Genomic DNA, 288,358 nt, shown 5'->3' on the forward strand with positions numbered 1-288,358 from the left:
TGTTTCTGTCTCTGTCTCTCTTCCCTCCCCCACCCCCCGCCTCTCTCTCTGTCTCACCTCCATGCCAAAGATGTTTGGGGAGAATAGAAGTAATCGTGGAATATACCTCACCCGAACCATCACCCAGAAAGCAGCCCAAGAATTAACATTCCATAAAACTATGAAGATAGAATTCCCCTTTAAACTGAATTCACTTAATACAGCCTCTAAAATAGTAGAGGAGTCAGAAGGTGTTGGACCAAATGTATCACAAGTCTTACCAACACCAATGGAAAGACTTTAATTTTTCTGTCATGGATTTTCTGAAAATCCTTCAGCAACACCCTACTAGAACCAATGTGGGGAGGGTGTCCTCTGTCTGCACTGCCTTCATCCCTGTTGTCTGTGGGTCTCTGCTAGCTGCCAGGCATTTGAAGATGGAGAATGGAAGCCAATCTCTAACCTTATGGGTTTGTAAATTAGTTGGATTGATTCCTAGAGTTCAGTTACAGTGTCGGGGGGTGGGGTGGGGGGGAAGCTGTTTTTATGATCAATAGCAGCAATAAAATGATTATTTTACTATGTACTTTTGCCCCCTCCCCGCTGTGTTTCCAAATAAAGTATTACTTAGAACTTCACTAAATAAAATAAGATCTGTATCAGAGGAGGAAGTGAGTGAGGAGCATTTGTCCACCCGTGATCCATGGTGCTTCCTCTACCCCCTCTCCCCAGACTTCCGGTGGTTTCTTCTGGGGAATTTTACATCTCCTAGAATAGTTTGAAGAACACTGTTTTAATGTGTGTTGCTTGATCAGTGTTTCCCCAACCTCAGACAAGGTTTTTCTCTGTAGCCCTTGGCTGTCCTGTAACTGGCTATATAGACCAGGCTGGCCTTGAACTGAGAGACCTGCCTTGGCCTCCTGAGTGCTGGGATTAAAGGTGTGTGCCACCACTGCCCATTTTTGCTTGATCAGTCTTAGTGAGGTGTTTTCACTAGTTGTTTAGTGTAAAAGCTGATGGGCTTTGGAGTGACTAACTCCACTCTTTCTGGTTGCAAAGAACCTTCTAGAACCCCTCATTTTGCTGACTTAGTAATGAACTATTTGGTTGAAAACCCTAAACAATGCTTGTTTCAATAAAACACAATGTACATACACAGGAAAAAAGATATTCTTCTTTTTAAAAATTTTGGGTTTTTTTTTTTTTTTTTTGGAGACAGAATCTCATGTAGCCCAGGCTAACCTGGAATTTACCATCTTCTTGCTTCAAGCTCCCCAGTACTGAAAAGACAGGTACCACCACCACCACACTGGCAAGCAAAATAGACTTTTCAATAAGGACAAGCTATCTTGGGACTGGCAAGATGGTTCAATAGATAACAGTACTTGCTATCCAAGCACAAGGACTTTCCTTTGCATCCCCAACACATGTCAAAAGTTGAATGTGGCCAAACACATAGGTAACTTTAGCACTGGTTGGCAGTTGGGGCAGGATTGCTGCAGCTTTCTAGCCACCAGCCTAGCCATTATGCCCTGTCTTTCACATGTGTGCTCCCACACCTGTACTGACATACATATACTATACACACATACACACAAAGAATAATTTAAAACAAAATCTTAAAGCCATCGCATTTCAGCACACAGATAGGATTTATATTGTTTTTAGTTATTAAGGGATTGCAGAGGAGGGCACCAGAATCTAAAGTGTTAAGAGCATCCTAACAGTCTGCCCCAGTGATACCTGGGACTATGACTACAGTTGGAGTATGTACCCTCAGCTCCATTTCTCCTGCTTCTCTGTGGAAGGCAGTTTCTCTGTGTTGTCCTCCACATTCACTCCTTCTCAAATCAGGAGTTCCCTTTGTCAATCTCACTTCAAGCCGACTCTCCACTTACCCACCCATAATAAGAGAGAACAAGGTGAACTGCAGATGTGCAGTTACTATAACAACCCTTAACTGGGTTATGGGGAAAGGAGCCTTTTATTTTCCAACCGGCCACATTCAGTGAGAGCTTGAACTGAATTGTAGAAAATCCCTAAATGCTAAACAATATGAGAAGAGAGTATATGTGTTAATAACAGAAGAGAGAAAGAGAGTGAGACAGAGAGATGACTGACAGCCATGTTGTCAGAAATGACTGGCCTTTCTCATGTTCAGCACATCTTACAATCTAATAGTAAAAGTCTAGCAGCCTTCATAAGTTGGCCTTCAGCTGGCCAACTTAAGCCTGTTAAGGCCTAGACCTTATAATGTGGTACCCAAAATGCCTTACCCAGCATGTTATCAACTATATGTAAAGTCCCCAAAATACAGGAAGCACTCAATTCCTCAATAAATAATTGTTACTTTGCCTATGGTTATTGCCCCAACTCTGGTCATTCTTACTTGCACAAAACAGTGGTAGGAAACTTTTAATTTTAAGGTAGGTGGGGAATTAGGGGTCATATGTAACAATACCATCAATTCAGATGTTGGCTTATCCAGGACTTTCCCTAACCAAACCAAACCAAAATCTTCCTTGTATGTCATCACCCTTTAACTTGGAAGTGAGTCTCAATGTCTTTGTTAATGTCTTTGAAACATTTGGAAAAACAGATGCATTAACTATCAAAAGACAGATAAAAGTTGTTGGTACTCAGAACTGACATGAGGAACACTAGAGTCAGATTGGGGAATCATAGTCAGTGAGGAAGAATTTTAGCAAGATTTCATGTGAGTGGTGAAACTGTGACTACCTAGCAGCTAATGGTTGGTTTCCTGTGAAGTCAGACACATGGTTTGCCAGCAAGTGCTGAGGGTTACTTTTTCTTGATTTTTATTTGTGTGTTTGTATGCATGTGTGGTGGTGGTGGTGGTGGTGGTGGTGGTGGTGTGTGTGTGTGTGGTGCTCACAGGTGCTCACAGGGGCCAGAAGAGGTCTCCCTATAACTGTAGCCATGCCATGTGGATGCTGGGAACAGAATTTGGGTCCTCTTTGAGAGCAGCAAATGCTTTTAATTGTTGAGCAAGCCGTCTTCCCAGCCCCGGAGTGGTAAGCTTCCTAAAGAGCATTAAGCAAAAGAAATCTCCAAAAAGCAAGATTTCCATTTTCTGTTCAGTCACCCAAATGCCTGTTTGCTCTTCTAACTCATCTCTTGTTTGAGATCATTGCAAACTAATTATAAAATGTATTAGCATTCTGGTACACTTGCTTATTGAGGCGTCTTTCTCTGAAGAAATTGTAATTCCTTAATAATAGTACTTAGGAGCTCCTTGAGCAAAGAATGTACCTCAAAGACAAACTAATTTCTCTCACAGACAGAAGCCATGTCCCACCTTGGGACTAGCTAGCCTCTAACAGACATGTTCTTTATTCTGGTTTTATGTGTGTTGTGTATGTGTACATGTTCATGTGTGTGTACATAAATATGGCAGGAGGTTTACTTTAGGTGTCATCCTCAGTTGCTCTCCAGCTTAGTTTTTGAGGTAAGGTCTCTCACTGAACCTGGAGCTAACCAATTTAGGTAGATTGGCTAGCCAGTGGGCTCTGGGACCCACCTGTTTCTACTTATATGCTCTGGGCTAGGATTATAGGTGCCGACAGTCATGTGCCGTTTTTATACGAGTCCTGGGCATTCAGACTCTGAACTTATGCTTCAGTGACAGTTTACAAGCCAAGTCATCTTTGTTTTATTTGAAGATTGTTTTTAGAAAATTCAGCCTTAATTCCAGTAAATTTCGATTCTAAGAGGTTTTCTTGCCTATCCAGAATCCATTTTCTTGAAACCAGCAACACTTTCTGCAGACAGCCTTTATGCCTCCTGACTGACTGAATCTCAGGTTTCTCCCCATCTTTGTGGGTTTACAGGTGACTTTCTCAAAAGAGTGGTTATCTTAGGGTTGCTATTGCTCTGATGAAACATCATGACTAAAAGCAAATTGGGGAGGGAAGAGTTTATATATATATATATATATATCACTCACAGTTCCATGTAACAGTTCATCATCAAAAGCTGCTAGGGCAGGAACTCAAGTAGGGCAGGAACCTGGAGGCAGTAGCTGATGCAGAGGCCACAGAGGAGCACAGCTTACTGACTTGCTCTTCATGGCTTGCTCAACCTGCTTTCTTATGGAACCCATAATCACCAACCCAAGAATGACCCCACCCACCCTGGGCTGGGCCCTCCCCCATGAATCACTAATTAAGAAAATGCACTGCAGGCTTGTCTGTGGTTCCATCTTATGGAGGCATTTTCTCAATTGAGGGACTCTAGCTTGTGTCAAGCTGACATGAAACTAACCAGTGTAGTAGTAAACTATATAATTTCCAGAAACTGCTCTTTCCAGCTACTTCCTAAGTCCTTCTTAAGTAGCACTTCAGATGCCCTGGGAGGCTTTCCACACTGATGTTCATGAAACAACATCTGATGAATGTGTGGTAGAACCTCCATCATTTATTATCCATTCAGTGTTTGCCAGAGACTCTCTTTTGAAGCTACGTGTTATTTGGACAATCCCTTCATTGCTCATTAGCCAATGGCCCTGGTAAGTATCTTGACCATGGAGAGAGAGAGATTATAAGGAACCATTATGTCATTCAACACTGATATTTCAGTTACTCAACTAATCCACCCACTGATAGAGTGGACTTTGAATTGAATGCTTTGAAGACTAAAGTCAAATAAATCTTGATACAAATCAAAGGCTGTAGCAATCTTATTTGACAAGCGGCATGGGCAGGAATGCTAAAATTAAGGCTGTTTGGGGAGACATTCTCATTCCACTGCATACTTAACTAAGAGTGACATCAAACTACCTCCCGGTGAGAAGGCAGAAACAGATCTTTGTTACTGCACCTTTTTCTAATTCAGCACTCTCCTAGTATTCACTCTCAGGAACGCACGTCTTTGTGGGAACATAGGTTATTTGATCAATTTATCTCAAGCCCCACCCCAAACTTCCTGTGTGTCAGGTAGGCACTGAGAACTCTTGGTATTGTTTTCAACATGAGTCAAATGACTGAGAGGCTGTTCACACACTCCACATTTCACTGGGGCCTCCAAAGGAAGTAGAGGTAAGAATAGCAGTGAACACCTACTTTAATAAAAGTAAAACTGATGTTGTATGCCTTTAATGTCGGCACTGGGAAGCAGAGGCAGGTGGATCTCAGTGAGTTCAAGGCCAGCCTGGTCTACAAAGCAAGTTCCAGGACAGCCAGGCCTGTTACACAGAGAAACCCTGTCTCAAAGAACAAAACAATAAAGTATGTGCCAATTAAACATGAAGTTACATGTTTGGGCACCTACTTAGTCACTACCCTTGGAAGTCGGAAGGTCATGTTCAATTCTATGTGATTTTTTTTTCTCATGTTCTTTCTTCCAAGCCTAGCCTCACAGTTTTCTTGACCTAATAAATACCAACCCCATACTTCCAGTTGCTCATATCAAAAGAATGTGTCTTTGGCTCTTCCTCTCCTGAATTTCTATGCACAGCTTATCAGCAAACCTTGATGGGCATATCTATGCAGAGCCCAGTCATGTGTTACATCTCCATTGCTTTTACCTTCATTCAAGCCATGGATACCTCTTGCTTGAGTTATTCTTGTAGAGCCACTGGGTCTCCTTGCTTCTCCCTTGCTTGCTCTCCTATGCCCAGGGAAGTACCCAGAGGGTTCCTGTGAACACACTCCAAACTGGATACTGTCTTAGTTCATTTTACAGCATGCTGAACTCAGTTCAAAATGAAAGCTGAGGTCATCATGATGACCTTATCTTATGATCTGCTGAGCTCCTCACTATGCCTGTGTATCACACGTGGTGTTTGTTGGTACATTTTCAGCCTTTTCATTCTCTGGATTCAAGTCTTCTGTCAGATTTGTCGTTTACAATGACTTTTCTCCCAAATGGCAACTGTCTTTTCTCTAAATGTTATTCTCAGTTTTGGTGAAATTAAGATCCTCTTTTTTTCAAAATTCAAATTTTGTATAATATGGATTTGGGTGTCATATTAAAGAAAATTGTGTCTAACCCAAAATTTAGATATTTTTCTTCTAAAGATTTTATAGTCTTGGATTTTATACTTATCTTGTGATAAATCAAATACAGTAATTATCATGGATTTGTTTGTTTTTATTAAGTTTTTGTCAATTAGTTCTTTGACACATTCATACGTGTTACTCTTCTCTCAACTCTCTTCCCCTTTCCCCATTCCTGTTGACTCCCACCTCCCTACAAATCCCTTTGCCACATTTATGACTTTTTCATTTATTTATGATCCAGTAAATTAATCCAGTCATCTGTGTGACCATGGCTTTGAGAGTGTCCTTTGAGCCTGGTGGGCTCAACAGTAGACCCCTAACCAAAGACATCGACTCTCCTCTCAAAATCTGTCAGTAGCCAATAGTTCATCAGAGAAGAATGGGTCCAAAATACCCTTTCCCAATGACTGACTGTCTTGCAGACTCATCGCAGATACCCATGGCTGTTTGAGTTCCTGATTACAATGTGTCCCATTCAGAAGATGGCCTTTCACAGTCCTTCTCCCTAGCTCCCATCTCTTCCATTCTTTTTGCCCCCTTGTAATGGACCTGATGGGTAAATGGTTATGTGCTATTTAAGCTTGTTGAAAGTAGACTCTGGGAGTGAGGACAACTCTTCCTGTTTGACCCTAGAAAATTTATTTCATGTGTCCTTCAAGACCCCCTGTCCCAGGGCAGGCTGCCCAATTAACTCTACAAGGAAGAGAAAAGCCAGCAAGCAGCTAAGGGTATTGGGCACACTGCACCCCTGAGAAGAGCTAGAACCATTTACAACCAGTTATTGTTTCTCCCATAGTATTTTTAAAAAATGCCTTCAGGGAGATCTGACTAGCTGGCCCAGGATCTTGTGGGGATTCGTCAGTGCCCACCTCCCATCCCACCTTGGGAGCTCTGGAATTACAGACACTTGCACCACATGTCTAGCTTTGACATTTGGGTTCTGAAATTTAGCTTCAGGCCATCCCACTTGCTGCAGTGAAGGCTTTTATGCTCTGAGCCATCTCCTCCATCATGACTTAGGACTATTCTCACCTACCACAAGAGTCAAGAGCACAGGGTCCTAACATAGTGCTGGAGCATCCCATCAAATTATAAATACCTACCCCATTTTCCTTCGGTTTGAGGTGTTTACCAATCTCCTTTTTTGCCATCTCTGGCTGTGGCTCCTTTGAGAATGGGATTAATTTTTAAATGTTTGGAGATGTTTCCCTTACTGGCTTTTATTTAATATTATAGCAGAGAACGTGCTTTATCTGACCCGAATCCTTCACACGTACTGACATTTGGTTTGTAGGTTGGAGTGTAATCTTTCTTGCTACACACATCCCAAGTTCACTTGAAAAAGGAGTCTATTCTGCTGTCCTCGGGGAGAAAAAACAATGTACTCTAATTATCAATAGGATCCAGTTAGTAATCTCCTATAAACCTGAGTTTTATCCAGATGTTCAGTCAGTTCCTGGGGGGGGGGGAGGTGTTAAAATCCTGGACTTGCCCTGGGAATTTATCTTTTCCTTACAGTTCTATCAGTTTTCATGTCCTATATTTTGAAAGTCATAGCTATTTAGGGATTTCTGGAGTCTGGATAAATTGATCTTTTTCTTGTTCTGGAATTGTCTTCCTCTTCCCCAGCCCTATTCTTTGCCTTGAGTTTCATTTTATCTGCTGCCCTTCAGTCCTGCCCACTGTCTTTTGATTATCAATAGTACAATGTATCTTGCTTTTTTCTTTTTCTTTTTCTTAACTCCATTTATTCTTTACATTTAAAGCAAGTTCCTTTGGCACTCCACAGCCAGCTCATGCTTTTTCGTATAGTCTGAAGTCTGCTTTTCACAGATTTATTTTACTTTTATTAACCTGTAGGTGTGCATATCCATGTGAATATGTGCACATATGTGGGTGCCTGGCTGTAACGTGTACTGTTTTTCCGCCTGCCGCCGCTGGTCTTGTCCCGCCGCCATGCCGCCAGCCCCAAATAATACACAGAGACTCTGTATTTGATACAATACTGTTGGCCCGGTTACTTGTTTCTTATCGGCTAGCTCTGCCTTTAATTATTAACCCATTTCTGCTGATCTATGTATTTCTCTTACCAGGGAGCCGGCAGCATACTGCTTTCTTCAGACTCTCCATCTTGACTCCTCCTTACTACTTCCTATTTCCTCCTTGTCTCCTAGTCCCTCCTATCTTCCTTTCCTATTGGCCAACAGTTCTTTATTATTAACCAGTATGAGAAACATATATACATAATGGCATCTCCCATCACCTGGCCACAGAGGCCAAGAGAGGCTGCCAGTTCCCCTGGATCAGAAGCAACAGACAGTTGTGAGCCATCCTACAGAATACTGGGAAGCAAATAGCAAATAGCTCCCCTTCAAGAGCAGCAAAGATTCTTAACCTCCAAGCCCTCTCTTCAGCCTGTCTTTTTTTTTTTTTTTTTTTTTTTTTTTTTTTAATTAGGTTGTTTCAGTCTTTGGGAATCTTCTTTGCTATGGAGCTCTGGCTAGACTGTAAGTTGCTATTATAGACCAGGCTAATCTCAAATTTGTGACAGTCCTCTCTCCCAAGTATTACGATTGCAGGTATGAGCTGCCAGACATGGTTATTCAGATCCCTTATGTTCGTGAGATGGTGTGACTAGGGCTCAATTCCTCGCTTCACTTTCAGTTTCCTTTTGGCCCCCGACTTCCCTCTACCCTGCATTCTTTCTAATTAGCCAAGGTTTTAAAATTATTCAATTAAACACCCTTATCATTTTTTAAGCTGTAAGTTTGTGTTTTAATAGTCCATCTACATATATAACAAAAGTCATTTTAGTAGATAAACAGTGACATTTGTATTACAGCCTCCTAAACTGGCTAGAGGAAGGACACTCTTTGAGCGTGTCCACTGTGCCGGGTTTCCTCTAGACACTTTTACTACATTAGCTCATGTGATACAGTTGGGTTGCATGTGCTACAATGTCGTGTGAAGTTTGGAATGCCAGTCCTGCTGCACACCTGTGAAAACTGAGTTTAAAGAAATGTAGTAACAGCTGAGGTTCACACTGGTGATCGGAAGTCGATTGTGCATGTTGTAACTACCTTGTTTGAGAATTTAAGTTCTTGTTACTGCTTTTATTGTTTCTGTTTTCACTTGAAAACTTGTTTGCAATAGCATCAGCATTGAGGATTTCTTTGCATTTTTAATCCGCTGTGACTTGGAGAGTTGCCATACCTCATAGGCTCATAGAGTGGCTCTCGGTTCCTGCAAATTCATTGGTCAACAAGGAAGCACAGAATTTATTGTCCTAAATATTATCCCCTATATGTTATATTTAACTCTACCATCTTTCAGCTTCTCTGAGTTTTAAATTCCTCCCCAAACTATTATTAGCAAAATGTAATGTATTCATAATTTTAAACATCTGCTACTTTTATTTAATATAATGTTTTGTTTTCTTTTTTGTCAAGAAGCTATCAGGCTAAACAATCAGATTAGTTTTGGTGTGATTTCAATTTGTGTGAATGTGTTTACCAGGCTGGCATACAAATGGCTATCAAGATGCCCCCTCAGCTTTTGGTGATGGCCATAGTGGGTGTGACCCTTTGACAATATAGGTAGGCAAAATGATTATAACGGCAACACTGAAGAGGTACCTTGCTCCGTCACTGAGTTGGCATATGTCCATGTGGAGAAAGGTGTGTAACCACAACTATTGATTTAGTGGGTGCCAGGCTACCGTACTGTCACTATATTCCTTAATATATAGTGTCTAAAGAAAAGAGAAGGCATTAGAGGAGGGAAAAGAGGAAATGGAGAGAGGAGAAGAGAGGGAAAGGAGGAAGAGAAGGAGAGGAAGAGAGGGAAAAGAAAGAGGAGGAGGGAGAGGGGAGAGATTTTAATTCATTTAATGTTCTGAGGGAGCAGGTAGCAATTACCAATTTTATTAAGCACTGGCCCTCGATTACTATAATGTTCTATAATTTTATGTGTGGTAAAAGAGGGGGCGTACAGAGCCCTGTGGAAAGCAAAGCATGATGGCTGTGCTACAGAGACGTGGCTATGTGGTTGTTTGAGCTGTGAGTTCAACCAGCCTCTTGCTTTTGTTTTTACTTGAATAAACAACCCATATGTTTAGTGTGTATTTCTCAAAAAATGAACTGGGTCAACCCATCACTGCAAGACATAGAGCTGCTGGTATTTGTTGCTAGTGTGAGAACATGCACCTTCCAGGGAAAATGAGAACCTTAGAAAAGCCCCTCTCTCACCTTCCATGAGGGACTTCCTGGTGTCTGAAACTCTTCCAATGAGTGGCAATGGTATTGCAAAACGTGATTCTTTCTATTGTATGATGAAATGTACCAATATTTGCAAAACTCATGTCAGCCAATCATATATTCCAGATTTTCAGTGCAAGAAGTTACAAAAATCCACATGCTGTGAAAGTTCAAGAGAGTCTTGGACACTATCGTGACAATACAAACGGTTCATGGACATGACTGCGCTGTAACAACTATCCCTTGTCAGCTTTTGGAATATGACCAAAAGCAATAGCCATGTCATAGTCAAGACTGCTAAAGAACTCTTTCCTTTCCTAAACACAGAGCTGGGTAAGGCCTCTGTGCTACAGGTGCTTGAGCCAAGCCAGTTTACCACGACGGAGAATCCAGCAGTTGCTTATTTCTAATTAAGCCAGACATTAAAGAGAGTTGTAAAAGGCAGACATAAAATGATGTTACTCTTCTCTCATATTTCTAATTTAGCATTTGGAATTTCAGTTTAATTTTTAAAATATTATGAGCATTGACATAGCATAGTTTGTTTTGTTTTGTTTTTAGGTTTAAGTATGTTCATGTATGGGTTATGTGCACATGGGTGCTGTACCCATGGAGGCCAGATGAAGGCATCAGATTCCTTCTGGAGTTATAGGAGGTTGTGAGCTGCCTGGTGTGGGTGCTAGGAACTAAATTCTGACCCTTTGCAAGAACAGTTTGAGCTTCTAACTGTGAGCCCGTCTCTCCAGCCCCAAAGGGAATTGCTATTATTTAAGTAAAAAATAATAATAATAATAATAATTTTAGATCTCTTTGTATTTAAGTTTATAATTTAATAAATGTTGACAGATGCACACCAAATAAACAAATGCTACTTAAGGTCCTCAAAGGGATCCTGAGAACAATGTATTAGAAAGCTGTTGTCCCCATCTCCCAGATACACCGAATCTGCCTCCCTGTTTACAGTCAGCCTTTCTGTTAATGGTGGCTGTTATTTTCCTAAGCTGTGGTCCTTTATCTCTTCTTAGATGGGTGTGTTGAGGGGCAGAAGGGTTGATGGAGTTTGGGAAGTGGATTTTGACTTCCTTGAGGCTTCTCTATTTTCCTCTTTCAGTTCAAGTAGGACCCAAAAAAGATTGTTGTCCCTCTATGTGTGTTATGAGGATGGTCCCATCACTGCACCTATAAGAAAGAGCAAGGAGTAAAGGTTGGTTTGTAGACGAGAAAAGAAGAAAGCAGGGATGCAAGGGAGCCCTGAAAGGCAGAGAGAAAGCATACATCCCCAGGATTCCCAGAGAGCTCACCTCCTTGACTCCATTATGTGTCCAGCACAGATGTGAGTACTAAGAGAGGGCCTAGTGCTATCAGCATTGCTGGTCCTTTCACCTGCTTGAGTGGGTTTCCATCACTTGCAACAACATAGAGTCATCTATAGCTAATAAAGTGGGACCCATGTGACCCACTGTCAAACTTTATACAGTTTATGCTATGCCATACCCTTTAGGGTCGGATTAAATTAAAAATACAAAACCTGTGTTTCCCAGAAATGCAGGATGCTATATCTATATTGAAGCTGAAAAAGAATTACCACAGGCTACCCACAGATTAATTACTATCTTCTAAGAATTACAATGCTATCAAACATTCCTACCACAAAATTATGCTGAACATAATTTAATCTTTCTGTTACCATTCAAAAGAATTTAGAATCTTGTAATGCTCTAGAGACATTACCATTTTATAAATTGCACCAAAAAAAATTTCATTATTTCTGCTCTTGGTAGTTTGGATTCAGAAGAAATGGGAATTTACTGTAATACTTTGAATTATTGGGTTCTGGGAGCTCAAAGTACTTCAAATATACATGCATTATATCACTTATTTTGCTCATGAAATTTACAAGTGGAAACAGTTAGTAATGGGTGGATTTTTGGATACAGGGTCTGTTTCTTGAAGGTCTAATGAATAATTCTTCCATTTGGCATTTCCAAACTGATACTGGCTTACTTTTCTATTTCAGTGTATAATATAATATACACATCAGCTGAGGATCAAATAGGGCTAAATCTTGCTGCAAGGAAATTTGAACTATAATTTTATTGTATTTTAAAGTATATAGTAATCTGATTCCAGATTTCAGCTCATAAATGTTCTGATGAACGGGGATGGTGCAATTTCTTTTCATATAAACGAAAGCTTCTTGTGATGCCATAAAAGCCAATACATTTGCATGTCTGCCTGGTTTTCATCAAACTAAAAATATTGTTCAAACTGTACTTGAAAAAAAAAATGTTTTCATTTACAAGATGTTTTGTTCTAGTCTTCATTCTCAGACTCAGTGTAATTGTGCTTTCTATTTATGGATTAACTATGGCCAAATATAATATATTTAATATATAAATGACTCTCTTGCCACACTTGCAAATATCTCTCTCGCTTAAAATGTAATTGGTTTCTTTCTGCTGCTAAAAAAAAAATGTAATGCACTCAGAAGCCAGGGTTTATTTCTACATCTCCTGCTGTTTGGGAAGCATCTGTCTTCCCAACACTGAGCACGGATAATCAACAGTAAACTGAGAGAAGAAATCCTCTGGTTAGGAAACACAAATTCACAAATTTGAACTAAGTCTGATCTAACAGATTAATACAGAGCATGTGGTACATTCAATAGGAAAATGGCATTTAAATATTAATACTAGATAAATACACTCTTGCTGCTATCCCTGATAATTCATAAGTCCTATGCTTCTAGAAGGAAGTAAATCACTCTTCGTTTATACTGTTGCTGGGAAACAAGCAGAAACATGTAAAACAAGGCACCGCTTCCCTGGTTAGTTCTAACAGGGTCCAGTTTCAACCTCATTCCCTTGCTGCCTTGATTTGTGTTCTGATTGATGCTTGATCCTAATATGGTTTCCCGTATTAAATGTATATTTCTCCAACCAATATCTGGAGTGGTAATGTTCCAACAGTCCAAATGTCGATTATGAAAACAAACATTTGTTTCTCGAGCAAGTGTTTTCACACAAAAGGATTTGATTCTGCGTACTGAAGCAAACAAACATTTGCTCTAGGCGTGTAAGGCAGCCAAAAGTTCCTGCAGAAACATTTTGCAGGCTGGCTGGCTTTCCTCCCTGGAACAGGGCTTGCTGATGTCCAAGGATGCCTTCGAAGCCAGTTTCTGGCCTTCAGGACCCACCCCAGCACACAGAGCCCACAAAGAAGTTTAATGCATTTTTAAAAACACATCTTGGAAAACAATGTGTGTTAGTTGTGATGTCTCCATTAGACAATGTCTTCATGTCTTAAGAATAATTCATTTGCTAGAACGAATTCAGCTTTGGATGTAATTCCAGTACCGGATTCTTTGGAAAATTCACAAAGCTGGTTCTCACATAAAACACTCACACAATTTGGCAATCATTATTTATGCAGCAGCCCGTGAGAGCTCACTACATGAACAGTCCTGTCGCTACATTAAAGTTTATTTTCTCTCTTGAACAAGGTCGGGATTATCCTTGTAAATATATTTTATTTAAGTGCATCCACGCCTCTCTGTGGCAATGCAGCTTTCGCAGAAAAGTCCTCTTGTTTCTGTATTATTTAATGCTCTTTGAAATGAATCAATATTTCTAGGGAAGTAATTTACTTAAATACATGTTCTTTAAAGCGCAGGGAAATTGATTCTTTACTTCTGCTCCAAAGACATAGTATCCTAGCAACTGAATCAAGATTGATTCTCCAGCTAGCTCTAAACTGAAAATAGTTCCTAGCTCATTTCAAAGCAAACCACAAAAAAAAAAAATAATAATAACAATCTCAAGAGGAACAAATGAATGAATAAGTGAACAAATGAACCTGCCAACAACAACAAAAAATCATTTTGTGAGTATTTAGTAGAGCACATGGCCATTTTGGATCTCTACCTTGTCAACTTTGAGGCAGCTGCTGGATTTGAGGCCAGCTTGGGCTACACATTGAGTTCTTAGGTCAGTCCGGATGGAAGGCGAAGATGCTGCCTCAAGAAACAAACAGATAAAACCCAAGAAAGCAGTCCTTTGCTGAACTGTGCTAGGAAGGATGTTTTGTCAGCTTGACACAAGCTAGAGTCATCTAAGAGGGAACCTCAACTCAGAAAATGTCCCTGTCAGATTGCCTATAGGTAAGCCTATGGGGGAGCTTCTTGATTAATGATTGATGGTAGGCAGTGCCATTCCTGGATAGCTGGCCGTGGATGTAGAAGAAAGCAAGGTGAAGAGGCCATGAGTGTTATTTACCGTACGTGAGAACAGACCACAAGATATATAACAAAACCCACTTAAGAGTTTTATTAGTAAAGAGTAGGGACAGGGGCTGTGTGCTTGGCCTGTCTAGAAGAAACATGGAGAGAAAGAGCAGGAGAGGGGAAGAAGGGAGGGAGTGAGAGAGGAAGAGAGGGAAGGAGGAAGAAGAGTGATGGGTATATTTGTTTTTGAAGGTCACATAGTGCATGCGCTTGGGGGCATACATAGCCATGCCACACATACACATGGATTACGTGTCCATGCTGCACATATGCATAAGGCCATGGGATGACTGGGCATTTTGCCTGAATGCTGGTGATGGGGTGAGTGGCTGTGGTACCCAGGAAATGACAACAATGAGGAACGAACCAGTAAGGAGTACTCTTCCATAGCCTCTGCTTGAGGTCCTGCCTCTAGGTTCCTGCTTGAATTCCTGTCTGATTGTTTTCATAATAAAAGGGCAACCTGTGAAGTGAAATAAACCCTTTACTCACCAAATTGTTTTGGTCATGGTGTTTATGGCAGCAGTAGAAACCCTGAAAAGGACAAACACCTTATATTGGTTGCCTCGTGTCTGGACACTAATGACTTGGGTCCAGCCCATTAAATGAGCAACCAGAGGGTGGTGACCATTCTAGTGACAATGAACTTGACCTGGACTTAGGGCCAATTCCTTCCAGCATATTAACTTGAAACAGAAATGGGACACTGAGGATTGGCCAAGGACTCTGTGATGTTGATCCTCCAGCTTACCTTCACACTGGAGTGCAAAGCATACTTTGTTTTAATGAAGCTTGCAACTAAAAGCAGAGAAAATGCCAGTGATGGAAGCAGGGAAACACTGAGGAGAGTGGATTGAGTGTTAAAGAGGGCTAGTGATGAGGAACGCTTGTGCTGTTTATGGAGTAAGTGGGGAAGGAGCTTAGTCTGGGCTATGAGCAGATGGGGAAGGGTGGAGCAAGGCCTTTGGGGGCACTTGGGTTAGTCTCACCCCATTATTCATCCGTGGTCCTTATCTTGAGGGCTATGGGTGGAATTGGAAGTAAACTCCTCATTTCTCTATTTCAGTCTGTGCTTAGAGATCTGGGGAAGTCAACACTTCTGAACTCACTTTAGAGTATGGCACTGTCCACAGTGGCCACTATGCAGCACACACTTCCCAGGAAACACTGACCTTTAAAAATAGAGACAACTGAGCCATTAGGAGTACTGACTGTTCTTCCAGAGGACCCAGGTTCCATTCCTAGGAGGTCTGAGTCTCCTCCTGGCCTATGATGAGCCAACGTATACATTCAGGCAAACACCCATACACATAAGATAAAAATAAAATTAAATCTCCCCAAATCCTAAAACTTTTCATGGCACTAACAAAATTTAAACAGAGCAACTTTGTGATACCATCAGTCATTTAAATATAGATACATAGAAACAAATTTGTATTTGACACTCCACAATTTTACTTCTTTTTCTTCATGCTCTCATAGCTTTCTCTTCTCCCATAACATTTTAATCCTGATATAAAGCACTTGATTTTAAGTCTTTTGAGAATTGCTCTAGCAGAACTTCCTGTTTAGATAAATAAAAACAGAAACTGGAATTTCATTTCCTGTGTCCGATAAAGCTATAGGTACTTAGAAAACTTTCCTGCTGGGAAAAAAAAATTGATCAAGACATCTCAAATATATTTTCAGGCTTTTTATGAATACCAATTAAACTTGGAATTTCATTAAAAGTGCATGCATGTGTAAGATGGAGGGGTCTCTCTTCATTTCATAGTCAAGTCCAGAATCAGGGTGCAGAATCAGTCCCAAGCTTAGCTGGTCCCAACCATTCAAAGTGGCTCCCATAATTATATTTTCCCATTTTTCAGGTGTGGCTGTGATTTAGCCACCCTTACTCATTTATGTTTCCAATATAATCACAGACCATTCTAGATGATAAAGGGAGGTTAGACCATGATGCTGGCCAGACCCTAGACAACAGTGACCTCCATGTGTGTGTCTCTGGGAGTTTTATGTCCTAAAAGTCTTCTGTGACAAAGTGTCAACTTCCATTTCCATCGGGGTCTTGGAGTTTGACTGTTTCTTTAAGAATGGTTTAACAGCAAAGTGCTGTGTTTGCTGGGGAGAACAAGGAAAGACACATGATCTGTTGACAGGGTTTCCCTGATGGAAGTTTTAAAGCCTAATAATCTCTCTGTCCATCTCTCTCTCCTAATTAAAATTAACCCAAATGACTAACTAACTAAATAAATATTTTTTTTAAGTGAAGAACAGGGAGATGAACTCAATTTGGCGGTAGCAGGGAGCACACTGTTTCTTTAGGCAGTGAGGTAGAAAATCAAGTCTCCGAGTACCACACGTCCTCTGAATAACAGCAAAGGAAAAACAATTTAGCAAATTCTATTTATTTTTCACAGCCGAAGTCACGATTCTCTTCCCACAGAATCGAGGCCTAGAATCCTGATATCAAATTTAATAATACCAAATTCTTTATTTTCCAGAATAAATAGATTTGAGGACTCGGCCAGTGGAATTTTCCACTTCAGTTAGCCACAGTGGGGAGTTTGCATTGTTACACAATTGTAATGAAGTTTAGTAATGAGCATCACAATGGAAAATTAATAAAAGCTCAGTGTAGCCCAGCCCATTGAAGTAATTGTCAATTAAGGCTACAATCAATATGGAGGTAATAGCTCATGAACACGGATTTTTGCATATTTACTTCATTAGCGTCACAAATCGATGTGACTGTTCAGTGTAAGTGTGGAGGAACGATCTCATAGATTGGAGGTAGTCATAGTTGGAAAACCTATGGTCTGAAACAACCTGGGGATCTGAGTTTGCATGCATGCACATGTTGGGGAACACCCCCTTCCATTCTGAGAAAACTGGTTATTAGAAGGCAAACTTCTGTTCTAACTTGTAAGCTGGAATCCTCAGAGAGGCCTTGGTTTCCTTTTCTACATTTGGGACACAGATCAATTTACATTTATTTCTATTGTCCCATTTGCTTCGAGTCCCCCATAGATATTTGTACTCCCCCCCCCACTCTCCCCTGTTGTTAAGAACATGGCCATAGGATCAGGAAGTTGGATCACTGTATAATAACACTTGCAGAGGAAGTCTGACCCCTTGAGTTCAATCACCGGAACTCACTTAAAGGTGAAGAGAACTGACTCCGTAAAGTTGTCCTTTGATCTACACACACACACACACACACACACACACACACACACACACACACACACACACAGGAAGAGATAGAGAGTCAAAGACAGAAGCAGAGATAGGACTTAAAGATCATATAGATGGATGGATGGATAGATAGATAGATAGATAGATAGATAGATAGATAGATAGATAGATAGATAGATAGATAGATAGTGGATGGATAGACAGAGCAGAGAGAGAGAGAGCACTACTATAAATATTTCTTCTAGACTCCTTTATAGCACTAGGCATCATACCTACTGCTGTCTGCTCAGGAGGCAGGCCTTCACCATGGCATTTGTCTGAAGAACAATCTTTGGAATGGGCACCACTGGCTCTGGGTCTTACTGCCTCTACCCTCATGCACCTTCTTCCCCTCCTCCTAAAATAAATACAGGCATAGTGGCAGATCAAAGTATATTCTGAAACCTGGAAATTGCATAAAACTATACCTATCAGGAGGAAAGGTCATCTGAAATGGGCCGAGCAGGCCATGTTGCTGGTTTTCCTGTCAGTTTAGATCTGACCCTGCCACCCAACAACTCAATCCCACCACATTCCTTTGTCACACAAATAATTTCTTTACTTGGCCTGATTTTCTAAAACTTTATAGAGTTCTCTTTTGCTGCACATCCTCCATCAGAATTTGCAGCCCATGGCTTGCACAATTCTTACTTGCTCTGGATCTGTTCCTCCCCTAGAAATCCCTGGCTCCACCCTGCTCAACATTCTCTTCTGCTTTCTGTTCCCTGTGAGCATTCTTAGGACAAATATGTTGATGCTGCTGAGTAGAAATTAAGCAACTAGGCTTCAGAAGCAACGTCCTGTGGCTTTCAACGAAAGTCAGCTTTTCAGTGAGGCTCCATTTTCCTATCTTCAAGCCAGAGCAGCACCTATGAGGGGACAGATCTTTCATCTAACAAACTGGACATCATTAGAGTGTAGGACAGGCAATGACCGCACACACAGATCTAGGTAGGAAATCTGGGGCATTGAAGTAACACTAAAAACTGTTCAATAAAATAATGATGATGAAAAAAAGATGTTAGTATTGTGTGTGTGTGTGTGTGTGTGTGTGTGTGTGTTGAATTCACTATGGTTTCCCTTTCCAAGCCTTGTTCTTCATGAGGGAGCCATTTGGAGTCTGTACAATGATTCGGCAGCAATATCATCATTCTTCCACGCTAGCTCAGGAGGGGCTGTAAACTGGGACACACACAGGCAGCCAAAGAAAATGATTGCCTTGCTTGTCACCTTGTATGTGAACCAACCATCCGGGGTAGGATTTTAACAGGGCCATCATAGAGCCAGGAAATGGGGCACATGGAGCTGCAAACAGGCCTTGGAAGATTCCACCACAGCCTTCACACACTTGGCAAGACTGCCTGCCAGGAGATGCTTTCCTTCCCAGGCTTAAAATACGAAGTGTTTACTCTAGCACATCGTAAAGACTCCCCCTCCACATGCCCTCTTCGACAAGTCCCTCTCATCCAGCCCCAGGAGGACCTGAAGTTGCTTTAAGCAAGGTGTCATATTGGGAGAAGTCCACACCTGCATTCCAAATTGCTTCTTTCCTAAGGTGAAGCAGATGCAGTCACAGGACACTCCCATGATGCTCAAACACCACTGGACACCTGTCAACTCCATCTTGCCCAGGATCCACCTTGGTCCCTCTGTAGTTGAGAACCACCATTGTCAGTAAATTTCTGACTATGCACGCTCAACCTCCTGCTTATTATCCCAATCACATTGAAGGAACTACGATCAGACAGGCCTAGATGAAATGTTCCCGTAAGGGGTGTTTCAAGAAACAGCCACTTGCAAGCCAGGACTGTATTTTTTTTTAGGGATGTTGTTATTTACTATCTCACAGAAAATCTCTTTATGGGGACTAATTATGACAAAGTCTTTGATACAGTATTAGAAAGTGCTAGGCTTTCCCTGAGCCACTGGCTTCTTATTATTTGGAGTTTTGTTCTGGGAATCTAGAAAGTAGCTTCATTCTCTTCTCACTGTGTGTTAGGAGACTTTTGTGTTTCACCTTAACTGAAGACTATTCATTAAGGGTCTTGTTTTAGATTTGTTTTGATTTCATGTCAATGAGTACTTTGCCTGTATGGTTGTATGTACACCAGCGTGGTTGCATGGGTATCACAGAGGTTAGAAGAAGGTCTCTAATCCCCTTGAACTAGAGTTATAAATGGTCATAACCCACCATGTGGGTTCTGGGAGCCAAACCCGAGTCCTCTGGGAGAGAAGTAAGTGCTCTTAACCACTGAACCATCAGTTCAGCCCCTCACTGAGTATTTTTAACCACCAACTTGAACACTGGGTTTATTGTATTTTTCCATTGTCTTAATTGAACTTCATTTATTTTATTTATTAAAATAAGGTGTGTAGTTATGCACACACAGTGTCACGTCATTTTGAAGCCAGTTGGAGCATAAATCACTAAAGAGCTGACCATCTATTCCAACAGTGCCCAGGTGCTGGCTCTGATTCTCTGCCAGGGAATGGATTGGTGCTGAGTCTTTTAGAAACCCAACACAGGTGTCCCTGGGCAGTCAACAGTCCTGGGGTGGCTGTGGCAACCTGTGGCCTCCAAGATGCAAACACTGTCAGGAACATATACATCTGGAAATGCAGAAGCCAGAACCACAACAAGAAGGGCCAGTGGCTGTGTAGCATAGGGGCATCCATGCTTTTCTCTCCACACTTTTGGTAATGGGTGGAGCTTCCTTTTTTCCATGTTGAATCTCCAGCTGCAGTGGCTTCCTACAAATGCCAGGCAAGACAAAGGCATAGTGGACAGACAGGCAGGGGGCACAGTGACCCTCTGCTGATCCTCTAGTTGTTAGATTACACTAAGCATAAATTTTAAATCCCTTGTGTGGGTCTACAGTGAACTGAACCTTCTGGTAACCTTACCCCTGGCTCTCTTGACCTTACTTTCTATCTTCTTTCTCTTGTCCCGGGTCTGGAAATGTTGTTTAAAGTTTTTTTTTTAATTACACTTATTTATTTGTTTGTGTTGAGGAATCACAAGACAAGTTGCAGGAATTGATTCTCTCCTGCTACCTACCATGTGGGTCCTAGTTCAGCAGGCCTGAAGCCAAGCATATTTACCCAGTGGGACATTTCACTAGCCCCTACCTGGACATTTTTGTCCCCATAATACAGAATAAAATTCAATTTTAGGTCTTTATTCAGCTCTCAGCTCAAAATTTAACCACTTTTTGCCAACCTATTGGATGTGTGCCATCCAGCTTAAAACACTATCACTCCTGGCCCTGGCTTCGCACAGTGGATCCAATGGCCCCAATTCCCTTGCTTCACACCTGTCCTGTGGACTGCTGGTACAAATATGTTTGCACAGAGCCAAGGTTATTGCCAAGTATAGTAAAGTGGAGCCCTACAAGCCTCATAGAGGTGAAGGGGTATCAAGGGCCAGAGAGTGATACAATATTGAGGGTCCAGTCTAAGGCCTTTTTCTATTTCTGTGCTATGGAGATTAATTGGAATTTGGAGTTTGTTGTTGTGACCAAACAAGTTTCAAGAGGCAATGTGAGGGGATCTTTACAATCCCAGAAATTCAGTCCATTGTGATAGGGAAGGAACGGAAGCAGGAGGGCAGGAGCAGAGACCTAGCTAGTCATGTTGTATCTGCAGTCAGGAAGCAGAGACCAAATGGGAAGTGGGGCTAGTTTTTCCGTCTGTCAAGGATTGTTCTCAGTTACTCATGTCCTCCAGCAAGGCCTCATGTCTTAACGGCAGTAATGATTCTCAACCTGTGGGTCACAATGCCATTGGGTCAAATGACCCTTTCATAGAGGCTGCCTAAGACCATCAGAAAACACATATATTTACATTATGATTCATAACAGTAGCAAAATGACAGTTATGGTAACAATGAGATAATTTTGTGATGGGAGGTCTCTCCACAACATGAGGGATTACATTAAAGAGTTGCAGCATCTGGGAGGTTAAGACTGTAAAGGTGTCGTAGTCTTCCCAAACAGAGCCCAGCTTGGGATCAAACACATGAATTGATTTTTTTATGTTTTTATTTATTTTATAACCAAGTCCATTTAAATGAAAACAAACATTTATAGACAATATTTGGGAATTTGGGTGTTGTTCTTTCCAAACTACTTCCTGCTGGTAAGGGGCGCTATCATGGGGGATTCTAAGAAGATGCAGAAATCCTGGCTGTAGTCTGCAAGGCTGCTTTGTCCATCTGCTTTGAATGTAGGATCACCTGGTACTCTGTTTCAGGCGGTCTGGCTTGATCAAACCACATTAGTCTGGAAGGAATTCACAGCTTTTCATTTCCTGAGGTAACCAACATAGAAATCCTTTTCCCCAGTAACTTGTCCTTGAACTTAAATTTTGGAGTCAAAGCATTTTTTTAATTTAATTTATTATTTTACATGTCGATCCCAGTTCCCTCTCCCTCTCTCCTTCCCTCCCTCCCTTTTACCCACTCTGCCCTCTCACATGCACCCTAACCACCCTTCCCTTCCATCCCCCCACCCCAATTCCATATGTAGGGGAATGCCATCCAGTTGGGGTCAGGTAGATCTGACAGGTCCTGTGAAGTAGGGACTAGGGCTTCTCTCCTGTCTCTAGGTTAAGGCAGTTATCCAGTTATCCCTCCATGGGGGATGCAAACACATGAATTGAAATAGCTGTTTTAGAACTGAATCAGCATGGACCGGTAAGGACTTCTTGGGGTGGGGGTGCCTTGAAAAGAATGTGAAGACCAGCTGGTTACTTTTATTAGGGCATGGGATATCTGGTTCAGGTTAGGTAAAGAATCTGTCATTCAGAAACAAAAGTGGTCCAAAAGTCCAGTGACCACAGCACTACTATTTGAAACCTCATGTTCTTGAGGCTAGAATTTCACTGTACAGTATGATGGTGATACTGTTGACGTGGTTTCAGGTCTCCTTTGTGAAACTGTCATGCTTCTCATTTACATCTCTATTTACCTACTGTTTATCTATTGCTACCTCCACTGCATCAAAATCTAGTTTAATCTGTCTATGACTTCTCTGTGTTGTTCATCTCTGTGTCCAGATGATCCAAACCCCCCACCCCTGCCAACTGGGGCTTGGATCCAAATGTGCTGAATGTTCATGAAATTGATAGGGAAGGACTTCCATCAGCTCCCTGTTGCAAGTCCAGGCAGTTGTGTTTCCTACCGCTGGATCCTGTGATGGAGAAGTAGGCATTATGTTTGAGCTCAGGGGCTCCCAGGCCTGAAAAAGATCAATGTTTGCCTCACTTGCTTCAGCCTTTTGTGAACCTCTGGATGGGTGAGAAGTGGTGCTGGGTATCTGTCACATCAAATATCCAATAGCTAAGTGGCAGGGCAGAGTAGGTCCTGTCACTCATGCCTCTGTATGCATGTCCTCTCATGACTCTGTATGCATGTCCTCTCAAAACCCTGTATGCATGCACAGAAGATGAGTGAGTGTTGGTATCCATGAACAGTATATTGAGAAAGGCTTTAAGGCTACTTTAAGGCTTGGCATAGTGGCAACACATCTTTAATCCCAGCGCTTGGGAGGCAGAGGCTGATGGACCTATGTGAGTTTGAAGCTAGCCTGGTCTACATTATGAGCTCAGGAATGAGTCCCCCAGAGGTTATATAGAGAGACCCTATCTCAGAAACATAGGAAGACCTTAAGAGCAAAACAACATATAAGACATTAAGAATTACATGTAAAATATAAGATAGCATTATAGACATTTGATAGCATGCATTTTTCTTTATACAGAAAATATTTTTAAATGTATGTGTACAAGTGTTGTGCCTGCACATATCTAAATGTACCACATGAGTGCTTACTATCCATGGAAGTCAGAAGAGGGTGATAGACACTGTGGGCCTGGAGTTAATGTAGGTACTGGGAACTGAACCCCAACCCTCCACAAGAGCAGTGAGTTCTCTTTAACTGCTGAATCATCAATTCAGCCCTAGAGCATATCTTCTTAAAAATACAATGTTACAGATGAAAATATAACATGAAGCCCATATGTGTGCTACAGTATAAGTTTTATGAGCTTATGATACTCATTAAAACACACACAGAGAGAGAGACAGAGAGAGACAGAGAGAGAATGAACACACTGACTAGCAAGGATCAGAATAGGTTAACACTTGTTAATTCTGGTGGGTGGCAAAATTATCACTGGGTTTTATTTTTTATTTTGCATACTTCCCATTTTTTACACTAAATGTATGGGTTTTGTTTTGTTTTGTTTTTTTGGAATGATATTTTAAAAATGTCACTTTCCTGTTTGAGGATAGGGAGGGTGAAAGAGTGCCAGATAAGTAAGTACACAATGCTCAGTTAAATTTGAATTTCAGATAAATAACATTTTTTTAAATATAGGTACATCCATAGTATCATATAACAACAAACACTAAAAAGTATACAGTGTTATCTGAAATTTGGATTTTTGCCTGGTGTTTTGAGTTTGGTTTTACCTTTGATAAATCTAGCTACCCTAAGGGCTTGGACAACTCCTCCTGTCATTGGAGAATTTTCCCATACGTATGCTCTGTCTCTGCCTCCAATGACATTGGGATGTGTTGTCTCCCACCTCCCTGCTAACGTCCAGGTTCTCATATATATATCCTCCCAAAGTTACCCCAGATTCTGGGGACCAGGAGTGTCATTGCAGAGAGGTACTAGGGGATGGCCAGGTCCCTAGCATGCTTGCCATGACTCTCTTGGTCTCCTTGGTGAAACCAACTCCTTTTGGCACCGAGGGCAGCTCTCCTGGGAGCTGTCAGACTTACCTTATCATTGACTAGCCTCATTGCATGAGCTCTGTTTCTTAGGTACAGCAATGGATTGTTTCCCACTCAGTGATGCTATAGAACAGAAACAGGCACATTAGCAAGATGGAGGCTTTCTAGGATGCCTGAGTCCTCAGGGTCAGGACATCTCATTCTGGATCTCTGGATTTGAGGTAGAGATCTTGGATGCAGACAGAAAGGTCTCTGTCTGTACAGAACCCTGGGGCTGAGAAAGCTACCTATTAACAACCAGGAAGCTGACAGAATTGTCCTTGTTTCTGAAAGTCTCTCTAATGGCCTCAGGTTTCTTCAAGAACACATATACATCCAGAGCAGCCTTCTTTGTGGAACTAGGTGTCTAGAACCCATGGCCACTGGCCAAGCACCAGCATGACCCTATAGGGATCTTGACTGACTTCACTGCCCTGCCCTCTGAAGTAGCCCCGAGATGACTCGACATGGAGACACCAGGAAGAAACACTGGAGGGTAGGTGCTGAAACATTAGCCAGGACATGTAAACATAGACTCCAAAAGAGTGGTAGTCAGTAGTGTGCCAACCATTGGGCTTTGAATATGCCCCTCAACTCTCTAGGCCTCTGTTCATCTCGGCAAGATGGGCAGCTTCAACCAGTGCCACGAGAAGTGTCTTTTAATGTGAAAAAAAAAAACATTTCATGATGTGAAGTATAGGGGTTTGTTGGTTGGGGGCTCTATTTCCCAAGCCAGAGAAGCATGGCAGTGATTCAAGCAAGTCAGCATCATCGACTGACTCTTGCAGGCTACTGGGAGTAGATTGGATCCACCCTTCTCAAACACCTGGCACAGCTGTTCTACACACTACTGTTCTTATGAAAATGGAGTCACAAAGAGGTTAAGCAATTTTTTAAGGTCATTTACGTAGCAATCGTAGAGCCAGAATTTGAACAGGGGTTGTAATCTAGTGAACTTGGCTACAAATATGATGTTCTCTGTGGTAAGCCTTTAGTTTAAGAAGGCAAGAACAAGAATGTGAGAGGAGGTGGGCAGAGGGGTCCCCCTCTTTCTGCTGGGACTGCTCTACAGGCTGTGAAAGTAAAGAAAAAGCCTTCGCCCAACTTGCACTTACCAGAGACCGATGTCAAAACATCTATAGGATCATGGTGCTGCAACAGATTCCTCACCCCTATGTTCTTGTTCCTGAAATACCTTCCAGGGCACTCCCTCTGTTGCCAAGGGAGGAAAATTAAAAGTTGAACATTTCAGCTACTCACCAATTTAATCATTTCCCAAGAACAGGATTTGATAGGACAGTGGGGAGGGCCAGGCACGGGTACCATGTTTGCCTCAATAAAGCCATTAAGAAGCAAAGAGACATTGTGAAAGGAAGAGGCAGAAAGTATGACTCAAGTCTGGAATGGAGTGAGCAATCAAATAAATTAATTCCCTGGCAACAGTGGGCTCTTGCCATGTTCGGGCCTCTAAAGAATAATCACAAGAAAAATATTAAGTAAATATATTGGAAACAACCAACAGCATTTAGTTTTGCTGGGTTGTGTGTGTGTGTGTGTGTGTGTGTGTGTGTGTGTGTGTGTGTGTGTGTAAATATGCTCACACATACAGAAATATATATGTGTATGAGTACCTGCCATTTAAATAGTATTAGCTGTTCTGTTTGAAGAAACGAAATCACTTTGAAGTCCAGACTTGTCCATAAAGTGTAAACACAGAAGGCAATTCACCACCTTGACTTGTTTAGATGACATCTGAGTTGAGTCCCCAGGAGTCCAATGAGATAAGGGTCATGAGAAAGTGCTTGGTTAAGAAGTGCCCCTGAAGAAGATGGGTAAGGGTATAGGGAAAGTAGAACAAGGTCACCATGGGTCCAAACAAAGAGACGAAGATATTCTAGTTCCACAGAAGAAATGTGGAACATCCAGCCTGAGGCAGGGGGCCTTGGTGATGATCTTTATTGATATAAATTCAAAGTGACTTCCAGCTTTGTCTAAATCCAAACAAAGTGGCTGTATCCTCAGGTTAGTCCCCTAAAGTCCCACCAGTACCTCTACAATGTTGCCTCTCTCTTCATCACTTGAAACAGAAGCAGACTCCCTGGCCCAGAGGGTCTAATCACGTCCTCATCCACTCTTAAGACGTGATGGGCAAAGGAAGCGAAGCCCAAGGCCCATTTGAAAGAGAATTCTCCCTGAAGATGGAATGTGAGTTTACAGATGTTCCATGCACTTATATACCTTATGTGGTGGGTCTGTCTTGGTCTAAGGGGCAATCACTCCCAGGAACCTGAGGGTGGAGCTCACACCAAGTATCTGGATTCTGTGACAATAGCACCTCTCTCCACACTTGGGGATGACTCCAGGCAGTCATGGGCAGAGATACCTGGAGCTTTTGGGGTATAGCTTTGCTGCCGCAGCAGCAGCAGCAAAGTATAAAGTAGTCATTGCAGTAGAGAAAACACTGGACAGCAAAGGCTGAATGGAGTTCAGTAGAAGAGTACTTGCTTAGCATACCTGAGGCCCAGAATTCTATCTCACTACACACACACCACCATCACCACCAGCAACAACAGCAACAACAACAATAACAACAACAGAAACTGAGAAATAGCAGGAGATGAAAAGGGAAATCTGTTAGTGGAGAACACTGGGGCATTCGGTTCACAGACTGATTAACTAAAAACTTTCCTATAGTGTAGCCAGAGGTTCTAAGACACAGCCATACTACTTCCTGACAGAGAGAGAGAGAGAGAGAGAGAATGTTTTCTGGACATGACGTCTCCCCATGTTGCCCAAGCATTCCTCCTGCTTCAGCCTTCCGAGTAACTGGGATGACAGATGTGTACCTAGTTATTAAACATATCTTAAGTATAATTAATATCCAAGACGGGAGAAAAATGGAATAATATGCCATGCTCAATTAAAACCAGAGATGGTAGAAAAAGAGAATGGAAAACAAAACAAATAAATCAGTAGAATAAGGGTAGTAAGAGAAAACAGTTAGAAATATGGTAATTATTAATCCAACTATGTCAATAGCCACTTTAAATATTATTAGTCTAAATGAAAAATAAAAGGCTAGAGATGCACAGAGTGAATAAAAAAGCGAGACCCAAATAGCTATATGCTGTCAGCAAGAATCTCACTTTCAAATTAAAAAACACAGAGGTATTCATTAAAATACCAAAAGAGGGGCTGGAGGGGTGGAGAGTGCTTGATGATCTTGCAGATGACCTGGGTTCAGTCCCAGCACCCACATGGCAGCTTGCCACCCTCCATCACCCCAGTTTTAGAGGAGTCAACACCCTCTTCCAGTTTCTCAGGGCACCAGGCACATAGGTGATGCTTGTACATATGTGCAGGCAAACACTCATACACATATCTTTTTTTATAGAAAGAGCAAACAAATGAAAGGAGAAAGGTAAGATTATTAGAATAATCCCCCAAAATCTGTAGTAGCCACAGTCACTTCAGAAAAACTGAGATTTGAAACAAGGAAATTTATCACAGCTGAAGAGGACAGGCACTGCATAACAAGGGGGCAAATTCTCCAGGAAGACCATTTGGGCTTTCACGCGAATGTACTTGCTATGTATTTCTGAAATTGATTACCCAGAGCTGGCACAGACCCCAGGTTAGAAAACATGATTCACAGGACTCCTCCTCTCAGACCCCACACCAGGGTTCTAAGATGAAGGGGTCAATTCCAGGGCTTCCGGCTGTCTCTTCCAGGTGAACAGTTTCCTAGAATGACTTGTGAACATTTACGCTATCCCTCCTCCACTTTGTATTTAAAGAAATCAACCTTCTAGAGGACTACCTTGCCCCTAAATGATGACTTTGAAACTCATAGCCCTCTCTTCATATTTTAGAATCCTTGACCTCTAGCCACCTGCAAAGTTTCCTATGAGCTAACACTGGTTATCAGGGGTTTCCTCTTTGGGGCTTTCCAACCCAGTGGGACTCAGCCCCCACCCCTACTCCCACTCCACACCACCACCCTGACACACACACACACACACACACACACACACACACACACACACACACACACCCTGCTTCCAGGGACTAGCATTGGCTTTTGGGTGGTGGCTTACTCCTCTGTGTAAAGGAGCTAATCCTGAATAAATAACAAATAGGGCAAGGAACTGTGGGAGGGGGCAAGGGATACTCTGAGAAGTCTTTCCCCTGGGTCCAGATGGCTCAGGCTCCAGTACCCCCAATGAAGCTTGCTTGGTGATGAGCATTGTGTAGGATGCTGATCCTCTGACTCTCACTTGCTTCCCTGTTCCCTGGGTGGTATTTCCTTATCTCCCAAAGAACTCATTAGCACTTTGGTGCTTATCCTAGGGTCTATATTTGGGGGCATGCTAAAACAATTGGGTTCCCTGGAAAAAGTCTTTCCTTGAATTTCCTAATACTCAATACTCATGGGGTGTTTATTTCTGGTCCTCTAAGACAGACTTTAAACAGAGAAACAAAAAACACAACTCATATTTCTTTTTATTTTTAAAATGGTTTTTATTTCTTTTAAAAAAAAATGATGGGCGTGTGTGTGTGTGTGTGTGTGTGTGTGTGTGTGTGTGTGTGTGTGTGTATGCTGAGTGTGTACACTGAGTACAGTGCCCAAAAAAGCCAGAAGAGCTGTTAGGTTTTTCTGGAACTGTAGTTACAAGTTGTGAGCTGCCCAATGTGTGAACAGGGTACCCAGGTCTTCTGAAAGATCAGTGTTTGTAAGCTCTGAGCCATCTTTCAGCACCCTTTGCTTTCTTTCTTTCTTTCTTTTTTTCTAACTTTTTATTTAGATCCAATTCATATGCCAAGAAACTCACCTTTTTAAGATGCCTTATTCATGGGGTTGTGAAACCATCACAAACACATAATTCCAGAATACTTTTATCACACTGCAAGAATATTGAATATATCATCACAGAATCTCCACACCTTCCACTGTCCCTGCCTGTTGCAACTCTTAGCCTAGTTTTTGTCTATTCTGTATATTTTCTATATACTAAAATTTCCAGTTATGTGTTCTCTTATGCCAGGCTTATTGCACTGAGCCTGATAAATGCTTGCAAGGTTTCTAGATGTTATATTACATATCAGTACTTTATTCTGCTTTCTGGCTGAATGATATTCCAGGGCATACACAAATCTTGCCTTATTTATCCACTCATCATATGATATTCACTGGATTGTATGTACCCTTTGGCTATTATGAACAATGAATGCCATAAATATCCGCAAATACGTTTTTATCTAAACACTCCCATTTCTGTAGTAGATCAATTTAGCAATGGGTTTGTTGAATTGCATATTTAATGTATTGGTAACCTTTTTTAAAGAATGGATGAACTGGTTTCCAAAGTGACCATACCACTAGACATTCCTGGAGCCAGCAGTGCACCTGACTCCCTATTTCACCAAATCCTTTCCAACACATTTGCCATTTTACAAAACTATAGCCATATTTATGGGTATGAAGTAGTCTGTGGCTGTGGCATTGATTTATATTTACCTAATGACCAGAGATGCATTTTCACATGTATGTCTCCTATGAGTAAATATCTACTCATTGTTAGTTTTAGGATTTCTTTGTGTATAATACATAGTGCATACTAATACAATATTTTGATTTGTCATTATTTTCTCTAATTCTTTGAACTGGCTTTTAAATTTCTTGATAGTTCTTTCTATTATTTTATGAGAGTTTTTAAAAAAGATTTAATTGTGTATTTATATCACTGATAATCATAGGTTAATGTTTACTTATGAGGTGAGAAGGGAGTCCAAATTCATTCTTTTGCCCTGGCAACCATTATGACACTTGTTTTTGTTACTTGTCTCATTGCTATGACAATACCTGACAAAAAGCAGCTCAAAGATAGAAGGGTTTATGTTGGCTCACAGTTTGAGGGTACACAGTCCATCATGGCAGGAAAGCTTGCTGGCAGGATCTGGTCACATTGGACCTTTAGTCCAGGGGCAAAGAAGAGATAAATGTTGGTGCTAAATTACCTTTCTTCTTTCTCTCTCTCTCTCCTTTTTTAATTGAAGATCCCAGTTCTCAGGAAAGTGCCACCTACATTTGAAGTGGGGCTTCCTTTCTCTGTGGAAGTACCCTCATAGATTAAACCCAGAGCTGTGTTTCCTAGTGATTCCAAATCCGGTGAAGTTGGAAGCAAGGGTTAGACATCATGCTCACATTGAACCGTGCTGATGTCCTTGTGAAAGAGCAGCTGACCACAGGAGCATTTCTGAACTCTTATCTTCTATGCCATATATTCTGGAGATCAGCTTTGTGCCAGTGCTATGTCCTCCTGATGCTAGAACTTACAGTGAGTTTTGAAACTGAGCAGAGGAGTGAGTCCTCCATCTCTGTAGCTGCTGTTGTTCTCCTCCTCCTCCTCCCCACCCTCTTCTCCCACTTCTTGTTTTAGCTGTTCTGACTGCCATGCTTTTCCCTTCTCAGCTTTGGAATCCCTTCACTCCTAAACAGGGCTCCTAAGCATTTAATGTACTATCTTAGAAAGTAAGTCTGGATCCAAGCATATGTAAGGAGTTGTTTCCTGATTAGATGTATGGTCTTCTGCCAGAAATGCCAATATTAAACTCTTATGCCTTGAAGTCAGAAACTTTTGAAGGACTACAGAGGTCAAGCAAGCAGAGGTCCAGGCAGGGTTCTGCTGAAAGATTGAAGGAGGTCAACTTGGTAATGAGACAGGTTTCAGAGATTTGCAGAGCTGCTCTGCACACATGGGCATCCTTTACTCACTGAACAGAGTGAGCTGTGAGCCCTTGCCTCTCATTTAGCATGCCACAGATCTTGACACCAAAGCTACTTAGGGTTTCAGTGAAGCACTGGCTTCTTGCCAACTCCAAGAAACCTCCATCTCTGGTGATGGCCAAGTACATGGTGGTGACTCATGAAGTACTTACTTGTATCTCAATTGCATGAATGTGTCAAAAATTATTCCGAATCTGTGATTTGAAAGTTTTGGTAATGATTGTAAGGAAAAGGATATAGAGGTCATCCTTGGGCCATTTCTGAACTACAGTAGAAAAATGTTCAGCAAATTGTTAAACTAGCACACTTTTGGTCTTTTGAATAGAAGATCCACAAAGTGAAAGGATAGTTTAATCTCCAGGAGTTGTGCCCAAAGTGACCCATCCAGGAACCAAGAGAAAGGAGAGTTCACAACAAGAGGGAGAAATTCTTTGGTCCCTGATCTCTACACTCTGAGAAAATCCTTCTCATGTTCTACTTAATTTCTTAAAATGTTCAGTTAGGCAGGTGTAGCAGTATGCTCATTGTGGTGGTTTTAATGGAAAATTACCTCCATAGGCTCATAGGGAGTGGCATTATTGAAGGTATGGCCTTGTTGAAGGAAGTGTGTCACTGGGTGAGTGGGGTGGTATTGAGGATTCAGATGCTCAATCCAGGTCCAGTGTTTCACTCTCTTCCTGCTACCTGCAGATCCTAATATAGAACTCTTTCAGCTACTTCTCCAGCGCTAGGTCTGCCTGCACTACGCCATGTCTCATGATGATGATGATGGACTAAGCCTCTGAAATTGCAAGTGAGCCTCAACTAAATGTTTTCCTTTATAAGAGTTGCTGGCAACATAGCAAGACCCCTATCTCAAGCAACAACAACAATAATTATAAAAAATAGATTTTTAGTGATAAAATTGCTTTTCTGCAATTTTTTAAAATTTTTACATCTTTTACCTCTTTATTCTGTCACTTGTGTGTATTACAATATATGCAACATAAAATTGAACACTTTAATAATTTTTAAGTCTTCAGTTTGATAACATTATCTGAGCCACTCTCACCATCCACCTCCAGAACTTTTGTTACTTTTTATCATCACTGTCCCTCTATAAAACATTGAACTTGAACTTCCTGGGAACCACAATTAAACTTAAGAACAAACAAATGATGGGTATGCACAGCACAGTGGTTAAAAGAAGTAACCATGCTTTCTGATGGCCTGTCTCCATCTCTGCCACTCTCTGAATTGTGTCTGTGCTCTTCCAACTGGAAAAAGGGATGATGTCAAATGTGTGCTAAGGAGTCATCATGGAAGTTAAATGAGTTCATATATGGTACACTTTGAACCATGTCCAAGGTCTGAGCATAAATTGTTGTTTACTGCTATTGTTATTCCAGCAATAGGTCCTTTTTGTTCTGAGGAGCACTCTCCTCCACAACACCACACAGAGAAAGAGAGAAGGAGGGAAGGAGGGAGGGAGGGAGGGAGGGAGGGAGGGAGAGATCAGAAGTAGATTAAAATCAAGCACAGAATATCCTGCTTGTCATTCTGGGTTGGCTTGTTCAGATGCCTCTCCATACTCTTCTCTGATAGACTTGACTGCATCTGCCACCCTGATGGTTTCTATGGGCCATGAAGACCCTGAGTGTGGGTCCATCATGGTGGCATTGTGTGTCTGGGGGGTTGGTTGGGAGCCAAGCAATTTTAGGAACTTTGTTGAGACTGATATCCCAGCCAAGAGCTTAGTCAGACTCCTTTCTTCCGCTGAGAACGAAGCACCCCCGGTGTAGGACATCTCATACCTCTCTTTTAGGTAAGCTTTCTCACTGTGGACTACCGTCTTTGACCTACTGGTGGCTTCTTACCCAAGACCCTTCTCATTTCCTAAAATTATCTACTTCCTTTCTCACCTGCTGTCTAACTCTCTCTTCAGGAAGTCAGATGTCCTCTGTTTCTGTTATGATGATATTGCAATGATTAAGCCCAGGTCTAGGGCAGGGAGGGTCTCCACAGACCCTTTGGTGCCTTGTAGACATGTCTGTCTTTCCCTTCCTAGGACCTGCTCCTCCCAAACAGTCATATTCTAAAAAAAAAAAAAAGTGAGTAAACGGAAATGTGGAGAAGTTTTTGTAATAGTTAATATTGTCAGCTGGACACCTAGAAAGTGGCCTCAGGGCACAGCTGTAAGGGATTGTCTACATTAAAGCTAGCCTCTGCAAATGCCTATGAAGAATTATCTTGATTACATTGACTGATGTGGGAAGACCCATCTTCATTGTGGGTGGACCATTCCTAGGGTATGCAGTCCTGTGCTGTATTAAATGGAGAGTGCAAGCAGAGCTGTAGCAGATGTCTATTCATTGCTCTGTTTCTGATTATAGATGTGTTATGACCAGCTCCTTCAAATCCCCATAGCTGTGACTTCCCCCAGTGATGGAAACGAGCTTTCTCTATTAAGTAGCTTTGGTCAGGGTGTTTTATCATAGCATCAGGAAAAAAAACTAAGACAACAGAAAACCATCCCTCAGTCAGCCTTGGATACAGCCAAGGGCTCCTGAATTCTATCCAACATCCAGTGCCTACACTTGGATGCCTTAACCCTTCTGTTGGGGAGAGGGCATGAAGGCATTTTCTTCTCAGGACACTTGAGAAACAAGGCCCTAGTACCGGCATGCTCCAAGTCAGGAAACATCACATCTGTTCTCTACAGCACAGTTTTGGAAGCCTGTCTCTGTAGAAGGAAGGTGGGGAGGAAGGAAAGCATCAGTTCTTTCCTTTCTGTTGTTGGGAATCCTCTGGATTCTATTGTCTCTGGCTAGGAGATTTTTCCTTGACTCACCTAGGCCACCATTCCATTTGGCCCAAGTTTTCTATGGAAGGCTGGTTTTGTACCTGTATCAAGAGGCAAGAGGGTTTGCCTGTGACCCTCTACTGTTGGCATTTAGCTGGCGTGCTCCCACATCTATTTCTAAATTGGACTGTGCCTCATCTTGTTATATTCCAATTAAGTCCCACATCTCCCATGTCTTCTGCATTCTCAATGAAAGATTTATCAGAGAGTTATGGAGTTGGGGATTACTATTTACAGTCACTTATGGTCCCCGAGATGGACACATGCAGGGTGTGCCTTGCTATATGATAAAGTCCAGATAAGTTCATTAGCATTTGTCCCCTCTCAAATTCTTGGTTGATTTTTTTTTCTTCACTTTCCCCTTTTCATACAGCTGCTTAATTACTGTCTGAGGCTCCTGGAAGCACCTGGCAGCTCTTCCAAGTATAGGGACCATGTTGTACCCCACATGGTGCACTGAAGTGGTACAGGAGTATGGCCCAGTGTGGATCGATCGGACAGAATCACCTTTGCAGGAAGCCCCAAGGAGAAGAGGCTAAGATGTAGGCAATGGAGGGAAGAGGATCCAGGTAGGACCACAAGACACATACCAGGTAATCTGGCATCCAGCCCAAAGCCTAAGATGTTAGGGCACTGGAGCCTGCACGGGTGGGAGAAGGATGGGATAATATGTGCCTCTCAGTCTGCCCAGGCCAGCAGGTGGGGAAGAAGACAGGAGGTGAGCCTGCATCTGGTTTTGTCATCTCGCTCAGCTTTATCTGCAGAGAGGAAATGCATGTACAAACTGTAACGATGTTCTTTTTAAAGTTTGATTTCCTTTTGTTTGTTTTAACCCTCCTGGTACTGAAGCCATGTGCTCTGATGGTTATTTATGGGGTAGGGTGGGGTGTGGGAGTAGGGAGCATCCTTATAGGAGGCAAGTGGGGAAATCTCTGAGACCCAGGGAAGGCTCCTGCTCTAGAAATATCTGCTCCAGGGACCCTGGAAATGTCCTCAAAGCTATTTCAGTTTCATTTCTCTTAGTCAGTGCATTTCTGGCATCTCTGTTAAAATAATTTTTGTATATGTGCATGCACATATGTGAGCCTCTCTCTCTCTCTCTCTCTCTCTCTCTCTCTCTCTCTGTGTGTGTGTGTGTGTGTGTGTGTGTGTGTGTGTATGAAGGTGCCTACAGAGGTCAGAAGAAGCTGGAGTTACATATATGTGCTGGGAACAAAACTTGGGTTCTCTTCAAAAGCTGTATACTGTTGTGGGATATTTGTACACTATGTGAAGATGCACTGTTATGATTGGTGTAATTAAAAATCTGTGCTGCTGGTTGTTAGGCAGGAGAGATAGGCAGGACTCCCTGGAAGAGAGAGGAAGAGTGGATAATCGAGGAGTACATGAGATGCCATCCAGGCACAGAATGAAGCAGCCACACAAAATGGGAGAGACAGAGAAGCCACATAATAAAACACAGATTAATAAAAAAACAAATGGGTTAGTTTAAGTTATAAGGGCTAGTAGAATAAGCCTAAGCTAAGGCCAAGCTTTCATAATTAATAATAAATCTTCAAGTCGTTATTTGTGATCTGGCAGCCAAAAGGAAAGTCTGATTACAAGTACACACTCTGTCAAGCCATCTCCCCAGCTTCCCACCCCAACTCTTTCAAAGCTACAGGCATTTATCTAAAGAAAAAAAGCCCACCATTCCACTATCTAGGCAATTTATTTTCATATGTTTTTTTTTTTTTTTTGCATTGGTATGTGTTTATAGTGTGTGTGTGTGTGTGTGTGTGTGTGTGAATCTGTGGAGGCCAGAGTTCACACTGAGTCTTCTTGGACTGTTTCCACCTTACACGTTGAGTCGGGGTCTTCCAGTCGAGCCCAGAGCTTGCCAATTTGTCAATCTTGCTACCCAGATTCTCAGGACCTCCTTCCTGTCTCTACTTCTCAAGGGCAGAGATGACAGGCTGATGGCCACGCCCACCCAGCATTTACACAGGTGTTGAGGCTCTGAACTCCAGTTCTCATGCTTTCCTCACTCAGCCATCCCTACAGCACCCCTCATTCCATCTTCATGTTTTAACAAATGGTTAATTCATATACTTAAAAATGTCTAATAGTGGGTATGGAGAGAGAGAGAGAGAGCAGTTGAGAATACTCACTGATCTTGTACAAGACCTGGGTTTGGTTCCCAGCACCCACACGGAAACTCACAACCATATGTAGCTTCTGTTCTGCACAATCTAACTTCTTCTTCTGGTCTACAAGGGCAACACACACACACACACACACACACACACACACACACACACACACACACGGTGTCCTTTTGTACATGCAGGCAAAACACTCATATACATAAAATAAGAATAATCAAAATATCCAATAGTACAACAAAGAATAAAATCAAATATAAAAGTGACATCCTACCTATGCCGGCATGAACATCAGTCTACTGTTTCCTCTAAAACTGACCAGTAAAAGAGGCTCTTATGCACAGTTATCCATTTCTTTTCCCCCTCAATCCACACAAAGACATTTCATTCTTCTCCCCAGATGAATAGTAACACTTTGCCTGAATGTATGTCTGCACATCATGAGTGTGCCTGGTGCATGGGGAGGTCAGAGGAGAATGTCAGATCCCTCGGAACTGAAGTCACAGATGGTTGTGAGCCTTACCATGTGGATGTTGGGAACCAGACATCAGTCAGCTGCAATAGCAACCAGTGCTCTCAACCACTGAGCCATCTCCAGCTTTCAATACTAACTCTGCATAATGGAGCATCCTACCCTGTACAGCTAGTGTCTTTTTGGATGTCACTTTCCCTCCATGCATACAGGTGTGCACATCTCTTGATCAATATTGGTAGTATTTATGTAGGAAAATTCCCAGCAGAGTAACTGTTATGTTCAAATGGTACCCTTAAAATTAGATGAGCTTTCTCTGATTTCCTTCCAGCAATGACCCAGTCTGCCATCTCAGGCTCAGTCAGGTCTAATTGTTCTTCATAATTGATTGAGCAAAGGGCCTCATCACTTAGAGTGTGGAAGTCTGAGATTTTAAAAAAGAAAAGGTCTCTGCTTGCAGTTAGCTGGCTTCTTCCATGTGGACTTTTGATCAATCCTCTATTTTATTTGCATTCACTTTTGGAAAAGAAAGGCAATCTGCCCCTTTCCTGTCACATGAATTGTGAAGATTCCCCAGCCTGTAACTGTCAGTTCTTTTTTTCTCTTGGTTTCGGGCATCCTCCTCACAACCCAATTGCAGTTTTTATGTAATAGAATATTGATTTTTGTTGCTGGGGCTTCTATGTGTCCAGCCCTTCCTAAAAACCCTTCCTTATTCCAGGAGCATATACAATATATACAATTTTCAAATTTTTCTAATTTTAAAACCTGTGTGTGTGTGTGTGTGAGTATGTGTGTGTGTGCGTGTGTATGTGTGTGTGCCCGCGCGCACGTGTATATGCACTAAAGACTGAATTCCCAGCACTTTATTTTTTCCTTCACTGCTTTTTGTATTTAAATGTTTGATCCACTTGGAATCAATATTAGGGTATTGGGTGAAGCAGATAACCAACTTAATTTTTCCTTTCCTAATGAGCTATTGATCCAGCATCATTAATTGGGGGAATCTCCTTTTCCTACTGCTTTAACATGTCTCGTTTTCACATGTTAATTCTCAGGTGAACCTGGTTTCATTTAATGGAGTCTTCATTCTTATTTCTCGGTCTAATATTTTCTGGCCCAAGCTATTTTAGTGATTGGAGCTTTAAATTGGCCTTAGCTGTCAAGCTGAGATAATTCCTTATATTACATTTCATTTTCAAGGACGTTTTGGATGAATCTTCATAATTGGTTTTATAAATGGACTTTAATATTATTTTAACTTATACCAAAATGTTAAAAATGAGAATTTCTATTGGAATTTCAACTTAAATATTAATTTGTGGGGAAATGGTGTTTTCCCATCAGGCTGCAGTTCATCTTTTAACTTAAGTCATTTGGGGGTTTGTTCGTACTTATTAAAGTGTTTATGATGAGCACTCTGCAAGTTACATTTGCCTCCTGGATTGTTTTGGTTGGTATTTTGAGGGAGATCTTTTATACAGTTGTTGTTGTGTGTGTGTGTGTGTGTGTGTGTGTGTGTGTGTGTTTCCAATTTGTCTCCTCTCTGGGTTCCCTGATTGTTCCTTACTGTTTGTCACATGGATTTCTTACTGTTTGTCACATGGAATTCTTATGTTTCCTGGGCCTAGTGCACTCCACTGAATGTAAATCATTCCATAAGGCTGGTATTTGTCAAGTAATTAAGTGTGCCCTTGTACATCCTGCTTTCTCCTCCTCACCGTGCTCTGAGAGATGCAGAAGAGCACTGCCTCAGTCCTGCAGTCCGGGTTCTTGTCTTCCTGACCATAGTAGCCCCCTGTGTTCTCACTTCCTAGAGCATCAGGTGCTATCTGGCATGTGGGGTTTTGTGCATCTTCTCTGACTATCCATCTTTCCCCTGGTCTCTGCTGGGCAGCCACGTCTTTCAAAGAGTCTTCCCTGAGCCCCATTCATTCTACACTGGTCCCTTGTTTTGTGCAGCTGCAGCTCATTGGCTATTCTCTTCGGTCATTTTCATGCCCTTGAACTTATGAATCCAGAGTATATAGACCCTGTGCTCTGGGAGATGCAGAGGGGTGCTGCCTCAGTCCTGCAGCCAGGATCCTTGTCTGTCTGTCACTCTGAGTTGGATTGCCTGTCTTTAGCTAAAGTCCATGACTTCAACTATTAAAAAAAATAAGTTGGATTACAGTCTGAAGCGGCCTGCTCCAAATATAACATTGTTTGCTGCCTTCGATATTGTCTTAAACTTTAGAAGAAAGTACTTTTCTATTACAGAATATACCTGTTATTTTTATTATAAAAATCATGTCATTTTTAAGGTCTGAGCAAATGATTGTAACAGGAGGTCACCATGGCTTTCTCCTTGGAGGCCTCAGTGAACCAGCAGTGTAAACTCTTTGTCTTGGGTTGAAAGGTTTAATGTTCACTTACCTTCTCAATGAAAGTATATTATTGCTATTGCAACCCCCCACCCACTGAAATTTATGTTGAAATTTGACTTCTAACTGAATGATGCTTGGAGGTGTAGTCTTTGTGAAGAAGTTAGATGGTAGGAATAGAAACCCGTTGGTCCAATAACGCTGTGGAGTGGCCACCTGGTGATGATAAACAGAACTTCCAGAATGATGCTCCTGGGTCCAACTTGCCTCTGCTACTTACTTTGCAGGGATCTTGGGTCATGGTACATACAGTAATTTCATATTTGCTTCTCCTAAGGTTTTGAATTGGTGGCAGTGTCAGCCCAGGTCTTCTTCCTTCAAGCTGCTGTGAGTATTACATGCTGATACAAATGAAGTCAGTCTTAGCAAGGGGATCACCAATGAAGGCAACTTGGTGTGTGTCATATACATACAGCCTCCTGAAGTTTCATGGTGGTCCCAGCGGTCCTTTCCCCAGTGTCTGTTCTGTCTTACAACGTTACTGAAGGAAGCCAGGGGGAGTTATTCATGTCCAGCATTCAGAACTGCTCTCTGAGGATTGGAGCAGGTAAACCAGCTTGCCTTGTGCAGCAGTGCACATCAGTTGCTTTGTTTTATAAAGTGAGAGCCATTTCAAATATATGAAAATATGCCCTAATATAATAATATATCAGCAAACTTTGTTCACCCAAATCCAGTAAGTATGATGCTTCTCTACTTTGCTTCAGATCTGAAAATGTAATTAAAGGGGTTGGAGAGATGGCTCAGTAGTTAAGAGTGCTTGTGGCTCCTCTAGAAGACCCAGATTTAATCCTAAGCATTCACATGATGGCTCAGAACCATCAGTAATTCCAGATCTAGGTGGTTCGATGCCCTCCTCTAACCTCTGCAGGCACCAGGCAAAACACCAATAACACCCATACACATAAAAATTTTAAAATATTATATATAATTATGTTACACACACACACATACATTCATCCATACATGCATATGCAGAGGCCAGATGGAGATTCGGGGAGTCTCCTTCTATTACCCTCCACATCATTCTTTGAGAAAATCTCTCACTGAACCTGAAGCTCACCGTTTGGGGTGGGTTGGCCAGCCAGCAAGCTGTAGCCATCTGCCTGCCTACTCCCACAGTACTCAGATGACAGGCACTTGTGTATTTTTATGGTGGTGCTGGGGACTTGAACTCAGGTCCCTTTGCTTTCACAGCAAGCACACTTACCCCTATGTTATTAATTAGTACCAATACCTGTGAATGTTCTAGTAGTCCACTTATTTCCACTATGCATTGTTTTTGGTAGTTTCTTACAGTGATACACAGACACTTTAATCAGCTAGCTATTACCTACTATTTGCTAACTTTTCCACTGCACCTTGAGAGACTCATGTGTGGAGAACCACATGGCAACTGACACCCATATACACTCCTCAGGAGTGTAAAGCCTCAGTGGGACCTAAACGTGTTCTGTCTTGGGTTCCAGCCACATGAAGCACATCTGGACTTCGTTTTGCCAAGTTACTTTCAAAAACATTTTTAGATTTAATTCACAGATACATTTAAGTCTTATTGCTGTTTTTAATGGGAAAAGAATTAAAATACCACTTTAGCTGTGGTTGGCAGCTAAAAGTATTACAGACATCAGAGTTTTAATCTTAAATTTAGCAAGTGTGCTGAGATCTCCTGTTCCTTATAGTAATTTGAATTCTGTTTTGCATTTTTTCAGATGAGTAATCATGCCATTTTAGAAAATTCCAATTTTGTTTCTTCATTTCTAAACATTCTAAGACTTGTTTTATATGTGTCGGTGTTCATGTGTGTCTGTCACACATGTGCAGGCACCCAGGGAGGCCAGCAGAGGGTGCCTAATCCCCTAGAGCTGGAGTTACTGGCAGCTACCTGTGACCTCTGGAAGACCAATAAGTGCTGAGCCCCTTTTTGTGTTCCATGGTATAGACAAGTGATGATCCTGCAGGACTCACAGTTGTCTATTACATAAAAGCAACACGGAGGTGGTAAAAATGCTTGGTGATCCTAGTTGTTTAAAGAGCACTGAAAAATCACCAAAGCAAATCTCTGATGATTGGTAGCAATCTGATGATTGACAGTCACTTCTGGGTCAGACTGGCTGGCTGGCTACAGTCCTGAGAGCCACTGGGCAGAACAGAGAGCACCATGTTCTGTGTTCAGCTATGATGAAGTGTTGAGCTTTGCATTTGTGAGTTTAACAAATAGGGGGGTAAAATATTTGCCAAGAGAATCAATGAGCCTCAACCAGACATGAAAAGATTATTGTTTACATTTTTGATCTTTCCCCCTAAGTAACACAATATAATGGTTATTCATATAGCATTTTATAATTTTCAATATTACAAGTGATCTAGATGGGCCAGTAAGATGGCTCAGTGATTAAGAGCACTCGTGTTTGCATAGGATCTGAGGTTGCTTCTTGACACCCAGGACAGATAGCACACCTGTGACCCAAGTTCCAGGGGACTTGGATGCCCTCTTTTTGTCTTTGTGCACACTGGCACACATACATATACATACCCCACACAGACACAGAGGCACACACATACACATAATTAAAAATGAATATATTTTAAAGGTTACTTAGTGATGATTTCAAGTATGCAGGAGGGTGTGTACGGATGGTTTACAAATTCTGAGCATTTCTATTAGATTCTTCATTATCTGTTCATTTCAGCACCCTGGTGGGGGAGGGACTCCTAAAAGCAATCCCCTGGGATTACTGAGGGGCAAGTGTATGTAGTTAGACAGATCTGTCAAAACTGAACGCTGCACCTTTTTTGTACGTCATCACCTTTGCCTGTTCCCCCTTTTGATTTCTAGAAGACCTTTGTGAAAGAAGTGAAGTCTGTGTGAAGATACAAATCCTTATCTTCCAAATACAATTAGCACTTGGGATTTGTCTCTCCATATTGAAAGTTTGTATAGAGGATGGATCAAGCTGGCACAGTGTCTAAATTGTGAATCCTGGTTAGGATGACTTTTCCCCTGTGAGGGTTAGGAATTGATTCTGTTGTTTTCTTCAAGATCCTTTTAGCTAGCCTATTTTTATAGTGAAATTTAATCCACTTGGAGGAGTGGGTTCAACTTAATTTTATTCCAGATGGTAAAACATATTATTTCATTAGTAAAATTTCTAACTTTTCACATCCTTACGTTTCTAAAATAAATTCTTCTTGGGCATGGTTTAATATTACTCCAATACACTTAGAATATGTAATTTTTGAGTGTGTATTTTCATATATTTATGTGCACATGCAAACATCTGTCTGAATGTATATACATATGAAAACATACTTTTATAGTTTGCTAGCATCTTACTTAAGGTTTCTGCTTGTGGTTTACGAGTGAGACCAGTCTGTACTTTTTTGTCTTTCACTACCCATTTTGAGTTTTTGGCAATGAGAACACAGAGAACTCATAAAAACGTTGTATATCCATTTCTATTCATCAGTTCTCTGAAATGGTTCTAAAACTATATGAACTTGGTGCTTTTGGGTTAGGAAACACTAGCATGCCAACCAATTTTTAATTAAATGAACTTCACAATTCTTGAGAAAATTTTGTTTGTTTTTTTCCCTAGAAAACAGAATTTTTTTCATTGAAGTGTTTTTTCTCTCCTTAAGCTTAAGATTCTAAGAAATTAAACAGTCTGTTGACTCCGTTTTCTTTGCTAACACTGTTTATTGAGAGTGTTTCCTTTTATTGTTTTTCTTCTTTTTGTCTCATTAATTTTCAGATCGCCTGAGGATTTTTGGATTCAGCATTTTAGTGGACTCAGTTTGGGGAATTTTAGGTCAAAGAGGAGGATGGAGGAGAAGAGGTACACACGGATAAAGGGATGGAGGAGAAGACGTACACACATGGATGAAGGGATGGAGGCAAACAGATGTGCTTCTGCCACCACCACAGGGTGGCATGATTCATCTTGACAGGTCAGCAAATTCTCAATAATGCCTCTGTTTTTCTCAGCTGTAAAGTACAAACAAATGTCATAGTTTCTGTTTTGTTTATTTCCATTTTTTTTTTTTTTGTAGAAATAAACATCACGTTCGTGTCATGGATCATTATGGCAATTAGATGAATGAAGACCACCCCTATCTACCTCTACCCCAATTAAAAACATTTCAAGCAGCATGGGTGGTGTGTGCAGTCAGTATAATTAATTACTTTGGTCATCTCTTCATCAGTGAAGTAACAGACCCAGGCTTGAAGGAAACACCAAAACACTAGAACATGGCTGTCATAGACTTAACCATACATGATACCCACCCCGCCCCGCCCCACCCCACCTGACCCTATCCTACCCCACCCCACCAACCTTACCACCTGGCAATCTGTCTCATGTTGCCTGCTTTCCCAGCTCCACAAGTAAATGGTAAATTGCCATGGCATGAAGTTGGATGACTTGAATATGGCTGCATATAGCATGTCACAGACTTTCTGAAAAGTGAGTTCATTCTTCTCATAGATTTAACCAAAAAGGTCGGGCTGGATTTCAGGATGATGTAATTGTAGGCATCCCTTAGTGTTTGCTCAATAATTGATTTACTCATTCAGTGAGAATTTCATTCCTGTGGTGTGTAAATCCAGAATGAAATAGAGCATCACCATTTATTATTATTATTGCCAAGAAGAGGCACAATGTTACTTGCTTCACAGTATTAGTAATGTGAAGATATGGAATATCTGAAGTTGAATCTAGCCAAACACACAAATTGGTCAGCTGGATCTTCTAGATTTGTATTATCCTATTTTCTGTCTAGCTACATGTGACTACTCAAACTTAATGTCTAAAACTAGATAAGATTCAGGAATCAGTTACTTTGTCAAACAGGGCACATTTTAGGAGCTCCGTGGTCATGAGATATGATACTGGAAAATCTTCCAGAACATTTCTACCACCACAGGAAGTTGTACTGGACAGTTGCATCCTACAGCAAGCCAGCAACAATGAATGTGGTAGAGATTCTGAGAACCAGCCTGATTGACCTATACATGAGGTGGCTGGCTGAATGCCTGTGGTTTTGACCTATACACAAGGCAGCTGGCTGAATGCCTATGGTTCTGGAAAACATGATTAAAAATAGTCCACTATTTCAACAAATGCTTCACAATGTTACTTCTGGTAACTTGCCCAGAGGTCCTCAAATTCAGGAATTCTGAATCCATGAACCACAAATTAATGCAATTTACTTTTATTTTGTAGATCACTCTCCTTTCTTTAACCCTACTCCTGACCACTGGTCATTTCCCACTCTTTCTCTCTCTGCCATTTATACTTACTGTAAATAATCACTTAGTTCCTGGTCGCTATCAGCTGTAAAACATTTGTTCTCTTTGGCCACTTTCCTGGAATGCATCATTAGGCATTTTCATTGCTTTTGTGGCCTGAGTGAATCTTTACCAAAAGTATTGTCCCATTCTGACAATATTTGCCAACCAAGCCTGGTTAAAAATAGATAACTTATCATGAAGTTTCCTGTTGTGTATGAATCAGGGACTCTGATCTACAAAGGTCGAGTGTGTCACTGAGAGAAAGATGTTCTTTTGATGTAGCCAACCAAGTCACATTGCATGATGAAATAAATGCAAATGTCTCAGAACGAGGGTCAGAAAACCATGGGGCTGGGGGTTATTTCCATTAGAAAAAGGCTAGCACCCAGCAAGGACAGGATGAGGTCACAGCCATGTTGCCACAACTCTCGCTGGCCCCATAGTCCATTGGAGATTTTATTCTAATGAGAAACAGGATCCTAAGTTTTGTTTTGCTTTTTTTTTGGTTATTTTTATTTGCTTGCTTTTACCTAAAGATCTGTTTTCCCCATCCTTCCAGAGCTATGATAGTGTGCTTGTTTGTTCTCTCCTGTCTACTCAAAGCCCATCCTGATGACATGAGGTGGTCTTAAGCCTAACATGTCACCAAAGTCCTCCCTAACCCCATCCCTGTCCCCCTGCCTCATCTCTGAGACTCCTTATGAAAGGAATCCATAATGGTGCTTCGTAAATGCCTCATTTCAACTGACTTAAACTGGAGCAGGGCCGGGGGGCAAGCCCACAGGCTTCACAGGAGAGATATGGCATCGTTATCTATCATCTCCACCCAATGAATACAAAAGATACAGCCCTCAGAATCTGTTCTCCTACCTTTTCAACCCTTGTGCTCTTTCTCCCAAGGCCCTCTGAGATGTCACCGTCCAGTCTACCACCCCAGGCAAAACGGTCACCGCCTCTGTGTTAGGCTGTGCTCAACTGCCTTCACACTGCAATTCTTTGGAGAATGACTTCAGTGGGGACAAATGCAAACCTGTGACCTCCCTGCTTAAAACCTCTCTTTTTGGTCAGGATAGGCTTGGCCTGTCCTACTTAGATGATTCTTGCCATACTTAAACCTCACCTAACCGCATTCCCTCCATGTTGTTATCATGCCTTGTAAGTTATTATCCCCAGACCCCCTTCAATTCCTATAAGCTCATTTCTGCCTTGGGGCTTTCGCACATGTGGTCCCTGGTGCTTGAATTACTCCTTCCCAGTTCCCTCTCACTCAGTTAACTCATGCTTATCCTGTGTGAAGTTTCAGTGAGGACTTCCTTTTCACAATAGTCATTTTAAATTCTTCTCCACCAGATTGAAGCCACCTTGGGCTTTTGCTGTTATAAGGGTGACTGACTGACTCTTTCCAGTGAGACTTGCAGGCTCCATAGACAGTATTTCTCTTTTACTTTCCATTGTATACCCGGTTCTGACCAACAAGAAGCCTGGATATAGAGGTTATCAAGACACATTTGTTGAGTAAATCAACAAACAGTAGCCTGCCAACATAGGTATGAACAGATTTTTAGGGTCCCCCAACTTCAAATCTCAACTCTGCCATTTGTAAATCAGGTCGTCTCGGACAAGTGAAGAAGACCTCTATAAATTATAGTTTTCTCATTAGTAAATCAGCCATAACCATATGTACATGAAGCTTCCAGAAGGTTCCTAATGAGACACACTCATTATTATTACCATATCTGATTTAGAGACTAGAGACAGGGAATCTGCTGAGGCCACAAAGCTCCACAGAAACAAGCGACAGACACCCCAAAGGAAACAGATAGTAACATTTTTTATTAAATATTACAGTGGATCAAAAAGTACAAAATATCTCTTGCCTGCTATGTGATTGGGAAACTATTGGCACAGAATACAGTATCAAAAGCAGTAATAAGTACAATTTGGAAAACATACAAAATTGAGTGTTTATAGTTGGCTCAGCATTCTTCTGGTAGTGTTTAAACTAACGCAAAGGTTACTCAATAACCTCTCCATTGGGAAATTATATAACATCACTGGGCCAGGTTGTTATATACAAATGATCACCTTACAGAGCATAGAGGTTACATAAGCTGGAGTCACCAAGTGTACAATATTTACAACACAGGGAAGTTTAAAAAAGTATAAACAGCCAAGAGATTATGCTGCTATTTTTTTTTTTCAGAGATCTTTCTGCCATGGGGAGACAAGCAGAATATCAAATATGTCAACAGCCAACACTGGAGCTGAGGTGCTCAAAGTCACTTCTCCAGGGGTGTGGGTCTCACCAGGGCAAAATCATTCCCGTTACTCTCTCATCTGGGAAAATGAGTCAAACTAGACCACATGGGACTTGGCTGACCACCACCAAATGTGACTTAGTGGGACAAGAAGTGAAGAGAAATAATGGTTCTCTTTGAAGGCACACTACATAAAATATATTTGTGGGACCACCTTGACATTTGCATCAGACACACCAACACAGGGAAATACAGTACTTGAGGATTCATGCACCAGGCTGCAAAGCTGTGACGTCAACACAGAGTCTTGACAAACCCTTCAACATATGCCCTGATGAACAAGTGAAATCCAGAGCTTCTAGCTAGGAAATAAATCAGTCCTGTGGCAAATACTACACATTTGAATCACTTACTAGGAAAAATACTTTAAACTTAAGCTTAGTTGGGCCATCTTGGTAGTTTATTTTTACTTTACATTTTATTTTTAAGTTAAATTTGCCAAGAGTAAGGCCAGAACTTGCATGGAGAGGATATATTTTTAAGTATCATTTAGAATCTACGAACCTCCAATAATTCAAGGGCTTAGTGCATTTTGAATTTCAACATTTCTCGGAAGCCACACTTGGTAAATGGATTTATGACTCTGGTGCCAATTGGATTCCACAGTTTCCTTTACAGAACTACCAATAACAATGGTTTGACTGCACAAAGAAAGGCTTGTGCGATGCCATTCAATAATAAGGCCCCTTGAACTCAAACAATGCAAACAAAGCCTGACTTAAGACTTTTTAAAACATCCTTCTCAGCCAATGAAAAATTCAACGGTCTTTTTGAAAGATTCCCAAGTTCTCCGTTTGGAGTTTTAAAATAAATAACATGCCGCTTCTGTTCTTTGCATTTGCCTGATGTTGTGCTGAGGGTCTGAGCTTCCTTCAACAGAAACAGTGAGTCTCCTCTCCGAAGAAATGAGAAAAACAATAGCTGGACTATGTTGACATTGTTTGAAAATGGTGTGATCGAATTCCTACATGATGAACACATCTCAACTCACCACACTGAGGAAAACAATCGCCCCATTTGCAAATGGTTAAGCTCTTAGGGTGTGTGTGTGTGTGTGTGTGTGTGAGACACAGACATCCCCATTTTCTTCACAAAACAAGTTCACAGGAACCACATATGGATCCAGCCCATGTCTGCTGCAGAATCCCTTTTCTCCTCTTCTGATTCTGTGACCATTCAATCTAGTGCAACTTTCTCGTACTGTGTCCTGGCCAGCATCATGCTGGCTGAAATTGAGACCCACCCCTGCCACACACACACACACCCTTTCTTGTGCAACAGCAGAATAATCTGCATGTACACATTTATGATCTAAGTTATACTAGTCTATCTATGGTCCTATTAAATATATAATATATATATATTATTCCACAGGAAGGTAAATAATTAATTGAAGCGAATGGAACTCTTAACACTGGGTCGCTACATTCTTTTGTTTCCACCTTTGGATAGCATGTTACTACATGGACTATTTGGCTTCATATCATGAGGACATTTCAATACAAATGAGTGGCATGCATGGCTTTGCATAAGGACCGGCATTTCACGGTCACTGGTTTTGATTATTTTTGTAGTTGAGTTACCTATTCAGAGATGTTGAAAACTGTCATCAAGTTTCATAGACTTAAATATGTCAGAGGTAAAAATCAAAGGACTTGGTTAACTGTGGTAATAGAGTCTACTGGTAGTGTTGGGGGAGAGGAGGGCAGTGGGCTGGGGAACTTCTCAAAGCAGCGTATGACAGGGTTGGGTGGAGTCAGGAAAGAGAATCCACTCTACAGATCCACTTGCTGCACTTAGAAAATGTGGTGCCTTGGGAGCAAATGGAATATGGAATCAAGTGTCAAGAGTGACAGTCAAAAAAAAAAAAAAAAAAAAAAAAAAAACCAAACAAACAAAAAAACCACCCAAAGTGGATAGTATGGCCACATGATGAAAAACTTGATATAAACCACCTTACACGTACACATCCTCATCAAACCCACCCTTAGGGAACCCAAGGAGGATGGCTTTCTCTTGAAACAGAGCATCCCATTACTCCTTAAAGGTACTACCACCTTGGGGAGAATCTTGCTAGGAAACTCAAGAAGCCAGCTGATGGTGACAATAACTCTGTCACTCAATGGGCCAAGGCCTGGCTGGGACGTTCAGCGGTCAGACCTTGAGTAGCTTTCCCTCTGCTGGACAGTCACACACCATCCTTTCCCCTTTTCCAGACCACTGAAAAGGTGCAGTTCCAACACCAGCATGAGTCACCCTGGCTCTTGTCTTAAGTTCTAAGAGTCCTAAAACATCTGCACAGCCCACAGATGTGTCCTCTGGACTGTCATCCAGTGGCTTTTTGCCAACAAGGTTTTTGTTTTATGATTTCTCTGGTATGTAGGACAGGTTCACAGCCTAGATAAGGTGAGTACAATGCCTAATATTTTCACATAATCCAATACTTCAAAGCAAAGCAATTGGCTGGAGAGGCAGTGTCTAAGGTCTCTCAACTATGCCACTTAAGAGGAACGGAACCCTCCAGGTGCAGACCCGCAAAGGCACAGGCTTTCTGTTAGCTCATGTTCTCCACGGGTTTTTTTTTTTTTTTTTTCAGTCTGTTCCACTAAAATCAGTTGCTTCAATTTGTAAACAATAACTTGACCACCCAAAGCTGCTCAAAAGAAGATGGGGCTGGGGATTGATAAAATACACATCAACAACTAGGAGAGTCAGTCAGCCTTGCAAACAGAACAAAACAAAACAAAAAAAATCAAAACAAAAACAGAAGACCTGCAAATAGAAGGGATACTGTTTAATTAAAAAAACAAACAAACAAACAAACAGATAAACAACCCCCCCCAAAAAAAAATACCGCAGGGCAGGAACAAGAAAGAACCAGGAGAAAACAACTATCTGTATATAAATTAGGTGAGTGAACAGTGATACGGGTAGCTTTAAGAAGCGAATATATACAGTTTAACAGTGTTTTCTTCTCTGGATTGTTTAATAGTGTCAAGAATGAAAGGTCTCTTTAAGTTTTACTATACATTGCATTGATTGAACTTGGTGAGTTTTATGAAAAAGAGGGGCATCCCCTGGCTATCACTTCGCCAGTCTTTCTCACCCTATCCTTTGAAAATCCTGCCCCCCACTGTTTTGTCCAGATAGCTTTCCTACCATCCAACCTCAGAGGGTTTCTCTGAGTTCTTCTGGGATAGACACAGATACCCTTCACAAAAACCAATATGAAAAGGAAATGACCTGGAGGCCCTAGGCCATCTGTGTTGGAAGGGAGGTCGCAACTGGTCAGCCAGGTTAAGGGTTGTCCCCGAAAAGGTAGTCATGTTCACCTGGCCTTTAGGCCTCTATGGCTGGGACGAACTGTACCACCAGATTAGAAGGAATACTGACTTCAACTCTGCAAGCCAGCCTTCCAGAGTTGGTGCTTTGACCCCCACCATTTGGGGATTCTGGGCACTGCGAGGCTTACAGTTTTGTGCTGGGGTGTACAGATGACAGCTGAGACGGTGGGAAGGCAGCCTGAGGGTTGATAGCAGCTAAAGGATAGATGCTATTGTGCAACAGGTCCCCGTAGGAACTTCCTACTGGGGTCGCTGCGGCCAAGTGTCTGTAGAGCTGCTGAGAATTCGTCGGCGATGTAAAAATACCTCGTTGCATCACAAGCGAGTGGAAAGCCAAGGGCTGCATGAGAGGAGAAAGCACCGTCTGGTTCTTCAAGTACTGCAGAGAGTGGGAGTACCCGGCCGGGAGCCTGGAGTTGAGGCCTGAGTTACACAGGCTACCAGAATACAAACCGGGGAAGATAGGAGAGGAGACAGGAAGCTTGTGGCCTTCCGATGCAGCCCCAGAATGCCCTCCGTAGGCTCCTTTGCTTCCCTCGCTCTCCTGTTCAGAGGCCTTTTCTTTCCCAGAAGCCTCCTTGGCTGGGTCCAAGGGAGACACAGCCCTGGCTTTTTTCCCAGCGATCACAAGATCTAAGTCCTCCAGGCTGCGCTTTATGGGGCGAGCAGCTCCAATGTTCTGAGGGCTCATCTTCCTGTGTAGGATGGGATGGACCATGCCTTCCATTTTTCTGAAATTCTCCAGTCTCACATGGTGAGGTTTTCCCGACTTTGCAAGCGGCTCGGGGTATTTTTTAGGAGCCGACATGGTCATGGGCGATACCCGGCAGGCTTTGGGGTGACAGTCTCGACTCTGGCTGCTAATGACCTGGAACTGGGAGGCGGCGCCTTTGATCTCCTGGGACCCTGAGGCTGAGTGGGCCAGGCCCAGGACTTTGCTGGTTAGTTTCTGTGGGTTCTTGGGAAGGCTCAGGTCTGTTGGTTGATCATCTCTAGAGGCTTCCGCTGCAGCCAATTTCTTATCTTGCAGATGAAGAGAGGTGAGATAATTGACATGGACTTTCTCTGGGTGTTTGTGAGAAAGAAAAGCGCTGTTTTCAGATTCCTGGTACATGTCCCTAGAGGCATACTTGGACGACTGTTCATTATGAAGGTGGTGTTCTGTGTGGCGGTAGAGGCTGTGGAGATGCGGGGATGAGTAAAAGTCGGCCAGGAAACTGGGCACATGAGCATGGGAGACTGCTCTTTTCTCTAATAGTTTGTCCTTGCCCTCCTGTACCTCTTGTTTTAGGATATACGAGTCGGTCAGGGTGCTGAGCTGGTGTTTGGAGAAACCGCAGCGGTGAGCATCAGATCGACTCAGTTTGTCGTGCTTGAAGATGTCATTGATGCTCTTTCTCTCCTCGGAGGCCTTGCTTTTGAAACTCTGGACATGTTGGATTACCGATGGCCGGCTGACGGCCATGTGATCAGAGCTTTGGCTGTGATGGGCCTGGGACAAACCAGAGCACAGTTCGTCCCTGGCGATCAGTTTCTTTTTGCTGATCAAAGGCGGTGGGGAGCCATATGGGTAGCTGCTGGAGAGGCTTGCCCCACTCACCTGAGACAAAAGCTTTTTCTTGGCCAACGGGGACATGATACCAGGGTTGCCCCTCGAGTAAAGCAGGGGTGTGTAATTAAGTCCGTGGTTCTCGTTCATGGGCCCAGTCAAGTCTTTGTCTTTGAACATGTCAAATGATTGGACCACAAGGACCTTCGGGGTCTGTTTGAGGGCAGTATGGATGTCGTCACTGCCTAGCTGGTCCACCTTCACAGTGCAGTTGGCAATGTAATTAGCCATGGCAGGAAGCTTGTCTTCCTCTGCCTCGTTCTGGCTTGCCAGTGGTGTCTGGGTGGCGGGGATGCTGGAGAAGGGTGCTTCTTGGAGGTCACTTTCAGGGCTCTCTGTAAAGCAGCAGGGTTTGGCTTCTTGCTTTGAGTCCATCTGGGCACTGGGAGAGGCAAGGGGCTGTTTGCCAGCCCCAGGGGTAGGAGCTGAATCTCTTTCAGGAGGCAGGGGAGGGCTTGGGAGCATAGGGGCAGGGCCCTTGTCTCCCATTTCCTCAGCCTCCTTCTCACAGCTGGAACCTTGATCAGTTTCACTGCCCTTTTCTGGGTCTGCTCTGGACACTGGGGTCCTCACCGGAAGGTCTTTGAACCCTTCCAGTTTCTTCTTTACTTCTGGAGCAGGGAGAGGCTCTGTGATGCTTTTCTGGCTTAATGTCTCTTCTTCCTTCCCTTGCTCGGACGAGACCTGCACAAACATTGCAGGAGATACTTAGAGGAGAATCAGGTACATTGACACACTTGGTTAGTAAACAAAGCATCACACAGAGCAAGCTTGTCAATCAGCTCACCCAGTTTTCACAAGGCTTTATTACCCCCCTCCCCCATCACAGCTCTAAACAAAGAAATCCAAACTACAGAAACATTCGGGGAAATAAGCATACTAGCTCCAGCCCCTCATGAGACACCTATCAAAACAGAGCAATGTAGCAGTGATCGGCACACTCACGTCATTCCTTCATTCTGATTTCTGATATATAGCTTAATTCTAAGGTTGTCTTCTTATCAAACCAGTCAATTATCAAAATAGGCTTTAAATTACACGTTGCATCTTATGACACTTCTCTGAATTTTTTTTTAAAGCATCTCTCGCTCAAACAATTGAACCAACCCCATGTCAGTAACAAACAATAAACTTAACTCATGGCCTTTCCTTGAGAACTGTCCCTTCCTAAGGAATTCAGTGGGAACCACTGGAAACCAGCTATGCTTACATGTAAATCATGCCTTGGACCTACACAATGTGTAGGTCTTGTTAAACTAGCAAAAACATATGCAGATGGAGTGTGTGCACCCAGGGATAGGGAATATCCTAAATCCTCCTAGGCACACAGAACTCACTGCTTGAATGTGGTTCAGATGGGCAGTGTCATCCCCAGTACAGCTTTTCTATTTATTGAAAGAAATTGTTCTTAAGAGGATGGATGCTTCCTGTTTGTTGTAGCTATAGGCACAATTCAACCCATTTACTACAGAGTCATATAAGCTTTAACTTTAATGGTGAATTTAACATTTCATCTGTGATAGAGCCGATGGACAAGCCTTTCCATATTCCTTGGTGGGACAGTCAAAAAACATTTGAATTGAGATGGTCCTCGATCCCTTGACCCAATCACATCACCAGAACATTTTTCTACAGTGAAGAAACTACCAATTGCATCATATCTTTAAGGATGACTAAAGATGTTGGAGGATATTTAGGAAAAATACTTTCAAGGACTCATACCCCAAAAGTGAATATTTTCCCTTAAATCTACATGAAGGTATCCTTGCTTACCAGGCATGTGTGATACCCAAGAGACTACCCCTCTTTGTGCACTAATAACTGTATTTTAAGTGAAAATATCCTTGTCAATTCTACACTACTAATCGTCACTTGTCTCTAGAGCTGATACATTACATTAAAAGACATAAAATTGAATGACTGCAAGAGGCAAGTTGAGCTCAAAATTCTTCAAAGTTTCTGTGACCTTGGCCTTCAGCAACATTGAAGTCTGTCCACAAACCCGGGTTAGGGATGTTTCAAAGTTAGGCCAATGAAAGTAAAAGCTTTTGTTTCTTAACTTCCTGAATCTGTTCAAGGATAATGTCTCACTCTGTACTTTAAAATCCCTGAGGATAGTGAATTTGACTAGACCCCTCCTCCCTCTACTCAGTTTAGTGCTTCAGATTGAAAGCATCAAAAACTACGATATGGCATTAAATGCAAACCCAGAATGTGGCTCACAGACATGCTGAATTCAGAACCTTGGTAGCCGATGGGGATGGGCCTGGCTCTTACTGAACAGATCATTTCAAAGGGGTTGAGATATCAGGACTTCATCAGACAGGTTAAAAGCTCCAGATGCCCAGAGCCCACTTCCGGTAAGTGAATTGTTGGCAATAATAGAATGATTTCCTTTGGAGAACAGGGAGAACCCTCAGCTGTCAGAGGGTTGCTGGATTCCTTGTAGCAAGGCTGCACTTTTGAGGATGGTCACCTCCCAAGCTAATGTGCTCCATGGATAGACTAAGGAGCCTTCTCACAGTCCACAAAGTCACTGTTTCAAATGTTCCCCGCTCTGATGGAGCCATTCAAAGGTCAGTTGGCCCCATGATCCTCTAAGCATCTGCTGGTCCTTTGGCTGTGTTGTGCATCTGGTGTCTAACAGAACTGACCAATCCAAAGCCCTGTGATAAATCACCAAGCCAGAAGGATCAAGAAGGAATGGAATGTAACCCTTAACTTGGAATTTCCTTGCTTTGGGCCATTTATGTTGCAAACTTGCAAATGTTTAGAAGTCTTCAGCATCTTGTATTTTCTTCCTTTTGAAGTTACTAGAGCTTAAAGTAATTATAAAACTTGATAAATCCAGGCCTGGCTCAGACTGGGACAGTAGGATTGTGAGTTCAAGCCCTGCCTGGGCTATAGTATGAGTTCAAGGCCAGCTTCAGCAACTTATAAAGACCCTGTCTCTAAACAAAAATCTAACAAATATGACAAGACAATTCACTAGTGTGTGTAAAACCTGAGGTTTTAGGTTCTGTCTCCAGTGACACCAAGTATTAAAATTTTATTTTTAAGGAAGGTACAGCTGGGAGTTGGTGTGTGTGTGTGTGTGTGTGTGTGTGTGTGTGTGTGTGTGTGTGTAAGAGAAGAGAGAGGGGGGAGAGAGAGAGAGAGAGAGAGAGAGAGAGAGAGAGAGAGAGAGAGAGAGAGAGAGGAGTCTGTGTTTTAAACTGGTAGTTAATGAAGCTGTGTTTTATGTGTTCATTATAAGCCTGATTTTTAGAGAGTGTTTAATATCAGTAACCAATTCCCTTAGGGGTTGAATCCTAGAACATGCTGTCTCTGAATGTAACTGCATTTTTTTTTTCTTCTAATGGGCAGCAGGATTTTTTATTATTCATGTTGAAACAGAGCCCGGTTCAGCCTCCTTGGTTGGCTGAATGCTACCAGTCACGCTTCTTGCTGAGGAGCTTCTAACACCTTTAAGGCTTTTGGTTTGAAAGGTTCAAAAGCCACCTCTTACATGAGAGGAAGTAATGGTTTCTGTGGAATCACTTCAACATTTCTCCATGAACAACACAGACTAAAGATCTTGCTAAATTGGATTCAACTCAAGGGTAGAATAGAGGTAAAAAAATGAGAAGCAAATATCCCTAAAATTTGGGAGAGGGACCTGAGGAGACACTCAGGGATTTCACTGGTCCTCCTTCCCTGATATCTGCTCCCCATCCCTCCCCCATGTCACACTGAGTCCTTAAATAATATGATTGTGGAACCCCGCCCCCCAGAAGTTAGTTTATTCAGGGGAACTGTGAGTTTCAGGAGGTTTTAGTTTGGTTTCCAATTGTGAGCCTTTGCTCTCAATTTCCTTCAGGGTATTCTCATCTTACTAGCTTCTTCTAGATTCTAGTCATAGCCTATGTCACTATTTATCACACATTGCATCATTATATCTAAGCTCCCAAGGGAAAGAAAGCTTTAGGGCTCTAAAAAGATTTATTTTAATTAATTAATTAATTAATTAATTAATGCTATTAATTGTGTGTGTGTGTGTGTGTGTGTGTGAGAGAGAGAGAGAGAGAGAGAGAGAGAGAGAGAGAGAGAGAGAGAGAGAGGGAGGGAGTGTCATGTGTGTGCAAATGCTTTCAGAAGCCAGAAGAGGGCATTGGATTTCATGGAACTGTCTTCCAAGATGGGTGCTGAGAACCAAACTTAAAATCCTCTGGAAGAGCAACCAATGTTCCTAAGCACTGAGCTATCTCTCCATAAGTGAGGGGTTTTGAAAGCTACTGTTTGAGAATTTGTTTGTTTTATGTACATATGTGCAGGCCACTGGACAACTTTGCTTTCCTATCACCTCAAGCTCAAACTCATGTCACCAAGCTTGGCTGCAAGTACCTTTACTCATTGAGCCCTCTTACCAGCCCAGAGGCTTAGAGTTTGTGACTTCTCAGACTAGCCATGAGGTATTCAGAGACCCAGCTGGAGATTCTGGGGTCAGGAAGCCCTGAAGGCAGAGTGTGTTTCCCAGAGCTGGTATCTGTTGCAGACACACTCACCTCGGATGTATCCTGGGGCTTTGGTGTATTCTCTTTTTCTTTCTTATTTTTGGACAGTTCATGTTTGATGCGTTTGGTTCCTGATACTTTTGTTTTATTCTCATTTTCCTGTGAATTGTTTTCCTGTTTCCGAGGTTTGATTGGCGGCAAAGGCTTATCTTCTTCTCCCTTGATAAACCTTTCATACGGTAGGATTAACCTAAAAGGAAAGCAGAAGGGATAGCACATCAGTTGACCAATCCTAATGACATCATCAGTCTGGCTCTTGTTTCCTCTTCCTATAGTAGCCCTGCCCTCCATCTATAGGGTTGTATTCTAAGACTCTTCATGGATGTTGAAACTCATGAGTACCTAGGGCTCTCTGTATTCTATACTTTTCTTATGCTTAATACTTAATAAAGTTTAACTTACAAATTAGGCAGAGTAAGAGATTAGTAGCTGTAACTAATAAAATAGAACAATTATAACAACATACTGCAACAAAAGTTACATAAATGTAACTCTTTCCAGCAAGTCAAGACTAATACTGTTTTCCAACTATGGCTGGCCATAGGTAGCTGAAAGCAAGCAAAGCAAAACTGTGCATAAGCATTTTGTTGAGTGGCTTCATTACCGTGACACATACTCTTCCTAGAGACTCACTCTACATAATCTACTTTATTAGTAAAACTTGGTTATCTGGTCACCTATATGTTCTCTGAAAGACTTCTCTCCTTTTGACTTTGTGATCTGAAATACCAAGGACACCAAAGGAAGTAGCCAAGGTTGACACTGTCACAATGACCCATAGCTCTTAGCTGACTGACAATGATATAAGAACAATAATAACAGCTGCTGCCCGTTTACTATTCTGTCAAATGTACATTGAGTAACCCACCCTATGCCAGGCACTGCTCCAGATTCAAAATAGAGCCATGAACGAAACATTCATAGCCTCTGACCTCATCCAGCTTCTATTCTAAGACGGGCTAGGTGCAAGAAGTAAATCATTCCATTTAATCCCCACCACATCTCTTCATATCATCATCATCATCCCAAGATCAAGCAAAGAGCCCAAGGATCACAGAATCTATTGGACCTGGATCTTGACTATCCTTGCCATTTGTGTTCACCTTAAAAATGTAGATCTGACATGAAAATTTGAAAAGAATTGCTATCATGAAACCCAACCCTAGGTACAATGAACATACACTACCGAAAAAGGATGTATTTATGTATATAATACAAGTATAACACTGATTTGACACTCCCCTCCCCCACACATTGAAGACCAGAACTTGAGATAAAAGGACAAGAGGATACATGCCCAGTTTTGCCAAGACAGATGTTGTATCCTCTTGTCCTGAAGATCATCAGAAGGTCTGTTTTGTTGTTATTGTTTTTTGTTTGTTTTGTTTTGGTGGGGGTTAGGGGGTGGGTACCAAGTTAGAAAGGGCCCCAGCAAGGAGGAAGTCAACTAACCACAAAAGCAACAAAAATCAGAAGAAAAATCCAAGCGTTTTAATTACATAACTTTTCCCAACAAAGTGTATAAAATTGCTCTAAAAAGAGAAACATCAAACAGCTCTGGTTTTAATCTGCTCCCTTTGGGACACAGCTCTCCATCTGAACAGGGAAAGAGCTGATGTAATTAAAAGGCACGGATTGCATTACAATCTGAGTTTCGACTTCAGTGATTAAAGTTTTTCTAATGCATTTGGTATGATTAATGACTCACTGCGGGATTAATATAAGACTCAGCCTTAAAAATATGAACCTTAATACAGCAAACATCATTTGTTTTAAATACAGCAAGTTGACTCAATGAAGAAAATGTACTTGGCTGACAAAAAACAATCTGTTCAAATATTGGGAATCCTTTATTTTTAAACTAAGACACCTAGGCCAAAAAAAAAAAAAAAAAAAAAAAAAAAAAAAGGAAAAGAAAGAAAAAATTCTGGTTTGGAATATGTGTTGAGTATCTTAAAATTGGTTTGTGGTTGTATAATTTGTCTACTAGCTACTTAAATATACATATACCATTGTTCCAGGTTTCATAGTAAAGACATGGGAATATTTGAGACATTGTTAGTCCATTCTTTAACAACAAAGCAAACTGTGGAAAAGTCAAATGCCAATTTATGGTATTTTAGGATCCAAATCCATTCATTGAGCATGCTCAGACAAGGTATGTGCAAGGAGGCATGGATAATACTTTCGAGGCCTCTGTCTGGCAGTGGGCCAGACACGAAGATCAACACAGCCCATGGGGGATAGTTATCTTCAGATCCCATTACAGCCCGAGTTTAAACATGTTACAGCTGCTAAAACTGGAAACTGCTCTCTTCATGTAGACTTTACTAAAATAATGTATGGTTGCCAAATACCTGCTTCCCACCATAATATTACAGTGCATGTTTATATAAGGAAAAGCATAACTATGCAGAAGAGAGAAAAAGGTAGTCTTGTTCATACTTGAATTTATTCTGTCTCATCTTTAAAATCCCCATCTTATTCCCTCCAGTTCCTCTGTCCTCTGCATTCTTCTGCCAGGGACTTATTTCCTTTTCCACTATCAGAAAGTAAGAGGGTTTTTTTTTTTTTTTTTTTTCCAACCAGGAGCAAAATGCATTGAATATTTTAAACTGGAAAAAAATACTTTAAATTGATTTTAATGAAAACACATTTTATTGTCGGGACAGATAGGTTTGTTGTGCTTTTGTTTTGTTGCCATGGAAACCAAAGGAGCTCAGAAGCCCTGGTATTCCAACGGTTGCCATTTGTGATACCTCCCTTCCCCCAGTTCCCTGGTCTAATGAAGATAGTGACATCATAAGGGGCCCTCTTTCTGGAGAATGACATGACTGAGTGTGAGGAGAAGAAAGGAAAGCAGAGAACAAGGTGGGGGACATACCGAGGTACCCTAAGAAGACCCTCACTGTGGGTACTGACAGTCTTAAGCTAACCCAGATCTTTAGCACACACCCAGGAGGAATATGATTTTGTCTTATAGTTTTTCAAGTTCATGAGGCTGAGCAATATTTTCATATTCTCTGTCTCTCCTCTCTCTCATCTTTTCTCATTTTGACTCAACAGCTGGCAAGCCTTCAACAGCACAAAATATATTTTCACTTTGCTGGTCAAAGGCCTGAAGCCAGAAGGCAGGAAATCTGGAATTAAATATTTCTTGTATCTGGAAAGAGGCATGACTAAGGGTAAAACTGAATCCAAACACAAGCTCTGCTTGTTCAAAGCTTCCAGAGGATGTGTGTGTGTGTGAGAGAGAGGGGGGGGGAGAGAGAGACAGAGAGAGAGAGAGAGAGAGAGGGAGGGAGAGAGAGAGAGGAGAGGTCAACCAAATGTGTGTTCTTTTTTCCATGTCTAAATCATTGAAAGATAATTATAGCTGCTCAAAGGGAGAAAAAAGCTCCTAGAATAAAACAACAGAGGCATCAGCAGTAGGAATATGAGCTCTGAAGAATAGGACACATTCCCACAGAATACATAAACAAGCCCTGTTTCATACAGTGACTTCCGCTCGTGCTGATTTCCTTGAGTGTTTTTGTTAAGTTCTTCTGTCATGGTGCAGCACAATTACCCCACAGGATGTGATCTTATCAACCAATTATTAGAAGTTCTTCTTTTACAACACAAGAAGCCAAAAGCTATGACAGGTTTCTGAACATTTCAATGTTCAACACACACATGTTATCATTAAAAACAGGTTAGCCACTACGAGATTAACATTGCCCAATACAGGAAGCTGTGCAGGTTTGTATCAGGCAAAAGAATGCAGTGTAATGTGGTGTACCAATGACTCTTGGAGGATGGGTTCTCAAATATTTGTAGGGCCGCAAAGATTTAATTTATTTCAAAACTGTACAGATAAAAAGCAAACATATATCCCCCCCAGCACATGCAAAAAAAAAAATGTATCCATTACACAGAAGAAATATTTCCATTGTATTATAACTCAAAGAATGTAGGCTGAGTCTTGGGTGGATGAAGGAAGACATACACTGATTAGTAAATCCATACAGACCTCCCCCCACCCCCCCGCCTCATCTCCATCTAGGTTAGAGATTGAAAGCTTGGGAGATAAATGGGCCTTTCTTCTTGTCCAGATTTCCTATTTCTGATTAGCAAAATGCTTATTTATGATGCCTTTAATGGATGTGAACTAGGTAAGCCATCACAAATTATATATATATATATATATATATATATATATATATCAGCTTTTCCTAGGCATAAGATTTGAAGCAGCATGAGATTTTATTTTTCCCCAGGAATAATACAAGAATAACATTTTTCCACCTCAGAGCAGAAACAGTAGGGGAGCCTTTTGCTATCACAGAGCTCCTTATTAAATTCAGTCACTGTGAAAAGACAGATTGTAACCCCCTCCTTATTCTTGTTCCTTAAAAAAAAAATAAGGAAGACTTAAAAACCAACCCAAGTTAAAATTAACAAATCAATGACATTATAGCCTTATATTTATTAATGGTTGAGCCAATAAATTATCACCAGACAAGAAATTGTCAGCTGGAAAATAGCGTGGCTTTGCTAAATCTCAAGCTGAATAATGGCGCTCGGTACACTAGGTTTTTAGATGTGCCTCATCTGATATTATAAAATATTCAATATATTTCTCTACAACGGAAGTCAGGGGTCAGCAAATCTATTACTGTAATGTAAGAAATTTGGCAACTTGCCAATTCTCCCTTTTATTATTTTTTTTTTAAACACCGAGGCAGATAATTTTATATTGACAAAGTCTGCAATCCTCTGAGGCCTTGCCTCTCTTTCTCAACAAAAAAGCAGCAGTCTGATATTAGAGAAATACGTATTACACGTGTCTCATCATTTACACTTCATACAAAAGAAAATGCCTTCGTATTTATTAATACCCCCCCTTCCCTGTCAGAAGAGGGAAAATGATATGGTGTCTCATCCTAATGAGTGGCCACTAATGTCTCCTGAATCAATGTGTATTTGTATGGAAGGAGTGAACTTTTGGGCCAAAACATTTAACAAACGGCACTTAAGAGGAGAAACAAGAATCCATCTATTTATAGAGAACTCCAAAAAGGATATTATAATACTGTCCGGAACTGATTCAATTCAGAGAACCAGGGAAGCGAGTCTGGAGTCTTTAAAGTTGAGTTTGAATCTCAAGCCTACCTCAACTAGTTCACAGGCATACTCACAACATTTAACCAGGATTTTAAAAATTCAAGTTTGAATATTTGCTATAAAATTCAGAGCAGAACAGGTTAGGGGCAGAGATAATGAAACTGGTATATATGCTAGGTTTGTGGTAGTAGAAAAGAAACATGTTGGTTCCACTGGGACTTCAGACCTGTCATGACCCCAAATGGACTCATTACATCTCAGAGTTGATTCCAGGCTTGATAAAATTCTAAGCCTTGGACAGACATTTCCCTCCTGAGCCAGAAATTGAAAATATAACTTCACTGTGAAGTGTCAGAAGCAATCTTTCATCAAATATGGACCAGCAGAATTGCCTTTCCCCTTTGTGAAGATGGAATGCGCATGCTCACTAAGGTACGACTGAGGACTGAAACAGTGACAATACATGCTGCCCACCAATCCAAGTGTGAGCCTTCACCTGTGAAAATGGCAGAACAGTATTTAGGCATCAGAGAAGACGACCTGACACCAGATACACACAGGTACCCTGTGACTCTGTGGAGCAAGAAGATTGTCTCTTCAACAGAGGCAACATGCTTGAAGACATTTGCCTTAAGGTCTCACCACTCTTGTTATTTGCTATGTGAAGATCTGTTTGAGAACAATCAAGTCTTGGCCAGTGTTTTCATATTACGGCATTAAGTTTGGAAAGAAAGAAAAGTTAATGTGTAGGGGTAGTGAGGACTGAAACAACAGAAGTCGTTGACCTGGGAGAGACATGTCAGTAGGAGAAGAGGCAAATGGCAAGCACTGAGCATCAGGAGTGAGGTACCATGTTGGTGTGGAGGATGTGGAATTCGAGTTCCTGGTAGAACTCAGCTGAGTGGAGAACTGGCAGGAGAGTACAACATGGAGTCCGGGAGGGAGCTTGCCTAAGAGCTACTAAAAGCAGGTAGTACTACACTGCCCAAAGAGGAAGTACATACAAATGACAACACATGGGGTCCACTTTGAGACATCAGAGAAGACCCATAGTCCATTATTTTAATGAACAGAACATTGGCATCTGTTACAAAGGGTCTTTTCCTGGGAAAGACCAGAATGAGTCTGGGACCCTTCAGGCTTCTCCAGTCTCTCCTAGGAACAATGAGAACTCTTTGTTCTTAGACCTCCTGTTATTCCCGACACTGTCACCGTAGTCCCAGGGTGGCTCTGAACCTCAGTGAGCAGGGGGTAAAAAGTTATGTCCTTCTGAAACCCAACAAGATGAGATCTTGGCTCCCATCAAAGTGAGCCACTGTGGAAGAAGTAGCTAAAGATGATGATGGGTGTTCTGAAGTGGGGTCACAATGACTTGGGGCAGGTAGAGGAAAGGTGGGGAGGCAGGAAGAGGAAGATCAATTATGCTATGTATGTGTGGTGCTACATATAGAACCATGGCCTAGTCCACACTAGTCATACCCAGCACAAGTTACTCTGATATGTTGGTTAGGTATAATAATAGCAAATGGGCAGCAAAACCTAAGAGCAGAACTGAATCAGAGTATCTGAGCTGTGGTTCATGGGCAATATGCATCTCAGGAGAACTAGGAATGTGGCCTAATCCATTTGTAGATGACAAGGTCATGTTGTACTGTCTTTGGGTTGGACAACACTCAACAAGACAGTAGCACACAGATTTTGAGTCCTGGAGTTTGAGCTCAACACAGATCTGCTAGGTAGAGCTTCCTGTGTCAACATCTAGGTGGCCATCTGCATTGACGGAGAAATATTTCCTTAGGAGACAGCCTGACTGATTGCACCTGCCCAAGTTAAGGGAGTTCTAGGCTCCTACAAAGTTGCTTGAGAAATCAAGATGAGCTTCCTCTTCTCAGAGGTGACAGGCCTATGAAATCCACATGGCCATTGAACCAAGGAGCAACCTGTCACATCAGAAGGAGACCCACAGCTTGAGAGAAGGGCACACTCCTGTCACATCTGCCACAATAGGCATGCCAGGATGCTTCAGGAGGGGTCGATCTTGTTAATAAGGCCCAGTTTGTTATAAATGGTAAGGGAGACTCAAGAATGGTTTCTCTGTGAAATCTCACCTCCAAGACTTAGAGGTGTGTGAGGCCATAGTTTCTCATGGTCTCTCTAATGGGGCTCTTCTGAGCTCAGCTTCAGGATTCTTGCTCTCTACTTCTGGGGATTTCTGTGTCTAGCTAATGTTATTTCCATGCCTGTCCAATGAAGACCAAACTGAAGAAAACTAGAATGGGCTTCAGGAGGCTGCCTCCATGCCCCTGGTCTCACAATACATGCTCATGACAGAAATTGGACCTTAAAGAGCACCCTGCCCTCCATAGCACCAAGCAGCCCTATCAAAAGATGGTGGTAGTTGGTCTTCTCAACAGAGAAACAATGACTAACTCTGACTGGAGCAGCATGGATTCATTTCACGGTAGACGAACATCATTTCAAGAATAATCAATAAGTGTCACTGGTTTTCTCAATGTCATGTGCATCCTACAAATAAGGTAGGCACATTCCATATGGAAAAGTTCACCGAGGACTATTGTATGAAGTTCTGGCATTCTAGAAGCCACCATTGGTGCCAGGGCTTCCAAAACATTCACCAGTTTCTCATGGCACTATGGCACTCCTAACTTTGACCAAACTTTGTAACAGCTTGTACAAAAACACAATGTTCCAAGAGATTTTCATTGGCCAAGCTGAAGATGTAACAATTACTTTTTTTTTTTTTTTTTTTTTTTTTTTTTTGGTCATCTGAGTCTTGTCTTTCTCTCCTGCTTTCCATTTTGGAAACATGTTATCTGACTTTTCAATAATTTCTTTGTTAAGGCATGGGGCATGGGCCTGTTACTCTCATAATTGAAAAGATGTTTGTGCAATGGCATGCTTGAGAATTGGGCTCCTTAATCTTAATGATAAAGCCCGGAGAAGAGAAAAATCATAAGTAGAGAAAATCATAAGTAGAAACCTCACGCTATTTATCAAAAAGAAAAGGGGCTAAGGCACAGTCTATTCTCAAATTTAAATTCATGCGCAGGGAAAATGATCAATACAGTAAAGTTGCTTAAGCACTACTATTACGTGCAAAAGTCTGGGAGGTAGATAAAGGAGACAATGAAAGGACAGAAAGGAGACAGTAAAAGACTTGGACAAGGAAAAAGTGCTGTTCTGCATGCTTTTGGGGAAGAGGGTGGAAAAAGAACTAGCCATGGCTTTCAGCACAGCAGACAGATGAGCTTGAAGAGTGTGTGCCTGAGGCTGTTTCTACCCTCACAGTGTAAACTCCAACTTCTATTAATTACAGTGAGAACCTAAAGGCAAATTTAAGAATTTTTAAATAGGATTTTTTTTTTTCAGATGATGTTGCTTATGCTGAAGGAGAGGAGGAGGGGGAATGAGGCAGGGGAGGAGGGGAAGAAGGGGGAGGAGAAAAAGGGGTTTTATTATTTTATTTATTTATTTATTTATTTATTTATTTATTTATTTAAACTCTGGGATCTGGCTAGTGCCTTGTTTTCTTTTCCCCCACCCCACCCCCAAGTTTCTGGAAATATCCAGGCATTGGGAAATTACCAGAACATTTTAGGAGTGCTGAGCAATCTGAAGTGAGGCTGCTGGGGATGAAATTACCTGACTGGCCTGTGGGAAGAAATTCTTTCCAGATGATAAGAGGTCACTCAAGCAAGGGAGGTAGATGCTGAGCTCCCTGATCCTGGTCTGTCCAGGGTGGGGGTGGGGAGGCAGATACAAGGCAGACCAAGAACAGCTGTGCAGACACAGCAGCAAGTTGTGTTTGGCTCTTTGGGGCTACTGGGTGTCAATAGGGGCCAGCTGGACCTCTGGTATGAGGGGACAAGGGGAGCTTGCTTAGTGGCCATGTAACAGAGAGAGGAAGACAAAAGAGTCCACACACTTGGACTCCCATGAACAAAATGGTGGCCCAAGACAAAATGACTCCACTCCTAACTGCACTCTGGGTGAGGAACAGAGTAATCTACCTGTTGGATTGGATCTCTGGATGATAGGAGGACAAATGATTATTACATGCCTCTGAGTCACACAACTGGGAAAGCAGGCCTTGGAGATCATAATCTCATTCTCTACTCTGTTACAGGCATTTTCTAAACATCGACTGCCCCTTTGTAAATTTTAAATTTGTTTTATAGAGTTCATGATGCAGAATTGGGTGTTCTGGGAAGGTTCGGGAGAGGTCATGTCCCTGGGTCCTTGCCCTACTAGCAACAGTTTACTTCTACATTTGATGGTGGACTCAGGTTCTAACCCTACCTCTTTAAGATCCAGTTCGGATTTTCTATCCCACAGGATCTTCTTGCTGTGGGCAGAAAATTCTCTTCCTTCTTTGCTGCCTCTTTGTCCTTCTATCTATCACATACCTGATTTCTAAACTTTTAACTGTGTAAGTCTCTTCGCTGGCCCATGGGTCAGACCTTTTGATAAGTTAGATGAAACCAGGAATCACTGCAGCTTTAGTCAGCCAGCAATGACTACTGGAGGTGGCTACCCAGGGAAGGATCAGGGCCCCTTCTTCCTTAGCAATCCCTGCCACCAATGCACAAGTGTCCCAAAGTCACCTGAATCTGGGACCATGGTTGGAAACAACACTTATCCAATGACCTGAGGAAAGAGCTACTGTTCTCATTTTCCAACCTGTTCTCTTCTGCTACTTTGGTAAAATCTACTAAAAATGAGTTGTTTGGAAAATAGAAGTTCAAAAGACGAACACAATACTAATTTTGACTCTCTCTCCTTTCTTACTCACTTCCTTTCTTTTTCTTTCTTTCTTACTCCCTCCCTTTTCCTTCCTCTTCCTTCCTTTCTTCCTTCCTTCCTAAAATAACATCCAGTGGTCATAAACTTACTCATAAACTGATCCAAAGCGAGTTCCCAAAGCTTATGTGCAGTTATGTGCAGCTTCCCCACTACACTAAGCATTTTTATAGGCTGGTAACAAATAGTTCGCAGATGGGTCCCACTACAGCAGCAGTGTGGGGCAGAGAAGGGGCTTAGGGCCCTCATATCTATAAAATTCTGGGGTCCTGTCTGTGACTTTCTCAGCTGTGTATTTATTAGCTTGAAAGGGTGTCAAGGATACATGGACTCCTATACAAGACATTAACAGGGCTACAACTTACCCTTGCTTTCTTTCCCTTGGCTTTATGCTCAGTTATAATTAGATGGGTTTTGTTATTTGTTTGTTTTAGAATCTGAAAGATTTGGGGTCTGATTTTAAGCACAGTGTTTATCTTAGTCAAAGCGCACACACACACACACACCCATCTTTCCCATCACCCTCCAACAAGCCAGGCAGACCCTCTGGGCTATCTGTCACTTCTGCCCCCTGCATCTGGATTGGGTATGGCTCACCCTTAGCCACTCTTCAAAGTAATCAGTTTGAGCCACGTGGAGTGACAGTCTTGACCGACCGGGAAAGCAGAAGGTTAGAATTTGAAATTGTGCATTATGCATGCAAGAAGATGAAGTATAATGGCACAAACAAATACATTTGCTTATGATTTTGATTTTCTAAATACTCGGAAAAGCACATCACAAAGTACTTTAGCCTTGATGCTCCTTTTTTAAATCCCTAATAACAACTTCATGTGTTCCACACAAACAGACCACATAATTTATTCAAGAAAATTAAAACCAGTAATCTAGTATTTTGTGTAAAGATTTTCCCTTCTTGTGCTTCAAAAACATTTTTTAAAAAATGAAGAAAATTTGCATATGAAAACAAAACCTTTAAAATGAATGACTGGTCCAGAAAAACCGAGCTGTGAAAAGCCCACAGAAGTGGACATTTTTTGTTTTTGTCCCTTAACTGATAAAAATAAAACAATTCAGGGCATCTTCAGGGTTGTACAAGAAAGAAAACATGGTACTCAGAAGAGGCCTTTGCCCAAGAGAACACAGACATTTCCTTAGCGTAATCATCTACAGTAACTTAATCTATAAATCTCAGCAAGAAATGTTGAAAGCAGTCACATTTCATAAGCTGTGCTGAGTTTGAGACATCTACATAGCAACAGCCTCGCGATGGGAAAACACGAAGGCTTTTTATATTGGTAATCATCTGTAACATGAGCAATTAAGTACAGTACTAATGGACTATGGCCAGGAGCCTGGTACTAATATTAAAAACTGACAGAGATGAATAGGTTTAGAAGCAAAACCAGGCTGACAAAGACATTTTTATGAAGTGCTTGGACCTATTTGATTTAAACCAATCAGAGACAAGTTTGGACGAGTAGGGCCCTCAGCGACATGGAGGCATTCACAGCCATTGTACAGTCTCTGCCTATGCCTTAAATAAAAACATCCATTGATTCATTTCCACAGCCAGCACTTTTATTATTTATTATTGTGCTCATTAATAAACCCAAAGTGCCCAACTAATAATATACAAGTAACATTTAATGAAGAACTGGTGAGTTTTTTTTTCCTTGTAGTAAAACAAAAACACTTACTGGAATCATGAACCACACTGCATTAAAAAATACATCAGTAGATAATGTGATGTACATCACTTGTTCCTCTATCATTTTCTAGAAAAGCAAAATGGGTGGAGGGAAATGGGGAAGCCACAGCTCTATGTTAGAAGGGAAAGAGTAGGAAACCATAGGAAAGCAACTGCAGAGATGGCTCAGCAAGCATGGGGACCTGAGTTTGAAATCCAGCACTCACATAAAAGCTAGGAGCAGCAGAGCACTAATGACTTCAACACTATGGATGAGCGACAGTCAGATCCTTGGAACTGGCTGGCTAGCCAGCTGAGCCAGATGGGTGAAGAGACCCTGTCTCTTAGAATGAGGTAGGGGAAAGTGAGATGACTCAGCAGGTAAAGGTACAACTTGCCATCAACCCCGATGACCTGAGTTCAAATCCCAAAAGTTTTTCTCTGACCCCCGCCCCCAACACACACACACACACACACACACACACTGTCTCTCTCACACACACAGAGTCTCACTGTCACATGCACGCACATGCACAATGTCACACCCACACCCTGCCTCACACACACAGACACTGTCTCACACACACACACACACACACACACACACACACACACACACACACACACACAAATAAGAGGAAGTGGCAGCAGCCGAGGAGGAAGAGTCCCAGTGGCTCTGACTCAGTTCTGGAAGGCTTTAGAAATTCACCACAAACTTCTAACATCTCTCAACTTGCCAAGCTCTCTTGAAGATGGTGGCTCTTCACCAAAGCAGCCAGCCATTGTCACTGTGGCCATGCATGTCGGACAAGAGTGAATGGACATGATCGGATGGCTTTAGCAAGAGGTCAGCTTCCTCTTTAGTCCAAGCCCCTGAACTGACTTGAGTGTCCCCGTCCTTCTCTCAGGAACCAGTTAAAGAGCAGACATTCAGGGCAGTATGTCCCAGCCTCTTGCCCATAGTATGGCCCTTGGGATTATTGATGATTCCTTAAAGGACACTGCCCTGGTTTCCGTTCCATTGCTGTGATAAAACCATGACCAAAACCAAATTGGGGAGGAAAGGATTTATTTGCCTTGCACATTCAGATCACAGTTCATCACTGAGGGAAGCTGAGGCAGGAACTCAAGGAAGTCAGAAACAGGAACTGCACAGATAGTGGAGGAGTACTGATTACTGGCTTGCTCTGTGTAGCTTACTCATTTACCTTTCTTATACAGGAACTCCCACCCAGGGGTGGGTACCCCTGTGGCCTCAGCCTCCACATCAGTCAATCATTTATAAGGAAAATGCTCCACAGACCTGCCCACAGACAATCTAATGAAGGCAGTTCCTCAAAAGAGACCCCTTCCTCCCAAAAAACTGGCTGTGTCAGGTTACCCAAAAAACAACCAGCGTAATCATGATTGGCTTAAAAGAGAGTGGTATTGATGTAGACATAATCTGCATTAAAAGCAAGATCTTCAAGTATTATTAATTACCAATTGTCCATGACATTTTTATGACTATTTTTTTAAAGTGATCACAAGTCCACACAGTCTAGATAGCAAAAACCTACTACTGAAGAAAGGCCTAGGGCTTGCAATCAGTGCAGACCAGAAGCAGGAGCTACCCTGGGCTGCAGCTCTGAGCATTCCTGCTGGTGTGGCCAGGCACAGGTCAGAACTTCCTGTGTCATTGGACTATTGACTTTCAACTCCAATTCTCCCCTTCGGTGCTATGCTGGCTGGTGCTTTAACATGGGAGGGAGCTCAAATGTTATGTCCCTTTTGTTAGCTGTCTTCCATATGGGGTCCTGGAAGGGAAGCTAGGGTAAGGCAGAAAGGACCTCTTTTTGTTTTTCTAGGCATTGTTGTCACCGAGACAACAACACCATAATCATTCATTCCGGACTCTTCTTTCTTTTAACAGTCCCAGAAGCCCTTCAACAAGGGCAGTCTTGAGGGCCCCAGAGCTCCTCCCTGAGGTCAAAGAGTAACAGTGCTGTTGGGTGGTCCCTTTAATCCCAACTCTTAAAGGCACACTCCTGAAACCTCTCTTTAGTCCCATCCCAGGAACCTGTAGAGCTTCCTCAATGATCCATACCAGCACTTGATGCCACCCCCTACTGATGAAGCCATCCCCTACAATGAGTTAATTCTTTGTGCTTAATGTGGCTTTCAGTCTACTCACAGTCCCCTAACTCAAACACTGACCAAGGATGGTCTAGAATTGGATGGATATGTTATGCCTCTTGAAAAAGGCAATCCAATGGGAGATCAAATCTTTACAGAATGTCTAGGCTGATCCTTAGAATTCAGAATGAAAAGAAATTGAAAACACCTTTCATAATGGGTTGTAGTTGCTGAGGCTTTCCAAATTGACAGTTTACATCATTTGGGAATCTTCTACTCTTAGAAATGGTGAATTAAAAGCAGTATATTGCCTTCAGAATTACATTCACCTCTGTGGCTACTCTTACTGACAAAACCTCTTCACACACACACACACACACACACACACACACATACACACACTTCAACCATTCTCTCCCAATTCTTTATCTTATCTGCTTTTGACCATGTGATGCCTTGTAAAATTCACTTAATTATGACATTCATTTTTTCAAGAAGGCAAGCTAGCTACAGCTATGTGACTCCTTTTAAGATGAATGGTTCAGGCCCTGGGAACTTTTGAAGCAGAGAAAAGTGTATTTTTATGTTTTTAATGCCATGATTTGATTAGAGGCTCCTAAACCAAAGATAAGTGGGTTATGGTAGCCTGTGGCACTGTGGGCAAAGCCCTTGCCTGGGGAGGCTTTGTGCTGGGGATCAGCTGCCCAGTACAGTGGGTAACAAGAATGTGTGGGCTTTGGTGTTAAATACTGAGTGAAATCATAGTCACATTTATATAAAAAACAGTACTACCAAGAGCAGTAATTTGAACATCTATTACTGATATTTAAGAATCCTTCTGGATTACAACAGGGCCAAGGCAATCTCTTGGGAATACTCTGGGGGAAATTTTCATGAGGTACTAAACCCAACTCAATTTACTCCTATTATTCTAAAACAAGCATTCTAACTTTTGTTAACTGGCCACTTGGTACATTGAGATACAGATAAACATAGCCTTGAACTTCAAGGAAACATGATGAACACCTACTGTGTGAGGGGAGTTTATGAAGGATGCTGTTTATGACCCAAAAGTGTGTATCATGGATGTACAGTCAAGATGGCTTGGTAATGGACTATGAGAAAAATAATCAGCAAATTAAATATTAGCACTTAACTTTTTACCAGCATATTAACTGCCTTGTTCAGCTAACTTAGTGTATCTTGACTTCAGTATATGCAATAGACATGATTAAAACACATGCAAAATCTCCATCTGGCCTCTACATATTCATGTGTGGATGTATACACAAACATAAATACACACAACAACACACCCACACACCACACCATATACACACATACAGCACACATACACAACACACACACACCACAGACCACACAAGCACCACACCATACCCACACCCCAGCTACACACCACACCATACACACACACCACATCCACACACCACACCATATACACACATACCACACCCACACCACTCTACACCACACCACACCCATATCCACACACACATCCCCCTACACACACACACACCACACACACACACCACACACAAACACCACACACACACACACACACACACACACACACACACATACACACAACCTCTAGTTGAACTCTCCAGCTCTGGATTTGAAGCCAGGGTGCTTCATTAGGCAGAAACGTTTCTTCTCACTTATGTCCTCACATCAGGGCATTTTTGTCACAATCCTAGGAAAGGAAACTAAGACGGTGCAATAGAGGAAGAAGTCTGAGTTGACCTCTGGCTTTCACACCAACTATATACATGTGTGTACATTTCTTCACACACACAGGGAAGTATACACACATTGGCTACCTGCTTCCCACTTCTATGGGCAGGACCTCAGGAAGCTGGTACAACCTAAACATTAAGTGTGGGCTTGAAGGATGAAGTAAACATCATTCATAAATTTTGCTGCCATTTCTCAGCAGTGTAGGCACACTGTCCTTATTGCAAAGTATGTGCAAGGGGACGGGGATGGACAAGACAAGATGGGACAGATGGGACCTGACCCCACAGAGCCTTCCCCGCAGGCTCTGCTGTCTTCCTTCTTGGTTATATCATCAGTACTTTTCTGAAATAGCGATTATTAGAAAACCAAGCCATGCAGAATTCAGCTCAAAATTTCCTTGATTGAAAGAAAGCACATCTATAAGTAAGAGAAAATTATAAGATAATGGAGAAGAAAGGCACACAGACGTCTGAGACAGTGCCAGGAGTGCCTACTTCCCAGACAGAGCTCGCTCGCTCTCACATTAATCTCGTGATAACATTTCCCATCTTTGTTTTTCAGAAGCCCAAAGATCTCATGGTAAGTGAGATTCCTGAGAACATCCCTAGCAATCCACACTTGCTGGGGGAAGGGCATCGCCAGACAGGTGGCCGCAAGACAAAACCTAAGTAAAGGCACAGCTAATTTTAGTCTGGGTAACCAGAGAACAAGCTATGTAAAGGAGAATGCCAGGGTGGAGGTAGGGGGAGGTATTCTCTGTCTCCCCAAGGGTTCTTTAGATTTCCTCTATCTTGTCTTTGTCCAGAGTCGTCTTCTAATTAATGCAGTTTTAATTACGCGAGGGTTTTTGTAGGAGATGGCCTCTTACCTTTCGTAGTGTCTGCGAGTACAGGTGGCCGCACTGGTACTCCCCGGGTTACCACCTAACTCGTCATAAATATGTTTCCATTGACGGCGGGCTGTTATCTGAAAAGATGGCAATGAGAGATTCAATCTAGCATCGTGGGAGCTGCAGGCAGCACCAGCCTCATATATATGCAACATTCAGGAGAGAACAGACTGCTCCAGACAACCAGAAACAGGGGCCCCAGTGAGACAGTTGCTTTCAAACAAGAGCTCTCACATAACAAAAAAAAAAAATGGCATCCAACTTTTGGTGCTGTTTGCTTTGCTAACTTCATCTAAGACAACCCCTGCCCCCTGCAGCTACTCATATAGCTGTTTGCCCCCAAGATCCCAAACACGCCCTGTTCCTTTATGCTATGTGATACAATATAAAATAAAGTTACAGTTCGGTATGCTCATTCACCAGCTTAACCAAATCAGGGATGACTGCCTGAAGCTGATGGAGGAGGGTGGCCAGCCACACTACTTAAAGATAATATTTTTTTCACCAAACATGTTTATGCGCATATCCTCTGATTCTTTGAACCATACAATGTGCTTCCTGCTATTAAAAGCACACACACACCAATAAAATGATTCTATAGATTAATGAAAATGATCAAATTGGTAGAAGGATTTACAGTCATCTCTGCTTCCTCCCATTAGTAAAACAAAGCCTGAATCTGGAGATGCATCTATCAAGTCTGTTTTTATTTAGATAGAGCAGGAAAAAGACATATTAACGGAATCCCATGAAAATGAACATATTCCAAAGTTGGGTGAATAAAAACAACATGGCAAGCCATATCCTGCCCTATACAGCATGGTCTTTTATTTTTATTAAGGACATGCTTAGGTATGGTAGATAAGCTGTGACCTGCCTCCGCCCCCATAACCAATGCCCAGATCTTGCATCTGTTATTTTGCAATACCTTAATCTATGTACAAAAGTAAAACAGCATTTAGGAAAGACGCTGATACTGGATATGTGGAAGACAGGGTATTGGGAAGGTGCCAGTGGTGTTTAATACAAACAGGATAGGAGGGTTCCTTTTAAAAACACCACTGTTGGTGGAGTTCACAGGGGAAACAGGAACCAGGGAAAGAAATCTTCAGTCTACAGTGTATGCTGTGCTATCAGTTTGAATCTAAGGAAGAGAGGACGATAGCAAAATGGCACCTTAGTCATTTTTAATAGAGGAAGTCCTCTTTTTCCTTATACCACACTATAGGCCCAAGTAAGGCCTCCAGACACTGTTCAGTTTCTCATGAAGTCAACTTAGTCACTTGATTTCAATATACAAGGCTACCTATCACACACATACCAGCAGGGACAATGATGGAAAATCCTTATGTGTGTAGCTTGGTTTAGAGTCAAACTACTCCCACGATACTCCCAACACAGTAATTGTTTATTAATAACTGCAATCTCCATCAAGTTTGTAAATGATACAATCTTTGGCTGATCTAGCCTTAGGCTGCCAATCCCCCTCCCCTAAAAGGCATAATACCTTTCCTCAAAAGTGCTTAGTACCAAGGCCCTCATTTAGATGAGGGGAGCGCACAGGGTGCACATGGGACCAGAGTAACAGCCTATGTGTGTCCCTGTCATCCCATCAGCAGCAGTTCCCATTCTGGTCATCTGTACAAACTGCATTCCATATTTTATAAGAAACAGTTTGTGTTTCTATTGAACTTTCCCCTGATCTTAGGAGACAGGTGTTGGGATCTCAATCACAGGTAAAGGCACCGAGATTTAGGAAGGGTGCACCACCTGTCTAACAACACACAGCACAGTAGTAGTAAATCCAGACCCACACAGTCATCTTCTTGTACCAAGAGCCAATGTCTTTGTACCATTATCAAAGCGGCCTCACATCAGAATAATCTGAGTAATGTCCATGCTGAGGATGAAGGGGAATTGGGCCAGCAAGAATCTAAGGGTAAAGTGCCTTCTGATTTTTTTACTCTCTCACATTCTGAAGTTAAATGCCCTATCTGTGTTGACCCTTTGTCTCCCTAGGTAGAATAGAGGGACTAGCCTCTTCTCACTACTGAGTCATTTCTCTTGGGCTATATTTCCCTGTCACTCCAAGGAACTCATTTAAGACACTGGGAATTCGGGACATGGCCATCTACCTACACTGTATCCCATTTTAGGACAGCACTGGGTATAGAGAGTGATGGAGGTGGAAAGGGGGAGGAAGGCAGAGGGTAGAGGGCAGATGAGATCATGGTCAGATAAGACTTTCAAGTTTCCTAACTGAATGGGCAGCATGAGTCCAGACAAGCACAAAGGTTAGTCAACTGAGCCTCAGTGCAGTAAGCAATCTGGATACGTGTACAATCTCACTCTGAAAACAGCTGAGAATCACTTCTTTCTTAGTGTAGGTACAACTGAAGGGTCACTGAAAAGGACACTACCACACCCATTCCATTCAACAGATGTTCATGGCTTTAAGTGTGGGTTTCCAAAATAACCTTTAGAACTCAGGTACCATTTTAGAAGTGTACCAAAATGAGTTCTCTGTGTGGCCATTCATCTAAGAAAACTTGGCTAATGAGCGGAAAAGAACCTATCCCTTACTCAGTTGTATTGATGAAACCATCCTGCTGTTTCAACAATATTTGGGAAGGGAGTACAGAGACAGCTCAGACAGTCCAATACTTGCTCATAACAATGAGGACCCAGGTTCCTTCTCTAGAACTTCCATGGACAAAACCACGCTTGTGATTCCAGCACTGGGGAGGTAGAGATGGGTGGATCTGGCTCACTGGCCAGCCAGTTTTTACCTACTTGGTAATACCAAGGCCACCAAGAGACAATGTCTCAAAAACAAAACAATAACAAGACTCCACCCCCACACACACACACAAAATTAATTAATTAATTAAAAAAAAAAAAAAGACAGTGACAAATAGCCTGCCATCTGGACATGATATGGCCATTGCATTCACTCAGGAGCTCACAGCATTTCTGATTCCTGAACAAGACCTACATAGGATGAAGCCAACAAAGGCTCTTCTGGGACTCACCAAGTTACAAAACAAAATCCACCACCAACACAAACAGAAAACAAAACAAAAAGAAACAAAATAAAACACACAAGAGGTAAAATGGGGAGACATGATCCCATGATCCAGGGTGCCTGCAGGAAGAGGAAGTGAGGAGCTGGGGTGGGTACATCAGGTATATTGTTTACATGCTTTAGACTGTGAAAGAGTAAATCTAAGATATTCTCACTGAAAAAAAAAGTGGGAGGGCACCTGAAGAGTGACCCTTAAAAGTGTTTTACACACACATACACACACACACATGGGGAGTGGGTATTCACACAATTACACACACAACCATGCACACACACTTTTAGGGTAGCCATTTTTTAAAGCACAAATCCTTGGATCCTTCCACCCTTTCATTTCTCTGCCTTTGAAGTCACAAGGATGAAAGGCTGCTGGCACCTGGGGCTCTAGTAAAGAAGACAGAATCAGAAGCTATTTTAGACTTGAGTGGCTTAAGCATGGGAAGGCAATACAAAGTCAAGGGATGCTTGTGCTAGCACCTAGCCTTGCTCAGGCTTCCCCAGAAGCAGAGATTTGTCTGGACACCTTTAGGGCGGGCTGAACTCAAGGAGGATGACTTTTTTATTCCTGGTAGTACTCCAGGAACTGAAGCCATTCAAAACGACATGACATCATCGTTGGCCTGGACAACTCTGAAATAAAGCCGAAGGCTTTGTATGTCCAGAATACTGGGCTTCGAGTCAGGGGATGGCTTCAAATTGATGTCAGAGCCAGAATCTGATGTCAAAGCATAATCCGGCAGGAAGACAAGTGACTTCTCCTGGATGAAAAAGTCACCATGTTGCCTTATTGGTAGGAAGAGATGGGGCTAGGGAGCACTACTCTGCTGGTACCACCTTCTCTTCGGGGATAACATTCCCTCAACACGCATTGTGTTAATACTACTGTCTCTGCAAATACTGCTCTGGGCTTTCTGTCAGGTAAAATCATCTTAACAAACTATAGTTGATATGCTGCTTTACATTTCAAATATTTATCTGTTTCCCCAGACACACAGAAAGGATCCTAACTCAGGCACAAAGCTATATCCTTTTCTGCCTCTTATGGGGAGATCTATGGTCTAATATATCTGGAAGAGAACGGTGTGTAGAAGTCTGTGAAGAGCGAGCAATTGCTAGCAACCAATCAAAGCACTCTGGATGCAGTGTTTTAGAGAATCAGATCTGATAGATACATTTATGATCTCTGAACCTAAACATAGAAAGACACGATATATCTCCAGGAAAGGCAGAAGAGGCAGATATAAAATGAAACTCCTGCTATACTGTAAAAGAAAATTCAATTGGAGGATTGTGAAGAACCAAAATGAAATAATCCATAATCCAAAATTCAAACCAGAAGCTTTGGAATAGTTTGTAGCCACAAACGAAAACAAGCCAATTAAGATGGTCTTGTTCACAACCAGTGAGATCCAGAGAGCTGGCTGTAGTCAGGCACACAGTAACACATCTACAGACTTCACACTTGAGGCGTCCTGGTCCTGAGCATTTACATTATCTAGACTTTTTGTAACCTTTTTCCTGAATTCTTACATTTTTCTCCCTCAAGAACCAGACATAACCTCAGGTTGTGACTGGTTTGTTACTAGGAAACATTAGTATTTGGATATGTATAGTAGTAACTTGACAGGGCTAGGGATGTAGCTTAGTGATACAATAATTGCCTATAACCATGAGCCATGACTTTACACAGACAAACAAACAAAAAACAAACAAACAAACAAACAAACAAAAAACTAGCCTGAAGACCAATTTCTAAACTTTGATATTTGAGTTTGATAAAGGACAGAGTTGAAGCAAAATGCCATTGGGCATGGTGCTATACCTGTCATGGGCTAAAAGATGATTTCAACAAAAGCAAGATCATGAGATGGATTCTTTTCACCGCAAATAACTCACAATGTGAAGAAAATATTCTAGATATCTGAGAAACTGCCAGGATTGGAAGGCACAAAAGACAGAAATTTATAAATCTCTTTACTCCAACCTCTACTACTAGAGAAGAAGAGCTATCTGACCTGGGGGGTTGCCAGCCAGCCAGAATCTGAAGAATACAATGATGGGGATTACCAGCCAGGTAGACTCAAGACCACCATGATTGCCTTACAGGACTCCTTTTACCTCCCTGTGCCTTAGTTACCTTGTTTGTGTAACAGAGGACATAAATGGGAACAGAGCAAGGAAGGATCCTTTTTTATGCAAAGGTCAAGTCAGGAAAAAAAATTAATCTGTCAAGGTGCTACGATTTCCTTCACTCAAATGGAAACGGTCCTAAGCTGCATTCAGACTTACAGAAACTTCCTCAGAATGAAGGTAACATATTTATCAGAAAGGCTGTGCTGTTCTTGAGTAGAGGGGAGGCTAACATTCTAGAATGTTCTAGACTGCAAAACTAAATCCTCCCTGAACATCTAAGTTTCATCAGTCAAAATACTCCAAGGGTGGGGGCGGGGATGGGGTGGGATATATCATGTATCTAGGAATGGCAAAAAGCTTAGATGTAGGATGGTAGAAACAAAGTTTGGTGCCAACAGGGCCATAGGAAACTGGAAGCAGGGAGCTAAGAAGAGAGAGGGGGAAGAAGGAGGGAGGGAGGTTTAAAAAAAAAAATCTGTTCATAAGTAGCTGGAGGGAAGATACCAATTAAGTCCTCCATATTTCCTCCAGAATATGCACCTCCCGAACATGCTACTTGGACTTAAGGATTTGAGCTGAAGGCAACTGAGAACAAATGGAAGAAAGAGTCCACACTCCTTATCCACTTGTCACTGGTACAGATTTCCCATGGAGAAGGTACTCTTTCTTCACAGTACCAGAGAGAAAAGAGTAACTCATCCCCACTAAACAATCCCAGACTCAGATCCAAGATCCTTTCTCTCTTGGCCTCCTTTTCTTTTCTCTACCTATCAAGAATCCTCTTCACAGCCTGGTAGTGGTGGCAAAGGCCTTTAATCCCAGCACTTGGGGGACAAAGGCAGGCAGATTTCCAATGGTTCAAGGCCAGCCTGGTCTACAGAGTGAGTGTCAGGAGAGGCTCCAAACCATACAGAGAAATCCTGTCTCAACAAACAAACAACAACAAAAAGAATGCTCTTCATAGACCCTTGTCCCCAGTCACTAGTCACTCTGTTTCCTGACCTCTCCACACAGATTTGCTTTACCTCCATATTGAAATGTTCTCCCTAAAGAAAGACATAATTTGTAGCTGCATCTCCAGATCATCTCAGAACATCCCAAATCCAGCACACCTATCTACAGATCATCTGAGCACATCTGAGCCATGAAGGCTCCTTCTCTTGTTTCTTCAGGGGAGAGCTCCTTGTTTCTACAGGGCAATGTTTTAATATTTTGTTTTGTTTTTTAATTTTCCCTTGCAATTTAATTACTGAAACTCTTGAAAGTAAGCACTTTAAGGACCTGGATGGCAAGCTTAGAACTTTCCTTCCTTCCATGTTGTTTTATGTCTCATATGCATATGGTGGCCAGTAAATCAGTACTCAGGTGATTTTCTGATTATAGACATTCATTCATTCATTCATTCATTCATTCATTCATTCATTCATTCAATAAAAGAACAAGTTCTATTCATCCAGGGGTACTGCAAAATCCCCCAAAGTTATCATTAGTTTCTTCTGTATGTTCCATACTGACGTGCTGTTTTGTAAAGATATAAGAGATACGAAAGCCAGAAACACTAATTCTGTAAAATCTGCTCATGGCATAAGGCTCCAAAGTTTGAAAACGACATTTCATAACATAGAGCAAATATCATGTAACCAACCGTGGTCACAGTTCATAAAAGTGCAGCCTTATATTCTTCATGTTGAAAGATCAGCTTACAAGACTAGCTTGAGAAGGTGACTCCTGAGCTTACAGCACTAAGTTTTCATCTTTTCACACAGAGGAGAGCTATAATTAGCTCAAGATTTTGCTGTAACTGTGGCAGGGAGTCCATCTCCTAATCCATCAGCAGATTTAGCCAAGAATATCTAGTTTTGCAAGGCTACTTTTATAAAACCAACCTTTCAAGTAAACTTGCATCTATGAAACAGATATTTCTTTTCTTTATAAACTAGGTTTCTTTATAAACATATGTGCTCCCATACATGAAGCAGTTCACAAGTCCTCATACGCACATCAAACACTTTTTAGTCAGAATCTCTAGCACATATCCCTATGGTAAGTACCAGATTATCTGTCCCAAATAACACTTCCTGTGTTTCCCTAAACCCAGACTCTGACATCAAATCATTCTATTAGTTTGAGAAACAATATTCATTAAATGGCAAGAACCACTGGTTTTGGAGTTTGGGATAGAATAAATATCATTTTCTTGTCTTTGTGTCTGTTGCTGTTATTTCACTGCAGTACAGAAATCTCTCAGACTACTTTGTAAGGGAAGAAAAGAAATAATTTCCCACTCAATTGCCAAAGGAACTATACAACTTAATCTGATTGTTGTGTGGGAGAGAAAACATTCCCAGTGACGCCATCTTCCTATGTCAATTAATTTTATTACAGATGTCGTCTCTCTGTGCTATGTTAACGCAGATCCTTTTTTTTTTTCTTTTGTATTTCAAGATCTTAATCTCAGTTTGTCTCTCTAACATTTTATTGGCTCAGAAATACACGCTGTAAAAATCCATGGCCATCAAATTTTCCCGTGGGCTAAAAATAACCCACTCCTGTCAGTTAGAATTAGCTGATAAAGAATGTCAGAGCCTGTTCTGAATAAATTTGATAACTTCCTGTTTATGTAGCAGTGACCCTTGTCTAATAAAGCTTCTTTGCCCTAGAATGAGAGGAGCCTCTGCTGTATTCTATTCCTTAATGGCCAATCCTGATTACTTCTGAAAGCCTTTAATACATTTCCCATATTAGACATGAACAGATGTCAGGTAGGTTGCCAAGGGAGATTTCTTTTATGCAATCTTGGCTTGTTGTACAATAATAGCCCTTTCTCAACATGGGAAAAAATTACAGACCCAACTAATTTCCCTGACAGGGGAGAGTTACATATGTTTTCCACTTGTAGTTTTTACGACAAGTTTACAGTTTTGCCAAACCTGGAACTAATTGGGATCATTTCCAAAACTGGCCCAATAAACCCCCCAAAGTGTAAGAGCCATTGGGAAAGGCAGCCAATGAGGGCTTGCTTTTGAGTTTCCTCCATTTTGGCCACAGATGGGTCAGGGGTGGGGTGGGTAGAGGGGAGTCAGATTGTGAAATTATTTCAGTTAAGTCGCTTGAACACTTACTGTTTCATATCCTCCCAGTTTTTGAGCAGCTTGAAACATAGTCCAAAGGTTAACTGTTAGAGGGACAATAAGTATTTAGATAAGCATTGCATTAACACATTTCCAAGAAATGTCAATTCAAACATTTTTTTTTTTTTTTTATTGAGAAAGAGAAAGAAAAAACAAATTAGCTATACCCCGGAGACCTAAACTTCTGGAAACAATTCACCCTTCACCCAAGGGGCATTCAACCTTACAGGATCTACTATGCTTGATGCTTCAAAATATTTCTTGAGAGATGGTTACAGGGCTACAGAGACAGTTGAACTTTAAGGACAAACAGCATAATTTAGTTTATACTATCATCCGTAAAGGAAGAGAACACATTGGAAGGGCCTTGGGGAATGTGTGGGAATTCAGAATGGAGTGAATCTCACTCAGTTCTCAAAGAGAAACCCTTGATGGGATGGTAAGGCCTCCTTCAGATAAGATTTCTCTGTGATCAACAAACAGTTTTATACATGATTACTTTCTTAGACTGTTTGATAGTGAGGCTATATTAAAGGATTGTGCTGTAATTTTGCCAACACGTGGCTGGCACATGAGTAAAGAACACTCAGGTCACATGCCAAGGCATGAGTAATACAGTAAGGAAAGCTAGTCATTCACAGAGACAAGGAGTCATAAGCCCACCGAACTCCCTAAACCGTGCCTATGTGATGCTAAGAAAACAAAATGTATCATTTTTCTTAACAAATACTGTGTATAGAGTTCAATTGTTTATGCAGCCAGGCAGTTGTGCTCAATCAATAGTACGATGATTTTGTTGTTCATTTTGTTACTTTGGAATGTGAAAATTACTGGACTTCAGGTAACCCTTTGGTAAAGGAAATGAGCAGAATGGAAACTAAACAATGAAAAGGCTTTCTGACACAACATGTTTGCAAAGCCATGCTGAACCTTGCTCTGTTTCAAGGCTATCAAGAGCCCTGCCTCAGCCTTGGGCTCATCTGAATTGTTGATAATGGGACAGATCTCTGCACAGAACATTGATTTTACTTCTATTTCGAGCAGCCAGTTTTCAGGCAAACATTGTAATCATCTGTGGTTATATAAGTTTATAATGGCTGCCAGTGTTCTCGTGCAATCAGTGCCAATTGCTATTAGCTATGTAAATTGTTATGTAAAACATACAGGTTTGACGCTCTTCATCAAAATGACACATGGTTTTAATCTAGGAAGATGCACTTGGAGAAAATTCTGTTTCAAGCCAGAGGGGCTCATGGCTTTGTGCACCAGACAGAGCAAAATATATATTTGGCTGTGAACTCTGGGACAGGATCTGGATTTTCTTCTCTTTTTCAGTGGAACTCTGCTGAAGCTATGGGTTTCCTTGCTTAGGCACACACAAAACACCTAAATGTACAGCTAACTCAAAGTTGCTCCAAACTGGGACTTCCCTTCAAGTGGATTGATTTTATGTTTGCTGTGACTTCAGATTTTAAAAAAAAGAAGAAGGAAAAAAGAAACAAGTTTAAGACTAAGGGAGTGTTTTTTGTTTGCTTGTTTTTGTTGTTTTGTTTTTCGTTTGCAGCTGTTTTGTCCACTTTTAACGCCTTCCTTTTAGAAGCTGTCTCCAAACAGGCAACATCTGGGCCTGATAAGGCTACAACATCATCATCATTATCTCACAAGAAAGGAGTTACAGACACTCCAGATTGACAAACCAGAAAGCTAGAAGCTTTCAACACGTTTATTTCTAGTCATCATCCTCGGACTCAAGCCTATAAATATCCCTGCAATTGTCCCACAAGGCAACAATGCAGCGGAAAGAGGCAGGGAGAAAATTCTTGGCTTGGACAATTTGTGGATCTACTATAAACAGAAAACACCCTGCCTAGATTAGGGTTTCAACATAATCACTAGTCCAAAAGAAAAAAATTTTACTCACCCCGCCCCCCCCCCCCCCGCCACCCCTTGCAAATCAAAGAATCTGAGCAATTTTGATATTTCAGACACAAAAACAAGTATACTTACTCTGCTTGAAACCCAAGTAGGGAATTCGCTCTATGGGTGTTTTTCTTTCTTTCATGTATTTATAAAGTGCCACTAAGAAGGCCTGTTCGTCTGCCCTACATTCTTCGCCAATGGACAGCTTTGGCTTTTCTTCATTGGAGGCTTTTTTACAGTTGCTATGGTTATTCTTCGGCTTGGTCAAGGCTGACCTGGCCTCACCTTTCACCTGGAAAAAGAATAGTAACAGTTTATAAAATCAAGCCTAGCCTTTGAAGGCTTGCAAAGACATTCCTAAGTGACACTTTCCCCTGAGGGGGAAACAGCAAGGTAGGGGCACCAAAAGACACCCTTGAGTAAGAACAGTCCTAGACAATGGGCATGAAATTCTGTAAAAAGCCACCTGATAATCATGGTGGGCTTTTTGTGCCCTATGGCTTGGGTGACAAGAAAGTACTCAAGTCAAATAAATGGTGGAGCTGAATGTCAACAAAACTTTATTGAGAAACAGGTCTCCAGAGAGCCACAGTTGATCTGCTTGAGCCAGTGCCCTTTGTATACTTCGTAGTAATTCATGTCAAACCAAAAACAGTGTTGATGTCCCATAGAATGATTGGTTTGCCTCTTGATACATTTTATCTTCCCAAGGGGTGCCACTTAATGTCATTAATGATGCCTTGCTTTTATAATAGTAGCCTGATGCTGTATACAATATATATATATATGTATATATATATATATATATATATGAGAGAGAGAAAGAGAGAGAGAGAGAGAGAGAGAGACATTTATTTCTTATCCTGTTTCTCTTTCTAGACACCGGAACTCTCCATGCTGGGATATACCAGGAGGTCATTGTCATGTGTCACGTGAAGGTGGTGTCTGCACATAACCCTTAGCAGTATACCTAAAAGCAAACTTTTTAATGAGGATTTGGTGGGTTTTCCTTCAGCTGAGAATATGATAGGAAATGTTCTCTTGCCAGAAACTAAAGAGTAGAGGGCAGCTAAAACCACAAGTAGAACAAATGGAAAGTACCCACACACACACTAAGACATAAATGGAGACTGATGCTCCATGGTTCTTTCCACACTATGTGCAGGCTTTGGAGCTTGGCTAACCTAGTGTTCCCTCCTTGCGGCCATGTTGTACAGCGGCCTTTGATGGTTGTTAAATATAATGCTAAGTTGCTGAGTTATTTTAATTGTAAAAGGGGAAGTACAAAGGGTCAGACATAGAGTTCAAATGCACCCATGGGGAATGTGTACATTCCAATATTCTTTGCATCTCCTGGCTGGCATTGGGCAGGAAGAGGGCAAGTGCCGGGAACACTGGGAATAAAAATGTCTCACAGATTCTACACTGTTCTGTTTCCGATTTCTCAGCCTCCCTTCCGAGGACTAAGCACATGAAAAGACATCTGCTTATAAGTATTAAAGGGGAACACATCCTCTCTGAGAGGGAACCATTACTGTTCCTGCACTCAAGTGAGTATACTGCTTTAGTTTCTTCAGACTGATCTCGCAAACATAAAACTTCCTGGGCAACTCACTGGGCCCACTAGAAATTTTTATTTTTAAGAGGCTGTGAAATAGGAGGAAAACATGTTTTATTTTCTTCTGTGTAGAATTTTATTGATAGTCTCAAACTTTTGCACTTTGTGACATGATAGGGAAGACTGACATCTTGTGACTCTGTGCTGTCCTCAACTTTCATTGCCAAGTTTTGGGGTTGGTGGGTCTAAATTTATGCAATTCCCTCTGAAATCATAAAACCATCCTAGTTTTTGTCTGTATCGCCTTATTTGTCTACATTGGTGCCCAGGTGTCCAAGTGCTGTTGGGAGAGCTGACTGACATATTATCTCATTCTTTCATTGGGGATCTGACATTGTTGACTAGCTTAGGTTAAGGTTAGTAGGAGTGCCAGAGCCTGCTTGCTTCTCTCTGCCTCACCAGCACTGGGGTTATAAGCACATGCAACCACACCCAGCTTTGCTTTTTTTTTTAATTTGTGTTCTCTGGATTGACCTGAGATCTTCATGTTTGCAAGTCAAGCAATTTAAGCAACTCAGCTATGTATCTTCCTAACCTTTATGTTCACAATTCAAGTGAAGTGAGTTATTATCGTCATTAAAAAATGTAGACACTGAGGCACAGGCAGAATGAGTAACATGTTTAAGTACATATGATAAACTTAATAAAGCTGGTAGTCCAAACAAACTTTCAATTAAAAATCACATATTTTCAGTCATTACAGCATCCACTGCCGAGAACTCTGGTTTATCAAGTCACATAGGAAACAAAACCAGGTGGTTTTCAAGTCACAGGAGCTTCTTTTCTTCCATTGTGCACCCAGCCAATCAAGAGAAAGAACTCTATACCTATCAGATGCCCACAGTGAGCTACACAACCTTGCTGTGTTCACATATTCTATGTCAGTGTCCACAGGAATTGCAAAAGGCGCCTGTTTATACCCATTTTATAGGAGAGAAAACAAGCTCACTGAGGCTGGAGATCTTGGTGCATGGCTACTGAGGTGTAAATGCCGAAATTTGAAACTCAGTTCTTCCTGCCTCCATCTCACATATGGGGGGAGTAGAGCTAAGAGCTGTGTGTAAAGCTTAAACTTGCAGTGATAACAGATCAATTAACTCTGTTACAAAGACAGGAGCACCCTGGGTAGGGCACTCTGAGGTTTGCATATAAATAGACGCTTAACCCCCTGCTTGTATGTGTAGAGTAGAAATACCAGAAATGGAAAGAAAGCACTAAGAGTAGAAAGTCAGGGCTGAAGTGGCTCACACTCTCTGCTCATGACAAAAGCTCCAAGTGAGGTGACGCTACCACCTGCTGAACTCCATCCTGCTTTCCAGGGTTCTGCTAAGGGGGATGGAAGATGCTCACCAAGAAGGAAGCAAGTGAATGGGGGTGGTCTGCATCTCATACTAGCTCTGTGCATCGTTTCTCAGTGTGACTTTTTAGTTCCCTAGTAAGACTCAGTCAAGTTGTTGTCTACATATTTTCCCCACATTTACTCAACACACTCCCAGCAGTTTAATCTACTGAATGACTGTAATTCAGTTGCTAAAATGGAAACAGCAGGCAGTCTTGGTGTTGACCTTGAGAGAATATGACCTTTAAGGTTTTGTAGGTTATTGTCCTGATCTGAGTACTACACACCTGTTGAGCTCAGTAAGAGCTCTGGGCTTTTCAGAGTGATTGGCAGCATGCTAATTATAGGAGCACCGTTTAATGTTCTCAATGAACCTGTATGCTTATTTGATACTAATCACATTCTTCTACACAATTGGGTTACCACTGCTCTGTCCATCAGCAGGAGTAGCAGGCTGTGGTGAACCAGCAAGGAAGGTTACCACTGCTCTGTCCATCAGCAGGAGTAGCAGGCTGTGGTGAACCAGCAAGGAACAGGCTACTCTCCACTTCTAGGCAAAGCGAGAGTTGTAATCCCTGAGGATAGTTCTTAGGACCAACTGAGACGAACAGCTCTGAAACTAATGCAAGCATCACACTTTTGTAGCATACTTTGTCCTTTCATGATTTTTCCAACATGGAAACCATCTTTTACATGTCTAGGCTTTAGAAAATGCTTAACACACACACACATACACACACGTGCATGCATACATTTACTTTCCATCACTTGAGGTTTTACCACTAGACATCTAAGCTAAGAAAACTCCTCTAGTACAGTTGATAAAATCTTGGTCATAGATCTTATGTTGTAAATGGCTCTAGCAAGTGACAGGATCAGAGCTGATCGTTTGTTACAATGCCCTCCCAGGGCTGGGTGTGTTTCCTCTTCATGAGACATATGTCTTCAGATAGCCACATAATTCTTTCTCCCAGGGGAACCAGTGTGTGACAAAGATGCTGTTCTCTTCACAGCCAAGAGTGGAACCTTTTGAAGGTGACATCATGACCACAGGAAAACCAGAACACCCATGCTGGAAGTTCTGCTGTGGGGAAGTGCAGGAGGCTGGCACTCAGCCACAGTTAGAAATGGTCTTTCTGAGGCACTTTCAAAATACAGACAGGTCTGAGAGCCAAGCAGCTCGCCATCATGTAAAATATTGGTTCAGGTTCCGGAAATAAGCAGATGGTCATAGACTAAGCATCTTTACTGCAACATTCCATGGCAAAAGACCACTTTAAGACCCAAATGCCTTTCTCAAAGGCTCTCATAGTCTCAAGGATGGTTGAGGATCTTGCAGGATTTTCCAGACAGTTGCCAATAGATACACTCACCACACTTTAATATTAATCTTTCCCAGTTAGTGGGTTTCTCCAAATGCATTGGAAGTACACAAGGCAAGACTGTAATCCAAGGCTCCAAGAGAAGCTAAGATACTCCGCCAGTTCTCAGAAGCTGGCCACCATTAACTTTGGAAGGATGGTCTGTCCCAAGCTGACCATTTTCAGTGGCAGGATTAGTGGGAGGAGGGATGAAGGAAAGCCCAGGCTTGGCTGCCACCCCTCACAAAGAGGGTAAACTGGCAAACTAGCATAGTCCACGTGTTCAGTCGCCATCTATTCCTTCTGTTTTGTAAGTCTTCATGTGAATTTTGTAATTCCCACACATCAGTAGTCCCTCCAGATAACATGGCTGGCTCATCACCATCTTCCTGGTGGGGTCAGACTTAGAATATCCTGGAGAAAACACAGCATGCACACTGCGTTCTCTGTTGAATGCAATCAATACAAAACCTTGCTCCATCTGCGTTACCTTGCAGGCCTCTCAGGCTGCATTTCAGGGATAGAACTGATTATGCTGTCATCATTCAAGGCCATAGACACCAAGGCTCTAGGCAGGCAGTTCTAGGGGTGAGCTACTCCAATCACAAGAAAATGTTCTTCATGGTATCCACGTGTTCACTTGCAGAGGTTAAAGGGGTAAGGGGCAGACAACATCAGGATACTAGGCTTGTATTTAGCCAGAAAATTGAAAAAAAAATGTATTTCTGTAGATGGGCTTCAAAATATATATATATATATATACATATATATGTATATGTATATGTATACACACACACACACACACACACACACACACACACACACACACACACACCTTTTGAAGTCTTGGGAGCATGACAAAATCCTAACCAAAGAGCTCTCAGAACTTTGTGGTAAGAGTCATACTTGAAGATAAGACTTATGGAATGTAAAAGTCCACAGTTCACCTTGACACACGGGAAAGCGGGTAGAGGATATAGCCAACCCACAGCAGGCAGGCAATATGAAAGTCAACCCATTCTTTTCTGTGTGAGAATCTTCACCAGTACTCCACATGTCCCCACACTCAACACCTCAGCATAAGGTTCTGGAAATGCTTTGTCAGTTCCCACCTGATTTTTCATTCTCAACTAGATGGATTCGAACTGTTTGGGGCCTAGAAACAACACAGAACACAGACACCCAAGAGCCAGCATGTGGAAATGTGACCTAAGCTCAAAAAAAGTCAAAAAGATAAGTCTAAAAATATGAAGTGACACTTCACTGAATACTTCAGACACTTCAAAGAGTTCAAAGAATGCTCATTCAAAATGGGCCAACAGGCCTCTAAGGCAGAGGCTTGCCTTCTGCATTCAGAGAGACTTTTAAAATGTATTCACCTCTATGAGAGTGCACATACATAGAGATAGTGTTTTGGGTATCTCTAATTCACTCTATCAATTGGAGGTGACTTTGGGGAATTAAAAATATGACCAAAAAGATTAATTCTAGCCACTTCTAATTTCATCTCCAGTTAATCTCTGAAGCATATTTAGATGTGTACACTCAGAGACAGGATGGTTCAGCTGGTCTATTTTTAAGACGAGCAGAGTAAACTATGTCATTGTGTCATCTAGTATGAAATCTCAGCCTCAGTGACGCGGGCGCTTAATCATGTCCTTTACCCAACAAGCCAAACCGGGAGGTGGGAAGTCATTCTGTTGACTAATCAAAGTCCTGCCTCCTACCAGATCCTCCCCACCCCCAGCCACTAGGGAAGTGTCCAGTCCAGACATGGCCTAAAACTCCAGAAGCTTCAGATTGTGAATGGAACACTGCTACAGAGACCAGTTATCGGGGAGGTCAAAGGGGAAAAACAGAAGGAACATCGATCAGGACTTCCACCTGATGACAGACTGTACCTTGTTGATCGCTTTACCATCACAGTTATTGTTGGAGTCCTTCGAGCCGCTGAAGGAATCTCTTCTCTGGGGACATGTTTTCTTTTTGCGTGGTCTGCCTTTAAGATTTGGCGCTGAAAACAAATGGAGAATAATTGTCATACACTCAGTAAAAGATACAGAAGGGTTACTATAGTGCTCTGCTCTGATAGCCCAGACTCATACATGTCAGCCACCAACTCTCATTGGATGCTGCTATCTTTGAAGGGTGGGACATTGGTAGATGCTAAGCTACCAACATTCCCAGGTCTAATTCATATAAATAAAATGAGGACAAGGAAAGATGACACACACACACACCCTTCTACCACCCCCCTCACTCCACACCCCCCATCCAACCCCCACTGCACACTGTCAGAATAGAAGTACCCCTGGATAGACTTGGAGAGCCTTCCTTCTATTTGTTTGCTATTTTGCATTTTGAAACCAAAATGATACACCAGCCTGTGATGTCACCATAGTAAAGTAACATCTGAAAGCATTGCTCTTTGGGAAGAGTTTAGAGACAGCATCATTTTCTCAAATTACCATACCAATGAGAGAGACAGCTCTAGGGAGAGGTGCTCATGGTAACAAGCTACTATTACACAAATTTTCTAATAAGATTGTGGCCAGTGTGTCTCAAATCTCAGTAAATCTGGCAAAGACATTGAAACCGGCATGTCCTCTTTTCCTCCTCAATATATTTTTATGAAGATCTGGAGGGTCATTTAAAATAAATTCCAAAGCTTACACTGGGGTTAGCCTGACTCCTGTGGGGGTTGGAGTGTATGTGTGTGTGTGTGTGTGTGTGTGTGTGTTATTAAAGCCATAGTTACAGACGATAATGGACTTAGGCTGTTTATGGGGTGCCCTGACTGCCCCTACCAGCTCTCACATTCAACTTCATTAGTTACTCAAGTCCGTAAAATCTAAAACCAACCAGCTCACTGAGCTGCCCATTAACCAACTCCGGACAAGTGCCTTTCCCCCCAAATAATCTATCTGGAATTTTCAAGGCACCCATATTTTTATTATTTTGAAGTGCAGTTATGAAGAAAATCATATCCGAACAGCAGGGAGACTCTTAATTGTTATTCATCTCACATATACACATGAACACACACAGGAGTGCACACACGAACACGTTTAGCTAGTGGCTTTAGGCCGTTTCACGGTGGACTCGATTTACATACATGCTACTTCCTACTAATTTGTTTTCCTGCCGCAGATAGGAGTTTTACTGTCAGGGAAACTCGCTTAAGGCAACTCTCTCTTTACAATCAAAGTAGGGAGTGTGGGTTAAGAAGCAGTTTCTGAAGGTTCCGGACCCCTTCCCAAACTACCATTCTCATCGCATTCTCCTTCTTCCAATCGCTGTCCTCAAAGTCCGCCCCAGAAAACCTGCCTGGAATTATCAAATAGAAAGTCACACGCAAAGGCAGGCAAAGAAAAAAATAGACATTACCCATTCCAGTCGCCACACATCTGCCTGATCGATGCCTGTGCTTAGGAAAGCTCCGGCAGGGGACCACCGTTCCCCAGCCTCATCCCTGGAAGTCTGGACTTGATGTGGATATCGGCTTCCTAGCTGCGCAGAGGCTCACTCAGCGCTGCTCACAGCTCCCCTCCCCCGGCAGCTCCATTACTCATGTAAACACACAGCAGTGACTAGCACGGGTGTGTGGGATGGGCTCTGAGCTCTGAGCACTTAGGGGGAGCTGCCAGACTGGCAGGCAAGGCTCTGCTCTCTCCTCCTCCCTGGCTGGGCTTGCTGATTGCACCCAGCTTGTTTGGTGGCTCCTGACCTCTGGCTCCTTGGTGGGAGCTCAGAGCCGAGTTCCGAGAACTTGCCACGGTCCACAGCCTGGAGCCAGGGTGTGGACTGTTTTGTTTAGAGGACTTTGTGTAGCTCGGAAGCTTTTCCACAATGACCCAAGCGCTGAGGCTTTAATGACTGTTAGGGTAGGATGTCCTCTCGAGTCCTCTTATCAAAATAACAGCCCAGCAGTGAGCAGACACAAGCAAACAGGACTTGAGAGAGGAGTCCTGCGCGATCCCAGCAGCAGTCAGCAGAAACAGAACAATATGGCCTCTGTTCCCAGACTTGTCACTGTCATCTTTTCCCCATTTTTGAAAAGCACTTAAAACCTAAAAGGCGTTTATTTCCAGAAAAGCTCTCAAAGCCCGAAGGCCGTGTCTAAAGACAGAGCTTGCACCAAACACAGTGTTTTAAATAGCAAAGCAAAGGTTCCAAGAACCTGTAAGAACCATCCCTAAACTGGGTCGTTGTCCTTCATCTTTTAGGCTGTTTTTAGAACCCAGAGATCGGAAAGATTCTGAGAACTACAAACATAGAGCAGAGGGGCACCTAGCATTCTGATCACACAGCTCTAAATAAGGTTTTATGAAGAGGACACACATGCTTCTTCCTACTAATTTATTTTTCTGCTGCGGATAGGAATTTTACTGTCAGTGAAATGCAGTTAAGGACCTCTTTACCATCAAAATGGGGAGTGTGGGTTAAGGCGAAGTTTCTGGAGCCTCTTGGTTCTTAATTGGTCAAGTGCTGGACTGTTTTAAGAATGAGCCAGCCAAGGTAGCATCTCGGAACCTGCAAATGCAAATCCTTTTTCTTTGTACAGAAAGAAGTACGTACAGAAGTACTTGAGCTATATGTTTCCTTTTCTTTTGGATGGGGGGAGGGTATTATTATACCTGACTGAGCCATCTTTAAGGGTAGGACCATTTGATTCACCTCTCATTTGCATAACATTAGGGAGGTGGCATTGTGTAACCTGAATTTGTTGAATGAACAAATGACTAATGGAAACACAAATGCCCACACACTCCTCTCATCCTTAGGAGGGGAACCTGCCATTCAGGTCATGTGATACACGTGTCACCCTGGGAAACTTTACCCTTTACATCTGCCGGCACTGTAAGCTAGTGGTTTGAGGTGACACTGAAACAGTGAATGACAAGCCCAAGGTTTTGGGTTCATGACTACTGCCAAACCATTGCTTTAACCATAGCCTTGCCCCACATGTCAGTCACAAACCATCAATGATCCAGGTGTGGCCGAGCATGGAGGATGGCATCCAGTCCCCCATAATGCAACAGAAGACCATTTGGACTCTTAAGCCCCCCCCAACCCCCCAGGACAGCCTTGTAATTGAGGAACTTGGGAAATTGTAAATCTTCTGGCTCCCAGGCTATTTTTCCTCTATGGCAGAGAAATCATTCTCTAGTCTGACGATGGAAAGTGAGTATTGCATGCATAGTGGTCAGTGTGAGGTGGAACTCTGCATTTCATTCATTCCCAGGAGAAACATCCCCATACCTTCTCACTGTGCTAGATGCTATGCTTACCCCCTTCTGGAAGGCTAGTGTCAAAACAAAGATCCTGAGTCTCTACCTGGAGTGAGCCTCTGCTTTAGGAAGAGAAGCCCTCAGGTTGGAGCTTCTGCTCTCACCGGTCCCACATAAGGCATGCGACACTGTAAATCTGCCCATGTTACAACTGCTTTCACTTGTGAATATAACTGCTGACCCAGCATAATCCTGGGCCTTCAGAGTTCAGTAAGTGGCTTTGTTGTTTGTGTGTTTGTTTTTTAAAGTTCTAGTTTGTTGCTGGATGTCTCAACAGTTACAAGAATGCAAACTCCTTTTGTGGAGGACCTAAATTCAATTCTCCGCACCCACACCCAGTGGCCTACACCCTCCTGTAACTCCAGCTCCAGGGGATCTGATGCCCTCTCCTGACCTCTGAAGGACTTACACTCCCTCACACACCCCTACACAGGAGATCCTCTGGTAGACTAGCAAGACCTCTTAACTATTGCACTATCTCTCCAGCCCCTCAGCAATTGTCCTTTGCATGAATGCTCTCAGTGTTGCTCTGGGAAGACAATAGTGCCTCATCCTTTCTTGGTACTTGCTGAGCACTGGCCATTGTTCTACCCTCCAATAGTAACTCCTCTAAAACTCACAGCAAACCAAGGAGGTTATCAGGGTTATTATCCTCTCCATCCTACAGATCAGGAAACTGAGGTCGAGATGAAGTCAGCAGTCTCAGACCATACAACTGATTATCAGCAACGGGATGGCTTCTGGGAGCAATTGCCTTTTACCTAGGGTCCTCATTTCTTTCCCAATGAGCACACACATTAAATGGTAGTCCATAACAATCTTTCAACAACCCTAAACACTCTCACACACTGCCTGCTTTTGTGAGCCTCTCTTTGACCCACTGAGAGCAGGGACCTCTTCAGTTTTGACTAAGCAGTGGGTGATAAGACTCTTGTTCAACCCATTAAAACCAGTAAAACTTTGTCAAAGCACCATGCCTATGACCCCTTTACAGTAGTAGGGGCTTATGGCTCATGAGTGAGAGATTTCTGTGGTTGAAACAAGCAAAATCCTTTACTTTCTAATTGTCCACCTTCCTCAGGGCCACTGAGCAGCCACAGCTACTTCTACAGAAGTTAACCCCCTAAAAAGCAAGCTACCTCCATGTTCAGGACACCCTGACATGTAATCACTGCTTATGCCATTGTTTTCTTTTGTTAACAATAGAGTACAATTGTTTGTTGTTAGTCTTTTTGTTTCTTAAAGGGTCTGTTTACTCAATAAATAAATAAATAAATAAATAAATAAATAAATAAATAAATAATGTGTGCTTGTATGTATCTCCGATATGGAGTCTGACAAATGTTCAGGCAGCTCAGGTGTGGGAGACTCTTCTCAGCCCCGATTCTTAATAGTAAAACAAAGGATATGTAACCAGTTACTAGCAAGGTCAGTAGCTTTTTGCTTTTTTCCAGCCTCTGCTGTGTTCTTCCTGTCATGACAATCATTTTTTTTCTTTTAATACCATTTATGCTCTTGGAGTCCTACAAAGACAAACAGCTCTAAAAACTGGATTGATTCATCAGTGAGCCAACAACCCTTTTTGCCCATTTTGCAGAGGGGATTTTTCCTCCTTGCAAAGCTACATATCCATTATATGTTCTTTGTGAGGTCTACTGACACATAGTGTCTAAGTCGCTGGGAGGACCTGAAAATAAGGGAATGGAAAGACAAAACATCATTTTTCTAAGAGTGGCCCCCAAGGGGTCAGTGTCTACAGGAGGTAAGCATTAACTCATAACTCCTGAACTTTTCAAGTTGAATGTATTTTAAATATGAGCCAGAAAGCATAACCCACTGGTGGAAGTTTTAAGTTCTGGCTGATATTGTTCTATGCTTACTCCCTGAACCTGATGATATGCTGCATTTCTGTAATGCCTTTCCTCTGAGGGCAGTGAAGTGCTGGGACTTTTTCTTTACAGACACTAATCTTAAAATACCCTGGCAAGTTTCAGCATGGAGTATTGCTCTTTCTGGAAAAAGAAAAAAAAAAAAAAAAAAAAAAAAAAGGAAAGAAAAGAAAAAAGAAAAGAAACCTATCCTAATTTAGTTATCATTTACTGTGTTCTGTTTTGTTCTATTTTCAATGTTTCCCTTCTGACTATTTAGAAACTTCCTCTTTCAGTCTAGCAAAAATAGGATGGATGTTTTTAGTTATTAATGTATGAGTCAAAGATGTAGAAACCAAGACTGGCAGAACACTTGATCAAAGCCACTCCTAAAATTTATGGGTGTAATAAAAGAAAGGCATTTCGCAGATAATCTCTTACAGAATTTCAGTTCTTAAATACTTGGGGGAAAACAAAAACAGCCTAAAAGCTCTCAGCCCTCCTTGTGGCTTTACCACTGAGCCAACATTTTAACATAAGAATTCATAAATGATTCCCTGAGATTTTTTTTTTTTTTAACTTCAAAACTCAGTGTCATTCCGTGGAGGACATGTTTGTACTCCATGCCTATTTACATAGCTGAAGCTTTCTGTGAATTGACAAAACATGATTGCCACATAAAGTCAAGGTTTTTCAAGTTTATTTTTATTCTGCTTTTCTATAAACAGCCCTCCACACCCAGCAGAAAACACTTGAGAAACAAACCTGGTGTGTGACCTATGCAGGACCAGAGCCATTCACAGGTACAACTTGGTCTTACAGGAACTCTTTAACCTTAATTGATGAATGGTGAGCAGTTGATATAGCCGTACAATGTTACAAGGGCTCTAGTACTTTGTAATTTCACCAGCAGTTCCTTTTAAAATTGTTTCCCTCAATAAAGCCATTAGAAAGGAAAAACCCAGAGATAAGGACCCAGATTCTAGGGCTGGATTTAAAAGCTACCACTTTTAAATACCACCAAGATCCTATGGCTGCAAACAACCGCAGGTCACATGCAATGGATTAATTGTCTTGAGGTCACACTGGGTGTTACTGGTCTCATGGAGAACTGGGCTCTGAGTTCCTAGGTGTTGCAGTCCAAGCTATATCCCGCTGTGGCTGGCATTCACTAGCATTTAACATTTCCACATATCCCCAAAGGATAAGCAGTTGTTTTGTTAGAAAGAGGATGAGAAAATAAACAGACAAAAATAAAGCTGGGCTTATGAGGCTCAGACCACTTTGGCTCTTTGTCAAAATCGCCCAGAGCACTACAGGTCACTAAGGAGAGTGGAATGTCTGACAGGGTTCCCTCTACCTGGACTGATTGGGCAGTTGAAGTCCCAAACAGCTGTGGACTTCACTGACTGCTCAACAAACCATGTAAGTAAACACTCGTGCAGTCTCATCCAAAACATGCCCCGCTCTTACTCACTCTTGGTTCATACTCCTGAATGCCAGGGCATTGTTAATGCCTCCGATCAACGTATTAGTAATTTCACAGGCATGCGATTTGCATAGCTATTTCCTGATACACCCTCTCTCTCTGCCCTGGAGGTCTTCATTTCTCAGAAACACTTAAAAACACAGATTATTTCACTTTGGCCCTTCCCCCACCCCATAAATGGAACAGGGCTTGCTAGCTCATCTGTATTGCTAATTGGTTTGAGAGCATGTGACTCCATGTATTCCTGCATTAAAAACAAGCCAGCCTTTTCTGTAGTCAGGGATTATCATTAGAAATAAGCTGATTTCTATCTAGCCTTGTTTCCCTGGGAGACAGGTACAAATGATCATATATGATTTAGATATGACTTAAAATCATTATGTGGATTCTCCAACGGCCAAGGATACCTCTGGAGAAAGATGGTCACAGAACTCCGAGGAAGAAAAAAAGGAGTTGAGTGAGCCTCTTACCGCATTTGGAGGAAATCAGAGACGAGCTCTGAGGTCTGTCTGGCTGTGGAGCTGGTAGAGATTCTGGGCTGTTAGAGGATAGACCCTTTAGAGAGAAAGTTCTGGAAGTAGAAAAGGAGTTTGAAATCTATGCCAGACCTTGCATAGTCTCACATCATCCCTCTGGTCTATGTGGCCTGTCACAGTTCCTTGAGAGGAATCTATTCCTGGTGGAGGACTCTACCTCAGGGGTGGTAGGAGTGTCTCAAGAGTTGTTTGGGGAAAATGAATTTAACTCTCAGATAACAAGGTAGTGAGCTTACTATGACCTGGATGTAATCCAGGCCTTTGGTTTTCCTCATAGTTTTCCCACGGTTCAGGAACCCATGGAAAGACTCTTCTGCCTCAGAATGTCCCAGACTCTTTAGAGAAATACAGTGGCAGAGAGGACACGCATGTAACTGGGCCCAGGGTTGTGACAGTGTGCTTTAGGCCTTCATGTTAAAAACAATCTCTGGCTCCTTGTCCTTCACATATCACCCTCTTCTTTGCAATCTTGTAACAAACTCACAGACCCAGCAATGTCAAGAGTTTTCTCTGAAGGCGGTGGCTCCAGCCTTGGTGTTCACAAATACTCAGGCTGTCCCTCCCTCCAGATGCCAAGTATCCAATGAACCACTTCTTGACAGTCTGGGCTCCCAGTGGAGGAAAATGTCACACACACACACACACACACACACACACACACACACACACACACACACCACTTCACAGTTAGAAAAATGTGCTATTTCAACCCTATGTTGTACTTTTCCTAGGAAATCAGTTCTTCTTTCCCATCTTTTGAAAAACAGTAACTGAACACAGATGTTGCCTATCTTAGCATGTTACCATTAACAAGAATGAATTGCAATTTAATATTATTGTCTGTTTATTGTTTAAGGCTGTTTAAGCATCCACTGTGGACATGCTTTTGAAGGACATTTTAATTTCCACAATTTCTGGAGGTTATAAAGACAGGACTTCATAAAAAGAGAAAGATTTTTTTTTTTTGTCTAGTTTTTTTTTTTTTTTTTTTGTCTCTCCATTTCTTTCTTTCTTTTTGTTTTGTTTTTGTGACAACCAATAAACTCCCTCATTCCTGCCTATGAGGTGCTCCTATTAAATACAACTGCATCAGACTGAAAGCTACAGTTTTGCATCAAATGGCTTCACCAGGAATAGTAAATAGGAGAGCACATTTAGACTCACATGAAAACACAGAATTCTTGTTCAGCTCTCTCCAGGTTTGAAAATGAGATTGTCTATTTTCAACACCAAAGGTAATTGATTTGCCAATTTGATAAAGAAAATGTGTTCCCACTGGATGTAAGTAAATGGTTTTTTATGATGTTTTGTTTGTTTGTTTTCTTTGTGTTTACATGGCTTAGCATGAGTATATTTGAATCATTACAGACAGGGATGAATGCCCTAGGAGAGACAATTTAATTCTTAAATCCATTCAACAAAAACAAAAGGATACAGTCCCAATTTATTTTAAAAGGTATCCAAAAGGGGTTTGTATAGAAGGTACAGTTTCCAGTTTCTTTATGCCATCAGAAAGAGTAATCTAACACAGTGTTGTTCCCTTTTAAAAAAAACCAAAAACAAAAACAAGAAACAAAAAGCAAAAAGCAAAAAAACAAAAACAAACTAACAAAAATACAAAACAAAAACAAACAAAATACAAGGGCCTGGGGATCTTGCTGGGTTAAAGTGCTAGCTACCAAAACTGATGATCTGAGTTCAATCCCTGGGAACCATGTGGTGGAAAGAGAGAACTGACCCCTGCAAGTTAGCCTCTGATTTCCACAAGTGTTTGGTGGCACATGACCCCACAAATAAAAATTTAATAAACTTTTTAAAAAGTAGGGCAGGGGCAATGACTCAGTTGATAAAGTGCTTGCCACACAAGTATGGGAGCTTGTATCCCCCCATTCAAGTATCCCCAGATTCATGTGCAAAAGCCTTCACAGTGGCATGCACATTTAGTTTACTACTGGGGAGACAGAGACAGGCAGGTCCCTGGACCAACAGAGACAAATCTAACTGGTGATTCCAAGCCTCAAAAGACAAACAAATAAAAACTAACACCCCAAGGTGAACAGTGCTCAAAGAGGACATGTGAAGTTGTTGTCTATCCTCAGCATGTATACATAGACACCTGCTTCTACACACAGAACAAGTACACACACCTGTACATAATACCTCTGACCCACAATGACTACTACTACTCTTTGTTTATTGCTATCCTCAGGTAAGTCTCTGTTTGAGGTAGCAGGATGCTTTGAAAAACACCTTCATGTTCCCTGAGCTTCCTCTAAGGAGTTGAAGGTACCATCATCCTGCAAAGCTACTTAAAATCCCTTCTGTGGTACCAAAGCTCTCACTGACTGTGTAAAAGAGAGTGAAAATTGCAAGATGGAGGGTCCAGAAGGAGAAGAGAAGAGGAGAGGAGAGAAGAGAAAGGAGCCTGGGATGCAGTGCAAGAGGCATCAACAGGGCATCCCCCAGGGATACATTAACTAGGGACAGGTGATTGTAACTGGGCTGAGCAAGCTTGAGTGCTTGATCATTTGTGACACACAGCAGGGCAGATATTAGTGGAAACCATACCATGGATCTCATCATCATCATCATCGAGGTTGAAGCTTCTCCTTATCAGTAGAAGAGACAAGATTCCTCTCACTGTTTAAAGTTGCCGCTACCAATATAGTCAACCAGAGCCACAGGAGTCTACGGAACCCTTGAAATGCCAAGCCTAAGTGAAGGTGTACTTTTTGTATGAAACACACATTGGCTTTTAACATGTAGGTCAGAAAGCAAATGATCTCACTGCCAGCATTTTAACTCAAGTACATACTGAGATGATAACAATATTTTGGCTATAATGGATTGAATAAGATAAATCATTGAAATTAATTCCACGTTTTTCTTTTTAAATGGCAGGTGGCTTGTGTTATCTTCTGCATGGGTGATGCTGGTTTGGACAACAATAAATGTTAGGGTCATAGACATGTTCTTGGATATGACTCAAAAGGCAAGCAAACCAGATCAACATCTGAAGCTAGAACAATTGGCAAACTCATATTGCAAAATGCTGGTAAAATGTAGAGTCATATTCTCTGTAATAGGACAGTTATGGGCAGAAATTAGTAACCCAAAATTTGCTGATGCTGAACTCTCTGCAAAGTTCAATACTGGTAATTATTGTCTCAAGGCGATTAAATGCCCTAATGGGAATGTTAGGACATTAACTTTCTTAACTAAGGTATCAAGTGAAAACAGGTTGAGGAGGGATGGAGGGAGAGAGAAGAGAGAGAGAGAGAGGCTCTAACTCCTCATGAACCATTTTTATGTGTTGACAACATAAGTTGGGTATAATGTAAGCCTTTTTAATCATTCAGTGCAGACGCGATATGAGAAAATGGAACTTGAGTGATTTTGGCTAATCCCAAGTAGAAGTTTCCTGACCACAAATTGCTGAATAAGTTTGCAGTCCAACTGTGTTTGCCTTTTAGAGATTTTGTTTGAAAGTAAGTAGAGGGGTCAGATATAGTCAGCCCTCAAGGCAAGAACATGACCTTCTTGGCATGGTTCAGCTGCCCTAGGTCCCACAGTTTCATATCATGCATTGCCAATAAGCCCAGGGAAGTTGGACGAAACAAAGAGGTTTCAATTCTGGGAACATAGAGGAGATGAGAGCTTCCACCAGTCATCCTTAGCATCAAAAGGACCCCAGAGAGGCCAAAAAGGAGACTGGGTGGCTAAAGACAAGGTCCTTGCTATGCAAGCCCAGTGACACAAGTTTGAGTCCCAGAACCCACAGGAGGCTCTGTGGATAGAACCAATTCTACAAAGTTGTTCTCTGACCTCTGCCTTTGTGTCCACAACACACATAGTGAACATGTGTGTACACACATACTTAACAAAAAATAAAAATAGGAAACATCATCAGACACTGCTCTATAGTAGTTTTCCAACACCAGGCTAGCCTAGTACCCCAGCCTTCCACATAACCAGTCACCAGGTCTGAAGTTTAAAAGTCCAGTTCCTCTGGCCCTCAGTTCCTGTGAGGGGCTACAAAGCAACCTCTAAATAGGAGGAGCCAATGAAAAGCTACATGCTCTCTTAGACTGAACCTCTTCCTTTTATTTTAAAAATGGCCCTGATTATAACACACAGTAACAATAATGGTGGCAATGGAAATAAATACAGGAATTTTTTTTCTTTTTTCAGACAGGGAGAGCTTCTGTAACAGTATCTAAGGCAGTTAATATGCAGAGGGCTAAAGACCAAGACCAGTACAGCATCAACAAAACACAATGGGTATTGTATATTTTACTGTAGGATACTTATAAGGTAATAATTTTTAATGACATTTTTTGGTGGGTTCAATCTTCCTCCTGTGAGGGTCCCCGTCAGTACGCTTCTGGTATGCTTGTGATATCTAACTGTAAAAGTATTTGTCTTTGTCCCGAAAACTCTTTTACAGCACATGGTATGCATATTTCAGCATCCAGCCTTATAAACTCAGGACCAACTGTCAGTAGATGGTTATCTAACACATGGGGGTCGCCATTAAAAAAATAAAAAATAAAAAGGCCTCCTTATTTGGGCAAAAGTCCTTGTCTGCATCAGTCTGTCTGTATTTCCTCTCAGAAGGATTTATTTGGATTATTGGCTGTTTGGGAAACCCAGAGGCTGCAAGTGTGGCAATCGAAAGGCAGAGAAATCAATCCTCAGCAAGTTAAAACACTTAGCTTGTTAGTAGAACCATTTCTGGCTTTGTTAGCCTTAAGCAAACTCTCCATCGCCCTCTCGTGGTAAATCAGTATGATGCAGAAGAATGACCACAAAAAACCAAGGACAACAAAGTTTAATCAAATGCAGGTAGAGCATTGATCTTGGAGGGAGGCAGGTGTGAAGCACAACTTTAGGCTGTTTTATATGCATTATCATTTACTTTTACTAGGCCACCTTCCTGGTGTCAGGTGTTCTAGGGTGAGTGTAGTGGGGCTTGTTAGAACAATGTATTCCCAGAGCATAATGAAGTCACTGTATCTATGGCCATAGCTGTTATATTTTGTAGCCAATTGATTTTAATGAGTTTTATAGCCTTAAAAAAATCACGCCCATATTTTAAAGGTTCCTTCGTGGCCAAAAATAGGCTGATACTCCAACTGGCTTGGAATTGCAGGGACCAATGAAAGATGTCTGAATAACTCCCTAATATGGAAGAAAAAAAAAAAAAAAAAAAAAAAAAAAAAAAAAAGAAAGAAAAAAAAAGGCCAGTTCATTTGTTTCTAACAATAGGCAGTATAGAGAAACTTGTAGTTTATAAGACAAAGGGATAGACTGTATCATTCTGTGCCATCTAAAACAATAACAACAACATAATTTCTAAAATCCGAATTCCAAATTCAATAATCAGTTATGCAAGGTGGTGTTTTGACTTTTAAATTTCACTTCAAATTTCTGCTGTATGATTTTGGACAGTTTCTTGCCGAATAGGCCTGAGAACCCCCTACCCCCAATCCCAAGCAAATAAACTTGGTATTCAAACAAACTGAGCAGCTAAAAGAGAAGCTGGGGGAGCTGAGTACAGAGTCCAGACATATAAACCAAGTCCTCTCTCCTCCTATTACCAGCAAATGTACCAATGCTCTAGTCTTTTCAAATAAAGCTACTTCTCTGCCCAGCATGAACCCAAATGCTCTGTAATTCCAAGATGATTTTAGGAACAGATTTATCTTGACTTGGCCTGGAGTCCAGTCCTGCAGCAACAGTTTTTTTGTTTTGTTTTGTTTTGTTTTTGTTTTGTTTTGGGTCTTTAAATTAATAAAGTCCTTAAAGTAATTTTACTGTAAAATTAAACAGCTGTACCTTCTTCAACAAAACATGATGGCTCTTATTTTTGTGTGTGCTGTTGTGCAAGCTGAAAATGCCCTTTCTTTCATGTCTCTCTTTTTTAAATTCCAAAATGAAATTCTCTAGCATGCCTTGTTTAGCTTTAAAAAATGATAATAGAGGAGGGGTGGTATTTGCTGGCCTCTGAGGCACATCTACTTTTAAACACAGGCGTTTACACACAGGACTTCGCTCAAAGGGCTTTTGTTTAATTCCTATTATGGTAGGAAATACGATATTCTGCCCCCAGTAGAATAACAACCCTGTGTGGCAGAAAGATGGACGCATCTGTGGAGGGAGGTGTCCTCTGCCGATTTTGCAGATGGGAAAGCTGAACTGCTTGACACACAGGGAAGTAGAGTTCACAGAGGCTGTGAGCACATTTAGAAGTTGACTCCTGGCCCAGGTCTCGAACCAGAATTATGCAGGGCTCTTATTCTTTGGACTCAACAGGAGAACAATTTGAAAACATTCTTTTGGCATTATGAAGCATTGCTCCAGGCTCCAGGAAGTGGGAGTGGGGGTGGAGCCTGGACACAATACAGAGTTTCTAGGTGTCACCCGTTGCGACACAGCTGCAGGTTTGGATGACTTGGTCAAGGCCTCCTGTATTCTAGGATTATTCCCAGGCTCCAAGGGTTCTAGGTTTGAGGGTTCTTGTGGACAGTGCTCTAAAGTGCAGAGCCAGAGAGACCTGAGAAAATATGGAATGTGGGGAGCCGTGCTTGGCAGATCAGCTGGATTGAAACCAAAGAGCACAGGGAGGAGTTGGTAGATCCCAGGCTCTGCAGAGTTCTTCTGGGCCATTTACAGAGGGATGGACTTTACCAGCTTGAAGAGCTGGGGAGATGGTTGAGTTTGGAAAGCTTTTGCTGAACAAGTGTAAGTATCTGAGCTTAGATCTCTAGGGACTAGTTTAAAAACAGGGCATAGTAATGACCATGCCTACCCTACAATTCTGCTCTTCTCCAGCAAGGTGGGGGTGACTTTGTCCACCTCTCTCAGGTTTTTTCTTCCCATCACTATCCTGTGTCTCTGCAGACCCTTAATGAGACAATGTCTGCTCTGATCAGCAAGGCACCTTCACAGTAGGTACTTAATAAATGATTATGGTACAAATAATTTGGTGTCGTGTTTTGAAAACAATGCCTGGCACCTAATATGAGCTTCAGCAAATCTTTTACTAAAAGATTTAAAATTTGTATTTGTGTGTGTGTGTGTGTGTGTGTGTGTGTGTGCGCCCTCATAGACCCGAAGAAGGCATCAGATACTCTGGAGCTGGAGTTATAGGTGATTGTTAGCCAGTCATGGGTGCTGGGATCTGAACACAGGTTCTCTGCAAATCACCCAATCCTCTTTCTAGCCCCTTGTTAAATTGCCCAGATTGCTTACTGCACTGGGGAACACAGACACCTCTAAAGAGGGGATAGTGGCATGGCTACATACAATTGACAGCTACAACACCTTCCTTCAGCCATGACCACCAGAACTTAGGGGGAAAGTGTACACAGCACCCAGAGAGATGCCTGCTAGTCTAGGGAGCCTCTAGCCCAGGAAAACTCAAGACACTTAAGAGAAAAGAACATGTTTTTATGGAAGAGATGTCATACTGTGAGGGCTTTTAAAGACCTCATTCTCTACAAAGCTGCATTAAAAAAATGTTCTTGCCAATGTCAATCTGGGCACATTGATAACGTGAGATGAAATTGAAATTCCAATAAAGATTTTTAAAACAACGATCAATAAAACAGGAGACTAATCTGCAGTCAAAAGGTCCCAGTAATGGGATAGTCTAGAAATTTCCCAAATAATGCTTTTATCTTGATTGCAAAATAATTCCCTGTCACAAAAAAAAAAAAAAAAAAAAAACAAGGCGAATCAAGGTAGAGAACTGTTCAGCAGGAATTAAAATGTCACGCTTTACACGTAATAGAGTGTTGCAATCACCACAGAAACACACATTGCAAATGTGTTAACACAAAATTACATACATCACTTAATTATATAAAAGCATAGCTCCCAAGTAACCTATTAGCTAAACATGCCGGGCTGTGGTTGGATATATACACACAGTATTTTTAGCATACAAGGGACTGGACTAAGTTGGGTCTGTCTCTCTAAAGCCTGGGATGGCAAGCACTATTAAATTGAGAGGCAATCACATTGAAAAGGAAACATTGGCACACAGCAGACAATTGAGGAGAAAATACAGTGAGCCTGTGTTCTGTCACACGCTATTCCCAAACCTTATATAACCATTCATTGTCTGCTTCAGCTGGCACCCATCCCAGGTGTGTTTCACACTATCTTAATTTTATAATAAGAAACTGCCACACCCATTCTATGAAAACACACACACACACACATACACTAGATTACAGTACATCTGATTATGTTCACAAGCAAGGGACACTCCTGAAATTAAATATAGCTCACTCAATACTATCTACCTTATTTAAAATCCCCTTTGGAGTCAGCTTCTGAAAAATAAAAAGTGTGTGTGACCTTTTCGTTTACGTGTCTCCCACTGGTGAAATTTGTAAGATTTACTATTGGTTACCAAGTCTCATAAAAAAGCAGGGAAGGGAAAGCTTTGAATGCAGGTGGTTCTTCATTCACTGTATAGATATATAGATCAGGCAATTCATCAACTCTCTCTGGGATAAGTTTGCCTGTTTACTAAAAGATAGGACTTGTTGCACTATCCTCACTCACAGATTGTGATGTAGAAAGAATAGGAATAAAGCAAAACTGGACAGTGTGTCATGCACTGAAGGCTGCAGTGAATGGCAGAGGTCATTACTATCACAGTGGAACACAGAGACAAGCTGGAAGCAACACATCACGTTGAGCAGTTCAGAAGCCAGGAGTGGGCTAAAGAGAGAGTTGTGGATGACCTGGAGACCCCTGACCCCTCAGTGGAGTTTAGCTCCTTGCAGAGTTCAGGAAGAAAAAGACACAGTATCATTTGATGTAAAAATCATCATGCCTTTCTGGAGACTGTGACGTCAGGTTGTCTACAAAACAAGATTTATAGTGCCTGGGCTAATGAAAGGTGAGGCTGTGTGTCCAGTAAGAGAAGAGAATGACCATATAGGTAAGCATTGCCTAAATAAGACTGCATAGGGGAGGGATCTTCTACAGCTAGAATCACCATGCAGAAGGCTCTATGCATGGCAGGAGCCCAGTAAACAGACAACAAATCTAACAGGCTTGAATAGAGTGATGGAGAAGAGAGACAACCTGCTGGCTGCAGCAGTCTTAGTAGAGGCAGATCATTCAGCAAGGTTGAGCTTTGGTTACGGGTCAAAGTTCTCTGGCATCTTTTTCTCCAACATTTCCATAAGTCAGATAATTAGCTTGTACATAGCAAATGAGAACAAAATCAAGTTCTTTATAAGTTAGGGCAAGTCGAATGGCAGGAAGGAAGAAAAGGCTTCTATTTCTGCTCACCAACCCAAGGCTCAACTCTGTTTCTAAGTCCTCGCTTTTAGTGAATTACTGTCTACTGGATTGTTGGCCTACATCTGACTGTGCTATTACAGCTGGTGATATTGTCTACTGGATTGTTGGCCTACATCTGACTGTGCTATTACAGCTGGTGATAAAAGAACACAGTTAATGTAGTTCTTGACTTTAAGGCCTTGGTATTTTCACTGATTTTGATTAAGTATTCCCTACTCTCCAGGCCTCAGATCTGATACCTGGGAAGCAGCAACCTCATTAGACAAGAAGGAGATTCATTGACCAAGTATGTCTAGTGGGATTATTCATTTTGCACAGTTAAACACAGAATGTCAGTTGAGGGATTGGGGGAATGATTCAGTTGGTAAAGTGCTTGCCATGCAAACAAGAAAACTTGAATAGTTCCCCAGAATCCATGTGAGAGCTGGTATTGAAGTTCACATCTGTAACCATGGTGCTGGGTGGTGAAGTGAGGTGGGTAGAAACAGGTAGATCTCCAGGGCTAAGGCAGTCAGTCTAATTAAAACCAAGGTTGAGAGGAAAGAACTTTTGTCCACTCACTTTCTGGCCTACACACACACACACACCACACACACACTCACAGGTAATCAAAAACTATGAGATTCATCTGGTTTTTCTTAAAGACTCACAAATATGTTAATTCTGGGCTCACAGTCTTTTTAGGAGTTAAAAAAGATCACACTTATCTTTTATTGGGGATGGGCTCACATGACATGGTATATATGGGGATGAGATGATAACCTGTAGGAATCAATTCTCTCCTTCTTCTATATGGGTTCTCAAACTCAGGTCTTCAGGTTTGGTGACAGGCACCTTTCCCTTCCTCCTTCTCCTCTTTCTTCTTCCCTCTTCTTCCTTCTCACTCTTCCTCCTCATACTCCTCTTCTGTCCAGTATCTTTGCTCACCTGAGTTGATGGCTGCTGATCAAGATGTGGCTATGAGAGCCCCCAGATGAGTGGACACTTCCTATAGGGATGATGACTCCTTGATTAACTTATGTTCTTTTCCAAGTGAGCTCAAGGTGGCAAGACCCTAAACCTAGCTCCCAAAGAAGCTACCTAATCAATCTTAGGACTTTCTAGAACACTACTAGCTGCTTTGTTAGTAACTTTCCCCCTTTCCGTGACAAAAAACCTGATGAAAGTATATTAAGGAAGCAAGGAAGGGTTTACATCTGGCCATAGTAGAAGGGTACGGTGTAGAAGGGTACAGTCTGTCAAGGTGGCAAGAGAGTTAGGCAGCTGGTTGCATTGCCCCCTCAGTCAGGGAGCAGAAGAGAGACGAATTCTCCCTTTTGTACAGTCTAGGACCCCAGCCCATGGAATATGCACTGAATTTAGGGTGGGTCATTTCACCTCAACTAACATAACACCCCCACAGGCATATCATCACTTTTGTCTCCTAGGTGTTTCTAGATCCCATCAAGGTGCCAGCATGAACAATACAGACACATAGCCGTCAGGGATTGCATAGGCAGATTGCTTGAAAGAAGAAATATCGGTCAAATGACATACAGAGATCCTTCTGGTAGTGTGTATTTTCCTCTTTTCAAGTGTCCAAGATATACAGGACATTTGTGTGTCTCTACGGGTGCCAGACCAGATGGCCCCTTGCTTGGCTGCTGGGGCCGGGCGGGGGTGGGGTGGGGGTATGGTTTGAATGTGGTATCAGAAACCCGCTCATCTTTGCTACAGCTTGAGTCATATTCGCTCTTCATTCAATTTTAGACCCTTTGCCTTCTAAATAGACTGCTTGATGGTTGCTAGGCAACTATTGTTGAATCCATGTGAGAGGCATTAATTGTGTGAACATTAAAACAAAACAGGGAGAAATTGTTTAAAACCGAGGACCCTACCACACTCAAGATAGGATATTTACTTCTCCCCCTGTCTAGAATAGGGTGGCTACAGACTGATGGCTTCATATGTCACAAGATGAGAGACATGACCAAAAAAAAAAAGAAAAGGATTCTTCTCCTCTGCTGTTTTTTTTTTTGTTTTCTTTTGTTTTTTTTTTTTCAGTTGTCCCTCTTTGGCACTCACATTCATATATGTAAGTAGCCTTGTTACATAACAAAGCCTCACACATAAAGCCAGGGGAACTCCTCTTATTTAATATGTTCTGCTTTTTCTGCAGCGTGGCGCCTCTCTTCCCACACTTGCCCACACATGTGTGTTTCATACTCGCATATCCTCCGGGCAGGACAACTCGTGGCTCATCAATTATTACATTGAGCTTCAGGACCCACTGAACTTATCACAGACCGATCATCTCTTTCTCTAACCCAAATGGAAACAAAAAGAACTTTTCTGTTTTCCACATCAAAGACTCAGCCTTTCCGCTGATGCCAAATGTTCTTCGTTTCTTACCAGTAAACGTACATTTCATTTTATAGCATGTCCCCATCCCCCACTCCTACCCTCACCCACTTTCTTTTTGACATTCCAACATCGTGACTGGCCACAAAGACTCCTATAAATCAAAGCCAAACATTTGAAACTAAACAAAGCTAGAGTCTGTGGCAAGGAGATCTTGGTCGACTGTTAAATATTAAGTGGAGAGCCAATGGTCGAAGGCATGGATGAAGGGTCAGTGAGAATAATCTCATACCCTTTCCTCTATCTGGCTAATATGAACAATGCATTTTCTTACAAATAAGTGATTCAGGACTCTGATTAGTGCCAAGCATGTTGTCACTAGCCATTATTATTGTTTTTGGACTTCCAGGCCTCAGGCCTTACACACACATTCACACTATTTCTTGACTACTTTTGTCTTGGTTGTGGCTTCCCTCAGAAATCAATTTGGAAAACTACTGAGGATAATTAAGCCTAACACACCAAAAGAGGCTGTAAGTTATCAGGGTAGAAAATGCATAAACAAATTAAAAAAACAACTGAATTCCTCAGTTTTCACCATTTCTTGGGATAGCCACAGAGACAAGTAGGAGAGGCCATTGGTTCCCTGGAATGGAGGGCAGCCTAAGGGTTAGGGAGGTGGGAGGGAAGAAGAGAATGAAAATGATGGTGAGAGCATCATAGCTCTGGAATGTTCTGGAAAGACAGACCCTAGCCCTCTCTGCCATGCCAGCCAGTCCTATGAGTAGGCTTGCAGATCAGTCTGGGGAGACACGGTAATCCTCTGTGGGAGTCTGACACCCAGGCACCTTGCCACCATTAAGTCCTCAGGTAGTATCTTCAGCTGGGCAGTGCCATTCTCAGTGTTCAAAAGGGGGTTTCTGAGACGCAGACACATTAGGAGCACAGAGGCAACAGTCAGTGAACAAGGCATCCCAGCCCCACACATGGACATGGCTCCTAGCCTCAGCTCTGTGATGTTCTTCATTCTTTGCTGTTTTTGAGACAGGGTTTCCTTATTGAGCCCTAACTAGCCTGGAACTTGCCTCAAACTTAAAGAGATCCTCCCGCCTCTGCCTCAAAAGTGCTTGCATTAAAAGTGTGCACCCTCCCCCAGACCCCCAGCCCTGGTTCTGTGCTTCTTGAGTCTACACAGCAGCCTGCCTTGGTACACAAGCAAGCTAGGGCTTTTCTAGAGCAGAATGCACTGGCAACTGGCATGCACCCCACATAAGCTTGCTCAATGAAAACTATCAACTAGTATTCCAAACTATGACAGGCTAATCCCAGCTTACTCTTGGGTAAGTGAGCCACACACAGGGGACACAGTGTTTCCCAATATATCCTGGGAAAGATGTGAATGGTATAAAGGAAAAAGAAAGGGTTCTGGAAGTGTTGCCGGGGCACTGACCTCACGGAGACATAGGCAAAGATATCTACGAAAGTGATGCTTCAACTAAGGCCTGTGTGAGGAAAGAAGTCGCCAGCCCGAGGGCTCAAATGGTGTTTCTTTTTCAGGAAGCTTGCATGCAGAGGCTTTGCCTCAGCAGAAGGCACAGCACACTCCAGAACTTCTGGGAAGCCCTGAATTTCCAGGCTGTACAGAACCTGAAGGAGGGCCTCTGTCTTCTTACTGTGAGACAAACGCACCTACCCAGAGAGGAGCCTCAAGTCAAAAACCTACAGAAAGAGATTTCAAGATGGCGGTGCCGGGCTTAGGCCAAGATGTCGCATGGTGACCAGTGAGTATCTCAGTAGAGACAGAGAGGGGAAGCAACTCAGTGCATTAGCTGCTTTGGGAGGAAGTGATTATTCTGGTTCTTTCTCAGTTTCAGAAGGACTCAGTCCATCGTCACCATGGAGCAGGTTAGTTCATGGTGGCACGACTGTATGACAGGACACCTTACGAAGGAAGCAGAGAGCAAAACCAGAGTGAGGGGTAACCTTCAAAGACCCACCCCCAATGACCTACTTCTACCAGCTAGGCCCCACCTCCTAGGGGCATCACAGCTCTCCCAGAATAGCGCCACCAGATGGAAGGAATCAGTCCCAGCATGAACCTCCAGGGGCATTTCAGATTTAAAACATAACACATGTAATACCCATAACTCTGGTCCTTTCCATTTCTGTATTATGGACACTAAACCTGCTGTCCACCCTGCCCAGGGTCTCCTTCCTCCTGTGCCTTGTCAGGGTGACACAGGCCTTCATTAGATTGCATCATCCTGAATGACAAAAAGCTCAGTTATCCCTTTTGTTATCCCTAGCCCACATTTGGCTCCTCCTGCCAAAGGAAGTTGCTGAGTTTAATACATGATTCTTCATGTATTCATTTTCAGGCAGCAAACAATTTTTAATTAGCCTGTTCTGTATTAAGGACACAGAACAGGTTATTGGCTAGGTGCATCTTTGGGTCTTTAAGAAGAGTGAAAAAGACATCTTCAATTTGTGTGTGATGTTCTGAGGCTTAATTGATATTAGTCAACAGATCTAGAGCAAATCTCCCCGAGTCCCATTTTTAAACCCTGACTCAACTGACAATCCCACACAGCTGAAGGGGAGAATGGGATTAATATATTAGTCACTGGCAACATGTGCCAGGCCCTGTTACATGGGTTCCAGTAAAATATTCAAGGGGATAATAAAAAACATTAAAACTATATTCTCTGTCTACCAGATCTGACAGGAAGGATTCACTTTGCTCCATGATAGTATTTATTCATCATTATCATTGTAATTTAAAAGTTCCACCCTGGAATTCGAGTGCCTGGAGGTAACACTATGTTGTTCTTTATTGCACTATCCCTATTTCCTTATGTGGGTTTCCACACAATGGCATCGTTGTTAAGCAACAAATGTCAATTGGACATGTATAAATGGGTAGACAAAGTGTCCTGTTCACCTATATTTGCTCGCAGGTAACACAGAAAACCCAAGAACTAAATGAGCCACAGTTCTCAGTCTGTGTCGGGGAGAAGGCCTTGGGGCCACTCTCTTTGGAGTTCTGCCTGGCTAGGTGGTCCATAGGCTTGGTGGGGAAATGGGCAAGAAGCGCTCAGCATGGGGTAATCCAGCCAGTTGGTGTCTGAAACTCTCTGAAGTAGTGAGAAGAGGTTACTGAGGGGCTTTATTAGGTAGCCAGCTTGTTGTTACTCAGCTATTTCCTTATTACCTATTCCAAGGAACACAGAAGAATTTACAAGGCCTTCACCATATGCAAATATCCATCTTGGGCTTCCACTTAATGAAAGCCATTTTGGAATATATTTGTCAAATATGTTAGAATATTTTTCCAATTTGCCATTTAAATGCAAATAAGCTTCCCATGTGCTCTGGCTCCACTGGCCTGGGGTTAGCCTGCATGAGATGGCTTGTTTCGTTAGACACAGGCAACTTCAAGGCTTTGTGTAAATACAGGAGCTGTGGTGTGGCTCCTCAGCTTTGCAACGTGCAGTGGCATGCTCCAAAGACATCTGTCTTTGGTATGTTCTTTTAATTACTCCTCTTTTGTAATATCCGGCTGCTCTTGCGGGAGACACAGCAATGCAGGTCACCTAGCTCATTTTAGGCAACAGATCCAAATGGGGCTGAACAGCAGGACCGTAATTTGAGTACTAATGGCCAAGCTTGTAGAGAAACTGATAATGAATAAAGGTATTTGGACATATCTGAACCTCCCCCTTTAAAAAATTTCATTACAAAAATGACCCCAAACCTCCCCATTTCAAACTCCTTTTAAAGATAGCCATGTGAATTGGCCCAGAATGATGTCACTGAATTCAACCAAGATGATAAAGGTCCCTTTACCATACGATTGGCTGAAGTAAAAAAACACAGGGCAATGAATCATAAGATGTAAAGTTGAGAGAAATGTGCGTAATTCTCTCTGTTAGATGACACATTTTATTAAATAGAATTTTGTGTGACCGGCCACTGTATTGCCTGTTTAATCGATTTGCATACACTTCCGGAAGGTGTTTACTCTTCAGAATGAAAGGATACACTTTCTAATTGTGTACATACTTGATTCATCACAGTGCTCATGGTCATTTCAATGGAGAGCTGTTATCTTAGGTGCCCAAACCTGTCTTCCCTCCCTTTAAAACAATGTTCCAATGGCAGTTTCCAGCAGGACCTTTGTATACCAAGTGCTTGCCCATTCTGTAGGCACTGTATATTCCTAAGTGTCATGGTACAGGGCCATGCTTACTATTTTAAAAGTTCTGTCCAAACAATTTTGAACAAGGAATGAAATGCACTGTGGGTGTTCATTTGCATGCAGTGGGGATAGAGGCAATATCTACCATGGAAATTCTTCTAGATTTTCTTCAGTTCAGTGGTTTGGTAGCTTTTGTACTCTTTAATAAGAACAATGGGAAGTTAATCTCTTTCTCAAAAGGGGGAAAAATCAGAAAACATAATTTTGTCAAATCTCCTTCAAAGGAATTTCTGCTCTAGGCTCTTATCTGTTCAGAGCTGCTTAAGATATGGGAGTCAATATCAATCAGGAAACATTTGACCCAAAGAGATAAAAGTCCGGAGGTATGGGAGCTTGATGAATGGTCTGCCCTTATCAGCCTGTAATTGCTATTATAAACCCAACAGAAAGGTTCCTTCTACCCTGCTTTCTGAAATAAGTCTCAGAAAAAAAGGAGCGGGGGTGTCACAATTAAATGGCAGGCACAGAGCATGCTCGACTCTTGCCACAAAGACAACAGGTGGAGCTTTAGTCAGATTGAGAGTCAGTTGTGATCTACATTTCAACCTTTTGCCTCCTAAGCGCAGCACACATACTCTCTCACTTACGCAACCCACACCACAAACTCATGTGCGTATGTGCGTGCACGCATGCACACACAGACACAGTCACAGGCACAGGCACGCATACACACACACACACACACACACACACACACACACACACACACACACGTATAACTTGCTTACTCTGCACATCCTCATTGTCTAGAATTCACAAAGCTGGAGTTCTATGTCTACAGGTGTAATTAAGGGCTACTGAGGTACTCGGTATACACTAAGTTCTCCTTAGACATTGGTTGAATGGATGAGTGGTAACTTGGACAGAAGAAGCATACAGACTTGGATGAATGAATGGGAGAATATGCTGAGAGCATTATTATTTTAACTTTAATGCTAAGGAAAACAAGATTAAAAAGTAGAGCATTCAGGTAGGCACTTAAAGTGGTATCTTCCCTATCTTTTTAAGATGCTAAAAACCCTCTTGTGTTTATCTAGGATTCTAAACTTTAAAGTATAAAGGGTGGAAATCAGAGAGGGTAAAACTCTCTGATTTTGAGCATAAATGTGACTAGGTCATTTCAAAGACCATAGGACAAGAGGGAGGCTCAGTGCAATGTTTTCCACACATGATAAAATCCTGGCCATCCCTGCAGCAGCCATGGGAAGCAGGTGTTGCTACTCTTTTGTGAGAGATAAGAAAACTCAAAAAAGTTAGGCAACTTAAAAACAGCAGCACAAACAAGGAAGGGAGCAAATGCTAGCATAGCCTGAGGTGAGTTACAGAAACAGGTGGCCTCTATTTCTAGGGTGAGTCCACAACAGTAGTGCTGATAAGAAGATCTGACTTCTAAAGGTCCTTGAAGGCAGGAGCTCAGCATCCTATTACAATGCTTGAAGGGCGCCAGTGACTCAACTAATCATTGGTGTGTTCTAGAATCTTCCATCAGATTTCATTCCACGAGTTCCAGCAACAGTTTGTATGTCCACCATTACGGGTTCTCGGTTTTCCCTTCTAGCATTCAGAGGCTTTTGGAGGAACAAGGACGATCATGTGTACCAGTTACATGTTGCTGTGGTAATGTGAATGGAAAGGAGGGCACGGGTGTGAAAGCACTTAATAATCCCTTACCGAAGTGCTGATCTCAGTGTCCGGACGAACATTTTACCCAGAGCTCTGTTATCCCATAGCCCATGAAGATGAAGGGCCCTTTCCTGAGGATGTTTTGTCATGAGTGCACCTTACTTAGTCTTTACTGTCATCCTTGAAGCCAAAGACCCCTGGGAAGCTGCCCTAATGACTGCAGATACCAGCATTATCTTTGGCTTGTTGCATAGTGTCATCGTCACACAAAATTTATTTCACGAACTGGATCAGAGATTGACCCTAGCCTCCCCAGTTGGCTACATCCTCTAAGGCATCTCAGGCTTCATGCAGGGAACAGCCTGTGTTTGTTAAGTATCTGTGACTATGGTGGAAAAACAGAAATAAACTTAATTTTGTCCAGAAGAATTACCCTTACTTAATTGTACAGATAAGGCCTCCAGAAATTGATTGATGTCTGTGTCTCCACTTGTCCTCTTCAGGGTGGCAGATAGCTAGCTTTTTATTTCCTCTTACTTTTTTTTTTTATTCTGGAGGTCACCAAGAGTCTTTTGTTTCTGACTGGACCACCTGCTTTAAGTCCCTGGCCTGTGTACCCTTTCATATTCACTTTTTAAATTTGGCAGTATATTATTCTTCTGGTCTAAGAATATGACTCAAGATATGGCAGTAGCTTGTCCATGTGTGACTAAACACATCATCTGTTTTTTTTTTTTTTTTTTTTTTTTTGGTATGAGGGGAGTGAAGAGGGCTTTATGTTACATGTGCACACATGTGGCTCTGAAGACAGTGGATCCCTTTTCAGGGCATATAAATTACATGTTATGGACAGTGGCTGCTGGAAGCAACAGAGGGAAGGGCTCACCATTTAAAGTTAAGAAGCAAAGCCATGGCAGTCTAAAGGCTTGACATTCTAGTAAGTAAGGTCTTGTTACTTTCAAATGTCTGATTCTTGGCTACTAATCGTATCCCAGTGGTTCTCAACCTGTATCTTGGGACCCCTTTGACAAGCCCCTGTCTGTAATATGAACAATAAAAACCCAGAGATAGATACTGGGGTTCAAGCTTCAAGTTAAAGATCAGGAAGCAAAGAAGCTGGCCATTATACAATATATCACCACATCTATCTCCAAAAATACTTACACAATGATTCAAAACAATACCAAGATTACAGTTATGAAGTAGTTACCAAACTGGGATGTGTGAGATTATAGGTAGCCCTGGGTCTGAGTGCTGCCAACATGGACATACAATGTAAAATTTAGAACTGAAGAGTGTTGTGCCAACCCAGTCCTCCTCATTTCTCCTTTCCCAGTGGAGGATATTTGTGTCATATTCATGACTTTACCCTTCTGATTCCTACATTCCACCATCTCCAATACGAAGATTATGTTGATGTTAAAGGTTGCGCTACAAAATATACAGGCTAGGGGACAGAGTGGTGGCTGAACAGTTAAGAGCACAATGCAGAGGACCCTTGTTCAATTCCTAGCATCCATACCAGGAAGCTCATAGCTGATTCTAGCTCCAGGAGATCTGATGCCCTCTTCCGGCTTTTACAGACATCCATATATCCACATGGCAAATACACAGACATGCACACATATATAAATAATAATAATAAATCTTTAAAATATATGGATTAATTGTTGGCTAGAACCGGAGGCAATAGCACTGTAGAGTGTAGACTGGGCTATACTCTATTTTATCTATGTACTTAGCATGTGCAATCCAACTGCTGAAATGAATCAATTCTTTCTTTATTTTTAAAAACATAAACATCCCATTTCATACCCAGAAGGGGCCAGAATGGAGCTTTTCTGGGTCATATATTTGGTGCGAGGCATGGCAGGGGGTGGGGGTAGGGGGTGGGAGTAGGGGGTGTGCTACTTCTCAGTTAACAGCCCTAATCATAACCTGAATTTCTCCAACTCCAGGGGCCATTCCTTCTGACAGAGTAATATTTATAGAAAATGAAATTTGATTTTTTAGTTCTGCCCAACTTTCTCTTTCATATTCAAATATTACATACATTCTCCAACATGTTTACAGAGTTCTCCAAGATTTCTAAATACACACACTAAAGAAGTTCTGAAATATACACATTTTAAAGATGAATCTGTGTGCACCATGCTATCCCCAGATGTTTAACATTCCAAATTTCTCAATAAATGAGGAACACACTAGGAAAGCAAACATGAGCTGACAGTATTTAGTCTAAGTTTCTTTAAATGGTTTAACATGTTCAATGACAGTATTTCATGATCAGCAGCTATTAGGGCATCCTGAAAAGAGGTTTGTGGGATATGATGTGGAGCCGTGCATAAATGTGGTTATTTCAATGATTGTTTGGGGTTTTCTCATAATGTTCTGTGGTAATGAGTCGTCTTCTATCTTCTGAATCCCACATATATATATATATATATATATATATATATATATGTATATACATGAATTTATATACATATACAAATATATGCATGTGAATATATATGTATATATGACAAACTCATGATCCCAGCTTACTGCCATGAGTGCTCATTAGCGAGCATCACAACCCTACATTCAGTTTTGCAAGCTTTGAATCAGTTCCAGAATGCGGGCTACAGCAAATGGCAGCTTGGCCTTTTTGAATTTTCTGATTTTTTTTTTACACTTAAAAAAATGCAGAAAATTCCCCATAACTGCTCCTTTCACACCTTTTATCTCCTTCATAAATCCATAATATTCACTCATTAAATCTCCCAACTTTGCTGTGTTCTTATGTAATGCTTAATTCGCTTCTTCTCTGGTGTTGGCTTGTGAAAATGTCTTTAATTAAAAAAAACCTAAAAGCTCTCTAAATCTGGATGGCAGACTCATTTCCAGGGCATTCAGGCATGTTGTCTAATTTTAAAACCCTGACAGGATACATGTAAATTTATGCAAGTTTCACAAAAGTCACTATTTCCTCCTTGAATTCAAGCTAAAGAAAATGCCCCAAGCCCTTTCCAGAACTGTTTGTTTTACTGGAGAGCTAGATTTTTCTGCCCATTGTGTCGGAGGTGATTATTGTGAAGAATATCCAGTCAGCATCCTGTTGTTCCATTCAGAAGGAAAGAGTTAAGTTCCCCTGATTATTGATCAAACTGACTCAAAGCTAAGGCTTTGGAACACAGGGGGGATGGGCTTGAGGATATTATCATGCAAATTATTTTGGTTGATGGTAATTAAGAAATTATACGTTAAGAAAATGGGTAATTGTTCACATGAGTCATTAACGTGCTTTCATTCTTTGTGAAATGCTTGGACACGCCCTTCCTTTCCAGCTTTAATAAGCAAGGTGGGGGAAATAACACAGTATTTGGAGCCTGGTAGAGCAACATATTAATTGAAAGTTTGCTTAGAAGGGCAGCTCTGTGGAAACTCATGGTTCTCAGTCCTTCTCTACGGACTGGACCATTCTTCACCCAAAGATTGTTTTCAGAAAGCAGGGGTAGCCTTTTTGAGCAGGTGAGGCAGGGTCATTCATAAGTTGGGACTGTCCCCCCACTGAGGGGGTCATTACTGTTGGTCTAATGCTTAGGAATTCTGCATGGCAAAACCACACATTAGGGGACTCAGAACCAGCCCAGCCATGGGCCATTAACCAGTGCCAGCTAATTCTGAGGCTCCCTAGAAACAAATTCAACCTTTGCCAACATTTGCTTTGGAGAGGTCTTAAATCCACAGGAAAGAGTCTAAAAGTGGATGACGGGAGGCTTGAGACAGGCTCCTAGATGATAGGTACACCTTAGAACAAACTCCAGTTAGCTTATAAACTGTCAATCCCTAAAAGAGCACAAATGAAAATTACACTTTTTGTTTTTGAAAGGCAGCCTCAAGTACTGACATGTGATACATAATAATAGTCTTAAACTAGTTCTGACATAATATCTCCGGCAGCCTGATAGCCACAAATGATTGCTTTAGTTAAGAACTAGCCAGAAGCAAAACAGAGCTATGTAAAAGTAGTTTGGGCCATAAATACCTCAACAATATTTTATGTCACTTTGTAAAAAGTTAAAGTTTTATAATAATTAACAATAACAACAACAACCAAGAGAAACCATGCCATATTCTTTACTGTTGTATGGAGATTATGGAGATTGTCCCCAGGCTACCAGTGTGGTAAATTATGCAGGCACCAGAGAAACATTAAGGAGAAATAATAGCAACTTAAACGAAGGCTGATGTAATTCATGATAAACAGTCATTGGAAAATATTACAGTGTTGTCTTTCTTTTTTTTTTGAGTGGGTTTAATCAGAAGAGTGTGACCATAATCTAACATAAACCACTTCCCCTTTCCATTGTGTTAGTAGTTGGAATTCTGGCATTCACCCTAGCTAGCTGCAAGGTTTTTTTATTCACAATAATTACTTGAATCCAGAGTCTCAACACCTCCGGGGACCTTAACAATGTCAATTTGGAATTCTGATTGATGGAGGAGCTTCCAAGACAAAGTCCCAAATCTCTGAGCTGCATGGTTGGTCCAAAAGTGGAGCTGAAACTAGAGGGTGGTATAGCCAGGGTGTTTAAAGAATACATATCTGCAAGCGTAGCGGAAGGCTGCCAATGCTGAAGAATGACTGTATTATCCCTTCTAATAGAACCCAACATGTGGTATCAGCCCAGCACCTGTCCTGATAAGAGAACACCTTGGTCCCAGATTGTTCCGGGTGAACTGTAGGTACAGTAGCTCATGAAGACACCCACACAATAACAACCCAATCTGCCAATTTCATTAATGCTGAGTATCACCAGGTTCAAGGCATGGATCATACTGTGCCATTGTCACAGAGGTGGTTAGGTTTGAAGGTGGATGCAAAGAGGTCACCTGCTGTGTGGAACTCCTGGTTAGGGGCAGGTCTAGGGGAGAAAATAGACAGGAGGCTGTCTCAGATAGGGAGACAGAGCGCTATGGAACTCTCTGGCACTCACCCTGTCTCTGGGAGTGTCTAGGGAAGATGTGATACACAATTATGTCAACAAGGCTTTCAGGCGTCAGGTACATGGGAATGTCTTTAAGTCGAATATTGATTACCTGTGATGAGGAAGGAAGGGGAGGCTAAACGAGAAAGCAGAAAATCTTCCGACTTCTTCCCTCCACTGGCTTCTGTCTCATTCATAAGCTGGCCTTTCCAAGGGCTATTTAGGAGCAACAGAAGCGATTTCATTTTCTTTTTTCTTCCTCTACTTGTCTCTGCCAGCCTTAGGGTGGAGGTGTTAATGAGCTGGAATGAACTCAAAGGCAGGAGGAGAGGCCTTCAAGAAGTTGGGGGCTTCTGTGATCCATAAAGAGGGGCCTCTGTCCCTGATAACCAGACACTAACTCCATCTTCCAAAGACCACTTACAATATCTAATATGTAGCAGAACACACTATTTTGGACACAGAATCTTTTCCTCCCAGTTAAATCTATTTAAATTGTTCCAGAGGTCAAACTATCTGGCCACTCCTTTAAAACTATTTCAAAATAAGATGAATGGCTTTCTCTGACATTTATACTAAGAATATAAAATACTCCTCTTACCACACAAACCTTACTTTCTTTAAATAGCTCATCTTGAACATTATCAGCGCATTTTGCTCCATGTACAAATATTTTGTGTATTACAATGATCAGCAGAATGCAATGCTTGCAAATACTTATTTTTAGATATATGGGAAAAGCAGTTAGCGCTAAAAATAAAGAATGAAGCAAGCACTTATTGGCAATGCCATCGGACAGGCTAATGCCTCTGCCATTGGACTTTTTATTCAGATGCTGTAGAGCTCGGCAAGAAACATTACTTTGAACACACACACACACACACACACACACCAAAATGTTATTTCACAACTGAAAACATCCAATCACTAAAAACAACATCTGGGCGTCATTAATAACTTATTCTTCAGCTGAACTAGGCAATCTGTAGCCTGACTCAGAACTCCGTAGTTTCTATTTTTGAAAGGAGCGTGGCAGGGAGGGGGACAAAGAACTTAACAGCATGCCTTACTTTTGCAAATGTACATGTCCTGGGCAGATTCTTAATTTCTAGAAATGTGTGTGCACATACTAAACAGTGTGTGTACACACAAAAGGCACGGGCTGTTTATGTTTTAATCTCCACTACCTTTGACATGGAGTCCTGTTTTAGTTTTAAGGAACTTTCTACTGTAATATTGAGTTCAGTCTTTCCCCCTCAGAGCCCTGTGTATAATTAGCATACTTTGTAGACTGGTGAGAATCTGACCATGAGCAACATCTGAGAAGCAGTTTCCATCTCAAACTCCCACAAAGCCTTTTGTATGTAGCCTCTTACAAGAACAGGAGTACTGTTCAAATAGTCCAGCTCTGAGATAAAAGAACTAACAATATTACTGCATACAATCCACTGCACTAAAACACCCTAAATATTTATACTAACAGGAGTTGAAAATAGTATCAAGGAAAATGCCAAAATATTTCTTCTGCATGTTATTAGTAACAGTCTCTGGGAAGACAGATGCCAAAATCCAGTGTGGTTCTAATTCACTAAGTCCTGTCACATGGCCTGTCCTAGGCTTGGTGAAATGTCAATAGACTTACTGACTAGGGAAAATTGACTCTGAGATAATCTATACTTACAGTGTTTTTCTTTAAATGCCTCTAACACATCACTTTGCAGATACTGAATTTCAATGACAAGATGCACATTTTTTTTTCATTGCCTTTAGAGTCAGTGATGCAGCAACCCATAGATTTTATCCTCCTATTTGGTAGTGCTTTGCATTGTATCAGCCAGATGGTGCATGTAACAATGATGCCTCTACAAGAAGAGGTGTTAGGATTGATGAACTATAGTACGTCATTGGCATTTATTTATTTTTTCCCATTGTGGAACAGGGAGTAAATACTTTCAGTGGCATGGGCCATGCTAAGTCTGCCATCATTTCACAAAAGACACAAGTGCTCAAGTGTGGTCATGTCCCAACATGAAATTGCAGCAGACTGGACCAGACTATCAGTGAGAGTTTATCTTCCCTATACTGACCCACAGCACACAGGGTGGGGATCTCAGTGAAAAGAAGACGTCCTGTCATCCCACCAGCTTCCCAATCTAACATCTCACCTCCGGTGGGTGCTCAACTGATGTTGGACCAGGAGAGGTGAAAGATCATGTTTGAAGTCACAAGCAAAGGGACACAGGTGTATTTGAAGAACACCTCTGGCTTCCCTATAAGAGAACACTTCTTTCTACTATTGCACAAAACTCCCAGATAAAATGGGTGTAAGTCAGATTCTTGAACTATTTAATTAATTAGAATGGTTAGCGAATACTAAAAAGAATAGCATAGCATGAATTCCAGCATCCAGTTAATCATCATGTTGGATGATGATTTCCTTCAACAGCACTGTCTCTTTGGTTCTCTCTAAGGCTGCTGGGAGAATCAATGGAGGTAATGACCACAGTAGGTGCTCAATAAAAGTTAGATAAGATTGGCTTCACTAAGCTTTGAATTAATTTAACATACACCATTCCATAGGCAGACAACACACAAACTATATTAAGCATATAACTCAGTTCCTGACACGTGTTACACTCTCAAGAAAAGGTATGAGCTTATATCATTTCATATGAACCACCCTACCTAATAACATTGAAATTTTATGGGGAATTATTAGAAGTGTCTGTGTTTAACCAATATCATGTACGTGTGTGAAGACAGAGAATTACCTGGAAGGCCTACTCATCCAGGAATTATCAACTTAGGTTTCACACTCTCCTTCAGTTCTTAAAAGTACATCCAGAATGGTCTACATTTGCTCACTGTACTAATTTTTGCTAATAATATTGTTCAAAGCCATTATTGTAATAATTACATTTGCATGCACATTTTTTATGAGATGACTCCAAGCTTCTATCAGACTCTCAAAGTGAGGTTCCTCAAAACCACTAAAAAATAACATCCAGTATTTTCATTCTCAACATGGAGACCCAGAACAGTGAGTGGATTTTATTAGGCTCCTTGCTGGGTATGTTCACATTAAGAACCTAGAGAAGTGCGATGTCTGGTTTATTGTGATTTTTTCCATAGTTTTTCCATAATTACAAACAGTTTATAGCTCTCCGTGCTCATGGGTCTGCTTGTGTACTCAGGTGAAACCATTGACTGGAACTTTGTGCTGAACTTGTAGCTGTAGAAGCTCTTACAGCTCCTTCTACCACATTCTACCCAATGTTTGCTTTCACCAAAACTGCACCTCCATATGCTGCCCCACCCCCTTGCTGGACTACAGGCCAATTAGAAAGAAGGTAATGACTCTGTCACCTCCCTTCTCTGTTTCCTTTATGAAGGACTTCAGCTCTAGACATTTCTACAACACTGTCTGAATGTTAAGTGGGCAGAGAATGTGATTAAAATATTGGTCACAGAGGGGATGTAGACTTGTACAGTTGTTATGGGAAACACGTGGGAGGTTCCTCAAAAAGTTAAAAATAGAAATGTCATGTGGTTCATCAATCCCATTACAATCCAAGGAAAATAAAATCATTATATTGAAGACAAACCTACACTCCTAGCTCCACTGTTACATTACATACAATACAAAAGCAATACCTGTCAATGCCAATCAACTGGTGAATGATAATAAGAATGTGGTATGTGTACACAGACACATGGGAATACTACTGGGTTTAAAAAAAACTGAGAAAATCTTCTCATTTGCAACAATATGGATGAGCTTGGAAGATATTATGCTAAGTGAAATATAAGCCTGGTGCAGAAACATAGATATAGAGTGTTATCACTTGTTGGTGGACTCTACCAAAATTATATGAAGAAATACAGGATAGAGTGATGGTTACCAAGGAAAGTGTAGGGAGGCTGGGCACTATGGGTCAACACATACAGAAATACAATCAGATAGGAAGAAGAAGTTCAAAAGATCTACTATAGACACACTGACTACAAAGACTATATTATATTTTTAAAACTTGATGAAAGTAAATATTATGCCTTCATCATGAAAAATTAAGTGTGCAAGGAAATGCATATGTTAATTTGCCTTAGCCCTTTCATAATGCATAGTTTTAAAACAGTTCATTGCTCACAACAAATACATTGTAAATGTATTACATTTGACAGATAAAATATTTTTGTACCAAGCTATTACCCATTCAAACTTGAGAGATCAGAGGCAGTCTCTCAGGGATCACAGCACTAATGGGTTCTCTAGCACAACAGTTTTCAACCTGTGGGTTGTGAGTCTTTTGGGGGTCAAATGACACTTGTGGAGGGGTCACCTAAGTAAGACCTTTGAAAAACACAGATATTTACATTGTGGTTCATAACCATAGCAAAATTATAGTTATTAAACAGCAATGGAAATAATTTTGTGATGGGGGTGTCATCATAACCCGAGGAGCTGTATTAAAGGGTTGCAGCATTAGGAAGGTTGAGAGCCACTGCCATAGGAGGTATGTCCCTTTGCCTGCAATCACTTTCTTGTTCCAGGCTACAGCCATACAAATCCATAGCTGAGTAGCTGGTATCTATGCCTTTGCTTACAGGGAAAATAATCCTGGCAATAGAGATCCTTATGATTTCTCCCAAGAAAACCATCTCAATGTTGATATTTTTTATGCTTAAAGATGTTCACGACAGTATTAAATGCACATAACACATCATAATACTACCAAACCCACAGAGGAAGAGATCTAAACTTCAAGTAGAAAGATCACGTAAACTTTGATAAACTTACTTTATGCAATATTGAACGCTCATTAAAAACGATGTTCACAAAATGTTTAACATGGGGACTGTTTATTTTCTACTAAGGAAAATTTAAAGACAGCAAAATTGCATACAGGATGTCAGGATGTTCTCAAGTTATTGCAAATGCTTCAAAAAAAATGACTAGATAGAAATGGTAGCATCTGTAAGGCCATTGATGATGTTTTAGAAGTGGAATTGAGACATCCATGAGATTGTTGATGACATAAAGGCAAGAGAACAGAAACTTTGAGGCCTCCCGGATGACCCAGAATCCAGCCTGACCACCACCTACCTTTTATTAGCTGGTTTTTTCCCACTTCAAAGTGCTTAATGGGAGTTTCCTTGGAGTGAAGATGCATGAAAGGACTTAGTGTAGGGCCCAGCATATAGTGCATGCTCACTGAAGACTGGCAATTATTATTGTTATCATGCTAGTATTTTTCATAATAGAAACAATTTTCCATAATGAGAAAAATATTTTGAAAAGTATATAAGCCGTTTCCTTCTGTTTTCCTCATTAAATTATTATGCAATGGAGATGAGAGAAGAAGTGGAGAATTCTGGTTAGCTCTATATGATATCGTCACTGTATTGACCAGGCATTTCCTCATGTGGGCTAAAGTCTGATATGGTGGCTCATATTTATAATCCCAGCACTGAAGCTAGTCTTGGTGCTATAGGAACACCCTGTCAAAACAGATAAGAGCACACTCTGGGGGTAGGCAAATTACAGGGTTTCTAAACATCCTTGCAAATGAACTATCCTCAGTGAAAGACATTGATCAACTTCTGAAGAACACTTCTGGATTTGGAAAAGGTGAATAAATATTGAGGAAAAAACAAAAAACAAAAACAAAAAAACCCTGTTCTCTTTGAGCTAACACTTTCCCTTGAGAATTCAGTGTACCATAAGCAAAAGTTGAAAGGGGGGAGCAATAAACACTTGACTTATCTAAGAAAGAAAGTAAGCACGATGGCAGGCTGAAACCTTCTGGACTCCAATAGTGGTTCTCCATCATTTCAACTAACACATCATTACAAACACAAAATGGCTTGATTCTTACCCCAAGAAGGACCTTAGAGTCCAATGAAAAGCACATGTAAGGCTAATAATTTTAGTAATAGGCCAAATGTTTAGAGGGGGTTCCAAGGAGATGGTTCTGGGAGCGGGTAAAGATGCTTACTACCAACCTCAGTTTGATTCCAGAACCTACATGGTACAAGGAGAGGAAAGATTCTTTAAGTTGTCCTCGAACCTTGGCACTTTGGGTGGGGACATGTGTATGCCTTCCCATGAGTAAGTACTTAGTGTCTTTTTTTTTAAATGATAAGGAGAGGGGGCTGGAAAACACTGTGTTTGATCCTCAGCTCTTAAGTATGAATCCAGGAATAATGGCATGCATTAATAATCCTAGAGCCAGGGAGTTAGAGACAGGTGGAGTCATGGGGTTCGCTAGTCAATCCAGCCTAATCTGAGATGCCTATGGCCCAGGAAGAGGTCCTGTCTCTATAAGTAAGCTTGGTAGCTCCCGAGGACCTCTGGCCTCTACATGGGTGTGCACACATGTGTGTGGGTGTGTATCCATAGTCACACTTGCTCACACTCTCATAGGCACAGACACAGAGGTGCATCTGCACACATGTACACACAGGTACACATTAAAATTAAAAAAAAAAAAGAAAAGAAAAGGAAAGAAAATACTGGGTGAGTGCTGAGTAACAAGGCAGGGACATAGAGTACAATGTTAAAAATGATTACTCTGAAGTCATTTTTCCAGCCTGGAATTGGCCCTTTTGAAGAGCCAGTACACCAAGAGAGCCTTCAATTAACCCGGCATCCTCCCTCCTTCCCTTTCTTAGAGATCTGAGGAAGGAGCCAATTTAATAAGAAGCAAATCACATTTTATTGTGAAAGGCCTCTGTGAGGCCTTAACCACAGTGAAGTTTCTGAGAGGACAGAGGAGCACATGCTTTTTTTCGGGGGAAGATGGCATCTAGGAGAATAAGTTTGCTTGTGGGAGATGCTCTTAGTTGCAACTGAAAGCTAAAAGCAGTAGAGGAAGCAAACTCTTTGCATTATAAGTCTAGGGCCTTTTCCAGTTCTTTCTCCTCAATGGCTTTCTACATGAGTCCTTCAAGATCCTGCTAGAGCTCTTCTTCCCTGGGTGGCTTCACCAGTACCAGGACCCCCTTTCAGGCATCTGCTAACCCTAACATAATCACTTGCATTTTCTCAGTAGAATGTCCTGCAGGGGTTGCTACCTGGTCCAGAGTTACCACTTACCACACCTTGCTCATGTCATCTCCTTTGGCACTCAAAGTAAGAGACTCTCAGCTAATGGGAGATGTCATTCTGTAAATATGTTTCTCTTATTGGTTAATGAATAAAGTACTGTTGGAAAATAGGAAGGCAAGATAGGCAGGACTAGGAGACAAGGAGGATTCTGGGAGATGTAGTAAGGAAAGTCAAGATGTAGGGACTTGAGAGAAGTCCGGACCCTCTCTCCGGTAAGATAAGACCATGAGGAAACACTTAGATAGATAGACATGGATTAATATTTAAGACAGAGCTAGCCAATAAGAAATGCTAGTAACTGGCCAACAGCTTTATATTAAATACAGCATCTCTTTTAGTTTTTTGGGGTTGGCACGGCTGTGGGACCAGGCAGGCAGGAAAACTGCTTGTAATACTCAGCTCCTCTTGTTCTATAACCAAAGTGTGTCAGCATGTATTTGTGTGTACAATTGCTTGTGTTTGCGTGTTGAGAGTTGGAGGCCTGTGCAGGAACTTGTGCTTTAAGGGTGCAAAGGCAAGTCTATGTGCTGGATGAGAATGGTCAACAAAGCTTCTTCGGTATATCTATGGCCCTGTGAGAATGGTTCAGCCCCTCTGAGGCCACTCAGAGGCAGCTAAGAGACTCAATAAGTGATATTTTCAGTGGGCCATTGCTGTATATCTTAACTGATATCCCAACAATGCCCAGAGTTCTGCCTTGAACACAGTTGGTGCTCAGAGAGAGAATGGATGAGTACCCAGGACCATGAAAATGCCGTGGTCTGTTCCTGCCCATCTCACAGGTTCTTTAGTCCTCCAAGTTGACCACTGGACAGCAGCAAAGGTCATCAGAGAGGAAGCAGTTAGGGAGGGTGTTTCCATGCACCTTCTAAAAGGGGTACAAACCTAGATGAGGGAGTTGAGGCTCAATGTAGCCACCGACAAGAAGATTCCCCAAATAGGCAAGCCCAAGTGGTCTCTGTGCCAAGAGCTCGGCGACTCTGCCTCCTTCAAAAAACACATTGCCAAATCATGGCAAGCTAAATTTAATTTTAAAAAGGGGGGAATAATTTATGTGCTACAGGAATAAAGAAATAATAGAAGGAGAAAGCTTGCACACATTTCACTTTGTGAAATTATGCCTATAATTTTTTCATTAAAGGAGGGTGCCAAGTTGGAAAAGTCAAGGCACTCTAAGCAGAAAATGACAGAGAGGTGTATGGGGCAAACCCTGTTAGCCTGGCTGCCTGGATCTCCAGCCCAGGGAATATGGGCTCTTTCTTACTCTCTGCCTCCTTCAGTCTCCAAACTGCAAACAGCTCAAGCTCTTAAAAGGCCCTCATACAGCTGCTTCTCAGCAGGGAGTTGTGAGGGCCTCAAGCAGGGGAAGGAAAAGACTGGGTGATGTGTTGCCAAGACCAGAGAACAGCATGGGCTGAGCAGGGACAGAGGGGTCCCAGAGAGGAGAGGATGGCAGCTCACATCAGGGCTTCTTGATTCCAAACCAGTGCTTTTCAGATATTGAATCTTCTAGATTTCTTTTCTAACGATTCCCACATATATCAATCTCTTCACTCAAAGCCCTTGGACACTACTGGAAATCCTTTGTCTAGGAAGATGACGGTCAGCTATCTGTTTCCAGTTGACATACTCTTTCTAAGCAGAGTGAAGGGGAAAGATCACACCACAGGCTTGGAGTCAAGCAATCTAGGTTCGAATCCTGGTTTACGCACATGCTGGGTGTTTAACATTGCTTGCTCTACTCTGATATCTTTAGTCACAGCGTGGGGAAGAGTGGTGGCCAAAGTGCATGTGTATCCATTCCCTCATTTCACCAGGGTTTATTACGTGCCTATGGTATGCAACTACTCTCTCAGTCCCTGAACACACAGCTGTGAACAAGACAGAAAATGTGTTGTTTACATGACCAAGGGCTTATAGTAGCATGTGTGGGGAGTGGGAAGACAGACGGTAAACCCGTAAATAAACAATTACAGGAGTTAATTTCAGATAATGATGAGTTGTGGGACGATAATAACATGTTGGATGATGGGACTTAGCTGGACTTGTGGAAGGGGGATGGCCAGATACTGTCTCTCAGGGGAGGAGACAGTAGGGCAGAGGTCTGAATGATCAGGGAAGAGATCCACAATGCCTGGGGGAACACATTCCAAAGGGACAGCCAAGCAAGTATTTCTGGCTACAACAGATGCTGAATGACTTTTAGTACCAACTCATACCTCATCTTCCCAAGTAGTTGCCACAGCTGTAAAGCAATTTTGTGGGTGTTTTCATTGTGACTCTAGTGTGTAGCTGTGGTTGTATTGGGTGATGTAAGAGGTAAAAGCTTCTAATAACAATGGGGAGTTTGGTAATACTTGTCCATCTTCACAGCAATCTAGGGAGGTCTGCTCCTGCGAGGTGTGGTCCATAACTATCTTATGTCTTGTCATTCTCCTGTGCATGCGCTACAAGGTGAGCAATTTGAGATCCAGGGAAATTCTGTCTTGATTGTTTGCCAGAACCAGAACCGTGTTTGGCAAAATAATAATGATGACAACAAGAAGTGAGGAGTAGACACTGATTGGGTGGATGCTATCCTGCTGTATGTCACTTACTGAATCTACGAGCTGAGTGTCTCTAAATGGTCTCAGCTACAAGAGAAGGGCTTAAAACCAATTTCCCCTGGCAGGATACAAGGAAGTGCATCAGGGAGCATCTCCACGTATCAGAAAGGTTTTTGTTGTTGCCCTTTGCTTGTTTCAAGATTTATTTATTAGGGGTGGAGTGGGGAAGTGATTTTGAGCATGTTTCAGAGGACCTGAATTTGATTCCCATGTCAGGGAGACCTGAGAACACTTGTACACATATGCACACACCCCACACAGACACAAACTATACACATGATTAAAATAAAATAAAAATTTAAAAAGTAAAGATTTAACTTTTTAATTTTATGTGTATGTATGTTTTGTTCAAATGTGTGCAGGTACACCACATGAATGTCATGGAGGTCAGAAAAAGGGCATTGGGTCCCCTGGAACGAATAAGCTGCCATGTGGGTGCTGGGAACTGAACCTCGATCTTCTGCAAACGCAGCCAGTGCTCTTAACCACTGAGCTATCTCACCAGCCCCCTCAAGAAGAATTTTAAATAGAGCAAAGATACTGAATCTCATTCTAACATCTTTATTTTTCACTAAGATACTGTCTATTACTATTTTTTCAGTGGCTGGTTCTCGTGTGTGTGTGTGTGTGTGTGTGTGTGTGTGTGTGTGTGTGTGTGAGAGAGAGAGAGAGAGAGAGAGAGAGAGAGAGAGAGAGAGAGAGAGAGAGAGAGAGTATAATTAACAAGGTATCCTGTATCCCAAGCTGGCTTCAAAATGCTACATAGCCAAAGATGATCTTGAACTCCTAATCCTCAGGTCTCTACCATCCAAGTGCTAGAATTAGAGACATGCATCACCACTCCCAGACTAGGTGGCACCGGAAACTGAACTCAGAGTTTCATAAATGCTAGTCAAGTATTCTACCAACCAAACTGCATACTAAACAGTTATTATTTTTTTTCATTAAAAAGATCTGGTTACAGTGGGGAATATATGGATCTTGATTTTGTAATGGAGATGCAGTTATTTTCTGGATAAAATGCTAGGTCAAGGGTTAGTCAACTCTTTTTTCTGGGGTAAAGGTGAAGGTATCACACCTAAGAGTTCAACAGAGGTTAGTTACTCAGTGAATCCCCTCAGCTACAAAAGGCATCCAAGTTATTTTAAAATAGCCTTTCAAGTTCTCCCAAAAGCAAAAAACAAACAAACAAAAAACAAAAACAAAAAAACCAAAAGAAAAACAAAACAAACAAACAAACACCCCAAAACAAAACAAACAAACAAACAAACAAACAAACCCCCCCCAAAAACACTAAACCTCAACATTCCTTAGACCATGTCTCTAAATTAATTCCTAGTAGCAACATGCAATTTCTTTCCCTAAAGCTCTAAGCAAGCTGAGATCCAGGCTCCCAGCGCCTCTGAACAAGATGGCCTCCCTTGAAGCCCCTCTTCTACTCGAAGCACATGAGGCAGAAGCCATATGTTAACTGTATGTGGAACACATCAGATGTACCTCTACCTACAGACTACATGGGTTTGAATCACTTTGGTACATCAGAACCCAAATATTCTTTTGTTTCTAGCTTGACAGCATAGGGCACTGAAGTGACTTGCTTAGACTCTACTCTACAGAGAAGCAGACTCTAGGAAGCTTCCAGGGGACACAGGGAGATTTCTGCAGGCCAAGGTCTTCTGCACAAACAGTGACATGCATGAAGCCTAGCTCTTTTCATACTCACTTTCAAAAAAAGACCAATAACTTCTTCATTTTCCTTTGGGAGATCGGTGACCACCACAGACAGTGAAATCTCAAATGCGGACAGGCACCAGGGGCAAAGACATTTGATCATCAGAAGCCACTGTGACCATGAATGCCACTTTGGTAAGGAAAAAAAAAATAAACAGAATCTACTCACAGATTTCTATGATCCTTGACCAACTGCCTTCCCTTCATTTCCAGCAAGACACGTGATGTTTCAAGGGGAAGAGGCAGCAAACATCTGTCTGTTATGCTTTATTAATGATCTCGTATGTTTTGAATTTCCTTTCATTAAAAACTCAAGGTTTTGTCCCCTCTCCTGTTGAGGCTTTCCCTTTGCTTTTACTTCTTTTGTCTATAATGTCATCATTTCAACTAACAGGAAATGGGAAAGGGCAAAGTTCAATGCAAACTCAGAAGAGTTTAAAATGCACTATGATGTGTGGACAGGGATTCCCTTAGGATTCACAAACACCATAATTTCCTACGAATACACACTGAGACCTAAGACTTCAATAGAAGCATGTTGGTTTCACATGTGTGAAGTGTTGACAAACCAAATCCAACAGAGGCACACACAGTGGAACAGAATACAGCCTTATACTGATCCTCATTCCAACACTCTTGTCTCATACCAAGGTATTTATCTACTGTTTCTCAATGACCCGTTCTTTCCTGGTGTGTGTGTGTGTGTGTGTGTGTGTGTGTGTGTGTGTGTGTGTGTGTAAGTGACAGGACTGACTTACTCTGAACCTGACAAGATGGCTGTGATTGCCTGATTTTACAGATGGGACAAAAAAGGGGCTGTACGGTATTTGCCTGAGAGAATCAGATGGTTGAGCCTGGATTTGCACTTGATCTCTTTGCACGTGAGGTTAGCACTCTTTTTGACTACATTTTGCACACCCCCAGTGGAATGTATAAAAACAGCCAAGTTCTTCTCCCTGTAGACCAGAGTGCATGGTGTCTATGCAAGGACCAAATACCTAATGACAACCCATCTCATCTCTTTGCTTTGTATGTGGCTGACCAAAGTCATACATCACTCTGCCCTGTTCTCTTGTCAACAAACACACAAACACCCCGAGTGCCAAAAAAAAAAGTGTGACTTCTGCTTCCTATGTCTCTGCAATGCAAACACACAGACACACACACACACACACACACACACACACACACACACAGAGAACCACATCTAAAGACATCCAATTCTACTCTATTTCAAAAGACTTGGTGTTTACAGAAATGGCGATACCTTTACACCTCTCTGATGGGAGCTGCTGGTGTCTTAAAGTTCTCCGTTCCTCTGCTGCACTCTGTGTGTCTCTGTTTGAATTTAGTTTGTCAACACTTCACACATATGAAATCAATTGGCATGATATTACTGTAAACACTGTGCCTTACAAAGTGGTGGACCTTTTACGGTTCTAACTGCAAAGAACAGACAAAATGTTTGTGGGTGTGGTTTTCCTTTCTAGCACACATCATATAAATGCTAGAGAGCATTTTACAAAACAGAAATCATTACATAACCAGGTAAGAGAAGGAAGTGGAGCTGTTGAGAAAATGTCCAGGTTGGGAGATTGCTACAGGACAGTGGGAACAAGAAATATGCTTGTGGCCAAGATTTTTACGAAGAAAACAAAATGCCATTCATGTCACGCTCCCATCGTTGTTATTAAAATCTCATTTCCTAATTGCATGTGCCATACAATGAATTTTCATAATGCTTCAATGGGGGAGTCCAATGTGTTAGTTCTTTTTTTAAATAGTCAATTATCTTGTGCTAAGAAAGCACACTGCCAGCAGAGTAGTGTGACTGACAAGATAGAGAATATGGGCAGGATGGGGGGGGGGGGAAGGCTGAAGCTCTTCAATGGCTCACCATTAATATAATTCAATTTATGCTCAAGTCATAGGTTTAGACATTACACAGCACTGTAAGCAAGGAAGGGACTTGCATAATACAGTGAAGAAAGCAGATGGCATGTTATCAAAACCCTTCAAGCCTAAAATAACCTTCCCAAGTAAGGAGGATAGTTAATTAAAACCAGGATATATTTACTCGATTCTGAATATCTCAATGTAAATAAAAATCAAAAGACACTACGGTAATGTTGGATTAAATGATGAAATTTCATCTATTTTATTTTTCTTTAATAGTTTCTAATCAAACTTTTCATTACGCAGCTTCATAAAATTCCACAGAGAATTTATTTATAGGGACTGGTTGTAGATTTAAAAGGCTTAGTTTTATTGTTCAATTAAAGCTGTTATTCAGTGGACAGCATTCAAATAGCAGTGAGGGGGCAACGCTGCTTGGCGGTGGGGAAGGCTGTGCCACAAAGAGAAGATTCATTTTAGAGATGTATTTTGGTTGTGCAGGTAGCCATGTTGGTGGGTCCCAGAGAAAATGTGGGCTCATCTCTGTCCAAAAGAGCTCATTCCTGTTTCAAAGCCTCTGGCTGGCTTCTTCCCAGTTTGGCTACCCTAGGGTTGACTAGGAGCAGCACGACTTAAGAGAGAGCAATGGTAGACCCTAGCCAATAGAGACTTGGGGACTGAATTGTCAACAATATACATTTTTTTTTCTAACAGGTTTCTAAAACACAGAACTCCATCTTTTAAAACCAGAAAAGGAAGGGCTAGGAAGGTGGCTCAGTTGGTAGATGTGCAGCAAACTGAGATGCACCTAGCGTAGTGGACTGTGCTTGTAAGCCCAGTCCTGGGGAAGCAGAGATAGGACAGTCTCTGGAGATTACCTCCCAAATCACCTAACTTACTGGGGTATATTCCACACCAGTGAGAGCCTCTGTCTCAAACAAAAAGGTGGCAGGTGTTTCAGAAATGACACCCAACGTTGTCTGCTGGCTTCTGTATGTGTCCACATGCATGTACCCACACACATAGAAAAAAAAAGCAGACTGAGGCCTAATGCTATTGCAAGGCTTTTCTTGACATCTCATTCTGACTACTGTCTCGGGCATCCACTCCTACCCACCCCAACCACTGCTGAATCTCTACTCCCATTGCTTTAGGTGTCAGCCATCATCAATTTTCTTGTAACACAATTAGGCTTCCAGGTGTGTTAATCCTGTCTTCCCTGTTTAGATTCTTAATCCTCAAAACAAAGAAGGACCAGATTTTATTTCTTTTTTGTGTATCCGTTCTGTCTGTTGCTCGTGTCATAGGAGAAAGCAATGTATCAATATAGCAAATATCAGTCAGAGAAAATCAGTTACTCTCCTTTGGAGAAGAAACAAGAAGGGATTTAATGGCTATTTGGAATTCCTTGTGTCAATGGTGTAGTTGTTCAATGCTATAAATTCTTTGCCATCAGCTCCACAATTCATCCACCTGGTGATATGGCTAATAAAATCTGATTTTTATAGCTTAGGCATACTGTTACCTAAATTATATTTGACCAATTACTGAAGTCATTGAATGTGTGACAGAGTATATGTTGCATAGAAGACTCATCTGTGGGCCCCATCACTCTGGGTTATGTGACAGAAGTTCTTCAATCATCAGGCAGTTCTCAGTATTAGGAACATTTGCTTAAAGCTAGTCACTAATTAAATTTATGTTCTACCAATTGTTGGTTAGATAAACCCGACACCATGTCTTTAACAAATGTTTTAACTCATGCCAGTTTATCATATTACCAGTTTAGGGGGGATGTTAAAAAGTAGTTGTCTGGAAGTTTAGATGTGTACCTGAGGAGGTGGGGGACACATATGGGTGAAGGTGCTCAAATGGAATCAAGATAAGCCTCATGGCTTATGTGATAGCATGAGCTGCTGTCAAAAGAGTAAACCTTCTGAGGCTCAAACTAACAATCTGGCCATGTGCTCATCATTTGAACTTGACTTCTAGAAGCTCTTCAAGAACCTTTCTTCCAAAAGTAGTTTTCTACTTTCAGAGGCTGGAGAAGAAAGACGGAATTAATAAGAGGTATGCCAAAAGAAAGTTCAGGGGCATATTCACATGGAGATGCTCATGTTTGTAAGAACATTTAAAATTCTTTTAGGAATGCTCCAGCAACCACACTGATCATTATTGGTTAGGAATGTCTATTTTTCCAACTCTAGACAGAACAACTTTGAAACTCAATGACTAATAATTCCTAAATTAGCCAAAAAGGTTAAGACATTTCTTTCATTATATTACATTAATAAAGACTAACTCTGAATACTTTTAAGTAGGGGAAAACATTCTCTCAGCTTTATTCAGTGTTAGGAATTTAGAGACTCTTTGGTCAGCTAGTAGGACACAGGACTTGGGAGCAAGGAATGTGAGTGAATTTTTTTCTCAAGTAATGAAGAAGGTAGATCTGTAAATGCTCATCTGAAAGGAAAAGGGCATTTAATAATTGTATTGGATACATTGATCTGCTCTAATGAAAAGGCTATTTGACTATTAAAAATATGACAATATTTACTTCTGTGTAGAAGGAAAATCTAACCAGCATGTACACACCTACATACGCACACACCCACTCTTATATAGATGCTGCTGCCTTTGGACTCCAGTGAGCTTAGATCTTGTTGTCCCCCTTCCCCTGTCTCCTTTTTGGTCTCCTTGGACCATCAGATTCCATTCTTTTACCATAGATTCTCTTCGGTTCACACATCTACTTACAAAGTCCTTTATAGTGGCCTAAGAGCTCCCAAAGGCACACAGTGTCAAATTAGAGAGGCCACTGTAGACTTGCAAAACCATGTAGAGCTATCTTAGAGCTAATTGGGACAATCTGGATTTGAATATTCTGCAAATGAGGTATCCCTGGGGACAATGTAAGCCAACAGGATCAGGGAAGGCGTCAGCTTGAAGAAAGTCTATGTATATATTTTCAAGGCCAAGTCTCAACCTCTTTTCTTCCTTGGTCCTCCTGATGAATTGAACAGGGTACCATCATACTATCTATGAAGGTGATTCCAAGACAAGTTAGGGTATTTATACCCCAGTCTGTATAGCAACACCCAGTCAATGGTGAACCAAGGATATGATGCAATTTCTCCACCAAATGGATATAGAAGGCAAAATATAAGATGGCAGAGTCTTAGCTTGCTTTCACTGACAGTGCACATTGCAAGGATTCCAAAGGTGAGATATGGTGTCTGACAGCCCTCTGTTCAGAAGACATGTGACTAGTCAGCTAGGCCAGGGTTAGGCATATGTATGAAAATTTAAAGCACAAAGTGCATCTACAATTTGTGTGTGTGTGTGTGAGAGAGAGAGAGAGAGAGCGAGAGCGAGAGAGACTATCATCTAACATTCCATCTATTAATCTTTCATCTCTGTCTATCTTCCAATATTGAATAGTTATAATTGTGTATTCTTATGGTACCTTATAAAACTAGAAAATTTAAAAACTGGTAATTAAATAACCAAAGTCCTCTAATGGAGAATATAAAAGTGTTCAATCTCAAAGTCCACCTTCAAGGTCCACCAAGTACCTTCCAAATATATCAAGGAACACAAGATAATCATCTTTCACCTGTAGTAAACAGTGGCTACCAGGAACATAAGAACTCCTTGTGTTGCAGTTATAAGGGGACTGGATGGAGCCCTGCTTCCCAGCACCCCTCACGTCACGAACTGAAAATGGCTACTCACATGAACAAGTCTCAAGTAGAGGAAAAGACACTCACCAAACTCGTCGCATATACTCTCGTTTTCTATGAGAGTTGGGTGATCAAAGGTGTCCCGACAGTACAGGATCTGGGGGTTCCTGCTGACCATTGCGATGCCCCCCAGGGCTAATGCAAACTGGTCTGTGAGGATGGAAGATGGCTTATCTTGGATCCGTTTAAGCATGGACCGGTATCGACAGTACTGAGGGTAGCTGAGAACAATCACATTGGTTTCTTCCTCATCTTCCCCTAGACAGAAAAGAAAACATGTCCATTACCCTCATCCCACCAACAAAGAGAACATTCACAGCCGTGACAACTTCCACAGTCATTTTTGTCTTCCTCAGCAAAGCCTTCCTCTTTACCATGGTCTGGCAATGCCAGAATCTTCCACATTCCCCCTTCACAACTGAGCTACCAACCCTCAAAGCCTGAGGCCACCTCTGAGTATAACCACATTGTAGCCCCATGGTCATACATATTAACTAAGTAATGCTTGAGTTATTTGAGGGCAATCAAACAAACAAACAAAACTCCTTCCAGAGATTTCAATATTTTTTTAGCCATTGGTGTCACCATGATAGGGAAACTTTGATGAGTTTCTTTACAATTATTGCTTGGTTTAGATTGATTACACATTGTGTGTGTATCTGTGTGTGTGTGTGTGTGTGTGTGTGTTCACACCCATGCACACATGGTTGGACACTAGAAAATCTTCCATAGATCTAAGGAGTAATGCCACCTGTTCTGGGGCTCAACAAATATCTTGTGTTCTCCTTATGGGCCTGGAAAAATGCTGTACTTCCCACCTTTGGGAGTCCAGGAGGCCCTGGATCTGTTTTTGGCCAATGAAAGGTGATATAAGCAGTGGCTGCTTTAGAGCCAGTATGTCTCGGACCACAGTGTTTTAAATGATCATGCTGCCTGGTGCTAAACCATTATGTTTTGTGAATAGTTGCAAAATCCAGAATCAACATGGACAAATCCTCCCTTTATCTTATGCTTAAGAAGTGTCAAATATCCCTTTTGGTAATCTGTTACCTGCAACCACACCAAACAGAATTTGGGTTTCTTGACCCACACCCACAGCATACTGGTCAGCAGATTCCAGATTTGTCACTTGTATGTCCAATGGGAAAACACTATTTGGAGCTCTTACTGTACTTCAGAGAACTGCATGAAGCAGTTGTTAAGGATACTGACTTTATTGTGGCCATCTGGTAACCAGTGGGAGATGAATTGGAATAGAGTGTAATGATGGAACACAACCAGGACTAATGCAAGGTGTACACGTGACCTTTGCAGAGAGGAGGCTCACTCACAGATGTAGCTCTAATTACAATCACTTAGCTCTTCAGGCTGGAGACTTCTCCATGAATGGAGATGCTCAGCTGCTTTTAGCATGTTGTGTTCAAATGGTTTACACTTCTTAGACTCCTGCCTGCTTTGTGGGCAGACACTTCAGCAGCTGGCACACTTAGAAGGCAGTGTGTTTATATTGAGAGGAGTATACCAATGGAAACTAGTCCTGAGACACAGATAGGTGGGCCATGACAACAAGGTGAGATTCTTACAGTAGACCAATATACTAAGTTCAAACTCTTCATTTATAGATGTATTTGTTACAGATAAGTTAAAGCCTGAGAAATTATAAGTCACCAGACACTACCAGAAGCCCCCAGGGTCTGTGTGCTATTCCAAGGAGTGACCTCCATTTGCCATTGGTACCAAATCCTATTTTCATCTCTACACCTTATTTGTTAAAGACATGAATTCGAGAGGGTTGGTGACTTGGGAGATGCCTCTTGCGTCTAGGGTCAATCAATGCCACAATTCCCCTACCCCTCATTCACACGATTTCTTTGAGTACTTTTGTTGTTGTTGTTTGGTTTTTGAGACAGCATTTCTTTTTCATATAGTTCCAGCTGTCCTGGAACACGTGTTGTAGACCAGTCTGGCCTCGAACTCACAGAGATCCACCTATCTCTGCCTCCCCTGCCTGAGATTAAAGGCTTTTTCATGATTCTTCCCTCTTTCTGATTCTCTGTTTGGGATAGAGTCATCTCTCTGAAAGCTCCTATGCTGAAACACAGTCTCCTTTTGCTCTCTGTACCTCATCCTAGCTTCCAATACCTACTCTGCCCTCCTCACAGTTTCCGACTCCTTGTAGTTATTGGAAGAGCACAAGCATTCAGTTTATTCCTACTTCACAAATGATGTACTAAGGATGCCCACCATGTCTGGGAACAGGGTTGCTCAGAGTTGTCTTGGGAATGCTGTCCAAAATCTCACGGGGTGCCTGAAAAAGGTTGGATTCAGGGTACCACCCAAAATGACTGACTCAGATTTTCTAAGATGGGAATACAGCAATTTATATTTTTAACAAGCGCTCGGCCTCTTTCTTGAGCTCTACACTTCCAAGCAAGCAATTCCAAGTCTGAATATTTTTTCTTTTTACACATAAACTTACAGTGAGTTACTTAGTTTGGGTTTTAAAATACATGTATTTAAAGCACAGTTGTATTATAGGTAATAACTAAAAGATTTATATTTACATGCTACATATGTATTTATGACTTATACATAATATATGCTATGTATTTAAAATGTATATTATACATGTTACCATACTTTATTATAATGTAGTACATTGTGTATGACATATGTTGTTATAGTCACATTATATGGTACCAACATAGAACATACATAACACACATGCATATATATTAATATGTATAGTACCACACACACACACACACACACACACACACACACACACACACACACACACTCTTCTCCAATCTACAGTGCTTGGAAAAATATCTGGGATTAAGTTCTTCTGCCTCTGTTTCTTTTTTGTAATTGTTGGTAGATATCACAGAAGACACCAAATTAAAACAAGGTAACACACAAGACTGTGACCAAAACCACAAAGAACCAGGCACAGCGAGAGCTCTAACACTGTTTCCAGTACTGAAAGAAAAATATTACCATTTAGAAAATTCTTGAAATAATGAAACTTTTATTCCTCATGAAGACCCTATAAATGTTACAATTTGTGAATATTTCCCAAGATAGGGGTGAAAAAACTGGAGTTGCCACCCAAGTGACTAGGCAGGGGTATCCATGACATTGGAGGTGATGGGAAGAGGCTATCACCTAACCTTTTAATCTTTAAACTCTTGTTTGAATAACTTTGCATTATGACAAAATGCATCAAGTTATTAGCAGTAACTGATTTATAGTACTAGGGTGAATAGTAAGCTTTGGTCGGGTAAAACCCAGGACTTCTTTTTCCCAGGGAAGTGATAACTTCATCTTCCTATGTGCCAGAATTACTTCACTCTGGTTAATAATTCCATTTGGTTAATTATTCCAAGTATATGACTTGAGGGCCTGTAAACATTTAAACTCTCATTGTGATTTTCATGTAGCAACTTTCTACTCATGAGATGGAAGCCAGTATCTTATATTTGCCAGCCTAATACTCTTGTCCCCCATTCTCTCTCTCATTAAAATCTTTCTACACCAAGAGGTCAAAGGCACAACTGGGGGTCTGGTCTAATGTGGCAACCCTTGGTAAAGCCAAAACAAAAATTCTGCTAACTCTGTTGCTTATGGACAGAACCACCCATTTGGACCAGAATTTTGTCATTGTTTGGATGTAGGCAAATTTCCAGCCTTGTAATTAGACATTCCCAGGGGGATTGCGTTTCATATTTATAAAACCAGAGAAAGCCCAAGAGAATATCCTACCCTTGTAGAAGTTAATAGAGACTGCTAGGTAGGAGAGAGGAGGCAGAGTGAAAAGGAGAGACACGAAGAGCATATAAAATATTAAGGAAGGGAGACTTCACAAGAGCTTGCAGATCTTAAATTCTATGATCCCCTAACTGCTTCTTAAGCCTACACATTAAATCAGCTTCCTTCTGACACAGCCATAAGAATGTTAAACTGCTCAGTAGCTGGCATGTTTTATTTTGCAACAGTACAATAAGAAACAAATAAAGGCAAATAGTCCCTTCAAAAACTCTTACTGAAATCCCAAAGCTAACCCATTCCTCCTTTTTCCTTTCATATACCCATAAATACTCTGATACATGAAGCAAGGCCACCAATAAATGGTATGCCGTCTTCTCCTTTCTGTTTCACAAGAGCTCTAGTAGATAAATCTAAGAATGAACAAAGAATGGATAAATTGCACATTTGTTTAGCAAAAGACAAACAAAGTGTTCCCGGAACAATGATTTTCTTTCAACCACACCCACATCAGAAAAGAAACTAAGTAACTAACCCTACAGAGAATTTTTCTAGAACATTCTAGTTCCTTGGGTTATATGTTCTTTTTATTTGACTTCAGTCAGTAGAAAATGATCAGTAAAAGAAATGCTGGTACTAAAGACTGATATTGTAAACAACAGTTATGATATTCTATTAAAATGTCACCTCACTTCTCAAGTCCTCCCTCCCCACTGAAAATGTGAGCATGCTTATTTTTAAGTGAAATATTCAAAGAGAATAAGAGACCCAAATGACTAAACCTCATTTCAACTTCAATAAAGAGAACCTTGCCTATTAAAAGTTAATACCTAAAGTACACGGCTTGTAATGCTCTACCGAAATGGCTCTAATCCCGTGCTTATATCATAATTACACGTTTTGTTAACCTCTCTCAGTGTCAATTTTTTCACTTATTTATATAGTTTTCAAAGTCCTAAACAGAATTCCACAGAGAAACTGTAATTATAATCCGAGAGTCCACCCTGACTTGTCAAACAGTAACTGTACACCATGGTTCTCATCAAGTGGGGTTGGTGGGGTGGGGGAGGGGAAAGGGGTGGGGGTGGGGTAAGCATTCATTCTGCCAGTTGCTCAAATTGTCTTTGTATAAAGAGATGCGTGAAATGGCAAGCACAATAAATTACTGGGAGTGTTGACTTTCAAATATCCATAATGCTCTCTCTCTCTCTCTCTTTCTCTCTCTTTTTTCTTTTTAAATGGTTAATGGTGGCCAAATGTGCAAGAGGTTGAAAACATTCAGGAGGAGAAATTTGCTTTCATGTCTTACGCAACATTGCAGGAACATAATTTTATCCTTCTGGCAGGGTTTCGGGGGGCTGTTTAGGAAACATCACACTATATGTTTACTGAAAATTGTCATCATCTACTTCTAACATCAGTAAACCTGAAAAAAGAAAGAAAGAAAAGAAACCTTCATAAAACCCTTCACACCAGGACTTTATAGAGCTTGGTGGAAAAAATATGCATGTTCTTTCCTGTCCCTAATTACCTCAGCTGAAAATTCTGCCAAGTATTTCGCCCTTTCGTTCTCTTAATCGTATTAGGGCAAATGCGTCTGGATGCCAACAGAAACAAACATTTAAAGATTTTTCACTTAAAAGACTCCAAATCTGCATGGAGGCTGCATTTGAAACACAACGTCCCTCGTGCTAACAGACAACCCACAGTTTCCTTTCTTCTTCCCCTCCCCAAGCAACTGATGAATTTGAGAGAGTTATAAAACGGACTGTCTACTTTTTGAAACAATGTAAGTAAAATCATGTCAATAGGAAGGGCTCGCCCAGGGATCCGTGCCGCCTTCTGTCACTTCCTTACATCAGCCATTCCTTTCTCAAACCTTTATACTTTTTGCCTGCTCCTAGCAACCAACTGAAAGCCAAGCCTCAACTTTATGTACCTGGCAGACTTCCAGCTCTTAATGCTATTGACAATTACACCGTTTCCATTTAATTGCTGTTCTGTTGTGACACAGAATATTTGTCATAATTAGGCATTTCCTATCTTCTGTCCATTCATCTTTGATTATTACTGAAAATGATTTTTTAAAAAAAAATTCAGAAAACACCAGCACAAAAAAAAAATCTACAGATAAGAGTAGCTACAGCTGTTACTATCATTACCAACATTGTAACATGCAGGGGGGAAAAAAAGAATATAATTTCTCGGAAGGTAATTTTCCTTTCAGTGTTAAGTGCTCTTATTCATCTTACAGTTACTCAATGACTTCCTGTTCTAATTACAAGACATTATACAGAAAAGACATTTGTAAAAGGAAAAATGCAGGCAGGGTATGTGACTAAATAGCCCAAATTGGTTGAACTGTTTAAAATTCCGAAGTCGTTCATCAACTTTATCAATTCCTCGTTGTGGCTGTTCGTCGACGAGCGGTGCCCCCACTGTATTTCCAAACCCCTCTCAAGGTTTCAGAGTTAGTTCTGGTAGTTCAGACACATCAAAGGAGAAAACACATTTGCAGTGAAACCAAGGCGGAGAGAGGAAGAGGAAGATCTTTGGATTTTTTTTTAATCCCCCCATCAAAGCTGTTTTACTGGAGGCAGGCCAAGACATGTAGTGGAAAATATTAATAACAAAAACAAATTAAATGCCCGATTAAAAGGAGTGAGAGCAAGATTCTATCAGGAATAGAAATGAAAAGGCCACAAACTATTTCATGAAAACAGAGTGTGACGTAAACGGCACATTAGGATTGCACTGTTGTGGTTATTTTGAGAGTGGCTGGTACTGTAAGTCAGCTGCCCTGCCCGTAGCCATTTTGTAATTGTCTACACAGCCAGTGAGTGAGTGGGGGCAGCCTGAGATTGCTAAGACAGAAAACAGACCTGCCCCCACAGAAATGGCAATAAAAAGATAATGTACTTTTAACATAACAGAACAAGGAGATTGGCTTTATTAACTAAGAAAAGGACTTTAAATGGTCCCTAGCTTGCCATTTGTTTTGATAAATGGAAAAACAGATCTTCCTAGAGTAGGCAACAAAAACATGACTGGAAAACTTAAAAAGAAAGCAAGGAGAGAGAGAGAGAGACAAAAAAGCAAAAGAACACGTGGGGAAATACATCAGTATATGGTTGCAAATGGAACAAAGAACATTTTAACTTCATAACCAAGGGTTTTAGCCAGCATTATCGAAAGACATAGCTTAAACAGACACACAAACATAAAATTATGTATTGCTCTGTGAATATCAGCTTTTGCCCTTGACATTGCTTCATCTCTCAAGAAAGAAAAACACAAACTAAATTCAAACCAAATGCAGACATCACTTAAAGTAGCAAATGAACCCACTGGGGAGCCAGCCAGCTCCACCTCCTTGGTCCTCCCAAAAGGCCACTGAACAACAAGCCACATTCAGGAGCCTCTTTGAATTTCATCTGGAGAATTTTGCATCTCATTTACATATGTCTCATCTCAGCCAAATCTAAATGTCATACAAGACAGGGATTATACATTAAGTACATGTACTGGGAGATCACATGGTTGGACTATACTGGAAGATCCTGTAAAGTACGACCTACCTCCAGGTTGCTTCCCCTTCAAACAGGGTAAGCTTTTAATAAAAAGATTTTCATCCGTTTATGTACCTGTATGTATGTCCATTTGCACCTGTGTCTAGGTACTCGCAGAGGCCAGAATAGGATCTTGAATGAGGAAGGTAGCCTCTCCAAGAACAACAGCAAGGGAACTACCTCCACTCTGGCCAAAGAAAGCCATGATACCCCTACTTCACTCTACAGCCACATGATAGCTTAAACTGGACCGACCACTGAAATTTAAGAGCTGGCACTCTGAAGTTATTATAGCAATGCAGATGGAAACATTTGGATGATGCTGAGTTTCTCAGATTTGTCAGAACAGCAACTGAAATAGATGAGAGGTTAGGAGAAATCTGAACTTTTTGTTCACTGCACACACTACAATTACAGGGTAGAAAGAGAGATATGGAATGGGAGAAAACATTTACAAATTTTATCCCTACAAACATATACATACATACATACATGCCTAAATGTGTGAGAGATTCATAGCCAGGATATATGAAAGAGTCCTGAAAATTAATATAAAAACCTCCACTTATTTTGAAATGCAGAAGCAAATTAGTTGATGTCTTATCATAGAATATATACAAATGGGACAAAGGAAAATAAATGGTCAGTATCATTATCAGTCTCCAGGGAACAAGATAAAAGCCACAGGGAGTAATTCTTTCACAGTCATTAGGATGGCTACTGTATGTAAGCAACAACAAAAATACCAAGTGTTAGTGGGCTTGTGAAAAACTGAGACTCTCCTGCATTAGTGCTAGGAATGTCAAACAGTGTAGGCATGGTAGAAAAGAATCTGAAAATGTCTTTAAAAGGTAGACAGAGGATTATTACACAGGCAGTAATTCCATGCCTACATACACACCCATATTCACCGAAAGCAAAGCAAGGTATTTGTAAGTCAGTGTTGATAACGATACTTCCCAGTAGCCACAAAGTGGGAACAGTCCATGTGTCCATCAACAGGAGAACAGACAAGCAGCATGTGATGCAACTGGAGAATAGAATATTGTCAAGCCATAAAAAGAAGAACGTGATGAATATTCAACACAGGCGAACCTTGATTATTTTATGCTATGTGAAATAAACCCAAAGGGCAGATATCACACATTAATTCACAGGACAGAAAGTAGAACAGAAGTTGCCAGGCCTTGGGCAGAGCTGGAATTGGGACTGGACCAACAAGGGGCCGTTGCTTAATAGGAATGAACAGGTTCTGTTGATAGAGAGTAGGAACCATTATATAATATCACTGATGATTTTAACATCTTTAGCTAAGACGGCTAGAATGGCCAATTTTGTATTATGCTTATTTTACACGATGAAGAAAGGGCACTGCTAGGGAGTGATATATTTTCCATGTGGACATACTCTCAGTTGTTTTTGTGTGAGGAAAAGAATGTGTCTCTCCAATTAGGAACTAGAATATAACCCCCCTTGGGGGGGTGCTCAGAATCAGTGTCCTGATTCTTCACTACAGACCTTTGGGAGCCTTAACAAATTCAATTAGCCGACAGACAATTTGAAATAAACATATGACATATGAACCTCCCATCAGAGTATAAACAGTCACATGGTAGCTCACCCTAGGCTCAACAACAGCTCTTCCTAAAGAGCTAAAGGGTTGAGAAGAAAGCTGTCTGTGGCTGGCAGACCTGTTCAGAGAAAGGCTCGTGAACTTAGGCAGTTACTCCTTCTCTCTCTCTCTTTCTCTCCCTCCCTCCTGTGAGGGGATCCTTATGTGAGAGTTTTGAATCTCCCCCTCAAACTTCTAAGCCATGTCCAAATTCCTGCACTGAATTCTGGGAGCTTGTACCCTAAAGAAATGAGAACTGTTTGGTTCTTTCGTCTTATCACAGGCTCCTGTGATAGAACAAGGAAGGGAGGGTAAAGGTCTCTTTCTTGCCCTAGTGACTCATCTGAAACCAGTGTTGGAGCTAGTGAACTCCTACACTACACAGAGGATACCAAGGTTTCTGAGAGGAACCCACAAAGGACTAGAGCAGATCCTGGGCTTCATTTCACTCCTTACTTCATCTCCCTAATGATCTAGCATCCTTCTAGGATGAGGATACAGTCAAACCACAGCGCTGCTTCTGAGAATTGTCTTCCTGTCTACATTATGGTTAGGCCCCTCAAGCCACAGACTTCTGATTTTTTGATTCTTGTATTTGTTTCTCTTGAGCAGAAGGTGTGGCAGTGCTCAAAGCACCATGGGCTGGTGTTAGGATGTTGTAAATCAGAAGAGGCAGAACGATAAAGGTTAATGGCGCTGATCACTTTCAAACGTAGCTTGAACACTCTGCAAACCTAGCAGTGTTTTTTTACACGAATTGGATAAATGGAGGAATACAAATGGTACAGGATTTATTTGAGAGCTGTTATGCTTTATTAAATGTACATTTTTACAACTTAAAATCTTATCACATCACAGATAATGCTTATTCTAATTTTAGTTAACTACCTGTCTTACTTCATCCTTTATCATGTTTAGTGTTCTCAACATGTACAGCAATGATTTTATGACCACTTGAAATTCAGCAAAGTAATATACAGCATTTAAAAAAAATGTCCCTTAGCACAGCACTATTCATCCTGTAAGTCAAATAAGGACCAGACAAATGAAATTAATTTATGTTTATTTTATTTAGTTAAAAATACCTAAAATATTACTTCAATGGGAGATTAAAACAGAAGGATTCATGCTTGCCATACCAAGTTTCTAAAAATAAAAAATGTATTTTATACTTACAGCATCTTATGACTTAGAGAAGTCAAGGTTCAAGGGATTAATAATAATGCAACCTGGCTAGTGGTTAACATATTGGACAGAAAAACTTAACAGTCTCCCAGAGAACAAATTTGAGGAGATAATCTGGCCCTGGAGGGGAACCCAGGGAAAACAGGGCTGTCTTGGGAACAAGACACAGTCCCAAATATGCCTTTGGGTTTTAGAATTGAAGAACACAAGATTCAGAAACACAGCTGGGAGAAGAGACTAGGATGAGGAGGCAAAGTGCCCAGAGTGGAATCTGATACTCAAGGTTCTCCAAAAACCAAGAGATAGCAATACTGTTGATATCTTAATAGACCCTTCCTGCTAACTTTGGTCTCCTATAAACGAGTAGTTCTCATCCTGTGGGTCATGACCCCATATGAGTCACATACCAGTACAGTAGCAAAACTACAGTTATGAAGTAACAATGAAAAACATTTTTTAATTGGGGGGGGGGTCACCACAACATGAGGGACTGTAATAAAGACTTGCAGCATTAAGAAGGTTGAGAGCCACTGCAATAAATGTTGTGACAATATTATTTATTTGTTTATTGTTATTTTTATTGAATTATTATAATGCTTCCACCATCAAATCTGCCAGAGCCCTCTACTCTATGCTATTCCCTCCCTCTTATGTGACCAGTTGCAAGTGTACCTGTTATCATGTCCACAAACCAGCTGGGTTTCCTGTCATGATTTGGGAAGAACACCAGCTAGGCAGACTGGGTATCTTTCTATCTTTTCTTCCTAGTATTCAGTACTAAAATTAGTTCATCATCCAAAGAAGATACTTGTAAAATCTACTGGAAAATGGACCCTGTGACTCAATCTCACGGCAAGATATTACACCTGTAATGAGTCCTCTCAGGACTCAGAGGAAGAAAGTCACTGACAGTTGGTAACACATATAAGGCTCTACTTGCTTCTCTGAACAGTTAGTCCCAAACAAGTTGAAGTCAGACAGGGAGATTTCTCTGATTCACTTACATTACCTATGACATCTCTCATCCTCAGACACTAATTTCCAATGCCTTCTTGGCTCCCAATACCCAATATCCAAACCTATCCACCTTTCCTCATAAAGAGGCAGTAAACCAATAGTTGGTGACTGCAGGTTAATATCAACAGCTCCCATAAATGACTGTTGTGGGCATATCTCAGTTATTTCAGTGAGGTGACTTACATCTGCAAGGCTGGCAAACTGTGAGCCAAATCCAGCCCCAGGCTTGTTTTTATGGATAAAGTTTTATTGCAACACAGCCACACACATTTGCTTAGCATGTCTATGTTCATTTTGCATTCCATCAACACAGTTGTGTAGTTACAAAATTGAAGAGTTGTGACAGACATCTTACGACCCATAAATCTAAAATATTCACCAGCTGGCTGTGCGTATGCTCACTCTAGATTCTATTATTACTTCCAAAAATGTGTTATTGGGACCACTGGTGCCAGCCTTATTCCAAAGATAAGTGACTGCACTTATTTGTTCATGGTGGGCTCTCCTTTCTAGATTATAGATTGTTTAAAGGGTGGAAACTAGGGTTTAGGCATGTCTGAATCTATAGCATCATGGAAACAAGAGCCATCCAAGGGCTAGGAAGATAGCTCAGTTGATTAAAAAAAAAAAAAAGTCACAGGATTAAGGCCCAGAAGTCATGTGAAAAACAAAAACAAAAACAGGTATGGTGGTTTGTAGTACCATGGTACACATGTGGAGGACGGGGGACAGCTTGTGGGAATCCCCTTTTCTCTTCTGCCATGTGGGATTGAACTCGGGTCAGGCTTAGCAGCAATGATCTTCACTTGTTGAGCCCATCATGCTGGCTGGCCCCCGTGTGTGTGTGTGTGTGTGTGTGTGTGTGTGTGTTTTCTTTGCTTTTTCTTTTAACATCATCTTCAAGTTTGCAAGTTGAGAAGCTGTGGTCAGTGCAATAGTTATAAGGTAAAACACACCACGGGGCAACAGTAGCTCATTCACTGAAGTCACTTGCTTTACTAGCAGGATGACCCCAGTTTAATCCCTTGGACTCTTATAAAAATGGAGTGCATGCTGGCACAGGCTTGTAATCCCAGCTCTGGGGAGGCAAGCAGAAGGATACCTGGCAGCTCACTGGCTAGCCAGCCTGTCTAACTGATGATCTCCAGGCCAACAAGAAACTATGCCTCAAAGGTAAAGATATTACTGAGAATGTCACCTGATGTTGTCCTCTGGCCTCCATGTACAACATGCATGTATACACACATACACTAATGCACATGCAAACACATGTATAAAAGCATGAGCAGGTTCACACAGGATTATACTAGGACATATCAACATATCAATTGCATTGCCAGCAGTCTGAATCCTCCTTTCTCATTTTTACTTCTGGCCTCTGGCTTGCCACATCCTCAGCAAGGCAAGATTTCACACTTGGTGCCTCTTTTAACGATGAAGAATATTACTAATATATTTTGCCTCAACTGAAATTCAAACCCAGTCTAATATACCCCCTTAGGTGGGACATGGATACAGAGTATCTAGATGTTATCCTTTATGATACCAGGCCTCACGGATACTTCAAGGCTAAATGCTATCCATAAAGCACAATTTATCAGTTCCATTTAGCAACTCCTCACAATCAAGATGATTTTAACAGTCTCTGAAACCAGCCTGAATACACCAAAGTATCAGCAAATATTACACCATATTTGCTGGTTGAGCCTCCCTTCTCCTATAGAAAAAAATCAGCTCCTTCCCCTCAACCCCCAGCTCCACAATGAAGTTCCTTAGTCTACCTGGGAAAAGAATGGAAGGGATGGAGTAAGAGTACTGAGCTCCCAGCTTTCCTAAAATTAACAATCTTCTTTTCATATCTTTTTTATTAACTGTTACTCTTTCAGGTCTTTCCCTATTCTAAGCCCAGTGGGACACTTCACACACCCTTCTCTTGCTCCAATCACAAACTTTGAAACTTCAAGGACTTTCAGGAACATGGGTGAGGTACCCATGCGAGCAGGGTTGGGAGAAGCCTGGGCAAATGGTCTTAGGTATCCAGGAAGGAAGCATCTTCCACCATTCAAGACAGCCGATTATTCATGTCGTCTTTTCTCTTTCCACTAAATGGGAGGGTCTCCAAATGAGTGAGCAACACATCACCTCAGCTGGTTCTTCCTTAATGCAAGCATGCTTTAAAATCTTAGCCCTTTGTCTTAGTTAGGGTTTCTATTTTCTGTGAAGAGACACCATGACTGCAGTAACTCATAAAGGAAAATATTCCATTTGGGGTGGCTCGCTTATAGTTCAGAAGTTCCGTCTATTGTCATCATGGTGGGGAGCCTGGCTGCATGCAGGCAGATGTGGTGCAGGCTACATCTTGATCAGAAGGCAACAGACAATGGTCTGTGACACTGAAAACACTTAAGCAAAAGATACTTCAAAACCCACACCCACAGTGATACAGTTCCTTCAACAAGGCCACATCTACTTCAACAAGGCCACATCTCCCAGTAGTACCACTCCCTATGAGCTTATGGGGGCCAATTACATTCAAATTATCATACCTTCCAGGGAGTTAAGGAAAACAAAGGCTACTCCTTCAAGTAGTTCCCCCGGGACCCTCAAACCTTTCTGTAACAAAGTACTTGGGATAGCCCTCTCAGTCACAAGAGACCCTTCCTTAACCTGTTCCCCACATGATATCTTGGGTTAGAATATTCTTTTGTGGGTACTCTGGAGTTACAGTGTCATGGGCAACTATGATTGTATCATAGTCTTCCCCTACAAGAAACAAGCTGATCCTCATTAATTCTTTAAAACCATTGTTTCAAATTCAGAACTAACATGCAAATATAACTTTGTTGTAAATAATAAAATGATAGCACCCTTTATCTCAGACCCTGGGTGTTCTTTTCAGAATTGAGGCTAGAATCGGTTGGTAGGTTTGGTCTGAGGATTCTGTCCCTCTCAGAAATCCTTTCAAATGATGGTCCTATTATTTCTTCAGTGGACACAAAACCAGTCCAGCTATACAGAACACTGGGACATGTCAGAGTACACAGCAAGGAGGAGAGTTTGTGTGAAAAACAGTTGAATGTAACCCCAACACTCCATCTGAGACAGTACATCCTCCAACACTCGAGGAAGTGAGAATGATTACGTTTTGTCGAAAGTGTCTCATTACATTGATTTAAATGAGATTTCTAAACCCGCAAAAAGAAAAAACAGTGTAAAATACCATTTGTTCTAAACAAGACGATAAAAAGGCAGGTAGTGAAAGCCTTCAGAAATTCCAGTTAGTGAACGGCAAAGCCTCTACTGCTGTGGACATCTGACAGAAGGGAAATGGAGTTCAGATATACTCCAGTCAGGTGTCTCACTTTTGCTTAACGCATCTTCATACATCAAACATCTGATAAAGGACAGGTGTTAAGAGACCTGGATGGCAGGATATTCTTTGCAGGCATTGAGACCTTCAACTTGACAAACCTGTTTCATCTCTGACAGCATCCAAGTGCAACGGGCTCAGAAACATTTCCTAAGATCTCCCATACCTTCTCAGGTAAGATATGGTTCTGTTTGCAAGATGCCAACCATGCTTCTTGGTGTTTATTCCCAATAGCAGTCATTACAATGCTTGATACCAAACCTACACACACAATGACAATCAAATCCCAGGAGCCTGGCCAGAATGTTCAGTTATGGAGCACAGTCCTTCCAGAAAACAGTGCCTCTTGTGGAACAAGCGCTGTAGACAGTCAAGTGCTAAACCCTCAGTTGTGTATTTAACCACACTGGCAACTGGGATGGGATATGTTTGCTTCTCTCAACTCAGGCATGAGAAGCCTGAGGATGAGAAAGGTTGTGCCACTTGTTCAAGCTCTGGACCTTGGGCCTGTCTGATCCCACAGGCCACACTCCACACACTTTTAACCAGAAAAACCTGTGATACAAGGAGAAAAGACACAAGCCGGCTCAGAATGGAGCTGCTTGCTGGGATGGGAGATACCTACAGAAAGGAACTTCTCAGCAGAGTGACAGCATTTGGGATCCAAAGATCTTAGAAAATAGAGGTCAGGAGTCATCAGCATGGTTTCCCTTCTGGTTCTGGGTCAGAACCTTGGAGGGTGCAGGAGGCTGGCCATTCTGGTTTTTGCCATTAATTCCTTAGGTGCCAGCTAAGTGAAAGCAGGTACTTACTGAGAATACCAAAATACCTCTGACTTTAAGAGAAGCCATTGGAAGCAGGACGTCCCATCAATTTATGAGATCAGCAGCTATTTCTCCAAGGCTGTTACAGTACAACTCATCTGCAGCTGGTTTAATGTGAACATTGTTTCGGAGAGATAAGTAAACATAGATTCACATCTGCACGCTTCTCTCCTCCTGTTGTTCCACAGGCTTTTTTTTTTTTAAATTGATTAAAGCACAATTACATTATGGTTGGGGAAAAAAATCTGCTCTAGAATAAAACATCTTAAGAAGAAATGGAGGGCTCTCAGTGGCCTTGTAAAGCTCTTCTGTCCATCATGGCCAGAGAAGCTTCCTTTTGCAGCAGAGCAATAATTAATACAGTGACTCATAGCTGGTAAAATGTTGAGAATGGATGACTGTTAAGTGCCCAGCCCTAAATAGCACATGTGCATCACCCCTTCCACGACTCAGGAGCATCATAACAAAAGGGGTTGGAAAGCTCCTAAGAGCTAGAGGATGGAGAGAGGTCCTATGAAATGCTGCCTTCTTGGTATGACACAGCCGATACAATCATGAACACACAGCACACAAAACGCACAAAAGGCATGAAGTAGGAAGGGGCCTTGTTGGGAACAAGATGGGAATCTCTAAGAGTAGGAGGGCAAGAAGGAAGAGTCCTGGGGAAGACAAACGCATCCATTGTACAAGCAACACTTGAGAGAAATTTTAATAAGCTAAATTCAATAATCAAAAAAAAAAAAAAAAAAAAGAGGGGGGAAATAGAGAGGGTATCCTGGGAAGAAGCAATATGGAAGGAGCCATGAGGCAGGATTTGTGGAGATGTGCTAGTTCCCACCATGTCTTCTCTTAGGCTTACTTCTCTGGGAGCCAGGAAGGGCTGCCTGCGTTGTGACTTCTGGTATCCCAGAGAGACCTGTACATTTTTTTGCTTGTTTATTTTCCATAGAAGAGAACCTTAAAACTTAGATGTTAGAACTGCCTTGGCAGAAAAGCAAATAGGTAGTCAAATGCCTAAGAAGTGTGGCCTTTGGTGGCGCCACGGGAACAGTCATGGCCGTCTGAGTGAAGTCCTTCTTTTGGTTACATCTAAAATACTTCTGAGATGCAGGCTCTTCCATGCACACATGTGAAAATTAAGCACACCACTCTAGAGGTTAAACCTTGGATATAGTAGAAAATGTCAAGGTCAAGATCCAGGTTATAGAAGGAATTCTTCACATCAGGTCACGAAGGTAGGGGTGGGAAGATGATGACGGATGTCTACTGCCTCCTGGTTTTGAGACCCCACAATGGTATGAAGGACAGGAGGAAGACATTAAGTTGGCTTCTAGAAGTCTCAGAAGGACAAATGCCTCTCTGAGGGGAGTTCCCTTAAGATGAATGTGGGGCTGGAGTTCTTGGGGCCATCAACTCCAAATGGACAGCAATGTAGCTAATATTATCTAACTTTCTGCCTTAACAAACCAGAAGACAATTGAATTGTAGGAGTTGATTTTTAAAAATTGACTAAAATTAACAAATATAAAAACAGTACATTCAGAATTTTTTTCCCCACTGTCTTAAAGGTCATGGTATTTTCTCCTCATTTGAAAAGATGTGGAAGCATTTTTGTGGGGCCTTAAAGTTACTGTGGGCTTTAGTCACCATGCCTGCCAGGGCTCCCAGATGAAAGGATGGTAACTCTTGTTTGCAATGGGCTTGGAGCTGGAAAGTCACATTTGGAAGGCCTGGGCCCAAGTAGAAGAGGGGCTCTGTGCAAGGACAAATGTCAGGAGGAAACCTCCAGCCAAAAAGACAGAGAGAAAGGAGGGAAGGGAGACGGGGTGTGCAGGAGTGGGGATATGGCTTGAGCATGTATATAAGTGAAGGATGAAACCATTCATTCGTTTTGTTTCCATCCACGCTTCCAAAATCCCCTGTGCTTCACATTGCCTACCAAGAATGTAGGGTTACAACAAACAAACAAATAATGAGTTTGGAACTCCATGATGTCTAATATTCCTCTTTCCCTCTCAAATGTTAAACTTTTTTTACTGCAAGGGTGGGGGGCACAGTCTATTTCCTCTCCCAGAGGGGAGCTCTTGAATATAGTGAGCTCAGTGGCTGGAATCCCAGCCTAGCTGCAGATATTCAAGGAAACTCTCCTTCCCAGGGCCAGGCCGCACCCCTGCTGGCCCCAGGAGGACTCATAGGCTCAAGTCTTGGTTAGCCACATTCTAGCCACACTTTCACACATAACACTTTTAGACGTTTCTATGCCATAAACCTGAAGGGGTTCGAATAACTCAAAATGAAACTGTTTGGTGCTGCATAATTTAAGATCCTTTCAAACTGTGTGGGTTCACCAAGCACACAGGCCCTCAAATCTCCTGTTATTCACCAAAGAAACACACTAAAGCTGGTTTGGTGAGGACTTCCTTCCAGCCAGATGGAGAGGGTTGTCATCAAAGAACCGCCATCTTTGCCAGCCTACCAGGCTGAAATAAACACTGTTTCAATATGCTATTCATTTATCACTATTGCGTCTGTCTCTACCAATCCCTGTCTAGACAACACATCTACTATAAGGCAATCCCTCTGTTTCTCTCCCACTGTAATTCTTCAAACACTAACTTTTGGTACTTTGACATAGCACTTCCTTGAGGAGAATAGAGACCCTCACCAGTTTGTTCCCACCTACTTACGGGATATTCTACTCTAACCTTCCAGGCTGTAATTAAGGCCCAGTGTTTCCCTGGCTGCCACAGTCCCATATCTGCTAGCTGTGTGTGACTAGTTAGATTAAATTAGTTCAAACCAAGGGGATGTAAACTTTAAAATTTTAGCTTCTGAGCTATAGTAGCCACCACACCTCTGGAGATTGAGAGTCACATGTCTGTATATCAAACTGGAAAGCCCAGACACATGACAACTATAAATCAGGAAGGTTCTATGGGAAAATGTCACCCGAACAGCCATAAAGCAATGACTTTGTTCCATTTGCAACTATATCCCTGGTACCTCCACTTGAGATGTAGTGAATGCTCCAATAAATGCCTAAGAACTGCAAATTTTCCTCTCTAAATATGGGAACAAAATGCGATTTTCCAAAAATGGTGAGTTAAACAAGGAAGAAATAACAAATACAAAAAATGGGGGTGGGGCTATATGGGGCAAATTATTTCCATTTAGCAAAAATACTACTGCTAGTATAAAAATTACTTCTAGAACCTCTGGCTATGAAAGTAAGTGAGTGACTCTTTCTCAGAGTACACACCCATGAGCCATTCATAGTATCAGATCGGCAGTGACCAAAGCCCATGTTTTGAGCACAGAGTAGCCTTGGGATGTGCAGGAGGACACTCACTCAACACAAAACACTTTTTACTCCCAAAATCCTCCCACACTTTGTTGAATCTCAAAGCAATGTTTTGATCTTATAATTCTTATACCCATTGTATTGATGGGGGAAAGAGGACCAAAGGCACAAAGACCTGTCCAGGATGACTCAACAGGTGAATCAGTGGAACTCATAACTGGCCTTTAGGCTTTGTGGGTGGGTGTGTAAGTAGAGGCCAGAGGTGGATGTCTGCTGTCTTCTACCTTATATCAGAGTCTCTTCCTGGACCTTGAGTTCACAGATTCACTTAGCACCTCCTCTATCTGCTTTCTCAGTACTGGCAATACAGACTCGAATCACTGCATCTGTCAGGGATGCTGATGATTGGACTCAGTCCTCATACTTACTTAGTAAACACTTTACCTATCATAACTACTATATCTATTCTCTCTCTCTCTCTCTCTCTCTCTCTCTCTGTGTGTGTCTATCATCTGTTTACCTATCATCTATCTACAATCTATTTTCTAGTTGCCTATTTATCCTTAATCATATGTCTTTTTTTGTCATCTTTTTATCATATATTTACCTATTTATTTATCTATCCATCCATCTATCTGTCATCTATATAACTATTATCTATCCCTCCTTCCATGCCATTCAGAGCACTAGTTACTTCACAAAGGCAGATCTACCCTTTTGGTAGTAGGGAAACCACTAATCAGCTGTCCTCCTTGATAATAACTCTTGGCTCTGCCGCATCGAGAGGCTAATCTTTGGTAACCATGGGCTCCGGAAACATTACTAATTTATCACCCACGGAACCATTTGTTCATGGGTCCTCCATCTAAAACAGTGGTTGTGAAGCTCAAGTGTGACACACTGTGCTCTGGGTTGCACAGCTGCTTTGCATTTTGAATTCTTTATTTATAGAACAAGTCAAATTAATAACTCAAAAATGTTGTTTCAGGCAAAGTAATGGACATACAATAAAACTATTCATTTCCTAAAAGGTCACGCCAGGAGATGCATACATTGTTTAAAAGTCGACCAACAATGCTATTATTGCCTCGAAAACTGAGAATGTATAATAAGCAGTTACAACACATATCTGCCCTGGAGACCCCAGGCTCATTGAAAGTACAATCGGAAGGCAATCAATCATACTCTGAAATTACTTCATTTTCCAAACTGTTTACAGTTTTTAAGTTACAAATCTACTTTCTGCTATTTCAACTCACGATTTACAGCGGCAGATTTCGACCTCTTGGCAAACAGCCAAGCCCTAGTCGTAATGATACGAACAGATCAGTGCTCTATACAGGAGGGACGCGCATGTAAATTTCCAGTATGTCTGCAAGTAATCAACCGTGCTGACTACAAATGAGACTGTCTCGGATTTATTTTAGGAGAAATATCTTAAAGCTGCACTTTTTTATCCAGGCCAAAAAAAGCCTTTAAGAGGAACTCTGAGATTACTCAAATTATTGTAAATAAACGGTTATGTGAACAATATGGAAAGAACAGAGAAATGCAAACCTTATTCCAAAGCAAGTATTTCAGCATCCCTGTCCCACATGCCCTTGTGGGGGATGGAGGAGTGGAGGAAGGGAGTTACCACAGCCCCCCCTCCCCCTTCTTCCATCCTTTATGATGCTGTTGTTAACAGTAACAGCGAACCAACTTTGGCTCAGTAACCAAAAATATCCAGAACATAACAGAAGACCCCAGGGGATGGTGTTTAAAATTAAATATGATCTTTATTGTTCCATAACAGTGGCATGGCCAAATAACCACTTTATGTTATTTGTACCAATAACATTGTACATTCATTTTCTTGGGGGACATAATTAGTCTATCATATCCTGCTTGCTCGCCATCAAATCCTCCCTCCCTCCGTTGTCAGCAAGCATGTGCATTCGAATCAGGAGGCTAAATTTAGCCAAAGTTTCTTGTGTTCTTATTACATGTTAAAGAAGAAAGCTGAGTAACCATATTCACATGTGTGGTTGCCTGAAAGGGAGATGCTCCAAACAGCCTCCTGGTATAAATATTGAGAAAATCAACTCTCAATGATTGATATTTTAGTTAGGGCATCCTTACATTGACTAAACTCAATTTTATAATCGGATAAGGCCAGATACAATAAACTGGCCTTGTGCTACAAAAGCATTCTACATCTCCCAGCTATCTGTTATCATAAATCAACCTAATTATTTGAAATACTGTCATGAATTGAAAAAGAAAAGAAATTAAAATAAACTAGCTGCCTGCATTTCTCCTTTTATTTTCAAAAGACCAACCCAAGCTTTTTTTATGGACCCAAAAGTCCAGCTCCATAGTGACTACTAACTCATACTTTCTCTCTTCTTCCTCTTCCTCTTCCTGTTTTTGCTTTGTTTTGTTTTTGAGACAGGGTCTTCTTGTGTAGTTCAGGCTGCACTGGACCTCACTCTGTTGCCATGGTTAACACTGAGTTTGTGATCCTCCTGCCTCAGCCTCATAAGCATTGGAATGACAAGGGTGTGCTTATAAATTATACTTTTTGCACAAAACTGTACATGCCGAAAGTGAAGAGTAAAGATTAAAAAGTCTGCTGTGTCCAGTGTTTCCTGCTAGAAGATGGTGTGTGTGTGTGTGTGTGTGTGTGTGTGTGTGTGTGTGTGTATGCTTGCGCGTGTGTAAGTGCATTAATTTAACTCGTAGCTGAAAATGATGATTTCTAGGACCCTGGAGCAGTGCAAGTGGCCGGCCTCATTTTATTGAAACCCCACTTTATCCTCACATGGAGTGCTATGCCAAAAGTAGAGTGAATGTTTTCAGTTCTGGGCCTCTGATGTCTTTGTGGCAACATCACCAGGATAAATGCTCATTGGCTGAAACATCGGTTAACCCTTCCACAAAAGTCCCAACCTTTCACTGGTCAGCCCTGTTCCATGCATATCCCTGTGAGTGCGCAGACACAGTGCAGGAGTCTCACCTCTGACCACCCTCAGTATGAAGCTAGAATGTTCTGAAGGGCAGGATATCATCTTGACTGAAGCTGTCTAAGGAATGGGGGTAGGGGGAGCTCTGGCAGGCAGAGAGGGGACTGGTTGGGAACTGTGTGGAGGAGCAGGGCTGTCTTTGCCCAGAATCAGACTTCTGGAGACAATTCCAGTGTCTAGCTACCCTCAGGCTCACCCAGCACCCATCAGCCCAAGATGGCAGACTTTTGAAACTTGAAGATAAATTCAAATGCTTTGCAATGGCTTTAGCAATGCTAGTCATGGAGGGATGATTTCGATGTACACAGTATCTACCGAAAACATTCTGTATATTTAACTGCCACTTAGCAGATGCCCCAGAATTCTACTATGACCTTTTACCTTAAGAGTCCCAAGTTCTTTAGGCACTTTCCCTGGGGACTCAAATAATAAGTTTGTGAAATTTCTGTAACAAAAGCTGGGGGGGGAGAGGAGGAAACAAAATAGAGGGAAGAGTTAACTAAATTATGTCTCAGTGAAGGCAGTTGAGTCAGAAACCCGAAGTTGCTGCACATGGATGTGTGCTGAAGATTGTGGAATGGTGACGTAAGAGTAGGTGAGATACAAGCACAACGAAACTCACAGATAGTGTCAGGGTTAGATTTTTCAGTATGAAGGTAATTGGAAATCCAACCTGCTTTCTTTCTCTGTCACAGTATTTCTCTTAACATGGTAAATGACCATTAGTGGTATTATAATGGAAAGAGAAAAATTAAAACATATGAAGAAAAACACCTGGACAAAGAGATGGGAAATAGCCCTCTTGCAAATTCTCCAGTATCTCACTGTTCAAACATTTGCTCCCATGGTTTTCAGTAATATGCCCAACTTTTATGGATTGTAGCTGATTACATCCTACTCAAAACACCATGTCAGAGAGTTACAATCCAATGAGTTTATTCAATACTATTCAGCTTGTAACAATAATGACAACGCTGTCCCAAGTTAAAGGGAAAAATAATGAGCTGGCTTTCTGGGCTTCTGAGGTACCCTCTCCTCACCTCCCATAGTACAAAGCCTTTTAAGCTTGTTGTATTATCACTGGTAAAAGAACATCAGCCCATCCCTACTAACACCAAGCAGTACAGATACAGTACAGGAGTTTTGTTTTCCATGTTATATAGTTGCATGTGTGTTACCACAAGAAAAATTATGTGTCTTCATTGCGACAATATCATATAGAATACTTTCATTGCCTACAGTATTCTTTTAAACTGAGATTGACATTTTTCTTCAAATAACCCATATTGATCTGATGTTTAGAATAGGCACAAACACAGCGACAACCTCAGCACAGTCCAAGGTACAAGGGCAGGTACAGAGTTTCAGCAAACTCAAACATTCATCACTTTTTGATGCCAGTTCAAAGTGGGGAAGTAGTTGTAAAAATGAGATAAAACCTGGGGATGGGCTCCTTTCTCTGCATTATGAGTTGTGGGGGTGTGGAGTGGGGAGAGAGGAAGGGGGAGGGAAGGGAAAGGGTGGAGGGAAAGGAGGAAGAGGAGGAGGAGCGACTTCAGTTTTCTTCCTTTCCATGCCAGGTCCAGAATTGCTATTCAATTACAAACCAGAATGTCAAGATGCAATAAAGTTGAACTGAAAAAGGGAAAAGAAAACATGCTCTTTTTTTCCCCTTACAAATGAAGTTCAGAGCTTTTGCCCATTAAAGTAAGCCAAATATGTTTCTCTCTAAAATTCCAGCCAATAGGCAGGGCGCCAAACACACTTAACAGATAAATCACTGTCCGGGTCTCTGCTCCAGCCTTTCCCCCCTCTTTTTACTTCTTTCTTTACTTCTTTGTTTTGCACACACACACACACACACACACACACACACACACACACACACACACACACACACTTTAAAAGCAGTCCTATATGCCCTCCCCTGCTCCCACCAACCCATAAAACAATGGAAACAATTAGTTTTGCTGAAAAAAGTGATCCTTCCCCCATTGTTTAGGGGAAAATCATGTCAACATCAGTCCACCCAGTCTCACTGAGATTAGCATTCCCTATCTTGGGGTCATACCATTGTCCCACACACGACGTATAAATTATTACAGCCAGCTTATCACTAAGCTCCTTGTAAAGTGGGAGGAAATTTGTAAACAAAAGTGAATCACAGGTTTCATTTTGTATCCTTTTCAAACTGGAAGATCTCACAGTGTCCTGTTCCAACATACAAAATCGAACTGCTTCTATGAACCTCCATGGCTCTTGCCAGCAGTTTCCATTTAATTAAACTGACAGCAAAACAGGGCCTTTGCTAATGGGGTCCAGACCATTTTTCTCTTCAGTGTAAATTTTCAGGCATGAAATTACATCTGAAGCAGACACAATGATTCTTCTATAGACATGCATTTAATCTGTAAGAACAGTTCCTTTGTCCATATTATAGTGTGTTTTACATTACATGTAGCTTCCTCCTAAGTGGAATTCTTACAGATTATCGCCTTTGAATTCACCTTAGCACTCCTCCACAACCCTGACTGCATCTCATGTAGATTATGCTTAAAAACCTGATGCCAATGTCCAAAGTCTACAGCAGGGAGGCACAGTCACAGATGAAACCAGTCCTGCTTCCTTTTGCATCCTTGTTCTCATAGATAATTTCAGTAAGAGCTTTTTCATCAGTGGTCGACTCTAGATAAAAGCTATTGGCGTGTAAAAGGGGGTCTGAGCTTCACATAATAAGTCAGGATCTCAAGTATTTCAATATGGAATCAAGGAAGAATATGTTGATTAAATATATCTTATAAACTTGATCACATGAACATACATAAGGGGCTGACTAACTATTTTGGTCTGTTTGGATATTAGTCACTTTTCTGGTGGGGACAAGCCACCATATGTTTCTTTCTCATGATTTAAAAATAATTTTAAAAAATATCTTTTCTGGGCTTATCAGTTGTAAAGATGGAGTCTGAGGTGGTCTAGCATGGAAATCACAGTTTTTGGGGAGAAAATAAATTTCATTGAACCATAAAGTGATTTATACACAAACTTAAGGTATGTGGTAAATAGAATGGAGAAAAAAAATTCAGATTGTGAAAAAATAGGAAATAGTGATACTTAACTGAAAACTGGTTGGGTTAATTAAGTGTTGTTTAAAAAGTATGTTTGGATCTGGAAAGACGGCTCAGCAGGTAAAAACGTTAGCCCTGCAACCTTGATAACTCCAGAAGCTTTGTAAATAGTCAGATGCAATGACACATGCCATGTCTGTGATTCCAGCTCTCCTACTTGGAGATGAGAGGCGAAGAGGGAAGAATTGCTGTTGTCCACCTAGTCTGGAGTACACAGTGGGCAACAAAACAAGAGAGACATTTATAACAAGGTAAAGGGTATGAACCAACTCCAGAAAATTATCCTCCTACCTCTAATGAGTGCTCACAGTAAAAACATACACACACACACACCATAATACACATACCTTCACACAAAACACATACATACACACATATACACACATGCATACTCACACACATACATACACATATACATACACACAATACACATACATACTCCCCTCTCACACACACACACACACACACACACATACATACTCACACACATATACACAATACACATTCACCCCTAAGTTCACAGATTGGTTTAATGGTGGAGCATTGGGTCCAACCTCCATCACCACAAAATAACGTCAACAAAACCTTGTCAGATCTAGAGATCATCAATGCTGGTGTTCAAGATCCTAAAGAATTTGAAAATGTCCAATCCACAGGAAAAGAAAGGCTGTGGGGTAACCTCAGCTTGGCCTTCCTCATCATTACCTCCCCTATATTGCAAAGCCCTTGGTACAGTTGGCCCAACTGTCAATAACAAACCTGTTTATTTCAACAAAAGAAAAAAGTGTTGTGGTAATTTCTTATCCCAAGCCCCTCCCCCACATACATTTTACATATTTTAGGTTCAATTCTTTCTCCATATGCAGAAGGCTACTGTTCCATTTGACTGTTCCACAAAAATGGCAGCCCTTAGGAGTTTGGGAATCAAAGATAATTCTTACAAACAATTTCACGAAACAAAGAGACTGCTAAGATGTAAGCATTTTAGGAGTTGCTGAAAATTCTGTCTTCTAATATGAGTAACAATGCCATTGTTTCTCTTGGAAAACACAAAGCAAAGCACTTTGTTTTTAAAAGGGCTGTGGGTGTTGCAGGGCAGTAAAGGCACCCTCTTCAGAAAATCCTCACGGTCTCTTTGAAAAACGAAACATTTCATTTAGACAGCACAAGACAGCAGTGGCGAGATTAGAAATCATTTCGAATCTCCCAGGCAATCAACAAGCAGTCTTTCTCTCTCATGCAGGCGGAAGATCTCCTGTTTTACAGAAAATGCTAAATAAACAATTCTATGGGCAGAAACTCAAAGGCATTTTATTATTGTTCTTTTTACTTTGGTTAAAACAAAAGGAACCACAAAAAGCCTATAAATAGAAGCTCTCTTCTATCTTTGGGATGTTGAGAGTAGTTTCTATTAGTTCCAGGGCAAAGAGGTAGGAAATGATTGCTCCTTAACTTCTAAGGGGCAATACCTACATTCAGACAATGCCTACAAAATGGATCTCTCCAAAACACAGAGCAGTCCATGAATTTTGAAAATCAAGGGCATTATATTATAGATGAACTGCCTTTCTGCTTTAGACATGGGCAGTTTAATAACACTTAATGTTATTTTCAATTAAATTGCCAAAAGAGCATGGGCAACCTTGCTACAGCACTTTGGAAGCAGAGCATCTAAAAGGGTTTTAGGGCTTTAGAAAACACAAGTCAGTTCTGCCTGGATTGCTACAGGGTTGGGGGAACAAGAGTGACACTTAGTTAAAATCAGACCCTTAAACATTTAGTTAAGTATAGAAGTGTGCAATTGCCTGGATACAGAACACAAGTACAAATGATCCCTTCTAGGTCAATGTTTTCAAACTGAAGTTTGAAGCCCATTGGTAGGACTACAAACCCAGTGAGGGGAGCTGCAACTGGGACTTTAGTTTTTTTAAGAAATGAGATAGAATGGAAAAGAAAGTGTTAGGATTCCCCACTCATAGAAGGTAAGTATCCTTTAGTGAAACTATTTGCTGTTTGTATGTTTGTATGCATACAGACAAATGCCCACACATATGTGTTGGTATACCACCTTGCCATGGTAAATTTATTATTGTTCTGCAACATTAGGTACATTTACACATATACCTAAATCTTTTTTATTTTTTAAAAGAATATTTTATTTCAAAAGTGTGTGTGTGTGTGTGTGTGTGTGTGTGTGTGTGTGTGTGTGTGTATCTGTGGCTGGAATGCATGTGTTCAGAGGCTAGAAGGTGTTTTATTTCTGGAGCCCTAGTTACAGGAAATTATGAGCTGTCCAACATGGATGCTGGGAACTGAACCCAGTTCTTCTGCCAGAGCTGCTCATGCTCTGAGCCACTCGCCATCTCCAGCGCTATGAACCAAAGGTAGCTGGGTTCATGCTGTTGTCTCACATGGCTCATTTCTCTTTGTTCTAATAGGGATTACTGTGGTGTCAAGGTGATAGGAGGGACTAAGGGTAGAGGCGTGATTCACTAATGCCAACAGATTTGATAAAATTTTCTCTGAGCTATGAGTGCTGCATAATGCAAATATTTATTTACCAGTAGGGAAGGCTTCCTATAAAATGTTTGGAACTGAGCTAAGAAGATATACCTTAGGAAGAAATTCAAATAGAAATGGATGGAAATGACATGAGGGGACTGTGTTTGGTAGTTGCTATGTTAATCAACTTGATTGAGTAAAGACATAGAATTGTTTTCAAACTTGCAAATGACACAGTTGGTAGATACAATCTAAATGTATGCAGTTAAAGGCAAAAAGCTCTTAAAAGGCTGAAGAATGGCCCAAAGCTAATAATACCAAATCTAATAAAGGAAAATGCAGCTTTACACTTCATCTTTGAAAAAGTTGATGTCTTTCGTTCACTGTAATTCTTCTACGAGCCAACAAAGAGTACTGTTACTGTGGAAGTATGAGACATGGTAGGAAAATACACATAGGAGTACAGGACACAAGACAAAATAGCTTTTAACATGCTACATGGGTCAGATAACACACAGAGTCTGCAGGTAGTGATGTCTTTCGTTCACTGTAATTCTTCTACGAGCCAACAAAGAGTACTGTTACTGTGGAAGTATGAGACATGGTAGGAAAATACACATAGGAGTACAGGACACAAGACAAAATAGCTTTTAACATGCTACATGGGTCAGATAACACACAGAGTCTGCAGGTAGTGTTTTGACAGTAAGCATTTAAAGTTGAAGCGTCTGGGTAGAAGGGGAGGGTACAGAATATTCTTAGTTGAGAGTGGCAGAGGTGTTTAACCTAGACATTAGAGGATTCTAGGAAGATCTCAAGAACTCCTGAGAGCAACAAATGTGGGAAGTAGTTACATCACTGTATTTGATCTAATACAGGGCTGGTGATGCAGCTCTGTTGGGAGAGTCTAGCATGCTCATGTCTAACATTAAATCCCTGGGTTCAATCCTTATCAAAGCATAAACCAGGCCTGGATACATAAGCCTATACATTCTAGCACTCAGGAGACAGAGGCACAAAGATAAAAGTCATCCTTCACTACATAGTGAGGTTGAAGCCACCTGAATGAATATTGTCTCAAAAGTCAATAAACAAATAAAATCAATAAAATAATAAATTTCAGAGTATGTGGAAAAACAAAACCAAAAAAAAAAAAATAGTTGTGTAAGATAGGGAAGGCTCCGTAGGAGAGCAATGAAGGTTGTGCTGGGTATAAAATGGAACCAGATAGAATTTTGCAGTTCTTTGTAGTTCTAAGCATAGGGGAATGCAAGACTGGGAGCTAGAATTCCAGGGAGAATTATGGCTCTGAGAAAGAAAAGCTTGGCCTGGCTTTTTTAAAATAGATTTTCCAGGGCTGAAAATACAGCTCAGCACTTAGACAGCTTGCTGTCCAAGTATGAGGACTGAAGTTCATATCACCAGAACCCAAGTAAATGCCTGCTGGGTATGGCAGTCTATTTGTAATTTGAGCCCCAGTAGGTAGAGTTATGGGATTCTGAGAGCAAGCTGACTCATGACAGTAGGTGTAGAGGCCAGCTCTGGGCTTCATTGAGAGACTCTGCTTCAAGGAATAAGATGGAGGAGGATGACTCTGAATATCATCCTTGGGCCTCAACATGCATGAGCACTCACACCCTCTACTTATGTGTTCATTTACAGGAAACATATGCACATACTACCACCACAACACAAATATGAAGAAGGGAAAAAACATTTTTATAACATGTCCATTGCCCTTCTTTGCTGTGACCTGAAATCACAGTGCCATAAATGACCTGTTTTCCTGATCCCCTCAAACAGTTGGGAAGACAATGGCACATTAATTCATCTTTACAGCCAGGAACAGCTCTGTAGCAAGAAAAATAATAAGCTGGAACTGAACTGCTAACAGTACCTAGTGTCTGGGTTGGGGGACCAGGACTGGTTTTTATTCCTCTTTCTCCTCATGTCTCCACTTCCTGCAATGCAAACTGATCATATTCATGATGGGGAAAACAGTTTGTAAAGATGATTTAAAATGAGATTAGATTTTTATCTAAAAATGTTCCACTGGTGAAAATGAAAATGATCTCTAAATAAAGATATTTCAACATTTAGCAGAGAACAGACATAGCTTCAGTTCAGTGGAATCATTTATTTTGGTGGACCGTGAAAAACAACCCCTGGCCTACCTCTTCGAGAGCTATGGCCTCAGATCTAATTTTAACATCGATGACTAAAACACAGCCTTAATGATTCTACTTTTCAAATACAGCCATATGTTGACATTTTAGTGACCTGTGAGCTGCATACACTCTTTTCTTTACAGAAGAGTTAATCTACAAGGACTGGCTTCTCACCATTCTGTTCCCCCTTTTCATATGTTTCTAAAAGATTAAAATGCTGCTTTTGTTTGTTTTTTAAATTAATGTAAAATATAAAGCTAGGGTCCTTGGGCCCTTCGTTTGTTATATATTCAGAAACAAGTCTTTTTTCTTCTTCTCCTTTTTCCCTTCCTCTTCCTCTGCCCCCACCCCAACCCCCAGTTGACTTGCATGTATAAGAGCCATTTACCTCACAGAGAGACACACCTTATCTGCCCTGTAACAGTGAAGTACTGAATAAACCAGAGAGTAATTGGATCATCTCTAATATGTGTTAGTTCTCAGGATGGGTGAAGTGGGGAGCTTGGGGTTCCTGGTGTATCAATCATTACTCTACCCCATGATGTGAGTTCATGAATTAGATTTTAAAGTCTCTTATGATTTCTAGGTATAACATTAAAACCCATATACATTGAAGAATCAATTCCTCTTTTTCCCTCTTCTTTTTCCTCTCCTCTCCCTCTACTTCTTCTTTTCTTCCCCTCTCCCTCTGTGATGTGGAGACAATTTCCTATTGTCTTTGAAGAAGGATGTTCAAAGGCAGGATAGAGTTGAAATATGTGACTGAATACACAGTCTTTCAGTAAATGCTGGGCAAGGGTCATAAAACTATTCAAAAAAAAAAAAAAAACTAAAAACACCTGCCCCTTTGGACTATAACAGCTAACCATTAGCCATCCATTTGTAATGTTTACCTTTCATTGTGTTATTTTCACATTTTTCTTCATGAAGACTAACCATTAGTAGCCCCCGAAGACTAACAAAAGTACATTCATTGCCTGCTGCCAAATGATTTCCGGCCCCCAAACGTCTCTGGTGGAGAAGGTGAAGTGGACATAGGATTATGTTTCTATTATTCTTGGGAATTAGTAGTGGCATGAATTTTTCATCTCCCAAAACTTTCATTTTAACTGTGTTCACATATGACAGTCTAGAAGAGACTCCAAACTCACATCTCACCTACATGTGTAGGAATCAGATTTAGGAAAATACTAAATTTTCAATACTGTGGATAATTCAGAAATACCTTACTAAATGTATGTGTTTTAAATCTTCTTAGCCACCCACATCCTCCCTCAACACATACCTACAAGATAACCCTAAAACACGATCAATTCCAAAATTAATATTCTTCTGCATTTTAAAAGGGGAATTTGCTTGTATTTCAACACGGTTGTATAAACAAGGTATTTGGCTGGGAGAGCTTTGTTGGGCTGAGTATTACAGAGCTGGGGGGAAGCTATTTAAAGAATGGAGTACTGGATTCCGTAGGCCAGATGCTCGTATAAATGTGAAACTATGTTCCCACTGCAGATGAAACTATTTTTAGTCCATGCACATGAAGAACGCCATTCACTTAAGCATTATGGAATGGGATTTCAGTCAACTACACACAGAATCTAGATGGACATGTCCTCCTGCGTTCAGCCAGAAACACCAGGTCTGCAACAAGGACTGCCCTTCCTCTGGTCTACACTAGTAGAATCTCAGAAAGTGAATAGAGCAACGACTTCCATGCAGGTCAGGACATAGCCTCTGTTCCAGCTCCTCTGGGCAGGGCTCACTCTTTCCTCTGGAGAGATGGGTCTAGGCACTGGAGGGTTAGTTCCTGGCACACACCCTTGCTCCCTAGGTGTGTTTCTGGCCATGCTGACAAGTGCCCACCTGTGACTTCCATTTATTTTTATGTTGATTCTACAGTTTTCCTGACTCCCTACCCTATCTCCTTCATGTTGACAGTTCTGCACATTAGAGTCTACTTTTTACCCCAGATTTGAAGGATGCATATCTGAAAAGATGTGAGGGGCACAGAAATATGTAAAAGTAAAACAATCCTGGGGTAGACCCTAGTATTGTTTTTTACACTAGTCACAGGAGTCTTGGTGAGTATGCTCCTTTAACTGACCACTATGAATGCTACCAAAGCTGTGGATGACTGCACAGGTCGTGGGTCATTCCTCTTCCAGTACTGTACACATACCACATATTTACCATATTGTAAGCATGTGCAGGCATCTCCTGAGGTCTACAGTGAATGAAGCCAAAGGGCCAGAAGCAGTTGTGAAACCCAGCCTGCCTTTACCATGTATTATTTTCTGTGGAACATTCTGGAGAGCTCACAGGTTTTATAAGGAATGACCTTGCTCCTTATTCGAATAAGAAATGTTCTACCAAGCTGACCTATAGGCAGTGACACTAGTCTAGAGGGTGCCTGTCTGTCCAGATCTTCACCAGAGGCAGGTCTATAACATTCTGAGTTCTGGCCACAGTCTTGAGCTTGCCACCTCAGTGACAAGCTAGTGGCTCATGTCAAGGTTAGTAGTCCAGTGTGGGCTGTTGCTTCTTTCATCGTCTTCTTCAAAACAGGCCAGGATACCACAAGTGGAGACAGTAATGATTTCACTAGAATATTTAATGTTTCAGTTTTTAGATGTGGCTATAGGAGTTGAACCAGCTAATCTGAGGGCAAGGAGAAGACAGACCCAAGGCTCTGCCATGCTGTCTACTTTCACTGACAGAGAACTCTTTGAGAACTCCAATAATGAAGAGGGAGACAGGAAGGGATGCTTTTCATTATGTTTACTCTCTATTTCATGAGGTGATTGCACGTTACACAAACAGGGGAACCTTGTCCAAACCCTCTCCTTGGCTCTAATGCGAAAAGGGTGCACAGTTTCTATTTTTAGCAAAATGCTAGTCATCTGCTGCCCTCCCCGCATGAAAACAACAAAACAAGGCTAGTGTTACAAATGTGTGTTGTCTCTCATGGTTCTGCTAACATTAGAAACCATTCTAGCTTCTCTTGTGGTTTTTTTGTAGTGTCACCAGATCCCCCCAATCCAACCCATGCATTTACGTACAACCTTGTAAGTTATAATTACCTATTGTTCACTCTAAGATTGTAAGTGCTTTTTGTCAACTTACACGGATTCAATGGATTTACCATCCTGATGATGGGCTGGAAAAAATGTATTCAAGTGCATTCTTCTAATGACTCCTTTAACATCAGAATGTGTGCATTTGTTTTAGTCCATAGTGGCATGCTTGTCTGAATATATTTTTCTTTTACTGGGTAACAGAGTGGTGTACAGTCAGTGAAGATGGCATTCAGAACACTGTTGGAGTCCACATGTCTGGAAAATGCATCTAGACCTATTTCTTAAGACACATGTCAAGTTCAGCCTACCAATGGTCAAGTCCTCCACAAGCCTCCCAAAGTATGCTGTTTGTACTTGAATAATTAGTGGGAGTAGCAGGGGCCTTAAGACTGCTTCTAGTGGGCCTTGTTCTTTTACCAATTATGCAACAGGATCCAATGTGAGCCTTACTTATATTTTTCATGAGCTGCTAAAGCACCCTTGTGTCTAAATCTGTGTTTATTTCCTTTTGCTCAGTTTAAGCCCCACACTTAGGTGAGTTGTTATAATCCAGCCATTGAAGGTCAACAAGTGACTCTTGGCTAGTATCGTGTAGAAGCAAGTTATACCCAGGACCAGGGTTTGCAAGGGCAGGCAACAGCTGTAATTACTCTTGCATAAGCTGAAACCAAAACACCTGAGATAATCTTAAAGGAAGGCTCACGGTTTCAGAGGCTTCGGTCCATGGTGCCCTGACTGCATGTTCATGGGCATAGAACAAGGAAGATTAGAAGCCTGGCATAAGCTTCAAAGATCTGTCCTAGTAACATTAGATTTCTTCCCACTAGACTCTACCTACTAAAGTTTACAGAACATTACAAAATAATTCATTAGCTGGCAACCAAGTATTCTACATATGAGTCTGGGTGGGAACAGTTACCATTAAAACGGAAAAACGGAGCAGGGAATCACAGTGATTAGTTTTTTTGTTTTTGCTTTTTTTTTTTTTTTTTTTTTTTGTTTGTTTTTCTCACTCCAAGATGTAAATGGTCTAGAGTTGTTTTAGGTTTCCTAGTCCCAGTCAGGAGCTGAGTATGGACTGAGAGATAAAAGTACAGGTATTGTGACGGTAAGATTCCTATTCCACCATTTCTACAACATCTAGCCATCTTAAAGTATACCACAACTAACACACAAAATGTCAAATGCCTGGTTGGCTGTTTTCATGCTACACACCTGGGGGGGGCAGTTTTGCTTTTGAAGTTATAGATTCATTCTGTATAGGAGAGATTTACCTTTCCAAGTTTGATGGTGATTGACAGGCTTGCATGTGACCTTGCATGTCACTACTATCCAGAACATAGGTTGGGCTTTTCTGCATGAGGAAAGCCTCAAAAAAAAAAAAAAAAAAAAGATTGAACTATACACTAGTGGTACCCAAGGGTTATGACTTGCATATGAAATGATGTCCCACAGGCTCCTGTGTCTAAACACAATAGGTGGTACTGTTTCAAAAGGCCATAACCTTTAAGGGGTAGAGTCTTGCTAGAAGAAGTACATCACTGGGGGGGGGGCTTTGGAAATGTATAGCCTTATCTCACTACCTGTTCTGGCTCTCTGCTTCCTGTGTGGGAATGAAATACAATCTCTCTGCTTCCTGGCTTCCATATTGGCCATATGCTCTTGCGGCCACAACTTCCCCCACCTTGATGGACTCTATTGGAACTAATCCCAAATAAACTCATTCCTCCTCTAAGTTTCCTTCATTTTGATAAAATATTCTGTCATACCAACAGAAATGTAACTGATACATGCTGGTCATATGTGGTGCAAGGATACACATATTTACTCATTTTTACCATCATTTACAGAATATCATCTGTATTTTTTGTTTACAGTACTAATATGGAATTTCCCATTTAAAGTAGTCATTTAAGTCAAAAAGAGCAGTTTACATAAAGGGAATTAATAATAAAATTACCAGTCACTAATATCACAGAAAATTGTGAGGCTGGTTTATAAATGATGGGACTCCAGGATTTCCTAATATAAGATCTCAGCTTTTGATAGTGCTTGTTATTCTTTACCAAGCTCTTTGCTATACCTGACATCATTCTAATCACATGGAGCTCAGTATGTTATTAAATGCTAATACCGCATGAAGGCAGACTTGTTTTATAGGTGACAAAATCCAAACTGCAACTTACAGAAGATCATGAAGACAGGAAATGAGGACTATGGGTTCAAGTCTGAGTACACCAGGTTTCTGAGCTGTTACCATCACATTATGTAGTGTCTAAATGCAAAGTTTAAATACAGCCATCCATTCGTTCCTATAACTCACAATGGTAGCACCTACTTCATAGCAGACAATGTGCTCACTTAAAAGGTGCCAGAGGTGGAATGTATGTGGGTGATGTTCAAAAAAGTTGAACAAGTAATGACACTTGTCACAAGACCTGGTCACCTGAGTTCAATTCCTGGAACCTATGCAAAGATGGGAAGAGAAAGTTGATTCCATAGAGTTGTCCTCTAACCTTCATACATGTACAGTAGCACACAGATACAACTCTCTCTCACACACATACTCACTCATGCATCTACACACACACTCACACTCACTAATACACACACTCATTCATATACATACTCACTCATACACACACTCACACATTCACACATATTCAAACAGACACTAACATACTCATGCATCCATACACACACACACACTCACACTCACACATACATATCCACCCCCTCACTCATAATACACTTATTCACACATTCCTCACACATATTCACACACACTCTCACTCACCCACACACAGTTTTTGGAATTCATTTTAAAGAGAAGAGAGAGTTGATACTCATTTTTTTCCTTGAAAGTATTTTAATTGAGTCAATGGCAGATGGGTCCCAATGAGGGAAACAACAAAAAAAGAAAAGGTTTCTCATCATAAGCCCAAAATCATGCTCACAGGAAACAGGCCAAATTTAGAAGAAAAACAATATCCAGATCTCCCTACGTAAAAGAGAGAAAAACTCACTGATTTATAAATATTTAGAGCACCAAATGTGAGATTGAGTCCCATCATAAACATATGTCCATCAGAGGAGGGAAGAGCACTTCAAAAGAATATATAAGTGGACCTTACTTTATGAAATCTGTTATATAAAAATTAAGCTATAGAAAAATCTGTTCATGGTAAAAGGTATTTTGCTAAAAGGTGTTTTCAATGGCTTGCCGTGACTGTAAATCTTCTTCAAACAGTCTAGAGTAGTGGTTCTCAAGCTTCCCAATGTTGCGACCTTTTAATACAGTTAGTTCCTCGTGTTGTGCTGACCCTCAGCAATAAAATTATTATCATTGATACTTCATAACTGTAATTTTGCTAGTGTTACGAATTATAATGTAAACATCTATGTTTTCTTAGGGTCTTACGTGACCCTTGTGAAAGGGTCATTCAAATCCACACATTCACTCATACTCACACTTATTCACACACTCACACAGATTCACACACAGTGTGACCACACACAGCTGAGGATATAACATTGGCAAAGCATATCTAGACTATCGGACAGCAAAGCAAGCGTTACTGCCTGTCCCTGAAGTTAATACCTACTGGAAACCAAGGAGAGATGAGATGGGCAAGCCATACCTTCCCTCTCACCTGTGTGTGAAAAATGCAAGTCCTACTGTGTGGATGTGGTACCCCATCCACTGAGTGAGTACATATAATCCTTGGTTTTGCTCTTCAGTGAGTGATGTTTTGTACTTTTAGAAGGAAACAACCCAGCAGTCCTTAACCGAAGGTACACACACTGGTTTTGGGAAGGAGCATGTGAATGTTTTCACACTTCATTCAAAGTTTGTAGGGGTAGATATTTCCTGATGCTCCCTGACTCCTCTCAGTGCCTAAGTCACTCTCTAAGGGAGACACTCACTAGGACTGGCAGTTTTTACGGGCTGTATTCCCCATCACACCTGCATGGGCCACTTGGAAATTAAAAAGTAAAAATAGGGGCTTAGCTGAGATGCCGGAGTGACTTTTCGAGGACAGTCATAGCTGATTATATTCCAGAAGGACATAGGACATGCAGACCCTTTTGACTATAGACTAAGTTACAGTTTTCTAAATATATATATATACACATATATATAATCGTTATGTTTATGGGGACAGTGTGTGAGTGGGAACCCGAAGAACAAGCTTGAGGAGTCAGTTTTCTCCTTCTGCCTTTAAATGGGATCCAGGAATTGAACTCAGGTCACCAGGCTAGCTTTGCCCACCATGCCATCTTGCCTGCTCTGTATGTTTGTTTGGGAATGTGGAGTAAGGAAGACAGTTATTTGTTTAATTCTGACTCCAGTATCTAAACTGTATCTGTCCCATTCCTACTGTCTGATGTGATAGAAATCTTATTCATCCAGAGAGTTCTGCCCAAGGTGAATTCCATGCTTTTATGAACTTCACCACTAACACTGCCTTGGGGAGACATTGTCTTCTATGAACTGGCTTGATTAACCACACTGGCCCCATCTGCAACCATGAATAGTGTAACTAGGCAGAAAGTTGATATTTTGAGAAAAAGTTCTATCATTTGTGATTTAAAATTGTCAACTCTCTTCTTGGCTTGTAGGCTATACCCTAAGCATACAATATGAAAATATTTCTATGATAAACCAGAGATGCCCAATGAGAAGATAGAAGACTTACTGCCTTGAGGTAGAACGGATAGTCATTTGTTGCCAGAATTTACATCAGCATGAGAAATCTCATAGTTTTGCAACAACCCAAATCTCCAAAATCCAAATTAATAAATCACAAAAGAGCCTTGAGCTAAATTATTATTGCTTCAACATCTCAGCACACTCTCAGTCTGAGCTGAGAATTTCAACATGGAGTGAACGGTATGTTGTCTCTGCCAGTCCTTGCTAGGAACCATCATGATATTTCTCAAACTATTTATTTATTCTGCAGAGCAGGGTGAACTTGGGGCCTTGGATGTGCTATACAATTCCTCTACTTCTTATCACCACCCCAGCCTACCATGATGTATTTAACAGAGACAGAGAGGGATCATATATACTAGGAAGAATAGCATTTCCACCTGGAAAGATAAGTCTGACCCGAGCACAGGCCTTTTCAATAAAATCCAAGTCAGAAGTGACCATGACATCCTCCATGTATAGATAGCAACATCCTGACTACAGAAAGGATGCGTAGGATGGAAGTCCTAGTCATTAAACGGTCACGTACATGAGACTAGAGCAAAGATGTGACTCATGATTATTCCTGCTCTGAGCATTGATACATTTGCTTACTTGGTATGACATGTATTTTAGACTCTTCTTTGATGGTGCTAGTGTGACGAAAGGCTATCTTAAAATTAGATCTGTCTGCCGTAGTCCACCATGAGCCTCTGTCCTCCAGAAAAGATAGTGATGCCCGAGCCTTATAAAATGCTGTTTCTGCTTCAGAATAAAAGATTGGCCTAAACATCATGAAATATATGAGTTCTTCATTGTTGGCATACCCAATTTGTAACAGAATGATATGTAAACTCACTGTGGTATAAAGTTACATATAACATATGTGTTACACATAACAACAGCAAAAATAGGGTTACCTAGCTTTTAATTTAAAATTAAAAGGAACCAGGTGTATCAGTATATACTATCATCCCAGTAGGGATGGAAGTAGGAGGATCAGGGGTTCAAGGTAATCTTAGCTACATGGTATATTCAAGGCTAGCCTGGGCTACAAGAAAAATCATGTCTCAAGAAAATCAATACCTTTGATGTAAATTAAATAAAATCACTGGAATACTGTGTTTTCTTTGACACTATGATGGCTGCATTCCAGGTGCCTGGGGCTGGTGGTTCCACAGTGGTCACCGAATGTGAGGTCCATGTTTAACACTCACAAAGGCATCTGCAAGATAATGCCCAGATGCAAGATTCTGCCTCTAACCAACAAAGATCGCCCGCAGTACAGAAGTGACCACCACTTAGGATCAGGGTGCTGATCATGGAAGAAACCAAAGTAGAGAAGAAGGAGGTAGGGACTTCTTTTGTTTTACTTTTTTCTTCTACATGGGGGAAGATGGATTGAAGTTGCACTTTCTTCCACTTTTCTGGGACCCTTTCACTATGTAGCACAGGGTAGCCCTGACTTAAGATCTTCCTTCTGCCTAACCTCCTTGGTGCAATCTTTTGTCACCACCCCATCTCTACATTTTCATTAAATAGTGACTAAAGCAGCTGTGGTTTAAGAATGACAAGGACAACTCCTTAGATAAAGGCTACCAGAAAATACTGAGAGATGGGGGCAGATAGAGTATATCCCAGACAGGTAAAAGTGGGGACGCAGAGAACACATAATGAAAAGGGATGAATTATTTTCAAACATTTGAAATATTATCAAGAGCATGAAGATATTTGATCTGTTCTGTGTGAATTCATCACAAGAATAGAAGCAGGAACAATATTAACCAGTGAACAGCACAGCTTATCCATGCATTCAAATTTAATTAATGAAAAGTAAGAATTTTTTATAAAATGATGGACCAAAGATAAAATTGGCCTCTTTCACAAAGCTATAAACTTCTAGTCATTGAAAATAATAAAGTGTCAATAAGTAGGGATATCTGTAAGATGTAGTAGACACTGGAAATGGGTCATAATTAGAATCTTGTAACTAGGAAAGCTGGGTTAATTTCAACCCTGAGACTTTATGATCCTCTAGTATTCATCATTATCCTAAAAGCATGCCTAAGACATTATTAACCTTAATATCCAACTCTACTCCTTCCAAGAATATTGTAGGACTTCCTCGCTGCCTTGAAGTAAGACATGGGCACAAAATACACAATGTAATGAATGAAGTATGAGTAGGAATGATGCCAGTTACTGCACACAGTTTGAGAGAACAAACCTGTTACTGGTAGCCCTCAAGCCTTCCCTTGTCTTTCCCCCACCCTGTGTTGAGCACAGAATCACATGTTGCCATGGTAGCCCCCCTGTAAAAGCACTTCTGGAGAAAGTCTGTTCTGGAGAATTCTGAATGCAAGGATAGACTGCACCTGAGCAAGACACAAGCTCTATAGTATGGTGCCTTAAAATTTTGAGGTGCTGGACACTACAACGCCATATAGATTATTCTAACAGACAAAGAGAATTCTTGCTCATCCCCTCCAATTCAAACAACACCCCAAAACTGTGGCCAAGTTGGCCTGATTTGCTTTCTTTTGTAGCTGGGACTGTCTCTTTTCACTAACCCACAAGCTTATTCACACAGTGACTATACAATGATCCACTAAAACCCAGGAATTGTCTGTTTGCTCTCAGGAAAAAAAAATTGAAGGAGGTCAGTGATACGTGTATACTAGCTTCGATCCATTCAAAGTATACTCTGCATTCCCAGCAGCTAAAGTTCTGACTGAGTAGGAGCCACTTGTGATCAAAGCGAGGTCAGAGAAAGGGCAAGGCAGGTGGCTTGCAGGACAACACCTACTTAGGTGAATTTTAGAATCAGAAGATTAAAATCATATTAAACAGCACTTCAAAAGAACTCTCAAGGCTTTCTGGAGCCCTTCGAGAATTGAGGGACCTGGCTTACACAGTCCCGAGTCCACTTCCGTGCCTTGTAATAGATAACTTGGTGTCTGTGAGTTAAGAATTAAACCACTCACTGCTGTTACCTATTAATACGCCTTCACATTCTTTTGACTTACAGCCTTCTTCTGGGCTTGGGGAGAAGGGAGGAGACAGAAGTTTAAAAGGTTTGTTTTGCTGAAGGTAACACAAAAAGAAACTGCTATCAGTAACTAAGTGCACCCACTGTGTGTGGGTGCCCACAACACGTACTCTGACCTGATCCTTCCCAGTCCTGTGACACGGGTATTGTTGATCTTGTTTTACAGATAAGCAATCAAGGCATACTTAAAATGTCAGGACCATATATTGTAGGGAACAATGAATGCAATACAAGTCTGTCTTTTAAGTCTACTACAGGGAGGGGCTGGAGAGGGAGAGGGGACTCGGCACAGTTCTCGGAAAGAAGCTACTGTGTGTCTACCCATTCTTCCAGATCTTTGATTGAAAACATTGATAGAAAACAATGGGAACTAAATGTGCATTGTCAATTTGAAAAACAACAGAAGGAGAAAGGATAAAAAGAAAGCCACACAGAGACTGCACATGTGAAAAGCCCGTATTTATACACACAGCCATCACGTGATGGGTAATTAACCAGGTAACCATAGGGCTTTTTTTTTTTTTTCCACTAGAAAAGTATATGTTTCGTCATGCTTTGAACTCTCCCTTATTATCAGCACGACTATGAAAACAATGTTTTATTTCTTATGGAGAAAATGGGCCGGGCCCAGGGCTTTGTTTCTACAGGGCCTAATAGAATACTGTCTTTGTGAGTGTAAGGAGTAGACTGGGTTGTTGGAAGGTGGGGCCTGTGTTCCTCAACGTTTAGCAAGTAACCATTTTAAGGGAGCTAAGAGTGACAACAGGGCAGTTGCCTAGAAAAAGACGCATTCAATGTGGAGCTAAGGCCATCTCCTTAATAACCTGTCACCTAAAAAGGAAATAAATAAATAAAAAGGCAGGTTACAAACTAGCCGATAATAAAAAAAGATAACACAGAGCAAGTCCAGTCTGGACTTGTTTACTTCCCTGAATGTTTTTGTCTCTGCTGCAAATCTGTAGCAGGGTAAGTATTCCCTTAAGGAAGAGAAACATTAACAAGTATTAGTATGGAAAGTTTGCCCAATACACACACACACACACACACTCACACATACACACACACTCACATACTCACACAACACACATACACATTCACATATTCACACACACATACAAACACACTCACACATACACTCACACATACACTCACACATACACATAGTCACACACACAAAACACACATATACACACATACTCACACATTCTCACACACACACATTGCTACTCCCTTTATCGCCACTACCAATCTTCAAATAGCATCGGCCTTGTTTTAAAATCTCACTCAAAAACCTTTCCCAGACCGAGTGGCAGATACTTGATTACTAATTAGCCTCCCTTCCCCAACTAAATACCCAGATAGACAGCCCCTTCATTACAAGGTGTGTCAGGAAGTGCGGAAACAAAATCAAATCAGCCTTTGAATGGACAGAGAAGGCTCAGGTGGACTGAAAGGAGAGATTTCAGAAGACTGATTATAAAAGCCAAATGTTTGTTCAGCCTACTAGATAGAGCTTTGAAGTCAGAGTCCAACACTGGGGAGTTCAGATTGTTCCTGAAAGATAAGCCAGAAGCATCTGCATACACATAGGTGCTCAGCAAGGTGGTAGAGACACACCATTGTGACAAGAGCCAAGAACTCAATGACCAAGGGTTTCGGGATCGAGAAGTCTCCCACAAACAGGTATTGATAGGGGCTTATCAGTCTGGGCACACTTGGAGACAACAGTCCTTTCCCTCTGCAAATGTATAACAGCTATGGATGAGCTGGAGAGAACTGGAAACCATCAGAAAGTCCAACAATAATTAGTCAAAGTATGAAACACCTCAACAGAGAAACATTCCCTGGCCAGATAAAGATGGATTACAACCCAGGGGCATAGTCACAGCTCCCAAACAGTGCATTTCATTTTGGTTGGGAGGTGCCTAAGCCTTGCCTATCCACACAGAAGAGTCCATGGAAAGATTAGCAGACTTACTTCTACCGGGGGAGAAAACCAGCAATCACATTTCTCTTTTCTTGTTTTCTCTTTAACTTACATTTTCCCAGAATGAACACAGAAACAACAAATTCAAATTACTTAAAAAAAAAAAAAAAAAAAAAAAAAAAAAAAACGAGAAACCCAAGTTACACAGTTCACTTGAGGTTTACCTGCAACCTCTGCATTTTATCCAGTAACCATGGAGTTATCAAGGAAAGGGGATGGCTACAGATGGTATTGACAATGACTCAGAAGTATAAAAAAAAGTACAGTATAAATTATTAAAGATATAAGCAAAGGAAGAGACCCAAAGAAAGAACATTGTAACAGGCGGTGGTGGCACACACCTTTAATTCCAGAACTTGGGAAGCAGAGGCAGGCATACATTTCTGAGTTCAAGAGTTCAAGGTTAGCCTGTTCTACAAAGGGAGTTCCAGAACAGGCTCCAAAGCTACACAGAGAAACCCTGTCTCAAAAACAAAACAAAACAAAACAAAAAACAAAAACAAACAAACAAACAAAAAAAAACAAAGAAAGAAAGAAAGAAAGAAAAAAGAAAAGAGAAAGAACATTCTAGACAAGACACAGTCCAGGGATTTGGGAGAATGAGAGACTGTAGCACTCCGCAGACACACAGTATAAATGAAAGCACCCAGAGTAAGTACTGGGGAAAGCTCACACAAACAATTCTGTTTGCCCATGCATGGAACACTTTTCAAAGCCTTTGAAAATCCACTTCTGTTCTAACCTGTCCTAAATAAATATATTTATTAAAATGGGCTAAGAGCCCAAATTTCAGCTTTCTGTTGCAGTGACCTGCATGAAACAGAGCCTTAAATGCATTAGGTCAGAGAAGAGAAGGGAAGTGAATCTTTGACATTAAGAGAATCTAATGTTTCACAATAAAACCTCACATTTAAGACACTCTGCAAGATAAATGAGCTGTTTAGAAGAATGGGTGTCAATCCCGAGGCACATTAAGACTAAATGCTGAGCTCAATTGTGGGGTTCACGTCAATTCACCTGTAAGACATATGTGTTTTGCGTTCTAAGGTGTCAAGGACTGTGATAGTGGTCTACTGTGGGTAATCATACTGGGGATAGACCTGGGAGCCTGGAAGGCAACAGAAAGAGTCACATGACTTGAGTGATACAGCACAGACTGGAACTAAAAGAGGGCAGTGCTGAATTAAACCAGAGCTGCATTTTTATAAGAGGTGCTCAACAGATTAGGATGGGCCAACTGACTTTGATCATGGATTGAATATAAACTGCCTCACAGAGAATCATGTTTTCAATGCTTGGTCTTCAACCAATGACACTATCTTAGGAGGTTGTGGGGAGTTTTAGGAGTGCAGATGAGCTAGAGGAAATAGATCACCAAGGGTACACATCTTCAGGGGGTACTGTCTTAGCCACTAAGTCTTGTCTGGCCTTCTGCTTCCTGGTTGGCTGTGATGTCTTTGTCAAAGGGATAGACTGAGGAGGGATCTAACTCTCTGAAACCATGAGCCAAATAAATATTTCTTCCCTTACATTTTGCCCTAGAGACAAGAAAGCCACTAAAATGTTGTTACCAAAGGCAATGTGAAGACACTACTTCTGGTTTAGAGGTTTGTCTATGCCCCTGGAACTGTAATAGCATCTGTGAAGCCAAGAGGTTTCCTCAACAGACTCAAAGTCGGTAGAAAAGACTAAAGGAACCCACGACGAGATGGGATTTCAATGACAAATGAATCATTTTTTGTCTTCCATTATCTTCCAATCAGATGGCAATACCATAACCATTATTGTGAAATTAACATATTTCACTAATGAAGTCAGAACAAAAGTATGAATTGGTTTCCTCCCCTATCAAGGACTTGTTGTAAAAATTGGCCATAAATAATTTGATTCATAAAAGGGTACCAGTAGGGTTAAAAATTCTGAAACACCAACAAGATGGAAAGACTAAGTACAAAGACAACTACACCAGAAGCACAGGAGGACAGTGTGAGCTAAACCGCCACACTTGGTAAAATGGAGAGGACTCACCAGACTTCACCGGTTTGGTTGGAGTAGATGAAACAAGCCAGGCATCAGGCTGGCCTTCACATATGGATACTGAGACAAAACCCAGTAAGTACAGGTTACACCTCACATGTTGTATTGTGCTATCATAGGGACTCTGGCCATTGGAAGGCACAGCCTCACTGGCAATGTTTCATAAAAGGCATATTCATGATTCATAAATAATGATGTTCATTAAGTAATAGCCTGACCGTGGTATCATATAGAAAGGACTCAAATCAAAAACAGGAAAATAAACTTGAGCTGAGGGTGGTGGTGGAATAGCATTCCTTCTTTTCTCAGAGGCATAGGAAAGCCAAGACTTGGAAGAGCCATGGGGAGCGTCTAAGCCTCACTGGGTTACATCATATCTAGAGGCGCCAGGGCATAGGCAGCTGTTGGAAATCTGGCTGTATGCAATGACTGTACAGTGGTCTCCATACTCCTGAAAGGCACTTTGACTGTAGGCTGTAGGTTTCTTAGCAAAACAGTACCTCACAATATAAATGAATAAACCACTGTAATACAAACACTCAAGATGTATCCTAAGATGAATAGCCATGAGGGAGCTTGAAAACCACATCCGGGGAAAGAGTTGAAAACATTGAGATTGTTTAGCTAAATAAAGACAGAGCTGAAGACAGGGTAGCAGGGAAGAAATTTTAACTGGATAATGTCTACTAAGTTCTCTTGTATCCTGACAATCTTACAAAGAACTCAATAAATAAGTAAATAACATAAATAACATAAAGCCTGTACTAAACACATCCCTTCAATTTCTAAAGCCACTTTTTTCTGCTTTTCAAACAAAGAAATTCCAGGTTCAATGGCTTTGTCTCTAGTAAGCTAACTGTCTATCTTCAGAGGATGTATTAACGTAGAACAGTTTGGACTCTTCTCAGGTCTATGAGAATTCCAAATGAAAGGGCCTCAGATAGGAATATGTTCGATGTGGGATGGCAATGTGTATGGAAACAGTGCCAACCAATGCTTGTCAATCAACTCAGACATTATAAAGCTCGGTAAAGACTCTTCCCACTAGTAATAGCTCAGGAAACATAGATGAATATATTTTTGTAAAGGCTAAGCCATGTTTGTATTATATGTGTATACATTATATATTAGATGACTATTTCTTATTAGGAAACTTTTTACTGGTCTCTTCCATCATGATTTCAGGATAACTTCAGGATAAGTCAAAGTTTTGCTTTCAAATAAAATAAGTAATCTCTTTTCCTTTTGAGGTGCTACTTGTGGGTTCTGATTCTTAGATAATATTCTGACACTCTGGATGCCTTAGTTATACATTTATGAATGTTTGAATATGCTCATTAGAAAAACACACACTTACTTATTGTATGTGGGAATAGAAGACAATCTGTGGGAGTCAGTCCTTCCTTCCACCAAGTTCCAGGGATTGAACTCAGTTTATCAGGCTTGGCAGCAAGCCCCTCTTCCTGCTGAGCCATCTTGCCAGCCCTTTCTTTTTCTTTCTGGAGACAGAATCATCTAATACAGTTTGTAACTCAGCCTGCCCATGAATTGACTCTGAGTCTAGGCTGGATTTGAACTTATGACCTTCCTGCCTTGACCTAAAGAGTTTCTGGGTTATCACTTTACAGCAACCCCTGAAGGAGCCATACTTCCCTGGGGTTGGATGTGCTATCATGAGAGTCTGGAAGAATCACAGTGAACACAGGATGCTATCAGAGGACTTCAGAAGAACATCCCTCAGAGGGATCGTTCTAGTTTGAAAGTAAGGACATCACACAGGCTAAAGCCTTTTGAGTGGTTCTGTAGGGGTGTATCCAATTATCCACAAATAGAATAGTGCAAACATACATCATCTAAGAAAAATTTCAAGTTTCAGTTGGAAATGGTCCAGCCAAGCAACCGAGAATGTAGTACCTTCTGCAAACATTTTCAGAAGACCCCTTACTACAAGAAAGGAGGGAAGAAGAAAGGGTGGGGGGGGGCTGGGAGGGAGGGAGGGTTTTCTTAATGAGAAGCATCCGATCCTGGCTAGTTGATTAGCTCATGATTGTAATGTGTTTCTAATGAGAAACTTCCCTGTTCTTTCTCTGCAGCAAAGAGCAGCAAGTCTTTGCCTTGGATACTTCAGGAAAGCCACTTGACACTCAATCCACACTCAGAGGTGACTACAAATAACCATTTCTAATACCAGGCCTTAATGATTTCTAAGCAACAAGCCTAGTCAATTTTTAACAAAAAAAAAAAAAAAAAAAAAAAAAAAAAAAAAAAACTTGAGGGGTTTCTTTTTTGTATTACTGGCCACGTATGACTCAGCTTGTTTTAATAGAATTTTCAGGAGAAAAATCTGCGTAATTTACAATAGGTTTGTGGCTCGATTAAAAGATAGGCAGGAACATCATAGTATATATGTTTATGTATAAAGATTATATATTAAATATTTATGTACATGAAGACTTTAGTGAGTCTTCTATTGGGTGAGGCAGTGTGGAGAGGAGCGCTGTTCCAAGTCCAGAGAAACTGTGTTTAGGGGCATCAGAAACAAACCATGGCACTGACATGGTTCCACACAACTCCTGATCACACCCAGCTCCCACCTGATTATGCTAATACAATGAAAATAACTTAGACTTCAATGTTACAAATCTTCCTGAGGACCCCAACTAGTCTGTCCTCAGTTGGTCTCCTCAAAATCCAAAGTCACAAAGGAGTCTGTATATTATAATTCATTTTAAAAACAAAGAGCCCAAAGGTATAAGCATATGGTGACTTCAGGGGTTCTCCAGTGAGCAAGAAATCTATAGGGAGGGACAACATCCTCCTTGTGCTCCCCCTACTACCCAAAGTTCAGAGGAAGCCATTGCTGTAGGGGAAGGGGAGGCCACTCTGAAAGGATGTAGAATTGGACTTAGCCAACATTTACATTCAGGCAGGTCTTACACACACACACACACACACACACACACACACACACACACACACACACACGAACTTGTTCAGCCACCTCTCTTTTTAATATTTTTCTTCTAAAGATGTACTTAGAGATGAGACCATTCATAACTGCCCGTCCGCAGACAGTTTAGTGGTATGGTAATTGACACTGAGTCTGTTGAAAGGCAGGGTGGGGTGGGGAGAGAGGGGGGTAGAAAACGCTGCTTTAATAACCTTGGCCTAAAACACATTTTGCTGTATGCCTCAAAGGATTTCAATTAAAAATATCAACCTGTAGAGACATATTTTCTTGGCTTAAACAACAATCCAAAGCATATAAATGTAGTCCAACTATAATGACATATTTATAGGCCAATAAAGCTTACACCACTGCTTTCATACCTCACTTAAAGGAACTCTGAGAGAAACAGTGTTATATAAAATAATTTGATTTTTTTTCAAACTATATAGCCCAAGAAATAAAAAAAATGCAAGTTTGCTATATTTAACTGATAGTATTTATACTTCTAAGTTGCTAAAATTTTTGTAAAATGAAATAATTCTTCATTTGACTACTCCTAACTGCCATACCAAATATGGGTATCGGGTCCACTTTATTACAAAGCTGAGTACTGTAATTCTAAAGACAAAAATAAATAACTAGAGGCTTGTGTAGTGAATGATTCAATCAGTCTGATTCTTCTGGAAGAACAGGTTTTTGTGTTCGTTATGCTTATGAATAACACATTCTTTAACCCTTCTGTTTTTACATAGCTATTTTTCTTCACTTAAAAAAAAAAAAAATCAGTATGAAATGGGCTGAAAGAGTAACCCCTACCCCAGGAAAACCCCAACTGGTGTTGTTGGTTTCATGTGGAACTTTCTTTTCCAGGGACAAAAGGGGGTGGGGCACGATAAATGTGCTACCTCATATCTCAGAAGTGTTTATTGTTTTAATGATTAGTTTTTTCACTATCTGAATCTGTAGTTGTTGTCAGCACTCATTTAGAGTCTTAAATGAAAACTCTAGACGGTTTTAAAAAACAAACAGAACACCCTAAGGGGAGAGGTGATTTAAAGAAAAAAAGAAAAGACAGGGCAGTGACTGCAGCCTGAGTAGCCATTGGGAGCTACCACTGGGCAGTGCTTTTCTGTGTTCAGCATTAATTTGTTGCCAGACACACATTTGTATTACTGTATTTTGTTCTTTTGCTCTCCACAGGGAGACAGGAAATGACACAAACTGGAATGGGAGGGAACTTACTAACAAATGCAAGAGGTGCTCGTTCATTTCATTGGTTTTTATATTGTACAAATCTGTCTTTAAGAGTCAACCTAATTCTTTCGTTATTATTGATGTTTTGAACAGGTTAGGGGAACTGGGCATTAAAAAAAAAATAACACACTGAAAGCTTGACTTTCTCCACAAAAAGGTAAGTTTTCCATTCTTTGCTCACTTCCGGGCTAGCAGGGGGTAGGGTCCTTAAGCTCTCTCAAAGTTCAGCTTTCTTTGATGAGAACAAAGAGAAATGCTCCACAGAAGGAAGGGCCTAGCAAGCTGAGCTTCAAACTAAAGATGTGGTATTGGATGTGGTTTTGGTGTGGCAGAGAGAGGGAGAGACAGAGAGGGAGACACACACACACACACACACACACACACACACACACACACACAGAGAGAGAGAGAGAGAGAGAGAGAAAGAGAGAGAGAGAGAGAGAACACTGAGGTAGAAAGAAAGGCCAGCAAATCTTTTCATGTGACAGCCAGAGAAAGGAAGAGGCTGAGGAGAAAGTACAGGACTGTGCATGGCCAACAACACCAGCTCTAAAAGTCCCCAGTTGAAATCCCAACAATGCGGACTCACAAATTTCAGATCCAAGAGATAATGGAAACTCGTTACATTAAGGAAAGTTTGTGTTTCTCTTTGCACGTTATTACAACACACTGTGCATTCCAATTACGAAAGCTATTTGTCTCGAATTCCCCACAGTTCATACCAGCCCAGTAGAATTTCAAGGCCCTAAATTCTGTCCTTAAAGGGGTACTTCAAACTTACAAAAATAAGAGGTATGTTGTCTTTCTTGTCCCCTAGAGGTCTGTCAATCAAGCTTCCTGTTGAAGCTTCCCTTCCCAAGCAATAATCTCAGAAATGGGTCCCAAATCTGTCTCTCTGTCTGTTTCTGTCTCTCTCTCACACACATGCACACAACCCAAATCATCTAGGAGTCCAGACAATTCTAAGGCAGCCAGGCAACCATTAACCAGGTTCTCCTTAGTAAATCTAAAATGCAATTGAATCCCAAAGCCACTGGTCTACATTTTCAAGACCAAACCTCTAACAAGTGCTTTGAATAGTTAGACAAACTCATTTCTGCTGGAACCAGTTGAGAGGTCTGGTAGGGGTAGGATGGAGTGTAGGAGGGGGAAAGAGATTATAGACAGTTTTTTCTTTTTGAATCCAAGATTCTCAAATTCTATTCAGATAGAATTAAGAAATTGGGCTTCTTTTTGTGTTCATTAATAAACTATCCCTTTGAAACACAAAACAACTCTGCTATAAATAATCTTGTTTACATGTGTGACATTAAGCTTAACCATCTACATAGCCTTTTGTCTCCCATGGGTTTCCTGTTTAATGTTTTATTAGTAACACTATACTCCATAACTCAAGTTTTTAAAAAAGAATTGAAGGGTTTGATGTTGAGAAAAAAAATAAAACAAAACCAAAACAAGATAATGGAGGTGCAATTGAGATTAAGATGGTAATACAGCAGATTCATTACTATTCAACATTCTTACACATCATAAAGGTAGTTAGGCTGTATTGGTGAGACTGGGGCTGTTAGCAGTAAATATGTAAAGTTGATTTTTAAAAATTCCTTGGCTTAGAAGAAAGAATGCTAGCTTAATAATTTTTCTCTAATTGTGTGCGTGGCAATTTGGTTGTGTGTCTATAATTTTGCCATCCGGTGTCTATCAAAAAGCTGCTGGGAGCAGTTGATACTAAAGCATGGTCTTAACAATATTGCTCAAACAGCACAGCTTACCACAAACCAGGATCACATGAAAGAGAGTCAAGAGAGTCAGTTCCCTGCTGCAAGTCAGTCTCTCTATGTCAGTTAAAAGAAATCGTCAAGGTTTCTTGTAAAAGTTAAGTTCTAGGTTAAAAAAAAAAAAAAAAAAAAAAAAAAAGAAACAAGGAAGTTGTCACATTAGGGCATAAACCAGGCCATGAAAATCAGCATTGTGCTAGAATGAAAGAAAAAGACATCTCAATATGTTAAAAATGAAGTTCCTCTTTGTGTAAAGAGGAAATAACTATTCTAAAACAGAGGTCAGTAGCTTTGGTCTTGAGTAACACAAGAAGAGTAAGGCAGTGATGGCCACTGAGGATACAGATAAGTCAAGACAAAGAGTGGACATAATCTCATAGTCACGGGAGGAGTGATCGCTGAGACAGGAGAATTCCTTCATCATGTGAGACTTTTCATGTCCCTGTTTTTCATATGAGAGGACAGTAGGTTCCACCTTACCATATTTACCTAAGGCCACACAGCCAAGGGGCAGAGTCAATGTTCAGATATGGCCAGGACACTCCAAAGCTGGAGAGAGAATCTTGCTAAAGTCCAGACCTCCTTTGTGGAAGACAAAGATGAGGGATGGAACACATTGCTGATGGAGGAAAGTTCAAGGACATGTAGCCCAGCAGTTTCTAGCTTGTTCTATTGCCCCACAGTAAATGAATCACCAATTTGTCTCATGCTGCCTCTTCATAGCTGAAATTCTGACTTGGTATTCCTCTTGTTATAATATCCACCTGTAGCACATATTTAGTCTCTATTAATTCAATATTAGCCCTAATTAAGCCTTAGATTTTGATGGCACATAAAATGTTATTTGGGGCCACATAGTATGTCACCCAATAAGAGGCTTTACATAAAGGAGACCCTATAATGCAACAGACCATATTTATTCCTTCCTGCCCAGGAATTTCCCAATTCACAGTCTTGGGCCCCATTAAAGTAAAGCAATTTTATACATATGTATAATATACCTATATATAACTTCTACAAAATTATATATTATAATGTTATATGATATACAGTTTTATAAGATATAATTCTTTGTGTGTTTATTTATAGGTACACATTGTGTTTCACTCTGTATGTGCATGTGTCTGCCTTGGAGGTCAGAAGACAAGACAATATCCCATATTGTGCATTTCAGAAGTCATCATCTTGGCTTCTTCTTCCTCTTTGTTTTTTTTTTTTTTTTTTTTTTTTTTTTGAGACAGGGTCATTCCTTGGCCTGGAACTCATCTATGTGCTTAGTCAGAGTGGCCCCAGGGAGCTCCTGTCTCTAATTCCCCAGTGCTGGGATTACACGTATGAAGCATTGTGCCTGGCTTTGTAATACGGGTCCTGGAGATCATACTCAGGTCCTCATGTTTATAAGGCAAGCATTTTCCTATCTGGACATCTCTCTAACCCCTAATATATAATTTATAATAATCTATAATATTTTAAAGATTCTTTTTTATTATTTCTAAGTGTGTGTGTTTGTGTGTGTGTGTGTGTGTGTGTGTGTATGTATGTATGAGTATGCAAGTATACACATGTGTGATACATGCACATGGGTTCAGGTATCTTCAGAGACCAGAGGCATCTGACCCCCCTGAAGCTGAAGTTTCAGAGGGGTGTAAGCTGCCCAGTATAGGTGCTGGGAACCGAAATGACATGGACCAAAAGAGCAGTATGGTTCTTAACCAACACTGAGCTGTCTCTCCAGACCCATAATATATAATTATGTTCTATAATTCTCATATAGCATATAGTTCTCACATATTTAGTTCTTATGCCATTTCATGTAAACATGTGCATAATAAGGTTTCCAGAACAGTCAACATTGCACATTCCTACACATTGAATTTAGAGGCAGGAGCTGTACTTACCAAGATCAGCCTTCTCCTTGAGAACGTCTTTGAAGTTGAGCCCACTGTTGAGGGTTGACTGCCTGTACCTGAGGAGAGCCTCCTTCTGTCCATTTCTCCCGAAAGCCTCTGTTTTCACTGGTGTGGCTCGGAGCCCACACCTCCACTTGGAGAAATCAGAATGTGCCCATTTGACCAGGTCTTCTAATTTTACAATCACCTTTTCAGAGACGGCAATGACCTCATCCTACAAGAGGTGGGATAAACAGAGTATGTTAGTCTGGGTTTAGGAAAGTGATCCATTCTCAGCAAAGCCCACCTGGATGCCAGGGACAGTCTAACCTTCAGCAAGTGGTCTAGCCTTGGAGAAGCAGACAATATGTGGCTTTTAGGACAAGAAGAGTACCATGGAATCATTTCAGCTCACTGGCTTCCCAGGTCTCTTTATTTAAAGAATAATTTATATGACATGTTCGCTATGAGTTAGGAGGTCTCCAAAAATAGGACAGTAATTGTAACAGGCATTTTAAATGCCAGTCACCGAGCCCATCTACCTATCTAATTCCTTGAGTGAAAGCTAATTTTTAGGTGCAATTAATTGCAAATGTAAAAAGCGAGGCTGGATGACTAATGGTTAGTCTTCATATAAATGGCCTAAGTAAATCTAGAATTCTTGGAACTCTGACTCACCCCCAAATTCCTATGTTTATGGTACATTTTCCCTTGGCTTATACACAAATATTGAATTTAACTTTTGTCCTAAAAATTAAATAAAACTGTGATGTAATCCCCAAAGAAATACTTCATAAATGTTATGTGCTTCCCACTGAAAGCAACTTACACATTCTCGAGTTTCTGCAAAACTTTGCAAGCTGAGAAATGAGTGGACTTTTTCTCTTTTAATACGTGTGGGGGAGGGGCATGAGGTCGGTGAGAAAGCCTTTGAATCTAAGAAAAGTCGTTGAAGCTTCAGTTCCTCCCAAGGATCATAAATTTGAATTTTAAGCATCTCTAATTGCTTCCAGGAAACAAGTTTTCTGCCTCAGAATTAACCCAGCAGGATATTTAGTAGGTATCTATATGAAGAACAAAGAGGGGCCCAGAGACCCCTGGAAAAGGCTATAGATACCCTCCTTTCCCTGCTTCTAAAGGAACTTATTGGAAGCATTTGACATTTTAACGTGAACTGACTTTCTCTGACTGAACGTTTCTCAAGAAAGCATAGCTGTGAAAAACCCCTAAAGCTTACAGAAATTGTCAAACTAGTTCTGACAAAACAACAACAGGAAGTTGTCTCTAAGCTATTAGACAAAAAGGAATTTACAACAGAACTTGCCTAATTTTGCTCTTGAATACAACTCTCTCTTCCCTACCCTGCCAACACACATACAAACACACACCCCACACCACCCATACACTCCACACACCACCTACACACACACACACACATCACACACACACTACACACAAACACCATACATACCACAAACACACACACCATACATACTCCACACACCATACACACACTACAATAATACATACAGATACACTCCACACACCACACATGCATACCACACATACATTGCACACACATTGCACACCACACACACACACACACACACACACTCTACACACACACCCCTCCCCCTCCCCACACTGTTCCAACTGAAACAAAAAGGGTTTTAAGATAATGTTTACACAGTAGAGAGCACTCAGTTTTGTTCTTTTAAATGTTTTAAGGTAAGAGGTAAATTTTGCTTTTCCTTATCCGGTTCATGACTGCTTCTGAGAAAAAGAAGTTTATTAAAAAGAGCAGTCACAAGGGCTCTCTTAAGAATGGAAAACAAGACTGAGTAACGGGATCCCTTCTCTTATCTTGATCAAATATGAACTTCCAGTAAAGGCAGACAAAGTGGAAATTGTGTTTTACCCTCTTCTCAAGAAAATACCTCAAGACTTTATAAACTGTGGAGCACATTAGCTATTTGAAGGACTGATTTCATCCACAATCATCACACCAGCTTCTTGAAATAGAACATCTCTGCTCATCCTGCATTTTATAGCTATTATATGATGATTATGAAATGTCAGAATTTAAAAAAAATCCAGGTTGGGTATTGTTTCAAAGCATATGGGAACAACTTCTGGGACAGAGAGGGGGTGGGTACCACAGCCATAGCATTCAGAATATTCTGGAAAATAATTAAGTAGCATGGTATATTAGTCTCCACATTACCACAGATGGAATTTGGCAATGTTTTGACCAAATAAGGCTTCCTCGAATAGACAAGTTTGCAGATGAGTGTTATTCTCAAATAGCCCTGTGATCAAATGATTATCATTTCAATTACCAGTTGCTTCAGATCTTTTCCGAGAAATGACATGACTAGCCCTGGCTGACTTTCAGCACCCGCCGAACAAATAGTTTATTAACCAAGAGAAAATACAATCCTTATGATGTCATTAATGAATAAACTTGTCTTTCAAGATCTTCTCTATAGATTTGACCTCAACTTTCTCTCCCTCTCTCTCTCTCTCTCTCCCTCCCCTCCCTCCCTCCCTCTCTCTCTCTCTCTCTCTGTCTCACACACACACACACACACACACACACACACACACGAGAGAGAGAGAGAGAGAGAGAGAGAGAAAATAAAAAACCCAAGTTGGGATTTTGAACACAGCTGTATGCTTTATGTAGATTCAGAGACACTATCTCTTCACTATTGTTAAATGCCAGGGTTTTAAAGGAAATCTGATAAGAACAGGAAATAGCACACAACCTCTTAAACAAAATAGCCCACATGTACATGGAAACTATATCAGGAAACCTTGCTCTGTGCACACAATGGTATCTGTCACATGCCCATACTCAATATTCTGAGTCAGTGCTGACTAACTTTCTCATAGTGCCCTTCTTGGGCAAGTCTCTGTGTCTACGAAAAGAATCCCAATAAGCACATGCCATGATTACATGAGCTCTCAGCAAACTGAGCATTAGTGCTGAATAAATATCCCTGCTTTACTCTAATACAACACAAAAGGATCACAAAGAAATACACGTCGTTATCCTATTAACGGACCCTGACTTTTCAATTAACCTAGCTTTTAATCAATATTTATGTAGGACATGTTAAGACACTCACTACTTCCTTCTCCCCTTCATCGTTATTTTAAACTATTTCTGTAATTGGGATTTTATTTCTGTTACTCTACAAAACCAGTTCATTTAGGCATGAACTCTCTAAGTCAGGAGAGAGGATCGATCGGGTGGGTGAGGAGTCACAGAGCAGCCCACCCGATGCCAAGGCTGGCCCCTCCACATATTATAAACTTAGGAAAATCTACACCCGAAAAATCTAGACTTCAATCTTTTCTTCTAAAATAAAATAAGGAAGGAGATGAAAAAAAAAAAAAAAAAAAAGGAACAAGCCAACCAAAATCAACAACAGAAACTATCAGAATATCAGAAACTGAACAACACATGCTTTCTTTTTACAACATGTGAAATCCCCTGTAGGCTCTGACTTCCATCCAGTTGTGGTCCCCTGACCTGTTCTGCCTAACCCAGATACCAGCTATTTCAGTGGACACATATTGATGTGACCCATCTCCTCCATGTACCCGATGAGGGCCCTGAAGGTTAGTGACTCATCATTGTGAATTCTTACCCCAGGGCCTGGATGGTAACCCAGATTTCCTCTCTGGTGACTGTAGCCAAGGGGCCTAGGTTCAAATCCCAACCCTGGAATTTGTTGCTAGGAAACACTGAGCCACTTCTTTAACCTTCTAGGGCTTCAATTATTTTGATATTTTCTTTTAAAGGAGTATAGCAGCTACCTGCCACAGTCATTGCCAGAATTCAAGGGGTTGACACAAAGTTTATTAGCCTTAGTCATGTGCTACTATTATTTCTACCATTGTGTCTTCTGGACTGTGGTGCACATAGATGAATTTAGATGATTCATAGGAAAACACACACACACGCACGCACATACACATACACGAACAATACATTTGAAATAATGATGAAAGGGTATCTTAATGTGTCTCACATAAGCATTGATTAAATGCTGGGTAATTTCAAAACCAAGGTGTGTGTGTGTGTGTGTGTGTGTGTGTGTGTGTGTGTGTGTCTATAAACATATAATTAAGCAAGGAGTAATGTATTCTATATATCATATCACATAATTCCTTGTTTAATTATTTTGTGCTTATTTTAATTACTAGAAATTGATACTTTTTTCCTAGTTGTGTGAAATATAGAAAGATTTTTTCATTAAATAAATTTAATTTTAAAAAAGGATCAATTTGAACACAGTCATGAACCCAACACAGGGGATATGTGGACATAGGAAGAAAGGATGGGATACTAAAATATGGTATAGTGCATTAACTGAGGTTCTCAAAGGACAGCCCAGGAGCCCTTGGGAATCCCTGGCCACTTCAGGGGATCCACGGGGTCCAATGTAAAGTCACAATCACATGAGTCATTGTTGGGTTTTCTCTCTCATTCTCCTTCAAGAGCATTGATAGATTTCCTGAGCCTGCAGCACATGGCAGGTACCACATCTGAGTGGTACAGAGTAGGTAGGATATCTACCAGTATGAAGCTAGATGGTAAAGAAATTAACAAAAACTATAGGACAGGGTAATTGTTCTCATTAAACCTGTAGTTATTTAGACTATATTTCATCATACATGACTGCCATGAAAATGTTACATGTTCACAAACTTCTCCAGGCTCTTATAGTCACCATCATTATAATTAACAGAGAAGAAAAACACCCAGCTTAGAAAGCCCCTCCTCTTTCGTGGTCATTATACTTTGTCTAACCACCTTCTGGTAACCACTAAATTAAGTAGCATACACATTGAACCATGCCATATGACACCTTCTGTGATGGCTCTTCTCACAAAGCATGGTGCCTTGTGAGCCATCAGTGTCCTTACATGAAAAGACACTTTGAATCTCTGGTGAATAGTGTCCACTGGATGGACAACCACAAAGTTTTGTTCAACTGTTCATGGATGGAGGGACATCTGGGATGTTCCAATTTGAATAATTTACAAATAGAACTCTTATACTCTCCCATTCCTAGGTCTTTGTGTAAGCACACATTCTAAGTTCTCTAAACATCTGGGTATATCCAGTGTTGGAGCAACTGCCCATGTGTTTTCTGGGATCACTCTACCATTTTGCATTTCCACAAGTAGTGACTCCTATCCATGCCATCACTTGACGCTGTCACTGCTAATTAATTGCATATCTGGTGGTGTCTCACATCCTATTTTCCATTTCCCCCTCATGACTAATGATGCCAAAATTAGTTTTCAGGTACTAGTTTGGTATCTGTAGGGTTTTTTGTTTTGTTTTGTTTTGTTTGTTTGTTTGTTTTTTGGTTAAATATATATTTAAATCTTTTATACTAGTCTTAAAAATGTGGTTGTTCTCTTATTCTTGAGCTTTGAGTGGTAACTTCAAGTCATTTGCCAGATCTGTTGATTGAACTACATCCTCTCAGGGACAGGGAGATGGCTCAGCAGGTATGGGGAGCATTTGCTGCTCTTTCAAGTTATTGAGCCTGGTTGCCAGCAACTATACTAGGCACCTCACCAACACCTGGAAATCCAGCTCCAGTGACTTCATACTTCTTCTGGTCTCTGTAGGTACCTTCCCACACATTGTAAACACTTGTACACAGACAACATAGGCGCGCGCGCGCGCGCACACACACACACACACAAAGGATAATAAAAATTTTTGGAAAAATTACTGTCTTCTTACTGTAGCAGAGCCCATCCCTGAAGAAGTCTTAGGTTCATGTGTGTTTCACTGGCTTACTTTTGTGGACTGTGTGTGTGTGGGTTTGTTTGTTTTTGTTTTTCTTTAAACCTCTGAAAACTTTGCCTAATCTCAGGTCACAAAGTATCGGTATTTGCATTCAAACATTTTGTACTTTTACATTCAGAGGTGGGATTCATTTGGACTTAATTTCGAGTTAGGCGATGAGAATCTACTCCACAGCCATTGTTTTCACCTGTGAGTATCATGCTATTATTTTGTAATGAATTTTGTCCTTCAATGGTTTCTGTTTCACTTTTAATACAATAAGAACCAACAACTAGAGCTCACATCTTCAGTGAGTCTTCTACTCTTTTACTATAAAGGGTCCTGAATAAAAAACAAAGAAAACAAAAACTAACAAACAAACAAAAAAAAAAAAACAAGAAAAAAACAAAGGTTAAGAACTTCTGTATTATTACCACTGAAGTAGAACATTTTCTTTTTAATTTTCCTTGACCTCCTTTGTAGTATTTGACTTAAACTTGAAATAAACCCTCTTCATGCTAGGAAGAACTCAACAGGGTCCATCACCCTTACATGGCTATGAGATCACCTGCCACATTGTTACACATCTGTGCCTGTTTCTCTAAGCTCCACCTCCTTGAGGAGAATACAGAGAAGGATGCAACTGCCCACACATGGCATGCATTTCTGGAAAGAGACCAGCTTAGGTTACCCATGTGCTTGGTGCTGGACCTGGTCTTTGTTCTGGAGTCAGGTACTGTCTTTGAGTTTCCAGTCTGTTAACTGCATGTACATCTTTGAAAAGAGAGTCTGGAACAAAGGTGATCAGTGCATTGATAGGAAGCAGACCCCTGGAGGACAGCTGCCCAATATCTGCAGGCTCTCTCCACTCTGCTTGGCTGTATCCTGTTTCTTTGCTTCCGCATTCCACACCCAAGGAGAAAATGGAGGAAACATTCTTAGATGCAAGCTAGGCCCAGATTTTCCTCTTGTGTGTTTCATTCTTTGAGGAAGTCCACCCTCCATGGAGTTTCACATGCTTATTCTAAAGTTCAATTCCAAAAATTCAGCCAGGCTCCCACTTTCAGTGTCTTGGCATCAACTGGAGTTGACCATACAGCTGCTTCTACTAACATGATAGAAAATACTTCACCTGGCAGGAGCAGACCTGAGCACCCCCAGTCCCAGCTATGGCTACCTACTCCTCACCAGGTACACCTCTATTCTTTCCCAGTGAGAGCCCTCAAGGCACAGAGTTAAGATGCCATCCCTCTGTTTCCCGTACAGCTAGCTGAGTGCATCCATGTGGCCAACCCATGATCGGTGATATATAGTAGTGAAATTCGAACCTTCTAGTTCTTATGCACAGAGAGAATGAGCATGACTTTAGATGGTACAATTAAAAAAACAGATATGGGGAGCCTAGCACACTCATGATAGCCACAGCCTAGGACCATCAGTAGAACTGAGAGAGAGAGGGAGAGAGAGAGAGAGAGAGAGAGATTTTGAACTTCTGATGTGTTTAAACAACTATAATGATATAATGAATCTTTTTGGAGATAGAACCTCTGTCCTCCTACTATGTGACACCAAAAAAGCAGACTACTGTGAAGCAGAGTTACAGTCAGCTAAGCCCCAAGGGCACTGTCATGCACATCATAGCAGAGGGGTTGTGGGGGAGGGGAAAGGAACCAGAGCAGGACATGCTCATCCCAGTCTGCCATGAAGATCTCAGATTTCGCAATGTGCTCTGTAGCCTTTAAAACATGGCAGAACTTGGGAGCACAAAACACAGTAATATGTGGTGGTAACTAAACAAACTGTGAGGCTGAAAGAATGCCTCACTGGGTTCCAGAAAAATGGGTCAAGGGGCAGAGAATAAGAAACTGTAGAGTGCTTAGCCCTAAATGGTATGCATATACTTATCACACTCATGCCCCCAAGGCTCAGGGATCATTACAGAAGAGAGAGTGGAAAGATTATGGGCCAGAGGTGGTAGATAACATCAAGGAAACTGGTTTCTGGATATAACAGAGCAGTGGCACACACAAAATTATAACAGCTATAAGGACATACACAATATCTGTGCAAGCGCAAGCCAAAGAAAAATCCCTGTGTGGAAGTGGGGATGTGGATGTGAAATCTACCACTAGCTAAGGAGTGATTGGCATCTCACAGCTGCGTGGGGGGGGCATGCTGGGGGGAGGTCCATTTTCTCTAATAATAGGATCCCTGGAAGGTTGACTGCATGCCAGAGCAAGCCCCACTCCAGAAACTAGTTGAATAACACAAACTGGACTAGATAGGGGTCGGGGGAGAAAATTCAAAGTTGGCTGGAAGGGGAAGGGAGTGTGGTTAAGGGAAGAGCTGGGGAGGGGATGAGTATGTTCAAAATACATTGTATGTTATTTTCAAGAAATGAATTTTTTTAAAGGATAGAATATTTTCATCCAGATGGAAACTGAGAATGAAGGAAATGAACATGTTAACTTCTATAAAGTGTCTGCTTGGTCAGGCGCACATCTGTATGCCTGATGTACACTGGTGTCTGTCAGTAAAGAAGAGAACATGCCACATTAGAGCCTAGCTCTGTTGGTACCTCCTCATTTGCAAGCTCTCCTCCAACGTGTATAGTATGAGGCATCTTCACTTTGTTCAACTGTAGTCTCAACCACTGGTGTTTGTGGTTTGCTTGTGGGACACACACAGGTAAATGCCAGGTAAATGAAAAGCAATAAGGAAGATTTTTATTGGCCAGTGGTTAAAGTGAGGAAGACAACAGAAGCACACAGGCTTCACCATGCTATACTTGCTGGTTTCAATGACTGCCCTTGTACCTCTCAGGACTGCAGCCAGAAGTAGGAATAACCCAATGGGTGAGTAATTACAATGGAAACAACAGAAACTGAGTCTGTGGGGTAGGACATAAAGGGAACACGAGAGATGGCTAACACAGGAGCTAGGCTGGTACCTACATAGTGATAGCATTCTAGACCAAAGGATCACAGAAGGACATGGTTAGTGAACAGGACTGGGGCAGACATTTCCACCACCCGTTTGGATAAACCTAAAAAGAACAAAAGAAAACACACTTCTAAATACTTCTCAAATTAAATCCTAGAAGGACAGCATTGTGGCTGAAATACCGAGAACCACAGGGGTTCAGGGACTCTGCTAATGATATCTGTATAGGCTGATGGAGAGAAGGAATGACCAGCCCAGACATGGAGGGACCCCCATAAACATACTCTCCACTAAAGTTCTTATCTTCCCTCTGGATTAATAGCATCCTCTCTGACCTAAAGGTAGCAATAGATGATAGCTATTACTTCCTAATGTTCTTATGAAGCGCAAATGAAAAGCTATCAACTCTAAGTTGCTGTCTCCACTAGGAATCACCTGAAACATAATGCCAAACATTTCTCTGGCATCAGTGTTTGGTACTGAATTGCATGATTCTGTTATCTTCAGTGCAAATTCAGACTGTACATGTTTTCTAGAGTCACAGCTATACCCTTGTTTAACTCCCTTGTCCTTCCCAAAGAGCCAAATGCTGTGTTAGATGTAAGGAACACAAGCATAACTAAAAAATATTTTCATTAACAATGTTGTGGGAGATGCACACACACACACACACACACACACACACACACAGAGAGAGAGAGAGAGAGAGAGAGAGAGAGAGAGAGAGAGAGAGAGCATGATGCAGAAGTATACCTTGTGGAAATTCATTTATTTCTTCCACCTTGTGGTTTTTGGACTAGAATCCTGGTTGTCAGGCTTGAAGGTAAGGGCCTTTATTTACCTACGGAGTCACATTGCTGTCCCTTTTTAAGAATTTTTAATACATTTATTTATTGTGTGTGTGTGTGTGTGTGTGTGTGTGTGTGTGTGTGTGTGTGTGTGTTGGTATGTTGAGGTCAGAGGACAACATGTGGTTCTGGGGATCAAATTTAGCTGCCTTCCCCCATCTCCCATTTCCCTGGGATGGGTGTGACTTAGAAAACCTAAAACAAAGGGACTCTCATTTGTGTAGTGACTTAGCCTTTACAAAGAGGCAAACATTGCCATTGAAGTTCTAGTTAAAAATATGGAGAATTTCCTGTGTGGTCAGTGACTATAGCTCTTAATCCATGCTAGGGCTCATCTTGAGGTTTGTGAGAGAGTTCCAGTCTTCTAATCCGGCTCCTTCTCTTCCACCATTTCCATTACCCTCAAGAAAAGCCTGTAGCTCCATGGACTGTGGGAATTTGTCCTGGCATAATTAGAAGGCATCGTCACACAGAACATGGCTCTGAGGTGTCATGTGTTAAATGTAATGTGACCTGTAATGTGACTGTCCTTCATGGTAAGGACCACAGCATTTGACCATCAAGCAAGTACTTTCAAAAACTACTGAATATTGTGTGTTCCTAAATGCATCTTAAAACATTGCTAATCTCAAACCTGTTAAGCTTCAGGGTGCTTCCCTGCACAGACTACCCCCTCAAAAAAAAAAAAAAAAAAAAAAAAAAGAGAGAGAGAGAGAGGGGAGAGAGAGAGAGTGTGTGTAGCCTCCAATTAACTCCCAGTTCCATTTTCTTCCCTCTTGTTTTCCCTCCTTAAAATTAAGGACAATTTTCACGGAGATTGGGAAATTGTATTCCAGAGTCCTGGATAGTGATGCTATCTGAGTTAAAGACTGGGCTTGGCTGTGTTTCCTTTGGCCAAATTAGTGGGCTGTTAACGCCACAATCTGTGTTTCAACTGTTTTCAGATTGCACTATCTAGCCTGGCACCCAATTATATAGCTCTGGCCACTGAGACAGTAACAACAAAAAGATAAAGCAGCCTCATTTAGTGTGAGAGCTCACCTGAGCTGCCTCTAAGAGCATTCTCCTGTGTGTGTGTGTCTGTGTGGAGGCATTGGCTGCCTCCTCCTCAATCACGTTCTACTCAGTTTTTGAGATACAGTCTCTTACTGAACGTGGTCCCCAGTGATGATTCACCTGGCTTAGTTGGCCTGTGACCATTGGGAATTCTCTCTCTCCTCTCTCTCTCTCTCTCTCTCTCTCTCTCTCTCTCTCTCTCTCTCTCTCTCCAGCACTGAGATTATGGGTGCAGATTTGTGGTGGGTACTGGGAATTGAACTCGGTTCCAAATGCCTGTATGGGGAAACTTTGCTAATGTAGTGTCTTACCAGCCTTCTACCAGAATTCTGTTGGAGCTAACTCATCACACTGACTCCAAAGTTCAACCACCCTGTAACACATGACCCTCTCTCTAGTCACATATACAGTTTGGTAGAGCCAACATTGCAAACATTCTCAAAGGAACGTGCTAACATTGCAGGTCATTTAGTAGCATGCTTGCCTGGTGTGCACACAGCCTTGGGGTCTGTAATAGCGCCTCATCCACCAGATATGGTGGCTCACAGTTTTAATCCTAGCACTCAGGGAGTAGAGACAAGAGGATCCACAGTTCAAGGTCACCTTTGGTCATACAGAAAGTTGGATCACTTAAAGAGCTTTGTATTTATAAGTCCTAGTTTCCCAGATACTGGCCACACATCCCAATAAATTATACAGCCTTAAATCAAAACCTCTCAGCTCAGTGTGGAAAAATATTGAACACTTATGAATAAGCCTGGATTAATGAGAGAGCCAATTCCCAACCACCATGGGTGACATTTTTATTCCTGTTTAGAAGTTGTGCTGTGGCCACCAGAGGAACTAGGATACAAGGTGTATTCTAAGAGATTCATATAAAGTCCCTCACAGAACTGGGAAGGGACAAGTCCCCCAGAGCTCAGGGGAAGTGAGGGGGCAGGGAATGGAGAGAGAAGTAGAAGAAAATGAGGGAGAGGAAAGGAAAACATGTGCGACCAGGAAGATTGAGCCTGGTTAGGAATAGAAGACAGGAAAGAGAGAGAAAGAGACAGAGACACAGAGAGAGAACATAAAAGAGGGAGCCAATATTGGTTTGAAGATAAAATTGAACACAAAGAAAGGTCTAGAGAACTACAAGACTGCTCCCAACTAACAATTTGAGCTTCCATGGAAAGGCTATCATAAATGCCCTTCCTGGAGAGTGAGATCAACAACTAACTTCTCCATGGAGCCCTCAACTAATGCCTGTTAGAAACAGGATCAAACACCTATACATAAACACTGAGTCGAACTAGAGCCCAGATGCAGATGGAGAGGACATGATCATGTGGCAGAAACACATACAGACAGCTTACCTGAACAAGAAGGAGCTAACGGCCACTAGACTAATAGCTGGGAAGCCAGCATGGGACTGACTCAGGCCACCCTAAATATGGGTCTCAGCCAGAAGGACTGAGCAGTCTAAGAGACCTCAGACAGTGGAGCCAGGATGTATCCCTGGTGTATAAAAGGACTTTGCGAACACATCCCCCATGGAGGGATAACTGCCTTAATCTAGAGACAGGAGAGAAGCCCTAGTCCCTACTTCACATGACCTGTCAGATCTACATGATCCCAACTGGATGGCATTCCCCTACATATGGAATTGGGGTAGGGGGATGGGAGGGGAGGGTGGTTAGAGTGCATGTGAGAGGGCAGAGAGGGTAAAAGGGAGGGAGGGAGAGAGGGAGGGGGAACTGGGATCGACATGTAAAATAATAAATTAAATTAAAAAAAATGCTTTGATTCCAAAATTTAAGTTCAAGGACAAGTTATTGGGGAAAAGGATTTCTATTTTTGTTTCCACAGAAAATGAAAAGATGTGGATTCCTTCCAGACTAATGTGGTTTGATCAAGCCAGACCACCTGAAACAGAGTACCAGGTGATCCTACATTCAAAACAGCTGGACAAAGCAGCCTTACAGACTACAGCCAGGATTTCTGAATCTTCTTCGAATCCCCCATGACAGCACCCCTTACCAGCAGGAAGTAGTTTGGAAAGAACAATGCCCAAATTCCCAAATATTGTCTATAAATGTTTGTTTTCATTTAAGTGGACTTTGTTATATAAAATAAATAAATAAATAAATAAATAAATAAATAAATAAAAGAAGTTGTGGTGTGGGGTCCAACACAGAGAACACATCTGGGCAACTATAACTTGCAAGTTCCAACCCTGGGGACCTCAAGGAGATGGTAAGAACTTGGGCCCAAAGCCCAAGTTTTTCTAAGTGAATTTTGAAAGGTGGGCTTCAAACTAAAATGGCTTTCCATACACAAGTGGAGCTTGAGAATGAACAAATGAATGAATGAATGAATGTGTGAGTGAATGAATTCTCCTAAACAGTCTCATAATCCAGGCACAGAAAGGAACTCAGAAGGCACTGTCCTCTAAAGGAAACATTCACCTGCTGAACTTCAGCCCACGTTGTATGAAGAGATTTTACTGTGGTGTTTCCTCACTGAGTTCTAGCTGACTCCAGGGTATTGCCCTGACAGGCTTTGCACCCAATTCTGGGCCAAGGATCAACCAAGGAGAGAAAGGATGAGCAAACACAAATAGGCCCTTCAGAAAGGAATCGGCCAAGCCTCCCTGTCCCTTGCCTGCAGAGGCTTCGGCTCCTCTCAGAGGGTTCATCTGTTCTTCCATCCTTGATCCTCTGAGCATCAATGCTAAGCTGTGCCAGACAGGAAAGAGCTGGGAGCAAGTCTCTGACTCATCCTACGTGTGTCTAGTGGTGGGAGGGGTGACCAGGAAATAGTCATCCCTCTGCTAAGTGCCACAAATGTCAAGTGATTTTCACTCATTAAACGCTGAACAGCAACTATGTAAGAGGCTTGGTGGCTTTGACAGGAATGAAGGAGACAAAAATCACTGCCTTCTGGTACCCCCAGTTACCTCTGAGTATGCCGACTGGGAAGCAGGGTACCAGGGAATAGCAGGGAATAGGTCATGGAACCAGAAAGTAAACATCACAAACAGGAGAACTAGAAAGAGCGATAGTGGGAGGCAGAGGGGAGAGAGATAAGGGTGAGGATGCAGAGTAGTCAGGGAAGGTCTTGGTAGACAGAACAAAGTGAACCAAAGGTGTGTGGCACATGGTCAAATTCAAAGACAAAGGACGACCAGGAGGAAAGCACCCAGCCTACCTGTGTGCTCGTCAGTTGAGGCAGGTTCCCTGTTTGGGTCTAGGTCCATTTGATCCATGTTCCCACTAGGCATTGCACAGATTTACCCATCAGTAATTTTCAGTAATAAACATTGATGGGCTAGCAAGATGACTTAGTGGGTAAAGGTGCTTGCTGACGTTAAACCCAAGGACTGGGGTTCAATCTTCTGAAGGAGTGAACTGACTGGGTTAAATTGTCCTCTGACTTCCAGGTGTGTGTTGTGACACCTACACACAAGCAACTCTGACACAAAATAAGTAAATGAAGTGTGTGTGTGTGTGTGTGTGTGTGTGTGTGTGATTTCAGGGCACCTTCTTTTCAAACATTTAATGCTTATGTGTGTGTATGTCTGGAACACGTTGCTGAAAATCAACTAGCATTATTCCTTAAAGAGAAAAAGGTCAGTTTCTCCACAAAACTGCTAACTTCTGCAGAATTTAGGGGACAGCAGACCTGCTGTTCTTCTGACCTAAAAACCATGGTTGAAGGGCATGGAGGAGACATGGGCCAGAGGGTTCACTCACTCATCTGTCCTGAATGATCTTGCTTATTAGGAACACAAATGCAAGGAACAGTTTTTCTTATCTGGGTTTTTAGTTGTCTTTCAGAACCATCTTGATTTAATGCCCCACCTCAGGCAGAGACAGATTGACAGATTTCCTCTTTCTTATGTGCCATGATGCCCATTTATATCAGCTACAGGCTCCTCATCCCCCTTCTCAGTGGATTTACCACATCAGATACAATGCCCTTTCCAGCTAACCTCACAAAATTCATTGATCAAGACACTAGTTGTTTTTTTTTTTTTTTTAAGACTCAATATGGCTTGTTGACATGCTGTAAGATTAACAAATCCTAAGATTAAAGCAATCTGCTGTCTGGTGTGTATGTCATCTATAATTACATGCATACAAGAGGGAGGAGGTGTTAGGGGAAAAACTGCCCAAGGAGGCTGCCTAATAAGAATAAGAAGGAATGAAAGAACTAGACAGAGCAAGATCACTGTTCAATTCACAGCAGACCAGCTGTCCACTACCAACATCACTTCTGATGCTGATGGCCAGAGGACGTCACTTAGATGTTCCCAACGATCCCACTGTCTTATATCCACACTGTGTGAGTTACATATAAATTCCCATTCTGACCAGCAGACTTAAGCACAAAGGGATAGGATGTCCCTTCTGAAATTAGCTTATTCCACACAAGCTGAAGAAGCCTGTTACCATTTGTGACTAGATATTCACAGGTGCCCGCTTGCCACAAGAGACCATTTGAAATCCAGGTTAACAGGCCAGGGGATGTTGATCCTTCCTGAACACAAGGGAGTAAACCTGGAAGATGACTCTCTCCCAGCAGAGTTTTGTGTTGGGAAAAGCATGATTACAGCTTTAAGAGTTATGGAGCCTGAGACACCCAAGTATACCCTTTCCAGGCCCCTGACTCACAGAGCCAGAGAAGAATAAGTGTTATCTAAGACTCCAAACTTGAATCGTTTACTGACTGAGAAGTAGATAACCAAGTCCTGCATGCTATCATATAACAACAGAATGAAATCTGTGGACTTAGGTACTAAACTCCAGTTTTAGTTCTACCTGGAAAGGAGCTTGCTTTCTGCTAAGCAGATGATAAGCCAACAGAAAAACACTCCATGCCTCTGCTTACATCCAGGATCAGGGTATACCTGTGGACATTTCCAAGAACTGCCTAATAATGCAAACACACATTTCAAGATAGGAAGGGCAAAGGGATCTAACACTGCCAATGAAAGAAGCAACTAGAGAAAAGGGGGCTGACGTCATTCTTACCATTGGCTCCCCTCAATGATATCTTCATAATACTAGTAAATATTGGTTAGGTTTAATTAAGTGGAAGGCAAGACTTATAGCTTAAAATAGAAATGTTATATTTCTCTAGGGTAACATAGTATTGTGCCTTTAGCTACCACAGATGGCCTCTATGGCCCATGGCTTTTGTCAATCAAAATTCATCTTCTAAAGACTGCTGGCCTGGGTGAGCAGCTAGCAATGTTCTGGCTTCACATGAGATCTGTGGGGCCATGGGTACATGACCCTGCAAAAACCTGTGGCCAAAATCTAGACAAGGTTGCTTTTTTCACTAAAAGATAGAGAAAGGAGGGGCAAGCACAGAAATCTGGACAAGTACCAAAATAATTTTTTTAAAAAAAGGAAAAAAGAATCTCTCTCACTCTCTCTCTCTCTCTCTCTCTCTCACACACACACACACACATGAACACAAGCACACATGTGGGCAAGCACTAAAAAAATTTCTTTTTTAAAAAAAGAAAGCATGAAAAAAATTAAGGCAACCGAGTGTCATCTTTATATTCTTGCATGGCGGGAATATTTTTCCCTTTACAGTTCCTGAGGCTAGGAGTGATTTGAATAATTGCTTGGCTGTCTATTAAACCACTGATTTAGTAACATCAAATGTGAAGAAACAGAACCTCTACTATAAAGAAACAGGAAACAGAGCCCACTGATAATTTTAAAAGATATTACCATTTATGTGACTCATAAAATTTGCATTAGAAAAACATATTCAGCCTCTTTTACCAGAACCTTCTTTTTGCTTGCCCCTAGAGTCCGGGATAGATATTTTACAACCTAATACATTATTGCTGATGGCATATTCAACTTTTAGGAACACAAAATACAATTCAACTATCACAGTGAACGTTCACTGGAAACAGAATAGGGACATATAATTTCACTTATGACATGGTAAATATGATGTCTTTTTTTTGTATTTATAACCCATATGCTTTGGAATAATTTGACAAGGAGCACTACAAGGAGTGTTTTTAACTGAATTCTAGTAACCTGATGCACACTGTGGGATTAACCCAAAGCAAAAGGACTAACTATCCCAGCTGCCAGTCTTCCTTTAGACCAGTGGTTCTCAAACTTCCTAATGCTGCAACTTTAATACAGTTCCTCATGTTGTGGTAAGCCTCCCAATGATAAAACATTTTTCATTGCAACTTCACAACTGTAATTTCACTACTGTTATGAATTATAATGTAAGTAAGTGTATTGTCTGATAATTTTAGGTGACCCTTGTCCAAAGGTTGTTTGTTCCCCCTCCCTCCAAAAAAAAAAAAAAAAAAAAAAAAAAAAAGATTGAGAGCCACTGGTTTAGTGAAATTTTCTAAGGTCAACCCAGTCAATCTGGCTGGGGCACATTCTCTCCCCCTGTGTGTTGTGTTTCCATCTTCAAAAGAATTAGAGTGCGGTCCAGCCCTTTACCCACCACTACCAAGAAAGAAGGTGGAGGAAAGAGTGTAGGAGAGAGGCAAGAAGGAAGCAAAGAGGAGGAGAACAAGAGGAAAGAAGAGGAAGAAAGAAAGGAAGAGGAAGAAGATGGGGACGAACTGAAAAGAGAGAAATGAAGCAGGAAACAGAGGAAGAGAAAACGGAAGAGAGAAAAAGAGGAAGAGGTGGAGGAACAGGAAGAAAAGGAACTTTACAAAATTTCAAATTATGAAGCAGGGATTTGTAGAGACTTGTTTTAAATGAAGGAAACATGGATATATTTTAAATAAATGCACGTTGCACACTCAGGAGACACCAGGTTTCATGAAATGGGGTAGGGGATGACACGTGGGACGCTGCAGATATAAACTTGGGCACACTGAAGAGGAAGCTGAGGGATGCAGGTTTTGTTCCTTGACTCCATCACCCTCAGGTCTCATTGTATTTTGTTATGCCCGCTAAAGCCCTTTAATACATCCATTGGCCAAAACAGAATGGATCTGAGCATGTTGGCTTCAGAGTCCAGAAATCTCAAACACAAATCAAAACCTTTGAACCTCACTTGTAATGGTCTCTTGGGTAGATAGACACCCAGGAAGCTTAGTCCTTTGAGTCATCGTTTTCTCGGTTATTGTTTCTCAAACAATAGCCCTGTGACTCAACCAATAAATTACTTATTAAGGGGCCACTAGCAGGCTCTCTAAGCCATGGCAGACTTCAAAAACCTAGGATAAGTTAGGATCCATCAAAGACTAGAAGAGTAGGGTGTACACCTAACATCTGCCAAAGGTTGAGGATAAGCCTGGGTACTAGTTTGGTTCTGATGCCCTTGTAGATTTTATTTGATATTTCCTGTCCAGTTTCATTCATCTGTTTCTCAGTGAAGAAACTCAGGGTGTCAGTCCATGGGTCACATTGAGGCTAAAGGTTGTGTTTGTTTGGCCCACAGAGTGTGTCCAAAAGTGGCCAAAGAAAATCACACAAAAATCTGGGTTTCTAGCTCCTCATAAAAAATGGAAGATTTGGCAGAATTGAGACCATTCCTGCCTAGCATTGGTTTAGAGCAGTACCTCAAGTGAGTCATACATTCCCCAGTTCCCCACTAAACATCACATTGTCCCTCACACCCATCTGTCTTCACTGACTGATATCCCTGCTGACCTGGCAGGTACCTACATCTGTGTGCTCCACAGGTCCCTTTCCTCAAGATAGCCACAGAAGTTATCTTGGAGGAAGTGGCCTTTGGATAGAAGATGAGAAGCTGTTTGTGTGTAGTTTCTGCCACAGTGAAACGTCAACTCATTGGCGCAACCTTCTCTGGTGCTTCCAATTCCCTACTTGCAACCAGAACAGATCCAGGTTTCTCTGTCTAGACCACCAGTACCTTGGCATCAAGAAAATGCAAGTTCCCATTCAGTCCTGTCATTTTTCTCGATGTATGAAGTTAGAAACCTGGAGCATTCACACAAATGCTCAAATTATCCTTTTGCAAAATGGAGATGACACAAAAACCTTCTTCATAGTCTTTCTGTGGTGACATGTAAACAAAAGATCGCATATAAAACTGTCAGCAGGGAGTTTTAAGATTCATTTTGATAACATTATTTTAGAGCAGGATTTGGTTAGCATTATCAGGAAAGGATCAGGCACCATATATTCTAGTTTCGGTAATTTTCTGCCACAACTACTCTGCCACTATAGTGTGAACATTATAAAGAGATCTTTGTAAGCATCAGGGCATGGTATGTACCAATAAAACTTCATTGAATAAAAGAAAAACAAACAAACAGGCAATGGGATAGATTTTGGTATTTGGGCAGTAGCTGTCCATCATTGCCACAGTCAAGCAATGTGGTTAGTTTAAAGATGTTTTATAGGGGACTGGATGAAGAATGGATGTCTCCACAGGGCATCTGTAGCATTGGTAACTGGGTCACTGGACTCACAAGGTCAGGTTCCCTTCCAACCATCCTATAAGAACCCTGCCCTTGCCAAGAAATCTCTCAGTTTTCACCTTGAAATCTCATTAGACCTCAGTTCAGAAGTGATTTCTCCCACAATATCTTGACAGACCTTTCTGAGATGGCCAGTCACCCATGTCACAGAAATCTCTATTTTCCCTTTATCACTCTGACAATGCCACAGCACTACACCTTGATTTAGGATAGTTTGATGAACCATATATGTACTCTCAAGCAGCCTGCATGCTCCTGGAGAGCCTGGCTTCCCACACAGAGTCTGTGCTAGCTAGATGCACTCAGAAGACACTCAGGAGGTACTGAGCCTGAAACTCTTCTCCTGTGACACTGGACCCCAGTTGGGGTCTAAGGAGTATTTAAATTCTATTGTACAGCACATGACATTATGATAGACTCCTATGGGTATCAATCAGCTACCAATATAACTACAGATTTCTAGAGGTTCAAATAAACACCAGGTCAGTGTTTAGTAAAGGCCCCAGTATTTGGAGTTCTTAGTATATCCTAAAGTTATAGGCACTCACAGTAAAATAATAAAATTGCTAACCCACTATCTTTGAGAGAACCAGGAACCAGGGAGAGACTGGTGTCCAGTCTTAAGTCTAAGTCTTACCTTTATATGTTACTTCACCACTATTAACCCCACTGTTCTAATTTTTACAAGTATGAAAGTATCAAAACACTCCAAACCTTAACAAATCCCCATGAGCTAGTCTATGCATGGTAGATATGTGAATGCCTAGGCACTACCACACAATAGTTAAGCTTTAGCAAGTGTTTCAGCATTGATTTCAGTGGTAACACTGTAGGGGAGACTTTGTGGATGGTTTTGGAATAGAGAAGGCTAGAGCATTTTCTCTGGTCTGTGAGAACACAAGAGAAGGGAAGAGGAGTGAAGGGGAGAAATGGAGAAGAAAAGTAAAGGGAGGAGAAGGGAAGGGAAGCAAAGTGAAGAGGGGAAGGATTTGAAGAATAGAAAGCAATTTTAGAAGGAAGCATGGATGTCATTACAAGATTAACATTGATGGAGAATTTGGATAAACCAATGAAATTGCTTCTTGCCTTCTTCTTCACATGAGGAGGTGATGTCTATGAGAACAGAAAACTTTCTGTGTGTCATTCTCTGTCTTCACTGCTTTAGTGCAGAGCATAACATACAGTTGGGTGCATGTTCACATTTCTGAATGGATGAGACTGTGCCTCCACTCCAAATGTTAATAGAAATACCAATCTGTCTGGCACCTAAATCACCACCTTTTGGAACCCTGTTGTGCTTTAACTGCAGTCTCTCTAGGCTTCAGAACAGGTAAGGTCTGTCCTGGAACCCTAAATATCAAGCTTGGATTCTGTGAAATCACTAGCCCATAGGTCAGTGCTTTTCCAGCCCCATAAAATCTACACCCTCTGTTAGTGACTTTATAAAAGTTGTCTTTGTGGGGGTACCATCCACTGGAGTGACCCTAGCCTGTGCTCATACCTAGGAACACTTCCCTACATTCCCCAGTGCCAAACTTCAAGAGAACAGACCCTTTACCAAAGCCAGAGATTAACCTTCAGTATCTGAGGGAACTAGGTTCAAGTGTTGCCTCTGTGGCTTGTCAGTTCCTAACGTGTACTCAGTGTCTTTCTGTCTGAAGCTGGATTCACTCTCTTTGAGTTCTTGCCATCCAAGAGTCTGTCAAAATGTTCAGGGAACTTAGACATGAGTCTTTGTATAAAGGAACCTTGGCAATCAGTAATGCCAAGAGTTCTCAGACTAGTCATGCCTAAACCTAGAAATGTCTCTTGACGACAGTGAAGCCAGAGAACCTGCCTGACAAATGGACAGCTACGTCATTCCAACCAGAGGAGATGTGAGAGAACATTATCTTCAACTTGCTCTGCACTGCTTTCATTAGTCTGATGTTTATAGACATAATACATGGACTTGGCCAAGTTAGGAAGCCAAGGATTTAAGCCTATCATTTTGAAAAGTACAAGAAGATATTCGTTCTCTCCTATATGGCTAATTTGTTTTTCTCCCAATGGTTCTCTGAGCTGAATTTCAATAGAGAGCAGCAAGTCAAGGTTGGACCAAAAAGAAGTCAGGATTCTGTCAAAACCACCATAAGCCTTAGGAAGCTTATGGTGAACCCAGCTCACAGGTAAGAGGACAATGACTTGGCCCATAGCCTCTGCAGCATATAAGCCTTCTTTATAGAGGCAAGGAAGCCATGCATATTCACACTTACACAAATATATATGTATGTTATTTTCACTGTCAGTATCTCTAGTTCATTAAGTTGTAGTTGGCACATAAAATTATGTATATAAAGTGTAGAAGATAACAATTTGATGCACGCATGCATACCATGCAAAATATTAATTGCCACTTACTCTACAACCTCACATAATCACCATTTGGGGATGGTGAGAACACTTAAGGTCTTCTACTCTCTTAGCATGTATATTCATCATGCTGTCCACCAACACCCCAGATCTTAGCCATCTTCTGACTAAGATTCTGTATCCTGTGCTCACTCTCCTACCCTCCATAAACAAAGTTTTAAAACACATTAATCAAGCCAGCAACATGATTTTGTGAGTCAAAGCACTTGCTAAAAAGCCTGACAACTTGAGTTCAAGCCTCAGGACACACATGGTGGAAGAAGAGAACTGATTACTGAAAGTTGTTTTCTGACTCCCACATGTGCCCACAGCATGCATGGCCAATTGCCATCACTCACAAAATAAATAAATAAATAAATATAAAGCAAATATATATGTATTATATTGTGAGTGTGTGTGTGTGTATGTGTGCGTGTATTTCTCCCTTAAGAATACACAGCATTAGTTTGACTGAAATACTTGCACTCAGCTCTTTGTCTCCAGTTAGTCTGTGTTCTTTTGTCCTGGTTAAATGTGCTTTAATTAGCAAATATCTGTAAATAATTTACTTGCTTTACAAACACAACAGAACAATGGGATCGGTTTTCACATACATTCACCAAGCATGCATTGGATCTGAAGCCAGACTCTCCCATTGTTCAATAACTATATTAAGCTGCCTCCTCCCAGTTGCCTTTCTTGGAGGAGGTTGGGGGAAGTGTAGTGGGGATAGAAACCCAAATTCCAGTAACAATGCCATGTTCTACCAGATCTCAGAGGTCAAATACACAAGGCTGTCCAGCTCTGGCTTGTTCAAACCTTAACACTGCTGACAAAAAATAAGGAAATATGCCAAGCGTAACAGTCATGGGAGCAATGGTTGGAGAATGAGGGTGCTCATCAAATCCCTTCATCTCCTAAAACCCCTAGAGTGCAAGCCCCCCCCCAGGCACAATGATACCCAGGGAATCACAACACCTCATCTGAGCTCTGCAGGGGTTAAAACAACGCCATGCATACTGTGCAAAGCAAGATGTTAAATCAAATGAGAGTGACTGCTCTGGGACCAGAGGCATATTATTTTGAATAAGATTGAAAAGGCCAGAAAAAGCAATTCAAAAACATTTCAATTATGTATTTCCCAGAACTACATCTTTGAGAAACTAATGCAAATGCTACCACCACAATAAAACTTCTTCCCACATAAAAGCATATAAAACAGGTTGAGCAGCATATACTTTATAGATCATATGCATATTTTGGACTATTAATAAAAAATGCAAAAAATCTATGTATGCTTTACTCTCCAAAGCAATACAGTAATTATGATTAAGGGACATACAGCACGAAAAGAGCCAATTTATCTTCCCGGTGCTCAGGGATGCTATTGTGTAACTAAGCAACTAAAGACAAAATATGGTCTAATTAATTCATTCCTATGCTTATTTAAAAGACACAATTAGAACATTTTTATTTTCCAGCTTGCACAGTAGCTCAACATGCTTGAGGGTGTAGAAAGCAAAGCCTATTATTCGCAAAGACAAGAGTTTAATGTTTATGCCACACATAGGCTTGGAACTGAACAGTGGTGAATTGGTGTTTCACAGGCAGGGTTTGCTAGGAGTCATGAGAAAGGAAGATGGGGGGAGGTCAAAAAAGCAACATGTGGCCTCCACTCTTTTGTTGTTTTATTTTGGATTTTTTTTCTTTGCTTTTTTGTTTGTTTCTCACTCAGGTGTAAGGATTAAGAGGGGGCTGTGGACTGGATGGTCCTGTGCAGGAGAATGTAGCCATAAAGAGTTTATAGAAAATTCATGTCATCAGACCAGGCGGTGGTGGTGCATGCCTTTAATACCAGCACTCAGGAGGCAGAGGCAGAAGGATCTCTGTGAGTTCGAGGCTAGCCTGATCTACAAGATAGGCTCCAAAGCTACACAGAGAAACCCTGCCTTGGGGATAAATAAATAAATAAATACATAAATAAATAAATAAATTTATAACATCAAGCTACCACCCTGGTTTGAATGGCAATGTCAAAACTTCATCTTCCATGCTGTGGACACACATCTGAAGTGATGTAGATGCCATCGGCATGACTTCAGAGCCCTCTTTCAATGAATGCTTATCTGTTTGTTTCACAGTAAGTCTATATGGCCTATATACATGTTGATGTGGGCATTTGCACTTCTGTGTGTGAGTGTGAGTGCATGTGTACATATGAGTGTGTTAGTCAGATGCTGAATCCACTGTACTTTTTGAGACGGATTCTCCCATGCACCCAGAGGGCATCAGTTTGTTAGAGCAGCTGTTCAATGAACGCCAGGAATCCACCTGTGTCCACTTCCCAACACTGGGGTTATAGGTTGCCCTTTACCTGGGTGCTGGGTATCTGAACTTAGGCCCTTATGTCTGAATGGCAGACACTTCAATAACTGAGCTGCCTCCTTGGATCCACACATTTTGAAATGTGTGGTCAATACAATGCTCAGGGTCTGGGATTTGCATGGACACACTCTAGGGGCCAATGCTTAGTTTCTGATCAACCTGAACAGTCAGGGCTACAGCAGACTCTTTAAAAATCTACTGTGCACAAGGACTTGAGGACAGATTCTTCCAGAAACAAAAGATCCATGACCACATGTCTTAGAAGAGAATAAATCTCTTAGCGAGCAATCGATAAATTTGTTTTAAATATCCTTAAAAGCAAAGCCAACAAGTAATCATTAGTTACAATATTATTCTGAGTAGATGATGGCAAATATCCAACTGCCCTGCTATAAAAAATGACAAGCAAATGCATTTGATTCAAGCAATTATATGCTGGATATTGGTTAAAACTAGACTTTGATAAATGAGCTGGAGTTGTATGTTACCAGATGCCACTATTAACAATGGCATGCTTTATTAATAATTAATAACCAAGTATTTACATGCATGGACTCTTGTATTTCATAAAAAATAACATTTCCTGAGTACAGGCCTGACAGTTTAAATGTCAAGAGAGGTATTAATTGCTTACAATGTGGAGTCACTATTAAACTCATGGCTTAGTTAAGGTCATCCACCTGAAAAACATGCTCTCTTTTGTGAACTGCCAACATTACTCTAGTGAAGCTTGACTCTTCTGTCCAGAAATCTGGGTTTCATAGTTTACCATAGCTAAGTTCCCAGTTTCAATGAGCTGATTGGTGAAGATCAGAAAGGTACCCAGAAAGACAGTCATGGCGGTTCTGGGATGAGCCCTCAGTCTGAAACACTGGCTTATTTATTTATTTATTTTTCCTGAGAGTGGGACTAACAACATCCATTTTCCTACTTGGCTTCCATAGGGATAATGTGGCTATGAGTTTTAGTAGAAAGGAAAAAGTATGTGATGCGTATTGGGGTGTGCCCACAGGTCAGTGACCCATCAATGGACCAAGCTGGATGAAGGCAGGCTGCTATCAAAAAGGAATTTGTGTTTTAAATGATGTACTTAGTTATTAGTTACTTATGTCTATGTGTGTGAGCCTGCATAGGTATGAATGCATCACACATGTGCAGGAGCCCAGTGAGGTAGAAGAGGGTATCAGATTCCCTAGGGTTGGAGTCACACACAGTTTGGAGCCATCTGATATAGGTGCCAGGACTCAAACTCAGGTCGTCTGCAAGAACAGCAAGCACCCTGAACCACCCAGTCATTGCTCCAGCACCAGAAGAGTATTTTAAAACTAGTTTTTAAATTTAAATTGTGTGCAATGTTGGGAGCCAGAAGAGGGTTTCGTATCACCTGGATTTGGAGACACAGTTGGCCATGAGATACTTATTGAGGTCCTTTATAAGGTAAGTGTATAATCTTAACCACTCTACCATCTTTTCAGTGTCCCCAAAGTATTGTGATTTTATTGCTTAGTCATTCTTCATGGACTGAATTGTGCTGATGGCCACAGAGGGATTTGTAGGTGAACAGAGCATGGCAGAGGAAGAGAAGTCAGTGAGCTACAAGGAAAAGGAGGACTCTGGTAATTATATTATCATGCATAGAGAAAGAGCCCTGAGATTCTCAGTGCCAAGCACACACAAGATGGGAAACACCATTATCCCACAGACTTTTGGAAGAGGATTCATGTCCCAGAGTAGAACAGGCGCTGGCACAGAGTGGGTCTTCTGTAAATGTGTATCTAGCTCCAGTACACAGTAGGTGCCCTGTAAATGAGTGTCTAGCAAATAAGAATCCAAAGGCAAAGACTATTTTCCTCTTTTCCAGAAAGTTCGTGAAACATAGAGATCTTAGCTCATCTCAACTTCAACTCAGGGCCACATCTGGAAAGTCTAATGGTATTTCTTTGACTAGCATCTGGCAATCAGGGTGTGGGCAAACTATGAGCTCCCCAAAGGGGCATTCCCTTTCACCTCTCTGTCTGTGTCTAAGTACTCAATACATATTAGTACACATGAATGATATGTTTTCAAGTGTACTCATGTGGCAGGGCATCTCCGATTGTGACTTTATACATCTTTATACATGTTGGCCTCACTTCAATATCAAGATTGATCAACTTCTGGAGAAAAAGGGCCAACTAGTGAAGTTTTTTTCATTAACCCCCTTTGCTGCTACATGGTTAACACTCAACAAGTTTTTTTTTTTTTTTTTTTTTTTTTTTTTTTTTTAATGAACACAAGCTAGATAATACCTATATTGCCTGGAGCTTGGATCTTAGCCATACAAAATATACTTAAAGGTAAATTTTATTTATTCACAACATTAATGTCCTAGACTGAACAGCAAAACAGTTTCATGCAGGTAAATGATGATGACATCATACTAATATTTAATTATTTTTTGTCATATGAGACAATGTCCTAAGTCAGGTAGGAAAAGAAGAATAGGATCTGGGGATATAGCCCATAGGAAGAGCACATGTTTAACAAGTGTGAAGTGCTCACTTCAATCCCAAGCACTGAAAAATAGAAATATTCCATTTTCCACACCAACCTTATGGGCCAGAGGTCAGCGAACTTTTTCCGTAAAGGATCAGGCCTAACAACAAATATTTCCACTGTGTTGATCATATGGTAACATAAAAAAATATTATCTGTGTTGTTCTAGCCAAAGAATTTCAAATACTATACAAATGAATGAATTTGGCTACATCCAAATAAAACTTTATTTGCAAAATGTCAGTGGGCCAGATTTGACCCTCAAGTTTTAGTTGGCTGACCCTTATCACAGACCAGTGAGTGGCCTCCACGAAATGCTTTAGCACTTATCCTTGTTCTGTACATGGTCAGAGATGTCCCTTCATTTAGTTTTAAAGAATGACTAAGAATGGATAGTAGCCAGAATAACTAAAATCATCAGTGACTGAGTGTTCTTAGGTCCTGTGGCCCTTTTAAATCATAGTCTCATATTCCCTCAGTAGAATCTAGATCACCAGTTCCATTGTACAGATCAAGAAAATGAGACTCAGGTAAGGCAGGACATCATTCAAGGACAGCCCATATCAGTCAGCTGTCAACAAAACTCCGAACTCTTTGAGAATCAGCTTACAGACACAGATCAAGGCTGAGGGCTATGACAAAAACAAGGACAAGTCCAAGCCAGAACCATCTAGATTCCACAATGCATCTGCTTAACCCCAGATATGATCAAATCAGGTAATCTTTTGAAAAATGTGGCTGGTCCAGTTAGCAACATTCTTCAGTAGCAAAATATAAATTCTTAAGAAGCCTTCTGTTCTGATGACACAGCCAAACCCAAAACAGAGAGGAGAGAGAGAGCTTGAGTGGACAGAACCAAAATCACTGGGGATTTTAGCAAAGTGATCCAGGGGTTGCCATCTTTCAGAGAAAAGTCCCCAGTAATGCCTCAAATTCCAACGAGAAAAGCAATAGCAATATTAATGAAAATGATCACAGCCAATCATCATTGATATATCTACTGTGCATCAACTTGAATTGTATGCACTTTCCATGTAGTAGCTCATTTAGCCCTTAAATCAATCCTAGGAGTAAATGCTGCATGCCCATTTACAGATGAAGATACTGAGGCACAGAATGCTTGAGAAATTGCCCAAGATATTATCACTAGAGTGAGACTGTTAAAAATGTTTACACTTCATAGTTTTGGATCCAATTGCAACTATCCTAATCTGCTTTCGGTAGAACATGTGCTTTTGAAGCAACTTCTAAGTGGATCACCACTTATGGCTTATCCTGGATGGTGACAACTAAATGCTGTTACAAATCCTGAATGCAAGCTAGAGTCTAAAACACCCAGGCATGCTTGGTCTTGACTCAATGACATCATAAGCTTAACCTTCCCCATTCCTAGTTCCAGGCCATCAACAAACCTTCATGTAAAACCCAAGCCTGCACAGGCACGAAATTTGAAAGTCAACTGCCAATAGATTAAGTAGTTGGCAATTTGAGAATGAGCATGATCAGAAGTTGCCCAGTAACAGAACCAATTACCCACCTACTTTGCCCTGTCCTTCTCTGAAAACTACTGGCCACATGTGGCAATTGTGGGTGATTACCAAAGCCTCTACCTCCTGGCACATGGCCCTGCTGTTTTATCCTCATGCTGATTTAAGACAGCATCATGATTAGGTTCAAGAATCTACATAAACACTGAAGTTATTATGATTTGTTTTTGTTTACAGAATGAGAATTTATAATATTCTTATTGTAAGCCCTTTAATCTTAAGTATTCCAAAGCATTTCCCTATATAATGTCTCTCAATGTCCCAAATAATTCAGTTGTTCTTACTGATATTCCCATTTTGTGGGAGAAGTTGAAGCTAGGATACTTATGGTTATTTAAGGTCAAAGGAGATTAAGTTGAAGGATAGAAGTGTGTGTGTGTGTGTGTGTGTGTGTGATGTATGTGCATTTGTGTGTTCAGGGCACGAGTGTGCCGTGTGCCATAGCACACTTGTGGAGGTCAAGAGACAACCTCAAGTATAAGTCCCTGACTTCTACCTCATGTAAGACAAACTCTATTTTGTTGCTAACTGCTGTGTACTTTCTCACAGGAGCCCTAGAGATTGCTGCTTCCAGTTTACACGGGTTCTGAAGATTCAAATTCAGGTCCTCACGCTTGCCCAGTAACTGTTTTATCCACTGATCCTTTTCCCCAACCTCAAAGGTACCTCCTTTTCAAATGCTTTTTCTCAGCACAAGCTACTAGCACTGGAAATATCTGATGGCAGTAGTATATGTGTGTGTTGTCACCATCACCCTGGAAACCAATTGATAGCTAATTATTAATTACTATGAAAACATATTGCTATGTAGAATTGGTAAGGATTACCTGAACCACATAGAACAAAATATTTTTAAACCTGAATATCTGACCTTTGAGAGCTGATTGAGTAGTCTCCGTTTTAAAATGAACAAGGGACTGCCCTTATTGGTACATGCTTCTAGAATCTACTATGCTGTGTTTTCTTGTTTCAATAATAGGTTTTATGGGAAGGGGTAAGATTAAAGCTTAAAGTTTAGGAAGGACTGGATGACACTGGCTACATTTGACAGACTACATGACCTTGGCATGTTCCTGTCCCCATCCTTAAAATAGGTAAGCATAGTCCTGCATCACCCAGGATCCTGCAGAGATTGCAAAGATCCATGTGGATTTTTTTTTTTTTTTTCTAACCTTCTGCAAATCACAGTGAACCACACAGGGACGCTATTTCTAAACTTGCACAATGATCATGTTCCTGCTTTTAGAACTGACGTCTTCACATTTCAAGACATCAGAAAAATAAAAAAAGGCAGAACGACTCTTTTTAAGAGGGCCGAGTTCTGGTTGTCCTTTTGAGATAGATGCTGATGTCAGCTCAATCAAGAAATTATTAACCTCCATTTGGTTACTTAAAATAAACTCTACTGGCTGATTAAATGTTCTTGAATATCAAGAAAACATTCCCCTGCAGTTACCAACGGCAAAGGCATCCTTCAAAACTATTTAAAATCAATAATAAAAACCATTTCAATGTATATAAACAAGTTAATGGAGTAGGCGAAAACAAAGCAAATTTCTTAATGAGAGGCCCTGTTGCCCCCTCTAGGCGCCTGCAGTAAATGCTGGTCTCTCTCTCCTCCCCAGGAGCCTGGCTGCTGCTGTTCTGCTAACGTCTGACTTAGGCCAGGGGGGAAATGACATCACCGGGGTGGAAAGCCGATCCTGCACTGGGAAACTTTCTACCTGCTTTCCATTTGTCATAATTATTTTGCACAATGCAGCTTCCATTTGCATAATTTTGAGGCGTGTCATTATCTCAATTGAAAATTGTTTTAATATGGCTGAATAACTCACAATGACATCAGCCAAAGTCCTAATGAAATATACAAGTATAATCATACAGCTAATTACCAGCCGTGTTAGCATTAAAAAACAAATCATGCATAATATTAGACTATGTATAAGCAGCTGAGGATTATAAATAGAGCCGCCCTCTCTCCACAAACCCCCTAGAGTTTACTTTTAAATGGCAAGATTAATTTTCTGAGGTATGGCTCATACAGTAGATACGAAATGCCTAGATCATTACAACTCCCCATAAGGAACAATTAAAAAGAGATCGTGTGTTTAAAAACATATCTACTCATTGTCAACAGTTCTGACAGACAGATGGGATCGTCTGTGGCTTTTACTCTTAAACCAGAATTTGCCATTTAGTTAGATCAACAGAAATTAAACAGGACCTAGTGGGGTCAACTCCGGGTCTTTTAAACAAATATTCCAATTTCAATTAAAAAAAAAAAGTGACCACAAATATCCCATAAAACACTGAATGATTTCCTCCTGGGTTTAGTCCGAAGTCTGTTAGGCACCAGCTCTTTTCTGGATATTTAATCCTTCCCTTCTCCAGATCACAGGCCATGTTGAAGTAATAAATTTGAAAAGCAAATAATAAGAAATCAGGAAGGGGGAGGAAGAAGGAAGACAGCTGCGCAGGAAAGTTGGGTAGGGGGAGGGGCCTGAGCCCGAGGGTGGGGGGAGGCGCTCAACCTGTTGGTGGGCTGCAGGGGTCCCACTCTGCATCCACACACCACCTTAGTCAGGCTGCAAGCGGAGCCGGGAAACCGAACGCTTAAACCCAGGGTTGTGGGGAGGGCGGGGGAGGGGTGTGTGCTAGGAGGAGGGCGGAGCTTATTTCCGAAAAGACAGATTCCTGGGCCGAGGTTCTGACGAACTCCCTTAATTAACCGGCCGCGGACCACTGAGGGGTAATTCGATCCGGGGGAGAGGGAGTGAGCTAGCGAGGCCAAAGTGCAATCAACTCCATCAGCTCCAGGAATTTCTGCCCGGGCTGGCAGCTCCAGGGCCCCGGAGGAGTTCACCACCGAACCATTCATTTAACAACAGACCTACCTCGAAAGCTCGCGAGCCTGAAGTCGAGCTAGCTGCCCTCAAAAGTCTCAGTTTGATCACCCTGCCTCTGTCTCGGGAGACACAAAGCCTTGCCAGGGGGGCTGTGGTCCTCCCTCCCGCCGCGCCCTGGGTACAGACTCCCCAAAATAGTTCCCGGGGGGTGTGTGTGGGAGGGGGTAAAGACCGCGCCACCGAGCTCGACCCTCGGACCCGGGGAGCCCGTAGAGCTGCGGTCACACCCGCAGTGACAGAGCCAGAGGGAGGTGGCTCAGGGGCAGCGCCGGGTCTACTCCGCGTCCACCCCCCGCGCAGCCCCGCACCGTACCGCACCGCAGAGGCCCCTGCAGCCGGCCCCACACCCCACTGGAAGACGTCCACTTCGCGTGGAGTCACTGGAAACCAGAACATCAAATGGTTCCGGGAGGAGGGGGAGTGGGCGCGAGATAGTTCTTAATGCCGAACGTGTTTGTGCCGGTTACACGACCGCTTTGAAATCCGCCCGGGCAGATGCGCAAGTTATTTGAATGTATTATCCCAGTACCTGTCATTTATCACTTCAGTCAACACGCCTTTGCCAACTCAATCGCTTTTGATCTCATTCTGCCTCCGTTTCGTAATTTCCGCCCTCTTAAACATATCAAATACTTAAAAGAAAAAAAAAAAAAAACGTGAACAATATCAAAACCCACCAAAAGAAATCCATCCAGCCTAGGAGCCAGGCACTAAGGCATTTTTTCCCAAAGGCAAATATATATTATGTATATATTAAAACATGGGATATTAATCTTCAAGCGGAGGTGGCAAAACCAACCAACACACACACACACACACACACACACACACACACACACACACACACCCTGGAAGAAAACCCTTCCCGACAAGTTATTTGATCTTGACTAAAATCAGCAGTTGGACGGTCTTTGTAAAGCTGACAGCCAAACTCTGACAATGGTAAAATACTCCAGCCCCAGTTAGTGGCGCTACCCCTTTAAAAAACGAGCGGATTCTGGTCGCCGCAGAACTGAATACAGTATTTTCAAGCTTGCCTTATAATACGCATTACTGGAGGGGGGGGTGGATAATAAAGAAGGAGGAGAGAGAGAGATAGGTTTACCACCTCGCCATGGTCGCTATTTCTGCCCTGGGGAGTGTCTTCCGGGAGGAAATAAAGTTTTGAGCTGGATAAAAGTTGCCGGCTGGTCCTTTCTTCCCACAACAGCTGGAGCTCCGCTATGCAAATCGGATCCTTTGGCGTACATCTTACAAAGAAAAAGTCGCCAAGGGACAAAATTCTTGGTTTGCCTTCAAGGTGGAATTGAAAAGCCTTATAGAAAATATAAGGTCCGTGTAACCCACACGGTGAGCCGACCCACTGCAGGGGGAGGGGGAGAGAAAGAGAGAAAAAAGCACCACGTAAATAATGTAGCCATCAAGCACAAATATCTATTCCCAGGCACAGTCACACACAAGACAGCCAGACTCTCAATACAGACCGGCCCACACCACAGATAGAACGCTGGGTGAAAAATATTACAAACCCCATTAATTTTTGAGTCCCTTAAAAAAAAAAAAAAGCCCTCCGGGTGTCCACCACCACCCCTCCCCAGCTCCCCATATGAGGCGATAAAATTACATTATGTAGGTATGATCAGCGCAGGGTTTTTTTTTTTAAACAATAAAAAATAATTTTGGGGGGATGCAGAGGGTAAAAGTTTGGTGAAAAGTTTGTGGGGGGTGTGGGGGGGTGTGAGGGGGTGGGTGAGCTGGGGGCCTGGGGGGTGCCGGGGGGCGCCGGGACCGCAGGAACGGAGGAGAGCGAAATACCTGGAGTGAGTTGGGCTCCATCTCGACGTTCTGAATTGATTGAACTCAACATTCTCTCCAAACTTGTTGGCTTGAATGGATTGCATCAGGTCCTGGCAGGGTAAAGCATTCTCTGCCTTCAGCTGGCGTAATGTCTCAATATAAAACTAAGCTTTTGCTTCCTCCTCGCCACCAAAATGATTGAAAATATATCCTAATATTTCTACAAAGACTCAATTTTCAGCTCTTGTCAAAAATATGTGGATTTGCTGCCAAAGATGGGGTAATCAAATTCGAAATATAGAGAAGGGCTACGTCCGACCTCGGCGGGAAGCAAATTGATCAAGGCAAAAACCATACAGAAAGACTTTTAAAAAATTAAAATCCACCCTAAAACCAAGTAATGAATGTTTCTTTTTCTTCCGGTGGCTCGATTCTGTGGGAAAGGTCGGCTGCGATTTTTGAAGCTGACCAAGGCTCTCGAGCTGCGTTGTGCATCTGACAGGACCTGCTTGTATATGTCTAATATAAAGAACATTTCCTGCAGAGATTCCGGGGCGCCGCTCCTCTTTCTAATGCTCCTTAGCAGATTTGCTGTTATTAGACATGTAGATTTGTTTGATAGTTAAATTACGCTTCCTCACTGCCATGTTTGAGAGAACTAATCTGTTAAATTATCTTCTGATGCCTATTTACACGGAAGGGAAAAGTGGGTTATCGATTATATAAACATATAAATATTAATGCATTTGTTCGCTTCGCAAAAAAAAAAAAAAACTCAGCAAGAAAAAAAAAGGAAGAAGAGCAGAAAGACAAGTGAGCAGTGCACACACGTCTCGTGATTTTGCAACAATATTGAACGGACAGCAACTGCATTTAGGGAGAGGAACAATAAACCGTGCATGATAAATCAATACATGTGAGCCGCGAGTCTGCTCGGAATATGAATTCGGGCTCCGGTTTCTGCGTGTGCATTCTTTAATTTTGAAGTATATACACTCGTACGTGTTTACAATACTGATGGACGCCAAGGGCTCTCTCAAATGATAATGTGTTTATATAACCCAGCGCTACAGGAATAATATACCGACTCCTACCCCACCCCCAGTCCTTCCCCTGCCTCCCCAATAAAAAAACCGGGAGGGGGGAGCTTCCTCAGTAATAGTTTGAAACTGGAAAAATAATCCATTTACAAACTAGTTACATATCATCAGAAATGAAGCTTTTGAAAACGAGGGCTGAGGTGGTGGTGGTGGTGGTGTACGCACCGTAAGACAATAAAGGTTTTAAATGTGTATATTTATTGTTCTGGAGCCCTGGAGCATTGCGCGGTTTGCATGCACGGCTATTATGCAAACAGAGAAACTTAAGAGCGACAGAACAAGGAGCAGGCAGACTGCAAAGCCCTCGCTCGCTGCGACCCAGCTGCCGGTCCTCCGCCTGGCTCGCTTGCATTTTCGTAGCGTTGATGTAAAATGGTGTACTCGCTTCCCCCACCCCTTCCCGGCTCTCCTCCCACTCTTTCCAGCACCCCCCACACCCCCGCCCCCCAGCGATTTTATTATATTGGCACCAATCTTTCCAGAGTGGGTCTGGCAGGCTAAAAGAGTAAACATGTACTATATGGGGATAAGGTTTGTATAGTACGACAGTTGAAACTCGATCCGCGATAAAATTACAGGATGTTGAAATTACTAGCAAGCTATTTTTAACGCTTTCGCAACGTTTCACCTCTACTCGCAGCATCGAGTTGAGACAGGATTACTTTAATGAAAATTATATTCACATGGCTGAAGTTAATACACCCAGCAGAGCACAAACGCCTCATCTTCGGTGATCTGGCGGTGGAAGGACCCTCTGTGTGTGTTTTGACGCTTTTTTTTCCATAACGTCTGCCTCCGCTGCAGTAAGAATTAGGGCACTTAACATTATCTAAACCACATTTTTGATTCAGAACATGGAGAAGTCATAAAAAGGCAAGATCTATCTTGTTTCTATACACACAGAGATAAACGAAAGAAAATGGCAGATCCTCCAATTACAATAAGTAATAAAAGCCCATGCCAAAAAGCCCGTATTCTGGAAGCTGTCGAAAAGCTATTTTAATAATTTAAAGTAATATCCCAACTCTTCACCGTGGGGGGAGGACAGTGTACCAATTTAGAGTCTCCCATCTTTTGCATTAGCCAAATTATGACTTGCACATCACTCCTTAATTATCTTCCTTGAAATTTCATCTGATCTTAACATCTCATAAACATGGGTTAGAGAGAGAAATTACAGCCCTCTCAACCTCTCTTTTTAACTTTATGGTACACACTGCAGACGTTTGATTAGAATAACCCATTTTGTTCATTTTTAACATATGAATGGACTTGACTGAAGGTCGTTTTACATATTTAAAAAAATATTCATGAGATGCCTGGGGGCTTCTGTTAGCCTCTGTTCTGTTAGTGTAAATATATATATCCAATTCAAGAGATGATATATTAAAAAAAAAAAAAAAACTTGAGTTGCTGTATTTTGACAAGATTTTCTTTGAGATCAACTGTGAGTCAGTTTCCTGCCTGACCAAGGCGGCTGCATTTATGCAGGAAACCTCAACACAGTGCCTGAGGGCATCCCTGGCTTGTGTTTTAAACCTGTCTTTAAAACACAGCTTTCCAGAGCATTTGAGCAACTTGGGTAGTCTTTGGTGCTGTGTAAGTCTCTAAGTGTCTGTAAATGACTTCACCTAATTAGAACCCTTTTTCTATGTCTCTTGAAGGTGGGCAGTACACAGGCTATGACTGCTTTATCTCCCTGATAAGGTTTCCCAAACCTAGCCCTGGATATTACTGAATATTTGCGTTTTTATAATCAGAGCCATGCTAAAATCTCAAAAGTCAATCTCTCCCTCTTTCTCCAGCACCATGAGCCCCAATCCCATGAACATAATAAATCTACTAAGTCAATGCTCTATCCAATACCGAGAAGGGCTTTTAAAATTACAGATCACAGTCATAGTGCCCCCCCATCTCTGTTTTACCTCTTTAATGTGATGTTTGATAGACACCTGTAAATTATCTGTGGAGCAACTATCCATACAAAGAAAGTTTCAATTAAGATAAGGAGATTGTATTGAAACAGTTCTTTGAAGTAATGTAGTTAATAGCCTGTTTGATTTCTGCTTGTGAGAGAGTAATAACGTGGATTCAAGCTCCATCAATCACAAAGCAGATGTAAGACTAGAGACATGGACACCCAGGGGAATAGAGGCAAACTCCTGCAGCGCAGGGTCCCTGGGCTAATGTAAGGTAAACACTCATAAACAGATTGAATGTTGTAAGAAGACAATCCATTCAAGACAGTTATAATCATGAAAGCAACTGCTTTATTTATCTATAAAAAGGCTTGTAGCTGGGGACTGACTGGGCATAAGAGAAGGGCGGAGCAGAATATGTTTACATGAGCCACTATTTCTGGTGTTTTTTTCCTTGTACTGAAACACAGTAACCTCCACCCACACATCTATATCCCTGCTGCTTTATGAGCTCCCAATTTAGCTAAGTTACCTGATATATTTAAAAGGTTTAAAAAAAATTAAAAAAAAAAAATCATTCCCTGGGCCTCAAGGGGTCCGGGACAGAGACACATTATTCAGTGTGTGTGAATCGTTCCATAAAGGATCAGGAGGATTAAGTTAGCTGCAAAACCCAGCAGTGACATAATTAGGCAGCTAGGGCTATAATAAACAGGATCATAAAAAAAAAAAAAGTACAGTTTGAATTAAAAAGGCGTCCATTACAAAACTGCCAATCTCTACACTCACCACTCGGCCTCCCTTCCCCCAAATTGCAAAAGGCAACTGAAGCATTTTTGACCTTGGCTACAATAATACTTCATGTTTTAGCACTTTAGTCAGCATTTTATCTACTAATTGCTACACACTACCGCATGTGGCTCGAATCTGCCACTGCAGTTTACTTTCATTGGTGAGCGAACTGCTTGATAAAAACTGCAACTCAACCTGGCTATTTCCTTTCTGGCTCCCCCTCGCCAACCCTCTCTTCCCTCCCCCCTTTTCTCTTACAGCTACACGATACTATTTTTCTAGAAAAATCTCACATGGATGAAAACAGAGGCGGGCAGTGAATGGAATCTTGATGTCTTTCCACAGGACAAGGTCTAGGCAAAAAGGGGAAGGGGAAGGAAGCTCTAGGAAAAGTCTGGGACTTGGGACAGAGCAAGGAAGCAGATCCTAGCTTGCTGAGAGACCTGATGCCTATTGACTCTGAACACTCAGACCTTGGCTAGTCCTGGCCAGGGTGACAGTCAGAAGGGTTCCAGCTGCCCACCTGGGGCTCTCCCCTTACTTGCTTGGCCAAGAAGTGGGGATCCAGAGGTAACCCCTAGAGTGTGTGGATTGAATCGTGACTTTAAAAGCCAGCCCGGTGTGATGGTCAGCCACTGCCTGGCCCATCCCCCTTCAAGGCTGGCGCCAGGACGAGCCAGGGCTGGTTGGTGATCGTCAGAAGGCGGCCTCCAGCAGAGCGGGCTCGCCCGGCTGTGCAACAAGTCTACGGTTAGGATGATAAACAGGGTTATACGGGTCAATGCTTTCCCAGAGACCTCTAGTGGTCAAAGGTTGAGCTACACCTTAAATTTGGGATTCCTAGCTACAGAATGGTCTTCAGGACTGGGGTGGGGGTGGGATGCCAGTCCTGAACCAGTCTGGGGAGACATTTCCGAATGGATTTCGAGCGGGACCCAAGGAATGATGCGCGGGAACTTGGAGAAAGGCACCCTTGGGCAAAGATCACATGATATTCTTTGTGCACAGGGAAGGACCCAAGGTCCCTTCTTACCTCAAATGAATCTTGTATTTTCAGGGAAACTGGGTTTAAAACAAACAAACAAACAAACAAACAACAACAACAAAAAAAGTGCAAATCATTTCCAGTCACAGTATCAACGCTGAGTCTCTCTTTTTTGTTTGTTTTCTTTGTAAGTTAAACTTGAGTTCTAACTTACTTTAATCACCCAGACACTTCTTAATTTTAAGCACCCGTCACTTTTAAATGACCCTGACATTTATGACTTGCTTAGCATACAAATACCAAATTTCTGTTTTAAATGTTGCCTGATTTGCACGGATGCACATAATATATATGACTTTGGATACATAGAACATAATGACTTTGGGTTCATGTAACATGTATGACTTGGAATGCATATAGCATATGACTTTTAAGTGACTCACAATTTCCTTTTGCTCTGAGATGTCACACCATTCCATCTCAAAAGCAAGGTGCTGCCAGAAAGGGCAGTGCTAACTCACAGGCTCTTGGTTATTTAGATTCATCTGTGAACAACTTAGCTCTTTTGTCCTGGAACTTCAGAGATCTGTCTGTCTCTGCCTCCCAAGTCAGATTTCTTCCTTCCTTCCTTTTCTTTTCTTTCTTTTTTTTTAATTCCTAGAACATTAATCTCAGGTTATACTGAAAACAGAAACAACAGGCATTTGAGATTATCAATGCATATATTTGTTTATATATATTTAAACACGACATCTTTGTTCCAGTCTGTATCACCTGCAGAAGTTTCCTCTCTGTAGTTTCAAGTAGACATTAATGGTGCCTTGAATTTGGTGATTTGCAACTTGAATTAATTTGAAAAGCATTAAGCAACTTCTTATATAGAAGCAGAATGGGTTTGGTAAATAAATCTCGGAATGATTTTTCACCAATTTTCTGTGTCTCTGTGCCCATTGTTATAATTACATGCCAGAAGTAAAGCCTAATTCTGACTTTGTTGAAGTCTCTTATATAATTGTGGCCCAATTATGTACACTGATCATCTGTGCCCAGTGTTCTCTTTGGAAGCTGAAGTATGTAAATGGAGCTCTGATGGAGGATGTCCTTCTGTATGCTGTGAATATATGTTTCTCTCATTGGTTGTTGAATAAATCTGTTTCGGCCAATGGACAGGCAGGATGTAACCAGGCAGGAAATACAGGCAAGGCTATCAGACTAGAAGGAAGCTGAGAATGTAGTGGTGAGAGAGACTCCATGTAGCTGCCAAGGAAGCAAGAGGTCTGGGGATTCACTGGGAGGCAAAGACCGTGGAGATACACAGATTAATAGAAATGGGTTAATAATTAAGAGAGAGATAGCCGGTAATAAACCTGAACTATAGACCAAACAGTTTATAATTAATATAAGTCTCTGTATGTTTATTTGGGACTAAACAGCTTCGGGATGGGCAGGAGAGAAACTCTCATTTATAGGGCTCATCACTAAGGGCAGAAAGAGGACAAGAAGAGCCTGGAGGTTGTTCCAATCCTTGTTGTCAATGACTTTTGATCAAAATTAAACTGGGTGGGCTTCCACAATGAAAATCAGGACCAGATGAGTCTTCTGAGAATTACATAATGACATTCTTTAAATTAAAAATTATTATTTTCATTATTTTTCTATGTGTGTTTATGGTTTGTACATATGTTCATGTGTATATGTTCCCAAGTATATGAGCACTCGAATGCTGGAACACCTGTGTGTGTGTGTGTGTGTGTGTGTATGTGTGTGTGTATGTGTGTGTGTGTGTGTGTGTGTGTGTGCTGGTGCATGTGTATATGGAAGTCCAAGTTCACATTAGGTGTCTTTCTCCATCACTTTCCTCTCTATTAATGAGTCAAGGTTTCTTGAAGCTTGTCAATTCCAGTTCTGGCTAGTCTACTTTGACAGTTTACTAGTCCTGCCTTTTCCTCCGGAGTGTTGGAATTAATGCCATGTCTGCCTGGCATTTTTATAGGTTCTGAGGTTTGAACTCCATTACTCATGCCTGTGTGCCAAGCACTTCACCCACTGAGCCAACTCTCTACCCATGTGATACCACTTTAATGGTTTACTGAAACTAAATCCCACCAGGACCCCAGGTTGATATTACATTTTGGGGGAATTTTGCAAGCGGGCTATTAAACACATCCATTATTAAGCCTTAACTTATATAAATTCACAATTCACTATATTATATTAATAACACATTATGTTAATAAACAATGAAACATACTCAAATGTCATTGCTATCTATTTTGCTGCACTTTACTGTCATTTACACTCTTGAAGTTAACTCTATCTCATATTTTCCTCTTCCCAGTGCTGTTTAATGACATGCTTACCATTGCATATCTCTTCAGCATCCACTGACATGACAATGGTGGCTCTGACACATGAAAGAATGATAGCATTTATAATACAGAACTCAATAAAAGTTATAAACTGTGATTCAATTACGCTTATTGATAGGTTAGACTTAAGGGAGAACTATGGTTTGACTTTGAACTATCCCTCACAGGCATGCTTGGCTGCCAGCTGATGGCATTTGGGGGAAGTGATTGATCCTCGATTCCAACCATGGATTAATTCCCAGATGGATTCTTAAAACTTTTGGTGGGTGATTGTAGAGACCTAGGAAATAGAGGCCAGTTTGAGAGGCAAGCAACTGTGTGCTTCGCTTTGAGCATGCTTGGCCTCAGCTGTTCTTGGTCTCTGTGTTTCTTACAGCCAGAATGTGAGACTCTTTGTTCTACTGCTGTTTGCTAAAACCTTTGGATTCCCTTCAGGTCCAAAGTGACAGGAACTTTGTGACCCTGAACTGAGACCTACAAAGCTGTTAACTCCAACAAATCTTTCTTCCTTCAAACTCCCCTCAAGTATTTGTCCCTGTAACAGAATGCTAACCCAGAAAGTAATGGACAGGGGTAATTTGGTAGATTATGATGGATAATTTAGGTGTTCACTAGGTCATGGGATCTGACCCACATTGATGGCCAAACATTATGTTTTGTGTGTTTGGAAAGAAGTTACTGAATGGAATTCACATTTTGCTCAAGTAGATTGTGTCCCCTAATAAGGATGAAGAGAGTCAGAAGCATGATTAACACAACCAACTTAAAGAAACAGAACACCCCCACCCAACTTGAACTTGGAATTTGGTCTTCTTGGGCCTTCAGAGTGAACCCCAAAACATTGGCTTCCATCGTCCACAGGCCTTTGGACTCTGGATCTACATGCCAGCTTTCCTGGGTTACTGCTTATTCACTTCAGCTCTCAGGACTTCTTAACACCAGAAATCACATATACCAATGCTTTATAATAAAATAGCACAGGCGCGCGCGCGCGCGCACGCACACACACACACACACACACACACACACACACACACACACACACACTTTATTGGTTCTCTTCCCCTGGAGACCCTTGACTAATCCACAAATAAAAGTGTGCTAAACTCTGTTTTCTATTATTTTGTGACTAGCACAAAAATTGAGGAAATATTTGAAACTCATCATTTAATATCAGCAAGAAGGTGCTTATATTATTAAAAAGAGAATGAAATTCAGGTTATGCATCCTCGTTCATGTCTCTTTCTCTTTTTTTACTTCTGTTTTACTCCTTGGGAGAAATGAAAATGTCAACTGGCATTCATTTATTCATTTTGAGACTGTAGCTATGGATAGAGTTACAAATGATACAGGGAGAACAAATGAACAGAAATGCTAATTTTTATTACTATTTGGCCCTGTCTTTCATGTCAGTAAAATATATAGTACTTTCTCCATTGATGTAATAAGTTGTCTGACAAAAAGCATTTTAAGGATGTAGGCCTTCCCACCACCACCATCATCATCATCTGTTTTGTCTTTTGATTTTAAGGGATGTGGTTCATCATGACTACAAAGGCAAAGAGGCAAGGGTATAAGGCATTGCTTCTGCAGACTGGAAGCAAAGACCAGGGCTGGGCTGGTAAATTTCAAAGCCCGCTCAGAGTGATTCACTTTCTCTAGTGAGGATCCCTCTCCTCAAGATCCCACAACCTTCACAGCTAGGGACCAAGTATTCAAACACCTGAGCCCATGGGGGGGCATTTTACTTTCAAATCACAACAGCATATAACAAACTTATATCCTTCATGTATGTATATAATTAGATACACACACAGATATGTAGACATGTATATAGTATGTGTGTATATATATGCACATATACACACATATTTATTTATGCATAGACACATGCACAGTTTTTTTTTTTTTTGAGGTGAAGAAAGAACTAGTTGTTAAGTGCCTAGAAACCCACTGATACCTAAACATGGCCTTGATCTAGACAAGCTGTTTCAGATCCCAGTGCAATCAGCCTTCTTTCTCCTATCACCTGTCTTATATAGTCCACAGACTACAGATAGAGTTTACAATTTTAAATGGTGCAAGGTTCATTTGGAGAATAATAGTATGTGATGCATGATAGTGATATGAAATTCCAGTTTTGGTATCCAGAAAGAAACTTGATTGGGAGGCAGCTGCTTGCTTAGTTATGTAATGTCTGAGGCTGTTTCTGGCATGTTGCATAACTACAATGGAGACTGGATGTCCCTTCGAGTCTTTCCCCCATGTTCAAGGATTCAGTGATACATTCCTAGGCTAGGAAGAGCAGACTCAGCCAGGTGACCTCCTGAGGGTATTCCTTATCAAGAGCTCCAGAAAATCTTCTTGGTAAGCAAAGGTGGTAAAATATCCATAGTTCTGGGAGATGAAGCTTGATGACTGAATACCAGGGACCTTGCCTGTTGCACCCAGTGAATGACAGTGTCTTTCCTCCATTGTGTTTGTCCTAACACACTGTATAATTTTGTTCAGTGTTGTTAAATATTTATTGAGTTTTCTTGCCCAATGTGGTTCAGTTACTATGTGTGTAAAGGGCCCCCTCATATTGAAAGCTGCTACATAAATAGAGGATTATTTTATGAATTGATGCAAGTTGGAATATGGAAATGGGGTAATTCACTAATACCATATCAGCCCCTATATCTAGGAAACTGCCATGCATCACCCTGCCATTTGAATCTAACACCGTTTAAATCTTTTTTTTTTTTTTTTTTTAATTTCCAATCAATTTTTTTTAAATGAGGAAAAGCAGTGGAGGAGAAAAAAAAATCTCCTTTAATGCAATGCTTCAGCTGAAAGTTTAATGACACAAAAGGCAGGCAATTCAAACTTACAGTTCCCACAGCAACTGTAACTCTGCTATATAGCACATTTAGGCATAGATTTCACAGCATGTACCTCGATACAAAATACTCCTCACTGGGCATGCAAGGGGGCAGAGTTATGGTTGCTATGGGTACCATGACTTTGAATTTCCAGATTTTTGGAGAGTTTAAATTCGCAACCAGGACATCACATTAATAGTTCATTTTCTTTTTGCACCGAAAATAATAAAGGCCCTACCGTTGTTTTCCCTGTCAAACCCATCCCCAGCTCAGTCCACTGCACAGTATAAATACCTCCCCAAACACACTCATCCTACTTGCTAAAATTAAACACATGACCTCAGCCTAGGGAATATTTTCATTCGCAAATTTATATGCGATGACTTTCACTGGATTAACTAAATCTGCTCTCTCATCCTTTCTTGAAATCACCAATAAATTCAGGTTAACTCTTTCAGAATTTGGACATATTTTATTTGGTGTTCATAGCTGAGGGGATATGGATAATCAAGTTCATTGTATATGAAATATGCAATGTGTGTATTTATAATTTATGCTCTGTCTACTTCCAAAAGGAACTGGAGCCAGCTAACTGAAGGCATTCATTTATTCATTAATTCCTTGAGCACACCATGCAACTTTATGTCTTTATATTGACGGTCTCAGGATCTCTTTTTGCTTTTGACAATTACTGGCGATATCAGAATCTTCGCTTATGGTGGAGATGTCTATATGCATCTAACTGTGGACATATATGTAAATAGACATAGCTATATAGAGATCCCAGTCTTAGAAATTAAAATGGAAATATCTACAATTATTTCTTCAGTAGCTTACCTGAAAGTAATACATTCATTGAGAATTTTTTTTAATAAAAATAATCCTCCTTCCCCAAATGATGAGCTGTGATAGGAAAAGATACCATTTCAGTTCATCACAGAACACAAGGTTGCTAGGAAACCCTACTGTGACAGATAAACAGTTAAGAGAAGCAAATGGTGTCTTTGTTGTGGTGATTATTGTCTTGGCCCACAACCCCCAGAAAGTGTCTGGATTCCCAGTCCATACCTGGAGAGCTAGCATTGTGTATACTTGCCTGTACTACTCTGCCATGCCTATGACTCTTCTTTGCCTACAGAAAACTCCTATTCATACTTCAAAACAGGAGGGAGAACTAACTACATGTTGATAGCTCTTTTAGCTGTATTCTGATAGAACTTTCCACATACCCCACCCCGACCCTTTATTATGTGCCGTTTGACTGCATGTTTAATTATCTGCTCACTGTTGATGTTACCCTATACATTTGTTAAGGAGGAGCCAAATCTATTCTTTTTGTTTCCTGACATGGCACCTAGCACCCCATATACACAGACTCTGGGGAATTTAATAAATGTAACTCCCATTCACTGAGCCCTGAATGTATTTTTAGTCACTCTGCACAACCGTCTCGAATTTTATCCACGCCAATTCTGTGAACGTGACACTCCTCAGTATTCTTGAGGAAAGACTGAGGTTTCATCAAAGTTCAATAGCTAGCAAGTGGCAGAGGCTGATGGGTCTAGCACCCTGCTGAGGAAGAGGACAAAGCAAGAAGCAGAGGCTGTCTTTAAGGCATCTATAACCTACTTTGGGTGACAAGACACAGAGCACAAATAAAAGGCACATAACAATACAGAGGTCAGTGCACAGATGACCATAATTAAAGCAATACCTATTTTGTAGAAATAGCTACTTCTCTAATGAATATTTAGGGTTAAGCCTTTGAAGTGTCTATGCCCCTCACTAGACTCTTGATTTAGAATGCATGTCAGATAAATAGATATTTGTTTATAAGTTACTATTTGCTATTGCACTAATCTGTTACATATACACCATATATATTAATATGCTCAAATCTAGTATCCACAGATAAATCTATAAGGCTGGAACATATGTATTTATTTACATATGTGTACAATCTGACTTGTTTCAGAATGTTGAGTAATTATGCACCCTGCTTTGGAAACAGTTCATCTAGACTAGTAAGGCTTAATGTGGGTTGCCAATGGGCTCTTCTGGGGTTCCCCGTAGGACTGTCACCCATCTGTGGTGACTCTGAAGACTGAGTGCCATGTACAGATTGGTGGATTGAAGCCAGAAAAGGCAAGGGTGAAGTCCATCTTGATATTTTAAAGTCTAAACTCTAGAACGTTGCAATGTATAGAATAGGGAGACTTCTTTTTACATCCTACGTACCTAAGCCACTGTCCATGTTTTACCTAACTCAGTGTCGATGCTTTATCTAAATTAGTGTCCACACTTTGAAGTGTTAAAGCAGCCTCATTTTGAGTGTACCTGACCTGTCAGAGTGTGGGAGTGAAATGCCCTGAGTTGTATCTTGTTCCTTCCTGAGTGTGCCTTCTTGGTGTGTGTGAGAGTATGTGTTTAGTGTGTGTTTAGATGCACATGCATTTGTGCATGTGTGTGTAGAGACCAGAGACCATCTATTTTTTTCTATTTTTTTTTAAATAGGACCTTTTATTGGCCTGGAATTTGCCAAGTAAGCTGGGCTGACTGAGGACCACCTTCTTTGCCTCCTAGCACTGGAACTACAAGCACATACTATATCTTTATATCTTCCTGCTTTTTTTTTTTTTTTTTTAATGTAGGTTCTGGGGATTGAATCCAGGTCCTCATGCTTACAAGACAGACACTTTATCAACTGATCTACATCCCTAGCCCTGGCTGGGGCTTTGACCTTGCTTTCCAATCATTTTGATTATGGAGGTGGTGATCTTTTATTGTCCTGTCTCAACAATCTTGGGTCAATATATAGGTGTACTAATGGAAGTGTGAAGTTTATTCCAGAATGCCTTTGGGAACTGCATCTTTCATCCTCCATATGAGGAAACTGAGATGGGGACACTATGTAGAGCTGGAGCAGTTATGGAAGGTGAAGGACTAAGAAAAAAGCTTGGGGATTGGCTGGGAGAGTGAGTGAGAGGGTGCTTAGTCTATCAGATAAAGAGTCTCCACATCTAGGCTATGGGCTTCTTCCTTTCAAGCCTTTCTTTCTTTTTTTTTTTTTTCTTTTCTTTTCTTTCTTTCTTTCTTTCTTTCTTTCTTTCTTTTTTTTTTTTTTTTTTACAGGTGCAGTGGACTTTATTGATGGCACTCAAGAGAGCAGGGCTCCCTAAGCCCCTTAATTCTGGGGGGTCTGGGATGGAAAATGTGAGGGAGATTAGTGTCGGGGGTTGTTGGACAGGGACTGCTCAGCAGCCAGGGCCTCTCTCTTGCTCATGTCCTTGCTGGGGGTGGATGGTCCAGGATGGGCTCTTACTCCTTGGAGGCCAGGAGGCCATGAGGTCCATCACTCTGTTGCTGTAGCCGAATTCATTGTCATACCAGGAAATGATCTTTACGATATTGTCATTGAGAGCGATGCCAGCCCCAGCGTCAAAGGTGGAAGAGTGGGAGTCACTGTTGAAGTCGCAGGCGACAACCTGGTCCTCAGTGTAGCCCAGGATGCCCTTCAGTGGGCCCTCGGATGCCTGTTTCACCACCTTCTTGATTTCATCATACTTGGCAGCTTTCTCCAGGCGGCATGTCAGATCCACGACGGACACACTGCGGGTAGGAACATGGAAGGCCATGCCAGTGAGCTTCCCGTTCAGTTCTGGGATGACCTTACCCACAGCCTTGGCAGCACCAGTGGATGCAGGGATGATGTTCTGGGCAGTCCCACGTCCATCACGCCACAGCTTCCCGGAGGGGCCATCCACAGTCTTCTGGGTTTCAGTGATGGCATGGACTGTGGTTATGAGTCCTTCCACAATGCCAAGGTTGTCATGGATGACCTTGGCTAGGGAGCTAAACAGTTGGTGGTGCAGGAAGCGTTGCTGACAATCTTGAGGGAGTTGTCATATTTCTCATGGTTCACACCCATGACAAACATGGGGGTATCAGCAGAAGGGGCAGAGATGATGACCCTCTTGGCCCCACCCTTCAAGTGGGCCCCACCCTTCTCCATGGTGGTGAAGACACCAGTAGACTCCACAACATATTCGGCACCAGCATCACCCCATTTGATGTTGGCGGGATCTCGCTCCTGGAAGATAGTAATAGCCTTCCCGTTGATGGTAAGCTTCCCATTCTCAGCCTTGATTGTGCCCTTGAACTTGCCATGGGTAGAGTCATACTGGAACATATAGACCATGTAGTTGAGGTCAATGAAGGGGTCATTGATGGCAACAATGTCCACTTTGTCAGAATTGATGGAAGCCCTGGTAACCAGGCGTTGAATACGACCAAATCCGTTCACCTTCACCATTGTGTCTCAGAAACGAGGCTGGCACTGCATGAAAAGATGCGGCTGTCTCTAGAACAGGGAGGAGCAGAGAGCCCTTTCAAGCCTTTCTTAACAACATGTGTGAACAGAATAGGCTCAAGTAATCATGGCTTCTCCACTATTAACTGTCTCCTTCAACTCAGGGATTCACTTTGCATGTTGCTAATAGAGGATACAGATCTCCACATTCCAAAGTTGGCAAGCTCCTTGGATTTATCTTGATAGGAGTGATTCAGAAGCTCTGTGAAACAAGGGGTTGAGTCGTGTGCTTTGAACTTCCCTTTGAGCCCCTGTGGATAGTTGCTATATGTGGTCCTAGTCTAGTTGGTTCTCAACCTGTGGATCATGACCCCCACAGGTGTCATGAATATCAGGTATTCACATTCTGATTTGCAACAGCAGCAAAATTATAGTGATGAAGTATCAGTGAGATTATTTTATAGTTGGGGGTCACCACAACTGTATTAAAGGGTAGCTGCATTAGGAAGGTTGAGAACCAAATTTTAGCTAGCAGGAGGGCCCAAGCCTGGCTTCAAGATCTTCCCAATTATGTGTAGTGAAGAGGCATCAGAGAATCCAGAAGACTAGGCCTGTGGAATTCTAGGAGCAAAATAATGACTTTTTCTTTTTAATCATTCCTGTTCAATGCATATCATTAGGTAAAAGATGGAACAGGTTGGCTGTATGACAGTATCATGTGCAGACAGAAAACATGTCATGTTGTTACCTTGTCAAAACTTAAAATGGGTTTTATCAAGGACAGAGTAGTGTATGAACCACTGTCTTTCTTAAATCTGCAACAACACATGAAGGCATGGGAAGGCTCAAATGTCAGAGCTATCATGGTGGCTCATAGCCCTTCCTTTGTGTGTACTACTACTTCTGGATGGTCATCACTTTGTGCTCTGTAGCACAGCTACCTGACAAAGCCCAGCACATCAAGGAAAGCACAGACAAACAGTAACAGCAATTTCTTGTCTCCAATACTCTCATGTACCTCTCCTTGTGATAACTGGTACTGGTATTGGCCCCACTTCAATAGGCATGCTGTAGACTGAGGATGAGTGGTTAGTCTTGAGTTTATGTTATATTCATGTATGTGTGTGTTGTTGTTGTTGTTTTCGTATATGTAGGTCTAAGAGCACAAATGTGCGTATGCAGAGGCCAAAGGACGACATCAGATGTCCAGCTCTGTCACTTTCTGCTTTATTCCATTGAGACAGGGTCTCTCACTGAACCTAGAGCTGGGCTGTCACCAGGAAATTTCTGTCCCTGCTCCATGCATCCTGTCTTTTTCAGCTGGTGCTGGGATTAGAACTCAGGTCCTTATACTTGGGCAGCAAGTGCTCTTCCCTACTAAGCTGTCTCCTCAGCCCCTCAGTCTATGTTCTTCACAACACCCTTTAGCACCTCTTTAATGTCTGGGATGTTACAAAAGAAAAAAAATTCACACACTTGATGAATGAATGTATTAAAATTTCCATCCCTCTGCCTGATAAAAAATTTAAATTAAAATATGAAATTACATTAATAACCTATCAACTTGGCAAAGATTTTCAGTAGTAGTCAAGGTTGGGGTGGAAGTGAGGAAATGGAATTTTCTCAGCTGGTGGGACTGCCAATTTACACCATACCCTCTGAAGCTCAACTTGGCTACACAGACTTACAAGAGGTTTCTTTGATACAGTGGACCATCAGAGTCAAAAATTTCATTTCTATGAAGTTATCCTTAGGAAAAAGTTGGTTGAGTTCTCAAAAAAAATGTACAAAATTTATAGAACACTTTGAAGTGTAAGAAAATAATATAAAAAAGCATGAAAATTTAACATGAATAATTAATTTGAATAATTAAGAATTAGCTAAATAGCTCCACTCCAATAAAGAAATGTTCACAGGTATTAAGAATGTTATAGAGACACATTTGTTGACACGTACAGACGTTTATAACAATGTTAAGTTTAAAAGGGAAGTTTAAAAAATTTAAAATATAAATTTTGACAGTATAAGCAATGCGATTACAAATCTCTGTACTTTCTGGTAGCCTTCAGGTATTCCTCCCCCATGCACAATGCATTGCTTATGGCATTCATAAAGAATGTAAACAATGCTTGGACCTTCCTGCCTCAACCATTAGAAAACGTTTTGCATGTGTGCAATGAGTCTATCAGGAGTAAGTTCAAAGAAAAATTAATAGCTAACATTTACAGAACACTCGTCCTGGGCAAGGAGAACTGCTAAATGCTTTGAGTTATTTCTTTTCATCCTCACAACCCTTTGGATACGAACCTCCCTCAGTCATGCTTTTTATCCTTGAAGAAACCGTAACATAAAGAGATTGAATAACTTGCCCAGGTTCACTGAGGAGGCAGCTTCTAAGTGGATGTGAATAATTTGTAGGATTTAGAGATAAAGGAATAAAGTTGACCCTGGGGTGTTAAGTCACTGGTTCCTGGAGGAAGGCACATTTGCTGGTTACCCCAACACAGAGGATCAGTTTATCTAAATAAAATAAAGTCATCCCTTAGATAGATGGAGTACCCGAAGAAACCCAGATGGGTGAATAACTGTCATATCTGCCAGGGCAGTTAACTTTTCTGCCAGAGAAAAGCACTTTACTGTTTTGATTTTTTTTATTTGGATGGAATACAAGAGGGTATTTTATCTGAAGAGGTGCCTCAAAGTAGTTAATTCAATTAAATTTTGCTAATTTGGGAATTTTGCTTGGATCACCTCTCCTCCATCCCTTTCCCGGATTTATCTCTATAACAATTCATTGATCTCTGCGATCTTGGGGTTTTCCAACTTTGACATGTGGCTTTTCTTCATCTTTTACAATCTGGGAAACAGACATAAAAGTCCCATGTGTTGAGAGAAGGATAGACGTTCTTATAGCAGGTTCCTGGGAGGGGAGGTAGTGTAACCAGAGGCTTGGCTAGGCAAGTCTTTAAGTTCAATTTTCAGAGCACTGAACACAAGAATGACATCAATTGCGTTAAGTGAAAAGAATGGGCCAGTGGATAAGCGACCCAGCCCCTAGGACAAGTAGGGGGGTCAATGGTCAGTGAGCAGTCTTCAGAGGACCCCTGTGTGGTACCCTAAGTCTTGCTTCTCTACCTAGCCCGCAGCATTTTCAGGCAGAGAATACCCCCTGCTTTCTCAGAGGGTCTCTAAGAAGCTGGTCAGCAGAGTTTTGGAAGGATGGGAAAATCTTAGTGATTGCCTTTCCACTGTGACATTTCTGTTCCACTAAATAAATGCCTCTACTTTCCCCTCCCCTCATCTTTGTTCATGGAAAGTAACTTCAAGTCCTCTTGTTTTATAAAGAATCTTTGTTGCAGCCAGTCAGTGAGGCTCTCAGTCCACCAAGAACTCAGGGGAAGCTTGTATTCCCTTTCCTTGCCTGAGGCTTTATAGTGGCTTACAGCTATCTACTAAAGAACCATAGTGAAAGGACAGCAATGGCCACCAAGAGAGCTTGGACTGACTTATTCCAATAGCATGAAGCCCAGTGGCTCAAAGGAGGGATCAGCTACCAGACTGCACTATTACTCGAATTCTACGTGGTCTTAATAATAAAAGCCTAGAGTCAGATCTTGGGGGAAATGCTGAAAGATGAGATAAGTAAGGGAGCCATCCACTAGAGAGACCTTTTAGGTCTACCAAATCTTCAGACCAAAATGGGCAAGATTCTTTCTCCATAAATCCTCAGACTGAATGCTGTCTCTATGAAATCTCAAACTGAATCCTGAGCTCCTGTCTCCTCCCGCCTTAAATTCCTCCCTCTGCCAGCCACATTACTCCTGTTTCCACCTCCCTAGTGCTGGGATTAAAGGTGTGAGTCACCACCTCTTTGCTCTGTTTCCCTTTTAGACTGATTCACTCTCATGTAGCCCTGAGTGGCCTTGAACTCACAGAGATCCATCTACCTCTATCTCCTGAGTGCTGGGATCAAAGGTGTGCGCCACCACTGCCAGGCCTATATGACTAACTAGTTAGTGGCTTAGCTCTGAACTCTGATCTTTGGGCAAGCTTTATTTGTTATAGCATAAGCAAAGTATCACCACACTGCACCTTCAGTCCACCAGGCTTTCTGTGACTCAAAATGTTCACTGCCAAGAACCTCCTTCAAGCCCAAGACTTGTGATTATATCTCAAGTAAGAAATATTGTCAGCTATTTCTAAGAGCTTCGATTTCCTCATAGGTGGATAGGTTGGATGGCACAAAACTACTCATTCTTCAGAAGTACCTTGAGAACAATAGGCACACGCAAGTCTACAGTAGTTAGAAGTGCTGGGTAAAGCTAAGGCATTGCTTGGTATTATTAAAAACAAAACAAAGCAAAACCCACCCAGGCCCAGTCCTATGTGCAGAGGAGAAGGCAGTGACAAAGACAGGAGCTGAGTGGGGAAATTCAAGGAGACTGCCTTTCTATGGAGATATCATCCAGTTGGGAGAAGACCGAATAGCTGAGACAGTTGTAGGGTAATGAGGCCAGCTCATGTTCAGTCTAGGGAAGGTATTAATATTGAAAAACACAACATGGAGAGCCAGTGAGATGGCTCCCTTGCCACAGAAGCTCTGAGGCCAATCTGTGGAACGAGATCCATGTGTGGAACCTACAGGAAAGGTGGAAGGAGAAACCAACTCCACATTTTCCTCTGACTGCTACATGCAGTTCCTCACTTACCACATAAACATGCAACAACAATAACAAGAGATAATAGAACATGCTTTTTTTTTTTAAAGAAAATTAAATCTGTCCATTTTTTTCCTTCGAAGGCACTGTCTGAAATTTTATCTGTAGAAGAGGCTTCTCAGAAAGAAAAATGGGTCAAATAAATCTGAGTTAGACAAACTGGAAGTGGTTGTTCACTCGGCCTTTAGAATTGCCAACATTGTTCTTCAGAAGTCCCTGGTAGGAAGTTTTACTGTTCTTGAGGCTTTTACCTGGAAGTAAAACTTGAACGCAGAAAGTCTCTGTTCGTGATGGACCTGGAGGCTCTAAGTTGTTGAAATCTTGAATGGTGTTCATCTCTCATCTTAGAATTTGAGGAAACTAGAAGGCTGGAGAGATGGCTCAGCAGCCAAGAGGACCTGGGTTCAGTTCCCAGTACCCATATTGCAGGTCACAACCATCTGTAACTCCAGTTCTAAGAGGTCTGACTCTTCTAGCCCTCATGCACAGGTCTCTCCAAATACACACACACACACACACACACACACACACACACACACACACACTGTCTCTTTGACTGTATATATGTGACTATATATGTGATACACACACACATATGTCACCCACACACATATGTATATTCAAGGAGACTGATTTCTTCAGTCATAAATATCTTCTGCCTTGTTAAACTGTATTAGGATGGAGAGGTTTATAGGACATGCCTAGGGATGGTACAAGTCTTCCTCCAGACTACTACTAACTGGGTCCCAGTTCTAGGTTTAGCTGTCACCCTTTGTATTATCTGTTCAGCTTACAGGCTCAGTGATGGGAGCACTCTAAATGATATCAGAGTAGCAGAGACTAATAAAAAAATGACTATGAATTAATGTTGTGACAGACAGCAGGGTTCATTTTATTGATTATTAGTTATAAAATTACAACAAATTCACTTAGCATTTGAAATGGAAGAAATGCAGAATTCTAGGTGGATATTCCTTCTTCTTTTATCTCCATCTCACTGCCTGAGACATAATAAAATACATTTCACTCAAAACACAAACCACTAGGATCCAAGTCATAATACTCATAGCTATTTCACCAGCTCTCTATGGCTTCGGTTTTGAGAGTGTCATTTTTTTCATCATTGCAATAGGTACAGTGAACTTGGGCATTTATTTTTGTGCAAACGTTGTCTGTGAGATAGACCCACAGAAATGGTATTTCCATGACAACATGTAAGTAAATGTACAATCTGGCTATGTACTGCCAAATTAGCTCCACAGAAGATGGTATCAATTTACATCTTTACCAGGAGTGTGTTCTACAAGGAGATGTGAATGTGAGATTTACCCATTGGATAAGTTGCCTAGGAGAAATCATGTCTGCACTTCAAGGCAAAATTTGTGACTTTTGTAGTCTTAGGTCTTTGATTGCAAGAGAGCTTTTCTTAAGCAGGATCTGGTCATCAGATCACCCTAAACACCATTGACCCCACAGAACTTTTTAGCTATAAACAGAACCATATTATAGTGCTTGAAATATATTACATTGCTCATGGTCCTAAAAACCCTAACCGATTACTATGGGGAATAGTATTTAGGGATTTCAAAATACCTTCCTTTTTTTGGTTCAAGAACTCAATCCATTTAAGAAATGAAGTAGCAGAGATCAAGACATTGCATTTGTATTGTTAGAGTGTGCATCTGTTTGCAACATAGGCAGACTTCCTCATTGTTAATTCTGCAGTTCTGGGAACCACACTGAGTCTCCAGGTAGATCATATTGCTGCTCTCCCTATAGGGCAGGGAAAAAATTCACTGAAAAACCCAAAGGCATTGGGAACAATTAGAAGCACATGCTCTATAAGATGATGTGCCCTCTTCCAGAAGGAAGATATTGGCATCTCATGGATAGTCTCCCTTTCAAAGCTCACCAATAAGATTTTTTAATTTTTAAAAAATTATATATATATATATATATATATATATATATATATATAATGATCTGTATGTCAGAAGAGCGCATCAGATCCTATTATAGATGGCTGTGAGCCACCATGTAGTTGCTGGGAATTGAACTCAGGACCTTTGGAAGAGCAGCCAGTACTCTTAACTTCTAAGCCATCTCTCCAGCTCTCACTAATAAGATTCTGTCTCTTTAGTCCTTGAAGAAGACAAACAAGAAGATGTTAGCAGTCATTGATGGTACTTCCTTTTATGAGAAGAAACCATCATTGTTTGCTAAAAATGTTTAGTATGTCAGAGTTCCATGACTGATTAGTCATGTCTGCCATGGGGGTGGGTAGGGAGAACTTGCGGTACATTTATCAAACATTTTTAATTTTGCAACAATTATGAAATGAGTGATATTTGGTTAGTATAAAAGTTAAGCAAAGTTGTGTCTTCTGAATTATTAAGGGTTTAAAACAGACCAACCACCCGCCTAGACTTTCTGTCTCTGTTTTCTGATTGTTCTAAGTCTCTTTCTTAGCAGAGTGGAGAGCTCATCTGCTCCCAAATAGTCCATAACAATCCATGTCTTTTATTCCTTTGAGGGGCTATTCCCAGTACAGGGCTGATATTTTTATTGTAATAGTTCATAATTAAGGACTCATTTACCCAAATTGCCAGTTGTATACTAGGGAAGGAGAAGCAGAAAAGAAAGAGTAAAAGAAGAAAGCCAATGTTTGCCAAGTAGCCAAGAAAAAAAAACTTACAGTGGAAAAAAATTAGATTTTGAGCTATTAAGAATTTATTGCTAACTTTGGAACATTTAAATATAGCAAAGCTGTAGTTGTTTTTCTAAACACTTGGGGTTTTCTATTCTGTGCTCATTATGGTTTTCCTTAAAGAGATTTTTGCTTATTTCATTTGCTTCTGAGAAGTTAGTATTATTATTATTACTTGATTGGGTGACTTTGGAGCTAAAGAGATTAGCTAGGTATGTGAGTGACTAATTAGGATGAATGGCAATCATGAGCTATATCCTAGGGAAATAGAGATGTGCTGGGATGGATTCAGTTGACAGGAATACGATGGGGGTACATTGAGAAGAAAGCATGGAGAAGACATAAAAAGAACTTGTCTGTGTGGTCAACACATTTCTTTGACTTCCTCTTGTTTCTGGACACTTTCCATGTTCAGCCTCTCCCCCACCCCCAAATAGCTATGCAGCCATGCAGGCTGGTGTCCCTGGACCTTCAGATGTTGCCCTTTCTTCTTGCTGATGTTCATCTTGTTCATGGGGGCTGTGGAGAAGGCTCATCTGGCAGAGTGTTTAGTCTACAAGCATTCACAAGGACCTAAGTTTGGATCTCAAGTAAGCCCAGTGCTGGAAAAAGCAGAACAAGAGGGTCCTTGGGGCTTGCTGCCCATCTACTCTCACCAAATTTGTGAGCTGCTGGCTCAGTGACAGGCCCCATTTCAAAAAGTAAGGTGGAGAAAGGTAGAAGAAGACAGTGTATTGATGTTTAATAAGGATTAGGAGAAACAAATAGGCCGAATAGATGCTTATTCAGGGAGAAATAACATAGACAGATGAACACCAGTAGGTTCCTGGTCCCAAGGATGCCTCTGGATGTACTCCTGTCCCCGTGCTGCTAGCAAGAGAGCTCCCCGAGCCCCCTCCTCAGCCTTAGTTCCCTCAGGTCACCATCCAGCCCTGTCTTCATCCCCCCCAATGGGCGTGGTCTATGCCACAGGCGCTGACAAGGTGAGTATCTCACTACAACAGTGATATTGGCTACTGCCCTGTACATGAACACACAGGTACCCACACACACACACACACACACACACACACACACACACACAATTTCTGAATGAGTCTGAAGGAGAAAAAAAAGCCTGTTGAGTCATAGGAGTACAATGGAAACAAAGTGCTATTCATAAGTTTGGCTTTTAAAATTGTCATTGTTATTGTTGTTTGGAGCCCAGATTGGCCTTACACTCATGACAAGTCTCTTATCTCAGCCTCTCAAGAGTTGAGATTACAGACATGAGCCACACACTCAAGTTAAATTTTCTTCCTCCTTTTCTTATTTGTCAAATTTAACAATGAAAGCATTGAATGAACTGGGAATGTGGCTTAGTTGATACAGCCAGTGCTTGCCTAGCATGAACAAGACCCTGGGTTCCATTCCCAGCACTCAATAAACTATAATCTCAGCATCTCTTGAGTGGAGTCAGGAGGATTGGGAGTTCAGGCTCATCCTTGGCTGTGGATGTTCAGTGGCTTCAAGGCCAACCTGGATGGCATGAGACCCTGTCTCAAAAACACAAACAAACAAGTCATAAAGATAAACATGAGGAATGAACACACATCTATCGATGCCTGAAACAATCTCCCTCAATGACAAGAATAGCCCTGTTTATTCACAACAGTAATGGAGACATATTTAACAAAGTGCTTACTTCTAACCACAGTGTCGTAGTTTGAGAAACAGACTTTCCAAGGAGTCAGTGAGGCATAGTAGGAAGAGCTTAGGATTTAAGTCAGACTACATTGAGCTTGGTTTCTTGGCTCTGTTGTCACAAGCTTTAGGTTCATTTAGTGTATTTCGAAGAGCGGCCACGAAGCCAAAATTTAATTGTATTAAGAAACATCTAGGGCTCATGTAGGCACTTCCTGTTTTATTCCTCTCACTCATATGATATTTGTAGGATACCTTTGGTCTAGAAGTATTTTTATTCTGGGTGGCGAAAGACATACAAAACACAGATTCACAGAATTTGAGAAATAGCAAGCAGTGCTCAGAAAAGATAAACAACATTTATAGGGTGTATTTATTTTCCATTCAAAGTAAAAATAGCTTTATTGAATCCCCTGGGGAAAATACCATCTTACAACTTGTATTATCCACTTCATTGACTAGAAGAATGTCGATGATAAAATTGTCAGTTTATAGTCATCCAATGCTGATATCTGGGCATCTCTGAGAAGCAGCTGCAGAGGTGGCATCCAAGTCCTTCAGTTCAAAGCTAGGCTTGTTGGCAGCACACAGTCCACTTTCATCATTTCTCACTGACTGCTGAGGAAACCGAGCACTGAGGCTCTGTGATATTAGGAAATTAGAAAGCTACACAGAGCCACAACTTAGTCTGACCAAGCACTCACATTTATTAAAAGCCTATTAGTGACTCCACATGGTTTGTCAGCAGCTCCTGCGATTTCAGAGCAAGAGAAAGGCCAGTTTAGAAGTTAATTAAACATCATCCATTTCCCCGGTGAGGTAGCTAATATTAAGGAAGGATGACTACGAGGGTTCCAGAGTTAAAACAATGATGGCATCAGGAGAGAGGGTAGCCTTAACTGTTCCTGAACAAACTTTTGACCCCAGGTACCAGATCCAACTGTGGAGTTTTGCATTTACAGAGAGGAAGTGCAACATTTAAGATGTAGGACCTAGTGGGAGGTCCTTAAGTCACTGGGAACCAATTTTCTTTTCTTTCTGTTTGCTCTTCACCTATCTTTGAGGATGCACGGTGGATGGGCAGCTGCTTGTTCATTGCTGTCACAAGTTCTGACTGGCCTGTTACTATGAAGTCATGGTCTGAGCACTGGGGAATGAGTACAAACAGGGAAAAACAATCCTTCCCTATCAGACTTAGGCTGTAGCGAGCTGGTTTGAGCTGTTGAAGTTGTCTGCACCTGGCTAAATAGCTTTTCCACCTCTTCCTGTCACATCGGGAAGAAACAGGAAGTTCACAGGGAAGCTTGGAGCAGAACTGTGGCTCTCCCGCTCCTTGGCTAACATTCAGTGTCACCTGTATGACATCGACAAGGAAGAGGATTTGTATTAATTCACTGATTTTCTGCTCCTGCTTTCATTTAAAAAGCCAGCACAGAACAAAGTGTGCACCTAAATTAAGCTGCCGGTCCACCCTGTTGTCAACAGAGTCATTTCTGCAAGTAGTTGTCTTCTACCCTGTTGATGTTGGCAGGGTTATAAGGTCTTAGGCTTTTACATGCAAATTATCCTGAACAGTTTCTCTATTACCTGGACACTGCCCCCTCATCCCAATCCTCATCAGATGTGCCCTTCTGTCATCTTCCAGCCCAGATATTTTATTTCCTTAATAGTCAAATAATTGTTGATGAAAAATCCTATTCTTGCTGGAAGTTTACGTTCCACAGTGTCTCTCTTTGGGGAGAAAATTGGCTGAGGATTGGGTTTCGCATTCCTGAAGTTGGGGCCAGTTCCTTCTGGAGCTGGCATTATTGTGACACACAGCACTGCCCTCTCTAACTGCTTCTCTTTTTTTTTTTTTCTAGAATGGATGAAAGGAGACTGACTTGGGCTGCTTATCCCTTATCCTCACTCTCACTCCAGCTGCTGTTGGGAGCAAGATCAGTAGAGATCCAAAAGGAAGACAGCAGATGGGTTAATCTTCCCAGGCCTGTCATCCATTCACTGGATGGTTTCATGACTGCACACAGGCCCTTTATTAAACTTAATCAACTAGCCAACAGTGAAGAGACTTGGAAGTCATCATAGGTCAGATGTAGTGACACCTACAGATGATATGACACTGCACCCAGCTGCAATGAATGAACTTACAATAAACGATCTGTCAAGGGTGGCTGCTACCCTTACGAGGTGTCAGCTGATAGCAAACATGGACCTCTTTTTTAGCATTCTTAACTGCAGAAAAGAACCTACTGGGTTGAGCCTAGCTGAGGTTGAGAATGTGAGCATTGAACTATTCCCAAAGATGGAGAGTAAGCTCTGTCCCTGGATGGAGCTGCTTCAGTGAGTGAAATATTGAGTTTGAACATGATGGAAGATGGCCCTGCAGCAGGAGCCTCTGTCACATGCTTGTCATGGTTGCAAATTTAATCATCGCCTACCGGATGTCACTGGGTGTGTGATACAGTCTGTAAAAGAGGTAGAGGGGTTGGAGAGATAGAGCTGTGGGTACAATGCTTGCAGCTATGAATTCTTGATTGTCGTCCCCAGCACCCATGTTAAAGCCTGGCATTACGATGGATGTCTGTAACAACATAGTAAGGTGAAGGGTGATAGAGGAAGACATAGTGATATCAACTTCAGTAGCAACCCCCCCACACATGTATTATATATACACACATGCATACAAATAAAAATAAAAATAGAAAGACATAGAGATCCAGTGTTGCTGGTGTTGTACCCATGTTGGGGGTTGGGGGCGGGGAGAAAAGCTGGCATTGTTAAGTTGAAGAAATGGTAAAAGTGGTATAAGGTCAGATGCTCAACTTTATAAAACCATTTGTGGGTGCTGGAGAGATTGCTCAGTGGTTAGGAGCACTTGCTGCTCTTGCAGAGGACCCCCATTCAGAGCCCAATGCCCACATGCAGCACACACCCTCCTGTAACTCCAGCTGCACCGGCCTCCGAGGGCATGACACTCACCTGCACATCCCCACCTCTGCCACCACACACACATGATCAAAACAATAAGAATACATTTTATTTAAAAAGCCTCCTTTTTTTTTAAACTCTCCTGGTTAAAATGATGTTTTAATTAGAAACACAGTTAGGAGAAAGAACTTAAAACCAGGTGATTCTTGGTTTCTGTTTCTGCTCCATCACCTTATAGCCTGTGGTGATTTGAAGGAGAATAACCCCCATAGGCCCATGTAAGTGAACATATGTTCCTTACCTCAGTGGGTGGCACTGATGGAAGTATATGGGAACTTTAGTGGGTGGGGACTTTTGGAGGAATCATATCACTGGGGGTGGGGTGGGCCTGGAGGTTTTAGCCTGGATCCACTTCCTGTTCCTATTGTTTCCTGTGTGTACTGAGATGTGATCAATCAGCTTCCCTGGTTGTAGCCACCTCGTCCTCGTATGATCCTCTCAGATAAAATAACCCTTTCTTCAAGAACTTGCTTTCTGTTGGAGATTTTTTTTTTTTTATTTCATCACAGTGAAATTGGTAAAAGGCAAATAGTTCCATTGTTCCACTTTATCAAACGCTTCTTTGTACTCTCAGAGTTAAAATATCCTAATTAAGAGATACTTTAACAACATGGTCAATAGTAAGGGCTTAGAACTGATAGTCCCGCATTTACATTTCTGCATTATACCTTATTGTTTTAGGACAGGAGGAGCCACTGAAGGAAGGAGTCACTAAGACTCTTGGAGGCTGGCTGTCCTGGAGGCAAAGAAAAATAATTGCTCATGTACCACATGATGGATTTGTCCTCCAGATAAAGGAGATGATGTGTGTGAGTATGTTGAAAACCGTGTCCTGACATCTGTGAGCTCTCAATGAAAGGTAATTTTTATTCACTGTGTAAAGTTAAATTATAGAGTATTTTAAGCAAACGCATTTTTAATTAAGAAAACTCAGTTAACAAAATCTTCATGAAGGGCCCTTATGGGACTTGCATAACAAAGAGATAAGAACAATTCAGAATTGCTTTATTATCACTTCTTTACAGGAAGAAGGTTCTTTGGAAATTAAAAGAAATTATTATGCTTATTTATGTGGGGGGAGGCAAGTGTGTGTTTGTGTGTGTGTGTGTGTGTGTGTTATCATGTAGGTATCTGTGAGGGAGTGTCAATGTACACATGAATGTTTGTGAGTGTATTATTACTGTGTGTGTGAGTGTGTGTTACTTTTGTGTGTTACCAGGTGTGTTACTCTGTGTGTATGTGTGTAGATGAATATATGTATGTGTATGTTTTTGTGTATCTGTGTATGTATGCTATTGTGTATGTTACCCTGTGTGATATTGTATGTATATGGATATATGTGAGTGTGTATGTCTGTGTGTGATTATCTGTGTGTTTAAGTGTATTACTCTGTGTATGTGTTATTGTGTATGTTACCCTGTGTGTGTGTGTGTGTGTAGGTCAGAGGATAGCTTTTGGGAGCTGCTTCTTTCTATTCACCCAGTGTGTCCCAGGGATCAAACCCAGGTCATCAGACTTGGCAGCAAACACCTTTACCCTCTGGATCACCTCTTTGACCCTGGAAACCTTTTTCTGTTAAAGTTCTGAGAAAAACATTTTGGAGACTTACTCAAGAGTAGGGTCCCCAAGAAATCTTATTGATGTTGGAGCCCATATTCCATAATTAACACAATGTATATTTTTAGCTTTGTGTGCCCTTCTAAAAGATCATTTTTGAATTACCATGTCTGGATTCCCATGACTTCATTTTCCAAGGCTTCAATTTAAAGACATCTGTATTACTTTCAATCTGAAATAATGCAATCTTAACCTCCAGGGTGACTAAGAATTTGTCCTGTCTATGATGTGCTTTTGAGGTACAGGTCTTGGCGCTGGTTTTTAGTAGGCTAATTACTCATAAAGACAATGGCGTTGCGAATACTTTAGGCACCTCTCTACTCTGGAATCGATCTCACCTGTGCCTCAGGTGGGGGAAGGAACGCATACCTTTATGAACATTTTACAGTTAAGAGAATGAAGATTTGCCACTTTTCTCTCAAAACTTGTTTTAGAGGTATACAAGCCTTCAGGTAGCTATTTGGTTGTAGGGCCCTTTCACAAGTTAAAATGAGCTCTGGAAGAGAGAAAAAAGGAAGCGGGTAGGACCCTCACTTTCCTGTCCTACCCTTGTACAGTCTGACCCCCAAATCTAGGTAGAAGAGGATGCCAGGCTTCTTAAACTATAGCCATGCAACAGGTGCTTATGACGTGGCAAAAGGGCAAAGCTCTCTCTGGTTTCAGGGTTTTCAAGTGGCCTTTAAAGCTAGGAAGAATTGGAGAGCTGAGATCTGTCCAGTGATAGAGAGATGAGCTCTGCCCGTTCATGAAGCTGATGTCTTGAGTAAGTCTTGACTTCAAATTCTCCTCTGTCTTCCTTTTAGAACAGTGGTTCTCAACTTTCCTAAAGCTTGGAACCCTTAATATAGTTCCTCATGTTGTGGTGCCTCCCACCCATAACATTATTTCCATTGTGACTTCATATCTGTAAGTTTGCTACTGTTATGAACCATAATGTAAACATTTGTGGTTTCTGATGGTCTTAGGTGACCCCCTATGAAAAGGCTGTTCTATCCGAAAGGGGTCTTGACCCACAGGTTGAGAATCACTGCTTTAGGTAGTGCTGGCTATGTGTGGTGTTTTTCACTGGGATCTTAGACAAAGAAGGGGGAGGGAACAGAGAAAAGAATATTTAAACTGTATGCAGACTTTGATATCCGCGTCACAAACATTTTCCACATTGGGTCAGCCTGAAGTCATTCCCCTCCTCTTCATGCCTGGGTTGTTTTCCATTCCCAACTTCCGTTTTTACAACTGCTTTTGTCTGTTTTTCTTTGCTCTATAATCTTTGACCGGTGGCTACTAGTAAAACACCGTCCAACCCTAATCCACATCTTAAGAGTTCTACATATGATTTCATTAACAAAATATGTGGTGTTTGAAGTCCCCAGGACACAGTAATCTCTAAAACTCCTTCAAGCTCCATCAAATGTACTATTTGGTTGTCCTAACAACTTGACCTGGATTTACGGGGTTACTGTCAAATTATCCATTTCACCACTTCATACTTGGACCCAGGTTTTGAGCAAGAAGAGGAAAAACAAAAACATGAAACAAATGAACAATAAAAAAAAATTTAAAACGACCAAGTGCAGAGAAGGGAAAATTCGACTGACTTTATTGAAATCGACTCAACTCTGCTAGAAATAACCCAAGCACCAAGCAGCCAGCTTTAAATTACCATTTCCCATAGTAAACTAGGAAATGGATCCCCTTAGTGGGCCGTATCTGTCTCTTGTAAAATGACTCTAATTCACTCTGTCACATGGGTATAAAACAGCATCGATGGACTATTTTGAACATCAAACTGAATTCTACTGCAATCTAACCAGCCCCTAATTTTCAGTCTATCAATGTGTAAGTATATGCTTTATGCTATCTCTGAATTTGCATAAACTCCAACAACCTTTCTTCCTTTCTCCATTTTTTTTTTTTTTTTTTTTTTTTTTGGTGGGGCTGCTGATAATGGAGTTTGTGTTAAAATCACCCTTTTTTTTTTGATTTCTGACATGCATATAGACTTTTTGTTGTGTTTGTAGATACAAGTGTCTTTATCTTGATCTGCAATCAGCCACAGTTAGGGGAGGAGGTAGGGACCATTTGGCACAATATTTTTTATATAAACAATTTCAATGTAAGGGAAACAATGTGGCTCTAATTTTGATGTATGATCAATTTAGAAATATGCAAACACATTTGAATATACATCCTGTACATGACAACCGTCATGTGAAATTAGATACACAAAAGGGTTTTTTCCCTCTAGTGATTTTCCCAGATTTCCTCCAACCAGATGATATTAGCTTTATTTCCAAGCTTTTAAGTGAAAATGCCTTCTTTGATTGCTTTCCCAAATTGATAATATATATACATACATATATGTGTGTGTATATATATATATATATATATATATATATATATATATATATATTCAAATAGTTTTTTTTTTTTAAATGGTCAAGTTGTCCCCTGGCACACACTCTGTCTTAGTCTGAATACAAATAAAAGCAAACTAAATTGAAGAGGGTTTAAAATTTTCCAATGTAGCTGTGAGGGAAAATTGAAAGTGGCAGCACTAGATGCATGGCCCAGGGATATTTAAGGCACATTTGTTCTGTGTAAGAAAAAACTACTTGGACCATTAGCTTCTATTTAGAAATGCCAGGTAGGAGGCAAAATCCTTCTTGCCTTCATTACAAGCTGCCCAGAAGTGGTCGGGCACTGGTGGGGCAGCCTAGTGGTGAGGGTATCTTTGTCATTACAGACACTGACAGTTGAGCCACTGTCACCCACTGAGTGTTACCATGTACTCACACTTCCAGTGGGCAGATAGAGATCCATTCCTGAAAGGTAGACATATTATCTATGTCCCAACCATCCTAAGGTCAGTAGTACTTGTTGCAAATATGCTGAACAAAAGCAACTAAGCCAACCCATGAGGTCCATATCCATGATAAACTATTATTAAGTCTTTTTTTTTTTTTCCGGAAAGTATAGAGGGGCTTAGAGGGAGGTTCTAAGTGAGCTAAGCTACACAACTAGGAAATGATCCTGCTGGGATTAACTCTGTGCTCACTAGTTACAAAACGATAACATTCTTGGGCCAGTGAAATGACTCAGGGTTAAGAGAGACCTTGTTTTCCTTTCAGAGGACCAGAGTTCAGTTCTCAGTATACACATTCGGTGGCTCACAATTTCCTGTAACTCTAACCCTAGGGAATCCAGTTTTCTCTTCTAGCCTCTGTGGACACCTACACATGTGTGGCATATACACAGGCAGACACATACATACATAAAAATGACAAATAATAAAACAAATAAATAAAATTCTTAAACCAACTTGAGATAGCTCTAGCATTACACACTCAAAGATTTTAGATTTTCATATAGTATTTTATATTTTCCTAAATATAACCTTTCTGATTAATTACATAAGTACAACATGCACACACAAGGTTAAATTGAAATACTAGAACATTTAAAAGCTATCTCATGGATCACTATCTCATGGATCTTTTGATGCTAACTGTATAGTCCTCATTCCTTTAATTTTGTCATTTCTTTTTTGTTTGTTTTGTTTTGTTTTTGTTTTACAAGACAGGGTTTCTCTATAGCTCTGGAGCCTGTGCTGGCTCCAAAGACAAGGCTGGCTTTGAACTTAAATAGATCTGTCTGCCTCTGCCTCCCGAGTGCTGGGATTAAAGGTGTATGCCTGACTAATTTTGTCATTTCTGATTAATGCATGATTCCTATTAGATGTATACTTACTGATTTCAAATCATGTGGTAGATATTATGCTTTTATATGCACTAGATAGCTTGTCTCCATGCCCCCCCCTTACCAGAAGAAAAAAATTTTAGAATGTGTCAACCCACTTCATCTTCATTCATAAGCAAGGAAGTTGTGAGTTGTCAGAACTCGGTAACTCACCCCAAGTCTAGCTTCTAGTCAGTGGTTGGGCAAGTCAGACATTGCCATGTTACATTCCAGACTTTTTCTGGTGTCCTATATCTGCTTCTTTTCTCTTGTGAATTCTATGAACTCTGTGTTTATGTTTTCTCCCAATTCATCCCAGGCTCTTAAGTGATGGTGCCAGGAGATGGGGTGGTAGGACTGTGACACTCTCTGGTGGAATTAGGGAATCACAAACTCCAGTTGAGGATGTGGTGAGAATGTGACATCTTGTACCAGAGGAGAATGCAACATCTTATCCTAGAAAGTGCATTTTCCTAGAAGGTCTACTGGTATCTTGACTTTGAACTTCTAAGTCACAAGAACTGCATGGAATAAATTCTGTTGTTTTATGGTCTCAGTCTTTGTATTTTGTTATTGCATCCTAAGTGGACTAATAGAATCAGCAATAGATTTACTACATAGATGGTAGTTGAATGTAACAGTGAACACAGAATTTTCTTCTCAGTCAAATCTCAAATGGACAGTATTGACAAAGTGTATGTTTGGATGGGTGTTCCAATGATTATAATGACTTTGGACAGATCTATTGAGACCTAGCAACCTGAGACAGGGCTGTAGCCCAGTTTAAGGCAGTTGCCTAGCACACATAGTGTCTTGGGTTGGATTCCTAGTACAGCATAACTAAATAAGTATCAAATCAAATCTACTTCAGACCTAGCAATATGTTAGCAAAAAGCATTCCTAGGAGAGCTTCCTTGGGTACAGAAATGTACTGTGTGGTTCCTTCCCCAACAATAAACACTGAGCTTGTAAACGCCTCTCTATGGTGTCATCTCTCCTAGCTGTGCCCCATCATTCCCCTTTCAGTTTTTTTTTTTTCTGTTTTAAGCCAATGGTTCCCAAAGTGTGTGGTGGGATTGCCTGGTGGGACAGCTGAATTAATTTTTCAGAATCTCTAGATGAGCATTTCTTTATGTTAATAGCTTTATGCTTTCTTGAATGCGGCTTGGAGAAAAATACAGCTTGAGCCTTCATCATTGATTTTTTTTTTTGCCACATTACTGTTTATAATGAGACTAAATTAGAACAAAATAACTTCATTACCAAATGAAATGTATTAAGTAAATAATATCATGGGAGTATTCAGTTATTCAGACATCTTGAAGGAGCCTGTGAGTGAGGAGTTTTGAGAACATCTCTTGAGAGATTTCTCTTTTTCTTCTTCCTCTCTCTATGCCCAGCTCAAGCTCTGACTCCTACATAAAACTTCCTGGTATGTGTGGTTGAAACTCTGCCCTGATTGCTGTGGGGACACACTAAATCTTCCCCCAGCATTGACATAGTGCCCAGCACATAGTAGGAAGCTAGGTTTGCCCCTCAGTTTCTCTGCTTGTATAATGCCTGGGGCCAACCCTCCTCCTGCCTCTGGGCTCTGCCCCTTAGCAACAAGCTTGGGGCTCTAAAGCCTGATCTTCAGCTAAGAGAAGGAAACAGGGGACAGAAATAGAACAAGAAATCTTGAACACAGATAAAAGGCTTTTTGATATTTGCATGAAATATGCTACTTAAAAAGGAACTATTTTTATAGTATTATCTATAAGAGATTATAGGCAGAAATTAATTTTCTAAGTCTTTCTAGTTAAAACAGTCTGTGCTCAGGAGGCATTTAAATTCCTCTTTTAATAAAAACCCATGTATTGTCCTGCAGGCAAAGGGCTTGGTTTCTTTGTGCGATTATTTTGCCATTCCTGAGGCCAAGAGAAATTTGTTAAACGCCATAAAGTCTTCTGTGCTTACTTCACCGCATTCCAGACTTTGTCTCTCTTCCTCATGAAGGATTACTGGTGGGGGGGGGGGGGTAGAAGCAGGGCAGAAATATTATAATATAGCAATTGGTGAAGTATTGTCAAGCCATAAAACACAGCCATAGGAAAAAAAACATAATGCCTGTTGAGTGAGGAGAAGTGAGGAGAGAAACGATCTGCCAAACTCAGTGAACAGGGGACTGGTAACCGAGCACAGGGTGACTCGGGGACCCAGATCGGCTGAAGTGTTAATTTATTAAATAACCTGTGAATTTTGGTGCATACAATAAAAAGTATTTGTGGTCAGAAAAATGAGAAGACAAGAAACCCAATTCTTCTAAGCCCGTTTTTATGCTTGGGATGAAACTAACCTTTTTTTTCATCCCTGAACCTTGTGTGTTTATCTGCAAGCACATGGAGAGGGAGAAAGAGAGGGGAAAACACAGTGTTTTAATTTCTATTTAAAGTGCTTCTCTTCCTCCTGGGTTTTGGTGCTAACAGTGAGTGTTCCTGCTGGTCCCCCCTGTCTGTCTCCTGCCTTGATCTGTAGCATCTACCCTGGGTTGATAGCCATGCCCTGGCTCAGTTTCCCTGCTTTGGTCAAAATTCACAGGGAAGTGGGAAATGGCTTCATGATCAAAGCTGAACTTGATCTCTGTCAAAGAAGCTTTCCATCCTGGAAATCTGAGCCTCTTGAAAATAGTTTAGATCCAAGAGGGAGACTACTCAACTGTCCCTGCAGGCTGGCTTGAAAGGAGAAAGGGGCAGGTCCCCAAATAGGACGTGCCTTTAATGCGATCCCCGCAGAACAGCCTGTTTGACCCCAAGCCTGTGTCTTTATGCTTCATTTCCATGGGCTGCAGCCTATGTAGTAACAGTAAAGACCATGTGGGAAAGAAACTAGGAATTCTTCTCACAGGGCTGAACATTTCAAATGAAGAACTACCACCATGGGGATGACTCTTAGCGACATACATTGCTAAGAAACCTATGCCCTGGTTGAAAGCCATTTTTGGAGCTGAAGAGATGGCTTGGTGGGTAGGAGCACTGACTGCTCTTCCAGAGGGTTCAGGTTCAGTTCCCAGCACCCACAGGGTGGTTCATCGTCTTCTGTAATTCCAGAGTATGTGACACTCCTCTTCTGGGCTCTGTGGGATATGTGTGGTAGGCAGATATATAAGGAGGGAAAACATTCATATGCATAAATTAAAATAAGTTTTTAAAAGAGGAAAATGATTTTGAGCAAGGGTTAATCTTTAACCCTCACTTCCCCCACCTTTGTTACAGGACTAATGACAGTGAATGGTCCTTGTTTATTCCTCAATATCTCAGTTCTTGACTCTATCTACTGGATACCTTCTCTTACACCATATTCTGTGGTACAGCTTTTGTCTTCTTTACAAAGTACCATTTCTTTCCCCAAAGTTTGGGGCAGGGATGTTTGTAGGTTTAATACTGTCCCTTTATTTATGTTTCACTGCAGGAAAAAGCTGGCCAGAATTACTTTAGGCATAAAGTGAAGATTTAGAGGTGGCTGAAGATGTAAGTCAGTTGTAGAATGTTTGCCCAGCACAGGCAAAGCCCTGGATTTGATGCCAGTATGGAATAAACAAGGCATGGTGGTACATGCCATTAATCCCAGCATTGTGTGGTGGTGGAGGCCACCCTTGGCTACATATCAAGTTTGAGGCCATCCTGGAGTACATAGATCTTGTCTCAAAAAAAAAAAAAAAAAAAAAAAAAAAAAACTCCAGAATGGCTTAAGACATTGAAATTTACTGAGTGCCTAATATATGGCGGCCATTTTACATACCTCATCTTATACACTATAATTCCTGCAAAGCCCTAGAGAAAATGTAGGTGATAGGGACCATTATCCTTATTCACAGTTAAGTGACAGACTGAGGGGACATAGACAGAGACACCCAGCTAGGTCATCCTAGCTCCCCATAATCCAAGTCTTTCCATCTGTCACCAGTGATCTGGGTGGCAGAACGGTGGTGCTGGAAGGTGTCGGAGGCGGCCATGATGGCACCAGGACACCTGGTATGGCTAAGTGCTGTGAGAGTCCATCTGCATTAGTCACACTGGTTAATTTACACATCACTGAGATAAAACTGCTGACAAATGCAACTGAAGAAAAGGAGGTTTTACTTTGTCATAGTTCAAGATTACAGCTCATGCTAGGTGTTGGAGGGTGGTGACAGGATTCTGAAGTGGCTGCTCACCTGTTCTGCTATCAGGAAGCAGAGAGAGAGAGAGAGAGAGAGAGAGAGAGAGAGAGAGAGAGAGAGAGAGAGAGAGAGAGAGATGCTGATAGCCAACCCTTTTATTCAGCTCCAGGCCCCAGCCCATGGAATGGTGCCATCCACATTGAGGGTGGGTCCCCCCCTATCAACCCAATTTATAAATTCCCTCACAGACATACACAGTGACTTGTGTCTGTTGGGCGTTTTTTGCTTGTTTGTTTGTTTTTGTTTTTTAACTCTTTTACTCGTTGGGGGCCTGCCAACCAGTTCCCAAACAAATTACACAGAGACTTATTATTATTTATGAATGGCTAGCCTTAACTTGGATTGTTTCTAGCCAGCCTTCCTTCCTTCCTTCCTTCCTTCCTTCCTTCCTTCCTTCCTTAATAATTTACTTGTATTTTATGTGCATTTGATGTTTTGCCTGCATGTATGTTTGTCTGAGGGTATGATGGTCCCTGGGACTGGAGTTACAGACAGGTAGGAGCTTCCATGTGGGTGCTGGGAATTGAACCCGAAACCCCTGAAAAAGCAGCCAGTGCTCTTAACCACTGAGCCATCCCTCCAGCCCCTAGCCAGCTTTTCTTAACTTAAATGATCCCTTCTATCTTTTGCCTCTGGACTTCTATCTTTCTCTGCTTCTGTGTACCTTTCTTTACTTCTTACCATGTGGCTTGCAGTGCACCTGGGTGATTGGCCCCTGAATTCTTGCTCTCCTCCTTTTCTCATTCCTTTATCTTCTCTTCCCAGATTTCTCTTTGTTTTTATTCTTTCTGCCTGACATCACTGCCTATCCTTTCTCTTGCCTAGCTATTGGCTACTTAGCTCTTTATGAGACTAATCAGGTGTTTTAGACAGGCAAAGTAACACAGCTTCACAGATTTAAACAAATGCAACATAAAAGAAACACATGTTTACATCATTAAACAAATGTTCCACAGCATAAACAAATTTAACACACCTAAAAATAATGGTCCATGACAGCTTGTCTCCTAAGTGGTTCTATACACTGCCTAGTTGACCATCAGTATTAACTATCTCAGTCAGCTAGGGAGGCACACACACCATGAGTCAGATCCCCAGGCTTTGTGGAACCAAGACTAAGTTCAAACTGGGCCAGCTGGAGCACACAGCCTGAGCTTTCATCTTCACGTTGTTCCATTCAACAGGTGGAGGCTATGGTGGGAATGATGGTGTAGGCTCCTTGAGGCCTAGGGCACAAGTCTAGTCTTTCCCTAGAGGAAAATCCCATTGCGTGGGTGCTTTCTTCCTCTTGCTGAAACATGGCATGGTGGCCATAAGGACACTAGAGTCTTGTGGGATTTGGAGGGTCTTAGTGAGCTTTACTGCTGTGTTGATCAAACATCAGGTCATTCCTGGTTAAGCTATCTCTATGTGGCCAAGCACAGGAGTGGTTAGTTAAATGATCTGAAGGCTCTTCCTTTTATTGTAAAAAAAAAAAAAAATTATCATGGTAACACTTAACAGTTCAAGGGAAGACTGGATGAGAACATGTTTGGGAAAAAGCAAACTGGAGAGATGCTAGCCCTTGGGTGGCCTACATAGTACTTTAAAACCTTTCAAGCCACTTTCGACTTTAGTGAATGAGACATCACCAAATTATCTATCTATCTATCTATCTATCTATCTATCTATCTATCTATCTATCTATCTATCCATCCATCCATCCATCCATCTATCTATCTATCATCGATGTATCTACCATTTATCTACTCTTTATCATCTATAGATCTATTACCTATCACCCATCTATTGTCTATATCCATCTATCTATCTGTATCATCTCTGTACCCATCAGCTATCTATTCACCAGCCATTTCTTCACTCATACATCTACTTGTTTGTCTTTTTCTATTTCAAAATTAAAACGTAGCATGTGAAGATTTTCTTTTAAATATTCAAAAACTCTAACAAGATTGTGATGGACATTTGCTCTCAGGAAGTAACAATGAAATGAAGATAAAGAGTAGCTACTACTATAGACCAGGTTTGTGTGCGCCTGTTGGCTCTATCCCCTTACTCTCTGCTCTCTTCACCCATGAACTCTAATGCTAGTCTTGGTCTAGACTCACAGGAATGTCCAAACTTTTGACCAGTTGTTTTCAACCTTTCTAATGCCACCTCATGTGGTGGTGAACTCTAGCCATAACATTATTTTGTTGCTACTTCATAACTGTAATTTTGCAATTGTTATGATTTACAATATAAATATCTGATATGCAGGATACCTATATGTGTCACCTCCTCCCCCCGAAAGGGGTCACAACCCACAGGTTGAGAACTGCAGCTTTTGACGTCACAACATGACATTGCTATCTACATATGTGTTTGGGCCATGTACACAGTTGTCCTGTGATGCACACACCACCCATGGGTCACAGGTTAGATGTGTTTGGTAGCGTATATGGAAAGTAACCCAGTTAGGTATAGAATTCTGTCATCACTTGCCTCTCCAGCCTCTCTACCCAGAGGGTATTGCACAAACTGGGAAGCCAACATCACCTTGGCACTGTTACCCACAGAGGGTCTCTGAACTCAAGTTAAGCTCCAGCACACACAATTTAGGATATACTGCTTTATAGCTCTTATTACTGACTGCATAGAACTCAGTTAAGGCTAGCACCGGGGACAGAAAGCCCAGTGAGGGAAGGAGAAGGCAATTTGAGCATATTTGCTTTGTGACTTCAGTTGGGTCTCTGGACTTCACCATCTTTGTCTGCAATATGAGAGGACTGGGTGGTACTTACATTCCTAATTCCACAAAACAAAACAAAACCCCCAAAAAACCACTTGTCAGTGCTGTGGCTTCTGGGTGGGGATTTGTCACTCTGTGGTGGGTGAACAGGCTGCAGAATCTGAGCAGAGAGGTGACACGGGATTTCCCTCTGGGACCTTTCTTTGGCACGCCAGAGGGGCCACCAAATTAACAATTACAGAGCTTAGGACAAGTATGTGCCCATATCACACCGGATGCTAACACACCCATATCCCCAAACAGCTCCTAACATGCACTAAACAGTCCCCAGTGCCCTGACCCAGGTGAAGGCGTCCCCACTGATGTCAGATCAGTTTCCTCTCGCTAAACCTGGGGTCCATGAAGAAATGGATGCACCTTATTTACAGCCCAGCAACAGGGTGTAGCCCAAGGAAAATAACATCGTGAACAGACCCAGTGTCTAGAATGTAGATCTCAGACTTTTATTTATTAACATGAATCCTAGGGGAGACTGCTTTTTTATTTCATTGTTTTTTTTTTTTTTACATAAAATAAAATGGTGCCTCTAAGCTAGAACTGAATTATAGATAGTGCTAATTTGGTTCAATTATTTTGCTCATTATGGGCAAGAAACACAAGTGACATTGCAGACCTGGGACTGAGAAACCCAGTCCTAGCTTACTCGTGTGCAAATACAAGTGGGATTTGAAATGTATCAAATAACTAGCTGTCACACCTGATTAATACCACCCGATCCAGGAGAAGCAGCCACTCTGTCTTCCAAAATGTCATTAAAATATCAAAAAAAAAAAAATAAAGAGTTCATGTAATTAAAGAAACATTATTTTGTTCACACAGCCTGAAAAAAAAAATGTGATTAAGGTAGCAATTTTGAGATGGTGATATTCAATCAGGCAGGCGTTTGTGTTTGTACTAGCTTGGAGCGGGTGCTGCTGGTTATGTAAAATGCTGTGTTGTGCTAGCACTGAAGCTAAGAAAAGAGAGACAGAGGTGACAACATGTGACCGATTCACTAGGAAGTCACAAGAGTGAAGATTTGGTTTGTTTGTTTGTTGTTGTTTTCCAAAGCCAAAATAGCGTTGTTTTATCAAATAAGCTACCTGGGTTGCACTTCCTGTCAGCCTAGTGACACTTGGTTTCCAAATAAGACTGATTTAGTTATTCTGTCACTAAACACAAGCTAAATTTCCATTCAACAAAACTAAGAATAATTGGTTTAGTTTTGGAGAGACAAGCCATCATTTTTCATTAGTGTTGCAGGGAATGAGGCATGCTGTGGATTGCTAATGTGTACTCACAACCATGCCAGGAGAGGGGCACACGGACTTTACTTAGCAATCATTTGCTATAAGATAATTTGCTTTAACTGAGGACTTTTTATATAGCTGGGTCTTTTACACACACACACACACACACACACACACACACACACACAAATTGGCTCAGGTCATTTGGCAAATAAAATAAAATAAAATCCTTTTTAATGTGTCTTGTTCACAGTAGACACTCAATAAATGTTGATTGAATGGATTTGCAGAAATACAAGTAAAGATTGGTTTAAAGAAACATCAATTTTTGGCGTTTTGTGAGCTGCACAATTTAGCCTTGAAGATAGCTGACAGGAATGTTGATGTCTTGTAATCGAAGGCCTGGCTGGAGCATGCAGCCAGCCTTGTCCAGGTGCTGAGCTTCTGGAGAAACTGTGTTGGAGACAATTCTGCCTCTCACTGCATTCCAGCACCAGTCAATGAGCTAGTTATTTTTAGTGTTCAAGTTAAGATACTTTGTGAGGAGTACTGTGTGCCTACTCAGTGTCAAAGCATATGGTTGAAAGGCAAAAATTCGATCAGTTATACAGTTGGCTTGGCCTTGGTTGCCTTGAATTCAAGTGGGTTTAAGTGTCCACAAACTCCCATTGAAAACTGGGACAGCGATGATGGGCAGGCATTTGCTATGATATCAACTTTACACTTACATCAGGGCAGAAATTCATGTTTTTTAAAGCTGTGATTTTACATCTAATTTTATTTTGTATTTTTTCTGTTTTGTTTTGTTTGGATGCTCTACTTGCACATTCTGGAATGCGTGTGCTCAGGAAGGTCATGAGATCTAGGATCTCCTGAAACTGGAGTCATGGACAGGTGTGAGGGCCCATATGGGTGCTGGGAATTGAACCTGGGTCCTCTGAAAGAGCAGCCAGTGCTCTTAGCTGCTGAGCCATCTCTTCAACCCCTGGAAGTTATTTTTTCAAGGTTCCTGGTGTGACTAAATGAAGCCTCTGCCTGTCCAAGATGGCTGTGAGAACAGTATTCAGAGATTTAATATTAAATATAGTCTTCGGGATTGTTGCACCACATATGATCTTGAGATTGGATACCCTGCATCAACACAGAAAGTAAGTGTGGTTGTACACATTTGTAACCATGGTGAAGGAGGGGAGGGACTAGAGACAGATGGATCCCCTGAACTCACTGGCCTGTCTATGTAGCCAGTCAGAGACTCTGTATTAAGAAATAAGGTGGAGAGCAAATAAGATGTCTAAGTCTGGATAACATTCAGTCACATGTGCTCACAGTGGTTCTTTAAAAATCTTCTTCTTCTTCTTCTTCTTCTTCTTCTTCTTCTTCTTCTTCTTCTTCTTCTTCTTCTCCTTCTCCTTCTCCTTCCCCTTCTCCTTCTTCTTTTCTTGTATGATTGTGCTTTGTATAATACATACTTGAAAATAGTGGCAGTAATATTTATAAATAAGAATTCTACATTTATTAGGGACGAGTTCTCATTTTTTTTTTCTTCTAGTAATGGAATGCAACAGTCAAAAAAAGCTTAGCCACATTGTCCTTGGCCCAGACCTGCAAGGACAGGTTGACAGTTTTATTTACTTCTGTGTACCCAATTGCAAGCACAGCATGAAGGAAGACAATTTTGTGTCCAGACTCCAAGAGGTTACACTATTGAGAGACCAAGCTAATTTGTCTAAGCCTCATGTCATATTCCAAGGACTAAGAATACTTCCTGGAGTTTCGTAAGAGCACAAAAAGAAATTTTTAAGCAAATACTTGATAAATACATTAATTGTTCCAGTAGGAGATGTACCAAGTTTTCCTACGCCCTTGTGAATTTCAACACCTCATCTCTCTCCTTCAGATTTTTAAGTCCAAATTATTTTTAAGCAATCTGGACTGATGAGTATCTTCTTTAACATTAAGGCATTACTTTCCTTTCGAAATAAAGAGGTTGGAGAGATGGCTCAGTGGTTTAGAACACTTACTGCTGCTCTTCTAGAGGGCTCCAGTTCTCAGCACCCATGTTGGCAACCTCACACACCTGGAAGTCCAGCTCCAGGGAATCTGCTACCCTCTTTGGGCCTTTGATGGCACCTTCATACAAACTCCCACTCACACATGTATACATACATAAAAATTAAAAATTAATATTGTTCACTTTGTAGAAGCCTCACAGTAGCATCTCTTCATCTGGAGGATACTCGTATTCAATAAAATATGATGGATACAAAATATTTTGCATTGTACTTGTATTTGAAGTTCACCTGTCATCTGTGCTTTCAATTTGCTATGGTTTCATCTACCCATAGCCAAACAGTGATCTGAGAATATTAAATGGAAAATTCCAGAGACAAACCATCCATATTTATTATGGTATATTTATGTGTGTTCTGCTTCTGTTAGTCTCTTACCATATGATTTATAAATTCAGCTTCATCGTAATTATGCAGGTCTGAGGCAGTGTCCTGGGATGCATAGAGTTCATCAGAGTCTTTGGTGTCAGCCATCTATAAGCTGGCCCCCACAGACCACAGCAGACACACTGACCAATGCCCTATATGAGGAAGACCACCATTTGCAACTGCAACTTCATATTAAAGTACAGAGATTGTATATGTATGAGTGCACATAAATGTACGTATGTGAATACATGTGTGTATACACATGTGCATGTATGCATCAGTATATATGTGTGTGTGTTTTCTTTCTCTGTATTGTGCTAGGTCTTAAAATTTTGTGACCAAAACAGAACACTTAGAAAATTGCAAATTCAAAACATAGCCACATTCTTTATTAGCTATAATTTGTTTAAAGTGGTGCCTTTTAGTTTCAATTTATAATAATCATTTCCAGTTGCATTTTCTTTATAGCCCTGTGGAGGAGGACTTTTGCTTTGTAAGCTAAAGGAACTCAGATCTCCTCTGACTCAAAGGAAAAAAAAAAAAAAAAAAAAAAAAAGAAGGAAGTTGACTCACTCATGTAAATGACAAATCTAGATACTAGATTGTAGGCATGGCTTCCTACTGCTGCCTCTTACAAACTTATACTTCTGCATTTGTTTTCTTTTGATGACCACATGGGACAAGATGGCTACTTACATCAGCTCATTTTCTGCCTTTCTGGTCCAACTCTGAGCTTTTTATTTATTTGTTTGTTTGTTTATATCTGGTTGGCTCATGTTCTAATCCCTGAAGCAATGATTGTGGCCAAGGGATTCAATAAGCTATCTGGATTTAGATTTGTCCTGTGCCAACTGGGAGTGTCATCACTCTTCTCTCCTCCTGCATTGCTTAGTGCTGGGGGTTGCCCAGTGAGGGGGGAGCAGATGGTTCTGTAGAGAAAAATTTTAGGCAAGGAAGGAAGAGTGAAGGCTGCATTGAAACAACATGCACAGTGCCTGCTCCAGCCAGTAGGTAGAAAGGTAGATGAGGCTGTGTATTTGAAGTTTCCAGCTTGTGTGCTCAGTAAATGATTATAATCTGACAACCGCCTACGTCAATCTCCAATGAAACCAGGAGAGTCAAATTAGAATGAGTTCCGAGATTAAAGCACACAAAGATCCTTGCTTGCTTGGAATAGATTAGCTGAGTCCACTCAGTGTTTCTTCAGTAAGTAGGAGATGCCAAATAGGTAAAAGACTTGGGATAGTGAGATTCAAATCAGCCATCTCTGTGTTGGGCTTTCTGACCATTACCTAGGGGCAGTGGTATATGGCAATTCAACAACAATGTGACATGGTTGATGATAGACTCAGGGGCCTGAGTGGGGATGCAGCTAGGAGAAGCTGCAGGCTCCTGATAGGAGTTTTGAATAATTAACAGGAACTTGTTGGAGAAATTGGATGGCTGCAAAAGGGCTTCATTGGAGCAGCAGAATGCATGGGGAAGGGGGAAGAGCTAGAAGACACAGTGTAGCTGTGAGGACTAGGGATCTTGGAGACTTGGGTTTAGGTGACATTGAGTCATCTGAGTTGACAGTTGGTACTGTTGGCTGATAAAAATATGGGAATTTTTACAATGTCGCTATTTCTGGAGATGTTTGGTGTTTTCTAGGATAAGTAGCATGTAAACCTTCAGCCATTCAGTCAGGTCCTGCAGGAGTTCAGAAGACAGTCCCACTCTCTGGCGTCATCTCCAGTGGGCCTGGTCTCCATGCCCATTTCCCTGACTCCTTCCACTCTGCCCATTTTGGCCCTGTGGTTGCTGAATAAACATCAACTCTAACCCAGACCTCACTTCCAACTGGTCTTGGCTGAATTCCAGTTTCTTTTCTCCTCACTCTACAGAGTCACTGTTCCTTTCCTGACCCCCATGATATTAATCATTCTATTATTTTTCTACGCTTCTGCACCTTGGAGCCCTGTGGACCGAAGAGGTACTTCCCAGAGTTCACTATATTCTCGAATCAGCACAGCCTTGACAGACAATGAGCTGTGGCCTGGTTGGTCCATCCCCACCCCTGGGTCCTGGAATAGGACTCCTGCAGATGGAAACACCATTCTTCTTCCCTAGACCACCCCAGGACTAGGTACTATAACACCCAAGCATACCCTTCTGGCTCACATCTCACCAGATTTCCACTTGCTTAACTGTTTGTTATGCCTAGCTGGTTCTTCCCACCCACCCACATAAAAACCATGACAGAGGCTTAGTCCTCACTGTCTGTATCCAAGATCAATGGTGTGTCCCCTCTCCCACTGCATGGGCTATCATGGTGCTTTTCATCCTGGACACTGTGAGCAATAAACATTTTTGTCACTGTTGGTCTCCTGCTGATTTGCAGGTCTCACCATACACAAATGAAAACAAACTCTTGTGTACACTTTGAAACCTCAATCCTTATCCATCTTTTTATTCTATTTTTTCTAAAGCACTCCCTAAAAGCATTCCTAAATATTTGTTTTTTTTTTTTATAATTATTATCTTTCTTCTGTAGGGCATAAGAGCCAGGCTCTCATCTGCCCTGCCAATGCTCAGCTTTCAGAATGATGACTGCTATTTACTATTTGCTCAGTAAATATTTGTGACATGACTAGGAGAGAAAAGTGGGCTCCTGTGCTCTCTGGTAAGTGGAGGAGTAAACAGGGAGAAAGCCACCGCTGTGAGTCTGCCGCGTTCTTCCTGTTAATGGTTACTGTGGATATTCTCTACCAAATGTCAGGGCAGGAAGGCACGCTCTCTGACTGGTCACATGTGAAGCACAGATAAAGACCTTGGCCTTGGGAGATGGTAAGCTTTGGTTTAATGTTTTGAAACTCAGTTACAGTGTGTGCTAGAAATCTAACTTTCACCAAATCATAGGCCACTTTTCAGGACCCTTGGGATCATTGTATTTAAAAGAAAGGGGGTAATTGAAAATTATGTCAGGCTATTTATATTTGAAAGGGAAAGAAAATTTGAATGAATGTAAACATTATTATAATTATTATTGGTGGTGGTGGTTTTTTGAGAAAGGGTTTTCCTGTGTAGTTCTGGCTGCCCTGGAACTAATTTTTGTAGACCAGAGCTAGCCTTAAACTCAGTGATCTTACTATCTCTGCCTCCTTAGTGCTGGGATTAAAGGTGTGCACCACCACACCCTGCAAATTCAGAAGTTCTTAACATCATGCTGCCCCATCTTTGCTACTTAACAGACAATAGCTATTATTTCTCTTAGTAACTATTGTTCTTGCTTTTTCTTTTCTCAGATAAACAGAAAACAAGAAAAGTCACAAAGAACAGAGCCAGACTGGCACTCTCTTTACTGCTGAAATACAACAGGAATATAGTTGAGCTAAGTTCATCTGTTGTCCTGGACCATGATGTATAGCATGCAAGGCCTTCTGAGAACAAATAGCTCAGGTACATGGCCATGGGAGATCGGGTTCAGACCGAACAACTGAGAACTGCAGGAGATGAGGGGGATGAATTCATATAGATGGTGAGAGACCATATAGATGAGATGGAGGATGTATCCTGGGAATCTTCAAAGGCTCAGGAATCATTTGAGTCCTTCCTTCTTCCTCCTTGGAGTTATCTTGGTAGAGAACAGTCTGTCTTGAGCAGGGTGGGTCTTCAGGGGGATGTGGTTAGGTGTGCCTGTACTACCTTTCCATCCCCAAGGCCAAGCATGAAGCCATGTGATAATAGACACTTTCCACCCCAACCCTGCCAGCTCTTGAGATCACTTTGCTCTCTCTAGCTTCCAGCTAATTACCTCTTTAAACTCATCATATTTCTCTGGTAAACAAATTCAATAAAATGGTTCCTCTCAGACAAACATCACCAATAATATCCTCGTGTGTATTATCCTAAAAGTCCAAACACACAGAAACCTCCAAATTCGTCTACTGACATTTGAGAGTCATGAGATTTGCCTCATCTATGCAATTCTATTTTCAAAGAACACATGGAAATACAAGGCTGTCAGAATTGCCAGGGATTTAAATGGTCTTTTGGTTTAGCTCCATCTGATACTTCAATCCTTTTTGTAACATCCCTGCCAAGTGGGTGCTCAATCTGTGTTAGAGCATATTCAGTGCTGTGAAGCAACCCCCACCCCACCCCAGTGAAGGAGAGTTCAGCATTGAGACTATGGAGTGTGGGCCAGGCGGGCTCTAAGATTTACTCACAATGCTACTATTTATTAGCTCCTTGCCATTTGGAAATTATAAAACACCTATAGATATTGTTTTCCCCCTCTTCAAAGTAGGGGAAATAATGTTGTGTCACTGAGTGATTCTGAACTGTGATGGCTAATCTTGGTGGTCAACCTGCCACACCAGGAAAAAGGAAACCTTAACTGAAGAATTACCTCCATCAGATTGGCCTATGGATGTCTGTGGGTCATTTGTTTGTTAGTTGATGGGGAAGGGGCATGCAATCCACCGAGGGTGGTGCCATCCCTATGAAGGTGCATCACTATTTAAGGCTATTTAAGAGAGGTAGCAGAACAGGAACTAGGGAGCAAGGCAGAATGCAGCTATCTTCCACAGTCTCTGTGTGAGTTTCTGACCCAACATTCCTGGATGATGGACTGTAACCAGCAAGCCAAATAAACCCTTCCCTCTCCAAGTTGCTGTCACAGCAACAGAAAGCACACTAATAGATAGACCTTCAATGAGATAAAAATAAAATACGTGGTAAATGCCTAGCAATCACCCAATAAACAGCAATTGGTTTGGACGTCCAGGTAGAACCTGGTAGGTTGACTATTAGCTGAATGTCCCATGTAGTGCTGAAGATTGTCATCCTAGAGTGAAACCTGTGTCCTGGAAGATCATTTGTAATTTCTAATGTCATTCTTCAGTTGATCAGCACTGGCTTTCTGGCTGACCTTCACAAGAACTGGGGGCCTTTTGTGGTAGAAATAAAGTCCGAGTGACTTTAGTGATATCTTCTACCATTTGAGGCTTAGGGGTGGTAAAGAATTGTGCGTTGGCTGTCTAGTTCTGCCTGGCTTGCCCGTTGCAATGCCATGAAAAGCAGCTGCATTTTCAGGGCTTCTAAAGTGTATTGTCTCACAAGCCTGGCCACCAAAACTCCCCCAGTATTTCCCTTGTTCTGTGCCTGGCTCTTCTGAAGCTCACTATTCTCATTTTGATAACGCTCCTTTTACTCGGAGAACAGCAACAGAGTAGCTGTCACAAAGCCCTGCCTTTTAACCAATTCATCAAACCCAACAGCGATATATTGAAAGCTTAACATGAATAAGGAGAAGCCAGGCTTCACTTTATGATGGTAACAAAATGACAATTAAACTTGAAATGGGAAAGCACAATGCTCTAACCAAGACCAAAATACTGGAAAACAGAAACTTTAGGAGTCTAAGTGTTGAGGTCAACAACTCTACTTGTCTTACTGCCTCCCCAGGGGCTTCATTATATGATATTAGAACACAATAATTGGTGTGCACAAAATTGCCTAACTCATCAAGAAAACAGCACATTATAACCTTCTACTCAGTATAAGAAAGTAGGGACATCTACAGAGCTCTTTGAAAAGGTCATCAACAATTAATTAAAATTAGGAAATATTGCTGAAAAATTTGAACATTTCATTATGTATTACATCTCACTCTGATGGTATCTGGTAATTATAAATGCTTTTAATCCTAACATGTTCAGGCTGTGTACGAAACTTAAAAGCAGAAACTACAGAGACATTATAAATAAGATCATCAGGAAAAGAAAATAGGAAGGAAAATGGAGAATTTTTTCAGGCATGTAAATATCTACACAGACACTTGTTTTCTCCCTCCTTCCCTTCCTCCCTCCCTTCCTCCCTTTCTCCCTTCCTCCCTCCCTCCCTCTCCTTCCCTTCTTCACTCCCTCTCCTCCCTCCCTCTCCCTTCTTCCCTCCCTCCCTTCTGCCTACCTTCCTTCCTGCCTCCCTTCCTGCCTTCTTCCTCCCTTTCCTTTATACTTTTATTTGCTTTCTTCTATTATTCTTCTTTTTCAGATGACAAGGTCTCAGACTTGCTATATAGTTGAGAATGACCTTGCATACCTGAAACTTCTGCCCCTGTTTCTTAAACTTTGGAATTATAGGCACACACTACCAAGATTGGTTTATGGCATGTTTGGGATTGAACCCAGGGCTTTGCACATGATAGGTAATAACTCTGCCAACTAGCCACATCCCCAGGCTCATTTTCTTTTAGTGTCTGTAAGTATCCATCAGACCATTATCCTAGGCCAACCACTATACCTTGAATGTAAAAAGAGAATGAGATGTGGAGTCTTGCCTAAGGAGTTTGAAGCAAAGAAGAGGCCAGATTGAAAAAAAAAAAAAAAAAAAAAGCCACCAGTCAATACCAGAAAATTATACTAGACAAAGTTAAAGGATGATGGAGGAATATTTGAGAAGGGTATCATACTAGTTGCATTTCCTGTTACTGTGACAAAATACCTGGCCAAAGCAACTTGGTTGGAAAATTTTGTTTTGGTTTACTGTTTGGGGGAACAATCCATCGTGGTAAGGAAGGGATAGTAGAAGGAACCATGAGGCAATTGCTCACATTATGTCTATAATCAGGAAGTAGAGAGAGATGAATGCTACTGCTCAGCTCACTTCCTCTTTTTGGTTTCGTCTGGCACCCAGAAGCATTCAAGGCAAATCTTCCACCCCAGTTAAATGTCTCTGTACAGTCGTTTCTTTTTTTTAATATAGAGTATTTTTTATTTAATTTTATATAACAAAGTCCAATTAAATGAAAACAAACATTTATACACAATATTTGGGAATTTGGGCGTCGTTCTTTCCAAACTACTTCCTGCTGGTAAGGGGCGCTGTCTTGGGGGATTCGAAGAAGATTCAGATATCCTAGCTGTAGTCTGTAGGGCTGTTTTGTCCAGCTGTTTGGAATGTAGGATCAGCTTGTACTCTGTTTCAGGCGGTCTGGTGTGATCAAACCACATTAGTCTGGAAGGAATCCACATCTTTTCATTTTCTGTGGAAACAAAAATAGAAATACTTTTCCCCAGTAACTTGTTCTTCAACTTAAATTTTGGAGTCAAAGCGTTTTTTTTTTTTTTTTTTTATTATTTTACATGTCGATCCCAGTTCCCTCTCCCTCCCTCCCTCCCTCCCTCCCCCCAAGCCCTCCCTCCCTCCTTCCCTCCCTTTTGCCCTCTCTACCCTCTCCCATGCACTCTAAACACCCTCCCCTCCCAACCCCCCACTACAATACAATATGTAGGGGAATGCCATCCAGTTGGGGTCATGTAGATCTGACAGGTCCTGTGAAGTAGGGACTAGGGCTTCTCTCCTATCTCTAGAATAAGGCAGTTATCCCTCCATGGGGGATATGTTTGCAAAGTCCTTTTGTGCACCAGGGATACATCCTGGCTCCACTGTCTGAGGTCTCTTAGACTGCTCAGACCTTCTGGCTGAGACCCATATTCAGGGGGGTCCGAGTCAGTCCCCTGTTGGCTTCCCAGCTGTCAGTCTAGTGGCCCTTAGCTCCTCCTTGTTCAGGTAAGCTGTCTCTATGTACTTCTACCGCATGGTCTTGTCCTCTCCATCTGCTTCTGGGTTCTAGTTTGACTCAGTGTTTATGTATGGGTGTTTGCTCCTGTTTTCAACAGGCATTAGTTGAGGACTCCATGGAGAAGTTAGTTGTTGATCTCACTCTCCGGGAAGGGCATTTATGATAGCCTTTCCACGGAAGCTGAGATTGTTAGTTGGGAGCAGTCTTGTAGTTCCCTCGACCTTTCTTTGTGTTCAACTTTATCTTCAAACCAATATTGGCTCCCTCTTTTATGTTCTCTCTCTCTGTCTCTGTCTCTCTCTCTCTTTCCTATTTTCCATTCCTAACCAGGCTCAATCCTCCTGGTCGCACATGCCTTCCTCTCCTCCCTCTCATTTTCTCCTACTTCTCTCTCCATTAGCTGTCCTCCCCCACTATACCTGAGGTCTGGGGGACTTGTCCCTTCCCAGTTCTGTGAGGGACTTTATATGAATCTCTTAGAATACAACTTGTATCCTAGTTCCTCTGGTGATGTGAATTATAGGCTGGTGATCATTTGATCTAGGTCTAAAATCCATATATGAGTGAGTACATACTGTGTTCCTCTTTTTGTGACTGGGTTACCTCATTCAGGATGGTTTCTTCAAGTGCCATCCACTTGCCTGCGAATTTCAAGATACCATTATTTTTTTCTGCAGAGTAGTATTCCATTGTGTAGATGTGCCACATCTTCATTAACCATTCTTCAATTGAAGGGCATCTAGGTTGCTTCCAGGTTCTTGCTATTACAAATAGTGCTGCTATGAACATAGTTGAACAGATGTCTTTGTTGCATTGATGTGAATCCTTTGGGTATATGCCTAAGAGGGGGATTGCCGGGTCCTGTGGTAAACTAATTCCCATTTTCCTGAGGAACCGCCATACTGATCTCCAAAGTGGCTGTATGAGTTTGCACTCCCACCAGCAGTGGAGGAGTGTTCCACTTTCTCCACATCCTCTCCAACATAAGTCATCACTGGTGTACAGTCGTTTCATAAGTGATTCTAAATCCAATCCAGTTGACAACTGAGATTAACTGGGAGGGTTACAAAGGCATCTGCTGTTTTCAGATTGGCAGTAGGAAAGGTCATTTCAGGAAGTTATAACTTTTTCCTATTTTTTTACATCTTACTCCAAGCCATATCGTTTTGAAGGACTGAGAAGCTCAAAAATCACTTGTAGGTGGGAAGGAAGTATTGTCTTAAGGAAGTATTGTCTTGTCTTGGTAGTGAATACAGAAACTTTTTTTTTTTCCCAAAAAGCAGTTTGGAGGCGTGCTGGAGCCCGATGGAACTGGTAATATGAGTTCTCACAACCACCCCCACCACTGATACTGAAAATCCCACTAGAGAGAGAGAGCTGAATTTTACATGGTGGAGTAAAAGACATGCCTAGACCATCTCCACATTTTTGTCCCTTACTGTTTATATCAGAGTGACCTCTCTAGAGGAACAGAACAGATAGAAAATACATATTCAAGGGAGATTTATTAGCCTGGCTTATAAGACACAAGCTGGGTATGTCAACAACAGCTATTTATGGTGAAGAGGCAGAGAACTTGGTAGCTGTTCAGTCTGTAAGGCTGGATGCTTCAGTAGACTCTGGTAATGGAGTCCTTGAGTGGACAGGCACTGATGGTCCATCCATGTTGGAAAACTGGAGAAACTGGATTCTGCTTTCAGTGAAGGATGGTAGCAGCATCAAGGGGCCAAATCAGGCGGCAAAAGGCAGCAGCTTTCCTCTCCCTCCTCCCAATATCTAGGCTGTTACTGGAAGGTTCTTCCCACTCTGAAAGAGGGCCTTCTCCATCAGTTAATCTTTCTGGGAACACCCTCACAGACATGCCCAGAAGCTGGTCTGTCTGCTTTTTTCAAATCCAATTAAGTTGAAAACTAAAGATTAAACACCACACGACTCCAGGATGCATCTAAGTCATCAGCATCAATCACACTTACTATACAGTTGATTTCCCTGCCTCAGTTTACCAGTGTTGGGGTTATAGGCAGAGGCCAACACCCTCAGTTTAATAATTTTTTTTTAGGTTCATAGTAAAGGTGTTAAGTAAGTGCAGTTTAGTACATGAACTGTAATTTCCTTCCAGATCCTAAATGACTCAGTGCTTCAAAAGACTAGAAGGAGGGCTCAGAGACAGAGACAATAGCAGGAACCATGAACTGAGAGCAGGGGACTCATAGCCTTCCCTTGATAGATAGAAGCAATTTATGGGATATGGTGACAGGAAACAGATTGGCATCAGACAAGTGACTGATTCTTCATAGCTGTTTGGCCACAGGGCTGGAACTCAAAGAGATGTCTGGCAACGCAGCAATGACACAAATCACACAGTGAAAGTGAATACCCAAGGAGGGACAATCCAGGGAATGGTGAAGAAGAAATGATGGAGTGTTGGGAGGAATTCCAGCATTCAGGAATGCTTTCGTGGGACATGAGTCTGAGTTTCTAAGGTCTGATAAATTGTGTGCTTTGCGAGTGGTCAAGGAGGGCACATGATTAGGGAGGTGCCTCAGAGAACAGGCTGCTATGTATTTAATGGAGGACCTCACATTTAATGCCACTTACTGGCCTGCCCATGCATCTGTTTGCATTTCATATTCCTCTCAACAGTTGCCTCAGTCTTTTGGTGAAGAGCTCATTTGACTAAACCATTTGACTGTGTATTGGGAAGAGTCATGGGAGGCCAGGAATGATTTTCATAGTAACAGGTTAGCAATGGTGCCCAGAAACACATTCTCTGCAGTGGCCCAGGTTGTCAGTGACATCAGTTTTGTTGGAAGAAGGTTCCTGGAGACCAGAAGAGAAATGAATAATGGTACAGATAGACACTTCAGTACAAAGGAAGAGGCAACCTGGGGGATGCTGATTGACACCATAGGCTTGGAGCATGTGGAAGCTAGATACCAATTGCATGGATGAGATCAACCTATCATACCTGAGTGCAGTGCTTTCCCACATATGCTTGTGATGGGTTTAGGAAGAAGGCTTCAATTGATTCATGGTATATTTTTTTTGGTAAATGATATTATCTCAGCCTGTGCTAACATTACAGTTTCTTCCTTGTCCCCACATTTTCCCCCCCAGAGAAAAGGAGTTAAAATATTCATACAGTCACCAGTTTTTGTGGACAATTACAAAACAATAATCATTAAAGTAAAAAATAATGTTGGTATCCCATCTACTAAAGTTTTTGCTGTGCATCTTTTCTGTGTTGTTTAAAGTCATTCTATCTATGATCTATCTATCTATCATCTATCTGTCATCTATCTATCTGTCTTGTATCTTTCCATCTATCTATATCATATAATATTTTTTATCATCTACCTATCATACATTATCATCTAACTTCTATTATTTATCCATCTATCTATTTGTATGTCTATCTTCTATTATCTACCTATCACTTCTTTATAACATATATACTCTCTTTCTCCCATCCCTGTCTATCATCTATCTATAACTTATTAGTCATCTATCTAACTTCCACAATCTATTTAAATTGCTATCATCTACATCATCACCATTGCCATCTACCTAAGTCTCTACTATCATGAATATGCACATTTATAAGTGAACTTCAAAATTGTTTAAGTCTGAAGAAATGGATATGCAAAATATATTTTTACATATGAGAAGGATGTTTACAACATTAAAAATTCTGCATCATATTCCATAGAGTGTATCACAGTTTATTTAACCAGTTCTTTACCCATGGACATTTAAATTATTGCTTGTCTCATGATTGAAAACAATGTACAACCAATTTTGTGTGTGTGTGTGTGTGTGTGTGTGTGTGTGTGTGTGTAAAATTTTCTTTCATTTCTGTATTCTGGTTTTCCAGAAGAAATGGGATTGCAAAGCTAAGGTTCAAAACATTAGAAATCTTCAGAGTTGGGACAATTAACATCCCTGACATCAGGCCATGAGAGTTTCTGATTTCTGTCACCTCTGACACCATCTGGAGTATAATTCTAAATTTAAAACTTTGCCACATTGAAGGCTGAAAACTACTACCTATGCCATCAGTGTTTTCGTTTGTAATTCCCTAACAGATATGTTTTGTATTTGTGTGTGTGCTCATTGCATATTCTTGTATTTTCTTATTCTCACTTGTCTATTAAGGCAGAGCCTTGTTGAGGGAACTAGGTCATCGGGATATGCCTTTGAAATATATGCCTATTCCCCAGGATCTACAATTCAGCTCTGCTCTGCCACACCCTCTACCATGATGTTCTTACGTATCACAGGCTGAGAAACAATGGAGTTACTCAACCTTGGCTCATAAGCCCTGAAACCAAAGCCAAAACAATCATTCTTTCTTGCAGTTCTTTTTCTCAGGTATTTGTCAGCAAACTTAAAATATGTGACTTTCAAAGGCGTATTTTAGAATGCAAACCTTTTATTCAGTGTGACTCTTATGCCAAAGCTTGACAAATGCCGCAGATAAAATTGGAGCTGCAGAATGTGATCCTTAAATACAATTGCTCATAAAATAAACCAGGACTCTTTAGAAATGTTGTGATGTCAGATTCAGGGTGGGAAATGACCAAGGCACTCAGAACAGCTTCACATACTGGGGAGAGTTATGAAGGATGAGAAGTACCATATAATGAGGAGAATCAAGCATCAACTGAGTCAGGTCCCACTGGACAAAGATGATGTCTACATAGACATATCTGTCTGTCTGTCTGTCTGTCTGTCTATCTATCTTCATCCTCATTTATCCATTATCTATTTATCTATCATCATCATCATCTTCATCATTATCATCTATCAGTCACCTATCATCTACCCATCTTCTATTCAGCTCACTCTGAGAGAATCAAGAACATTAACCCCAACACATTAAAATGCATTAAGTTGGATAGTAATTCATGAGTTCAAAACAATGCTTTAAAAGAATCTTTTCATGATGCTATAGGACTGTAATGCCCAATTTTATGTCAACATGACACTAGCTAGGTCATTTGGAAGAGGAAGCCTCAACTGAGAAATAGCTTGCACAGCTGTGGACAAGCTCATGATGAATTTTTTTTGATTAATGATCCATTTGAGATTGCCCAGCTCACAGTGGATACTACTACCCTTGGTCTAGTATAGTGGGTTATATACAAAGGCAGGTCAACAAAGCCATGAGGGGAAAGCTGGTAAGCAGTGTTCCTCCATGGCCTCTGCCTCTTGTCTACCTTCAGGTTCCTGGTTTGAATTCCTACTCTAATTTCCCATGGTGATGCACTACTGCTGTAAACTTAAACCATTTTTCTAGGTTGCTTTTGGTCATATTGTTTTTCACAGCAATAGTAACTCCAAATAATATGAGGACCAACTCATTTTGAAAAGAGATAAAGAAGTAGGTAATTTATTCTGTTTTTCTTGAACCTTAGGGTAACCAGAGCATTGATGATGAATTTTCATCATATAATTTTTTTCCAGCTGGTGGAGTAATTAGAATTAGAATACCACCGATTGAAATGGAATCTTGTGCAATGATCCTGGAGTCTTCCTAATGGCTTACAAACCATTTCAGGAACCCAAGATCCAGGCAAAGACAACACAGGGCTACTAAGATCACAAAGAAAGCAGCAGCAACTCAGGAAACTTTTATCAGCTGTCTTAGAGTTACTAGTGTTTTGATGAAATACCATGACCAAAAATAAGTTGGGAAGGAAAAGGTTTACTTGGCTTATACTTACATATCACTGTTCATTATCAAAAGAAGTCAGGACAGGAACTCAAACAAAGCAGGAATCTGGAGACAGGAGCTGATGCACAGACCATGGACGGGTGCTGCTTACTGGTTTGCTCCCCCTGACTCGGTCAATATGCCTTCTCATAGAACCCATGACCACCAGCCCAGGGATGGAACCACCTGCAATGGAACAGACCCTGCCTCATCAATCACCAATTAAGAAAATGCCTTACAGCTGGATTTTGTGGAGACATTTTCTCAATCAATTCTCTCTCCTTTTGGATAATTCTAGTTGTATGCCAAGCTGACATAGGACCAGCTAGCACACCAGCCTTTAAAATAGTATTGCTAAGCAATAAAAATGAATAAGCAAAACCATCTTTGAGCAAGCCTCTGGCTCTACCTACCATATTATAGGGAACATATGGGTCAGAAACACATTTATTGATTCCACAAGGATTCGAGCAAAATGCAGAATCTATACAACAAAGGGCATGATTTACAGGGAATGGAGGATGGGACGAGAGAGAAATAGAAAAAGGAAGCGTTTAGATTTAAGCAGGTTTAAGAGACATGACTTTGATATATGGAACTCATTTTGATCCTGACTTGAACCCAAGCAATTAAAAAAATAATGTAAGATGCCTGGGAAAATATTAGCACTGTATTTAATAATATTACACAATTAATGTTAACATTTTAATCAAGTTAATACTTAGAGACTATACTGTAGAGCAGTGGTCCTCAACTTTCCTAATGCTGTGGCCCTTTAATTCAGTTCCTCATGTTGTGGTATCTCCAAGCATAAAATTATGTCATTGCTACTGTAATTTTGGGACTGTTAGGCATCATATTGTAAATATGTAATATACAGGATATTTGCATATTAGGGGTTGTGACCCACAGGTTGAGAACCTCTAATGTAGAGATACATGCGGACAATGACAACATTCACAGATAAGATGGTTTGATATCTGGGATTTGCTCTAAAGAATCTGGATATTGAGAATGAAGACAGAGACACAAAAACACTGACCATGGAGTTGACTACTGTGTAAACAAAGGGAGAGGCATATGGGCTGTGATCTCACTATTTGCCTTTTCTTAGACATTTAAATTCTATTTTATATGTATGCTTTGACTGAATTCTGTATGTGAAACATGTACATGCCTATTGCTTGTGGAGTTTAGAATAAGGCATAAGATTCCCTGGAAGTGGGTTTACTGATGGTCATGTGAGTGCTGGGAATGGAACCTGAGTCCTCTGCAAGAGTAGGCAGGAACATATACACATAACACACACACACACACACACACACACACACACACACACACACACACACACACACACAGAGTGCAGGTTCCTGGACTCTGCTTCCAGGGACATAGATTTGTGGGATCCAGGGAATATATGCTAGAGAGATCACTGTAGGGTATTCAGGGGTTTCTTAGCATTTCCCCAGATAACTTCCTCAGCCCTGTGCTGGTCTTGGCTTGCAGGACTGGCATCAGCACCCTTTAGGGCATCCTGTTTGGTAGGGGACTCAAAGGCCCCACTTCTCCCATCCTATCTGCCTATGTTTCTCTCAGACACATGGAGGGAGGAGTTCTAGGTCCAGCCCATCCAGCTCCAGCTTCCAGCTTGGCTGTGAATATTTGCTTTCTGAAGAGCTCTGTTACTTTCCTGGGGCCCTTCCCTTACTCCACAACTCAGCAGGCAGCCCTCTGTCTCATAGCTGGATCCTTTCACCCCTTTAGCATTTTAAACTGGTTTCTGGAGGTGGGGCTTCCCACTGCTATGGTTGCTCTCTGGGCTGGATGCTAAGTCAGTCAGAGACTGACTCTACCCCCACCCGGCCCCTCTGGTCACAGCATAGGAGTCCAGCAGATTGTCTCCAGGCCTGGACTAACTTCTGCTTTTCTATTAGCTAAGCTCACTGATGAAACAAAACTATTGCTCATAGTTGCTGGTTAGGCCCCAGAGTTTTCCGGAGCACAATTATTTATTGCTTTATTGGTGTGCTAGTTATTGCTGTGTTAAGTACCGTAGGGTGTTTAATTGTGTGAAAGGGAAGTGTAAAAGCAGCTGTTGAAAGCTGGAGTTCCAGAGGCCTGGTACCTGCGTTCCTGACAATGTGTCACAGAACAGCTTGGAAACACACAAGCACACAAAGGACGAACCTCATTCCAAACTTTAATGAGCTTGGAAGCAGGGCTGGCTTCGGGGAATGGCCTTGCCACTTTGTGGCCCAGCACATGCAATGACATCCGCATGTTTTCAAGGAAAGAAACATTTCTTGGCGCTTGCCCATTTTTTCTTTTCATCACTAATGATTGAAGTGGAGCCTGTGACAGAGGCCAAACCTAGAGGGGGGGGGGTGGGAAGGCTCCAGCTCCTGTAGGAATAGGGGTGCCTGGCATAACCTGAGCTGTTCTGTGGAAAATGGGGTCCTTCTGCTTGGCAGTCAACTCCTCCCACTCCAAAGGGTAGCCCTGTTCCTCCAGAGGCTACTTTGGAAGGTAGTACCACCAGTGGGTTGGTAGAGAGAGTACTCACCCCATTTCTGTGTATGCTCATGAATGCAATGTTCAGGGGTTAAGCTCAGGTATCGTTCTTCAGGTACCCCCTCAACGCCCCTCCATCCCATTTTGTGAGACACTTTTTATTTACTGGCCTGGAACTTGCCAAGTAGGCTAGGCTGATTTTCACTCCTCTGCCTCCTCAGTGTTGGGAATACAAATGCGTGCCCATTGCGCCTGGCATTTTAATGTCAGTTTTGAAACTTGAACTCAGGTAGGTCTTCATACTCACAAGGCAAGCACTTTACCCCTGAGCCATGTCCGCAGTCCTTACTCATCCCACTCTGTGGCCCATTCTATTCCTTCCAGTGTGGATGAATTCCCTAGAACAATGATTTTCAACCTTTCTATTGCTGTGACCCATGAATACAGTTCCTCATGTTGTGGTGACCCCCCTCCCAACTATAAAACTATTTTCATTGCTACTTCATGACTATAATTTTGCTACTGTTATGAATTATAATGTAAATGTCTGGTATGCAGGATAGCTGATCCCTGTAAAAGGGTTGCAACCCATGGGTTGAGAAAGACTGCCCTAGTGTGATGCCAATGGGTTCAGTGCACAGGCTTCAGTGAATCAGGACCTGCCTGTGTTAGAGGAGCCTCCTTAGAGCTGAATTTGAACCCTGCCCTGACAAAGCAAAACACACTTCTGTGAGTTTGACTCTTAATGCAGGAGGCTTTCAAGTTGTGCTAGGCATCCACATGCCAAAGATAAGCCACCATAGTCACCTTGGGCTATGCTGGAACAGCATATTTGATCAAAATACCTGGGCTGAGGCTAAAAGTTCTCTGGAGACTCAGCGTCCCATCCCATCTCTATGGAGCTCAACCCTTCTCACCTTACAGATCATCCCAGTGGACACCCTGCCCCTAACCTTATTCCTCAAACATAGCCAGGAACCCACTACAGTTTTTATTTAAAGAGGGGAAATGCTATTATTTCTCTAGTTCCCTATGAAACCAAGAACAAATGTTCATGTCACAGAGACATGCCTGAATGTCCACCCAAATAATCTTTATCATGTGTTGTGATGTAGCATATAGCACGAGACTCTCAACTAAGACTGAGAAAGAGCTGAAATCCTGCTTTGGACATTCTTCAGTTATATGACCCTGGAAGTGCCCCTTAATTTCTCTGAACCTGACTTCCTGATTTATAAATAGAACAAAATACCAGCCATAGCAACGACTTGCTATGGATATTAGCTAGACAATAGCCAGAGTAAACGCAGCCCTATTTCTAACCCATGATGAATGAAAAAAACATGAATATTCATTTTTCCCAGACAATACACATAACACTGCTTTTAGACAATCAAAAAAAAAATTGAGATCACATTTGACATCTGAGTACTCTCCGAAACTTTCCCCAAGCTGTTACAGAGACTATGGACTCATAAGATAATGGATTTGTGTATAAAATATTCTATTTACTCAAAATAAAATTTCACTAACTTACACTTTCTAGGAATTTTTAAAAACATATTTAAGAAATTAAAATCATATGCCTTGTGCAACTATAATATCCAACTTTTAAATCCTATTCTATCACAATCAAGCTCATTTGGGAGAGTTGTCTTTTACTTTAAAATCTAAGTCTGTTTTCAAGAATTCCTAGGAACTAAGCTTGCTGATGTGCATTTTTTTTTTAAAATGCTGCTTACAATACCAAAAAAGAGTGAGTTTGTCCCATGTGACAGGGGTCTGTGTAAGAGTAGTGAGTAGTCACAAAGATTTGAGAATTTGGGAATCTGTGCAACATTGTGGTGGGTGAACACAGGAACCCTGTGCTTAACTTCATCTGGAGAAGTTTCTGCTATCATCTCAACTCGTGCTTTGCATCTACTAAAGACTAGAAAGATCTGGGAGTGAATGCTATAGCTTAGGCAAGGCATTTGGCTGCTCAGTAAGGGAATAATAAGTTAGCAATTATGACTTGGTTCTTAGATCCCTTGATTTAAAACAAGCTCATTGAGATGTAACTAAGGAAAAAGTTATGCTGAGAAAAAAAAAAGTTATGCTAATTACTTAAGTTTATTCTTGTTGACCTGGCTGAATTCTTCTGGAAAGACAGAAATGCATACCTCAGGATGAGAGATTTTGGAAAGTTAATTATCACAGTTTTGTCTTCTTTTACACAGCTTATTCAGGATTGCAGTGCTAAGTCCATGGACTGGCAATAGTTGGTTGTAAAATATTTTTCACTATAGATGCCTAAGGTTTGGAAAATCTTATACGTTAGATTTTATTTTTATTGTATGTGGGGTTTGTGTTTGAGACAGTGTCTTCTGCATCCCAGACTGGCCTTGAACTTGATGTGTATCTGACGATGACCCTGAACTTTTGATCTTTCTTTCTCCTCTTGAATGCTAGGGTTAAAGGTGTTTCAATCTCATTATTTTATAAACCCAGGGCCTCATGCTTGGGAGGCCAGAACTGTATCTATTGAGTTGCATCCCTGTTGTAGTTATATTTTGGATGGCCTACAAGTGTTGTTGTGTCATAGGAATAAATACAGATTTAAAATATTTGGGCATCAGATAAACCTGGGCTTCTGGTTTTTGTAGCTTGGGCTAATACATTCTCTTATTTCTTTAAGCCTCAAATTTATTCTCAGTGACATAAAAGAAGGGTATTTATCTTTGTACCCTCTACTCTGCCTGGCAGGTATTTAGTGATGAGATATTCTGATTATCAGCCCCCTCCCCCAATTAGGATTTTATTTCCCTGATGTGTGTAAAAATGGCCCTGCTTGCCAATCCACTCCAGTCAGCACCCTTATAGATGCCATCAAAGTGAGTCAATAGCTCCTTCTTTACAATCTGCTCTTGGTTAATTCCTAGTGTATAGACACTCCATTCTTCACACAAACCTGCAGGACCCACTTGGGCATGTCTCTAGGATCACTTTCTCTCCTGGCCTGAACAACTATCATTGGTTTAAGCCAGTTTCTCTATGGGCACCTGTGTACAGCTTTTGTAGGTCTCTGGGTCATTTCATGGTATATAAGCCAAACACAAACGGACTGGTTATGTGTGGAGCTGGAGAACACCTCTACACTGATTTTTACATTCAAAGTTCTTTCCTATTCAGAGATACGATAATGAACACAAAAAGACTGTAAAATGTAAAGTGCTTCTTAAATGTGATTCCTGGTGGTGTGTGCTTAGAGCTTCAAGTGTGTGTGTGTATGTGTGTGTGTGTGTGTATGTGTGTGCTTGTGTGTAGTCTCAAGATCTGCTTCTAGGGGGTGCAAGTTAAGACAAAACTCTTAATGGTTCTGCTGTACTTTACATTATTAATTGTGATTCAGAACCATAAGAAGATAGGTGGCTAGAGTTAATTTCTTAAGAGTTAAATCTTGAACCAGTGGTATTTTAACTTCCGAATCTCCAGAGTTTTCTGGGGTTATTGGGAGTTGTCACCTACTATATCCCACAACCTTAGCACACATGGAAGAAGAAATGAACCAAAGATTTTCCTGAGAGAAGGATGTTTTTGCTTTGTAGAGATTTACTTAGGGAGGCTCACTGGGCCATGAGCATGTAGGACATAATGACTTGAACATGGTATTATTTTCTTTTCTCTTTCAGACTTAAGCATTTTTGCTCTACTTGAGAAGCCGGTTTTCCTCAGGTAGAGAAACCATCTAAGTAGGTGAGCCTGAGAGCCATCCTTATCTCTTTGGAAGGCATTTTCATTCTGTTATTCAACAAAGGTTTATTGAATTTTAATAGGGGTTGGGCTTTAGGCTAAGCAATGTGGAGCATTCATAAACACAAACAAACACACACACACACACACACACACACACACACACAAATGAGTAAAATGAATAAAAGGCAGAGTTCCATCCCAGGGTTCATGGATCTGGAAACAGCCTTTGAAATACCCCTTTTCAGGGTTCATTTGGGTGGTAATACATTTCATCCTGGAGAACAATCAGAAAATCAAATTGACTTTGGTATGTTTGCTTGATTTTAAAAATATGATCCCAAGGGGAAAATAGCCTGTCCATGGAGACAAATGATTACCAATCTCAAAATAGTTTTTACTGTATTTTTTTTTTTTAAAACCTAGCCACAAATATTCCCTTTTGGATTCTTAACCTAATTTCCCAGAGTTGCCCAGCCCATCTTTGCCTCTAATTTTAATGTTCTGCCTCAGTCTTTAAGGTTTCAGTTGGTTAATGTTTAATGCTCTCTACGACCAATGTTTGATGTTTACACTTTATTGGGTTAACCAAATTTGTAGAACAAATTAAATGTGTGCAGGTCTTTGGCAAGCCCCGTTTAGATATGTGTTGCTCAGAAACCGTTTCATTGTTCAATACTGCATGCCCCAAATAGTTTCAATTAACTTTTTTTTTTTTTTCTGGCAATATCTGCAGCTATCTGCATTGCTTTTGGGGAGTTATTACTTCATAGATTTACAGATGTTGCAACCCCACAAAGCATGTCACAGCAGAAAACACCATATCTGTGTGAAATGGAGTGTCAGCAACAGGTAACCTATTAAACTAGAATGACCAAAGACCAGAAAAATATGCTAAAGGGTGGGGGTGGGGGTGAAGGGTGGGGAGGGAAGGATCTGTGAGAAGAGGGGAATGAGGGCTCAGAGTTGGTATTTTTGTTACAACAAAGATAAACACTAGAAAAAACTTATATAAACAGGGATAACACAGTTTAGGCAAAGAACATTTTATAATTACCTGAAAAAAAGTATTAGTTTTCAACATATTAGTTTAGCTTTCTTTTTAAAAAATTTTTAAAAATATGTATTCCTTTCCCTCTCCCTCATGCCCCCCCCCCCGTGTGTGTGTGTGTGTGTGTGTGTGTGTGGTGTGTACATGCACATAATAGCACAGGTGCCCACAGAGGAGCTGGAGTTACTGGTGGTTGTAAGCTACCTGATATAATTGAATTTGGGTTCTCTTAACTGCTGAGCTGTCTCTCTGGAAGCCAGTTTTTGTTTTTGAATAAATTCAATGGGTCATGTGCTTCCACAACAATGGACAAGCTTGGGGAAGTCAGTGTTTGCATTAGATGCCCAGCAGGGTCGGGACAGCCCAGAATCACCTTGGCCAAGCTCTCTTTCCAACTTCATGGAGCACCATCCAAACTAGACAACAGTTGGCCATGATCTCTGGCGTGTCAGCTGGGACATCTGAGGAGTCACTCTGATATTTGCCTCAGTTAAATAGGTATTTTTGTAAGCAAGAAATTAATTTCTTTTTTTTTATTTTTTAAGTATTTTTTAATTTATTTTTTTACATTCCAAACCCAGTTTCCCTTCCTTCTCTCTGCTCCCTCCCCTCACTCCTCTCCCTCCACTTCCCATCTGTTCCTTGGAAAGGGTAAGGCCTCCCCTAGGAAGTCTGCTAAGCCTGTCCCATCATCTTGTCAAGGCAGAACCAAGGTACCTCTCTACTCCCCAACAGCCTTGTGTCTAGGCTGAGCAAGGTATTTCTCCATATAGAATGGGCTCCACTAAGTCAGTTTGTGCATTAGAGATAGATCTTGGACCTACTGCCAGTGGTCTCATATATTGTCCTAGTGACACCATTGTCACCTATATTAAGGGAATCTAGTTCTGTCTTATGCAGGTTCCCCATTAGTCAGACCTGAGTCAGTGATCTCTTAGTAGCTCAGGTCAGCTGATTTTGTGGGTTTCCTCATCCTGGTCTTGACTCCTTTGTTCATATATTGCTCGTCCCTCACTTTGATTGTACTCTAGGGGCATGGGCCATTGGTTAGTTGTGGATTTCTGCATCTGTTTCAATCTGTTTCTGAGAGAGGGTTCTAGCTTCTCTGGGGTTGTAGATTGTAGGCTGGATATCTTTTGCTTTATTCCTGGTATCCAGTTATGAGTGAGTACATACTGTATTTGTCTTTCTGGTTTTGGGTTATCTTACTGCGGATGTTTTTTTTTAAGTTCTGTCCATTTGCCTGTGAATTTTAGAATATTATTGTTTCTTACAGCTGAGTAGTATCTCATTGTGTAACTATACCACATTTTCTTTATCCATTCTTCAGTTGAGGGGCATCTAGGTTGTTTCCAAGATCTGACTATTATGAATAATGTTGCCATGAACATAGCTGAGCAAATGTCCTTGTGGTATGTGATATGACTGTGCCTCCTTTATTTTTAATTTTATGTATGTATGCATGTGTAGGTGTGTGTATGTGCAGTGCAGGTGCCTGTGACATCCAAAAGAGGGCATCAGATTCCCTGGAGCTGGAATTCCAGGTGGTTGTGAGGGCCCTAGTGTAGGTGCTGGGAGCCAAACTTGAGTCCTCTGTAGAAGCAGTTTGTACTCTTAACTGTGGAACCATCTAGCAGCCCATTACAATTCTTGAGTGGGTGTAAGTTATGGCTTAAATCTCTTCCTGAAAGATGCAAGTTTCACAAATACCTGTTCAGTAGACTTCAACTTAATTTAATATTCCTGTCCAAGATCCTTGATTGTTGCCATTAGTAATTCTTTCTCCATTTTCCTAACTCATATTTTCTTACAGCCTTGCTGAGAGATGCTGAGTTTTGACCCAGTGTGAGAAAATATTAAGACAGTTCTGGGATTTCATCACCAGGCAAAAATAAGGAATCTCCAAACTGCGGGGTCATGGATGGACTTTGGGGCTCAGGTTTCCAGGGGGTCAGATTTCCCCTGGCTCCTCAAGTCTAGCAGAGAAAGGCTGAGTCTGGAGTAGTATCTGTTTTTCTGGCACCAGGACCATGGCTGAACACTAATGTGTTTAACAGTTGGACTTATTTTTAATCTACTGTATTAGGGAGCGTAAATTTAATCAAGAACAAAATGTTACTGATGATGTTTTTGTTTCTGCCTATGCATGCATCCTCTGACACTGCCTTGTGCTTTCTCATGCTACAAACTTTCCTGATATCTAACTTATTTCATAACAGTAGATGCTTTTTTTTTTTTTTTTTTTTTTTTTAGTGCAAATGTATGTGGAGGTGGAGGAAAAGAGAAACTCAGAGATGAGTTTCCATTGACTGCAGCCCCCCTCACCCCCCACCTACACCGCCATTAAAGAAATAATTGCAGGACATATTTTTAACAATTACTGTCGCTGCAGCAAATGTCATTATGGGTGGAGCTAATAAATGCCTTCTAACACTAAGATATGCTTTCAGCTTATTTTCTGTCATCAGATGGCATGGCTGGGTTGAGACTTTCTTCTTAGCTCCCCACACCACCCCCACTTAGTCAAAGAAAGAGATCTTATCTCTCTACCCAGCCTCCCTGCTTTCCCCCTTCTTCTGCCCTCCTCCCTGGGTGCCTATTTTACTAAAACCTGACTTGCAGGTCAGGGAACTGGTAACAGATTAATTTTCCTCGAGGAGGAACACTAAGTATTTTGGCCAGGACACACGAGAATCCTGTTATAATATTACCATTTCACCCCTCCCCTCTAAATTAAATATTAGGAAAAATTAAGCCAAATAGCGGCACTTGGTACAGTGGAAAATATTTCTCTCTCAAACACTTGGAGATAAATGCCTGTGTAAGCGAAAGCACAAATAAATACGCAGTGCAGTTAAAAACCTAGATTATGCAGGTTTTAGAGTTATAGCTAAAAGTGGTTTAATGTTTCATGCCTAATAATAGATTATGCCTATCACATTTCTAACCTTCATTTCTCCTCCCTTTGAAGTCCAGCCATATAAAGGTTGTTTGTTGAACCACACTAAAGTTAAAGCAAATATTACTTAGGGTGATTCATACTGGCAAGAATTTGCAATGAAGGCAGTCTTTTGTATGTGTGTGTGTGTGTGTGTGTGTGTGTGTGAGAGAGAGAGAGAGAGAGAGACAGAGAGAGACAGAGAAGGCAAAGGAAATGAAATGTTTGCAATATTTTTGGGTTGCTAAATTTATGAAAACATTCTGTAAGCTTGTAAGGAAAGTATAGCTGACATACGTAGATCCAAACAGATTACACCCAGCCCTGTGGGGGAGGCAGACCTTAAAGAAGGAAGAAAAATTCCCTGGATTTCAGAAATTGCCACCAGGTCACAGAAATACTTAATTAACTGAATACATTAATGGAGGGCTATAATCTAGATGCTAAAAGGAAAAAAAAAAAAAAAAAAAAAAAAGAAAGAAAAAAGAAAAAATGAAAGAAAGAAAGGAAGGAAGGAAGAGTAAAAAAAGGTTAGGGGGAGCAGAGTCAAACTCATTTAATCCTCTGTTCTTTGCTTACAGATTGTGTTTCAGAATGAGCAACCTGGGTTTTTTTTTTTTTTTTTTTTTTCTCTCTCTCTTTTTTCTTTTAAAGGATCCATTTACCTTCCAGGCCTTTTCATAGCAAAACATTTTGTAGGGTTGCAAAAGAGATTAATTTGTTGCCAGTTGCTCCATACTGGCAGGGATTCTGAATAAAGAATGTAAGCAATCTATCTTTGTTTGTAAGATATAATTAATCTGGCAGTTAAAATTCTTTGGAAACATTCTGATGACTTATGTGGAAAAGTAGAGCAAGGATTTCAAAGAAAACTCAGAACTGTGTGCAGGGGAAGATAAAAGATATATGAAATGTTTGTTCTAAGCGATACTATTCATTTACAGATCATAACGTAGCCCCACCCTAGCAATTATTCTGGAAAACAAGACAAATCTCTGTCTAGAGCCTTATGACGCAGTCTTGATTTGACAAACAAAATAAGCACATTACTGTTGTAGTCTAATAGACTGCAAGCTGTTTTATTAGAGTCAGCTGAATCCTGTTTTGCATAAAAAAGAACTCTGTTTGCTATGGAGAACACATTTATGTTAATAGGACTTTGACAAAGTAAAATAAAATCGCATTAAGATGCTGCAAGGAGATAAGACAATGAAATCTCAGCGAGAGAGACTTTTGGCACACACTAATTACAGCCACGTCCCTGCAGGAAAAGAATATATTTTTTACACCAACTATCATGTGTTTGAAAATGCAGAGAGCCTAAAACACAATTCCTGGTTTCGGGCATTTCCTGAACATGTATCGTCCCTGGGTAACTAAGGTGGTGGTTGTCTTAAAGGAGCCTGCCTGATAAATACCACTTTCATTTACGCCAGCACAGGCAGGTTTCCTTGTGAATATGAGCCTGCCATCGTCCCTGCTTATTTTT

At 41.3% G+C, this 288,358-nt stretch overlaps 1 protein-coding gene and 1 pseudogene across 4 annotated transcripts; both read right to left on the reverse strand.

The window, feature by feature from the left end:
- Positions 1-46,324: 46,324 nt before the first annotated feature.
- Arid5b (AT-rich interaction domain 5B) lies at positions 46,325-221,081 on the reverse strand. 4 transcript variants are annotated; one of them, XM_051186850.1, is made up of 10 exons: positions 220,931-221,081; positions 220,224-220,478; positions 188,259-188,484; positions 136,114-136,344; positions 89,199-89,311; positions 83,067-83,271; positions 81,051-81,079; positions 72,693-72,790; positions 56,326-56,524; positions 46,325-52,465 (listed from the first exon to the last, which is right to left on the reverse strand). In XM_051186850.1, exons 1-10 carry the CDS (start codon positions 220,949-220,951, stop codon positions 50,297-50,299), a joined length of 3,546 nt encoding a protein of 1,181 aa, XP_051042807.1. In that variant the 5' UTR covers positions 220,952-221,081; the 3' UTR covers positions 46,325-50,296. The 4 variants fall into 4 exon arrangements, with proteins under 4 accessions (XP_051042807.1, XP_051042806.1, XP_051042809.1 ...); XM_051186849.1 differs by having other exon boundaries at positions 81,051-81,103; XM_051186852.1 differs by lacking the exons at positions 220,224-220,478; positions 220,931-221,081 and adding an exon at positions 219,104-219,255 and having other exon boundaries at positions 81,051-81,103.
- A 13,114-nt stretch (positions 221,082-234,195) lies between these two features.
- Positions 234,196-235,253, reverse strand: LOC127224071 (glyceraldehyde-3-phosphate dehydrogenase-like; annotated as a pseudogene).
- Between the last annotated feature and the right edge of the window lie 53,105 nt (positions 235,254-288,358).

The sequence above is a fragment of the Phodopus roborovskii genome, unplaced genomic scaffold, assembly GCF_943737965.1.
Source record: "Phodopus roborovskii unplaced genomic scaffold, PHOROB, whole genome shotgun sequence".
NCBI lineage: Eukaryota > Metazoa > Chordata > Mammalia > Rodentia > Cricetidae > Phodopus > Phodopus roborovskii.

Excerpts from the sequence above, each read along its gene's own strand:
- Arid5b (XM_051186849.1), bottom strand. The coding sequence starts at position 220,951 with ATGGAGCCCAACTCACTCCAG. Across the intron at positions 81,104-83,066 it reads CTACTTGGGTTTCAAGCAGA|TTAACCTTTGGACTATGTTT; the intron begins GTAAGTATACTT and ends TCCCTCTAACAG. Across the intron at positions 52,466-56,325 it reads AGCCCCAGGATACATCCGAG|GTCTCGTCCGAGCAAGGGAA; the intron begins GTGAGTGTGTCT and ends ATGTTTGTGCAG.